This window comes from Chiloscyllium plagiosum, unplaced genomic scaffold (genome assembly GCF_037043375.1).
Source record: "Chiloscyllium plagiosum isolate Xiang-an unplaced genomic scaffold, Cpla_swu_hap1 HiC_scaffold_10, whole genome shotgun sequence".
Lineage (NCBI taxonomy): Eukaryota > Metazoa > Chordata > Chondrichthyes > Orectolobiformes > Hemiscylliidae > Chiloscyllium > Chiloscyllium plagiosum.
Genome location: NW_028270148.1, coordinates 11609524 through 11887454, shown reverse-complemented (window position 1 = coordinate 11887454; position 277931 = coordinate 11609524). Strand labels below are relative to the sequence as shown.

General features: G+C 42.4%; 2 protein-coding genes across 3 annotated transcripts; both read left to right on the top strand.

Annotated features, from left to right (window-relative positions):
* Window positions 1-18376: 18376 nt before the first annotated feature.
* Window positions 18377-24234, top strand: gje1a (gap junction protein epsilon 1a). Its single transcript, XM_043696748.2, is given in 4 exon segments — window positions 18377-18415; window positions 20016-20200; window positions 23864-23932; window positions 23934-24234. Coding segments are annotated over 4 exon segments (594 nt in total).
* A 29721-nt stretch (window positions 24235-53955) lies between these two features.
* Window positions 53956-237734, top strand: vta1 (vesicle (multivesicular body) trafficking 1). 2 transcript variants are annotated; one of them, XM_043695332.2, is made up of 8 exons: window positions 53956-54112; window positions 129002-129096; window positions 147177-147304; window positions 156304-156379; window positions 186348-186459; window positions 197645-197836; window positions 212875-212958; window positions 236148-237734. In XM_043695332.2, the coding sequence occupies exons 1-8, from the start codon at window positions 53995-53997 to the stop codon at window positions 236291-236293; spliced, it is 951 nt and encodes a 316-aa protein (XP_043551267.2). In that variant the 5' UTR covers window positions 53956-53994; the 3' UTR covers window positions 236294-237734. The 2 variants fall into 2 exon arrangements, with proteins under 2 accessions (XP_043551267.2, XP_087847251.1); XM_087991125.1 differs by lacking the exon at window positions 53956-54112 and adding an exon at window positions 125763-125781.
* Window positions 237735-277931: the final 40197 nt, after the last annotated feature.

Here is a 277931-nt window from a genome sequence, read left to right as displayed (position 1 = left end):
CCACACTTGATAACTTTTATGAATCAAAGTTTTTTTTAATTATTGAAGAGTATGTAATGCTAGAGAAAAGGAATACAAGTTTGGAATGGGGAATGTAAGAACTGGAGAGGCCACTTAGTCCCTTGAGACTTGGTATACCTGCTTAGCATTAGTCCCCATCCACATGTACTTCCCTGAATTTATCTAACACTGATGTCATCTACTAGATGGCTGTTCTTTCTCTCCATTGTGTTAGAGCTAACAATGTCACCTTTTCTTACCCAAGCTCCTAAGTGTTGCACGGATATTAGTCTCATGCACAAAGATGATTACAGAGGAGTGCAGCACAATATGGGCCAGTCAGTCCAAGTCATCCATGTTATAATCCATTTAGTAATCTTCCATCATTCCTCATTTAAACTATTCTAAGTCTCTATTTCTTTTCCCCCTCATATATCCGTCTACCTTCCCAAAAACTGTAACCATATTGTTTGGTTCACGCACTTCCTGTAATAGTCAGCTTCATAGTTTCAGCTCTCTTTAAATAACATTGACTCTTCTGAATTTGCCTCCTGAATTTCTCAGTGAAAATCTTATATCAATGGTCTCATGTTTTCCCATGAAATGAAATGTTCTCTCTATAACCACTCCATAAAAACCTTTCATCATGTTAAAATCTTCCATAACCCCTCAGTCTTCTTTCTTCAGGATGCAAAGGGACCCAAAGTGTTCAATCTTCCAATCTTCAAATTGTAAACAGTTCCACCAATGTAAGGTATCGACTATTGTAAGAGAATAATGGACATGTGTCCATATGCCAACCATATATAACACTCCCACTTGCAGCCGGGATTACGCCTGTATCCAATTCGATGCTGTACAACCTCATGCTAAATACAGGACCCCGCAGGAGCACTTCAATGGATTTCTTACTGTTTGAGTGAGCTCAAGCTGTAGGAGAAGGTGAGGACTGCAGATGCTGGAGGTCAGAGTTAAAAAGTGTCAAAATGTCATTCCTGATGGTGGGCTTATGCCTGAAATGTCAACTCTCTTGCTCCTCGGATGCTGCCTGACCTGCTGTGCTTTTCCAGCACCACACTTTTCATCTGAGTTCAAGATGTGAATGATATCGATGTCTTTTATGAGTCCTCTTGTGAATGAAGAATCTGACGCTGGATCATCAAGGACATACTGTTCTCATTCTTCTTGTTGATGTGTTGGAAGGTTTCAGCAGCTGAACTACCTCTGGCCTTCCCTTGGATACATTAGAGAGGTTTGGTTTGGAGATGATCTATGAACCATGCTTCAGGGTTTGCCTCCAGTTGGACAGACAACTGCAGGGTTCTCCCAGGACAGAGGTGGTCTGTGACAAAGATGTTAGGAAGCTTCTTATTTAGAGCATCCAACAATCATTTGCACTGACCACCTTGTTGTCGTTTGTCCTGAGACAGGTCCACAAATAAGACCTGGCCGACGATTCTATCAATAACTTCCTTGGGCTGTGTGCCTTACAAAAAAATGTACATTACAAATCAACAGAATTGCAAATATATTTTGGCACATCAGAGTGTGACACTTTCTGTTATTTCAAATTGGAAACAGTTTTGCCTGTGGGCTGTATACCTAACGTGGAATGTATTGCATACATATTGAATCTATTACAATTGTATCAAAAGGAACATGATGTTAAGTTGAATTTTCTAACAAATATTGCAATGATCAAGTTGAAATACTTTGAACAGAATAGAATATCCGTTATTGTCACGAGTACTCAAGTACAGCAGCAGAGGGAAATGTTTATAATGTCACGCAACATGGAGCCATCTTAGGTTCAAAGAACTGAGGTACAAATTTGAGATAAATATCAGAGAAATAAAGAGAAAAGTAACATTACCTTAACATTATTCATAGCATAAGCTAGAAAAATGAGAAATAAAATTAAAAAGACAAACATTACAAAAGGCCTGCAGTAGATCAGGGCAGGGAGTCTTTTTTCCAAAGTAGAGATGTCAATTACCAGAAGACATCAGTTCATAGTAAAAGGGGTGAGTTTAAGAGAGATGTGAAAGACACTTTTTTTACACAGAGGTTAGTAAGTTCCTGGAATGCTCTGCCAGTGGAGGTGGCTGCAATAACAACATTTAAAAGACATCTTGACAGATATCAGTGATAAGTGTCGAGTGTGTGTTGCTGGGAAAGCACAGCAGATCAGGCAGCATCGAAAGAGCAAGAGAATAGAAATTCCTGATGAAAGGCTCTGGCCTGAAACGTCGATTCTCCTGCACCTCGAACGCTGCCTGACCTGCTGTGTTTCTCCAGCAACACTCTCGACTCTGATCTTCAGCAACTGCAGAACTCATTTTCTCCCAGATATCAGTGATAGGCAACATGATTTTGTGCAGGGGGAGATCGTGCCTTACCAACTGAATAGAGTTCTTTGAGGAAGTGACCAAGTTGTTAAATGAAGGAAGGGCTGTAGATGTCATATACATGGACTTTAGCAAGATATTTGATAAGGTTCCCCATGGTAAACTAATGGAGAAAGTGAAGTCACATGATTTGCAGGGATTTCTAGCTAGGAGGATAAAGAACTGGTTGAGCAACAGGAGACAGAGAGTTGTAGTTGAAGAGAGTTTCTCGAAATGGAGAAAGGCAACCAATGGTGTTCCACAGGGATCAGTTCTGTGGTCACTGCTGTTTGTGATATACATAAAAAATCTGGAAGAGGGCATTGGTGGTCTGATCAGTAAGTTTGTAGATGACACAAAGATTGGTGGAATAACAGAAAGCATAGAGAACTGTCAAAGAATACAAGAGATTATGAAAAGACTGGAAAGTTGGGCAGAGAAGTGGCAAATGGCATTCGATGCGGGCAAATGTGAGGTGATGCATTTTGGGAAGTCTAATTCTAGAGCGAACTATACTGTAAACAGAAGAGCCTTGGGAAAAGTTGATGGGCAGAGAGATCTGGGAGTTCAGGTCCATTGTACCCTGAAGGTGGCTGCACAAGTTGATAGAGTGGTCAAGAAGGCATATGGTATGCTTGCCTTCATCGGACGGGGTATTGAGTATAAGAGCTTGCAGGTCATGTTAAAATTGTACAAGACATTGGTTCGGCTGCATTTAGAATATTGTATACAGTTCTGGTCACCGCATTATCAAAAGGATGTGGACGCTTTGGAAAGGGTGCAGAGAAGGTTTAAGAGGATGTTCCCTGGTATGGAAGGTGCTAGCTACAAAGAGAGTTTGAGTAGGAGATTGAGGGGGGATCTGATTCAGGTCTACAAAGTCATGAAGGGTATAGACAGGGTAGATAGAGATAAGCTTTTTCCCAAGGTGAGGGATTCAATAACGAGAGGTCACATGTTCAAGGTGAGAGGATAAAAGGTTAAGGGGGATACACATGGAAAGTACTTCACACAGAGGGCAGTAGGTGCCTGGAATGCATTGCTAGCAGAGGTGGTAGATGCAGGTACGGTAGATTCATTTAAGGTGTGTCTAGATAGATGCATGAGTAGGTGGGGAGCAGAGGGATACAGATGCTTAGGAATTGGGCAACAAGTTTAGACAGTAGATTTAGATTAGCACAGGCTTCGATGGCGGAAAAGCCTGTTCCTGGGCTGTATATTTTATTTGTTCTTTGTTCTTTGTGTATATGAATAGACAGGATATAGAGAGAGTAAATTTCTGCAAATGCTGGAATCTGTACTGAAAACAAAATATCTTAGAGAGCACAGTGGGTCAGGCAGTAGCAATGGAGAGAGAGTAAGCTAACATTTTGAGTCTTCAAAAGGGAATAGAGGAAGGTGGACCGCATAGAGGCAACAGGTTTTTAGTTCAGAAAGTACTGTGCTGTCTTTGCCTCTTCCTGTTCTGTACTGTGCTTTGTTCTTTTACAATGACTGCTGGGTTTTTTTATGAAGTTGATTGAGAGATAAACATTAATCAGGACATTGGGAGTTCCTCACTTGCTCTTTACTGAGAGGTCAGACATCTAACATCTCCTCTGAACAGTGGCACCTGCAACAGTGTGGCACTCATTCAGGACTGTGGTGGAGTACCAGGCTTGCGTTTTTACACACAAGTGACAGGATTGAGTCACTTTATTCCATTGAAGATGACTTCTGGATCCAATGTAACTGCTTCCATTCTCTATGTTTGCAGTCGAGTGAAAGACCTAAGATGACACCTACCTTTAGATGGCAATTTGTTAAAATATATTGGCCCTTAACAGAGGAAAACATCCTCTTCAAAGAAAGGAGTTGACGTAAGTGTTTTTCATAAAATCGTGAGCTGCGTTTTCTGCCTGTGACATAAACTGCATGGTGAGAGGGTTAAAGGATGCATTACATCATTTTAATGTCCAACCATGTGTGGTAACAATTGTTGTAATGACATAATTAAGTGAATGAAATTTTGGTTAGGTGTTAGACCAGGAGGATGGTTTATTCACTATTAAATTTGCTGTCACTTTAATGTCAAGAAGATTACTGCCAGAAAATTAAACCGCAGATGATGAAAACCCATTAGTCTTACTGCTGGAAGTGCAGACAGCATGCCTCACAAGTAGACTGCATACTTAACTCAAACTCCCAGAGAAAAAGCCAGTTTCCACTTGCTAACTTGTTCCAGAATATAACAATATTAGTTTGCCATTGACCAACCCATCAGTCACAATCTGTCTTATAAGGATTGCTGGATATTGGAATGTGCACAGGAGCTAGCTTGCAAGCAACATTGGGAGGTAGGTCTGTCAGAGGCTGGAGTGTTGTCACCTCAGGCCCAATCTTCCCGGAAGCAAACAAAGGCCATCCTCACCCCTAACAGAAGAGGAAAACCAATTTTCAAAATTTACTGCCCTGCGTGTGAGTTAATTAACAGGCATGTTGACATCTTCATGATGGCAAATACTTTCCACAGGACCATAAGATGTAGCTGCAGAAGTAGGCTATTTGGCCCATTGACTTTATTCCACCTTTTAATGAGATCATGGCTGATCTGCTAATTCTCAACTGCCTTATCTCCATAATGCTTGATTCCCTTACCCTGTCACAGCAACCTGTGCAAGACTTGCCAGATCATCGGCATGGATGCTACCATCACACGTACATGACAGGTATTCATGTGACTCAGCCAATGTTGTCTACCTCATATGTTTCAGGCAAGGATGCCCCAAGCCAAGGTACATTGGCAAGACCATGCAGATACTATTACAACAGATGAAAGGACGTGGCACAATAATCGCCCAGACAGGGATGTTCACTTCCAGTCAGGTACACTTTAGCAAACAAGGACATTCAGCCTCTGATCTTCAAGTCAGTATCCTCCAATGCAGAATTGCTAAGCAGAAATTGACAGCCAAGTTCCATACCCATGAAGATGGCCTCAACCGTGATCTTGGGTTCATGTCGCACTACATGTGACCCCACCACACTGTTCTGTATCTGTAAAATCTTCCTTACTGTCCTGGTTTGACACCATCACCTCTCAAGTTTAATTCATTTTTACAGTTTTGGCTTACTTGTTATTTTAGTTAGACTCTCGGATGCAACGCTTATACCTATCACGTTATTCCAGCCATTTGGTTTGTCTCCAGCAGCACCTTATTTTTAAGTTTTCGTAATTATCACACTGCCTCATTTAATCGGATTATAGGTCATTCCTTCACTTGTTACTCAGCTGTTGACACTTTACTCACACTGTCTGACACTCTCGATCACCTGCAGAGACTTATTATTCAGTCTATAGACACTCCTTTCACACCATTTACATGATCTTTGGATCTCTCTGCCAATAAACTCTGTGCCTGTATGCTTCTTTCTCACTTCACCCGATGAAGGGGCAATGCTCCGAAAGCTTGTGATCTCAAATAAACCTTTTGGACTATAACCTGGTGTCGTGTGACTTCTGACATCATCACAGATAATCAACTGAGGTGATTTGGCCTGAGGGTCACCAGAGCTCAGGCAAGGGGAGATGTTGAGAAGAAACGTCCTTTATGGTAACCTCAGCTGGTGTAGGAATTTGACTGAAAATCAAGTACACACTCAGTTAATGACACATCTGCTCTGAATGGTCACAGCTACAGCAATGCAATATTCTCAGTACGTACTGAGATATCACCATAGGTTTTGGGGTAAATTTCCTCTTCCCGTCCTCACTGTAGTTGATCCACCATACATCTGGATAAGTGGGAAAGCCAATTCTTGAGGCCAGAGTCAGAAATGTTTCTGCTGAGCTAATGGAGCAGTAGAAGGTCTGGTTTGCTTACAGATAACATAAGGCTAAAATAAGGAAGAAAGATTCCCATTTATGTAGCACCTTTCACAAACTTAGCAAAATCCCTGAAGTGCCTTGGAGTCAATGCAGTACTTTTGAACTGTAATTAATTGATTTGGACTCTACACTAAATCCAGGAGTAGGGAAAGTCTTGTTGAGAAGTAACCCTAATTGTAAAAATGACAGTCACTAATTTAAAATGCAAACTAACCTGATTTATTGGACAATGAGGTTTAATATTAATGCTTCATTCATTAAGGCTTGTCAGGATAGACAAGTTGAACATAGGAACATAGGGATTAGGAATGGGAGCAGTCAATTCAGCCCTTCGAACCTGCTCTGCTATTTAACATGACCATGGCTGATCTAAACATGGATCAATCCAACTTTCCCTTAGATGCTGGGAAATCTGGGAGCCTTCTCTTGTTGGTGCTTGAGACCTGGTCTCTTGATGCACAACATCCCTTGAGATTTTGGCTCAGTCAACTCAACTCTAATGTGCATTCAGATCTGTTTGCAACTTTAAGATTTGAACTCTTGCAGATCCGTTTTTTAATTAACTCACAGCTCCCCAGTCTAAATGAAGTGCTGAAGCTGCACAGATCTCAGATGCTGATATTACATGTTTTTCCCAGTACCTCATAAGTCAGTAGACAATAAACAATAGACAATAGGTACAGGAGTAGGTCATTCTGCCCTTCGAGTCAGCACCACCATTCATTATAATCATGGCTGATCATCCACAATCAGTATCCTGTTCCTGCCTTTTCCCCATAACCCTTGATTCCATTATCTCTAAGAGCTCTATCTATCTCTTTCTTGAAAGTATCCAGAGACTTGGCCTCCACTGCCTTCTGGGGCAGAGCATTCCATACACCCACCACTCTCTGGGTGAAGAAGTTTCTCCTCAGCTCTGTTCTAAGTGGCCTACCCCTTATTTCTAAACTGTGTCCTCTAGTTCAGCACTCACCCATCAGTGGAAACATGCTTCCTGCCTCCAGAGTGACCAATCGTTTAATAATCTTATACATCTCAATCAGATCCCCTCTCAGCCTTCTAAACTCAAGCGTATACAAGCCCAGTCGCTCCAATCTTTCAGCATAAGATAGTCCCGCCATTCCAGGAATTGACCTCGTGAACCTATGCTGCACTCCCTCAATAGCCAGAATGTCTTTCCTCAAATTTGGAGACCAAACCTGTGCACAATATTCCAAGTGTGGTCTCACCAGGGCCCTGTACAGCTGCAGAAGGACCTCTGCTTCTATACTCAATTCTTCTTGTTATGAAGGCCAGCATGCTATTAGCTTTCTTCACTGCCTGTTGTACCTGCATGCTTGCTTTCATTGACTAATGTACAAGAGCACCTAGATTTTGTTGTACTGCCCCTTTACCTAACTTGACTCCATTTAGGTAGTAATCTGCCTTCCTGTTCTTGCCACCAAAGTGGATAGCCACACATTTATCCACATTAAACTGCATCTGCCATGCATCCGTCCACTCACCTAGCCTGTCCAGGCCACCCTGTATTCTCCTAACACCCTCCTCACATTTCACCCTGCCACCCAGCTTTGTGTCATCAGCAAATTTGCTAGTATTACTTTTAATACCTTCAGCTATATCATTAATGTACATTGTAAAAAGCTGCGGTCCCAGCATTGATCCCTGTGGCACACCACTTGTCACTGCCTGCCATTCCAAAAGGGAAGCCATTTATCACTATTCTTTGTTGCCTGTCAGCCAACCAATTTTCAATCCATGTCAGTATTTTGCCCCTAATACCATGCGCCCTAATTTTGCTCACTAACCTCCTATGTGGGACTTTATCAAAGGCTTTCTGAAATCCAGGTATACTACATTCACTGGATCTCCCTTGTCCATCTTCAGAGTTACATCCTCAAAAAATTCCAGAAGATTAGTCAAGCATGATTTCCCCTTCATAACTCCATGCTGTCTCTGACCTATCCTGTTATGCTATCCAGATGTGTCGTAATTTCGTCTTTTATACTTGGCTCCAGCACATTTCCCACCCCGAGGTGAGACTAACTGGCCTATAATTCTCTATTTTCTCTCTCCTTCCTTTCTTAAAAAGTGGGACAACATTAGTCACCCTCCAATCTGCAGGAACTGATCCTGAATCTATAGAACATTGGAAAATGATCACCAATGCATCCACGATTTCTAGAGCCTCCTCCTTCGGTACCCTGGGATGCAGACCATCAGATCCCAGGGACTTTAGCCCTAGCAATCCATAACACTGGATTTTTATGGCATTCTGCAGTTCAGTAAAAGTTACGTTAGATCCCAGCTAAGCATAATATTGGGTTCTTATGACAACTCCTCAATGTGTAGCAATTACTTTATTCATAAATGAAACCAATTCCTTGATTTTTTGGCAATTCCTTATCCCTGCGATTATATACATTAATGGGTACTGTCCTATGCAAATGCTAGTATCCTAGCCACTGTTCTTTTACTAATTCCTAACTCTCTTGCTCTCTTTCTCTCCCCCCTCCAACAAATGGCCCTTAACAATTGTCCTGTAATGAATGGCAGCCCTTGGCCAGTGCAAAGTCTCTAGTGGTGCACTTTGTTTGCCGATAACTTTGCTACGCTTAATCCAAGCCCATGAATCAACACAATTAGCAGTTCCTAACCCAATAGTTGCAACATTTGACAAGCCTGAAAAGTGCTCCTAGCTTCCCCACAATAATCTAACTTTAATTTGTACCCTTAATCAAATTGCACAGGCAATTCTTCCAGCTAATGGAAGACTGATGAGCTTGACCTGCTGATGCTTATGTGTGTCCTTGTTCCACCTCCACGTGTTCTATATTAAAGCTACATCACAGTATTTAGATCAGATTACTTACAGCGGCCCAACAAGTCCACACCGACCCGCCGAAGCGCAACCCACCCAGACCCATTTCCCTACATTTATCCCTTCACCTAACACTACGGGCAATTTAACTTAGCCAATTCACCTAACCTGCACAGTTTTTTGGACTGCGGGAGGAAACTGGAGCACACGGAGGAAACCCACGCAGACACGGGGAGAACATGCAAACTCCACACAGAGAGTCGCCTGAGGCGGGAATTGAACCTGTGAGGCAGCAGTGCTAAGCACTGTGCCACCGTGCCGCCCACAATTTAGCACTTAAAAAGATGCCAACTTTAAGATTTTCTTAACAAATTGCTCAAGACTCACAGATTTTATACATATATATAATAAAATACATATAAATTAAAGCCTTTCATCATTAAGCTTATGTACAATATAATTTGATAATTTAAAGTTATTAATTATGCAGATATGCCTGGATGGAGGGAGAGATGACTAACAGGATTGAACTGTAGAGATTCAAACCTTCTAGCAGAGTCCTAGCATATAACTACTGAAATTGAAATGCAGGAGACATGGGACACTTAACAAACTTTCCCAATCAGCCATCTGATTTTGACTAGAAAACCTGGTTGTGAGACAAATGTTACACAGGAAACATGGGGAAAGTGCTCTAGCACAGGGTCTTTGGATTTTCATACAAGCTCTGGTCAGACACCTGAGTTGTTTTCAGATAATGTTTGTTAACTGTACATGATGGTAAAGCTGCAGAACAGCATGCACTGAGTTGTACAGTTTCCAACCTCCGAGCAGAGACGTGTATAACTATCGAGGCCATCATTACATCACAATTTACTTTGGTGGCTCATTTATGTATTCAGTAAAACCCCTTCTTTGCAGAGAGCTCTCCTGCTTCCTTTGAAATAGCATCAGAAGATCTTTACTTTCACCTGAGAGGACAGAAGAGGCCTGGATTTATACCTACATAGGACTGAGCTTCCAGATGTTCCAATGTTTGATTTGCACTTCATCCAAAAGACAACTCCTCCAACATCTCCCTGGGATGACACTGGGATATCAGCCTGGACTTGGTGCTGAAATTTGCAAATTTGTACAATTTGCTTTTCAGGATTTTGCACAATTTGTCAAACTCATACTGAGCGAAGATCTTTAGTTGAGAAAGTGTGAAGACAGTTTTTCTCCTGAAGGATGCATTATTTTATTGCAAGTCCGAGTTGTGTTCAGGGATCTATTAAGAGATGTGAGAGAAGTGCAAAGTCCTTCAATTATCTGAGATGGCATTCAGTCACTGTAAATGCTATTATTTCTCTGCTACTTAATCGACTCCTGCTCTTTCCAAGTGCTGTTTGTGTAAATCAAGACAGAGCCACCTAGTGATGATACCAGAAACTGACCGTTTTCCCAGAAAACCAACATTTCAACTGAATACCAAAATAAACGGATGATGGAAATGAAGAACAAATGCTGGCCTTCCTTAGATGTACATCCCATGAAAGAGGAATCTTAAAAAAAAATGAAATAAACTGAAAAAGTGCTCAAAATACTCAGCTATGTGATGAGCAGCGATGGTGAGATGAACAGTGTTAATGCTTCAGATCTATGACCTTTCATCTGAATGGGGAAAGTTTGGAAATGTATGAGATCCTGGAGCAGTGAAAAGAGGGAAATCATAGAGTCATAGAGATTTACAGCATGGAAACAAACCCTTCAACCCAACTTGTCCATGCCAACCAGATATCCTAAACTGATCTAGTCCTAATTACCATTATTTGGCCTATATTATTTGGCGGTGCAGGCTCGAAGGGCTGAATGGCCTACTCCTGCACCTGCACCTATTGTCGATTGTCTATATCCCTCTAAATCCTTCCTAGTCATATAACCATCCAGATGCCTTTTAAATGTTGTAATTGTACAAGACCCCACTACTTCCTCTGACAGCCCATTCCACACACACACCACCCTCTGTGTGAAAACGTTGCCCTTATGTCCCTTTTAAATCCTTCCCCTCTCACCATAAGCCTATGCCCTCTCATTTTGGACTCCCTAACCCTATGTTATGAAGATGTGGGTTTACATTTAAGAGAGTTAAAAGCAGTAGAACTACCAGACCCAGCATCAAGTGCACTCAAAAATGGTAGCAAAGTAATACTGGGTCAAACCACTCAATTAGCTTGTTGCTTGCAGACTAAAGCAAGTTTGAATTTGGCCCATCCATTTAAATTATACCTGAAACATAACAAACTCCAATTAAGTTTGAATTGAGGATATTGACAATCTTAAAGGCCAATGACACAATCCGATCTCTGGAGTATAAGACCGGGGGAAAATTGAAAATTGAGAGGAGATCTGCCACACCCGAACATGAAAGAGACTGCTTGAAAAAAATCCCTCTTAAAAGTCCCTTTTCGATCAGTAACCTGTAACGCATAAATTCCTAACAAGGAGAAAAGAAGACACAGGAAGATCTGTAGACCAGAACATACAGCTGCCTGGTTTTGAGATAAGAAGTGTTGTTTTGTAAATTTTAATTGGGAGTTTTATCGGAATAGTACTATAGAAGGGAAGCTAAAAGATAGGTTAGAGAAAGAAATTGTAAATAGTGGTTAGTTAATTATTCTCTGTTATACTTTAAGAAATAAAATTGTTAATTTTTACTTTAAATAGTTCTTGGCCACTCGATCTTTACAGATTACTGCACAGTATAAATCTTTTCTGTGTGACTGATTGTAAATTAAGCAGGAGGGTTTAACCCATGCTGTAATCATTTGTGGGCTCGGCTCTGTGATCTGAACTGGTTTTGACAGATTTGAATAGATTTGGGGGTATGAAAAATCACAACAGATTTAAACACTTGCAGGTTAGTGTCCTAGATCTTTAAATAAAATGTAGGTGAGACAATTTGTTTAATTGCAGTGACTTGTGGCTGACTAAATGAAAAGTGAGAGAAATGACTCTTAAGATTGCTAAAGAGGTTCTGGGATTTGAAGATGATTCTCAAATTTGCCAAGCAAGTTTAGAAGGAAAGAAAAAGGCCATACTTTTAGAATTCGCAAAGAAGTTAGATTTGGGTTTAACCAAGGACAAAAGTAAAGTTGAAATGGTAAGGGAGTTACTCAAACACTTAGGTCTGTCAGAGACACAGACAAGTACAGTAGAGGTAGAAAAGCTTAGATTACACTTGAGGAAAATGGAGTTAGAAGATAAACAAAGGGAGAGAGAAAGAGAAAGATAGAGTGAGAAGAAAAGGAGGGAGAGAGAAAGTTCTTGCCTGAGCAAAGAGAGAGAGAAAATGTTGAATCAGGTGAACTATTTAGGAAAGGTGCCAGATAGGGAAAAAAAAGGTATCAGGTATATTATGTGAACATGTTGAAACTGTATTATACCAGAGAGAAAGAACTGGAGAAACAGGTGTTAGTTACTGCCCGCAGAATGAGGAATCAAATCCAGATGGTATGGATTTTGAAGTGCCTCAAAAATAGATTAAAAAATAAAAAAGTGCTTGAGGATAGATTAGTAAGCTATCTGTCTCAGGAGCAGAGAACAGAGTTGAAATATTTGTGACTGCAGTACAAGGACATATGTAAGGATCATATGGGGAGGACTAATGCTGTTGTACATAAAGTAGACGTAGGGAATACTGTTCCGATAAAATAACACCCCTATTGACTTAATCCTCGCAAAGCCAGAGAGGTCCAGATGGAGGTGGAGGCCATGCTTGATGAGGACATCATCAAACCAAGCCAGAGTGAGTGGAGTTTGCCAACTGTCTTAGTTCCCAAACCGGACAGGACTCAACGATTCTGAGTGGATTACCGGAAGGTCAACACCATTGCAAAATCCGACTCATATCCAATTCCTAGATTAGAGTACTGTATCGAGAAAGTTGGACAAGCCAGTTACATCACCAAATTGGACTTAATTCAGGGTTACTGGCAAGTATATTTATCAGAGACGGTGAAAGAAATGTCTGCGTTTGTGACCTCAAATGGACTATATCAGTTTAAAGTGATGCCCTTTGGAATGAAGAACGCACCCACCACATTCCATAGACGGGCGGCACGGGGCACAGTGGTTAGCACTGCTGCCTCACAGCACCAGAGACCCAGGTTCAATTCCCAACTCAGGCGACTGACTGTGTGGAGTTTGCGCATTCTCCCCATGTCTGCGTGGGTTTCCTCCAGGTGCTCCGGTTTCTTCCCACAGTCCATAGATGTGCAGGTCAGGTGAATTGGCCATACTAAATTGCCCGTAGTGTTAGGTAAAGGGGTAAATGTAGGGGAATGGGTGGGTTACGCTTCGGCGGGTCTGTGTGGACTTGTTGGGCCTAAGGGCCTGTTTCCACACTGTAAGTAATCTAATCTAAAAAAATTCATGAACAGAGTTGTGGCTGGGTTAACAAACCATGCAGTCTATTTTGATGATGTAGTGATCTTTAGTAAATCCTGGAAAGATCACTTGGTACAGTTGGCAGGGCTCTTTGAACAACTGCGAGAAGCAAAATTGGTGATAAACTTAAATAAAACTGAATTCACAAAAGCAGAGGTGACTTTCTTGGGACATAACATTGGTCATCGCCGACCCCATGGAATGCAAAGACGAAGGCCATTGAGGAATTTCCATGACCAACCTCGAAGAAAGAGGTGCTTCGATTCTTTGGACTCTCCGTATTCTATTGGAAGTTTGTTCCAAACTTCAGCAGTGTAGTAGCACTGTTAACCAATTTGCTGAAGAAAAACACAAAGTTTCAGTGGACAGAACAATGCAGAACAACTGGACCCATCACCAAGTATCCTCAAAAATGGTAACAATGTAACTCTAGGTCAAACTACTTGATTAGTGCATTGTTCAAAAACAAATTTGAATTTGGCCAATCACATTAAATTATACCCGAAACATATCAAACTCCAATCAAGTTTAAATTGAGTGTATTAACAGTCTTGAAAGCCAATGACACAATCTGGAGTATAAGACCGGGGGGGGGGGGGAATTGAACAGTTGAGAGGAGATCTGCCGTGTCCGAGCATGAAAGAGACTGCTTGAAACACTATCTCTCTTAAAAGTCCCCTTTCGATCAGTAACCTGTAATGCAGAAATTCCTAACAAGGAGAAAAGAAGACACAGGAAGATCTGTAGACCAGAACCTACAGTTGCCTGGTTTTGAGATTAGAAGTGTTGTTTTGTAAATTTTAATTGGGAGTTTTTTCAGACTCGTATTATAGAAGGGAAGCTAAAAGATGGGTTAGAGAAAGAAATTGTAGATAATGGTTAGTTAATTATTCTCTGTTGTATTTTAAGAAATAAGGTTGTTAATTTTTACGTTAAATATTGGACATTCGATTTTTATAGACTACTGCATGGGATAAATCTTTTCTGTGTGGCTGATTGTAAATTAAGTAGGTGGGCTTACCCCGTGTCATTACACCTGGGGGAAAAAAGACCTTGTCTATTCAACCTGTCCATGCCCCTGATGATTTTATAAGGTCACCCCTCAGCCTCCAACCCTCCAGGGAAAACAGCACCAGCCTATTCAGCCTCTCCCTATAGCTCAAATGCTCCAATGCTGGCAACATCCTTGAGAATCTTTTCTCGAGATCCTTTCACAACATCTTTCCTGTAGCAGGGTGACCAGAATTGCAGGCAATATTCCAAGCTGAAAAGAAGAACAAATGGAAAGGACTAACTGATAAAGCGTTTGATGCAAGATCTAGGAGAATGTGACTGCGATAAGTTAAAAGGACATGCGTCTCAAGGACCGCAAATAGCAAGTTGTGAATAGTTACTGTCTGAAAGGAGAGGAAAACAAGTGGGGGGGGGAGGGGAAACAAACCAGCAAAGAAAAAAGGAAATAAACGAATTCAATTTAGTATTGAGTCTGGAAAGATGAGATTCTGCTCATTAATTTTATATTGATCCTAGTTAGCACAGTGTGGGATGTCAGACTTGGAGAGGGCAGCGTATTAAAATGACTGGTGGGTCATTAACTATACTCAAGGGTGAGATACATTTTGTAGTCAGTAGGGGAGTCAATGGAGAAACAGCAGAAAACTGAAGTTGAGGATTATCAGATCAGCCATGATCTTGTCGAATGGTGGGCTGAACGGTCGACCTTTGCTCCAATGTCTTATGGATTGTCAGTATTTCTGTAGAGCTATCAGGTGGGTAGGGTTTTGTTTTAATTGCTCGAAGGATGTGGGTGTCGCTGGCTGGGCAAGTATTTATTGGCCGACTGTAGTTGCCTTTGAGAAGGTGGTGATGAGCTGCCTTTTTGAACCGCTGCAGTCCACTTGTAGGAGAATAGTGCATTAGCATCTCTGAGCTAGGATAAGTGGTATCTGAACAACAAGAGACAACCACATTGCTGTGTGCCTTGAGTTACGTATTGGTCTAACCAGATCAGGGATGATTTGATTGCCTTTTCTAACCTCGTGAAGCAGGTGGGTTGTTAGGGCAAGCATTTCAGGCACATCATTAATGCGGCCATATTTTAATTCCAGATTGTGTTGCGCTTATATTCCAGCAGCTATCTGAGTGGGGTTTGAACCCATATCCCGAAAGCATTCTAGCCTGGGCTTCTGGAACATGTGGCCCGTGACTAGACCACTGGTTGGTTAGCTTAGTTGGCTGGATGGCTTGTTAATGATACTAACAGTGGGGGTTCAATTCTTGCACCAGCTGAGGTCACCATGAAGGTCCCAGCTTCTCAACCTTATCTCTTGCCTGAGCTGTGGTGACTCTCAGATTAAACTCTCCACTCTGGACTTTCTCTGACCATAGGTTGTTGACTTTGGTCTTACATCACTACCTTCCTGTAAACATTGGATGTTGCTGCTTCTGATCCTTCTGGATTTTGTGTGTAGATAGATCTCCTGACAAAGGTTGGGAGACCGGAAAACTGAGAACTCCTGAAATGGAAATGGGGAATCGCTGGAGAAACTCAGCAGGTCTGGCAGCATCTGTGGAGAGAGAAACAGTTAATGGTTCAGATCCAGTAAACCTTCTTTGGAATTGGCAATTGGTGGGATTTTTTGAATGCTGTAGAGGAGAAAGCACATGGAACTGAGAGCAGACAGTTTCTGGTTTGTTTGATTTGCACTGTTAGGGGTGTTGGGTGCCCTAACATCTTGAGGATCCCGCCGGCGACAAGCCCAATTCAGTACTGGAGGAAGTGGCACTTGCAACTTGGCACATTGAGGTTGAATGTGGAGGTTTATTTCTGGTCGCCCTGTTATAGGAAGCTGGAAAGGGTTCAGAAAAGAGTTACCGGAACGTTACCAGGAATCAAGGGCTTAAAATAATAAGGAGAAGTTGGACAGGCTGGAACATTTTTCACTGGAGCATAGAGGTTGATGGGTGAACTTATAGAGATTTATGAAATTATGTGGGGTATAGAAAAGATGAATGGCAGGTTTTTTTCCCCCGTACAGGGGTGGGGGGGGGGGGGGGGTGGATTTCAAGAGGGGGTGTATTTTTAAGTTGAGAGGAGAAAGATTTAAAAAAGACAAGAGAGGCAATTTTTTTACACAGAGAGTGGTTTGTGTGTGGATTAAACTTCCAGAGGAACTGATGGATGCAGGTACATTTGGATTAGTACATGAAGAAAGGTTTGGAGGAATATGGGCCAAATGCAGGCAATGGGACTAGTTTAGTTTGGGGTTATGTTCGGCATGGACTGGTTGGACCAAAGAGTGTGTTTCCATGCTCTATGACTCTGTGACACGAACAATTATTGACTTGTAAAGTAGGTGTTGTTGGGGTGGGATTGTGTTCCGTATGGAAGCAGTGTCAGATCAGTCTGTATATGATACTTAACAATCTCCATTTTGGGCAGAGAGAGAGCGAGAGAGACAATAGTGAATGCCAGATGATCAAGTGCTTTGTCCATGTTGCTCTGAGAATGGGCAATGAGGAGGGGTGTGGGAGTTACATTGGAAGGCATCAGCTCCTCGCTTGGACTCAGGTTGGTGTGTGCATTTTACTCCCTGCACTAGTGATGTTACCCCAGTCCATGGTGATTGATTCTAAAACTGTTTTGGGTGGGAGCTGGACTGATATCAATAGTACTAAGATAACAAAGAATTAACAAAGAATTTCTGTCCAAGATCCTGGGGAGTGCTCCAGACGCAGGCTGTGATCTGTTATTTATCAGATTGTGGTTTTCATTGCACATGATCTTTCTTAGCTGAGTTTTAAATTCAGACTATAACTCAGGCCAGTGAATGTATTTTATTACATTTTAAATCAGCCGTTTTGGACCTGCTATTACATTCTCTAGGTCAGCTGTGACTTGCAACCATATACTTTCACATGAAAGCAGAGAGCCTGACTGTGATTGTAGGTATATTTGTTCAGTGATGTTATTTCACACCTCTGGAGCAGGTGGGACTTGAACCCAAGTTTCCTCACTCAGGGAGTAGGGGCACTATCACACTGTTCCACAAGAACCCTAGCTATGTTAGTATATGATGGAACTGAACTGTCTGCATTTGCACTGAAGTTAATGCTAAGGGTGGCGTAGCTGTTATGAATGAACGGTTGATACAAGTATTTCATGAGTTGCAAAGTATTCAAGAAGCTCTTGTTGAGAAGTGAAAGGCCTGAGACCATTCTTTCTCTCATGTCCAATGTCAGTCTGCCTGGCGGTGACACAACATGTAGTAAAGCAGCATTCTGAACTCTCGGTCTTCCCAATAACTCCCCTTTCGGGAGTGATGCCCAGTGAGAAGAATGTGAGCACAGGTTTACTGAGAGTTTGTTGTATTTTTTTTTTGGTTTGTGGTGAGTTTTACCGGTGGCGAGGGGCAGGCAAATATTCAAATTATGAAGGGAATAATCACTTTACTGGAGCTTGAAAGACTCTGGGGTGCAAGCCATTTCATTAACATTTTGCTTCATTTTGATCTCAAGTCAGTAAGAGTCCCTAATGCTCAATGCCATCTCTCCCTCTTCCACTGTGGACCTGGGCTGACTGTTGGAACAGAATGAATTAGGGGAGAGACCACATAGTCCTCTACCCTTTGTTTCCATCCCTCTGTTGGGCTATGTTTTGTTCTTGATTCTTTTTCTCTCCTGAGAGGATATGGCTGGGCTTAGAACTCTTGCTCACTACCTGTCCTCTCTCTCCCTTTCCAGGCAGAGAGAAATATTAGGTCAGGAGCTTCCTGCTACAGCTGTAGAGAAAGTGTTCAGCTTTTTCTGTGGCCAGTCCACCAGCCAGAACTGGTATCTGGATCTGCTCCATTATATTTATGCTGTGACAATATGCTCTTGAAATAAATCTGAAATTTCTATGAAGGATGTGTAAGTATGAAAAACAACTGGCATATCAAATGCCTTCAATACCCATTAGTTCATGTCCATTGTTCCTCTTTAGAGAGTCTCACAGTGTGGAAACAGGCCATTCGGTCCAATTCGTACATGCTGACTGAGTTTCCCAAACTAGCCTCACTTTCCTGTGTTTGGCTCATATCTCCTCAAACCTTTCTTATTCATGTACCTATCCAAATTTGTTTCCAATGTTTTAACTGTTCCTGAATCTACCGCTTCCTCTGGCAGTTCATTCCACATGTGAACCATCATTTGTGTGAAAAGGTTGCCCCTCAGGCCCCTTTTAAAACTCATGATTTTATCAACCTTCATAAGATCACCCCTCAAACTACGACGCTCCAATGAAAAACATCCCGGCCCATCGAGCCTATCCTTATAATTTAAACACTTCATTCCCGGCAACATCCTGGTAAATCTTTTCTGAGCCCCCTCCAATTTAATAATAACCTTCCTATAGTAGGGCAACCGGAACTGTACACAGTACTCCAGAAGAGACCTCACCATGGTGTCCTGCACCACTTCAATGTACCGTCCCAACTCCTTTACTCAAAGGTCTGAGCAATGAAGGCAAGCATGCTAAATACCTTCTCAACTATCCTGTCTACATGCGATGCAACCTTCAAAGAATTACGTTGATACTCGGGGAGAAGCTTTTCAGCTCCTGGGAGGAGATGGTTGAACAGGATGCTCACGATGACCATACCCGTGGTGGATGATGGGAAATTCCTCTGGAGTTTCCACAGTCCGACCTGTCTCCTCTCTCAATGATGATCACAATTGTGATGATGATGCTCCTTTACCAAGGTTATGTTGTCCTTGCTTTCTTTTTTCAGGAGGTTGTAAAGACACAGGTTCCAAAATGTCTGGGTTTGATCCACTTGAAAAGGCTCTTAAGTTTTAAAAAAGGCATTGTACAATGAAAGGTGAATGGCCAGTCCTCCCAGCTCAGCCTTTCTCTGGTTTGGTTTGGCATTAGCAAACAGTCAGTTCTGAAGCTGCTGGAACCAAAGAAGCCAGCCCACGCTGGTCCTCCCTCTCTCCGATATCTCTCTTGCAAGACCCTATGTTGGATTTTTCCTTTTTTTGCCGAGGGTTTATGGGGATTATCATAAGTATTTGGAATAGCATCATTAGGTTGGGAAAATCTGTTAGGTTTTTGGATACATTAAGTTATTCTGTATTCTGTTTTCATTTGTTTGTGTTTCATTCAGTAACCTTGCACATAAATTCTGATTAGTTTTGAAAAGTGATTATTTTTCGTAAATTGTAATTGGGATTTTTTATTGGACTAGTATTGTAGAGTGGGAGGTAAAAGATAGGTTTAAGAGAAAGGAGTTGTAGATAGTTGTTAGTTAATATTCTCTGTTAAACTTACAGAATAAAGTTGTTAATTTTTACTTTAAATATTTGCCGCTGGGATAGTTCTTGCCTCTCGAATTTTAACAGATGGCCGCACTGGGTCAAATCTTTTCAGTTTTGCTGGTTTAAATTAGCAAAAGGGTTTACCCCATGTTGTAACATAGTTTTGTGAAAGTAAATTCTGTAACGTAGCTGTTTCCATCTCCTTGTTTAGCTCAGGCCTCTAACAGCGATTGGCCAGTTCTGTACCCTGTTTGGTGGCTCAGTTCTGATGTTCTTCCTGGGGGTGCTGGGGTTTGCTGTGTACGGGATTGAAGCTCTCTATTTCAACTGTGATCCAGACAGGAAACAGTTAAACCTCTTCTGTTACAATCATTTCCAGTCTATCACCTTCCCCCGGTTAAAGGCGATGAATCAGAATTACAATGTGTGTTATTAAAGACTAAATATACCTTGTGTGGTGGTTTGCTCCCTCTATGAATTTTATAACCTGTTTGTTTTCCACGTTTAAGATGTGGGCACTTAATCCTCTTTTAATCCTATTCACTGATTAATTTTAAGGAAGGAGTAGATGTTTAGTTAATAATGGGTTGATGGGAATGGGCAGGAAAGTGGAGTTGATACTAAGGTGAGATCAGTCATGATTGTATTAAATGATGGAACAGACTTGAGGGGCTGAATGGTCTACTGCTTCCACTTCTTATTTTCTCTCTTTTAAATAAAGGCAATATCTGAAGCAAGCACAGAGAATGCTGGAGAAACTCAGCAGGTCAGTCAACATCTATGGAGAGAGAAACAGAGTCAACATGTTAAGTCTGATATGACCCTTCTTCAGAACTGGGCACTCAATGTTTGACTTACATTGAAGTCAAAATGTTAAATCCATCTCTCTCCCTACAGGATGTTGCTGAGTCTCTCCAGCATTCTCTGACTTTATTTCAATATTGTATAGATTGCTCAACCACAATTAAGAGTCAACAGGATCAATGTGGAGATTGGAGCCACATAGTGGTCAGACAAAATTACATTATATGCCTTTCCTGAAGGATATTTGTTTCTTCTTTACAAAATATTTGTTTACAAATTCCTTTGTGAATTCAACAGTTTCATTGTCGTTTTTAAATCAACTACCAGTATCTTTTAAAAAATTCATTCAAGGCATGTCAGCATCGCTGACTGAACCTGCAGTTAGTGCCCATCCCCAGTTGCCCTTGAATAGCCACCTTGAACGTTCCGGTCCATTTGGTGCTGAGACACCCTCATTGCTGTTAGGGAGGGAGCTCCAGGATTTAGACTCCATGACAGTGAAGGGAACAAGTCTGAACTTGTACCCCTGGTTTAGGAGTTCATGCCCACTGATTTATTAGGCCGGCAGCATCACTCAGTGTCTAAGTAACATCTTGTTGTAGTTGGGGTTTATAAGTGATCTGAATTAACACACCGGTATATATTAGCTGTTGGAATGCTGCATTGTGGGAGATGCCACTTTATGTAGCAGACCTTTAAAGACCTCAGAGTGAAAAAGAAATGGCACGGACACTCAGTGGTTAGCACTGCTGCCTCACAGCGCCAGGGACCCAGGTTCAATCCCAGCCTTGGGTGGCTGTCTGTGCAGAGCTTGCACATTCTCCCCGTGTCTGCGTGGGTTTCCTCCAGTTTCCTTCAGAGTCCAAGATGTGTAGGTTAGGTGAATTGACCATGCTAAATTGCCCATTCTGTCCAGGGAGGTGTGGATTAACCATGGGAAATGCAGGGTTATAAGGATTGGGTGGGTCTGGGTAGCATGTTCTTTGGAGGGTCAGCATGGGCTGAATGGCCTGCTTCCATATTATAGGGATTCTGTGATTAACCAAGTCCCCATCTACACTCTCAGGCAAATGTAAAAGATCTGAGCGCACTGCTGAAGAGTCATAGTAGGTGCATCCATAAAGCGATACTTCTTAGAGATGTGTGTTTTTTTAAACATATTTTGGAGCATGCTGTGCACAAATTGACATTTTCATTTCCATAAGTTTCCACCACAACAGCATGTGAAATGTTATATTATTGGCTGTAAGCACTTTGGAATTCCCTGAGATCATGGAAGATGTGATGATGTGGAGGTACCAATGTTGGACTTGGGTGGACAAGGTCAGAGGTCACACGGCACCAGGTTATAGTCCAACAGGTTTATTTGTAATCACAAGTTTTCGGAGTGTTGTGTCTTCGTCAGGTGAAGTGAAGAGAAGTATACTTGGACAGAATTCATAAACAGAGAGCTCAAAAGATGGTACAAATGGTGTGATTGGAATGTCAAAAGGCTGAATAATAAGTGACACCATCACCTTGATAACTTGTTATGATCTCTATACCGTAATTAGTTTGTACAGTCTTGGGTTACCTGTTATTTTGGTTAGACCCTCAGCCTGTGACTCTTACACCTACTATGTTATTTCAGCCATTTGGTTTGTCTCCAGCACCACCTTGTTTTACATTTTTTCTAATTATCTCTCTGCCTCAATTATTCAGATCATAGGTCACCCATTCACTTGCTACTAATTCCTTCAGCTGATGACATTTTACTCACATCATCTGAAGAAGGGCTTATGCCCGAAACGTCGATTCTCCTGTTCCCTGGATGCTGCCTGACCTGCTGCGCTTTTCCAGCAACACATTTTCAGCTCACATCATCTGACACCTACATGTTCTTGTTATTCAGCCTGGCGACACTCCATTCACACCACGTACATGATCTTTTATTGTCTCTGCCTACAAATTCTGTGCCAGTATGTTTCTCTTCACTTTACCTGATGAAGGAGCCGCACTCCGAAAACTTGTGATTTCAAATAAACCTGTTGGACTATAACCAGGTGTCATCTGACTCTGGCCATGTAAATGTGAGTCTTTCTTTTCCCTGTACAACCTCAGGAAGTCTCCACAGATTGGAGCTAAGTTGTCATTTCAACTTATATTGCTTCTCAAAACAGTTGGTCTGGTCACTTGTGGGAAGCATGCATTGTTGACCAGGCCCTTGTTTATTGGCCATCTCTAATTACTCTTGAGGAGTTAGAGGTGAATCAGTCACTGAACTGAAGGCTTTACTCAACTGTTACAGAGAGCAGTTAGAAGTGACTCTTATCATTGTAGGTATGGGGCCACATATAAACTTGACTGGGGAAGGACAGAGGGTTTTGGGAACTAGTCTTTTATGGCATCTGCTTCTTTCATGGTCTCTATTTCCCAACATTAGCCTTTTAGTCCAGGTTTATTTAACCAATTGCATTGAAAGTCCCCAGCAGCTGTGGTGCAATTTGAACTCATGTCTCTAGATCATTTGTCCAGCTCTCTGGATTGCTGGTCCAGTAACATAAGCTTACAGTAATCCCAATTAAAAGAAAAGTTCTAAGCAGGATTACATTTATGTGGATTTTACTGGTTTAGAGTAATTACGAATGGCTCAAAGTACTTGAATTGCGCTAATAGAAGAGGTGGCAGAGTGATTCAGTGGTTAGCACTTCTGCCTCCCAGCACCAGGGGCCTGGGTTCAATACCGGCCTCAGGGGACTGCCTGTGTGGAGTTTGCACATTCTTCCCCGCGTGTTTCCTCTCTCAATCGAAAGATGTGCATCCTGGTGGATTAGGCATGCTAAAATTGTCCATAGTGTTCAGGGATGTGCAGGCTAGGTGGGTTAGTGGTCAAAGGTATAGGGTGGCTCTGGGTAGGATTGCCTTCGGAAGGTTGGTGTGGACACAGTGGGCTGAATGGAACAGGAGAATCGACGTTTCGGGCATAAGCCCTTCTTCATTCCTGAAGTTCTATTAAACACAAATAAAGCTGGAGTTAGCCCTTCAAGCCTACCATCACATTCGGTATGATCAAAGCTGATCAGATAACTCAGTCCTCAGTTCCTGACTTTCTCCCCTTACCCATGCCAGTGTCAATGTCTGTCATTACTTAGTTTTGTGAATATCCATCGATTGAATTCTCTTTGCTCAGTTTTTGTATGTGCAGTGGAGCTGGAAAACTCCACAAGTTTTTGGTTAAAAAAAAACCCAAATGATTCTTTAAAATCTTTTGCCCAGGTGTTTTTGGGCTTTATGGCTGGTCTCTGTTCTATTCCTCAGAGTAGTTTTGCATCTCCACGCTGCTTGCCACATCACTGATCCTCCAGAGGCCAGCCTCTACCATCTCCTACATCTGTCCTGTCTAGGATGATCTTCAAGGCACCGGCTTCAGTCATCTTTTTGGGTTCCAGTTCAGGTGGAACTTCCGGTGCAATGCCTCATCCCTTGACAAGCATTTTAACGTCACCAAGTGTATGGTCTCTGAGCACTTTGAGAAGACCATACCCCTCAGTGCCATATACAGCTTCATTGCTATCATTTTTCTGCTGTGTACTGCAGACGTCTTTGAGCTCCTTTGCAGGAGACTGGGTAACTTGACCAGCCCGTGATGAGCCCACTACCAGTCCACATCCATGCCACGGTCTCACCAGCATCAACATGCCTCCTATGTGGCAATTAACTGAAGAGATGCAATTGAAAACACCTTCATGTACTTGAAAAGGAAACATTTTCAGGACGATGTGAAAAAGGCTGGGAAGGGGTGTGACTGTTTGGATAGCACAGCACAGATTAAGTGGGCTGTCCAGCCTCTTTTTATGTTGCATGACTCTATAATTTTCATCAGGAATTGGGAACATTAGCAATCTCCTTTCCCCTTCAAATAGACATCTATTGTCAGAAGATGATAATTTGTAGTTCCCCTGGTACATTATCCATGCAATGCCCGTGACCAGTCAGAGTTGACTTTCCAACCAATTAGTATCCTTTTTCTCATGCAGTGGACACTGTTGCTCTGTTTGGCATTTGGCATTCTTGCAATTATGTCCTGATGAGTGAAATACTCAAGTTTCAGACTGCCAGTCATTTTTCACTTTTGAAAAGCTACAACATTTTTAAAAATCATCAATTTACAATAAGCAGTCAGGAAAATAGTTCGAAGAGTGTCAACCCGGGTAGAGTTTGGGATTAGTACTGATAAAATTCTCTTAACAAAATGAAGTCAGATCATGTGTGTGCATAATATTAAAGAGACGTGATGGCCTAGTGGTATTATTGCTGAGACCCAGGTAACGCTCTGGGACCTGGGTTTGAATACCACCATGGTAGACAGTGGAATTAGGATTTAATAAATATCTTGAGTTAAGTGTCTTTAATGACTATGAATCCACATCGATTGTTAGGAAAAACCCATCTAGGTCACTAATTTCCTTTAGGGAAGGAAACTGCCATCCTTACCTGGTCTGGTCCAAATGTGACTCCAGACCCACAGCAACGTGGTTGACTCTTAACTGCCCTCTGGGCAATTAGGGATGGGCAATAAATGCTGGCCTCACCAGAGATGGCCACATCCCATGAATGAATAAAAAAAAGTTCCATATGTGGACTAGTGACTGGGAATAAGGCAGCAGTATCAGCATCAGACAGTATTTGTAAGGACCTCAGAGGATTCTTTCTGTTACTCTTTGATCCAAAGAAAAAGCTTGCGACAATATTTTAAAAGTGTTTGTGAAACATTTCACATATGGAACTCCAGTTTGTGTTCAAAGGCTGTGGGATTGGAACCTTCCAGAGTCAAGATTAGAGTGATGCTGGAAAAGCACAGCAGGTCAGGCAGCATCCAAGGAGCAGGAAAATTGACGTTTCAGGCAGAAGCCCTTCATCAGGAATGCCCTTCATCGGGCAGGAGCCCTCATTCCTGATGAAGGGCTTTTGCTCGAAACGTCGATTTTCCTGCTCCTCGGATGCTGCCTGACCTGCTGTGCTTTTCCAGCACCACTCTGATCTTGAGTCTGATCTCCAGCATCTGCAGTCCTCACATTCACCCAGTTGGAACCTTCCAGCCCAGAGGCAGCCTGTAGTAAAAGTCTAGCTCAGTCAAGGTGATGCTGTCTCCATGTTCAAACACCCAGTGATCATGGCATTATCATTGGCTGGACAGAATCTCCTGTGCACAAAGTTGTTATTCGTTAAGCAATATCTCCTTGGAGTTCTGGAGTACAAGAGGGAAGAAAAAACAAATAGAATTAATACAACTCCTCCCTCACCCCAACCATACAATGAAAAAGATAGCTCAAGTTAACCATGGGATCATAATGAGCCACAAGCAACTTGAAGACACTTTACTAACTTAACCGGTTTGACTCATTCAGTATGCTGAGGCCAGTAATCTATTCCCAGGCATCAGTCAGAGGTTACCCTTGTTTGATTTCAAAATAAATGCTGCTGTTAATAGGTAGAATTTCCACATAAATAAGTTAAAGCTCCCTTTAAAGAAGAACAATGTGGCATAATGTTGGCAATCGCACTCAAAGAGGCCATGCAATGGCTGGTACTTTTTTTTAGATTATTAGATTCCCTACAGTGTGGAAACAGGCCCTTCGGCCCAACCAGTCCACACTGACCCCCTGAAGAGTAACCCACCCAGACCCATTTCCCTCTGACTAATGCACCTGACACTATGGGCAATTTTTCAGCATGGCCAATTCACCTAACCTGCACATTTTTGGACTGTGGGAGGAAACCCACGCAGACACGGGGAGAAGGTGCAAACTCCACACAGACAGTTGCCCATGGCTGGAATTGAATCTGGGACCCTGGTGCTGTGAGGCAGCAGTGCTGACCACTGAGCCACCGTGCCGCCCAACTGGGGCTGGAACATTGTAATACTAATGTAATGGCGGATGCTCTTCTGAGATGGAGAGATAATGGGGGCATATTTGGATTAAGAATCCCTCTGAGAGTCCTGTTTTATGACATTGTAATTTATTTCTCTATTTTTGCTTGTGATTGTGATTCCTCTGGCATTCCTGAAAGAGTATTCACTTCAAAGCAAAGGAATATTGAATTCAGTAAGTGCCCACATGAGTAAGTTACCATGTTCATGACACATGGACCCCAAGAATCTGAGACATCTCCTGACATTCTGCTTTTCTAGAATTTACCCATATCTTTCACCTCAAAAACCTTGATTTTTTTGCACCATCCATTGCTGGAAGTATGAACTGATAATGGGGACAATGAGGCATCAGGGCACTTGGTGATTGAGTAGGCTCTTATTCTTGGAGAAAGTGAGGGCTGCAGATGCTGGAGATCAGAGTCGGGAGTGTAGTGCTGGAAAAGCACAGCCAGTCAGGTAGCATCTGAGGAACAGGAGAATCGATGTTTTGAGTGCAAGCCTTCATCAGGATGATGACGAGCTTATTCTGAAAACGCCGATTTTCCTGCTCCTCGGATGCTGCCTGACCTGCTGTGCTTTTCCAGCACCACACTCTGACTAATATTCCAGCTTGTTCACCCATTAAGATTTAAAGAGTAAGTAAGAACAGGAATAATGGAGAAGGAAAGTTAATTACATTCAAGCTAATTACAGAAAGAGCAATAAAGCAAGGGGAATAAATGATTGAAGCAAGTGATAAAAATAAGAAAAATATAGTAAATTACAAATGTACAAAATTTCTCAGATTAATTTACACCTGAATGAGGTGGTACAATTTCAAATGGTTACTTTCTGCATCAGAGAGGTTGAGTGACATTTGCAGGGATAAGTAATTCATTGTTAAAAGATCTTTGTGCCATTGAATACCAGCCATAAAGTTAATGGATATCCACAGGACAAATGCAGTAATTGCCCAAACCTGGTGGAGAGGTTAAGAATGAGCTTCATTTCTTGTTGGGCTAATGGCATAGTGGTACAAATTGTCCCGCAATTTGTAGCAGTTTGCAACTCATGCTGTTTCTCGCTGTGAAATTGTTTTTTTTATGATACAATAGCAGTACGCGCAGCATTATTTGATCTGTAAATTCTGGGCTGTAACAAAACTGGATCAAATTCCATTTCCCAAACCTAGCCCTAATGAACATAAACATTTCACAGGAATGTAGGAGGCAACCTTACAGAAGTTTATAATATAATGAAGGGTATGGATAGGAATAATGGTGGTCGTCTTTTCCCTAGGGTTTCAAGACTCAGGGGCACATTTCTAAGGTGAGAGGAGAGAAATTTAATAAAGACACGAGGGGTAAATTTTTATAGAAATGGTAGTTTGTGTGTGAAATGAACTTCCTGAGGGAGTGGTGAATGTGGGCTCATTTACAACCTTTAAAAGACATTTGGATAAGTACATGAACAAGAAAGGTTTGGAGGGATATGGACCAGGAGCAGGCAGGTGGGACTAGTTTAGTTTGGGATTATGTTTGGCATGGACTGGTTGGACTGAAGCGTATGTTTCAGTGCTCTATGACTCTATGAAACAAAGCATCAATGGGTAAAGGGTCCCTTAGGCCTGAAACATTAACTCTGCTTTCTCTCCACAGATGCTGCTAGACCTGTTGAGCTTCTCCAGTAAGTTTTGCCTTTGTTTCTGATTTCCAGCATCCACAGCCTTTTTTTTCAGTATGAAACAAAACTTACTGAGAAACATCGAAAATAGGAGCAGGGTAAGGCCATTCAGCCCTTTGAGGCAAAAGTGGGCACTGCAAATGCTGGAGATCAGAGTCAACATTAGAGTGGTGCTGGAAAAGCACAGCAGGTCAGGCAGCATCCGAGAAGCAAGAAAATCGAAAGGGCTCCTGCCCGAAACATCAATTTTCCTGCTTCTTGGATGCTGCCTGACCTGTTATGCTTTTCCAGCACCACTCTAATTTTGACTCTGATCTCCAGCATCTGCAGTCCTCACTTTCGCCTAGTTGATTTTAACCTTACTGTGAATCCTCTTGCAAGGATGCCTACCTTGAGGAAGTTCTCTTCCTCTCTCTACAACGATCTCAGTGGGTCTCTCTCTCACTGCAACCCCCATTTCATCTCCTCTGTCATTCCTCCTTCCTGATGAAGGGCGTTTGCCCGAAACATCGATTTTCCTGTTCCTCGGATGCTGTCTGACCTGTTATGCTTTTCCAGCATCAGTCTAATCTTCATTCAGCCCTCCGAGTCTGCTCCGCCATGCAATATGGTCATGGTTGATGATCTAACTCAGCACCCTGCTTTCTCCCCATACTCTTTGATCCCTTTCGGTCTAAGCCCCCAATTTACAAAAGCTTGTTGTTATGAATTTGAACCCATAGGGGAGTGTAATTTTAAAGATCTGACATGTAACTAGTTCTTGTATTTATGAACAGTTATTTTATATTGTCCTGCATTGTGTTTTGACTTGTGCAAATCAACTTGTGAACGGACTCCAAAACAGAATCTGTTTGCAACTTGGGGACTGCCTGTCCAATGTATTTCCTTCCTGAAGACATTTCGTGTTTTTGCCTCAACCACTTTCTGTTGTAGAGAATTCCGCAGCTCACCACTCTCTTAAACGCAAGCAAGCAGTGACAGCAATATTCAGGTTGAAATTCAATTTTAGATGCAAATTTTTATCTTGAGTGTTTATAATAATCCTCTGTATAGAGACCACAGTCTCAAGGACAAAAAGAGTCACAGAGTTTACAGCACAGAAACAGACCCACAGTCCAACCAGTCCATACCAAACATAATCCCAAACTAAACTAGTCCCACCTGCCTGCTCCTGGCCCTTATCCCTGCAAACCTTTCCTATTCATGTACTTATCCAAAAGTCTTTTAAATGTTGTACCTGCACTCACATTCACCACTTCCTCAGGACGTTCATTTCTGAGTGAAAAAATTGCCCCCATGTCTTTTTTAAATCTCTCTCCTCTCACCTTAAAAATGGTTGTCTAGTTGAGAGTGAGATGAGGAGAAACCTTTTCACTTGGGTGATGTACATCATTGGGATTCCCCATTCCATTGAGTCATGGATGTTCAGTTATTGACTATATTCAAGATTGAGATTAATAGAGTCATAGAGATGTACAGCACGGAAGCAGGCCCTTCAGTCCAACTCGTCCATGCCTACCAGATATCCTAAACTAATTTAGCCCTATTTGCCAGTAACTGGTCCATAATCCCTCTAAATCCTTCCTGTTCATGTACTCAACCAGATGCCTTTTAAATGTTGTAACCCTACCAGACTCCACCACTGCCTCTGGTGGCTCATTCCATACACGCACCACCCTCAGTGTGAAAAAGTTGCCCCTTAAGTCCCTTTTATATCTTACCCCCTCAACTTAAACCTACACCCTCTAGTTCTGGACTCCCCCACTCCAGAGAAAAAACTTTCTCTATTTATCCTATCCATGCCCCTGGCAACATGCTTGTAAATCTTTTCTGAACCCTTTTACATTTCACAACATCCTTCCAATAGGAAGGAGACCAGAATTGCACGCAATATTCCAAAAGTGGCCTAACCAATGTCCTGTACAGCTGCAATATGACCTCCCATCTCCTCTGACCAATAAAGAACATAGAACATAGAACAATACAGCACAGAACAGGCCCTTCGGCCCACGATGTTGTGCCGAACATTTGTCCTAGCTTAAGCACCCATCCATGTATGCTATCCAATTGCCGCTTAAAGGTCGCCAATGATTCTGACTCTGCCACTCCCACAGGCAGCGCATTCCATGCCCCCACCACTCTCTGGGTAAAGAACCTACCCCTGACATCCCCCCTATATCTTCCACCCTTCACCTTAAATTTATGTCCCCTTGTAACACTCTGTTGTACCCGGGGGAAAAGTTTCTGACTGTCTACTCTATCTATTCCTCTGATCATCTTATAAACCTTTATCAAGTCACCCCTCATCCTTCGCCATTCCAATGAGAAAAGGCCTAGCACTCTCAACCTATCCTCGTATGACCTATTCTCCATTCCAGGCAACATCCTGGTAAATCTTCTCTGCACCCTCTCCAAAGCTTCCACATCTTTCCTAAAGTGAGGTGACCAGAACTGCACACAGTACTCCAAATGTGGCCTAACCAAGGTACTGTGCAGCTACAACATCACTTCACGACTCTTGAATTCAATCCCTCTGCTAATGAACGCTAATACACCATAGGCCTTCTTACAAGCTCTATAGACAATAGACAATAGACAATAGGTGCAGGAGTAGGCCATTCAGCCCTTCGAGCCTGCACCGCCATTCAATATGATCATGGCTGATCATCCTTAATCAGTATCCTCTTCCTGCCTTATCTCCATAACCCTTGATTCCACTATCTTTGAGAGCTCTATCCAACTCTTTCTTAAATGAATCCAGAGACTGGGCCTCCACTGCCCTCTGGGGCAGAGCATTCCACACAGCCACCACTCTCTGGGTGAAGACGTTTCTCCTCATCTCTGACCATTTAGGACCATCTATCCATCTGAGTGGCAACTTTCTAAGATCTATGAACATAGACCCCAAGATCCTACACCTTACTAAGAACCCTACCATTAACCCTGTATTCCGCATTCTTATTTGTCCTTCCAAAATGGACAACCTCACACTTGACGGGGTTGAACTCCATCTGCCACTCCTCAGCCCAGCTCTGCATCATATCTAAGTCCCTTTGCAGCCGACAACAGCTCTCCTCACTATCCACAACTCCACCAATCTTCGTATCATCTGCAAACTTACTGACCCACCCTTCGACTCCCTCTTCCAAGTCTTTAATAAAAATTACAAACAGCAGAGGACCCAGAACTGATCCCTGCAGAACTCCACTTGTAACTGGGCTCTAGGCTGAATATTTACCATCTACCACCACTCTCTGACTTCGACCAGTTAGCCAGTTTTCTATCCAACTGGCCAAATTTCCCTCTATCCCATGCCTCCTGACTTTCCGCATAAGCCTACCATGGGGAACCTTATCAAATGCCTTACTAAAATCCATGTACACTACATCCACTGCTCTACCCTCATCCGCATGCTTGGTCACCTCCTCAAAGAATTCAATAAGACTTATAAGGCAAGACCTACCCTTCACAAATCTGTGCTGGCTGTCCCTAATCAAGCAGTGTCTTTCCAGATACTCATAAATCCTATCCCTCAGTACCCTTTCCATTACTTTGCCTACCACCAAAGTAAGACTAACTGGTCTGTAATTCCCGGGGTTATCCCTATTCCCTTTTTTGAACAGGGGCACAACATTCGCCACTCTCCAGTCCCCTGGTACCACCCCCGTTGACAGTGAAGACGAAAAGATCATTGCCAACGGTTCTGCAATTTCCTCTGTTGCTGCCCACATAATCCTAGGATATATCCCGTCAGGCTCGGGGGACTTGTCTATCCTCAAGTTGTTCAAAATGTCCAACACATCTTCCTTCCTAACAAGTATCTCTTCTAGCTTACCAGTCCGTTTCACACTCTCCTCTTCAACAATATGGTCCCTCTCGTTTGTAAAAGAAAAGCATACCAAACACTTTCTTCACTATCCTATCTCCCTGTGACTCCACTTTTAAGGAACTATAAACCTGTACTCCAAGATCTCTTTGTTCAGTATCACTCCCCAGGGCCTTACCATTAAGTGTATAAGTCCTGCTCTGATTTGCCTTTCCAAAATGCAGCGCCTCATATTTATCTAATTTAAACTCCATCTGCCACTCCTCAGCCCATTGGCCCATCTGATCAAGATGCTGCTGTCCACGACACCTCCAATTCTGGTGTCATCAGCAAACTTACTAACGATACATCCTATGTACACACCCAAATCATTTATATAAATGACAAAAAGCAGTGGACCCAGCACTGATCCTTGTGGCACACCACTGGTCACAAGCCTCCAGTCTGAAAAACAACTCTCTACCACCAGCCTCTGCCTTCCACCTTTGAGCCAGTTCTGTATGCAAATGGTTGGTTCTCCCTTTATTCCATGCAATCTAACCTTGCTAACCAGTCTACCATGAGGAACCTTGTTGAATGCCTTATTGAAGTCCCTATGGATCATGCCCACTGCTCTGCCCTCATCAATCCTCTTCATTACTTCTTCAAAAAACTCAATAGATTCTCAGAATCAAAGGGAATGTGGCAGAAAAGTGGAATTAAGGATAAAAATTGATCATGGTCTGTGCAATGGTGGGGCAGTCTTGAGGTGCTTTATTTCAACATTATTTTGATTTTTAAAACATTTTTAAGCTTGGGGCTAGGGCATAGGTCTTGGTCTGTGATGTGGCATACCCAGAAACAATCTTCACTTGATCCAGCTTCAGTAAACGATTGCTAATGCAGGTAAAGTCATTCAACTGCATTGGCATTTCAGCCATTAGCTGAACATTCTCTCCATTCAACAAAGGCACACAGTAGAGTCATTGAGTCATAGAGATGTACAGCATGGGAACAGACCCTTCGGTCCAACTCGTCCATGCCAACCAGATATCCCAACCAATCTAGTCCCACCTGCCAACACCTGGCCCATATCCCTTCAAACCCTTCCTATTCATATACCCATCCAGATGCCTTTTAAATGTTGCAATTGCACCAGCCTCCACCACTTCCTCTGGCAGATCATTCCATACACGTACCACTCTCAGTGTGAAAACGTTGTCCCTTAGGTCTCTTTTATATTTTTCCCCTCTCATCCTAAACTTATGCCCTCTAGTTCTGGACTCCTCCACCCCAGGGAAGAGACTTTGTCTACTTAGCCTATCCATGCCCCTCATGATTTTATAAACCTCAATGCAACGTGTACCATCTATAATGTGAATGTAGCAACCCACCCTCCAAGGCTCCTTCAATTGCACCTTCGAAACTACCATTTTCAGCACCTGGAAGACCAAAGTTCAGACATTGCTACTTCTAAGCATCTCTCCAAATCCTGGATCATCCATTTCTTCATTATTCTTGGGTCAAAATCTGCACTCCCTGTGTCATGGAATACTCTCCACTTGCCTGGTTGAGTGAAGCCCCAATTATATTCAAGAAGCTTGACACTATCCAAGACAAAGCAGCCCACTTGATTGGCACCACATCCATAAACATCCTCTCCCTCCACCACCGATGCTCGGTAGCAGCAGTGTGTACTATCTATAAGATGTTTTGGGCAAAAGCCCTTCATCAGGAATACAGGCTGTATTCCTGATGAAGGGCTTTTGCCCAAAACATTGATTTTCCTGCTCCTTGGATGCTGTCTGAACTGCTGTGCTTTTCCAACACCACTCTAATCCAGAATCTGGTTTCTGCATCTGCAGTCATTGTTTTTACCTACTATCTATAAGACGCACTGCAGAAATTCACCAAAGATCCTTAGACAGCACGTTCCAACCCATGACCACTTCCATCTAAAAGGATCAGGGCAGCAGATGTATGGGAACACCACCACCTTCAAGTTCCCCTCCAAGCAACTCACGATGCAAACTTAGAAATATATCGTCATTCCTTCACTGGTGCTGAGTCAAAATCCTGGACTTTCCTCCCGAATGGCATTGTGGCACAACCCACAGCAGGTGGACTGCAGGGGTTCAAGAAGGCAGCTCACCACCACCACCACCTTCCCAAGGGGCAACTAGGGACAGGAAATAATCACTGGCCCAGCTAACGATGCCCACATCCCACAAAAACTGAATTTAAAAAACTTCTCACTCAACAGCATGGTGAGTGTAGGTCAACTACATGGAGTGCAGTGGTTCAAGAGGAAAATCCTCAAGCGGCAACTCACATGGGCAAGATAAACTAGCCTTGACAATGGTACCCACATCCAAACAGTGAATAAAGTATGTGGAAAATTGTGGATGAAAGGAATCACATTTAGGCCTGACCAGAAAAGGGCAACAGATGTTTTGAAGTTGGGCGGCACGGTGGCACAGTGGTTAGCACTGCTGCCTCACAGTGCCTGAGACCCAGGTTCAATTCCCGCCTCAGGAGACTGACTGTGTGGAGTTTGCACGTTCTCCCCGTGTCTGCGTGGGTTTCCTCCAGCTGCTCCGGTTTCCTCCCACGGTCCAAAAATGTGCAGGTCAGGTGAATTGGCCACGCTAAATTGCCCGTAGTGTTAGGTAAGGGGTAAATGTAGGGGTATGGGTGGGTTGCGCTTCAGCGGGTCGGTGTGGACTTGTTGGGCCGAAGGGCCTGTTTCCACACTGTAATGTAATGTAATTTAAAGTTGTTCATCTAATTTATAATCTCTCGCCATCCACTGTTCACCAGACTGGTCAGGGCTAAAGATTGATGTGGTCTCAAAACCCTGGGTAGATAAGGTTTTGTATGGATTATGAGAATGCTCCTCTGGTTGTATAACAATTGAAGGGACTGCGATTGTCCCTGCTTTCTTGTCTGAACGGTCACCATCCACATCCTCTTTGCCAGATAAATTGTGTTGTCCCATAATGGGCCCTCAAATGCTTCAGGCCTCCTAGCATGGGGCAGCCTTTCTGTATGTTACACACCTATTTTACTCCTGGAATTTACAGCAAGCCATTACTTTTGAGAGCCAACTGAGAAAGTGGTTGAAAGGTGCCATGAATTAAATTGTTTATCTCCTAGCTGGAGACCTGGAATAACCTCTGTAGGCAGATAGTTAACTCCGAGGTAAAAACAATGACTGCAGATGCTGGAAACCAGATTCTGGATCAGTGGTGCTGGAAGAGCACAGCAATTCAGGCAGCATCCGGCGAGCAGCAAAATCGACGTTTCGGGCAAAAGCCCACTCCTCACTGTCAGGAGAGTCTTTAATTTCATTATAGCCAAGGTTGGAGGGCTGATTTCAGCCTCCATTCTTGCCCACAACAAAATATCAATTAAAAAAGGGCAGTGATATTGCCAATTATATAATGACCAGATGGTATTTAGTTTAATTTCATTAAAAAATCAGCCAGGTTTCTGTCATTAACAAATGAGAGTTTGTTTTACAAAAATACTTAAACAAAGGTGTAAAGCTTATTGACAAAGGGAATAAATAGGGAAAATCTATGAAGCTACCCTCTATGAAAACAAGCATTCACACACACTGATTAACACACACATACACAAATACATGCACATATATACACACGTGCACATATACACACAGAAACACACAGCGACACACACAGGCACATACAGACATACACATGTGCATACACATACACACAGAAACACACACAGGCACATACAGACATGCACACACACACATACGTGCGTTTATATACAGAGGTATGCACACACACACACACATGACATCTAACTATTAGAAAAGAGTTATCAGAACTTCCCAGTTTTAAAAGTGAACCACTGCAGATGCTGAAAATCTGAAATAAACAATAAAAAGCTGGACAAATGTGTTAGGTCAGGCAGCATCAAATGAGGCACAACACCAACATTCACCATCAGAGCCAGAAATATTTTAATTTATTTCTCCCTCTGTCAATGTGGGCTGACCTTCATGAGTATTTCCAGCAATCTTGACTATGTTGTTATCCACCTCTCTTACAGGCAAATTCAGGACAAAGTGATTGACCAAAGCTCCAACTTTTATAGATTGACAAGACAACAGATTTACAAACAGCTTAGCAAGGGCATAAACATTGCAAACTAAAATGGATTTTAAATTGAGAGGATTACAACTGAAATAAAACAAACAGAGAGGGTTATGTTGGACTAGTAGAATATTGTGAAATTGTGTTATCTTGGAGTATTGGAAACAGTTGTGTTCTCCATTTAAAGTACTGGTGAAGTTGCATAAAGGATTTATTAAAATATATTGATATATATTTGTTTTTTAGAGGATGTGAGAAGGTAGATGCATAACGATTGCTGCCCCTTCCGAGAGGGTTAAGGGCCAAGAGGGTATAACTACAGAATAATGAGTCAGCCATTTAAGACAGAGATGAGATGGAATTTCTTCTGTCAGAGTGTGGAATTCTTTATGGCAGAAGGCTGTTGAGTCTGGCTCATTGAGTATATCCGAGACTGAGGTAGATTTTTAATCCCTGAGGGGATGAAGAGTAATGGGAAAAAGGCTCAAGAGTGGAGTTGAGGATTATCAGATCAGCCATGATCTCATTGACTAGCAGAGCAGACTAAATGGGATGAATGGCCTACATCTGTTCCAAAATCATATAATCTTAGGGTCAAATGGACACTAGAACTGAGAGGTTTCATTTTTGAAAGATTAAAGAGCTTGAGCACTTGAATAAGGAGGGCTGTTGCATAATCGAACAAAATCTTTGAAATGATGCATTAATTTAAAAAAATGGATGCTGAGGAGACTTTCTGCCTGAGCGAGAAATTTCCAAACAACTGCTTTGTCCTAGTCGTATATTAGGCAGGCAGACCGCACAGTAATTGCTGTTTCCAGAGTTAGAATTTATCTGAAGCAGGTCACGAGCCGTAAACTATGGCTTGAGGTGTGAGTGGAGCAATACTCCATATTTTTTTCCTTTTACCCAACCCCTACTTTATTTCTCATCATCCATTCTGAAAAAGGGCCCCGTAACCTGAAACATTGACTCTGCTTTCTCTCCACAGATGCTGCCAGACCTGTTGTGTTCCTCCAGCAATTTCTGTTCTTGTTACATCTCATCCCTCAATGCAGATGTCACTGGTGTCCCATCCTTAATTTCCCACTACAGTTGATCACACTGCTATGGGTCTAAAATCATGTGTCTACATTAGTGAGCCAGATTTTTTTTAAAGTGGTAGCCCTTAGTCTAACTTTATTTCCGGATTTTTATTGAATTCTAACATCACCTTCATATCATGGTAGGACTTGAAACCATGCTCCCAGGCAGGAACATTGTTCTCAATTAATAGTCCAATAACATTACCACTATACCACCAGATCCCCTCAAGACTTGCTTGCTTTTACCACCTGCCATCAGAAGGATCAATAGGTGGTTGGTCAACATGTTTGGGTACATTAGATTACTTACAGTGTGGAAACAGGCCCTTCGGCTCAATAAGTCCACACCCACCAGCCGAAGCGCAACCCACCCAGACCCATTCCCCTACATTTACCCCTTCACCTAACACTATAGGCAATTTAGCACGGCCAATCCACCACACCTGCACATTGTTGGACTGTGGGAGGAAACCGGAGCACCCGGAGGAAACCCATGCAGACACGGGGAGAATGTGCAAACTCCACACAGTCAGTCGCCTGAGGCAGGAATTGAACCCGGGTCTCTGGCGCTGTGAGGCAACAGTGCTAACCACTGCGCCACCGTGCCACCTATTATCATAGAATTCCTACAGTGTAGAAGCAGGCCATTCATTCCTACAAGAAACACCAACCCTTCACAGGGCATCCCACCCAAACCCCTATCTCTGTGACCCTGAATTTCCTATGGCTAATCCATCTCACCTGCACATCACTGTGGGCAATTTAACATAGCAAATACACCTCACCTGCACATCTTTGGATTGTAGGAGGAAACCAGAGGACACCCATGCAAACACAGGGAGAATGTGCAAATTCCACATAGTCACCCGAGGGTGGAATTGAACCTGGGTCTCTGGCGCTATGAGGCAGCAGTGATAACCACTGAGCCACCATGTCTTCCTTATGGCTTATTATGGAGGCACTTTCCTGGGCCATCAAGTGCTGGATTGGGTCTTGAACCTGGAGCCAGATGGACATTACCCATTGTGCCACAAGACCTCACATTATAAAATAAGACAGTCACTAACAAATCCAATAGGGGACTAAGGAGGAACTTGGTTAATGCAGGGAATGGGTAGAATGTGGAACTCTCTGCCGCAGGGAGTGATTGAGGTGAACATGGCGGACAAGTGGAATAAGCGCAGGAAGGGAAGAGGAGTGGAAAGATTGAGTGTGATAAAGAGGAATGAGTGGAGGTGCTGGTGGAGAAGAAATACCATGGGAGCGATTAGCTAGAGTGGTCTGGTCCTGTGTTCTAAATGGTGCGTAACATCAGGAATATCAGCCAGAAGGAGCTTGGCTGATGTGAAAGCTATCAGTGCAAGTGACAGAAGGAAGACAGCTGTCTGACTGTACCTCAGAAATACTCAGCGATTTCTCTTGGGAGAACAGCAAAGCAATTTGCAAAACAAAAACTCGAAGCCAGCCCTGCTTGACAAACAGATGGTTCCTGAACAAACACAAAATGGGCGTCTGCAAGGTGACAAAATGCTCAGTCAATCACGAGGCAGGACTGACAGCCTTGCCTTCCACAAAGATGGCTGAGTTGCAGTACACAAACTGAGTGAATTATCAGTGTGGGGGGGAGACTAACTCCGTACTGCCGTGCTGTGCTTAGCAAGTATGACGTTTCACTTTCTGACAGTGCAATATGCTGGCACTTTGGGGCGTTGGACACATCTGCTGGTACACCTATGATTATTCATAAGGAGGAACCTGGTTGCCAACTGAGCAGGTGCTCAAATCTGCTGGTACAGATAGAGACTAAAATCTCCATGCAGCTCTCAGTGCTGATAAATGGGATATATCCATCCAATACCCAATGACAGAGCACAAGTGGTGCGAGGTGACACTTGTGATTTATGTGCTGAGGAATGTTTAGAGTTGGGACACAACAATTTTATGAGGGAATCATAACAACAATAACTCATCCATGTTCACCATTTATAATCCTGAAATCCCTTGATTGAAGAGCTAGCTGTGGGGCGATTTATTAAAATGTTGACAAGATTTGACAGGGTAGTTTTAAGGAAAAGATATTGCCTCCAGTGGGGAACATCAGAAGTAATGGGTGGGGTGTGTGGGAGCACAATTTTACAGTCAGGCCTGGAAGCAAACTCAGGAAGAACTTCCTCACACACAAGGTCGTGAAAATTTGGAATTCTCCTCCTGAAAATCAGTGAATTGAATTGAATTGAATTGAATTAACTTTATTGTCACATGTACTCAAATGAGTACAGTGAAAAGTTTATAAGTCACCACTTACAGAACCATCTTAGGTACAACAATACCTAGGGACAGTTTCTTCAGTTACATGGTTAGTTATGACAGAGGAAATTAGATTTTTTAGGACACATACCAAGGCAACTCAGAGTAAAGGTGGGAAAATAGTGCTACAATATGATCGAAAACAGTGTTGGAAAAGAGACCGAAAGGCACCCTCCGGTTCCTGATGCCTTCATCATTCATTTTGAAGAGTATGGCTGTGGGAAGATAATCACTGTTCAGCAATGTTGTGCTCCTTATCTTCATCAGGCCACTGAACATTGAGGATCTCAATCACTTCTGCCCCTCACTAGCATCTCCAGGATCAAGAATCAGTAGAGCACCATCTGTCTTCCTGCAACTCTGCACGATATGGGGATGCAACATCAATGATTGAGACATGAAGCTGAAGTTCAACATGTTGATTGTCATACCAACTACAGGGCATGGAAAAGAACATCAAAGGTGTGGCATTAGTTGGATGACTTCCACCAGTGTTGCCGACAAAGACCCTGGGCGTCACTGCGCAATGAGACAAAAGCACCATTGAAGAAGTACAATGTGGGACTGGTCAGAAACACTCATAGAGCATATGGGAGAGAGAGAGAGAGACTGAGACTGGCATGGCACCTATTTACCCCTCAGACATCCACTGTACCAGAGTGGTGATAGAATATTCACCATCAGGTGGGAAAGATGGGCCAGCCAAAGGAAATTTGGCAAAGTACAATTAAGGAAGACCTTCAAAGGTGGGACACTACTGGCATGGAGCAAAAGAGATTGGGATGGACTCAGGCAAATGGTGGAGTCTTGCTGGCCATTGTCCCACGGTGGAACTAAATCTCAGTCAGTGAGCAGTAGACGCTCAAAGTTGTAGAGTGGGTGAAAAGATCCACAGACTAAGGGGTGTAAGTGATGAGGACTGATGCAGTGAGTGTCTGCACAAAGGGAAGGCAATACTGCAACCCAAAGAATGGAAAAAGGCAAGACTGATTAAAATCCAGAACAGCAAAAAGTGCAAGAACTGGAATGAACCACAAATTCCAATGGACCTGCTCACTCATTTTTATGATTTGATTGTTCCTTCTTATTGTGCCCACTGAAGTGGTTTGATGGAGCAAAGACCATGGAGAAGGGGCAATGCAAGGGTCCTTCACTCCCACCCTCCATTTTTTTCCTTTTCTAACCAATTTTACTGCAGCTTGCTACTTTGTTAAATACACTCAAGCCTATCAGCAGCTTCAAAGGGGCTTATCGTATCTTCCTTTTTTTTGATTAGATTAGATTACCTACAGTGAGGAAACAGGCTATTGGGCCCAACAAGTCCACACCGACTCTCCGAAGAATAACCTATCCAGCCCATTCCCCTACCTTATACTTATCCCTGATTAATGCACCTAACACTTTGGGCAATTTAGCATGGTCAATTCACCTGGCCTGCACATCTTTAGATTGTGGGAGGAAACCAGAGCACCCGGAGGGAACACATTGCAGATTTGGGGAGAATGTGCAAACTCCACACAGACTGTCGCCCGAGGTGGGAATCGAACTCTGGTCCCTGGCACTGTAAGGCAGCAGTGCTAACCACTAAGCCACCATGTGATGGAGAAAGCAACAGGTACTAAATGCTGAACCGACAAAAAAAAATCATAAAATATTATTTGACAGAGATGCAGTAACAGAAGAGTGGACAGAATATATGAATGAACTGTCTGATGATCCAAATCCAGAGGGCTTCAAGATATTGAAATAAACAATAGATGAAACTGCACAATATCAGAGTTTAAAGAATGCTTTGAAATTGATGAGAACAGGAAAAACTCCAGGCATAGATGAAGTAATGATAAATGCCTGTGGAGGAACAGAATTTGAAGTGATTACAGAAATTTATGATCAAGTATATACCAAAGGATATACTCCAAGTGAATTCAGACCTCTTTATTCATTAAGTTATGTTAGGAAACTGAAGCATTGCAGTGCAATCATTTTAGGAAGAGAAGATTAATGAGTCACCTATTTAAAATGGTTTTGAAAATCAGAATAGAAAGAAACAATAACATTTTTCATGCAGAGATTGATGAAATGCAGTCTGAATTTCAACCTGAGGTAGGAACAAGTGAGGGAATGATTAACCTAAGAACACCTGGAAGTGGGCAGCACAGTGGCACAGTGGTTAGCACTACTACCTCACAGCGCCAGAGACCCAGAGACACTTTGTTCTTTCATCAAAGTGTGACGTTGAGAGTAAAGATATGGGATTCATCCGCAGCAAGAAGAGGAACAATGTTTCCAGCGAAGAGAGGAGCACTGTCACCAAAACTATTCCAAATCTGTACACGGAACAAATGTTCAGAGAATTACATAAACCGCTGGGCTAAAATGTTAGAGGCAGGAATGTAACAAACTTACAGTACACCAACAACACCACAAAACTTGCTGTCAGAAGGGGCTCTGCTAAAAAAAGTTCTAATAGTTTAAGTAAATTCTAATAGTTTAAAATAGGAATTGAGCATGAACAGCAAAGCATCAAAACTAATGCATAGTGATTGGAACTAGGTGGATCTTATTGACTATGAGGTCCTTGATTGGATTGTTAACTTGGGCTAATCAGGGAGCCCTGGGTGAGATATAATCAAGAGACTCCGAACCTTCTCATTTCAGGGATTGACTATGAGCTGGCTGGCCACAGCCCATTTACTCACATACATGCTGCCTTATCTGCTGTGCTTTCCCAGCACCACACACTCGCCATGTAAGTAACGGGTGACTTAATGATGGGATACCAGCCTCTCTGCAGTCATTTCATAATAATTGTTGGAAAAAAATAGAACACAAACAACTAGAGTGAAGATTGAAGTGGATGGCATCCCACTGGAACAAGGAGATAGGGACAAATGATAACAGAAATTGGAAGATATGATGCTGAAGCTTTCAGGAGGACAGAGATAGTCAGGAGTTATTTTATGAAGATGAAGGATGTGTTGATGACAAAAAAAACCTGAATCCTGTAACAAAGAAAATACTCAAAAATTCCTTCATTTCTTCGCTGCCTCAGAAGTCTGGGCAATAAACAATCATCAATAGGAGAGGAAAACCTTTTGAAAAGTGGATGCTAAGACATAGGCTAAAAGTTTCACGTACAGTCTGTCAGACAAATGAAGAGGTGCTGGAAAATGCAAGATCAAAAAGAGCTCTGAAAAGTGACAACAGGGAAGGCATATATCAGTATCTGGGCTATTTGATCAGAGCTGAAAAAAAACCCAGAAATCTCTGCTGGAGGGTAAAACGAAGGGCAGCAGGGAGAGGCGTGAACCTTGGTGTATTTGGATGACAGATGTCACAGTGGGATTGCAGCCGAGTTACTCTGGATGTGAAGACAGCAGATCTCCCAACTGGAGCAGCTACAAGCAGATGGAATCTTTAACCACGGCAACATGACCATGTGTTCAGCATAGCCTAAGAGGGGGCGATGGCTTTGACTTGCTTTGATTCTTGATTTGTCCAAATATCTCAGTTCACATCTAAATGACTTTTCCTGTATCTCTTCTGCTTTTACCCTCAATTTCTCCTTTAGTTATTGCTGGGAGGCGGCTATTCAATCTTTCTTTCCAGTTTCTGAACTTTACCATCTTTCTCTGTCCAACTGTACTTAGCCATCCTTTTGATTCCTGAACATCAACTCTAGCTCCATTCCATTCCTTTGCCATTTTGTTCATCCAACTCATTCTGACCATCCTCTGTCTTAACATGTTACAAAAGTTCTGACCCTCATTTCATTCTCTTTTCCCAGACATCTGCAGAATGCAACACTCGTGATGATACTGTATGCTTTTTTCAGCTTGAAACCCAATGTTTTTAAGACTTCCACATGCTGTTTAACTCACTCTTCACACCAACACTGATAATTTTAGTAAGGGCAGATCTTAGAGTGATGGACTCTTTGAGGAAAGTTGCAGTGTCCCTCTCTCTAAGTCATGCAGGCTCCAGGTTCAATTCCCACATGCTCCAGAGGTGTGTAATAATGTCTCTGGACAGGTTGATTCAAAGATATCTGGATCCTATGCTTACAATAAAGACATTGAGTGTTCAAGTTCCACCCTGAATTCAGTAACTAAGACCACTTTAAGGGCCTAACCAGAAGGAATGACTGTAAAGTTATTGGATGGCATGGTGGCTCAGTGGTTAGCACTGTGACCTCACAATCCCAAAGACCCAGGTTCAATCCCAGCCTCAGGCAACTTTCTGTGTGGAGTTTGCACATTCTCCCTGTGTCTGTGCAGGTTTCCTTTGGCTCATTCTCATACTCCAAAGATGAATTAGCCATGCTAAATTGCCATTTCAGGGATATGTAGGTTTAGTCAGGGGTAAATGTATGGGCAATAGGGCAGGCGAATGGGTCTGGGTGGGTTACTCTTCAGAGGGTTTGTGTGGAGTTGTTGGGCCAAATGACCTGTTTCCACATCACAGGGAATCGATAATTATAAAGTAATCATTTTGGTAATGGCGTCTACAGTATGAGGGCAGATTTAGAGTTGCATAGGGATATAGTGAGACTACATCTGGAATACTGTGTCCAATTCTGGTTTTCAAACTTATTGATATATTTGTACAGGTATTGAGGAGCTCCAGTAGAACATCAGTGAATTCATCCCTGGGGTCAGAGGGTGTTCGTATGATGGGAGGCTGACAAATTTGAATCTGTACTCTGTGGAGTTTTGGAGAATAAGAGACAATCTCATTGTGATCTCAGATGTAAGTTACTCAGCCCATTGAGACTGTTCTGCTATTCTAAGTGATCATGTCTGATCTGATAATTCTCAACTCCAGTTTGCTGCCTTTCCTCCATCACCCCCGATAGCCTTATTGATTAAGAACCTATCTCAGCCTCGGATATACTCAATGACCCAGCCTCGACAGCCCTCTGCGGTAAAGAATTCCACAGATTCCCTACACTCTGAGAAATGCAATTATTCCTTATCTCAGTCTTAAATGTGTGCCCCTTTTACTCTGAGATTTGCCCTCTGGTCTGAGACACTCCACAAAGGAGAATGATATTTGTATTATCCTGCACTTAACCATTTTAAATTGTGCCAGTCTCCTACCTCCCCACTCTCTTACTCATCTCCTGGATTATTGAGAAGTACTTTTCCCAGTGGAAATCATTAATGATAGTCAAATTGCTTCCTAACTATTTCACATAGTCTCAGAATAAAGGGGTGCCAGTTTAAGGCTGAGATGAGGAGGACTTTCTTCTCTGTGGGGGCTGTGAGTCTTTGGAACCCCTTGTCACAGAGAGAGCTGTGGGGCCAGTGTCCCCGCGTATATTTAAGGCTGAGATAGAGAGATTCTTGATTGGTCAGGGAATCAAGGATCATGGGAAAAGGGCAGGAAAGTGTACGTGAGGAATGTTGGATCAGCCATGATCCTATTGAAATAGTAGAGGAGGCATGAGGGCCGAATGGCCTGTTCCTATTACGATTTCTCATGATTTTATGGTCCAACCTCTCTCAAGATCCAATGGTGCCTCTTGCTGAACTCTTGGTTTGGCATCTCTTCCTTGGAGATCAGATGATGGGATGGGATGTACAAGGCATAATGTACAAAGTAGCCTCATTGTCTGGAACAGGTTGCAGGAATATTTACATCATGAAAAAGCCCCATAGTACTTTCCAAGCAATAGTGAAAACATAGATAATTAAACAAGTGGTTGCTCCTTGTGACACATGTCTTTTTGCTGCTATTAATTTCGATTGCAATATTTAGTTATTCACCCAGGAGAGGTTCAGTTTGCCGATATCGACCAGATAATTATCGAGCCTAGAATTAATTTCGGAGTCACTGTATTGCAAGGGATTGTATACAGTTAGTGTTAGTGCTTCAGACATTGCATTGCATGGTAGCAAAGACTGGCATTTTTAAATGGATTGATACATTTTATAAAATAGTCTTGGTAGAGGTATAGAGTCATACAGCTCAGAAATAGACCCTTTGGTCCAACCTGTCCATGCCAACCAAGTTTCCCTAACCTAAACTAGTCCCAGTTGCCTGTGTTTGGCCCATATCCCTCTAAACCTTTCCTATTCATGTTCCTGTCCAGATGTCTTTTTGACGTCGTAACTGTATCTGCTTCCACAACTTCCTCTGGACATCATTCCACGTACGAACCACCCTCTGTGTGAAAAAGTTGTCCCTCAGGTCCCTTTTAAATCATTCTCCTCTCAACTTAAAATATGCCCCTGGTTTTGAACTCCACCACCCTGGGGAAAAGACACCTGCCATTCACCCTCTCTGTGCCCCTCATGATTTTATAAACTTTTATAAGGTCACCCCACAACCTCCTATACTCCAGTGAAAAAGTCCCAGCCTAACCAGCCTGTCTTTATAACTCACAACTTCTAGTCCTGGTAAATCTTTTCTGCATCCTCTCCAGTTTAATAATATCCTTCACTGGCAGTTGTAATGGATATGACATACATTTTCACCATTAACAATCCTGTTGTTATCCATGATCAGTGTTAGGCAACCACTTCCATTATGTTTTACATCAAATTGCATTGAAAACCATGAGAAACGCAGGGCATTTGACTCAACTGGTTTATCTAGAGTAAATGCTCAATATGACCATTCATTCCTCTTCATCCCAATCTATCAGCATATCTTTCTGTTCCTCCAGTTTACTTAACATTACTGCATCGCGTCCACGTTATTTGCCTTGACCACTCCTTAACTTTTAAACCATTAAGTTATATGATGTGGACTTGGCTGGCTGGGCCAGCATTTACTGCCCATCCCTAGTTGCCCTTGAGAAGGTGATGGTGAACTGCCTTAATTGATCTGCTGGAGTCAGTTTGTTGTAGGGACACCCATAATGCTGTTAGGGAGGGAGCTTCAGGATTTTGACCCACTGACACTGAAGGAATGGTGACATATTTCCAAGTCAGGATGGTGAGTGGCTTAGAGGGTATTGGTGGTGTTCCCACGTATCTGCTGCCCGTCTCATATACAGAAGCAATCATGGATTTGGAAGGTTCTGTCTATGAATTTTTCCTTTATTTTAGAATGAGGGTGTGGTTGGCTAGGCCAGCATTTATTGCCCATCCCTAATTGCCCAGAGGGCAGTTAAGAGTCAACCACATTGCTGTGAGTCTGAAATCATATGTAGGCTAAACTCAGTAAGGATGTTTCCTTCCCTAAAGGGCATTTGTAAACCAGGTGGGTTTTTCCCAACAATCAGCGATGGTCATCGTTAGACTCTTAATTCTAGATGTTTATTGAATTCAAATTCCATCAACTGCTGTAGCAAAATTTAAACCTGAGTACCCAAAACATGAGCTGAGTTTCTGGACTAACAGTTCAGTGATAGTATCACTACGCCATCACCTCACCATTTTGGTGATCTTTGGCGAATTTCTGCAGTGCACCTTGTAGGAAGTCCACATTGTTGCTACTGACTGTCAGTGTTCGAGGGAGTGGATGATGGTGGGCATGGGGCCAATTTGGATTTTGTATCAGAATTTTTTGTTAATCTCAGAAGGGTTTTGAGTGTTTGGAACTCTCTACCCTAGACAGCAGTGGAGGCTGGGTCACTGAATACTTTGTGACTGAGGTAACAAGAGATTCAAAGGTAACATGATGAGATAGGTAATTAGAGTTGAGTCCACAAACATAGCAGCCATGATTTTAATAAATGGTGGAGTAGACTACACATAAGAATCCTACTTATTGACTATAGTTCAGCCTTCAACACTATTAACCCCTCGAGACTGATTACTAAACTTAGTGATCTCGGACTGAGCCCCACTCTCTGCAACTGGATCCTCAGTTTCCTGACCCACACATCACAATCAGTGAAGACTGGGGACAATATTTCATCCTCACTAACACTCAACACTGGAGCCCTCTCCCGGGGTGTGTACTCAGCCCCCTACTGTACTCACTGTATACCCATGACTGTGACACCAAATACCAGACTAATGCCATTTACAGGAGAAAGTGAGGTCTGCAGATGCTGGAGATCAGAGATGGAAATGTGTTGCTGGAAAAGCGCAGCAGGTCAGGCAGCATCTAGGGAACAGTAGAATCGACATTTCGGGCATTAGCCCTTCTTCAGGAATGAGGAAAGATGGTCCAGCAGGCTAAGATAAAAGATAGGGAGGAGGGACTTGGGGGAGGGGCGTCGGAAATGTGATAGGTGGAAAGAGGTCAAGGTGAGGGTGATAGGTCAGACTGGGGTGGGGGCGGAGAGGTCGGGAAGAAGATTGCAGGTTAGGAAGGCGGTGCTGAATTTGATGGATTTGACTGAGACAGGCTGGGGGGAGGGGAAATGAGGAAACTGGTGAAATCCGAGTTCATCCCTTGTGGTTGGAGGGTTCCTAGCCGGAAGATGAGGCATTCTTCCTCCAACCGTCGTTTCGACTGGTTGTCCTGGTTGGGTCCAAGTTTTGTTGGTCGGAACGTAGTCCGGAGTCCGTGCGGGATAAGTCGGTTCCTTAGGCAGGTGCTGAGGAAGGAGATATGGCTGTGGTAGCGAGTCTGTTTGAGAATGTGGCTGAAGAGCTTCTGTGCAGAGGAGATGACCTGGGGGGTGCAGTGAGAGAGGGACTCACTGAAACCTTTGTAGAGGGAGAAAGAGAGCTTCTTCAAGGAAGGCATCCTTGTAAGAGGATTCGCAGTAGGTTGAAATCTTTGAGGAGAAAGTGAGGTCTGCAGATGCTGGAGATCAGAGATGGAAATGTGTTGCTGGAAAAGCGCAGCAGGTCAGGCAGCATCTAGGGAACAGTAGAATCGACGTTTCGGGCATTAGCCCTTCTTCAGGAATGAGGAAAGTTGGTCCAGCAGGCTAAGATAAAAGATAGGGAGGAGGGACTTGGGGGAGGGGCGTCGGAAATGTGATAGGTGGAAAGAGGTCAAGGTGAGGGTGATAGGTCAGACTGGGCTGGGGGCGGAGAGGTCGGGAAGAAGATTGCAGGTCAACCTACTGCGAATCCTCTTACAAAGATGCCTTCCTTGAAGAAGCTCTCTTTCTCCCTCTACAAAGGTTTCAGTGAGTCCCTCTCTCACTGCACCCCCCAGGTCATCTCGTCTGCACAGAAGCTCTTCAGCCTCATTCTCAAACAGACTCGCTACCACAGCCATATCTCCTTCCTCAGCACCTGCCTAAGGAACCGACTTATCCCGCACGGACTCCGGACTACGTTCCGACCAACAAAACTTGGACCCAACCAGGTCACCAGTCGAAACGACGGTTGGAGGAAGAATGCCTCATCTTCCGGCTAGGAACCCTCCAACCACAAGGGATGAACTCGGATTTCACCAGTTTCCTCATTTCCCCTCCCCCCAGCCTGTCTCAGTCAAATCCATCAAATTCAGCACCGCCTTCCTAACCTGCAATCTTCTTCCCGACCTCTCCGCCCCCACCCCAGTCTGACCTATCACCCTCACCTTGACCTCTTTCCACCTATCACATTTCCGACGCCCCTCCCCCAAGTCCCTCCTCCCTATCTTTTATCTTAGCCTGCTGGACCAACTTTCCTCATTCCTGAAGAAGGGCTAATGCCCGAAACGTCGATTCTACTGTTCCCTAGATGCTGCCTGACCTGCTGCGCTTTTCCAGCAACACATTTCCACATCTAATGCCATTTACAGGTTTGCTGATGACAACACCATAGTCAGTCAAATCTCAGATGGCAATGAAACAGACTGCAGACGGGAGGTGGAAGACCTGGAAAAATGGTTCACTGAGAACCAAGCTCTCAATGCCAGCAAAACCAAGGAACTCATTATTGACTTTCGGCGGGATGTTACTCATGCCCCCCTACACATTAACAGCACATGGGTGGAACGAGTGGAGAGTGTAAAGCTCCTGGGAGTGGTCATCCACAACAAGCTTTTTTGGACTCTTCATGTGGATGCACTGGTTACAAAGGCCCAACAACGGCTCTTCTTCCTCGGGCAGCTGAGGAAATTTGGCATGACGGCGAATACCCTTGCCAACTTTTATAGGTGCGCCATTGAGACCATTCTGTCTGGATGTATCAGGACCTGGTATGGCAACTGTACCATTCAAGATCAGAGACGGTTACAGAGAGTGGTGAACTCGGCCCGGACAATCACAAAGGCCAACCTCCCATCTATAGAATCCATCCACCAGTGCCGCTGTCAAGAAAAGGCCACCAGCATTCTCAATGTTTTTCTACAACCTCTACCACTGGGGGGAAGGTACAGAAGCCTGAACACATGCACCAGCCGGTTTCAAAATAGTTTCTACCCTGCTGTTGTCAAAATACTGAATGGACTCACAAACTCTTAACATTCCTTTGTACCTGTGTTTTTTGTTTTTGCTGCTGTTTACCTATTATTTACTGTCTATGCTACTTAACTCTGTGATCTGCCTGTGTTGCTCACAAGACAAAGCTTTTCACTGTGCCTCGGTACACGTGACAATAAATTCAATTTGATTCAATTCAGCTTCCAACTTCTAGCTCAGTGAGTAAACCTACATCCAGATCAGTTCAATTCAATTCAATTCAATTCAATTCAAGTAGCCAAATTCCTATATCCTGTCTACCTGAGATGGTAGAGTTTCTATTTGACCCACACTCCTTATTTTTTGACTTCCAAGGCACAAGAATTCCATGGTTTTCATTTAGTAAAAGGAAGCCCATAATTTTGATCTCTGGCATTGCTGCACTTTGTATCATCTTGTGCTTGAAGCCAATACTGCCACGTACTCATTGAGGTAAAAAAAGGAAGTGTGAGAGAAACTCAGCAGGTCAGACAGTAACTTTTTTAGAGCGAAATGGTGGCACTGTTGCTCAGTGGTTAACACTGCTGCCTCAAAGCGTCAAGGAACCAGGCCCAATTCCAGCCTTGGGCAACCGTCTGTGTGGAGTTTGCACATTCTCCCCATGTCTGTGTGGGTTTCCTACGGGTGCTCCAATTTCTTCTTGCAATCCAAAAATGTGCAGGTTAGGTGAATTGGCCACACTAAATTGCCCATTGTATTCAGGGATGTGTAGGTTAGGTGCCCATAGTGTTCAGGGATGTGTAGGATAATAGGGTAGGGGAACGGGTCTGGGTGGGTTACTGTTCAGAGGGTCGGTGCAGACTTGTTGGACCTCACGCTCTCTGCCTTTATTCCTGATGAAGGGCTTTTGCCCGAAACGTCGATTTTGCTGCTCCTTGGATGCTGCCTGAACTGCTGTGGTCTTCCAGGACCACTAATCCAAAATCTGGTTTCCAGCCCCTGCAGTCATTGTTTTTACCTTGTTGGGCCGAAGGGCCTGTTTCCACACTGTAGGGATTCTATGAAACAATATTAACATTTTGAGTTCAATAAGGCTTCTTCAGAATCCATATGCCAGCACTGATCCGCTAGTTACAGGTTGCCATCCTGAAAATGCTCCCTTTATCCCAACTCCCTGTTCTCTATTAGCTAGTCACTCTTCCTTACATACTCTTACATAATAATCCCAACACCATGGACTCTTGTCTTACTAAGTTACCTAATGTGTGATACCTTATTGAATTCCTTTTAGAAATCTAAATATATTATGTCCACTGATTCTCCGTTATCTATCCAGATTACCATTTCCTTAAATAATTCCATTCAACTTGTCAAGCACCGTTTCCCCATTATGAAGCCATGCTGATTCTGCTCAATTATTTAGGTATTTCTAAATGTTCTGTTATGTAATCCTTTCTAAAAGATTCCAACATTTTGCCCAATTATAGTTGTTATGCTGACTGTCTTTTAATAACTTTTTTTCTTCCTCCATTTTGAATAAGGGTGTTACATTGCCAATTTCCAATCCTCTGGGACTTTTTCAGAATCTAGGAATTCCTAAAAGAGTGCATCCATTATCTCGGTATTTACTTCCTTTAATACCCTTTGATGCACATCATCAGGTAGTGGGATATAGCAATTTTAGGTCCATTCATTCTCCTTGTATATTTTCTTTAGTGATAGTTATTGTATTTATCTCTTCATTTAGTAATTCTGAATGTTATTAAAGTCTTATAACGTGAAGACCAACGCAAAGTATTTATTTAACTTCTCTTCCATTTCTTAGTTCCCCATTATTATTTCTCTATCCTCATTCTCTATGAAAGTCAACTTATGTTTTGACCTTTCTCTTCTTTTTTATATATTTAAAGAAGCTCTTACTGTCCATTTTGATATTACTTGTAAGTTTCCCTTTATTGTTAATATTCAGGTTTTTTTCAGTTATCTTTTGTTGGTTTTTAAAACTTGCCCAATGCTTTAGCTTACCATTCACTTTTGCCACATTATAGTTTTTTTCTTTCAGTTTGACTGCATCCTTGACCTCCTTGATTAACTACGGTTGGTTTATCGCCTTCCTGAAATCCTTCTTTCTTGCTGAGATAGACATCTTTGCTGCGATTCATTAGCTTTTTATCACACATCTGCCATTGTTCATCAACTATCCTTTCTCCTAAACTCCTGCCCCTGTCTCCTCCAACCAACCATTTTCATTCCTTTGTAATAATTCCTTTCTTATGTTCAGCAGAGATATTTCAAACTCTAGTTCCCCTTTCACAAACTGAATGCTGAATTTTGCCATCTGATGGTTGGTGTTCCTTATGGGATCTTTTCCTCTACGTAATCATTTATGTAACCTGCCTCATTACATGTCATTCGATCCAAATTGCTGGCTTCATAACATAGTGTGTTTGGGAACATGGGAAAGGCAAAAGATTTGTGCAATTGTTACTATACTGCTAATCCAGAAACGCAGGTTTAAATCCTGCTATGGTAGATCTTGAATTCAATAAAAATCTGGAATGATTGTCACAAAAAGCCTATCTGATTGGCTAATGCCCCTGAGGGAGGGAAGCTATCATTCTTAATTGCTCTGTCTGGCATCCATGTGACCCCAGAGCCACAGCAATGTGGTTGACTCTTAACTGCCTAGGAGAAAGTGAGGACTGCACATGCTGGAGATCACAGTCAAAAAGTATGGTGCTGGAAAAGCACAGCCAGTTAGGCAGCATCTGAGAAGCAGGAGAGTTGATGTTTTTAGTTTAACTCATCATCAGGAATTTGAGGGGGGCCCCAAGGGAGCTGAGTGATGTGTGGGGTTGTGGGAGTTGGGACTGGGGGAAAGGTAGCTGGGATTGCAATAGATAGATGGAGGTGGAGGTGATGGTGATAGGTGAGAGGGAAGGGTGAAGATGGACAGGGAGGACAGGTCAAGAGGATGGTGCTGAGTTGGAGGTTTGGATATGGGATATTCACTCCACTCTCCACTTTGCCCACTCCAACACCAACCACCTCCATCTACCTGTTGCATTCCCAAACCTTACCCCCAATCCCAACCCCCCCTCATTTACTTCTCAGTCCCCTTGCCCCCCACCCTATATTCTGATGAAGAGCTTATGCTCGAAACATTGATCCTCTAGGTCTTTGGATGCTGCCTGACTGGCTGTGCTTTTCCAGCATTACAATTTTTGCTATGAGTCTTAACTGGGCAATTAAAGGTGTGCAATTATTGTTGGTCCAGTCAACAATGACCACTTCCCATGAATGGATTAAAAATTAACCTGTCTGTAGGAAACCACTCCAGGAATTCTTCCTTGTGGCTACCTTTGCCAATTTGACTTTTCCAATGTCTGTGAAGATTAAAAAACCCCCGTGATTAATGTTCTGCCTTCATTATTTCATGACTTATTCTCAGTCTTACAGTTTCTCTCGTTAGTGTCTTGCTTCACATCGACTGGTGTCTTCTCTCCCATGGAAGACAATGTGATTCAGTCAATTGTATTGTCATGATTTTTCATTGCACTGCAGACTCCTCCAAATCTGATTTCTTGAGAATGTCCAAGTTTAAACACTTTTTCATTGGAAGCTGTGTCTTCCACAGCATTGACCTTCAACTCAATAAGTCCCTCTGTAAGTCACCCATGAAATACCTTTGGTTATGTTACTAGTTTAATAGTGAGATATAAATGTGAAATTTTATTATTTCTGGTTATGTTTAACTGATAATATTTTGACCAATAAAGCAAGTATTGAAATTCAAGCTTGTCAAACCAATCTCTGAATTCTAATTCTATCCAATCCATTTTATCACTTGTTTGTTCCTGAACTTTCATTTCAGTTGCAGGTTGTTGCCTGGAGGAGGCGCAGTGCTTTATGTTGCCGGGTCCTCCGGCCGGGCGGCGGCACTGTGTCAGGGCGGTGTGGTTCGGTTCTCCGGCCGGGCGGCGGCGTTGTAACGCTAGAATGTAGTTGGGTCCTCCGATCAGCAAGAGGCGCTGTGGCCGCAGTGTGTTGCCTGGGGCCGCCGGACGGGCGGCGGCACCGTGTCATCAACAGGGTGTGGTTGAGTCCTCCAGTCTGCTAGTGGCGCTGTGCCCGGAGGATGTAGACAGGTCCTCCGGCCAGTCGGCGGCGCTGCGTCGGGAGGTATGCCACCTGCTCCCGGAAGCGGTTGCTGGGAGGGTTCAGAGCCCTGGTAACGGAGTCGATGGCGTCTGATCCGCTCCCTGTGCTTCCCCCGGCGCCTCAGCAATTCAAACCGATCCAGCACTACCTGCGCACCGCCCAGGAACATGACAAGCGCGATCCGGTGGTGGCTTATTTCTGTAAGTTTGTGAATAATCACACAGCGGGGGATGGGGGATGGGGTACTGTGGGGATGGGGTAGGGGTACTGTGGGGATGGGGGATGGGGTACTATGGGGATGGGGGATGGGGTACTGTGGGGATGGGGGATGGGGTACTGTGGGGATGGGGGATGGGGTACTGTGGGGATGGGGTACTGTGGGGATGGGGTAGGGGTACTGTGGGGATGGGGGATGGGGTACTATGGGGATTGGGGATGGGGTACTATGGGGATTGGGGATGGGGTACTGTGGGGATGGGGTACTGTGGGGATGGGGTACTGTGGGGATGGGGTACTGTGGGGATGGGGGATGGGGTACTGTGGGGATGGGGGATGGGGTACTGTGGGGATGGGGTACTGTGGGGATGGGGGATGGGGTACTGTGGGGATGGGGGATGGGGTACTGTGGGGATGGGGGATGGGGTACTATGGGGATGGGGTACTGTGGGGATGGGGTACTATGGGGATTGGGGATGGGGTACTGTGGGGATGGGGTACTGTGGGGATGGGGGATGGGGTACTGTGGGGATGGGGGATGGGGTACTGTGGGGATGGGGGATGGGGTACTGTGGGGATGGGGGATGGGGTACTGTGGGGATGGGGGATGGGGTACTGTGGGGATTGGGGATGGGGTACTGTGGGGCTGGGGCTGGGAGCTGCCCTGGGCCCTGCCCTCGGACCCTGGGCCCTGTCACCTGGCTCTAGCCCTGAGGACCTGGTCATTTGGCCACAGACTATGGGCCTTTGCCCTGGGTCATCACTGGCCTTGGCCTCTCAAGCTATTCTATTCATCATATCCAGGCATGGACACGCACCTACAACACTTGAACCCTCAGATATTCTGGCTCAGAGGTAGGGACACTACCACTCCACCACAATTGCCCATAATTGCTCTTGTCCCCAGGCTGTGGCCCTTGTTCAGCGCTCGCCCCCTGGGACCTGCATCTGGCCCTGGGTGTTTCTATCCTCGCTTTGGAACGTGTGACCAGATCCCTAATCCTCCAGCCTCTTGAGTTCTGGTCCCGCACCTGGCCTCTGGACGTCTGATACTTTTCAAATAAAAACAGGCATTACTAGAGAAACCCGCAGGCCTGGCAGCATCTGTGGGGAAAAAGCAGAGTTAATGTTTCAGTTTCAGTGACCCTCCTTCATAACAAGGATCACTTGACTCGAAATCTATAGGCCTTTAAACAAAACAACTCAAAGAAGTGTGGATGTTGGAAATCAGAAATTTCTGTAAAATTGCTGCCAGTGTTTCCAGCAATTTATGATTTTGTATTCATCATCCTTTGTTTTATTATTGTGACATGTTCCGGTGATAGCTTTGGAGTTACAGTTTTCTCTTTTCTCGCTCTTCTATGTCATCTTATTCTCTATCCCTCCCCCTGTGGCTATCACTGTTTCTTTATGTATCAATGTATATGTTTATATGACAGTTATGATGTTCATTAATGTTCAGCCAGGGCTTGGCCGTTTGCATCCTCACTTTTGAGTTAGATGATTTTAGGTTCAGTTCTCGAGACTCAAGCTCAGGAATTTTGCTTCACAGTCTTGCATTACCCTGAGGGAGTTCTGCATTTTTTCACAAGTGCTGTCTGCTGGCTGAGATATTAAACTATGTGACTTTAATATCAGAGAGGAACAGGGTAGTTATTCCTTGTGTTCTGACCAATATTACATCGCCACCAAAAGTAATATTGAAAAGAATATCTAATAATTGTCATATTTCTGAGAGTGGCAAATAATTGTGTGCTTTTATTTCTTACATTGCAGCATCCAGTGGACAGGAAAAGTCTTACGTAAATACCATTGCTTTTTGGTGCATTGTAAAGCAGTTGGATTTTCTCCGTTTTCTGGATGTCTACTTTTTTATTCACTTAATCAGAAACTCTCAATTATTAGTTTAAATTTTTTTTCCATGAACCCTGGCGTTTGTTTTAATGGGTATACACTCGGTCTCCCCAATATTTCTCTAGTCTGTTATTTCATTACATGATCATGTGTTTAATTGAGATTTGCAGTGTATTGAGTTGTAATGACAGTATGGTATGTCCTTTGATCCGTGGTAGTTATTGCCCATCTCTATTATGTAGATTCAACAGTTTGCAGTCTTGTCTGTTCTGACCACCAGTGAGGGTGACCTTCTACAGTGTTTTATAGTTGTCAGATGTGGTTATAATATAAACACCTTATGACAGGAAATGAGGTTTTGCAAGAATACAGTTCCTTTTTTTTTTAAACTAATAGGAAAATCATTTTTATTTCAGAGGTAATAAAGGTGAAATTTTTGCTGTTTCTTCAAATAAACAGCTTTTCTTTCTAGTTTAGGTTATGTTTGTCACTGAACTGTATTCTATGGTGTTGGTTACCCAATTACAGCAGATCGTGTGTTAATACCGAGATAGTTATCACTTAGTAGTCTCCACAGTTGTTCCTCCTCCTTTGGGAATGTCACCAGACATCCACTACACCAAGTTTCACTAATAATATTGGCCCTCAGCTGTGAATTTGAGATTGATACGATAATGCTTTTTAGGCAGTGATGTGATGTTGGGTGTGGCTGTCTTGTGATTTGTAAGGAGGTATGGATGAGATGATTACCAGTTTATCCATTGTTCTCTGTTTAAATAGTTGGTAACACTGTCACCCCAAGTCACACAACTGAAACTTCAAGCCTCACTTCAGAGATGTGAGCACATGATTTTTGTAGTTTTGAGTACGTGTAGCTTTGTTGCAGGTGGTTTATAATGCTTTACTTGTCCAGTTCTGAGTGGACCAAAGCTGCACGCTGTAATTTTCCTCTCCCTTCAGAAAGCCATCTCAACCAATTTGGGTGTGCATCACAACTAGCAATATAACAGGTTCTTCCAGCTATACTTAACATACGATAGTGTTTTCACTCTGAGAGTGTGTTGCTGTAGATTTGAAACCTGAATTTCATGCAGAACACTTAATATGATAGACCATGCCAAGGTATTTTACAGGAGCATAATTGGATGAAATTTGGCAATATACATGAGCAGTATTTGGACTGGTGACGGAAAACTGGCTCAGAATTAAATTAAAGCAAAGAGGTATAGGGGACAAATTCTGCAGTGTTAACTCACTTGAATCCATATATTTATGAATTACCTTTCAGGTTTATTTCAGTGTTTAAATTTGATAGTTTTGGTTTTTGAGTTGTCATCAAGATTACTAACATGATAGAGGATGGTTTCTTTGTTTGGTTTTGTCTTTTGGTTCATGAAGATTTTCCTGCTATAAATGGGATAGACAAATGCAACAGGAACGAGGAAAATTACAAATGGAGTGTCAATTGTGATACCAGGCATACAAGAGGTATTAGAGATTCTGTCAGTACACATGCGCATAAGTTGCAATTGATAATTTCTGCTGGTTTGGGAAAGGTGTATTCAATTAATCACCAGAGCATCAGTTTTAGATTTGTTCATTGTAATTAGTTCTATGATTTACTTTTGCTCACCGTACGTGAAATGTTGAGGCTGCAGGATCATTGCAACTAGATAATGGAACACTATTATGTTAGTTTGCAAACACTCCAAGTAGAATGTAACTCAAACCCTTGCTATGCTGTATGACTCTAAAAGCGAGTGATGGTGAATGTGGGAAATTTGAAGTAAAAACAGAAAATATTGGAAATATTTATAAGGTTGAGCATCTCCTCTGCAGTTAAACAGTCACTGACCTGAAACATTAACTGTTTCTTTCTTCACAGATGCTGCCATACCTGATGAGTATACCTAGCATTTCCTATTTTTATCCTAAATAAACATTGTAGTCTGATTCTAGCTGGGTTTATACTGTGAACACTTCTGGTTATTATGAGAAAGCTACATAGCTACTGGATGGTATTTGAGAAATGACTTATGAAGATGGGACCGGACAGGTTATGTTTGCCAGGAAAAAGTGCACAGGCTGGAACTCCTTCCCTTTGGCAAGTGGGAATCCTGATGGAGATTTTAGCATTTTAGAATTCTGAAAGACTTGAAGAAGATAGGCATAGTGCAGATGTTTCTACTTGGAATGTTGAAACTAGAGGTCATAAATATGTGAATTACTGATGTGTGTGATAGGGGTTTCACGAGTAATAAGAATACTCACAGTCAGAGGGAGTGGTTAAAGTAACTAGCACAGGTGTATTTGAGATGTTGAATAAAACATGAAAGGTCGGGTCAGTAGAAGAATATGATGGAATTATATGAAAGGGGATGGGAAAAGACTGGTTTAGAGATAGCATCGATTTACTTGTGAGACATATCTTTGCAACTAAGTTTGATTAGAGTATAAATCTAGGTTCAGCTAAAGTCGAATGCTACATTCACCCTCTACAGTTTTAACATGAATGTGAAGTGGAAGTTGATTTATAGTACTTTTGTAGAATTAATTTGTCTGAAATCTTTGTGATTTAAATCACACCCACTCTACCTAAGTTTACTGGATGGTTTTCATACTGTACTTTACAAACCATCAGCCAATAATTGTGCTAAAATGACATACAAATATATACATTTTGAGCAAAAGTAGCCCTCCCACCTCCTGGAAGCTGCTCTGCCATTCAAGAAGATTACGATTGATCTGTTAGATTTTGAATTCCACCTTATTGTCTGTTCTGGATAACCTTAGATTCTTGTTAGGTAAGGAATCTATCACTGCCTTAAAATTATTCAGTGACCTCGCTTCAACTGCCTTCTGAGACAGTGTGTTCCAAATTTGTACAATCCTCTGGGAGCAGTCAATTTCTCCTCACCTCCGTTCTAAAAGACTGACCCATAATTTTAAAACTGTGCATCTAGTTTTGGACTAACCCAGAAGTAGAAACATCTTTTCCATGTCCATCTTGTCAAGGCCATTCAGGATCTTGTACACTTCAACAAAGTCACCCTTCATTCTTCAAAACTCCAGTGAAAATAGGCTCAGCCTGTGCCTCTTACGTTCTTAAGGCAACCTACTCAGTTTACATATCAATCTAGTAACCCTCCTCTAAAATGTCTCCAAAGCAGACTCCTTCCCTAAAGAAGGAGACCAAAATTGTGCACAGTATTCAAGATGTGGTCTCGCCAATGCCTGTAGAGCTAAAGCGTCACGTACTCTTATGTTCAATTCCTGTCATGATAAAGAGTAGCATCCTATTATCCTTCTTGATTATGTTCCATACCTGGACATTAACCTTTTATGACTTATGCACTGGAACGCCTCAAACCCTCTGCGTCTCCATATTCTGAAGTTAAGAATAACTTCATATCAACTAGTCAGTTCTTCTATAACACAATGGTTGCACTCTTGTGCAACCCGCTTCATAGAAAAATCGTGTTTTAGAAACACCTCTTAAATGTTGATGTTGCATTTGTATTACAGTCAACACATGATTTACAAGTTCACACTTTACCGATAGCGCCCCCAATTCTTCAATGGCATTACAGCAAATTTGCGTTGAGGAAATGTACATTATAGGAGAAAGTGAGGTCTGCATCCAGGGAACAGGAGATTCGACGTTTCGGGCACAGGCCCTTCTTCAGGAATGAGCAGAGAGTGTTCAGCAGGAGAAGATAAAAGGTAGGGAGGAGGGACTTGGAGGAGGGGCGTTGGAAATGTGATAGGTGGAAAGAGGTCAAGGTGAGGGTGATAGGTCGGAGTAGGATGGAGGCGGAGAGGTCAAGAAGAAGACTGCAGGTCAGGAAGGCGGTGCCGGGCTGGAGGGATTCGGCTGAGACAAGGTGGGGGGAGGGGGGATGAAGAAACTGGTGAAGTCCAAGTTCATCCCCTGTGGTTGGAGGGTTCCCAGTCGGAAGATAAGACGCTCCTCCTCCGACCGTCGCGTTGTTGTGGTTTGGTGGTGGATGAGTCCAATGACCTGCATATCCTCGGTGGAGTGGGAGGGGGAGTTGAAATGCTGTGCTACAGGGTGGTTGGGTTGGTTCGTCCGGGTGGCCCAGAGGTGCTCTCTGAATCGCTCCGCAAGTAGGCGGCCTGTCTCCCCAATATAGAGGAGGCCACACCGGCTGCAGCGGATGCAGTAGATGATGTGGGTGGAGGTGCAGGTGAATCTGTGGCGGATATGGAAGTTTCCTTTGGGGCCTTGGAGAGAAGTGAGGGGGGAGGTGTGGGCGCAAGTGTTGCACCTCCTGCGGTTGCAAGGGAAGGTGCCGGGAGTGGAGGTTGGGTCGGTGGGGGGTGTGGATCTGACAAGGGAGTCGCGGAGGGAGTGGTCTCTACGGAAAGCTGATAGGGGAGGGGAGGGAAATATATCCTTGGTGCTGGGGTCTGTTTGGAGGTGGCGGAAGTGACGGCGGATGATGCGCTGTACATGGAGATTGGTGGGGTGGTAGGTGAGGACCAGTGGGGTTCTGTCCTGGTGGCGGTTGGAGGGGCGGGGCTCAAGGGCGGAGGAGCGGGAAGTGGAGGAGATGCGGTGGAGGGCACCGTCGACCACGTCGGGGGGGAAATTGCGGTCCTTGAAGAAGGAGGTCATCTGTGTTGTACGTATTTTGAACTGGTCCTCCTGGGAGCAGATGCGGCGGAGACGAAGGAATTGGGAGAATGGGATGGCGTTTTTACAGGGGGCAGGATGGGAGGAGGTGTAGTCCAGGTAGCTGTGGGAGTCGGTTGGTTTGTAGTAGATACAGGGGGCAGGATGGGAAATGTACATTATAGCAGAACGACCTGTCTGCAACTTTATATAATAACTATAATAACTTTATATAACAACTATGTATCATCCTTCAATTTAGCTACCATGCTTTTACTTCTGTCATGCAAGTCAAGGTAAATTGTAAACAGTTTGAGGGCCCAGGACAATCCTGTGGGGTTCCATTTGTCATATTTTGCCTGCCAAAGGCTCATTTACGTGTACTTTCCATTTGCTGCTAGCAAGCCAATCTTCTAGCCATGCGAATATTTTACCCTTACACCAGGAACTTTTGTTTTTTGCAATAAGTTTTGATGTGGCACCTTTTCAAATACCTTCTGGAAATGCAAGTGCAGTATGTTTACAGGCTTCCCTTTTGTCAAAGCACATGCTATTCCTTCATAGTCTAATAAATTTGTTAAAAATGTTTCCCCTTTCAACAAAGCATGCTGATTCTTCCAAATTATTTTGTTTTCCAAGTGCACAGCTGTAATCTCTTTAATGTTTGATCTCTTAACTCCTTACCATATCAGGCTTCAAGCTACCAGGCTTGTGGTTTCCTGTTCACTGCCTCTCTCCCTCCTTGAATAGAGGGGTTAGATTTGCTACTTTCTAGTCTGATGGAAATATTCCTGAATTTAGGGACCTGTGGAAAATTGATGCCAATGCATCCTACTACTTCATTAGCCTCAAATTGGACTCATCGAAGATCATGCTGTGTTTAATGTTGACAGAATAATTTTCAATTTAGCTGTTTAAACTATTTAAACATTGCCTCTGCTTCCTTAGGAGGCTAAGGAAATTTGGGCATGTCTGAAGAGACTCTTAATAATTTTTAAAGATGCACCATAGAAAGCATTCTATTCAAATGCATCAGAGCTTGGTACGGGAACTGCACTACCCAGTACCATAAGAAACTGCCGAGTTGTTAACACAACCCAGTCAATCATGCACACCAATCTTCCATCCATTGGCTGCATCTACACTTCTCGCTGCCTCGGGAAGGCAGCCAACATCATCAAAGACCCTTGCCATCCCGGTTATAATATCACCCAACCTCTTCCATCAAGCAGAAGATACAAAAGCTTAAACACATACTAACACATTCAAGAGCAGCTTCTTCTCTGCTGTGATTAGACTTCTTAATGAGCCTTTCAAGTTTCAAATTGAAATGTTGACCTTGCTGTTTGTGCACTTTCTCTGCAGTCATAACATTGTATTCCTCGCTCTGTTCTATTACCCGAATGGACTTCGTATGGTATGATCTGCCTGTACTACACGCAAAACAAAATGTTTCACTGTTTAGATACATGTGGTAATAATGAATCACGTTAAATTTTATTCTTGCTGTGATTTGAGTCAGTCAATGTGACTTCGTACAGCTGCACATTGATTCTCTTGGACTCTTAAAGGCACTTTGTGACATTAAATTATGGGTTTTACAAGATCAAACTAACTTACTGTAACTGATCTGGGAAAGTAAAAACCTTTTCACATGAGCCGTAATGAAAATGTGAGCATTACTATTTCTTTAAATTACATGCACTACTCAAAAAGAGAGCAGACTATAAACTTCTATAATCACTGCAGTTTGCTCTAAAGTGTTAGTTGCCTTATCGGCATCACTACTGCTAATTCTTGGGGTAGTTGTGCCATCATAATCTTCCTGCAAAGATGTTCCTCCTTCAGGAAAGTCACCAGGGTTAGATACTGATAACATCAATTCCCAGCTATGAAAGAAGCTTATGACTGCATAGCTTTTGAGGTGAAGATAATAAATTGGTGTGATTTCTGAGCAGTGGTGTGATATTGGTTTTGTGGTTTATGAGAAGCTTTGGCAGGGATTAGTGCCAGCTTATCCATCAATCTCCATTTAGGGCTCAGACTTGGTATATGGTCATTGGTTTAAGCCCCAATCTAGGACTACTTGCTGAGTATCCTTGGTGCTGGAGGAGGGAATTCTATGATGCCATTGGTGCCAAGGTAGTATGAAATGTTTAGTTTTAGTCCTTTTGGATGAACGTAAAAGAGCTCATGGATTTTAATAACAGTAGAGGGGACTATCTTGTTTTATGGCCATTATGTATTCAACAACCGCCAGCATCATATAAAACAAATTCTGCACCTTAAGGGCAGCACGGTGGCTCAGTGGTTAGCACTGCTGCCTTGCCGCGCCAGGGACCCGGGTTCAATTCCTGCCTCGGGCAACTGTCTATGTAGAGTTTGCACATTCTCCTGGTGTCTGCATGCGTTTCCTCTGGGTGCTCTGGTTTCCTCCCACAATCCAAAGATGTGCAGGTTAGGTGGATTGGCCCAAGTTAAATTGCCCATAGTGATAGGTGCATGAGTAGGGGGAATAGGTCTGGGTGGGTTACTCTTCGGAGGGTCATTGTGGACTTGTTTGGTCGAAGGGCATGCTTCCACACCTTAGGGAATCTAATCTAATCTAGTGGAAGATTGTGCACATATTGGCTACGTGGTGATTGGTTCACTCAGTTGGCTGGATGATTGGTTTGCGAATGCAGAATGATGCTAACAGTGAGAGTTCAATTCCTATACTCCCTGAGGGCTGTGTGAAGGCACTGCCTTTTTAACCTCTGCCATCGCCTGAGATGTGATGACCCTCAGGTTAATCTCTTCTCCAACTGTGGCAACATTTGCTTTCACAATGTGGTTTCATTTCAAGAACATTTCGCCACCTGTAAAGCATTTTAGGATTTCCTAAGGGCAATAAAGGTGATGTGTAAACATTTGTTAGTGCTTTATTTTTGTTGTTGTCTTTGTGAATTGGAACTCTACCATTTGTCATTGTAATAGGCTGGAAATCAAGCCCCTTTAGTTCAACTATTCAAAATCCGAAATCACTTGATCAGCTCAGGTTAATAGGAAACATTCTACTTCATAAAAATACCTTTATTATGAGCAATTGTCTTTAACCAATGGAAATTAGGAAATATGAAATGCTGACTTATGTTAAACTCTGCCTCTTCTTATCTCTCTCTGCCATACAAATGGACAAACAAAGATAGGCAAGATATGCATATTAAAGATGGACAGAAAATGTCAGGGGAACAGTTTGACAGCACAGGCTGGACCACAGACGCAATGAGTTGTTTTCTTTCTCTTTCTTTCAATTCTATGATATTGACACATACTTGTCTGCACAACCATGTTCAGTCTTTCACTAATTGGTTGAGAATTTGTCTTTTCATTGAATTAAACACATTGTTTTAATAGAGGATTTGCAGAGAAAAGCAAGTAGAAGTGAGTTAGCTATTACTGGAGACTTTCTCGTACCTCTGTTCAGGAAAGAGCGAGACAAATGTTTTGATGCTTTTGCTTTGAAAGCCATGCTGCACTAGCCCTGCACAAGCCATGATCTAGGGCCAGTCAAAATCTTAATTCAGAACCCAATGGCTCCATTGTGTCTGCTTTTGCTCTTGCTACTCCAGGAAAATGCTAATTGTATAAAACACTCAATATGCTCCACTAAACATTGCAGCCATCTCTTTGCACATCTCCTCAGTTTAAAATAGTACCTTCCTTTTATACATACCAGAAGGAAAGGCAATGAAAGCATGTGGTCCTTACAAACAACCTCCCCCAAGGAGCAACCGTTCTATATGTGGTACCTGATTTCATCATATTTGCCTTCTCTGACTCTGATATTCCAGAAAACTGATTCTAATAATAGATGTCTGACGATTGAAGAACCTCCAAGGCCCTACAGCGTGACGTTGCCATGATTAATGTGTATCAATGGACTGTCGAGACTGAGAAAAATAAACTGGAATAGCATAGGATCCCTACAGGCCAGTCAGCTCATTGAGTGCACATTACCCCTCCACAGCGTGGCCCACCCATCCCCTTTCCCATTTTCCTCCTACTCCATCCCTGCTACTCTGTATTTCCCATGACTAATCCACTTAAGATACACATCCCTGGTCACTATGGGCAATTCAGCATGGCCAGTCCACCTAACTTGTACATGGTTGGATTGTGGGAGGAAATCAGAGCCACTGGAGGAAACCCATGCAGACACAGGAAGGATGTGAAAACTCCACACAGACAGTCACCTGACACTGGAACTGAACCCAACTCCCTGATGCTGTGAAGCAGCAGTGCCACCATGTATTTAGTGAAGATTCTGTAGCTCAGGTTGTGGTTGAAGTTGTTGGTCAGTTCACCGAGCTGGTTGATTTTTCTATGAGCGTTTCATCTCCCTTCTGGGTGACATCTTCAGTGTTGGGTAGCCTCTGGATGAAGCGCTGTCATTGTAATCTGTCCCAAATTTACACAGTTCTGTCTATTGTGGCGGGTGGATCCATTTCCGGTTTTGTACTGTAGTGGTCTGTCACTGGTGTCTATTTCAGCGTGTTTGTTTATGGAACCAGTGGATGAATACCAGGCCTCCAGGAATACCTGAGCTTGTCTTTATTTAGGCTGTCCCAATATGGTAACATTGTCCCAGTTGAATTGGTGTCCTTCATTGTCAGTGTGTATTGATATGAGGGAGGACTGGTCGTCTCATTTTGTTGCTTGTGTATTCTGGTGGCGAGTTTCCTTCCCGTTTTTCAGATGTAATGCTTCTCACCGTTGCTGCGTGGTGTTTTATATATCACATTCGCCCTGGATGTTGTGGATATGGGTCTTTTGTTTTGGATAGTAGCTGGCAAAGTGTGGCTGTCATTATTCCCAGAGGACATAGAACATAGAAGTTTCAGCAATAGTTCTGAAATGTTTCTAATGTAGGGTAGGGTGGTCACTGTGCTGGGGGAGCACAGCTGGTGTTGTTTGTATACCAGGCATTGGCGGATGATGCTGATAGGGTACCCACTATTGGCAAAGACTTTGTATAGTGTTTCTTGCAACAGAACGACACAACCAGTCCTCCCTCATATCAATACACACTGACAATAAAGGACACCAATTCAGCCAGGACAGCGTTACAATACTGGGACTGGCTAAGCAAAGCTGAAAATGTGTTGCTGGTAAATCACAGCAGGTCAGGCAGCATCCAAGGAACAGGAGAATCGACGTTTCGGGCATAAGCCCTTCATCAGGAATCTGGGCTCAGGCTTATGCCCGAAACGTCGATTCTCCTGCTCCTTGGATGCTGCCTGACCTGCTGCGCTTTACCAGCAACACATTTTCAGCTCTGATCTCCAGCATCTGCAGACCTCACTTTCTCCTGGCTAAGCAAAGCCAAGTTTGGGAATTCCTGGAGGCCTGGTATTCATCTGCTGGTTCCATAAACAAACACGCTGAAATAGACACGACAGTACAAAACCGGAAATAGATCCACCCGCCACAACAGACAGAACTGTGTAAATTCGGGGCAGATGGCAACAGTAACACTTCATCCAGAGGCTACCCAGCACTGAAGATGTCACCCAGGAGGGAGGCAAGAAAATCAACCAGCTCGATGAACCGATCAGCAACTGCAATACAATGGATCAGGTTCCAAATGAAGGCTGCTCCTTGGGATTGCTCCAACCTTACTTGTGTTTTGCCCCCAGTTCATGTCAACTGCTGCTAAGAAGACTTTTCCATCATTGAAAGCCCAAGCTTAACAAAAAAAAACTTTCAGTTCTCGTATTGGAATCCAGGGTGAATAATAATTTTCCTCTGGGATATTGGTGTCACTGGTAAGGTTAGTATTTATTGCCTGTTCTTCATCGCCCTTGAACTGAACCACATTTCAAAGGGCAGTTTAGCATTAAGTACATTGTTTTGGTCTGTAGACTTTGAAGGCCAGACTAGGTACGGATGACCGATTTCCTTCCCTAAGAGCCTTTCGTGAACCAGATGTGTTTTTACAACAATCAATAAACACCATTGCTTATTTGTTTTAATAAATTTAATTTCCATTAACTGCTGTTGTGGCATTTGGGCTCAGGATATTAACATTGATCTCTTGATTATTAGTATAATGACATTCCCATTGCACTACTTACCCTCCTAAGCGTGATTAATACCAATTTTAAAACAATGCGCTTTTCCTTCCATCTGTTTGTGCACCCCAACAAGAATTATCTGCTCATGTTTCCATACCTTTCTCATTCAGAACATTACTACCTCCATCTCATCTGCACTTTACTTAGCTATCAATATCTGCCTCCAGTTCTTTTCTGCTACTATAAAGCAAGGGAACTGTTAACACACCTGTCTTCCTGTGAGTGAGTGTGTTCTCGTTTTGAGTGCCTGTGAATCTACCTATTGTGTTTGTATGCAGAGAGTGTGTTTGACCTGTAAATGTGCTTACACCATTTGGAGGTCATCACCTCCCCATCCCATAACCTAGCCTCTAACTTGTTGGCAGGTGAATCAACTATCTGGATTAAGAACAGAAATCTGATCTCAACACTTAAAAGGATATTACAATGCTATTGGATGTCCCAATTGTGCAATTACTCTATAGTACAAAGTTAAATATAACCAATATTATTGTGGCTCATTCGAGCACTCCAAACAGTTTAAATGGTGTGATTCATTCCCAGGAGCTTGCTATCTATAGCTGTCTGTTTTGATGTTCAGCAGTGGCTGAAAATAGAAACTCACCCACACGGTTTCCACCTGTATTTATTGTTTATGGGCTAATGCTAGCTGTGGTATCTTTTCAAGGTTGCAATTCATTCCTGCTTCAGAACAGAAACTGTGTTGTTGCAACTACAGGTTGTTCTGCTATAACGTGACAGTTGTATTCGTCTGTGATCTTGTGCTATAGAAAATTGCGCTATGAAAACTGCTATAGAAAATTGCACTGTAGAAGATCGCTAATAAGAAAATCGCTACACCCGTTCAGTAGAAAGTTTGTATTATCCACACAATGTCCACAATTTGTCAATCGTGTTATAACAGAATGACCTGTAGTGTGTTGTCCTCTACAAGAAACCGATGCCAGCCATCTCACCAAGTCAGCACTAGCTTCCCCCATCATTTCACATTGCTGTTTTTTGCCAAACTTTATGCTCAATCATAATGTGCACATGGTATGGACATGATTCCAGTTGTCATGTGTGAGCTACTGTACATAGATCAACTTGTCAACTCTTAACCGTTGGTGAACAGTGGCCTGAAAGTGCCTTGATGGGCAGGTAAACACATCTGGAGCACCTGATAGCCTGCACACTGACTATAGGTGATAGAGACACAAGCAGAAAAAAAATACTTGTACCTTTCATTGTTCAGGAAGTAGCACAGTGTTACCCACAGCCTACAAACTACTTTTGAAATGTAGCCACAGTTGATATGTAGACAACCTTTGCACACAGCTGGTGTTCTTTCAGGGACAGAGCACTGCCATTTAATGGTGGAACTGTATATTCATGCAGAGATCAGTATTAGGACTGTTACTCCTCACCAAAGGCATCAGTGATTTGGATTGAAGGATTTTGTTTGGTCAGCAAGTTTATAGTTATGTTGAAATCTGATCAAATTGCATTGAGTAAATGAGTAACAGCAATTACTGTTAAATGATAAGCATAGTATGCAACATTGTGATCACACTAATAGCAAGTATAGAACAATATGTCGAACTCTAAGTTGAATTCAGTTGAGAGGGAAAGATGCCCTGGTGTCACAGTGTTCAAGTCTCGAAAGATCCAAAGCCAATTCTGAGAGGCCAACGTGTTGGTTATTAGATGACTTAGGGCAAGACGGAACAAGGAACACTCCTGTCCCTGTACAAGATTTTGATTGGGCCCCATCTCGGACAGTGTCCCCTGTTCTGGGTTACTCCGATTGAGTGATATGGAAACCTTCAGAACTTTAGAGAGTCTCCAAATCATTGCTTGACCTAAACATCCTCAGCAATTACAATAGATTCAGGAAGTTAGAGTCATAGAGTAATACAAGTTATATAGATTTCATAGCAATTTGTTTTGAATATTTAAAGTAACTTTTTTTTAAAGTGCTCTTTAATGAGATGTAGGTGCCAATCCCTCATTGCCCTTAGACTGAGTGGCTTTCCTCAGCCATTTCAGAGACCAGTAAAACATTATTGCTGTGAATCTGGAATGACATATAGGCCAAGATGAGTAAAGATGGCAGGTTTCTCTTCCTGAAGAACAGTAAGTGAATTCAGTTACGTTTTCACAACAATCTGTTATTGTTTCATGATCACCGTGGCTGAGACTAGCTTTCAATTCAAGATTTTACCCAATGAATTAAAATTCCTCCAACTGCCATTGTTGGATATAAACCCACATATGCAGAGCTTCTGGATTACTAGGCCAGTGACATTGCCTTTAGTCACCATCTCCCCACACATGTACACATGAAGTATTTGAAGCGAATCAGTTGCGGTGAACAAGTTGGCGTACATAGGTTAGACATTGGGAGGTTTTTATGAATTCTCAGTTCGCTGATTTTAGTAATAGGCTGCTGGCTGATGCTATGGATTTGTTTCAAAGCAGTCAAAAGAGAGCAGCTTGTACCAGGAACCTGCTGACATCACACTGTACAAAAGGTAGGTGAGAAGTTGACCCACAGCATACTTTTCCAGTATTCTCTCTTCCTGAATGAGGCTCGCTCTCCTTAAGTGCTTTTTACCTCACGGGTAATGGGATAGCTGCTGGTGGCTCTAGAGTAGTCGGAGGCCATATTCCTTGTTTGCAGTGTAGCAAGAATGGACTGAATGGATTGTCCAGTCTCTTTTCTGTCTAATCATATGGACATATGTTGGACAGAACTTCCATGAATAATGCTGTAGAATTATTTTTATTCCCACTAGAACTACCAGAGGGGAACCTCACTTTAACATCTGTCGGACTTTGGCTCAATCTTAGTTTCTTCTATGTGTGAGCCAAGTCCTGCGTGTTCTTTTAAATGAAGCAATAGGAGATGATATTCGGTCTCGCACTCTCAATTTATTTTAAACAGTAAATTGTTAAAGCATTCAGAGCTCTGGTTCTAAACCTTTTTGTCCCTGACAAACTACAAAGTGTGCCAGTTCAAAAAGTAAGACGTATTCCTGTCCCTGAGCCAGTCTTTTATACCATAAAAAATGTCATACAATCACTGAGGTGGAATTATCTTCTGCTTGGCTGTTGATCTGACTCCATTCTCCGCCTCCTCGCATTCCCGGATGTCCAACCCCACGTGACATTCTTTTGCCCGCGAAACGGAGCATCATGTGATCTCCTCACCCGCGAAACGGAGCATCACGTGACCTCCTCGCACTCTTCCAGGGCGCGAAACGGAGCATCACGTGACCTCCTCTCACTCTTCCAGGGCGCGAAACGGAACGTTACGTGACTGCCTCGCACTCTTCCGGGGCTCGAAACGTGACCCCTTCTGCGTGCATTAAACAGCATCACCACAGACTTCCGAACGCCGAACACATTTACACTCGCAGCCAGCCTTCTATTTTACAAGTAAGCCATATTTTTACAAGTCCCCCTTTTGGTCTCATAAAAATGAGACCAACCAATCAACCAGTTCTATACATCACATTCACTCTCCGACGCATTGTCTTCCCTTCTTGCCAAAGCCATGGTTTCCATCTCCATCTGTGAGGGCTGGGGAGCCTTCGCTTCAATTGCTGTGATAATTACCCCCTGCAGTCTAACCACATGGGATGTCTCCACCACCTTATAAGGTCCTGTCCACCTTGGCTCCGACCATTTCCGTTTGATCACTTTCAACAGGACCCAATCTGTGGTAGATGGCGTCTGGGTCTGTAGTTTACCCCTTTTCCGATCCAACCTGTTTGGAGAAAGCTGACACCAGAGCTGTTAGTTGGTCATAGTAAGGTTTGTACCTTAGAGAGGCTCCTCCTCCCTCTAAGATCTGTATTCCAGCTCCTGGTCCCGGGAACTGCTGCCCTGTTGTTTGCTCATACGGAATGAACCCTGTGATAGAGTTTACTGAACTTCTAATGGACAGTAAAGCAAAGGGTAGGGCCTCCGCTAATCTTTTCATATCTTTTTCATGTTTAATTGAGGTTTTTGCTGCTGTTAAGAATCCTGCCCTGATCCATTGACTGAGTTCTACCTGTATAGCCCCTGCCACATATGCAGAGTCGGTGTAGATATTTACTCTTTTTCCCTCTGACCATTCTAACGCAGCTATCATTGCCTGTAGTTCAGCCAACTGGGCTGATTCTTTGCCTGTCACTTTTCCTGTCAACACTTCCTCAAATCCCTTACTTGCCTGTCGCACCACTACATAGGCTGCTTTAAGTCCTTCAGTTGGATGTCTATAACAGCAACCATCTGTGAACAGCACTTCTTCTGGGTCTACTAGTGGAATTGCCTGTAAATCTGCCCTAACTTTGGTATCTCTCTGTACCCTTTCCTCACACACGTGTGGCTCTCCTTCTCCCATGTTATCAGCCATGTTAATTCCTTCATATGTAAAAATTATATGTGCTGCATTCAAGATTTTCTCTAACCTGGTTTGCCGCAGTGACGTCATTGTAAAGGCTGTTGAGTTCACATAGGCCACTATACTGTGTGTCGTCAGTACTGTTAGTGAATGGCCCATGACTATATGTGCTACCTTTTGAAGAATTTTTGCTACATCTGCTGCATGTCTTGTACATGGCGGGTGTCTGTCCTCTACTGGGTCAAGGGTCACACTTACATCCATCAGCACCTGCCTGCCTCACCCTTTTTTCTGAAAAAGAACACCATTTATTGTGTGTAATTTTTCAGAAATAAGGAGGAAAAATGGCTCTTTGTAATCCGGGACCGCTAAATCAGCAGCCCGTGTTAAAGCCTGTTTAAGAGATATGAAACTTTCGTCTGCCTCCGTAGTCCACTGCAAATGGGCCGACAAATTTCTCATGCCTTGCTCATTTACCATGGCCCTGAGAGGAAAAGTGAGCTCCCCATATGATGCAATGAATTGTCTACTGTATCCTGCCAACCCAAGAAATGAGAGCATGTCTTTTACAGTGACTGGTTTGGTATGATGCAGAATGGAATGGAGGGTCTATGAGACGGAGACACACCTGTTCCCTTAGCGGAAATAACTCTACCCAGAAAAGACACCGTTTGTCTGCAGCATTGCAATTTAGCCCGTGAAACTTTGAAACCGACACTATACAGGTGAAACAGCAACGACTTTGTGGCTGCCAAACAAGAAACATGATCAGGTGCTGCCAAAAGAATGTCATCCACATACTGGATCAATACCACCCCCTTTGGGAGCGTCAGATCCTTCAGCTGCTGTTTCAGTACCTGATTAGACACCCCAGGCGACAAAATAAACCCTTGAGGGACCCTTGTATAATGTAGTTGTTGGCCTTTGTAGGTGAACGAAAAAATGTCCCTCAGATGATCAGCTAGGGGCAAACAGAAGAACACGTTGGCCAGATCAATGCACGAGAACCACTTATGGTCAGGGGTCAGCACAGACATCGCAGTGTAAGGGTTTGGAACTGGAACTGTTGGAGTAGAAACGACACTATTGATCCGTCTAAGATCATGGGCCATCCTATATTTACCTGTATTCTGCTTCTCTACAGGTAAGATAGGAGTGTTCCAGGCTGACTGGTAGGGTTCTAGCACCCCTGCTGCTAACAATCCTTCAATTGTGTCGGCAATGCCGGCTTCAGCCTCTGGTTTATGTGAGTATTGTCTCTGCCAAATCGGTGTGTGGTCTATTAAATCAAATGTGATTGGTGTGACGTGTTTGCAGTAACCAACGTCCGTTGAACTTGCTGACCACAAGGTATCTGGTAGAGTATCAAGCATCGCCGCAGCCTGTGGATGGTCTGTTTTTTCCCTACCATGAAACCGTTCAATCTGCCTATGTTCCAGCAGTACCTTGTCAGTTGTCCTGTACGTAATTCTATAGGCTTCCTCTGATGGTGAATATTGTAAACCGGGTAACTGAGTCCACACCCAGTCCGTTAGCACCATCAAGCGTTTGGACATAGGTCCCAGATCCTTGGCCTGATATTCAGCATGCATGGCCAATGTGACATGAGGTATAGCTTCTTCAGACATCTCATACCATTCCAACTGTTCTGCAGTTAATTCAACAACACACGCCACACCTTCTTTTCTGAGCAGAATCCAACTGGAGGAAATTTCCATTGAGTCCCTTCTAGATGCTGATAGAATGCATTTGATAAATTTCATTATCATCTCTATCATAATATAAGGTAATATGAAGGGGATCTGCAGGAGGAGCATAGGGATGCAGCATCTGAACCCAGGGTCGCCATTGGTTGTGTAAAAACTGCATACCGTTGTTCTGCCTGTTTTCGGGTTCGAGGAGTCCCCAGTATATATCTGCCCACTGCCCTTCTGCCATGGGTGATGTGTCTGGTGATAGCATCATTTGGGATCCAGAGTGAATCATTGTCATAGAACAGTTAACGGATTGGCCATTTGGAAAGGTCACTACCAGTCCGTCGGGTCCGCACAAAACCGAGACCCCACATCTCACTAGCAAGTCACGACCCATCAGATTCACAGGGCATGCAGGTGATGAAATATACTGGTGACAAAAGGTCTGTCCAGCCACTGATGTGATCAGTGGCGATGTCAAAGGCAGATTTTTTGGTTTACCCAAGAACCCTACTAACTGGACGCTGGAGGATGATATATTTGACCGAGGTATATCACAAGTGATGGTAGAAAATCTTGCACCCGTGTCAACCAAAAAAGACAGATTCTTGTCCATTACCCTCATTTGCATATAGGGGTCTGCCAACTCCACATGCCCCTGGATTCTCAGGCCCCGTCAATATTCGTACCCCTGCCCTTTCGGGATAGTCTGGGTGTACTGTCCTTGCACCGGGGCTGCAGCTACATTTGGGGCTTGGTAAAGTTGAGGAACCTGTTGAAAAGGAGGCTGACTTGAGCGGACATACTGTCCTCTGATCAATCCTTGGCCTCCCTTCTAGCCTCATCGAGCTGTAACTTCAGCAACTGCACTTGAGCTGACTCGTTGCTCTGTTTATCTTCATCCTGTTTCGTCCTGTAACGCTTCATGTGGTGCGTCAAGTGTTTCTCCCACTGTTCTGTAGAACAACCTGGGATATCAGGATTACTCTCCATTGCCTCTTTTACCTCCTTAGGCATCCCTGCCATAATGGCATTCCTAAATAACGTGGTCTGTAGCTGACCCGACTCTGGATGGCTCCCCGCAGTATCTGTCCACGTGCCCTTACACCTAGCCAAAAGGCAGGCACATCCTCACCCTCCTTCATTGTGAAGGTGAGTGAGTGCATCGCTCCCGGTGGAATCGGAAATCTATCCCTCATTGCCCTTCCCACCCAGGTGGCATCCTGCGCAAATGGGTCCGAATCAGGTAATAAGGTGGTCCCAGCAGACGCTTCAATCTGCTGTATTTCCCACATACTCAATTGCTTACCCAACAATGCTCTCCAGTCGCCCATAGCTAATTTGTGGCCTAGTGTATATTGGGAAAATTTAGTCATCCAGGACCCACCTCCCTCCATGGGTGGGGGCATTTTATCCAGGATGCAGTTCATGGCATTTGGTCGTGCTGATACTTTATAGGTTGTTGTAATGTGTCTCTTTGACACAGGTTGTAACTTGGTTCAGGTAGGGGCTTCAGTGGAGGGCCATGTTCGGTATGCATTGTGAGTGAGCCTTTCAAAGTGACTGGGTAGGTGTTTGGATCATCGTCTGTCAGGGATTTTTCGTCCTCAATATCTATACTACTTTTAGACTCCTCCCCATCCAATTTCTCTCTATCCCGTTCTTCCCTCAAATCTCTCCTTCTCTCTAAGAACCCATCATCCAATAACTGACCTGAATCATGTAATCTTCCCCTCTTTTCATTCCCAGCACTATACGGTGTCGAATGAGCATCTGGCTCTTCCACTGATGAATATCCCCCCTGTTTTGGCTGCTCTTTGTTTCTGCTGTGTGTCATTATCACCCTGCTTGCCTCCTCTGCTTCCTTAACTCTCTGTTCAGCTTCTAGTGTTAGTTTTTCTACTTTTCTGATACTTTCTTCTACTGCTTCTGCCAGTGTCTGTTTAATACGTTGTACTCTCTTGTTCCTACTTCTTGCACATCTAACACCCCTTCTTGAACATGCATAAGTGGCATTTGTATTACAGGATATGGGGGTGGTGATTGTACCACAGGCAATTTAGGATATAATGGCGCAGATGGTCCTGCATTTTTTGTCTCCTTTGTCAGTTCTATTATAGAGATACCACCTACTCTCTTTTGTAATGTTTCTGCCGCCATACAGGCTAACGTCATGTTGTGCAGATAAATCCTCCTCTCCTCTTTCTCCCCGCCTTTTGTCCACTTTCTTCTAACTAATATTGACCCTTTCGTGTGCTCTTCAACTTCTAATTTAGCTTGCTCTTCTGCTTTTCCTAAAAACGGTGACAATTTCTTCCTCTCCTCATCTTTAGGGACTTTGCCCTGTTTTTGTAATTCTTCCCAAATCTTATCATATTTCTCCATCGTTGTTTTTTGTTTGTTCTTTGCAAGCCCACTGACTAACTGACTTCTGGCTTTACCCCACTGCTGTTTTACGGGCAACATTAAATCGGAAGACCATCCTCCGTATTCTTCAAACTCTTTATCAAACTCCCCTTCCATTTTATGTATTTTTGTTTTTAATCCTCCCGTCCAGTAGTCAGTTGCTTTGGATATAAATATAACCGAGCAACCAGCCCAATCAGAGACAAATCCGGTGGGTAGTCAGTTTGGATGGAGTACACCCGAGCAACTGACCCTTTCAGCGAGATTTATCAGCAGTTTCGTTGTCACCATTAGGTTTCCACTGCCAACTCTCTCTCACTGAAACACCACCGTCTCTGTCTTCAAGACACTACTGGCTTTTCTGCCACCCTCCGTACATTCCCCAATATAAGTTTTAAAACATACCACACAATCACACACCACAATTTGTGAGCGTTGCTTTTATGAGATCCTGCTCAATGGACTTTAAACCTCCTCACATTTACGTACCTTGTTGCTTTTATGGGGACTCTAACCCCAAGGGACTTTAAACCTGTACGTACTATATCAATACTTTATCCACTTACTATTACTAGGACACTTGCAGTATAATGACAACAATCAATTTAGTATTTCCAATTGCAGAACTTCGATATAAACAGGCGTCTGCTCATCTTTTTTATGCGGCGCCGCTTGTTGTTGTAATCAGACGTCAGTTGTCCGTTGTTTCTATTTTTCTCTCTTTTCCGTCACTTCTCCGTCTTCATCACGTCGGGGTCACCAATTTGACGGACTTTGGCTCAATCTACCAACTTACTTTCTTCTATGTGTGAGCCAAGTCCTGCGTGTTCTTTTAAATGAAGCAATAGGAGATGATATTCGGTCTCACACTCTTAATTTATTTTAAACAGTAAGCGGATAAAGCATTCCAAGCTCTGGGTCTAAACCTTTTTGTCCCTGACAAACTACAAAGTGTGCCAGTTCAAAAAGTAAGACATATTCCTGTCCCTGAGCCAGTCTTTTATACCATAAAAAAATGTCATACAATCACTGAGGTGGAATTATCTTCTGCTTGGCTGTTGATTTGACTCCATTCTCCGCCTCCTCGCATTCCCGGATGTCCAACCCCACGTGACCTTCTTTTGCCCGCGAAACGGAGCATCACGTGATCCCCTCACCCACGAAACGGAGCATCATGTGACCTCCTCGCACTCTTCCAGGGCGCGAAACGGAACGTCACGTGTCCGCCTCGCACTCTTCCAGGGCGCGAAACGGAACGTCACGTGACCCCCTTCTGCGCGCATTAAACAGCATCACCACAGACTTCCGAATGCCGAAAACATTTACACTCGCAGCCAGCCTTCTAATTTACAAGTAAGCTATATTTTTACACATCTCATTTGAAAGGTGGTCCTTCTGATAATATCAAATTGAACAGGGGTATATTTACTGCTAGGGATTAGACAGCGCAAATAAGCTGTAAGAATTATGTTCTTGGCACCTGTCATAGAGGCATATTTTATATATAGGTTGCTTCACATTCTGTGTGAAGTTGGGCTGAAGCCATAGATTTGCTTTGATGCACATTGTTCATCCCCATTACTTTGTTGGGTAACACATGTAACCTATGTGATAATTTCAGCTCAGCAACCCAATTTGAGCATAATTAATTGCACACAATTAAATAATACTACTATTGCATTAAGAATATAAACAGGAAAATATAAATTGTTTTAAAAAAAATTGATTATTCATTTCGTGAAGAGCATCATTCTGAGTAGGATTTTAAGAATCCCTGTTTAACTGGTGCTTGTCGTATCTGCGAGATTAAAAATCACACAACACCAGGTTATAGTCCAACAGGTTTAATTGGAAGCACTAGCTTTCGGAGTGCCGCTCCTTCATCATCAACCACCTGCAGTGCTCTGAAAGCTAGTGCCTCCAATTAAACCTGTTGGACTATAACCTAGTGTTGTGTGATTCTTAACTGAAATTATATATTGAAAAAGACATGGATTGTTTAAGTCTCTCATCTTTTAGAATGACCATGCTGATTTCAATTCTTTCATATGTAAGTCCCAGAACTTTTTTAAAGTTCCATTCTCAAGTGAACTTTAACAATAGGTGTCATGTCAGCCCAGATAATGTATTTAAGGTGTGAGGTGCCCTGTATGAGACTGTCTATGCCACAATGGTCAGACTGATTCTAATCTAAAAAGTGGATTTACAGATGCACGTCATACCTTAAATACATTATCTGGGCTGACATGACATCAGTTGTTAAAGTTCACTTGAAAATGTAACTTCAAAAAGGTTTTGCAATTTACATATGAAAGAACTGAAGCCAACCTGTTCATTCTAAAAGATGCGAGACTTAACAAACAATCCAGGTCTTTTTTGATATATAATTTCAGTTACATCACACTGTAAACTTTTGCCATAAATTCTGTGACTTACAATCTTATACTCGACAACCACCTGATGAAGGAGCAGAGCTCCGAAAGCTAGTGCTTCCAAATAAACCTGTTGGACTATAATCTGGCATTGTGTGATTTTCAACATTATACACTCAAGTCCAACCCCGGCACCTCCAAATCTTGGTATCTGCAAGGTTCTTCCAAGCTCTTCAATGTCGACTGTTGATCCAAATGTTGAGCTGTAGTTGTCGTAGTGAAAAAGTGATCCACACAGATTCAAGCAGAATATATAACACTGTGCAGGCACGTGAATGCCACTATTCACTGGTCTCTCTTTCTCCCATTCCTTGGAACAGAGAATCACGTCATACTCTCAAAATCAGTGCCTGAAGAAAGGTCAATGGACCAGAAATGTTAACTCTGCCTTCTCTTCATACATGCTCGCTGACCAGTGTTTTCCAGCAATTTCTGTTTTTGTTAACTCTTATCTCTCTCTCTACCGATGCCAGACCTGCTGAGATTTTCCAGTGCTTTTTGCTTTTATTTCAAATTTCCAGTATTCACTGAATTAGATGGAGATTGGAGCCTAAGCCTGCCTTGCCTGGGGTCATTACACTGAACCAGGCGAGCCCCAGTCTCAATTGTTGCTGATAAAAGGGGGTTTACCAATAGCAAGACAAACATGAAAAAGTTACCCTTCAGACTTTCAGATTACAATTTGAATTCAAATAATTGCACTAGCTTTCACTAGCTGATTAGAAGTTCTAATTACGTGCAATGTATCCCCAGTGCATGTTTACAAAGGATTGCAGGCCATGTTAATGAGTGGAAATGCAGTGTGCTGTAGCAGATAGCCTGTGATGAATGGTGGGGAGAATGACTCATACTGTGAATCACTGGTGTCAAACTCAGTGTCGAATGGTTTACCAATATACTGTGTTGCAGAATGACTAATGGGTCAATGAATTAAACAGCATCTGTTACAACTTATGGTCCACACAGAATAGAAAGTGACATAATGATTGCTTTTTCACACCTCGGGAAAGACCGTTTCACTTCCATATGTGCCGCCTCCTGATCGTCAGGGAGAGTGTTGCTGAGGATTGTGGGGTGGTTCATGGGGAACATGTGAAATCGGGGAGACAGAAACAGAGACTCATTTTGGGTTAAGGTTTATGGAAATTCCAGTTCTGGGTTGCAGCACAGAGCTGGCCTTGGAAAAGAGAGACATCCAAAGTCTTGATTTTATTCCAGCAGCAGTTTTTAAGGAGTGTGACCATGATGTATAAAGAGGCAAGATGTCATTAGCCCTCTCACTTTCAGAGGGATTAGAAGGTGGGGAAAATATCTCAGCATGGAAGGAAATAGTATATTAATAGACTAGCAATCCTACAGACTATTGGACAGTTTGCTATATATTTTTGTAGTTTTATTGTTTGCATATCCAATCTGCAAATCTCTCCCTGGATCTCTCCACATTGCTGTGCATAATTCTGTTTTTTGATGCTTTCTGAACTATGCTTTTTCTCAGTGCTCCTGATTTCTCTTTGATGCTTTGCATTGATTTCTCTGTCAAGAGCCTTGGAACACTAACTGCGTTCACAAAGCAGTTTTGAATATGTTAATTAGCTTGAAAAATCTTGTTGCAAATTCTGTCTGAGACATTATAGCCATTGGTCATGATTCACCATGGCCTGGCAAACATTGATCAAAAAGAAAAGATTGTTGAATTGGAATTAACATTAGTATCCTTTTCATTGTATGTTTTATCAGGCATGATGGTGTACTGTATTTTTGTTATATGTAATTACACAAATCTATCACCAGATGGCAATGAAAGTATGTGTTTTTCAATGGAACTTGCTCGAGTTTGAAAATAATGATTCAGGACGTCTTGGAGACAACTGGGAGAGCTGAGCAATTTGATTTTCTGACCCTGTGCATTTTTTTCTTCAAATAGAAATATTTGTTAAGAGACATATTCAGAATCCACAAACAAAATGGACTTAGAAGAAAATAAATATAACTAGAAGTAGCTGGAAAAACTCAGCAGGTTTGGCAGCATCTATGGAGAGAAATCAGAGTTTACGTTTCAGGTATGGTGACACTTCTTCAGAACGTTGCTGTACCCAAAATGTTAACTCTACTTTCTGTCCACAGATGCTGCCAGATATGCTGAGCTTTTCCAGCAATTTCTGATTTTGTTTTTGATTTCCAGCATCCGCAGTTCTTTGGTTTTTAGGAGAAAATAAAACTTGCGCTTAGGCAGGGCATTTCACCATTTGCAAAGTGCTTTGCGACTAATAAGCATGTTTTGAAAGAGTAGTCACTGTTATAATGTAGAAAACACAGCTGTCAATTTATTCGCACCAAACTCCCGCAAGCCACAACAATATCTTAATGAAATCCTTTGGTGAGCTCCCCTCTCTTTAATAGTACTGTGGGCTTTTTAATGTCCAGCTGAAAGGGCAGATGATGCCATTGCTGCTGTAGCACTTGCTCAACACTACATTGGACTGTCAGTTGAGCTAATATGTTCAAGGCTGTGGCATGGAACTTAAACACACAACCTTATGACACTGAGGCAAATGGATTTATTAAATCGTGTTCTCACTGCATTTTATGGGAGAAATTGCTCTGCTTTTTTAAATCAGGAGTTTTGGTTGTGGTTTTGTGCATAATTAAAGTCACTGGTACTGGCTTTGATTAAATAGGCCTTTTACTGTAAAACAGACTCTACTTTCTAAAAATATTTCATTCACACAATATCAGAGTCAGATAGCACAGAAGCAGATCCTTTGGTCCAATTAGTACATGCCAACCATGTTCCCGAACCATACTAATGTCACCTGCCTGCATTTTGCCCATTATCACTCCAAACCTTTCCTATTCACACGTATTTGTCCAAATATTTTCTAATCGTTATGATGTTGGTGTCGCAGACAAGGCTGGCTTTTATTGCTCCCTGTAGTTTATTCTTGAGATGGTGGTGAACTATTGTGTGCAACTGCGTGGCTTGCTAAGCCAAAAGCAGATATCCTTCCAAAAATGACATTATTGAATCGGATTGGTTTATGTGACAATCTGCTTATTTTATGATTACCATTAATGACACTAGCAGTGTATAGTATTCTAAATTTCATGTAAAACGATTTCATGTTCCTTAGCTGCTGTAATAGAGTATCAGCTGAAGTCTTCAGATAATTTTTGTGTCTGGATTAAAAGCAGATTGAAACATCAATGCTACTGTGCTGCTGCTATAAACAGACTCTTTGATTTAGGTCCGGTCCTGTCCCTAATCCCTTGCTGAAACCAGAATATCTATATTCACTTTGATTCTAGTTGATACTGTGAAAGCATGAAATGTCAATGTGTAAACTGACTTTTGAAACTTCAAAAAAAAGAAAGTTAATTTATATACTGAATTAAAACAAAGTGTGAGTTGTCGCCATTTTTAAATTTAAAAAAAGCCTCCAGTAAATCATAGATGAAAATGACATGATTTAATACATAAAATATCATTGCACACTTGATTTAACTGTAATCAAAGAGTTTTAAAACCTATAAAATTCATTGTCTTTGGAGAAAAATGTGGAGTTCATTACATTCATTGAATTATTTTGGCCATTATACTATTGTAAGGTTTCTATTCTGGATCAGATTTTGTACTTTCAATCATTCTTCCATGACCATCCCTGACAATGTGATTTAATGATACTGTAAGATCGCTTTTATATTTTTGGACTATGGACTTGAAAATGGAAGAAATACTGTTTTAACCTGAGCGTTAGTGGAAAAAGATGTTACAGTTTAAACAAAAAGCTCACTCCTGGAACTGATTGTGTGTCATATTTAGAAGGTTGCCTTATTTAAGCAGTTGGGCAGAAGGCCAAGGTGTTTCCATGCAGTTTTGCCCAGTAGCAGATTTTTTTATTGATTTTTCAACCACGACCTATACTTAGCTAGTAACAACTCCTACATTGGTTGCCTGGCAAATAGCTACAGCTTTGTGTTTTGACAATACACTAGATCCAACCTGTGACGGAGAAAATGTCTCTCTTCTGTGAGTGCAGGAGTAAAAGAAAATCATGAGCAGCTAGCTACTTCCTTCTCACTGTAAATTCACTCTTGAAAGGAAAAGGAGAGAAATCACTTTTTTAAAAAATTTATTCATGAGGGCATGGCTGGCTAGGCTAGCATTTATTGTCCATCCCTCATTGCCCAGAGGACATTTAGTGGGTCTGGAGTCATATGTAGGCCAGATGGCAGTTTCCCTCCCTAAAGGACATTAGTGATCCAGATGCGTTTCTCCAACCCTCGACAACAGATTCCTGATCATCATTGACTCAATTCCAGATATTTATTGAATTTAAATTCCACCATCTGTCGTGGCAGGATTTGAACCCAGGTGCTCAGAGCATTACCTGGTCCTCTGGATTAAGAGTCCAGCGATAATACCACGAGGCCATTGCCTCTGAGATACTGAAAGGGCAAATCCTTAACTGGCAAATGAAAGATTGAGACTCGGTCTCTTCCAAACCTAGTGTCTTCATCGAAGTATTGAAGGAAATCAGAGGGTAGTTGAAGGAGAATGTCTCGTTGTCTCCGATCGGGACTGATGCCAGGGCTATGCTTCATTGACTTTTTTGTTTGTTCCCCATCCATAATAATTGAGTCTTGTCTTTGTGTGTTAATGGGATTGTTTTTAAACAATGGATGGAGTTTAAATTGTAGAGATTTGTGAGTGAGTAATCCATGTTTCTGTCTGGCCATCGGTTAAAAACAGTTTGTTTGCGTTATATAAATAGTTGTTTTCTTTTTAAGTACTGAATCCTGAGAGTGTTTTCACTTAACCTGAGTTTTTCAGTTAGGTAAGTTGGGGACTTTTGATGTATTTAAATTGTTCAACATTTGTCATGCTTCCTGAATACTGGAGCTTGATTTCCAGCAAGCTGAGAGTCTCATCAGAACTTATGTTTTTGCCACTTCCTGATGAAGAATTGTTTGAAAGGGATCAGGTTTGCATGAAGGTCTTTGGTAATCTCTTAGCAAACTTGTTTCCCTGCAGTTTATTCCATGAAACAACCTCAGTAACAAGTTGTTGGTTTGAAATCTTTGCTGAACTCTGTTTGATTTGGCCCACTTAAATTTATAAATATGCATTGCATTTCTGGAGAATATGAATGTTCTGCCATTTTCATTCTGGTGCATGCTTCTCAAGATCAGATCAGTAACTGGTCTGTGTGCTTTAATTTAGCTATTTTTCTAATCAACCTATTCAAAGGTGTTATTACACCGCTCTGGAGCAGGTAGGACTGTCCAGGGGTAGATAAACTACCGCTGTACCACAACAGGGTCCCAAGAATAGAACTAAAAGAATGCCATGCATTGGCCAGGAATCAAACACAGGTCTCCAGTGAGGCAGGCAAGAATTCTGCCATTAAACTCCACCAATGGAACCACTGCTATTTATGGCTCATTTGGTCTTGGGTATCTTCTTCATTCCTGAAGAAGGGCTTATGCCTGAAACGTCGATTCTCCTGCTCCTCAGATGCTGCCTGGCCTGCTGTGTTTTCCAGCACCACATTTTTCAACTATCATCTTCATGGTATAGAAACATAAGAACAGGGGTTACTGATGTATGGTTATCCACTTTGGTGGCAAGAACAGGAAGGCAGATTACTACCTCAATGGAATCAATTTAGGTAAAGGGGTAGTACAGAGAGATCTGGGTGTTCTTCTACACCAGTCAATGAAGGCAAGCATGCAGGTACAGCAGATAGTGAAGAAGGCTAATAGCATGCTGGCCTTCATAACAAGAGGAATTGAGTATAGAAGCAAAGAGGTGCTTCTGCAGCTGTACAGGACCCTGGTGAGACCACACCTGGAGTACTGCGTGCAGTTCTGGTCTCCAAAGTTGAGGAAAGACATTCTGGCTATTGAGGGAGTGCAGCGTAGGTTCACGAGGTCAATTCCTGGAATGGCGGGATTACCTTACACTGAAAGACTGAAGCGACTGGGCTTGTATACCTTTGAATTTAGAAGACTGAGGGGATCTGATTGAGACTTATAAGATTATGAAAGGATTGGACACTCTGGCAACAGGAAACATGTTTCCGCTGATGGATGAGTGCTGAACCAGAGGACACAGCTTAAAGATACGGGGTAGGCCATTTAGGACAGAGATGAGGAGAAACTTCTTCACCCAGAGAGTGGTGGCTGTGTGGAATGCTCTGCCCCAGAGGGCAGTGGAGGCCCAGTCTCTGGATTCATTTAAGAGTTGGATAGAGCTCTCAAGGATAGTGGAATCAAGGGTTATGGAGATAAGGCAGGAACAGGATGCTGATTAAGGATGATTAGCCGTGATCATATTGAATGGCGATGCAGGCTCGAAGGGCTGAATGGCCTACTCCTGACCTATTGTCTATTGAGGAGAAAGTGAGGTCTGCAGATGCTGGAGATCAGAGATGGAAATGTGTTGCTGGAAAAGCGCAGCAGGTCAGGCAGCATCTAGGGAACAGGAGAATCGACGTTTCGGGCATTAGCCCTTCTTCAGGAATGAGGAAAGTTGGTCCAGCAGGCTAAGATAAAAGATAGGGAGGAGGGACTTGGGGGAGGGGCGTCGGAAATGTGATAGGTGGAAAGAGGTCAAGGTGAGGGTGATAGGTCAGACTGAGGTGGGGGCGGAGAGGTCGGGAAGAAGATTGCAGGTTAGGAAGGCGGTGCTGAATTTGATGGATTTGACTGAGACAGGCTGGGGGGAGGGGAAATGAGGAAACTGGTGAAATCCGAGTTCATCCCTTGTGGTTGGAGGGTTCCGAGCCGGAAGATGAGGCGCTCTTCCTCCAACCGTCGTTTCGCTGTGGTCTGACGATGGAGGAGTCCAAAGACCTGCATATCCTTGGTGGAGTGGGAGGGGGAATTGAAATGTTGAGCTACAGGGTGGTTGGGTTGGTTGGTCCGGGTGTCCCAGAGGTGTTCCCTGAAACGCTCCGCAAGTAGGCGGCCCGTCTCCCCAATATAGAGGAGGCCACATCGGGTGCAAAGGATGCAATAGATGATATGTGTGGAGGTACAGGTGAATCTGTGGCGGATATGGAAGTTTCCTTTGGGGCCTTGGAGGGAGGTGAGGGGGGAGGTGTGGGCGCAAGTCTTGCACCTCCTGCGGTTGCAGGGGAAGGTGCCGGGAGTGGAGGTTGGGTTTGTGGGGGGTGTGGATCTGACGAGGGAGTCACGGAGGGAGTGGTCTTTACGGAATGTTGATAGGGGAGGGGAGGGAAATATATCCTTGGTGGTGGGGTCCGTTTGGAGGTGGCGGAAATGGCGGCGGATGATGCGCTGTACATGGAGGTTAGTGGGGTGGTAGGTGAGGACCAGTGGGGTTCTGTCCTGGTGGCGGTTGGAGGGGCGGGGTTCAAGGGCGGAGGATCGGGAAGTGGAAGAGATGCGGTGGAGGGCATCGTCGACCACGTCGGGGGGGAAATTGCGGTCCTTGAAGAAGGAGGCCATCTGGGATGTGCGTTTTTGGAACTGGTCCTCCTGGGAGCAGATGCGGCGGAGTCGAAGGAATTGGGAGAATGGGATGGCGTTTTTACAGGGGGCAGGATGGGAGGAGGTGTAGTCCAGGTAGCTGTGGGAGTCGGTTGGTTTGTAGTAGATGTCCGTGTTGATTCGGTCGCCTGAGATAGAAATAGAAAGGTCGAGGAAGGGGAGGGAGGAATCTGAGACTGTCCAGGTGAATTTGAGGTCGGGGTGGAAGGTGTTGGTGAAGTGGATGAACTGTTCAACCTCCTCGTGGGAGCACGAGGCGGCGCCGATACAGTCATCGATGTAGCGGAGGAAAAGGTGGGGGGTGGGGCCAGTGTAGTTGCGGAAGATGGATTGTTCCACATATCCTACGAAGAGGCAGGCATAGCCGGGGCCCATGCGGGTGCCAACTTTCCTCATTCCTGAAGAAGAGCTAATGCCCGAAACGTCGATTCTCCTGTTCCCTAGATGCTGCCTGACCTGCTGCGCTTTTCCAGCAACACATTTCCATCTATTGTCTATTGATTCAGCCCATGGAGTCTGTTCCATCCTTTAACATAATCATGCCTGACTGAATACTTCAGTGCCTTTTTTTTTTACACATTACAGTTTATAAATCGAAAATACATTAAAGATACTCTGAACTGAACTGTCAGAGCCTTCAGTGGGAGAGAATTCCAATGATTCACCATCCTTTGAATAAAAATATTTCTCCCCCCTCTTGGCCATAATGGCATCCTCCTTATTTTTAATGTCCCCAGTCCAGTTCTCCCCAACCAGCCAGGCATGTGCCCTGTCCATTCCTTGAAGTATTTTGTAGGTTTCAATACTTAGAAATTCTAGAGAATACAGGCTCACTTTGTCCAGTCTCCCACAGAGCGCAAGTATGGCAACCCTGTGTTCCACTCCCTTTATGGCAACAGTATCCTTCCTGAGATAAGGAGACCAAAACTGCATGCAGCATTCTGGGTGTGGTCTAACCACGCTCCTAAGCTCCTCTTCTTGCACCAGTTTTTCACTAACACCAAATTTCATTTTGCAGTATAATTATTTGTCAATTTAGTAAATGTTGTGACTTTGAGCTCAAAACCAGGATCATGGTTTTGTTGAAAGACTCATTTCTCTTGTTATAGCCAATCTATAGACTAGGTTCCCCAATTTGTTACAGTTCCGGATGGAATACGATGAACCGTTAAGCTCCTGGGTGAGCAAGGATGAATTGGCTCCCCTTGGTTTATTGCAACAAGATTAATACTGAAATGATCCTTTGCCTTGCGGATAACATTGTTTTAAACCGAGCCAATTTAAGCAAACTTTCTTGAAATAACAGTGAGTTTAATAATTACTGAATGCAGAAAGAGATAATAACTCAACACGCGCACACTCAGTTGGAATAAGAGACAAGTTCAAAAAGACAGAGGTTGAAAAATATTTGCAGATCTGCTCTGACTTATGAAGAGTGGATGGTTGAACATTGTGTCTGTTGAAGTGGATATTATCGATAGTTTTGAAGTTGATTATCGATCTTAAGTTTCATGGCTTAATAGGACAATTGAAACTTGATTGTTCTGGTCGCTTTCAGCAGTGGGTAACTGGTAACACTGTCAGATAGAGTCTTTCTTTTTCTGTTTGCCTGCAATGCCGAAGTGTTTAAAATTGCTGTTCTCAGACCTGTGACCATCACAATGCAGTAGCCCACGCATGAGGATTACACACACACTAATGTTAAATTTGGTTTTTAACCTTCCCTTCTATATTTCAGACATTGTGCAAGAGGTGGCCTTCTGCTGGAAGGGAGATTAGTCAACCTTGTCAATATCTTTTACTGTTATGGAGTTTCCCAGACACTTTATAGTTGCAACATTCATGGGTCCAAATCCAAACTTGCAGGATATTAGATTTACATCTACAGTCATTTATTGACTGTAGTAGGTTTCTTGTAACAAAACACATTTTTGGAGTTAGAAGTTAACAAATCCGTAGTATTTTGGGGTTTCGATCCATCATTGTGACACTTTGCATCATTTGCATGTGGAGTTTGTTCTTTGTGAGTGTGTTTTAAACTCTTGCACATGCTCTCAACACAGCCCATGATGTTTGCTTGATCTTTTGCACCTAGTAATAAGGTAATGGTAATAAAAACCCCATATGTTGGGGTGAGAGTTTTAGGCTTAACACCAATGGGAATATACCTGTTGCTGAAGAAGGGTGTCAGTTTATATGCTGAGTAATTGCAAAAAGATGAGTTTATCTTGTATGCCTGGTCAGCTTACCTGCTGCAATCCAGGCAAGCTCTTACTACACACACTTCATTTTTCCTTGCTAACCCTGAGAGACATAATGATGTAACCTTCACTGCAGATAGTTGGGACCACACAAACGCACATGCTTAGCGTTAAATAAAGAGTATACAGCTTAGTTTCTTTTGGGTGAATGTAAGGTTTTAATCCGAGAATGTGGTTGGTTAATTGGATCCCTGCAGTGCTATAAATAAGGAATATGTTTCAAGGTCTTAACTTTCTTTCCCTTGCCCAATCAGAGATGGCACCAGCAATTTTGGTTTCTTTTGAGTGAGAGAGGCAACATTTTCCAGCCTGGGTTTGGTTCTGCAATCTAAAATCCATTGCCCTTTCTCTACTAAAAGGTCCTTGAAGTAAGATCAGAATTGTACATTCCATATCTACTGAAGTTATTAGGATTGGTAATTGCAACAAGATTTTCATCTCTAACATTCAAAGGTTTTCAATGGTGTGAATGAAATAGGAGATGGGGACTTCTTCATGTTTCCCCTGGCGAATGACTGACTGGTTTCATTGCTTGGGGAAATGTTAATTTTAGCTCACTCTGTCTTTGATCAAAATCAAGTCTACTTCGTGCCTGTGTTGGTTAGGCAATCCCTTTGATCATTTTATGTCTAGCTTCTGATTCCATTTTAAAACCATTCCCGCCCATAAAAGTGGAATTAAATCAAGAATTTTATATCATCATATTAAATGTAGAAAAAGCTACCGCTTTCAACAGTTTTCAGATGAAAGGACTCAAATCAAAAAAGAATAATAGATATATTCACAGTAACAGAAGTCAAAAGAGAAAACTCTGGAATGTAAGGCCAGCAAATCAGGCAGCATCTATGGAGAGAAAGAATTCATGTTTTGGGTTGAAGGCCTCTGAAGTTAACTGCAGGTTATATAATGAGGGCCCATTGTAGACTGATTCTGAATAATCCCTTACAATGTTTATTGTTTCAAATGTTGTTTCTTGTAGTGTGTGTGAATAGGCATATATCTTCCCGAAGCTGGCCTCTTGATCGGCCCAGATGTTCTGCCTTAGAGGTGCAGACTGGCAGTGGCTGAGGTGAAACTTCTTCTGAGCCAGCCAGATAACTGCTACTCAATTCACACCATGGTCTGTTAAAGCAGTTTAGTATTCTTAGAGCATGCAGAATAGAAAATAAATTGGATATCATTGCCAAAATAATCCTGAATCACTTTAAACTACAGTGAAATCTACTACCTCTATTCTGACTGAATGCCTTTGATGGAGTACAATCCAAGGGCTCTTCACAGAGCTGTTATCAAACAAAACTTAGTGCAGAGTGACGTGAGGTGTGAGGACAGGCCGTAATGAGCTTGACAGGAAGGTATGTTTTAAGGGAAGAGTGAGGGAGGTGGAGAAATCTAGGGACGACATCTTGGATCGTCCCACAGGGCTTCCCAAAGTATTAGGTCACTATCCCAGTGATTCCCCCACCCCCACCCCCCTGAAATTTTAGGGTTGTGACTGCCAAGGCAGCAGTGCCTGCTGTGGAATTCTCAAGTGCTGAAAGCTGCAAGGCCCCTTTAAATTCTTAGTTTTGTTTAACAAGTGGCTGTGTCCTTGAGGCCTTGAAATTCTGTGGAGATGTAAAGATCCTTAGCCTGAAACTCTGCAAATTAAAAAGACTCTTTCCATGTTCCCCAACCCATGCGCACATATTGGATATCAACCGTCAAAGTGGAGGTACAGTCTGTTCTGATATAAGGCGATAGCTCCGTTCCTGTATGATCCTGCGATATAAAATTGCGTAATAGCAGCATCGTTTAAATTAGTAGGACTGGAATCATATTACAGCCAATACAGGTAGGGAAAGTTCGTGTTCTACAAATAATAATCTAAATTCTTCAATCACAATATAGTCAATTTGCATTGAAGAAATGCGTATTACAGCAGAACCGACTGTACATTAGGAAGTCCTGGCCAAGCCCCTAGGCCCCTGCGTTTACCAATGAAAATCTGATTTGTGGGAGGCTGGAATTACAGGAATGCAATGGCCTGAGTGGGTTTTGGGACTGGAGATAATTAGTGATTGGAAGGGTAAGGCAATGGGGAAAACCAGAATGAAAATCTTTAAAATAAAATTGTCCTTTGCTAAATTGAGAGCGGGGAGGTTTGGAGAAATGTGTCTGCAGTAATGCTAGAATGAAGCTATATTACTTCACATGTAGGCAACAGAGGTTGGCATGAGCTCAAGTTTACAGAAGTTGCAAAGTTTGAGAGCCCGCAGGAGAAAATCAGAATGGTCAGTCTGGTGATAATGTGACATGAATGAAGGTGTCAGCAGGTGTGTCATAAATGAACAACAGATTGATCAGCTTCTGAGAGTGATAAATAATGTCAGTGGTTTGATCTTTTAATAGAACTGAATTGTATCTATAGGAGAAGTGTGCTCCATTGGAATACCATGTACCCAGCTGATTAAAATAAAAACTATAAATGTTAGAAATAAAAATTGCCTGGGAGACTTGCACCAAAATAAAGTTGGAAGCACAATTGAGATATGCAGGCTGAAACTGACTCAAAAGCAAGTTTCAAAGGGGTGCTATTTCAAGGTTCTTCATTGTGCTTTCTTCTGATCAGATTGGGACCTAGTATTCATCCTGTTGTTACACTGAAACAGAAGCTTGATTCACACTGTCGCTACTGAATAACTACTGTTCAAAGAGATACAATCCTTCCCCTGCCTCCCAAAAAGAACTAACTTCAGGAATATAACAGTCTTTATGAAGGGTAATAACTCAGACTTTGGAAGCTATTAAGGATTTTCCTTCTTAATTATAGCAGGGAAAATCCTAACCAGCATTCTTCTGAACCTGGTCTGTTCCTGTGGAAGAGGAAATGCTGCCAGAGACCTTCCAGGGGAATTTCTGACATGGCTTTGCTGTCAGAAAGATGTGGAAAACAACACTAGGAAGTGTTCATTATGTTTATCAATGTCTTGATTAGATTGGACGCCCTACAGTGTGGAAACAGGCCCTTCGACCAAAACATTTGAGTAAATTACCAGGCTATATGGATTGTTCCAGAGATATTTGAATGTTTAAGAAACTTCTTTATCTTCCCTAACTGCAGCATGATGGCAATACTGCAACTGTCTTGAGTGGGAATTCTGAAACAGATGCTTTCAATATTTGACTCATGTCAAGCAAGCCTGTGTGGTAGGCTCCCGTACTAATTACAGTCAACCTATCAGTGGTTATTTATCTCAACAAAGATCAACTGTTCTCTGGTGTGACTATTAAATACCACCTAAATTAAAAGCTCTTTGATGTCAGTTGCTTATATGCCAAAACTAAATTGTCTACCATTGACATACATGTCCTACAGTATGCAGATGACTGCAGTGTAATTTCCACTTTGCAGCAAGCTTGTAATTAACCCTTCAATTTTGCATATAAAAGTTGATCCTTGGATGTTGCTAAACCAGAATTACTTTCTCAGCCGTAGCTGGTCCACTAAATATTCCACGTCCCACATAGGTTGAAGGAGAGACCCTGGAATGTATTGACCCCTTTCTAATGCACAGACCAGTAGTCAGCACCATCCTGCTGTATTGCAATGAACCCTGGATTATTTATCAGTGATACAGAAGAGTGTTAGAGAAATCGCAACAGCAGTGCCCCTTATGCCTCCTCCAGATCCAATCGGAGGATCATCAAACAAATAATGGTGTCTTTCTTGAAGCCAGCTCCATAGCATTCTGGAAAAATACTGTAAAACAAGTTATGTTCATTTGGCTGAATGGGATCTCTCCCCACCCTCACCCTAAAAAAAAATCAGTTTTCTCAAATTTCAAGCGTACTGTGGGATGATGAAAACTCTGCAAAAGTACTCTGAAGCTCTCCTTCAAGCAGCATTGACTTTAGTAGTAAAATCCTTCCAGCTATCAGTCATTCAAAATGGTGATAACTGGCCCATCAAGTCTAGTCCCATACGACTATGCATGGTTTAATCTTAATGTGCTCTGAAGTAGCCTTGCAAGCCACTCAGTTGTGAAATCAATCGGTCTGAACAAAAGCTCACCGCGGTCTCCTTAAAGCGACTGGGAATGAGCCAACATTCCAAGAACTAACTGGGGAGAAGAAGTACTCTATTTCTCTGCAAGACAAAACAGACTGTAGACTTCAAACATTTCGGCAGTACAAAGATTGAAAATGTACCACTGAAAATGTTGGACTGGCACTTGACATGGCTAGTGCCTCATCAGAATAATTAGAAATCAAAATTGTATTTCATTAAGTATTACTTGCACCAATACACACAGGCAAGAGTCGGGAGCATTGTATAAGTGACTAGGTTTGTGGCCAGAGCAGCGTGGCGCAGTCAGTATTGGCATTGGAATGTGAGATCTCCCATTTGGACTCCCACTGACACTGGTCCCAGTCCAGTGGACTGGAGCTAATTCCATCATGTTGTTAATAGCTCACAGGTGTTCTGTATGTTTCTGAATCTGACCTGGACTGAAGAAAGTTGTGTGCTAGTTGAAGGCTTTCAGACTGAATTTAATTTGATTTATTTATTGTCATAGGTATCTTGTTACAAAATACAGTGAAAAAAGTTGGATAGTGTCACCACCTCTGGCGCTATTGTAAAACACCAGAAAGATAAACCAAAACACAGAATATAAAGGCAGAAAAATGAAAAAATAATGAAAGTGTCCAACTTTGCAGTCCACCTTGTTAAGTGCTCCGTTGTCGGCCATGGGCCTGGTGGCCAAGCATGAGTCATTTTTGCCGCACCGCTGCTGCTGGAACAAAAGTCGCCAGTCTTCTGGACCATCTTGCCTTCACTGATGCCTCCGACACAGTGTCATCGCAGGACCTCATCAGTGCCACCGATGCTGTCAAGTATCACATCTGTCCACACTTGACTCCACTGCCACCATGAGTCTGCTTCAGGCTGACCTCCTCAATGCAGCCACTACTGATGCTGCCAAGTCTCGTACTGGACCCAAACTCCTCCGTTGCTGCGAGTCTGTGCTGCTGGGCCCACTCACCACCTCCGATGCTATCGCCATGACCCAGCACTTCACCGAGAGGTAAGTAAAATAAAATTGAAGACAAAAGGGAACTAAAGAAGAGAGAGAAAAAAATAAATGAAACAAAAAGAAAAGTGGAGCAGATGAACCCTGTGCTTTGAAGCCCCACTCTGCTGCCATCTTACCGGAATTCACACTTGAGGATCTTATTACAAGTGCAAGTAGCCTCATTAATTCTGTTTGTCTTTGTTTATCTTTAACCTGGGGTTGCTAAATCATCTGGGATAATTTATAAAGCTTAATGGAAGCGGCCCCAACTGAGCAGGCATACTTGGAATTGCTTTCCAACTTTGAGCTCCAGGAATTACATCACTTATCCAATGGGCACTTTAGGGCATGAATGGTTCAAATGACACAGGTTGAAATGCCAAGAGTCAACCATAGCTAGGATGAAATGAGGTCATTTCAGCCTGAAGAATGTACTTTGTAGCAGTGTTTTTGCTTGAAAATACGTACAACACAGATGGCCTCCTTCTTCAAGGACCGCAATTTCCCCCCCGACGTGGTCGACGGTGCCCTCCACCGCATCTCCTCCACTTCCCGCTCCTCCGCCCTTGAGCCCCGCCCCTCCAACCGCCACCAGGACAGAACCCCACTGGTCCTCACCTACCACCCCACCAATCTCCATGTACAGCGCATCATCCGCCGTCACTTCCGCCACCTCCAAACAGACCCCAGCACCAAGGATATATTTCCCTCCCCTCCCCTATCAGCTTTCCGTAGAGACCACTCCCTCCGCGACTCCCTTGTCAGATCCACACCCCCCACTGACCCAACCACCACTCCCGGCACCTTCCCTTGCAACCGCAGGAGGTGCAACACTTGCGCCCACACCTCCCCCCTCACTTCTCTCCAAGGCCCCAAGGGAAACTTCCATATCCGCCACAGATTCACCTGCACCTCCACCCACATCATCTACTGCATCCGCTGCAGCCGGTGTGGCCTCCTCTATATTGGGGAGACAGGCCGCCTACTTGCGGAGCGATTCAGAGAGCACCTCTGGGCCACCCGGACGAACCAACCCAACCAACCTGTGGCACAGCATTTCAACTCCCCCTCCCACTCCACCGAGGATATGCAGGTCATTGGACTCATCCACCGCCAAACCACAACAACCCGACGGTCGGAGGAGGAGCGTCTTATCTTCCGACTGGGAACCCTCCAACCGCAGGGGATGAACTTGGACTTCACCAGTTTCTTCATCCCCCCTCCCCCCACCTTGTCTCAGCCGGATCCCTCCAGCCCGGCACCGCCTTCCTGACCTGCAGTCTTCTTCTTGACCTCTCCGCCTCCATCCTACTCCGACCTATCACCCTCACCTTGACCTCTTTCCACCTATCACATTTCCAACTCCCCTCCTCCAAGTCCCTCCTCCCTACCTTTTATCTTCTCCTGCTGAACACTCTCTGCTCATTCCTGAAGAAGGGCCTGTGCCCGAAACGTCGAATCTCCTGTTCCCTGGATGCTGCCTGACCTGCTGTGCTGTTCCAGCAATAAAGTTTCAGCAGTGTTTTTGCCACTCGTAAACATTTTCTTGATTTCATGATTCTACCCATCCCCACTCCCTTTAATCTGCTGTTTGGATCCCTTTCCTTAATTGTCCCATTAATGGTTTCTGATGGATCTTGATGCTTAGTGTCAGTTTAAATACCATCAGGGAATAATAAGATCCTGTTTTATTTTACAGTATTAGCTGATACCAGTTTGCTCAAACTTGAGTGCCTCCACTCATAATACTATCTTTCCCTTCTCTGAATATCTGGTGACTTTGTTATGGAGAGACATCTTTCTTATGGTGATGATTATAACTGGAACAGGTTACTGATATGAGGGGTGGCTAGAAATCTGTGTCTTAAAAGAATGGAGGAAGAAAATCAATGTTGAAAATTTGGTTATGTATTTCAAACATATTACTGTATACATGCACCATCCTACTTGAATATCTTTTCCCCCAAATAATTGTGCTGCAGCTTTTTGTATTCCAATTAATCTTCATCAAAAGGTTAAAATTGAACTTTTAAAATGTTTGATATGTGTACAATGTATATAGTGGCATGCAACATCAGTGACAAGCTAACAAGCTTTTGAATCAAAACACTCAGTAAAGCTTCATTGTAACTTCACTCAACATGAAAAGAGCTATTGCTTGATCTGTGTGTCAAAAGGGAGATGTGCTTGATAATCTTTCCCTCTTTAAAGAATGATGATCTGTGCTGTAATGGAAATGTCAGCTATTGGGGTAAAAAAATGAAAAGTGGCTGTTTAGTAACTCCATACAATGCAATCGCACTCAGTGACCTTAAGTTTCCCTTCCTTTGCTGGCAGGCATCCAGCCTTCCAATGATCTAAACTCAAATAATGGTATCCTTGTGCCTGAGCATGGAGGACACATAGGTTGAGATTCCCTAGCCTAGAATTCCACAGCAGTCGCTCAGATTGAAGTGTGCATTGGTGAATGTTGTACTTGATTTAGAAGTTGAAACAACCGACCCTGGCACTTAGCACACCACGGAGAGCATTGTCCCTTTGTCTCACCAGTTCTTCGGCCTAGCCGTTTAGTGCTCGGAAGATGAGTATCTCAGCAACAAATCTCAAGGGAGGCAAAACATAAACCATGCATTGCCCAGGATCTGCAATCGGTATGTATAAACAACAAGTCCACTTGATGCCAGTTGTAGATAGAAAAGATAGATTTCCATTTATGTAGGACTCTTCATGTCCTCAAGATATCCCAAAGCAATTTACAGATAGGGAGGGGCTTAGTCAGCTGGGGCTGCGGGATGATCTTATAAAATCACGAGGGGTGTGGGACAGGGGGAATAGCTACGGTATTTTTCTCTTGAGTGGGGGAAGTCCAAAACTAGAGGGCATAAGTTTAAGGTGAGAGGGGAAAGATTTAAAAGGGACCCAAGGGGCAACTTTTTCACATGGAAATGCATGTGTGGAATGAGCTACCAGAGGAAGTGGTGGTGGCTGGTACAATTACAACAATTGAAAGACATCTGGATGCGTACATGAATAGAAAGGTTTTAAAGGAATATGGGCCAAAAGCTGGCAAATGGGACTAGATTAGTTTAGGATATCTGGTCAGCATGGACGAGTTGGACTGAAGGATCTGTTTCCATGCTGTACATCTCTATGACTCTGTAAGTACTTCTGAAACGTAGTTACTAATATAATCGGAAATGTAACAGCCACTTATTAAGCAGAAACTCCCATTAACAGTAACAAAGTAATGACAGTTTTTTTTGTGATGTTGTTGGAGAGGTAAATATTGACTAGGGCAAGTATCTAGTGTAGTGTGTTACAAGTGGAGATGATTAGGTAAGAAGAGGTGTTCTCAAGGCTGTCAATGTATTCTCAGTTAAGGGGGCAGATAGCACTCATTTGCCCCATGTAAACCACTCAGTGACACAAACACAGCTTTTGACCACCAAATGAGTTTGGTGTATATAAACATGCATAACGACTGGGTAAAATGTGAAGGTGGTCCAAACCTGTCTCATTCAGCTGTTTGAGATATGGCTGAAATCAGTGGCCAACATGGGCTTCTTCCATTGTTACAAGGATGACTGCACATTTCTATGGATAATGTTAATGCAATCTGCAAAATTGTGTATTTACTTGTTTTATTGACCTCCCTTGTCCAAACTGTTGTTCTTTTCCACATTGATGACTTTGATGTCACGTTAACCAGCTCTTTATGTCTTTTCCTATAAAACCTTCAATTTCTTTATTACTTTGAGAAATGTGCTAACACAAAGGCACACTTCTTGTTTTATTTATAATCTGCTCTGATTTTCAGTCCTTCACTGAACCCACAGTGCAGAAATATCCCAATTAGACCATCAACTCTGTGCTTTGCTCTATAGGTATCTCTCTCTCTGTCTGAGCTCTTTGTCTTTCCAACAGCCTTACTGTTGGAGGGGGGGGGGGGGGGGGGAATACAATTTCAAGGTGAGAAGAGAAATATTTAAAGAGGACATGAAGGGTAACTATTTTACATAGTGATTTGTGTATGGAATGAACTGGCAGAGAAAGTGGTAGATGCAGGTACAGTCACAATGTTTAAAAGACCTGGACAAGTACATGAAAAGGAAAGGTTTGGATGGATATGGGCCAAATGCTGGCAGGTGGGACTAGTTTAGTTTGGGAGCATGGTTGGCGTGGACTGGTTGGAATGAAAGGTCTGCTGATTGACTCTGACTTAAAACTTTGCTCCTCACTTCAAAATATTCCTGTTTAACTTTCTTTCTACTTTCTGCTCTTACTTCCTCTTTCTGATCCTCTGTTCTGCTTTACTGCTAATAGCCAACATTAAAAGTGCTCAATTTCTTTTCTGTTGCACGAAATCCCAGTGGTAGAAGATTAATTTTCTAATCCACTACAGGAACCAGTCTTTTGAAGGTTTATATCTCTCCATGTGGCAACTTTGAGGCCTTGTAACGAGCTCTAATTTTTATTGCATGGCACAGTGTCATGTTATGAAGTAGATTAAAAAGTTAACAGTTCTTCATTCAGTTACCTGCTTAAATAGTCAGGCAATACCAGGGCTGCAGTATTCACATCAAACAAAGCCCTCTTTAATGCAGCTTGGGATTTTGAGCTTGACTTCTGATGAGGCGCAAATAAGCACAAAGTTGACTTTTTCCAGTGTTTTTGGAAGGGATTCCATTCACTGAAAAATCCCTTGTCAGCTTTTTACTTTGGCACGAGGGCGGAGTGGTGTATGACAAATACAGACTTATTTTGCTAACTACTATGTTGCACCTGTGCCATGAGATTTTAATTTGTGCTTGGTTTATCTCCTGCTAGAACAACTTCCCAGGAAATTTAAACCTTTTTTTCCTTGTCCTCGCCTTGGAATTCATTAGAGCTAATATTTCAGATTGACTTTCCTAGTCAATGAACTACTTTATGTCAATCTGTAAGATCATTTCTCAGATTTTCCTTCCCTAACTGAGCTTCTAACTCCATATCCTCGGCATTGCAAGGATTTCCTTTTTCCACATTCACTATATTATCTTCACCCTGTCACTGCTGAATGCTGCCGATATCCTCACCACTCCTGTGTTGCTCCAGATGTGATCAGACCCATAATTGTCTTCTTCATAAACTTGTGGTTATCTAAAACTCTTCCCATGCATGCTAACTAGCTTCAAATCTCACTGAAGGATATTATTAAACTTGCAGAATAGCAAAATAATTAAAAGTGAAGTTCAATCCAAATAAATATGAGGTATCACATTTTGATTGTAAGAATAGAGAAATCACATTGCATGGAAGTTCACTAGTCTTGGTCAGATAGAGGAACAAAGGGTTCTCAGAGGATAAACACATGAACTACTAAAAGTTGTGTTACGCGTTAAACGAGTTCATTTAAAGTCAAACTAAACACTTGGTTTTATTTTTAATGTGATAGAGGCCATCAAAATAAGATAGTCACTAAGCAATCCACAAGGGAATTCAGAAGAAAGGGCTTCGCCCAAAGACTGATGCGAATATGAAACTCACTACCAGAGAATGGTTGAAGTGAACAGAATAGATGTATTTAAAGGAAAACAAGACAGCCATAAAGGCAGAAGGGACTGGATAGTCACAGTGCTAGATCTGTAAAAGAAATGTTTTTTTTTCCAGAATCATACAATCATAAGGTACAGAAGAGGCCCTTTGACCCATTAAGCCTGCACTGACCAGAACTACTATAAATGTACACTAGTTCTGCTTCCCAGCACCAGGCAAAGCCTTGAATGTTTTGCCATTTCAAGTGTTCATCCAAATATTCTTCAGTTATTGAGTTTTTGCTACCCTCAGTTCATTCCACATTCACAACACCCTCTGGGTGAAAATATTTTTCCTCAGATCTCCTCTAAATGTCTTGCATCTTGTTTTAACATTATGCCCCCTGTTATTTAATTTGCAATTAAGAGGTGTAGCTGTTTTCTATCTGTCCATGTCCCGAATAATCTTACACCTCAATCAGGTCCTGCCTCAGCCTTCTCTGCTCTTAAAACAGCTTGAGCTTATCTTGTTTCTCTCCTTGGCTAATATGCTCCATCTCGGGCAACACCTGGTGAATCTCCTCTGCTTTCTCTTCAGTGCGGTCACTTCCTTCCTATAGTGCAGTGACCAGAACTACACACAGTACTTCAACTGTGGCTGAACCAAAGCCCCGTACACCTCTAACCTCCCTGCTGTTATAATCTATACCAGAACTGGTAACGGCAGGTATCCCTTTTTGTCACCCTATTAACCTGTCCTGCCGCTTTCAGGGATCTGTGGACAAGTACCCCAAGGTTCCTCTGAGCTTCCTAGCTTTCTGCCACTCGTGAGGATTGCCTCATTACTTCATCCAAAGTGCATCACCTTACACTTATCAGGGGTAAATTCCACTTTTAAAATAAATTTTCACCCTCTCAATGGAGAATCCATCATGGTTCACCTTGGCACTTGTTTCAGTTGTCTTTTGGAAGCTGTGATTCTGCCAGCAAGGAATTCCTCAAAGAACTTTTATTGCATTATGGCAGATGTAATGTCAAAATTTGATTGCTAACACTCCTGGAAAGTGCATTGGGGCACGCTATTATGTTTAAAAGCATGATTTACGTGCAATTACAACATTTAAAAGGCATCTGGATGGGTACATGAATGGGAAAGGTTTAAAGGGGTATGGGCCAAGTGCTGGCAAATGGGACTAGATTAATTTAGGATATTGTGTCGGCATGGATGGGTTAGACCAAAGGGACTGTTTCTGTGCTGTACTTCTCTATGACTATTGTTGTGTTCTGTCTCGTCTGCTTGACTCCAACGTGTGTCTTTCTGATTAGATTAGATTAGATTCCCTACAGTGTGGAAACAGGCCATTTGGCCCCATCGACACTCCAAAGAGTAACCCACCCAGATCCATTTCCCTCTGACAAATGCACCTGACACTGTGGAGCAATTTACCACTGCCAATTCACCTGACCTGCACATCTTTAGATTGTGGGAGGAAACCCACACACACTGGGGGAATGTGCAAACTCCACACAGACAGTCGCCTGAGGCTGGAATTCAAACGGCGTCCCTGGCACTGTGAGACTGCAGTGCTAACCACTGAGCCATCGTGCCGCCCAGACCTCAGGAAGACTGTAACTCTGGGAAGGGCAACACCAATCTTCGATCTCCTCAGAATAGGTTAGCCAGTTTTTAGATTAACACTAAAGTCTCAAACGAATATTTTAATCAATTTCTCTCACCTTCTGCACTGCCTTCTGAATACAATCATCAGATGCCTAGCAGCCACACAGCCAACAAATCTAGTAGCCTAAACAAAAACCAAAGAAATGAGAATGCTGGAAATTGGAAACAAAAACAGAAATTGCTGGAAAAAGACTCAACAGCATCAGTGTAGAGAAAACAGGGTTAATATTTTGAGTCCAGTGACTCATTTTCAGATCATATCTGGCAGCCTGTTTGGTCCATGCAAAAAAAAAGTAAATGGAAGTAAGTTGGGCAATTTATATGTAATGATGTGCAAGCCATCTGCTGGTCACAGATTTTACATGTCAAGGGATATTCTGGTTTGCTCTGGATTTGGCTGCAAATGCAAAACCAAGAACTGAGCTTATATTCCAGGCCGACAACTGATGGAGCACTCAGAAGTTTCTGGGCTATCTACGTACAATCTATTGAATGGGACCTTGAGATGAGGTTATAGTTATTCTGTTTCGAGTAGGGCTGTGGAACCCCATGCTTAATTCATTGACGAGCTAGAAATTCTGGTGTCTGGGCCAGCATTCATTCATCAGCCAATACCATATGAGAATGAAGCAATTCATCTTGTTGTTCATGGGCCTTTTCTGACACAGAAAAGCTGTCACTTAGAGATTATAGGTAATGCTCCTTTAGTGACAAAATACATTAAGTACTTAAGAGATGTTTTGATGATTCGATAAGGCCATGTGCAAAAGCAAGTCCCCTTATTATAACCGTGCTCGCCTTTTGCCAGTTTATGGCTGGTTCCTTGCCTAGTTCTAGCTGTGACTGCTTTATCTTGTTTAAAAGTTTGGTTATTAAAGATTTTTTAAAAATTATTAATTTTTCTCCCATTTTCTTTCATTACCTTCTGAAGGAAAACACAAGACAAGCCTGAGTAGACTCACATCCTTTCTGTTTGAGCATGATAACTCTTCATAAGTATATATAAACCGGTTTCTTGACTGTAGTAAGGGGGACGTGGTAATACCCTTTCTTGTAGGATATGCAGATTTTCTGTCCCAAGCCTAGTCAAGGCAAAGCAATACAATTGTCTGCTGCTGTTTCAGGTGACCTCTGACAGAACAGAAACATGGAATTGAGCATGGCCATTACTGCCGTATATCACAGAGTCCATGCCACATTCAGTTAAGTTACTGAATGAACCTTGGCTCAGCAAGTAAGTGGGCAGGCTGCCCAGAGAGCTGCATCAGTGCATCTCTGAAGACAGCTGCCAGGAACATGTGGCAGAAACTTTTCATACACTTTTTCCTTATTCCCCTACAGGGGGAAAGAGGGTGCAACAGATTCTCTAAAAGTCAGGGGGAGAGCAGCAAGGACATTTTTTCAAAAGGAATGCTTCCAGGCTGTGGGAAACACTCGCAAAGCTGCATTTAGTTGCCCTGAGAAGGTGGTACTGGCCTGCCATTTTGAAACATCATTTTTCTCCCACACAATGATATTAGAAATAGTTTTGAAAGAGTTTTCAGAGGCAAAGACTAATGAGTTGATTTAGCTCTGATCTAGTTAAGGGGGCATTCACGTTCAAGGGAGACCATAAGAAAGACTGCATGTTAGTGTGCATGGCTGAAAAAATAATGACCTGAATAGTTTCAGCTGAAGAGATTTAAGGGTTTGAAAAGAAGCTTTCAAGTTCGATTTCTGCAGCGCTTGATAAAATCGAGAATTGTTCCATTTCTGATGATAGATGTTTTCTAATCAACCAGTTCAGAGATATTCTTACATACCTCTGGAGCAGGTAGGACTTCAGCCTGGCATCCTGGTCACAAGGTAGGGTCACACACTGTACCATAAGAGCCTTTTCATTGTCAGTATTGTTTCATTGTTTAAACACTGATCAGATGTTTAAAACTCAGGGTGCAGGTTACTGAAGAAAGGCTATGCTACACCTACTTAATTACACAGGTCTATTTGGAAAGCAGAATGCTGTGTGAATTTTCATCAAAACTATTTAAGTAAATGGACTGTGGTATTTCTACTACTTGAACTGGCATTTTGTTTGAATGCATTAAATATTGGCAGGGGAATGGATTTTGTATCAAACATTAATCTAAAAACAGACATTGTGAAATACAATGCAGAGCTTCGAATGAAGAATTGTCAAGTTACTGAGGCCTTGTAGCTCTGCTGATTGCTGTGTTGATGTGATAACACATTGTACCTGTTAAGTATACTATTTAACTTGCTGCATTTTGTATTGTATCTCATTTTCACCAACAGAGGAATAGAACAATGAAGCTTGCCTGATTCCCAAGTTCTGTTTTCAACAATTATTCACTTAAGATTATAAGAAAAAGGAACATGAGTAAAACATTGGGCTCCTTGAGCCTGCTCCGCCATTCAGCAGGGTTATGGCTGATCTGATGTACCTCAGGTCCACTTGTCTCTCCTTTCCCCTAACCCTTGATTCCTGACTGATCAAAAATCTACCTACCTCAGCCTTCAACATCCACAAGGACTCTGCTCCCACAATTTTCTGTGGCAAACAGTTCCAAAGAGACTCAACCCTTTGAAAGAAGATATTCCTCCTCATCTCAGTCTTAAACTGGCATCCTTTTATTCTGTGGCTGTGCTCTCTGGTCCTAGACTCTCCCAAAAAGGGAAACATTCTCTCAGCATTTATCCTGTCATGCTTTCAGAATACCATATCTTTCAATGGGATCAACTCTAATTCTTCTAAATTCTATTGAGTAGTTGAGCTTTTGCTTAAGAGAATCCCTCCATAACAGAGACATCCGAGTGAGCCTTTGCTGTACTGTCTCCAATGAAATGATATCTTTCCTTAAACAAGGGGCAAGAAACTGCTCACAGTATTCCAGATGTTGTCTCTCCAACCTTGTTCAGTTGCAGTAAGACTTCCCTACACTTGTGCACCAACTCCCTTGAAATAAGGGCCATCATTCCATTAATGCCCCAGGTCCCTTTGCAGGCAGCACGGTGACTCAGTGGTTAGCACTGTTGTCACACAGCACCAGGGACCCAGGTTTGATTCCAGCCTTAGACGACTGTTTCTGTGGAGTTTGCACATACTCCCTTTTGTTTGCTGGGTTTCTTCTGGGTGCTCCAGTTTCCTCCCACAATCCAAAGATGTGCAAATTACGTGAATTGGCCATGCTAAATTGCTCATAGTGTTCAAGGATGTGTAAGTTTGGTACATTAGTCAGGGGTAGGGGATAATAAGGTAGGGGAATGGGTGTGGATGGGTTACTCTTTGGAGGGTCAGCGTGGACCCAATGGGCTGAATGGTCTGCTTCCACACTGTAGGGATTCTATGATTCTATGTTGCAGCTTTCTGCGATTTTTCTGTATTCAAATAATATTTTGTTCTTTTGTTCTTCCTTCAAAAATGAACAACTTAATACTTTCATACATTATATTTCATTTGCCAACTTTTTGCACACTTAATCTATCAATATTTCTCTGTAACCTGTATCCCTTCTCACATACTGCCCGCCACCTATTTTACTGTTGTCTGAAAATTTGGCTACAGTTCATTCACTTCCTTCCTCCAAATCATAAATATGTATTGTAAGCAATTGCAAGGCCAATACTGATCCCTGTGGAACTTCACTGGTCACAGGTCACCAGCCTGTACAAGAACTCCTTTTTCCCCATTTGTAGTTTCCTGTACATGATACAATTCTCTATCCATGCCAATATACTGCCTCCAACACTGTGGGCTCTTATCCTATGTCTTTTGTGAGGTATCTTGTCAAACACCTCCGAATGGTGTTACTTACATGAAATACTTTTCCTATTTGTGAAAATTATATCATATAATTATTGAAGAGGTTATTAAACAAGAAGAAACAACTGAGGCTCCTGACTTCACTGCATCATTGGATCAAACATGGACAAAAGAGCTGAATGTAACAGCCAAGTTGAAGTGTTTGCATTTAACTAGGTATGGCAAAAGTGAGGACTGCAGATGCTGGAGATTAGAGTCAGGATTAGAGTGGTGCTGGAAATGCACTTTTTTTTCTTTATTTCTTCGCGGCCGCTTCCGCAGCCATTTCCACACCCACTCCTGATGAAGGGCTCCTGCTTGAAAAATCGATTTTCCTGCTTCTCAGATGCTGCCTGACCAGTTGTGCATTTCCAGCAGCACACTGATCTCTATTTGACTAGGTATGTCATTTAAGGAGGTAAAAACAAGGACTGCATATGCTGGAGACCAGAGTCTAGATTAGAGTGGTGCTGGAATAGAGCCTGATGAAGGGCTTTTGCCCGAAACGTCAATTTTCCGGCTCCTCGGATGCTGCTTGACCTGCTGCGCTTTCCAGCACCACACTAATCTAGACTGAGATGTCATTTAAGGAGCCCTAGCAAAACTACAGGCAATAAGAACTATGGAGAAAACTCTGCAGTGGTTGGAGTCATACCCAGCATAAAGAAGAATGTTTGTGGTTATTGGCGATCAATCACCTCTGCTGGAATTCTTCAGAGTTGTGTCCTCTGCCAAATACCTTAGTGTGTTTCATCAATGACTTTCTTTCCATCATAAGGTCAGAAGTGGTAGTATTCTTTGTGCAATCATCAGTGTTCAGCATCATTCACAACACCTCAGATACAGAATCAATCTGTGTACATATATAGCACAATCTGGACAATGTCCAGGCCTGTACTGACAAGTGACAAGTTATATTTGTGTCACATAAATGACAGGCAGTGACCATCTCCAAAAGAAGAGAATTTAATCACCGTTCTTTAATGTTAAATGGTATTATCTGCACTGAATCCACCACTATCAACATGTTAGGGCCTTTCTTTGACCAGAAACTGAATTGGACTAGCTATATTAGTACTGTGATTGCATGAGAAGGTCAGATGCAAAACATTCTGTGGTGAATAACTCCACCTCCTGTCACCCTCATTGTCAATCATCCACAATATACAAGTCAGGAATGTGAAAGAATACTGCACCACTGGGGACAGCTTCAACAGCACTCAAGCTTAATACCATCCAAGACAGCAGCCCACTTGATTGGCACCCCTTCCACCACCTTCAACATTGATTCCTTTCACCACTGATAGACAGTGGCAACAATGTGTGCCGTCTCCAAGATCAACCTCAGTAACTCATCAAGGCTCTTTTTGACAACAATTTCCAAATCGGTGATCTTTACTATCCAGAAGGTCAAGGCAGAAAACGCATGGGAATACCACACCTACAAGTTTCTCTCAAAACCACATACCACCCTGATTTAGCATTGTATTGGTATCCATTTAATTAATGAACTTGGAAAAATGTGTTCTCTTTAGCTAGTTTGGTTTGGCTCGTAAACTATGTACATGTTGGTGGGTAACTTGACTTTTGAGACCTTCCAACATACCTCCCAAAAAGTTCTACTTGGCCCCCAATTATAAAAGTGAACATGGTATGGATGGTTGTCAGCTTTGTCATTCACCATGCTGGCTCTAACCTGTTTGGATGTGTCATAGAGATGTACATCACGGAAACAGACCCTTCGGTCCAACTCGTCCATGCCGACCAGATATCCCAACCCAATCTAGTCCCACCTGCCAGAACCCGGCCCATATCCCTCCAGACCCTTCCTATTCACATACCCATCCAAATGCCTCTTAAATGTTGCAATTGTACCAGCCTCCACCACTTCCTCTGGCAGCTCATTCCATACCCGTACCACCCTCTGCATGAAAAAGTTGCCCCTTGGGTCTCTTTTATATCTTTCCCCTCTCACCCTAAACCCATGCCCTCTAGTTCTGGACTTCCCGACCCCAGGGAAAAGACTTTGTCTATTTATCCTATCCATGCCCCTCATAATTTTGTAAACCTCTATAAGGTCACCCCTCAGCCTCCGACGCTCCAGGGAAAACAGCCCCAGCCAGTTCAGCCTCCCCCTATAGCTCAAATCCTCCAACCCTGGCAACATCCTTGTAAATCTTTTCTGAACTCTTTCAAGTTTCATAACATCTTTCCGATAGGAAGGAGACCAGAATTGCACACAGTATTCCAACAGTGGCCTAACCAATGTCCTGTACAGCTGCAACATGACCTCCTGTACTACACTGCAGATCTTTGCAATATGGTCTTATCTCCTTCATCCACCTGATAAGTAAAACATTGATTTGTTGGGTGAGAATTTGAGGCTGATTCTTAATGCAAGTATTGAATGAGGTGGTTGAAAAAAGAAGTCAATTGTTGCAAAAACAATTTTGGTGTTGAAACTGTGGCTGTCTTATACAGAATCAATTTAAATGTATAATCTGTGGTATTGTAATGAACCACTTGATTGGACACAATTTGTGTACAGGCTTAACTCTGAGTTATTTTCTATGTACCCTAGATACTTCAGGGTTGGTTTTGACAAAGCCCCCTATTTCCATCTTTGTAATATGGCCCTGCCTCAGAGTATGTACTGTTGAAACCCTCATGTATGATTTTGTTACTTCAAGATTTGATTATTCCAGTGCAGTCGTGGTTGACCTCTCATCATCCATCCATCCATGAACCTAAGCTCCAGTAAAACTCTGCTGCCCTTTCCAAATGTATACTAAGTCTGGTTCACTCATCATCCCTGTGTTGCTGACCTACATTGGCTCCCAGTTAATTCTCATCCTTGTCTTAAAATCTCTCCATGGCCAAGCGCACCATTGTCTCTGTACTTACCTCCAACTCCAACAACCTTCCATTTTTCGCTTATAGTTGTTCCACCATTGACACCTGTGTCTTTAGCTGGCAAGGCCTTAAATTCTAAAATTCCATCCCTCTAAAATTCTCCACCTCTCTTCCTTATCAGACACTCTTGAAGCCTACCTTTCAACCAAACTTTTGGTCATCTGCTTGAAGATGTGTTTTGATGTCAAATGTTTGATAATGCTCTTGTGAAGCATATTGAGATGTTTTATTGCATTAAAGGCATTATATAAATGCTTGTTAATAATATCATGGGTCGCTTTCGCAAGGGGAGTGGCCTTGTGACTTTGGATTTAATAATCAATATGTGATCAGGTTGTAGATGCACACAAATTGTAAACCAAACTACCTTTCTCAAGATCATTTTACAAGTGGCTATTTCCATTGCCAATGAAAGCATGTTCGCTGGATTCAAGATTAGATTCTGAATATGAAAACAAAATACGAAATTGCAATTCAACTTAGTTGCTCCATAATGCTACCTTACAACTTCTGGTTTTTGAGCTAAATATTAACTTCAACTCATTGTCAGCAGCCACTCCTATAAGTGATTCTTATGCATCATGATAAGGAAAGCCTTTTTTCTCTCTACCTAATTAAGTAACATTGTGACCCAGGGATCCCATCAAAGTGTCGTACAGCACAGAAACAGACCCTTAGATCCAACCAGTCCATGCTGAGGATAATCCCAAACTAAACTAGTCCCACCTGTCTGCTCCTGTCCCTCCAAATCTTTCCTATTCATGTACCTTTCCAAAGAGCTGTCACTCTGTTGACTGGCAGATCTACCATGTGACTCTTCCTTCCTGAACAGAAGACGATTATAAAACAATACGTCAAAACAAAAAAAATTACTTTATTGATTTAATAAACATGATACAGCCATCGGCAGTTTTCCAAAGATTCTTGACTATAATAAAATTGGATGTCACTTACTAGACCCTGATTGTGGACATATCTTCTCCACTAAGCATACAATGTGAGATTGGTTCAAGAAGCAGGTGGTTTCTTGCTATTGCTGAGGAAACAGATCATTTTATTAGCTGCTCCCTCATGGCCCATGTTTTTCTGAGCTGGCACTCAGAGGTTAATGTCTACTCTTTGGTGTAGGAGTTGCATATTCTTTAGCATCTGCTTAGTCAAGCTCCTCCTGCTAATGGCATGGAACCTCACATGTTGCATTTACATAGTGTCTTTAGTGTCTTCACAAGATCAACCTAAATGTTTTCAGATCTTTTTGAAAGACTTTCATAAACTCTGGATGCCACAAAGTACTTTACAGTCAACGAAGTGCTGCATTCTTGAAGTGTAGTTGCAGATATAGGAGTTGCAGGCAGTCTGTGTACAACCAGCTGTATGATAACGACCAGACAATGTTATTTAATGGTGTTGGTTGAAGGATAAATGTTAACCAGATGCCCAGGGAAGATGCACTGCTGTTCTTCAGAATAATGTCGTGGGATCGATTCCATTCAAATTGGAGAGCGAATGGTTTTAAGTTTACATGTCATCAAAACGTAGTATCTTCAATATTACAATACTGTACTCCCTCTGTACATAACTGGGTGACAGCATTGATTCAGTCCTCAGTATGAAGTGAGATTTGAACCCATGACCTTCTGCCTGTTCTAGAATGATGGCTTCCTCTCAAGGAAAATATTAAATACAGCATTACAAAAATATTTTTGTTTTTTTTAGAAAAAGCCAACTGTGGTAATGTGGGCAAAATCCAACATGGCACAGCCGTCTTTAATAATAATAATAATAATAATTGGCACAGAAGTGAGTTGAAGAAACATTATCCTACTTCATGTTGCAGCATGAAGCAGGCTTGAGGAGTGAAAGTAATTTATAAAATGCAACTCATTATTTGGTAACAGAAGCATTTGTAATTGTGTTCATAGGCTACCCAATGAGGAAAAATGTTCAGTAATTGTAAAACTGTTCGTAGCGGAAGTTGTGAAGGCCCAGTGGATAAAAGTTGTTTAGCAAGGAGACAACAAACTGTGATTAGTTTAGAATTTTATTGCTTTCCTTATTGCTTTGACTATTTCCCCTTGCTGGGTGTATTTCAGTCAGCTTTTCTTCACCATTTCCTCCCTTCCTTCAGTACTTTCCATAAACATAGTCCCTGTGGAAAAGAAAGTTAAGCTAATCTGTTAATGGAACATCTTTCTGGCAAATAAAATCTTCTTGTCATTCCAGTCAGTAAGTCATATGCTCGACTTTGTATTTCAATGTTGCAGTCTATTGGAGGCTGTTAACTTGTTTAAAAAAAAGTACATTTAAAGGTGGAAGATATTAAGGGCAGTTTACAAATAGATATAAATAAATCTAAGATTACACATGCTTTACGTGGATCTGTGACCCGTTGCCCATTTTATTTAGATTAGATTACATTACATTACAGTGTGGAAACAGGCCCTTCGGCCCAACAAGTCCACACCGCCCCGCCGAAGCGCAACCCACCCATACCCCTACATTAACCCCTTACCTAACACTATGGGCAATTTAGCATGGCCAATTCACCTGACCTGCACATCTTTGGACTGTGGGAGGAAACCGGAGCACCCGGAGGAAACCCACGCAGACACGGGGAGAATGTGCAAACTCCACACAGTCAGTCGCCAGAGGTGGGAATTTTTAGAGCTGCTATTAGCCTTTTCCGTGGCAGTCTGACAACAGTGTAAGAATAATGAGTTGGTTTCTGGGTATGTTTTGTTATCCAAGTAGCCACCATGTGGTGGTATTACCTAGTGATCCATAGAACTGGGCAGTTGGTGGAATTAAAATCCAGTTGTAAATCTGAAATTCAAAGCTAGTTCCATTGAAGCTATCATTATTGTAAAGATCATATGAACATTTATGTTCTTTAGAGAAGTAAGTCTACCATCTACATGTAACTCCAGAACGACAGCAGTGTCGTTGACTTTTAATTGTGCTTCGGAGTGGCCTTGCTACAAGGCAGTAGGATGTAGGTAATGAAGATGCAATGATGAATGTTGGCTTTGCCAACAACATCCACATCCCATGAAAAGGTGCAATCTGAAATTTAGCCTTTAAGAACATACCAGAAAAAAAGCAGTTTTGTGATTAAGTTGTTTTTGTTGGTTGAAAGGCTGCATATTGCATTAAAATTGTTTTTTTGACCTGTTATTAATTAATTTTTCTGTTATTTCTTTATTCCCTTCCCCGCACGAAATAATTTAGGTGGGTAAAATTAAATTTTTCAAAAAAATGCCATTTTCTTTTCCACATATTATTGAATGTTAGTTTGGAAGAACTGAAAACAGAGCTTTAAGAGCAAAAATGTTTAGACTTCCTCCAATTCTCCAATGCATCAAAAGAAGGATCTTTTCATTTTATGCAAGTCATTATAGGTCAGCAGGCCCATTGAGTCCATACCATTTTGCTAACTAAAGTAGCTCTTCAATTTATTGCCTGTCATCTATCTCTATTTTAAAAAGCAGTTAATTCTGCTTTCAGACCTTTCTGGAGCAGCGTTTCCAACATCTTCATAATCTGTTCAGAAATTCTTTTTGGTTTTAATTTTGATTCTTGAAGCAATGCTTGTATTGGAAAAGTACAGTGTGTTATTCTAAACAAAAACAAAACCGAAAAACTGCAGATGCTAGAAATCAGAAACAAAATCAAAAATTGCTGGAAATCTCAGCAGATATGGCAGAGCAAGCAGAGTTATTGTTTCGGCTGCAGTGACCCTTCTTCAGAACGGAGTTCTGTTAAGCCTTTCTAACAATTTCTGATCTTGTTTACAGGGTTTTATTGTTTTTTTTTGGAAAAGAAACCTTGAATGCTGAGAATCTGAAATGAAACCAATGTCACCACTTCCACCTTGCCCTTCACACCAACGAAATCTTTATGTTTGCCCACCTGGCTCCCTAGTAATGCCCTATCTTTGGTCCATTAAAGCCAAATGATGCAGAATTGTGGTGTGTCTAATTCACAGCTGTTTACTTATCTATACCAAATCTGCTGGCCCACATAAAGATTATCTGACCTCCCCCACTGTGCCAAAATCACTCACTATTGCTGTATCATCTGACTTTCTTTATATAGAATCCCTACAGTATGGAAACAGGCCCTTTTAGCCCAACGAGGTCACACGACCCTCCAAAGAGTAACCCACTCAGACCCATTCCCCTATATTTACTCCTGACTAATGCACCTAACCTACACATCCCTAAACACGATGGACAATTTAGCATGGCCAATTCACCTAACCTGGACATCTTTGGATTGTGGGAGGAAACTGGAACACCCAGAAGAAACCCATGGAAACACAGGGAGAATGTGCAAACTCCACAAAGACAGTCGCCCGAGGCAGGATTTGAACCTGGGACCCTGGCGCTGTGAGGCAGCAATGCTAACCACTGAGCCATCCTGCCTCCTTTCCTCTCCTCCTAGTTGAATGCTATCTTTCCACACATAGCCAACTACATTCTTGCTATTGCTAGCTAGACTGGGTGGAGGTTTGACTCCTACTTTTACAGTGGGCACAGATTTGATATCTAATTTTCCCCTAGTGGGAGCTTATCAACGAAGAAGCTTCAGAAGAATCAATTGGGGCTGGCAACAGAGTAATCATGCATTAACTGCATGTAGGAAGTGCTAAGCTGTCTTCGTAGCTCATTTGTGGTGTGCAGTTATAATCACAAATGTGTGTGCCTATTAATATTTGCCTTCGTATTCCTTATCTTCAACATTGTACTTTACTAACTGCTTTTGCTGTCTGTGTCCATTTCAGAAATCTGCGATCAAACCTTTTCTGTTTGAACTTCAATAAAGTGATTTGTTAGCAGTAATCTCTCTTCATTCTTCTCATCAAAATGCATTACCTCACTTTTTTATTTTGAATTTCTTCAGTGTGTTTATGTCCTGTTGAAATTTAATGACTATTCTCACTGTTTCCTACTTTCAAATTTTGTTTTAAATTTCCAAATTTAAGCCATTATTATGTACTAAAAAAATGTGATTAAAGCACTAAACTTCGGAGGAACTCTATTGTATTAATCCAAAAAAACAACCATTCACCATCACTTCCTTAGTCAGTTTTGTATCTGTCCTCTACCCTCATGTAGAAAAGTATTCCAGAGCTGTTCACAGGAGCATTAGCTAAATTAATATGATACCAAACCACAAAGAGATTACAACAGGTGATCAAAACTTTTTGTCAAAGAAGTCAGTTATAAGGATGTTTTAAAGACAAAGGAGAGGCAAGGAATTTTTTGAGAATTTGAGGTCATAGGCTAGTCAATTCCTCATCGTAGCATAGCTACCATTGGTAAAATAATATAAATTGGAGCTGTGCAAGAGGCCAAAAGTGGAAAAACTCAAACAAATTCTGAAGTTCATAGAATCTGAAAGACATGGACTAGATATTGACTGCCATGTTTCCAACAGTACAGCAATGACTACACTCCAAAAAAAGTACTTAGTTGGCTGCAAGATTCTTTGTATTTTGGAAGCTTCTATATAAATGCAGTGTTTTTAAACCAGTTATCCATTTCCATTTAAATTCTTCCTGTTATTTTTGTCTTTGTGTTAACTATTGTACTAGAAGACTTCAGTGATCTGAAGTCTCTTTAGCTTTAATCAAAATCAGATTTTTCTTTACTTGGACAGGACGTAAATAATTATTTCAGTGGATTCCACTGTGGAGTATTATCTGTCGTGACAAAACACTTCAGGGAAATGAGCAGGGCCTTTTTGTCCCCTAGCCTATTTGACAGATCAGCCAAACATTCTGGGTAATATATATGGATAATATGTAGTCTTTGGAATGTCTTCAGTCAGCAGTTAGAAAGTGAGCCACAGCCACAGCCACAATATATTGGCATAGTTTTCCTCTAATAATTTTTTCCTTCCTATTGTATGATGTAAACAAGTGGCTTTAAAAGATAAATTGATTCAGTGTTCTTAATGAGTCCTCTCGAGGGCACATCAATCCATCCTCCTAATAGGAAACCAAGTATAATTAAAAAACATACAATATCAGATCAATATGGCTTTTCCTATAGGTTCTAATGATTGATTAGATTAGATTCCATACAGTGTGGAAACAGGCCCTTCGGCCCAAATAGTCCACACCGACCCTCCGAAGAGTAACCCACCCAGACCCATTCCCCCTAACTAAAGCACCTAACACTATGGGCAATTTAGCATGACCAGTTCACCTAACCTGCACATCTTTGGACTTTGGGTGGAAACTGGAGCATCCGGAGGAAACCCATGCAGACACTGGGAGAATGTGCAAACTCCACACAGACAGTCGCCTGAGGCTGGAATTGAACCCAGGTCCCTGGCGCTGTGAGGCAGCAATGCTAACCACTGAGCCACTGTGCCGCCCTTGTATGTAAGAGTATTGATTTGTGTGGCCCCCCTCTGTCCCCCAAAACTGTACTGTAGTTTAGGATGTAGCTTCACTTGCCCTATAGGTGATCTATATTTGAGTGAGAGAAATATTTCCTGTAGCAGAGTGACATTCAGTTTGGAGTAGATGCGAGAATGTGACATGTAAAGTGATAGGGTTATGAAATTTGACAAATTTTTTGTAGATTAGATCGACTTTCTTTTGAATTGACACCAGCACAACATCCTGAGCATAGCCAACAATTAAAACTGTCCGTACAGCTGAAGAGTTAAAATTGTCATATGGAAGTCTGACTTTAATTTAGATATGACCCTGCTGTGTCAGATACAGGAGGTAGATTGTAATTTTTTTAATATATGGCAATTGTGTCCTGCAATTCAAAGTACCTTGCCTGGAGGCATGCACGTCATGTCTGTAACCCATAGTGATATTTTCATAGCATGATGCTTTGAAACCTATTGTGCAACTTTTAAGCAGCAGAGCTCAACTTCTTCTATAACTTAAAAATGGAAATTTCACCACCTAAGCCTTTTAAAAATTGCATAATTATACTTAACATCCTTCTTTGCTTCATTTTTTCTGGAGAAATCTGTTCAAGCAGCAATTATGAATGGTACAGGGCCTGCTGAGGCCAATGAGCACATATGGGTGAGGCAGTTGAATTAACCTGCGTGGTTACAAAAATGACCACCCTCTTTACAGGTTACCCCCAAATTCCTGCAACCAGAGTAATACTATTGGAGATTCAAAATATCCTTAACTTTACAGAATTCATTAATTGTAAAGTTAGTATTTTTTTTTAAATAATTGATTATTTGAGATACTTTGATAGTTTTTTTTCTCGTGAAATTTTCCTTCTCCTCTGGTTGGGTTGTAATGTGAATTCTAATCAGAAGAACTTACTTGCTAGGAACCTTCTGTGATCTGCACCAGCTTGACGAGAGGAAGCTTGTGGCTGAGGGAGAGAAGGAAGAATTTCCTGATTGGTGGCTGTGAGGATCTTTATTAAAAGTAAAGCTGCAGAATTCTCCACTTGTGACAGCAAGGTCCTACAGACAACAGTGTGATCGGTTTTGGGCCCTTTATCTGCCTGTACTACTTGGATTACAGAGAATAAGGAGTGATCTTCTTGGAACGTACAAGATTTAAGGGGACTCAACAGTGTAGATACAGAGAGATTGTTTCCCGTTGTTGGAGAGCCCAGGACCAAAACGAATAATCGCAGAATAAGGGGTCACACATTAATGACAAAGATGTGGAGGAATCTCTTCTCTGAGGGTAGTGAATGTGTGAAATTCTTTACCATCGAGGGCTGCCGAGGGTGGATTATTAAGCATATTCAAGATGGTGAAAGATAGAATTTAATCAGTAAGGAAATCATGGGTGATATGGAAAAGACAGGAAAGTGGAGTTGAAGATTGTCAGCACAAGCATGATCTCACTGAAGAGCAGAACACTTGAGTTGAAAGGCCTACTTCTACTCCTATGTGCTATAGTCGTCTGGTGAGAGGTGAGGTTGTTACCCATTGAGCTACAATTACCGTAGACACAAGGCCTCAAGAGGGCTTAGATACAGGGCCAAAAGGAAAATAACAATTGCTTCACAGTGTTAAACAGGTTTCTTTACGTGTTGGTGCCAATGAGAACACCATGGATCATCAGCATCTCCAAAATAAATGCTGTTTCAAAGTACATAGCAGAAGGCAGATATGTTTGTGTTAACCAAAGGCATATTTTTAGACTGAGTAGTGATAATCCCAATGTGTGCATGTCTTCAAGATGGGATGGGGCGGGGGGGGGGGGGGGGGGGGGGAGAGGGGAAGTGCTGTGTGGTAATGGAGAGAAGATCAAGAAGTAACAAATCATATGCTGTAGCCTACGTTTCTTTAAAGTCTTGTCCTTTCCATCCTTTACTAGAATCTGATGCTGAGCCAAATTGTTCCAATCATTTTTATAACTTATTCAATAAAAATTATGCTCTGCACCCTTTCTGACCACAGCACTAATCTGACAAAGACATTAACTTGTCTGTTTCCCTGACAAGTTGAATTATTTTTTGCTCCAATAAATGTTCTCCACCCTTCTTCCACTTATCCTCTTTTCCTTCCCATGTTTATCTAATCTGTCCTTAAATGGATCTGTGCTATTAACCTCAGTAACTTCATGTGGTAGTTCTACGTAATGGCTACTCCCAGGGTTAAGAAATTTCTCCTGAACCTGATGACAAAAAAACACCATTGTTTTCTCATTTAACTTGCTTCTATCTGCTGGTTCTAAGTTTTATTTCATGACTGCAATCATTGAAAAATAAATAAGCCAGTTGTTTCTCTGCTACATAAAGTTGAACCGTCCAGAGATTTGCTGATTTTCAAATTCTGTTTCCCACGTAAAGCACAACTCAAATATTTTGATTTTTGAAGACCCCTGTGGTGCCCATCCACTGATGAACCAACAATGAAAAACAAAGAAAATGTCGGAAAGCATTTTCTGTTTGGCTTACTTCTGCATTGCAAATCCACCCAGGGGTGCTGCTCACAATAGAAAAGAAAGCATGTTGGAAATAACTTAGCAGGTCTGGCAACATTAGTGGAGAGAGAAACAATCAATGTTTCAGGTCCAGTGTGGTGACTTTTAAGTATATCTGCTCCTTGAATGTATTTCTCAATCTCCGAACAAAGTGATGCTCTTGTAGGAATAGCAGGAGTAATCCAAAACCCCAAGCTAATATTCGAAAAGGTGGTGTTGAATCCTATGACCAGTGGTGAAATTTGATTTCAGTGAAAACCTGGAATAAAAAGCATTACCTTACTGCAATCATGTAACCATTGTAGATTGTTGTCAATACCTGTCTGTTTTACTAACATCCCTTAGGGAAGCAAATCTGCCATTCTTAACTAACCTGGCCAATGTGTGACTCCAGATCCATAGTAACATGATTGATTCTTAACTGCTCCCTGGGTAATTGGGATAACTTTCAAACCACAACCCGTGGAAAAAATAAAAATAAAAAAGTTACTTTTTCAGAAATTCATCTGGTTTGTTTGCTATCAGCATTGTTTTGGTTTGTCTAAAATAGTATTTAATGGCAGCATCTGTGGAGAGAAAAACAGTTAATGTTTCGAGTTCGATATGACTCTTCAGAACCCGATCCTTTTGTTTCTCTCCAAAATTTTGTTTTATTTCAAACTTGCAGTATTTGCAGCATTTTGCTTTTCATAAATTCTGAAGTAAATTTGGATCAAAGTTTGAAAAAAAAAGTTTTAAGATGATGACTTGAATTCATTAATATAGACTAAAGTTTGGATTGCAATCAAAATTTAGTAAAGGTGATCAAAATTGAGGGTTTCCAGGCAAAGTAGATTGAGAAACTACTTCTGCAGCGTTGATCAGAATTTAAGATAATTGGCAAAAACAAAAGCCCAGGAAAAAATACTGAGATTTTTTAAACTCGATGATTGAAAAGTGCATATAGATTCAGTAATAAAGAGAGCTGGATATAGATTATTTTTATCAGCATGTTCAGATGTGTTATGCCACACTTGTCTACCATACTTGGAGAAAAGTTTTTCGGGTACTAAATAAAAGCGAGCAGATTTTGCTAGCTCATACAGAGAACTGGCACAGGCATAATGGATCAAGCAGCTTCTTTCTTTGTTGTCTGACTTTCAGGACAGCTGTCAAACATCCAGTCGATTGCTTAACTCCCACTTACTCCAGAGGGGTGTAACAATGTACCTGAACAGGCTGATTATGAAAATATCTCATGCAGTAATAAGTGGCCGTCTAATCTTGTTAAAGGAGTTTACAGAGCTGGGAAGTAGCAGTGAAGTTGATTTGTTCCACTGGCACGATAGCTGTCTGCATTGAAATTTCTGATTCCGTGAAATCTGATGTTGATTTTCCCATTGGGATTGTAAACAGTCCAAATGGAAATGTCTGAGTTCGGATTGGAACTGCTGTTCTTTTAGAGTTTGCGTTTATTTGGCATTACCATTCATATTTCAACCTTTGTCTATTCTGGTTTCTTTCTACTGGTTTTCCCTGGTTTGTTCAGTTCAGCAACAACGTGATCTGACCCTCCATCTTGTATTACAAGTTGCCTTCTTGTTACTCATCTGAACCGTTGGGGGAGAAAGGGTTCTTGTTCCAGCAGCATGTTCACCAGTCCAAGGGTCAGAGATACTCAAAATAAGATATGAGCTAGACTTCTCTGATTAGTTTACCACTTGACTCTGAGTTTAGTCATAACAGGTATGCCAGTACAGGAATCAATGAGTGGTACTTTTGAGATTCACCTCAGGCCAGTAGTTTACCAGTTTTTCCCATAATGCATCAAAATTTGCATTTTTTTTATTTCAAGTATTTCCAGTCTTTACCTGGTGCCATTTCCCTGAGAAGGTGCTGATTCATAATGCAATCATCTTTTGCTATCCACAGTGAGGCCAGTTCATGCTGATTGTGACTGATTGAAAATGCAGGTACAGTAAAAATCTGATAGGAGAACAGCTCCAGCATGCCACTGGACTCTGATGCTGCTTTGATCTGGTGTTCATGATGATCAGGAGCTGGTAGATTGGATCAAATACATAAGGTGATTAATTGCCAACTTTTTGGGAAGTGCAACCAGCTCACTCCATCTTGAATCACCACAGTGAGCTATGACACAAACTGGAATGCTGACTGAAGATTCCGAGCATTTGTTAATTATGTGGATTAATAGAGAACTGGAGTTGTCGTTGTTCACTGCTGCAGTCTGTACCTGTCTAAATACTTTAATGAAGGTGATGCATATAGAGTCATATAGTCATACAGAACTACAGCACAGGAACAGACCCTTCAGCTGACCTCGTCCATGCTGACCAGATATCCTAAATTAATCTAGTCCCATTTACCAATATTTGGCCCATATCCCCCTCAACCTTTCCTATTCATTATACACAGCCACATGCCTTTTAAATGTTGTAATTGTACCAGCCTCCACCATTTCCACTGGCAGCTCATTCCATACACACACCACCCTCTGTGTGGAAAAAGTTGCACCTTCGATCCCCTTTCCCCTCTCTTCTTAAAGGTGTGCCATCTAGTTTTGGACTCCCCTGTGCCAGGGAAAAGGCCTTGTCTATTTACTCTAACCATGGCCCCCCTGATTTTATAAACCTCTGTAAGGTCACCCCTCAGCCTCCAACGCTCCAAAGAAAAGACCTTCAGCCTATTTAACCTCTCCTCTATACACACAGGAAATGGAGAGAATATTAGCCAATGAAAGGTAAGGCTTTACTGAATTTGAAAAAAATCGTATTGAAAAGTAAGCAGTATGTATCTTTCAAAAAGAAAATATGTCTTATTATAATCTTAGTCCTACAACATTGTTAGACTTAAAAAAAACACTTAATTGACTTGAAAGTGCCTTGAGTTGTTCTGACGTGATAGGAAGTGCTGGATAAATGTGGTCTTTTTCTTCATAGGGATATGTCCTTTACATCAAACACGATGTATTATTGTCCGTGTCTGTTTTGTAATTGTTGACATACTGTACCAAGCTCAACAGTGCATTGCTACCTATGCTTGGATCCAAATCCTGACATGTCAACTCGACGTTTTGAAATTTAGTAATTTACACAAAATCGTGACTGAGTAACCCAGGCAAAGGACACTCATTGACACTGTGCAGGACACTATTGAGGTTAAGGAGGGTCTAAAAGTAGGATGTAGGACCAGTTGACCTGTGGTCTAGGTTTTAAAAGCCTTGCAGAAGGAAGAGAGAGAAAATCTTTTACCACTTTGAAAGCACTATATTAGCAGTAGTAGTTGAGTCGAGTTGACCTTGAAGTGTTAGAAAATAATACATTCAAGTAGACCATGGTGTCGTGACTTTTGATTTCAACATCGAGGAGAAGACTATGTGGTGAAGAACTATAGTACCAAAATTCCTCGGTGAAAATCAGTTCATGGTGATTTTGATATTCAAATTCAGCGATTATTTGACAGTATTGTGGAATTTTACTCTCCTCAGGCATGAATTGATTCCATTTAGTTTTCCATCAAAACCATATGCGAGTTGTTTGCTTTGTATCTGCACACTTCTAAAGTTTCTGTATGTAATTGTAAAACCATGTCAATGAAAAGGCTGAAGTTAAAATGGAAACACCTATGTTTCCAAAATCCTGTGAGTTTGAACTTTTGTTTTAACTTAATCATTTAGCCATGTAGTTTTTAGAGGCCTTTTAGCTCTTGAGTCTGTACTGCCAAAACTACGCTAAATCCATAGCCGTGAATGTTATGACATCTCAAGTGTTCATCTAAGTACTACTTAAAGGTCGTGAGGTTGTCCACTTGAACTACCCACCCAGGCAGTGCATTTCCGACCTCCTCCACCCACTGGGTGAACCAATTTTTCCTCAAATCCCCTCGAAATCTCTTATCTCCCATCTTAAAGGTGTGCCCGCTTGTTACTAACCCTTCAACCATGGGGAACAACTGCTTTCTATCCGTCCTGTCCATGTCTGTAATAACTTTATAAACCTCTCTCAGGATCCCCTCAATCTTCTCTGTTCCAAAGAAAATAACCTAAGCTTATCCAACTTCTTTTCATCGCTAAAGTACTCCATCCCAGGCACCATCTTGGTGAATCTCCTCTGCACCCTCTCCAGCACAGTCACACCCTTCCTACAGTGTGGTGACCATAACTGCTAGTTCTGTACAGAGTCACAGAGCATGAAAACAGACCCTTCAGTCCAACCCGTCCATGCCGACCAGATATCCAAACCCAATCTAGTCCCACCCCCTGCCAGCACCCAGCCCATATCCCTCCAAACCCTTCCTATTCATGTACCCATCCAAATGCCTTTTTTCCCTGTTAGGCCCCTTGCATTGAAATAAATGCAGTTTAATTTATTAGTCCTATCTTGTTCCTGCCTGCCCTGACTGTTTGACTCGCTTCTGTTCTCAACTGTACCAGTCTCAGATTGATCTCTTTCCTAACTATCTCCTTCGTTATCACTGAAATGCTCTCCCACTGCTGCCTTGTCCACTTTTCCATTTTTTTTTCCCCCCAGAATAAGATCCAGTACAGCACCATCCCTGTATGGCCATCTACATGTTAATATAAAAAGCTGTCCTGAATACATTACTCAACCCACTCTAAACTTTTTATACTATGATTATCCCAATTAATGTTGGCAAAGTTGAAATCCCCCCTGTATTATCACTCCATTATTATTTTACCTCAGTGAATTGTCTACATATCTGCTCCTCAATTGCCCATTGGCTGTTTGGGAGCCTATAACACACTTGTATCAGTGTGACTGCCCCATTTTATTTCCCCTAAGTTCTATTTATAAAGCTTCATTTGATGACCCTGTAGCGATGATTCTTGCTGTGTCCCACTAGTCATTCCCTGCCACTCAGAAAAAGACCCACTTATCTCCCCCAACTCTATTCCAGTCTGACAACCAATTCTCAATCCATGCCAATATATTACACCCATATCCTATATGCTTTATACTTGCCAGCTAATTGAATAGCTAAGGTCTTTTTCCAAAATAAAATTGAGGGTTGTAAGGAGAGGCAGGATATGGTAGGGTGGATAAGCTGGGACTTTTTTCTCTGGAGGGTATAGAAAAGATGAAAAGCAAGTGTATTTTCCCTCGGGTGGGGGATTTCAAGATTAGGGAGGATGTTTTTAAGGTGAAAGGAAAAAGATTTTTAAAAAAATTAGCAACTTTTTAACACAGTGGTTCATGTGTGGAATGAACTTCCAGAGGAAGTGATGGATGCGGGTATTGTTACAATGTTTAAAAGACATTTGGATAAGTTCATATGTTTGGAGGGATTTGGGCCAAGCATCGGCACGTGGGGCTAGTTTAGTTTGGGATTATGATTGGCACGGACTAATTGGACCGAAGGGTCTGTTTCCATGCTGTATGACTTTCTGATTTGAGGGGTAACTTTTTCCATGCAGAGGGCGATGTGTGTATGGAACGAACTGCTGGAGGAATCCGTTGAGGCAAACACAATTACAGCTTTTAAAAGGCTTCTGGATGGGTATATGAATAGGAAGGGTTTAACTGGATGCTGTCAAATGGGACTGAATCCGATTATGATGTCTGTTTGGCATGAACGAATTGGGCTGAAGAGTCTGTTTCCATGCTGTGTGACTCTGACTCGATTATCAAAAGTGTTCTGAAAATTCTGGTGTAGGAGGGCATGCTTGAGACTGGAACGGGTTACTCCTTTTCATGAACCAGGAGAGTGAAGGGAAAGGAACAGGTTTAAAGAATTGCAGGGCTGTTAAGGTCATGTGAACTTCTCCATGTACAGAATTTCATGAACAGTAATGAGAAATGCAGACTGTTTATATTGTTCAAGATTGGAAATAATTTGCAAGCTGTGCATACAGGCACACATGTATTTTGAAAGAACAGGTTGAACCAGCTTTGGTCATAACTCTCGAGAACGAGTCTTGAAGCAGATTTATTATGAGCTCTATCACACCCTGTTGGAAATCAAATCTTTTTAAAAGGACTACAAGACTCATTAACACCCTTCCTTCAGTTGTGGCAAATCTCATGCAGTCTAGTGGTATGTACACTTGGCTGTCTACTTTACATTGTTAAATTGTAAAAATAATAACAAGTTTGGAGCAGAAGCAGTTTCAGTCCACTTGGCCATCCCAAATGCACAGTTCACAATCATTCACTCCCTGAAATACTTACCAAATCCTGTAATATTTCCACACTATCTGACTACATTTCTCCCTTGGCAGATCATTCCATGTTATTCTGTGTAAAGTGGCCAAGTCTGAACTCTTTCTCTATCTTTCCTCATCCTGGAGGTGGATTTGATGTCCTACGGTTTTGATTTTGAGGCAATAGAAACTAGGAGCAGGAGTGAGCCATTCAGCCCTTCTAGCCTGCTCTCCATTCAATATGATCATGGCTGATTCTCTGTCTCAATGCCAATTCCTGATTTCTCTCCAGACCCTTTAAAATCTAAAAGAAATTATCAGTCATCTTCTTGAATAAATTTAATCACTTGGTCTTCACAACATACTGTGGAAGAGAATTCTGCAGGTTCACTACCCTGAAGAAAGTTTTCCTCATCTCAGACCTGAATAGTTTACCCTGTGCCTTGAGACTGTGTCCATTGGTTTCAGGCTCCCCAACCAGAGAAACATCTTCCATGCATCTAGTCTGTCCAACATTATTAGAATTTTATTCATTTCAATTAGATCCCCTTTCATCCTTCTAAACTCCAGTATATACAAGCCCAGTTGAATCAGTGTGTGTTCATTTGACAGGTCTGCCTTCCCTAGTACCAGCCTAGTGAATATCCACTACATTCCCTCTTTGCCAAGTATATCCTGTCTTGAGTAGGAAGAGCTGAAAATGTGTTGCTGGAAAAGCGCAGCAGGTCAGGCAGCATCCAAGGAGCAGGAGAATCGACGTTTCGGGCATGAGCCCTTCAGGAATGAGGAAAGCGTGCCAAGCAGGCTAAGATAAAAGGTAGGTAGGAGGGACTTGGGGGAGGGGCATTGGAAATGCGATAGGTGGAAGGAGGTTAAGGTGAGGGTGATAGGCCGGAGTGGGGGTGAGGATGGAGAGGTCAGGAAGAAGATTGCAAGTTAGGAAGGTGGTGCTGAGTTTGAGGGTTGGGACTGAGACAAAGTGGGGGGAGGGGAAATGAGGAAACTGGAGAAATCTGAGTTCATCCCTTGTGGTTGGAGGGTTCCTAGGCGGAAGATGAGGGCGCTCTTCCTCCAGCTGTCGTGTTGCTATGGTCTGGCGATGGAGGAGTCCAAGGACCTGCATGTCCTTGGTGGAGTGGGAGTGGGAGGGGGTGTTGAAGTTTGAGCCACGGGGTGGTCGGGTTGGTTGGTCCGGGTGTCCCAGAGGTGTCCTCTGAAACGTTCCGCAAGTAGGCGGCCTGTCTCACCAATATGGAGGAGGCCACATCGGGTGCAGCGGATGCAATAGATGATGTGTGTGGAGGTGCAGGTGAATTTGTGGCGGATATGGAAGGATCCCTTGAGGCCTTGGAGGGAAGTAAGGGGGGAGGTGTGGTCGCAAGTTTTGCATTTCTTGCGGTTGCAGGGGAAGGTGCCGGGAGTGGAGGTTGGGTTAGTGGGGGGGGTGTGGACCTGACGAGGGAGTCATGGAGGGAGTGGTCTTTTCGGAACGCTGATAGGGGAGGGGAGGGAAATATATCCCTGGTGGTTGGGTCCGTTTGGAGGTCGCAAAAATGACGATGAATGATACGATGTATATGGAGGTTGGTGGGGTGGTAGGTGAGGGCCAGTGGGGTTCTGTCCTGGCGGTGATTGGAGGGGCGGGGCTCAAGGGCGGAGGAGCGGGAAGTAGAGGAGATGCGGTGGAGAGCACGTCGACCACGTCTGGGAGGAAATTGCAGTCTTTGAAGAAGGAGGCCATCTGGGTTGTTCGATATTGGAACTGGTCTTCCTGGGAGCAGATGCGGCGGAGACTAAGGAATTGGGAATATGGGATGGCGTTTTTACAGGGGACAGGGTGGGAGGAGGCATAGTCTAGGTAGCTGTGGAAGTTGGTCGGTTTATAGTAAATGTCCGTGTTGATTCGGTCGCCCGAGATAGAAATGGAGAGGTCTAGGAAGGGGAGGGAGGAGTCTGAGATGGTCCAGGTAAATTTGAGGTCGGGGTAGAAGGTGTTAGTAAAATGGATGAACTGTTCAACCTCCTTGTGGGAGCATGAGGCAGCGCTGATTGTAGCAGAGGAAAAGGTGGGGGGTGGTGCCAGTGTAGCTGTGGAAGATGAACTGTTCCACATATCCTACTAATAGGCTGGCTTAGCTGGGGCCCATGCGGGTGCCCATGGCTACTCCTTTGGTTTGGAGGAAGTGGGAGGATTGGAAAGAGAAGTTGTTCAGTGTGAGGACCAGTTCAGTCAGTCGAAGGAGGGTGTCAGTGGAAGGGTACTGGTTGGTACGGCAGGAAAGGAAGAAGCGGAGGGCTTTGAGTCCTTCGTGATGGGGGATGGAGGTGTACAGGGACTGGATGTCCATGGTGAAGATAAGGCGTTGGGGACCGGGGAAGTGAAAATCATGGAGGAGGTGGAGGGCGTGGGTGGTGTCCCGAATGTAGGTGGGGAGTTCTTGGATTAAGGGGGACAGGACCGTGTCGAGGTATGCAGATATGAGTTCGGTGGGGCAGGAGCAGGCTGAGACAATTGGTCGGCCGGGGCAGTCAGGTTTGAGGATTTTGGGCAGGAGGTAGAAACGGGTGGTGCAGGGTTGTGGGACTGATGTTGGAGGCGGTGGATGGGAGATCCCCTCAGGAGATGAGGTTATCGATGGTCTGGGAGATGATGGTTTGCTGGTGGGAGGTGAGTCATGGTCAAGGGGGCAGTAGGAGGAGGTGTCCGCGAGCTGGCGTTTAGCCTCAGCGGTGTAAAGATCAGTGCGCCAAACTACCACCGCGCCTCCCTTGTCTACCGGTTTAATAGTGAGGTTGGGGTTGGAACGAAGGGAGTGGAGGGTTGCACGTTCCGAGGGTGAGAGGTTGGAGTGGGTGAGAGGAATGGAGAAGTTGAGGCAGTTAATGTCGCGGTGGCAGTTGGCTATGAAGGGATCGAGGGCAGGTAAGAGGCCAGCACCGGTGTCCAGGTGGATGGGGTGTGTTGGAGGCGGGCGAAGGGGTCGTCAGAGGGTGGGCGAGAATCCTGGTTGAAGACGTAGGCGCTGAGGCGAAGGCGGCGGAAGAATTGTTCGATGTCTCAAAACTACATGCAGTACTCCAAGTGTAGTCTCACCAAGCCCTGTATAACTGCATTAAGACATCTGAATTACCTTCCTACAATGACCCCTGTTTCCCCTTGTACATTCACAGTTCTCAGTATGTCACCACTTAAACAATATTGTTTGTTTCCTTTTTTCATATTTAAGTGTATAACTTTGCATGGAACCATTTGTACTGCATCTGCCATGTGCTTGCCCACTCCCTCTACTTGTTTTAAATGGCTTTGAAAGCTCCTTGTATCCTCCACACAACTCTCTGTCCCTCCTAGTTTTATGCTGCCAGCAAACCTAGAGATATTGTATTTGGTTCTCTAATCCAGGTAATTTTTATACCTGCATTTGATTCCTGACCTGTTGTCTCTGTTAAGAGTTGGACTGAATAGTCTGTTTCCATGCTGTATAACTCTATGACTTTATGTCAGCAGCGTGTTTGGGCAGGTGGAATACCCAATGGCATTGGTGGCATCTGCATTGGTGAGGCCCAGCGAGGGTACATAGTGGCCAGGATGTCAGTGAATGTAAGATAGCCCCAAGGTGTGGTGACTTGCATTCTAGCAGAAGGGATGAGACAAGGGAGACTCATGCCTGGCCATCAGGCCCATGCAGGAGCACTTAAGAAGGACTGTAAAGTTGAACACTTGATCTTTATTTCATTGTTTTTCTTCCTTTGTATTTTATGTTTTGATTTATTTTACTGTGTTTTAAGATGATGCCGGACATTTTTCACCGTATTTTGTAACAAAATGTCAGTAAAATGTCATGAATGACTGGGGCCCAAGCACTAATCCTTGCCGTACCCTACTGTCACTCCCTGCCGCTCAAGAAAAAACTTATTTATTCCCACTCTGTGTTTTCCTGTCTGTCAACCAATTCTTGATATTACTCCCCTATACCATATGCTTTAAGTTTGTCCACTAACTTCTTATGAGGGAACTTATCAAAAGTCCTCTTCAAATCAAAATACGCCACATCCACTGGTTCTCCCTTATCTATTCTCTTCATTACATCCTCAAAAAAAAGCTTGAATACTTTTGTTAATCATTATTTGCCTTTCATAGGCTCATGCTGGCTTTATCCAATCCCATTAATGATTTCCAAATGTTCTGTTATTACATCTTTTATAATAGACTCCAGTATTTTTCCCTCTATTAGGCTAACTGTTCTGTATTTCTGGTCTTCAGCATTCCTCAATCTTCAATGTGTGAAGTTAAAGGGCAAGTTTTGAGGTGAGTCAGCACCTAAGCTACCAGGCAATACTGGAATCTGTCTGAGCTGTTGGGTCTAGGAGTGATTGACAGAATATTCCTAACATGTTGCGGGTGATACATTCAACTTGTTTTTTCTGCTTTTCTTATCAGTTGCTATACAGATAAGAAAGAAATTGTGACAGGAACTAAAAGTTATCAAACTTTTTTAACACTGATATCTACAGACGAGGCACCGTATTTGTTCAAAAATTGCAATCCCAGCATACAAATGAGTTAGTCAGGCAACTTGTATTATGATACAAGAAACATTAGCATTATTTAGGTCAACACAATTTAGTTTTTAAAGTGCACCTTATTCACCTCTCAGAATGGACAACGGCAGCAATTTTCTTGTCATGGACGTACTTTGACATTTACTCTGCTTAATTAAATATTATCACCTTGAGGTTGTTTAGAATAATAACTTGTGTCTTTTTGACCAATCAATACAGTAACACAGTATCCATGGTGATTCTTTGTGCTAATTAAGGTCAGGTGCATAGTTTCTGCAGTTGCTCCACCCTAATTTCTCTTTCAATTCAGGTGCGGTGCTATAATGTAAAATGTGCACGATTCCAACTCTGCACAACTGACGATGGCGTAAGTGGCATTCTGCCTTGATCCTCTGTCATTGCACACAAGCACGATGGTTAAAAATAGGAACTTGGATTTAAGTGACACCTTTAATTCAGTAAAATACAGTCAGTTCTTCTATAATGCAGTGATTGCATTATTGTGCAACCATGTTATAGAAAAATCGTACTTTAGGAAGTGCTTAAAGTGTTGGCGATGTAATCATGTTATAGCCAAAGCATGTTTTAAAAGTTTGCGCTTTAGAAACCGTGACCCCAACTCATCCATCGCGTTACAGCAAATTCGTGTTAACGGAATGGGCGTTAAAGCAGAACGACCTGTATCCCGAGGTGCTTCGCAACAGCATTCTCAAGGAGAACTTTGGTAACCGAGCTATATAAGGAAATATTACGATAGAAATTTTGTCAGAAGGATAAGTTTTCAGGTGAGTCTTAAAGGAAGAAAGGAGGACAAAAATGTTTAGGATGGGAATTCCAGACTTATGGGACCATGCAGCTAATGGTATGGTTGGTAGTGCAATTGTTCTTGGAAAGCACATTATTAGTCTCTGTTGTTACCATAAATCTGAACATATCATTGAGTAAATAATCAATCGATCCAAGTTGTTGAGATGTGGAAGATTTTGTAAATAACCAAAGGCTTGTGGCGATTGCAGTTGTGGCACAGTGGAGGAACCATAAATGAAAACAGCCAAATTTCCAAAATAAAACTCCCAAATGAAGAAATTGCCAATATGGTTTCACTTATTGCAACTTCTACTTCAATATGAATCAGAATTTATGCATATTAGACGTGGATTAACAGATGAATGATACTTCAAAAAAAAACACACATTTCACTCGGGGTAGTCAATTCAGTGTGTCTGATACAAACATCTGCATTACTTCCCACTGACATGTGGCACCATGTGTGGTTCAAAAATTCTCCAGTTTGACCTTGACAATGGAGAATCTCTCAATTGATTCAAACCTCCACTCATATTAACCACCAGCTGGTTTATATCCCAGGTCCCAAGAGACCACTATCATCCAAACTACACATTTTTACAGAACAAGTTACACGATAACCTGATGGTATATATTCCACAGAGACATCTTTATCTGACTTCGCGAATAAACCCATTAATGGTCTGGTCAGTTTGACTAAACTATATCAACAGTAATAAAGTTGTGCAATAAATAATCCATAACACGGTCTTCAGCTCTCTGTCCTGTTTAACTGTGTCTCTTTTTCACGCACACAGCTGTTTATAAATGGTCTGCTTTGGTCTCCCCTCTTCTCTAGCTCCTCTTTGTTTCAGGTCGCATGACTTTTGTATGTTAATATCCTCTTGGTAGTACTTCCATGTCAAGGGCCAAAGGTTACATGGAATTGCATTTCTAATTATTCAAGAAAATTACAGTCGATGCCATTACAATTTCCAAACAGTCTTAAAACCAATTACAGTTTCTCCAGATAGAGTCATAGAGATGTACCGCACGGAAACAGATCCTTCAGTTCAACTCATCCATGCCGACCAGATCTCCTAACCTAATCTAGTCCCATTTGCCAGCATTGGGCCCATATCCCTCTAAACCCCTTCCTATTCATATACCCATCCAGATGTCTTTTAAATGCTGCATTTGTACCAAACTCCACCACTTCCTCTGGTAGCTCATTCCATACATGCATCATCCTCTGTTTGAAAAAGTTGCCCCTTAGGTTCCTTTTAAATCTTTCCCCTCTCACCCTAAACCTATACCTTCTAGTCCTGGACTCCACCCATCCCAGGGAAAATACCTTGTCTGTTTACCCTATCCATGACCCTAATGACTTTATAAACCTCTATAAGGTCATCCCTCAGTCTCCAATGCTGGGCAAACAGCCCCAGCCTATTCAACCTCTCCCTGTAGCTCAAATCCTCCAACCTGACAACATCCTTGCAAATCTTTTCTGAATCCTTTCAAGGTTCATAACATCCAGTAGGAAGGTGACCAGCATTGCACGTAGTATTCCAAAAGTGGCCTAACCAATGTCCTGTACAGCTACAGCATGACCTCCCAACTCCTATATTCAGTGCTCTGACCAATAAAGGAAAGCATTCCGAACAGCTTCTACAGTATTCTATCTACCTGCAACTACACTTTCAAGGAACCTGAACCTGTACTCCAAGGTCTCTTTATTCAGCAACACTCCCCAGGACCTTACCATTAAGTGTACAAGACCTACTCTGATTTGCCTTTCCAAAGTGTAGCACCTCACATTTAACTAAATTAAATCCATCTGCCACTCCTCAGCCTATTGGCCCATTTGGTCAAGATCTCGTTGTGTTCTGAGGTAACCGTCTTCACTATCCACTACACTTCCAATTTCAGTGTCATCTGCAAACTTGCAAACTATACCTCCTAGGTTCGCATCCAAATCATTTATAAAAATGACGATGCCTTGAAGTACTTATAAGCATTTTCTTGCTGTCTATCTACAGAGTCAAAGGTGGTAATCCTGTGTGTTTGCACCTTGTAATAGGGAAAGGTTATTGTCCTGAGACATTACCTGCACCTGAAATCAAATTTGTTGTCCTTTTCCCCACATTTATTTTAAGTTTAACTTCTCTCTATTTGTACAGGTCGTCTATATGCTATGCAGACTGGAATGAAAATTGATAGCAAAACGCCAGAATGCCACAAGTTCTTGGTGAAACTAATGGATCAGCTAGAGACTGTAAGTGTCAATTTGTAACCTTATTCTTAGACAAGTCAATCTCCTTCACACAGTATGTCATGACCAAACATAGTTTCTGGTTACATTTGTGTCAGAGGGCAGTCAGTCTTTGGATTAGATAGAAATGTAAATCACTTCTCATTTTAAAGTTAACATTCCTCACTTCAAGTCCCAGAGCGGTCCTGAGGGAAATAAATACCTAAAATGCTTAAGTTTCAAGTAGCACCTTTCCTAACATTTCCCACAGTTTGTGCCAATTGGCAGACAGAGGCTGTGGTAGATGGAATTACAGGGTCTTCCTGATTGAATCAGTTGATGGGCTTTCCTTATGCATTATTTGGTTCTGTGGGAGAGAGAAGAGAAGCAGCAGCATACCGATCTTTAGCTCTCCAATGGCGTTACATAATCCCACTGACACTTTGATTCACATTGGTCTTCAAACAATCTTGCAAAATATGTGATTGAGGGACAGGAATGATGATTTTATCTGCAGCTTGTTCTGCTCGTCTATTTTTGTTAATGTCTTTGATCTTTTAAAGCACCGTACTGGAAAAAACATGTTTGTCATCTTTATATCAGTTGTGCATTGGCAGAAAGGATGCTACTCTGTTTTCCTACAGCAAAGTTTCTTCTCCTGTAGCCCATTAAAATCTGAGCTGTGGTGAATGCAGGAGTTGTTGTAGAAGTTTATTCCCATAATGCAGGCATCATTGGCTCAACCAGTAGGATTCTAAAGGAGAGTTGTATTGGGCTCAGAAACAACAACTCTCTCTCTCTCTCTCTCTCTCTCTCGCTCTCTCTCATCTGCCTGTATAGCATGCAAAACAACACTTTTGACTATCTCGATTCTTGTGGCAACAATACATTGACCAATCAACTTGCAGGTAGTAGCGTCCATATGAACCTGCTGCCCTTTTTCTCCTAGATGGTAGTGTTTGTGGGTTTGAAAGTGCTTCTTCCTGTTCCCAAGTCCAGCACAGACGAGCAAAGAGGCTTAGAATCATAGAGATGTACAGCATGGAAACAGACCCTTAGGTCCAACTCGTCCATGCTGACCAGACATCCCAACCCAATCTAGTCCCACCAGGCATCACTTGGCCCATATCCCTGCAAACCCTTCCTATTCACATACCCATCCAAATGCCTTTTAAATGTTGCAGTTGTACTAGCCTCCACCTCTGGTAGCCCATTCCAACATGCACTATCCTCTGCGTGAAAACGTTGCCCCTTAGGTCTCTTTTATGTCTTTCTGCTCTCACCCTAAACCTATGCCCTCTAGTTCTGGACTCTGCCATCCCTAGTAAACGACCTTGTTTATTTTATTCTATCCATGCCCCTCATGATTTTATAAACCTCTATAAGGTCACCCTTCAGCCTCAGCCCCACCTATTCAACCTCTCCCTATAGCTCAAATCCTCCAACCCTGGCAACATCCTTGTAAATCTTTTCTGAACCTTTTCAAGTTTTAAAACATCCTTCTGATAGGAAGGAGACCAGAATTGCACGCAATATTCCAACAATGGCCTAACCAATGTCCTGTACATCTGCAACATGACCTCCCAACTCCTGTACTCAGTGTTCTGGCCAATAAAGGAAAGCATACCAAATGCCTTCTTCACTATCCTATCTACCTGCGACTCCACTTTCAAGGAGCTATGAACCTGCACTCCAAGGTCTCTTTGTTCAGCAACGGTCCCGAGGACCTTACCATTAAGTGTATAAGTCCTGCTAAGATTTGCTTTCCCAAAATGCAGCATCTCGCATTTATCTAAATCAAACTCCATTTGCCACTTCTCAGCCCATTGGCTCATCTGATCAAGATCCTGTTGTAACCTGAGGTAACCTTCTTCATGTCAACTACACCTCCAATTTTGAAGAAGGCCTTATGCCCGAAACGTCGATTCTCCTGCTCCTCGGATGCTGCCTGGCCTGCTGTGTTTTTCCAGCACCACACTTTTCACCTCCAATTTTGGTGTCATCTACAAACTTACTAACTGTACCTCTTTTGCTCACATCCAAATCATTTATATAAATGATGAAAAGTAGAGGACCCAGCACCGATCCTTGTGGCACTACACTGGTCACAAGCCTCCAATCTGAAAAACAACCCCCCAACACCACCTTCTGTCTTCTACCTTTGAGCCAGTTTTGTATCCAAATGACTAGTTCTCCCTGTATTCCATGAGATCTAATCAGTCTCCTGTGGGGAACCTTACTGAAGTCCATAGAGATCATGTCTACCGCTCTCCCGTCATCAATCCTCTTTGTTACTTCTTCAAAAAACTCAAGTTTGTGAGATATGATTTCCCATGCACAAAGCCATGTTGACTATTCCTAATCAGTCCTTGCCTTTCCAAATACATGTACATCCTGTCCCTCAGGATTCCCTCCCACAATTTGCTCACCACTGACATCGGGCTCACTGGTCTATAGTTCCCTGGCTTGTCCTTGCTACCTTTCTTAAACAGTGACACCATGTTATCCAACCTGCAGTCTTCCTACAGTTCATTAGGAAAACAAAACTCAGCATTAAAAAGTTGCTATGTCTCTACTTGAGCACTGATGTGAGGTGCCTAATTATGATGCGTCATTCCACAGTATTAAAGTGCAGTATTGAGTTTGTTTCTAATCTGCACTTAGCTTATTTATGAGATGTTTGCAGATGAATTTCTGACTGCGACTGAGTATTTCTTTGTGTTTTACTGCACAAGCAATTTTTGAGCACCTAGCAGGAGGCAGATATCTTTTGCTGAGCTGCAAGAACACTGAGTATTAATCCACCTGGACCCTGCACAAGTCTCTCATAATGTGAAAGAAGCACAAATGTCTGACACATTCTATACTGTAACATAGTAAGGAGTTCAGAGTAATATTGAGAGTTGTGGTCTATTGGAATTGACCTTCTGGTCCATATAGGGATCTGAACATTTGAATCCAATCTTGTGCGAAAGGAAAGTTCAATTGTGACAGTTCACATTGTGAAATAAGACAATAACCCTAAAATCATTAAAACTTCAAAGCTGAACAATTTGGTTAAATGGAAAATGTCCGGAAACATTTTGCCTATCTGAGAATCTCAAAAAAAAAATTGGTAAATATTGGTGTCCCAAATAGAACTGTTGTATGGTCAGAAGATCATGACAGGCAAACGATTGGAATTTTCAAGACTTTTTTTAAAACGCTCAACTGCTCTTTGATATCTAAATCTTCTATTGTGTGGTGCTACTAAGCACAAAACCAAACTATTGCTCCAGATATTATGTGATTTTTGGCCCTGGATTCGCAATCCAGAAATTGAGAAATTAAATCCCATCATTGCCCATTGTTATTGAACACAATAAAATAGGTAATTTGTGAGTTAGCATAAGAATATGACAGTAATGCCAGACTGTTATTAAGAATAGGGAAATGAGTGTGATTCTATTGTACCTTTTATCAAGACCCAACTAGTGCTTTGTCAATGCTTGTTCAAACTCTAGTGTACACTACGTGGTTGACTTGTAATAGACACTGAATGACTTGGTAACCGTGATGTGGCGATGCCGATGTTGGATTGGGGTGGACAAAGTTGAAAATCAGGCAACTATTTGTGCGGAGTTTGCACATTCTCCCCGTGTCTGCGTGGGTTTCCTCCGGGTGCTCTGGTTTTCTCCCACAGTCCAAAAATGTGCAGGTTTAGGTGAATTGGCCATGCTAAATTGCCCGTAGTGTTAGGTGTAGGGGAATGGGTCTGGGTGGGTTGCGCTGTCATCTTTATTTTATTTATTCATTCACGACGAATGAGCATCACTGGCCAGGCCAGCAATTATTGCCCAGCAGACAATTAAGTGTTGACCACGTGGTTGTGGCTCTGCAGTCAAGTATAGGCTAGACCAGGTGAGGATGGCAGCTTCCTCACTATGGCACCGTGGGCGGCACGGTGGCACAGTGGTTAGCACTGCTGCCTCACAGCGCCAGAGACCCGGGTTCAATTCCCGCCTCAGGCGACTGTGCAAACTCCACACAGACATTCTCCCCGTGTTTGCGTGGGTTTCCTCTGGGTGCTCTGGTTTCCTCCCACAGTCCAAAGATGTGCAGGTTAGGTGAATTGCTAAATTGCCCGTAGTGTTAGGTGTAGGGGAATGGGTCTGGGTGGGTTGCGCTTTGGCGGGTCAGTGTGGACTTGTTAGGCCGAAGGGCCTGTTTCCACACTGTAAGTAATCTAATCTTCCTTCCCAAAAGGACAATCGTGATTTCAGAAATTATGATTCTGGTAGACTAAGTCCAAATAATTTGCTGAACGTGGATCAGGAGGGCAAAGTATGGAGATTATATTTAATGCAAGATTTGTGAAGGTTTGTAGCTCAGGTTGAGGTTTAGGGTGTAGGTTTGCTCGCTGAGCTGTAGGTTTGATATCCAGACGTTTCATTACCTGGCTAGGTAACATCATCAGTGGCGACCTCCAAGTGAAGCGAAGCTGTTGTCTCCTGCTTTCTATTTATATGTTTGTCCTGGATGGGGTTCCTGGGGTTTGTGGTGATGTCATTTCCTGTTCGTTTTCTGAGGGGTTGATAGATGGTATCTAGATCTACGTGTTTGTTTATGACGTTGTGGTTGGAGTGCCAGGGCTCTAGGAATTCTCTGGCATGTCTTTTAGCCTGTCCCAGGATAGATGTGTTGTCCCAGTCGAAATGGTGTTTTTTTTCATCCGTGTGTAGGGCTACGAGGGAGAGAGGGTTGTGTCTTTTTGTGGCTAGCTGGTGTTCATGTATCCTGGTGGCTAACTTTCATTATATTTAATGATTGCGTGTGGTATATGATGAATATGATTGGGACTGATGGCAGCAGCAAAATGGGGAGTGAATTAGAAAGGCACATTTAGATGATTGGCAAGATACAGTGAGTTAACTTCACATTTGATTTCGAAGTTGGGGGGGAAAGCATGATCTTCAGGCACTGCACATTCCTATGTCATTTGCTCTTGCCGTTTAATGTGCTGACTCCATACTGTTCCCCTCCTAATGTGGTTATTTTCATTCCTCTCTTAGACCTCTGTGCCAAAAGCTTGTACGACTCTTCCACCAAATGCAATAATTGTCTGACTGCTTTCTCCCTCAATCCTGTCTCCCAACCCATGTTAGAAAGCCCTGCTGCTTCTCACATCTCAGCTAACCAGTGTGAAAACAAATTACGCAATTAATATTCTCTCATTGCATGCCCCTGATTGCAAACCTGTAGTTTGCACTCAAGTATTTGCTACATAGTCCTCTGTTAATATCCCTTACTTGACATGTGATTCAATGTCAAGAATCTGTTATCCTACAACTTATTTTAACCATTAATGATTTTCCACATACTTTACACTTGCTCATTTTAAAGAGTAAGAGCTCGTAGCATTTAGGACGTTCAGCTTCAGAGCTAGAATCCCTACAGTGTGGAAACAGGCCCTTTGGCCCAATAAGTCCACACTGACTCTCTGAAGAGTAACCCACCCAGACTCATTACCCCTGACTGATGCAACTGACCTACACATCCCTGAACACTGTGGACAATTTAGCGTGGCCAATTCACCTGACTAGCTGAGAGAGGAAACCCACACAGACACAGGGAGAACGTGCAAACTCCACACAGTCGCCCGAGGCTGGAATCGAACTTGGGACCCTGGTGCTGTGAGGCAGCAATGCTAACCACTGAGCCACAGTGTTGCCCCCAAATGGTTTACCAAGATGCCATCTGGTTTGGAGGGTATGAGCTACAGGGAGAGATTGGACAAGCTTGGGTTTGTTTTTCACTTGGAGTCATTTTGTTAGAACCCCTACAGTGTGGAAACAGGCCCTTCGGCCCAACAAGTGCACACCGACCCTCCGAAGAGTAACCTACCCAGACCCATTTCCCGCTGACTAATGCACCTAACACTATGGGCAATTTAGCGTGGCCAATTCACCTGACCTGCACATCTTTGGACTGTGGGAGGAAACACACGCAGACACGGGATGAATGTGCAAACTCCAAATAGACTGTTGCCAGAGTTTGGAATCGAACCCAGGTCCCTGGCGCTGTGAGGCAGCGGTGTTAACCACTGAACCACCGTGCAGCCAACTCTTCTCTGATATGACTGTATTTTAGTATTCAAAGAGCAAATAAAGAAAAGCAATAAAACAGAAAATTAACATTCAGTATACAATTATTAAAGTTTGTGTGTTATTGATCAACACAGTGTGCAGCATATAAATATGAAACTCTTGTGACGAAAATTCCAGGCTGTACGTCCATGCCTGCCTCCATCTCCGGCACTTTGAGAGTATTTAAACATGTAACAGTATATCTGATCAGACGTGCTGCAGTCAAAGTGGGCAACACTGTCAGTTTATTTTGTAATTGGTTACTTCCACTACCAAGGTATATAAAAGGAGGAAGATTTTATTTCCCATCACCCGATTCACTGTCTTTACAAACACACTTGGGGTCAGGATTGACATTTGGAACACCCTGTCTTCAGATATGTGTGTGTGTGTGTAACTGTAAGGCTACTTTGTGTTAGTCCACCAACACCGCATTAAAATGTGACCTTATAACTCCACCAGTTTAACAATTGTTTGATGTGACAACACAATAACTCAAAACATAAAGCATTTAATTGTCTCCCTTCTTAAAGGAGGTTTACATGTAGAACTTAGCACCTCTCTTTACCTTTATTTGATTCTGGCTTCCATGAATAAAGACCCTGTTTATTTTCACTCTCTATAACTCGACTGTTTCTTTTTTCTGCAAAATTAACCTGTGGCCAGGAATTCCCAACGTGGTGAAATATCAGCAAGGATATTCATCAGTTGTGGCTAACAGTTTTTCCACCCTCGCTGCTTGCTATACACGTATAGCTGACTGTTCCTATAAATGATTGAGTTCAGGTAAAAGCCTTAAATTTCCAGGTAGAGTAAAGCAGCAGCAGCCATCACCAGTGAAAGGGGTCATTGAGCATTTTTTATTTTTAGTCTCCATCACTCCATCAAAGAAGAATTCAACCATATAAAGAAAAACAAAGATAATTCTGTACCTCTGTTGAACAGTGATGTTGGCTACAAACCTATTTGTACTGAGTTTTATTTTGTTAACGGATCCTGTGGAGAGGTCAGACAAATCTTTTTCTGCAAAAGCCAGTGGACAAAGAGATCACTGAAACTGCTAATAAAAGTGCATTGCGAACGTGGGACAATCCTTTTACAGAGGGTGGATAGACAAGCAATCTGAACTGAAAGGGATGGGCCTCTTCCCAGTTATGTTGTCTTTCTGGTACTTTCTTAGCCACATGCTTAAAGTTCTAACATGGTGCAGCTCGAGTTGCATTTAACCAATGACCATGCTACCAATACAGCCTTATGAGGACACTGACCCGGTAGACAGTTCCAAAAAATAAATTAGCTACATACTGCAGCAGCACAATCAAGTTTGTAGCTTGGGGATTAAATGTGTCTCCATGCTCCAGAAAATATAATCATTTAATTGCTGATAATGAAATGCCTTTTCTTTATGTAACATTCTTCTCTGTGATTGTTCCTGGAAAGTGGGCTCTGCTGCATTAAAAATTGCCAATCCCTCAATGTCCTGAGGAAATAGAGGCCTTTCTCCCCGACCACTGTAGTCCTTGCAACAGTAGTGCTCTTTCATTGGGTTGGGCGAGGTCGAGAATTCTAAGACTGTGTCTCAGCGGTGATGAAGAAACAGTACTATTTGCCTCAGTCAGGGTAGTGATAGCTTACCCATGAATCCTGTAGCTCAAGAGCAGCACCGCATACTGGTGAGTCGCTGCAGTGCATCCTGTAGATTGCACACACTGATGTGGCCTGGCAATCAAGAGCATAAGTAGTTAGCCCAGAAAATAGCCATTGATTCTTGTGACCTCCATTTTTCTGAATAGTTTGGTAGTTTCCAACCAGCAAGGTAATTAAGTTCTTTTTATCTCACTGAGAAGGAATGAAAGAAAGAATGGCACCCTTGCATTCTCATCTTTCTTTTTAATTCATATCTGTGTCCTCTACTGTCATTTCCGCATTACCATGTTTTTTCCTTGGCAAGGAAGATGATGGCCTTTCACATTTAATCTCTTCACTGTGATATGGTGCTGAACTTCTGAGTAGGCACTTGCTCATTTCCTTTAAGATTGTAACTCGTAAGGTCTCAGTAACAAGTACTGATTTTATATTGTTCCTTGCTGATTTGTATTTTGTAGTCATTCTCATTGAGTAACATATCATAGAAGAGGCATTTCGACCCATTGTGTCTGAGCTGACCTAATCTCACTTTCCAGGACATGGCTCATAGCCTTGAATGTTAAAATATCGAAAGTGTTCATTTACATACTTTTTAAGGTTGTGAGGTTGCCTGCCTTTACTGTCCTCCCAGGCAGCGAGTTTCAGATTCCCACAGCCTCTGAGTCAAAAAAAACCTTTCTTCAAATCTCCTCAAAATCTCCTGACTTCACCTTAAAAATTGTGATTGTCAACTGAATTTGAAACCGATCATTTCAGATTGTCCAAGATCTTATTATGCCGCTTGCAGAAGAATAGGCACGTCCAATATTTATCCCTAACCAACACCTGAAACAGATTATCTGGTTCTTTTCCCAAGATTTCACATATGAGATGCAATTTGCACACACCAACTTCTGCAAGCAGTTAAGATTAAATTAGATTACGTACAGTATGGAAACAGGCCATTTGGCCCAACAGGTCCACACCAATCCTCTGAAGAGTAACCCACCTAGACCCATTCCCCCACCCTACAATTACCTCTGACTAATGCACCTAACATTATGGGACCATTTAACATGGCCAATTCACCCAACCGGCATATCTTTAGATTGTGGGAGGAAACTGGAGCACCCAGAGGAAACCCATGCAGACACTGGGAGAATGTGCAAACTCCGCACAGGCAGTCGTCTGAGGTGAGAATTGAACTCAACTCCCTGGCGCTGTGAGGCAGCAGAGCTAACCACTGTGCCACCATGCTGCCTATAAAGTTAAAGTTTATTAAAGCCTGTACAAGCTAGGAGACCCCTTTGACACTCTTTGCAGGCGTGTGAAGTCAAGTCAATCAAAGAGACCTCGTATAAAAAAAACCATTCCCTTTACACTGGTCAGTTGGTAAGGCTCACAGATACTCTGGCCACTCCTCCCCATAACTATGTTACCCCAGGTACAGTGGTCAGATGAGGTCATCCTCGGAGATAATGTAAATGCACTCATCGTGGGGAATCGTTGTGCAAATGATTTCCTGACTCTGTGATTCCCCAAGACAATGTAGATGTGATATGCTTCAATATCGGGGGATGATCACGCAAATGAATTTGGTTAGCTGGGGATGGCTATGAAAGCATTTCCGAATGGAAGAAACTGAATGAGAGTATAATTTGATAACAGCAGTAAAATAGTTGTAAATGGCTGCGCAAACTCCGTGTGAATTACAATGGATAGTCATCCACATTTCTGCATGCTCTCTGAGACACAGGATGTCACCCCTACCCACTTCCAGAATGTTCAGCTCTTGGAGAAAGACAGGACAGTTTAACCCTTTACATGAATGCCCAGAGAGATAGTACAATTTAATCTTTTAACATTACACTTGCATGGCTGTTTATGGGACCTTGCCATGTACAAATTTGCCATTGCATTTCCTTATGATACAATGGTGGCTGCATTTTACTGCAAATTAATTAGTGCAGATTTATGTCTTTCGATCATTTCATTTTGGAGTTTTTGGTTTTGGATGTATTAGACGCTTGTTCAAGGCCCTTGCTTATGAGTTGTCGTAATACACCAGAACTGATTGCTTTAAATAAAATGCTGTGTTCTTTCACACTGCCTGTGGTGGGAGGTTGGGCTTCTGGTCAGCGAAAGAATCCAGAATGGAAAGGTAGAACAGATTTACAATAAAATCCAAAGTCTTTTGTTGCCGAATTTGATGCGTAGATATCAGTTTTTTAAAAAATGGTTATGTCCTTCTGGTTCACTAGTTTGTCCTGTAGTATTTGCTTTCCACTGGTAAAATTCATGAAATGCATGAGGTACTAAATCACAGAGGTTTGATCCTAAACTTGATGCCCAGTTTGGTTCGTAGTTTTTGACAAAGTGTACTTCATAAGATCCTATACCACAAGATCCCCAATACTGAGCTTACTCTTCCTGTCCTCAGCAGGGAAAGTAACTCGGGATTCCCATTTGGGAATTCTCACTCTACTGACATGTGTAGACTGGACCAGGTTGTGTTTGAGCATCTCATTCAGTTTCTTCCATTCGGAAATGCTTTCATAGCCATCCCCAGCCAACCAAATTCATTTCTGTATGCTTGGTTTGCTTTCTGACGTAGTGTAGATTTTTGTTTGGAAATGTTTTGATCGGTATATTTAAGGAATGAAATTCTTGAGTTGGAGGAGGCCCATGTTTCTGGGCCATGGATGCTGTCATCTATTGAGAGGCTGAGTAAATGGAGCCTAATTCTCTGAAAATTAAAAGAATGAGTGTTGATTCTACCGAAACATAAAAGACGTGAGAGGATCAGGGCAAAATTGCTACTGCTGTTCAGTGGACCTTAAATACAAGGGACAGCCATGAGGTTATAAGGCTGATCATTTAGCGCTGTGACGAGAAGCAATTATTTCATATGACCTACTCTTTCCTCTTGTCCATTAAGCCTCTTGAGTCTACTCAACCAATGAATACGATCGTGGCTAATCTGGTCGTAGCTTCCTCTGTGTTTCCAACTATCCCTGATAACCTGACAAGAGTCTATATTTTCCTTTAAAAATATTCAAGGACTTTGCTTCTGCCTCCTTATGAAGAAGAGAGTTCCAAAGACGGCCAATCCTCAATAATGTCTTCATCTGTTTAAATGTCAACTCAATTTCCTCGTTACTTTGACCCTCAAGCAGGGCACCTAGATCCCTCTGCATCTGCAATGTCTCACCGTTTAGATGATATGTTTTCTTTCTTCTTCCTGAAAAAGTGGATTTTCGACATTAACCCCATTTCAGGCCATTTGCCAGATCTATGTCCACTCACTTAGATTACATTACAGTGTGGAAACAGGCCCTTCGGCCCAACAAGTCCACACCGACCCGCCGAAGCGAAACCCACCCATACCCCTACATTTACCCCTTACCTAACACTACGGGCAATTTAGCATGGCCAATTCACCTGACCCTGCACATCTTTTGGACTGTGGGAGGAAACCGGAGCACTCGGAGGAAACCCACGCAGACACGGGGAGAACGTGCAAACTCCACACAGTCAGTCGCCTGAGGCGGGAATTGAACCCGGGTCTCAGGCGCTGTGAGGCAGCAGTGCTAACCACTGTGCCACCGTGCCGCCCACTTAACGGATCAATATCATTTTGAAGCCTCTTTAAGTCCTTATCGTAACTAAGTTTCCTATTTTTCTTTGTGTCTTCAGAAAATTTGGCAACCCTATCCTCCATCCCTTCATCCAAGTTACTTACATAATTGTAAGCAATTGAGGTCTGCTCCTGATCATAGATCATTGTGGCACATCACTTGCTGCAACTTGCCAGCCTGAAAATGACTCCCTTATGCCAACTTTTTGATCCATATTAGCAAGCCAATCTTCTAACCATGTCAATATGTTCCCCACTCCACCATGAACATTTGTTTTCCACGGTAAGCTTTGATGTAGCACTTAAGCAAATGAAATTGATCACTCAAATGTTTGTGTCACTTTGGAATTTTTGACACCAGATGCTCTATCATTTAACACATTTAAGGATGGGCCAATCATGCTTTTGGTGTTTCTGGAAATTGAGTGGTACAAATAGCAGGCAGAAAAGTGGGGTTGAAGATTTGCCATGATTGTACCGAATGGCAGGGCAAGTTTGATAAAATGGGTTCACATAAGAATGGCCACTTGTGCAAAGACCCCACTGAATTGGTCTTTCGCTGGGTAAGTTGGAGCAATGGGAACATTACCTCCTTGACAACTTCATTCAAGCCAACCATAGAAATAGGGTCTCTTTTTCTGGCAAATTCACAAATGCAGCTTTCTGGCAAAGGTGTTGCAGGGTGATAATTTGGAGTGAGAACCTTTTGTGGATTCTTCCTCCTCACCCCTCACAAAGCACCTCCACAACCTCAGAATGATGAGTTGAACAGCTGTACTCATATTTCACTCCTGGCTAATAGCTACAGTCTTACCTCAGAGCTGTCCTTAAACCCAGGGTCACTCGAGTCTGCATGTCTCAGATTCACATGCGCTGCTGTGTTTATTAATAAACGATGTATGCCAGTGAGAACTTAACATCTCTTTGAAAACCAAGAAGTGCACCTGTGCTGTATTGGAATTTCTGTACCTACAAATTAACAGGCTGCTGAAAGTGCACATAGTAGTTATCTGGAATAAGCTGTCAATGGATATAATAAAGTAGAGATCTTTCCTAAGCTGTTGATACACATTCTTGTAAGTTTTAGTACCCCAGGAATCTGAAGCATTGCTGCCAACAGTGGAATAATCTTGACATTTGAGCAGAAAACAAAATACAATGTCTGCATTGAAAAGAGCTAGATTGTTGTCCTCTGCAACAACCTATTCGAATATGCTCATAATATATTCAACTAGATAGAGTACTGGTTTTGAAATGCTTCTCAAACGAGTGAATTATTCTGCTGAACATACCTTCTGATTTTGGAGGATAAAAATTTAAGAATAGTGGCTGATATTTTGATTTCTTTGACTTGTCAAAATTTCTTACCCCAATGGTGATGTCTCATTGTCATTGTCCTTGAATCTTTACTGCAGAACTTTCATTAAATACAGCTATAGTTCTGACTAAGAACCAACTCAGAACTTGATTCAGAGCTGTTCGATTCTAGGAAACAATCCATGCATTTTAAAAAAAATCACAATCTGTTAAGTCCTTCACTTATAAAGTTCTCCATAGACTACACTCTTGCATCAAAACACTTTTAAAATGCATGCATGCTTTTTCTGATATGGCTCACTGGTTCAGCCTCAACTGGAGGATTGTGTGCAGTTCTGGGTGCTGCACATTAGGAAGGATGCGAAGACAATAGAGAGACTGCAGAAAAGTTGACTAGAATGGTCCCATTGAAGAAGACCTTCCATTATTGGATAATTGGAGAAGTTGGAACTATCCTTCTTGCAGAAGAGAATCTTGAAGAGGAGACTTGATGGACGTATTCAAAAACATAAGGGGTCTAGACTCAGTAGTTAAGAAAGTATTATTCCCACTGGTGGAATAATCAAGAACCAGAAGACAGGAATTTCAGGCAATTGGCAAAAGGAACAATGGCAGCATGAAACATCTTCATACAGCGAGTGTTTAGGGTCTAGACTGCACTTTCTGAAAGTATGGTTGAAGCAGATTCAATCAGGGTTTTCAAGAGGATGTCAGGTTCAATATCTGATAAAGAAGGATGTGTCAGGTCACAAAGAAAAGGCTGCCGAGTAGCACGAGGTGAATTGCTCCTTAACAGACATGGCAGAGTTAGTGACTTCCTATACTGTGACCATTCAATGATTCTGTACTTATCTTGCACTGATTTGCTTCTCATTCTTCTCTCATTCCACTCTTGCATTGATGTCCTTTTCTTTAGCTTTATTGCCTGCTTATTGCTTGCAGTACTCCACTTAGGGGAGATGGTGCTCCCCCATTCATATCACGGAACTGGTTAATCCAAGCAAATGCACTGGGGCTGAGGATTCAAATGCCACCTCAGCCGCTGATGGAATTAAAATGAAATTGGTCGAATCTGGAATGTAAAGCTAGTCTCTGAAATGGTGACCATGGAACTATCACTGATTGTAAACCAGATGGATCTTTACAACAATGTGCCACAGAGAAGGTAATCTGTCACCCTTGCTCTCCATGTGATTGCAGATTCATAGTGATGTGGTTGCTTCTAGGAAGCAACTCAATTTAAGAACAAACGGAGTGCAGGAGAAATTCAGCAGGTCTGGCAGCATCTCAGCTGGGTTCTGAAGAAGAGACATAGTGGACTTGAACTGCTAAATCTGTTTCTCTCTCCACTCATGCTGCCAGATGTGCTGAGCTCCTCCAGAATTTTCTTTGTTTCAGATTTCCAACACCTGCAGCATTTTGCTTCAATTCAAGAGCGATTAGGGGTGAACAATAAATTTTGGCCTTGCCAGTGATTGCATATTCCATGAAAGAATAAAGGAAGAATAAATTGAAAAATAAAAATGCCTGGTTGTTTGTACCCCACTGTGGTATGAATGAGATAGAAATGTCACTCACTCCAAAAAAATTCAGTTCTTCTAAGAGCTGCCTCCTACTGGCTCTGTTCAGCTTGTTTGTTTAATTCATTCACAGGATGTGGGCCCAGCTGGCTCGGCCAGCAATTGTGGGCAATCCTTAGTTGTCCTTGAGTAGGTGGTGGTGGAGCTGTCCTCTTCAACCACTGCAGACAGTTCTTAATTTTTCTTGAGTTTATGTGGTGCCAATCAAGCAGACTAGTCTAAATAAGCTTTGAGATGAGTTTTCTCCTGTTGAGTAGGATTTTATTTGTTCCACCTTTTTTATTTATTTCTTCCCATCCCTCCTCACCAAATAATTCCACCTACAGTCTGAAATGAGACCTGCTTAGCCAAGGAAGATACGTGAGTATCAGTTGAATTTATTGCAAGGAGTTCAAAAGTCACCAGGGTCTCTCTCATTTTTTTGTCATTTCCCGCCTGTTTTTTGTTCAGATTTGACTGCCCCAAGTGTTATCAACCCAGGCAAGCTAGTGCTAATTTTGTCCAATGGTCTCACAGTTAAGGGTACCTTGTAATCCAAAAGGGACAGTGTGTTCCGTGACTCACTCCTCTACTTAGTGGCCTCTCGAGCAGGAAATAAAGAAAAAATGGGGTTTGTATATGACACTGAGTTCAACAATTTCCTTGGCACTGCTCCACCATAGTCTATACCCATGAATTGGTTGTTTTTTTTCTGCATCAGCATCAAATTTAAAGTGGTGGAGTGCAAGAAAATGGCCCATTTGAGAGCCTACTTCATTTGTTAAAGCGTTACCAATAGTAGAATGTTTGCTTGGTTCAGTTGGTGGTTTTGCTCGTCTGAACTGAAGGCATATGGCTTTGAATCCCGTTCCAATTCTTGAACCTATAATCCAGATGGCACGTTGACTTTGCTTGGCCTCATTCCTGGAGATCTTACCACGTGTCCCCAATTGCCCTATCTGCACAATCTTGTTATTTTTGCAGATTTCTGACTGTGTTTCTGCCCTGTTTCCAACTGACAGGCTTTTGCATAAAGCTAATGTGATTACCATTGAATATTGGGCACCCAACAAATTCATCCCTGTGCTGCACATCTTTCCCACACCATTTGGAAGGCAACACCCTTTTAACTTAGTGATTCTTGACTGTCAAATCAAACCATCTTTTTTCTCTTGCCCCTCACCAATCTCCTAATTTTTTATATAACAAATAGACAAAAGTGTTCAAAGTAAATGGAAAAAATATGCACTTTAACTGTGCGATTTGTTTTTCTTCCAGTTGTTGTTCACAATGATTAATTTTTAATCCTGGAAACTTCTGGACAATCTGGAGAGTTTGCAACTAATTCCAGCATGAGTGAAGGCATGTTATAATTTCGAAATTAAATCGGAAGGGCTGCAGTGAAATTGTCAGTACTGCGTCCTTTTGTTTTGTAAACAGAGAAAATCTGGTGCTCTCAGATTTTCAAGTCTCCCTCATTATCTCACAAGTCACTTTATTGCACCATGACAATCTGGAAGTTGCTTTTTGAGCGATAAAATGTCTTGCACTTAAATTGCACCTGACTAACGCACAGATGAGGAGAGAAAAAAACGTGAAATTGAGTCAACACTTTTCAGTTAGAATTATAATTTTGTTCTAAGGAGACATTGAGGCTCAGTTTCTGTGAAGTGGAATCCAACTTTCGCTTATCTTTCATTGCTTATATTTGGATTTGCTATTGCAACACCTTATTGACTGAAGGAATATTAGAATACTGATGACAGGCTGGAGGAGCCTGTGCCAAGTCAGTTTTCTATTATTTCCAGGTCTAAATATCTCGCCTCAGTGGGTAGTTTTCCTGAATCCCTGATTGTTATGATTGGTAACCTGCCCATTAACAATATGTTTCTGTTTTTTTTTAATTGCCAAGGAGAAGGTTTAGGCACTGTTCCTTCTTCAAGCTGGTTGCATATAGCCAGCCCAACCACACCGAACACTTAATAGGATCCGAGAGAGCAAGTTCAAAGATCTGTTAATCATTCAATTACTTTTCTCCAAATAGGATAAAGGTGCCAAGCCATCATTCAGTGAAATTATGTCTTTAACCTTGTGAAGGCAGCTATTGAGATTTGGCTTTATTGCATTATTGCAAATATTGCATTATTGCAAGAAACTTGCAGTTGTGTTAAATATTTTTGGTCATTTTTAAAGTTCTTCTGTTCTGGATGTTCCATGAAGATTTTCCTTTCAAATCATTTAGTGACCATTTCATTTTCAATTCTCAACAAGTTTTCGTCATTAATGCCCTGATCAGATGAAATACTGCTTCCCTCAATTCATTTATAGACAATCCTTGATTACATCTCCGTGTTTGTAGGTTGTTGAAGTGCAGTTGAATTCAAGTGCAGATCTCTCTTCACTCAATATCTATATGTACATTTCAATCCAGAAAGAGTGACTGGGTAGCTGTACTGAATTGGATAAGCAGAAGAAGTCAGAAATATGCAAGATTGGTCAGAAGCTGCAGAGAATGAAGACAGTTAATGTTTCAGGTGGATGACCTTTTGTTAGCATGACTTTCAGCGTTAAATCCTGTTCTCTTTCCACTGTTGCTGAATAGTTCCAGAATTTTCTATTTTTATTTCCAATTTCCAGCTTCTGCAGTGTTTTGCTTCTCCACTAGAAGCGGGAACTCTAATATTGTTTTCCCCTTTTCCAGCCCAACAGAGCAATTCTAATACATCTGCTTCATGTCCTGTCTCAAATTCCCTCCTAACAGAATGGTATTGTTTACTATTGTGGTACAATTCACCAGTGGCTTTTATCATTCAAAAGATAAGAAATTTGAGTTTTTGGCAATAGGGCTTGTTAGAAGTTGTTGCATTTAACTCGGCTGGGAGCTTTGAAATATATACTGTCAAGCAATATGGATCCTTTGAGTTCTGAAGGTCTCAAAAGTACATGCTTGAATCCTGCAATGTCTTCTGAAATACTTTCTGTAAGCTTGTGATTATTTCAAAGAAGATCTTTCAAACAATATACAGAAACATACAGCATTTCTCAATTAGCATCATTCAAAGATTGAAACCTCATAAGTATAGTTATTTATGCAAAAGTTCCCTTTTGTTGTGATGAAATGCAATGGTTACATAAGATATATAGCATTGTAGTTGTTTTGCTAATTCTACCATTTTATTGCGAAGTCACTTATGGTTTAACACTGGTTTATGCGAGAGCTTTGCTTTCAAATAAAAAGTTTAATTGTAACTACATGGAAAATGTCAGCCTTACCTCCTACTTGAAAGTACCACTTCCAAGGCAGGCTCTGAAATACGATTCCCTATCTCACCTCCTGTTGGAGTCCTTATAAAGCTCAGAAGGGCTACTTTTACAGGCTGTTAAACTTCACCAGAATTTTAAGGACTCCTGGTGGAGCTTGCAATTTATGGTCTTTGCACAGTCAGGTTTCAATCCATTCAAAAATTATGAGTCTAATAACATATTTGGATCCAAACGTCATGCCACATCCGTTCATAATTAATCATGCTCATTGAATGATATCTTCTGCCACTCAGTAATGAATAGCAATCCTTTTGGACATGGTGCAAGGCCAAGGTCATGTAGTTATTGAGAATTAGAGGGAATACTAGGTAAATTAGGGATCAGTGCTAATGTAACACCAAGCAATTTATATTTTTGTAACTTGCTGGAAGGAAACATTTCGCTTCAAATCACTGAGCCAAAAACCTTTCCACCCAAAGCTCTTCACCTCACTGTCAAGAAAATGCAATTGTACCTGAAATAAAACTGCTGTTGTGATATTAAAGCCTGTCGCTTTTTTTTTGGTCTCCCTTTCAGATGAAGAAGCAATTGGGTGACAATGAATCCATTACGCAGGATGTGGTGGGGAATGCCCACATTGAGAACTATGCCTATAAGATGTTCCTCTACGCAGACACTGAAGATCGTGCGGGAAGATTTCACAAGTGAGTCCACTGATACGTTATTTCAGAAAGAAAAAAAATTATACAACATGGCATAGTAAGTGGTGCAATATTCCAATATTTGGAAGAAGCCAGCTGCAGCTTTTCTTCCAAGACTTGTAAAGTCATTGCCCATAAGTAACGTATATAGCCGTAAGAGTTGTAAGAAATGCGTAGTTTCAAGTTTTTATTTGTGTAGGAAAATGAATGGTCTCTTCTACCAGTCTGAGTACCAGCAGTAACGGATGTTTCGTCCTCTCTCTCTGTCTGAGATGTGCATGTAACAAGGAGGAGATATCTTGGGTTCTCAAGGATTCGATCACCTGTGCATCCAAATCCAATTTGTATCATTTTCACGAACAACTTGTCTATGGATTTAGGCATATGCAGAAAATTCTTAGAGAGCTACTTGATGAGATATGCCAGCTGATCTTGAGTCTGATATGAAGAATAGTGTCACAAGGAAAAAAGTTATATCTTCTGTTGAATGGGCATTGATGAGAAGAGAGAATTTTCTGACAGCAAAGTAAAAGGCCTCGAGTTCATTTTTTTTTTCTGCATTGCACTGCTGTGAGAACTTGATTCTGCCTCCGTTTCCAAAAGTCCCTAGGGATCCCACACTTGCAGTTGGTCCAAACCTTGTCTGGTGACTAAATAAGTGATCTGTGGTCATATTTTTCTCAGCAGTGACTTGAAGGTAGGCATAGGAGACAGCTCTATAAGTGTTGTCCCTTCACAGTTATAACGTCAAGATTGAGAACTTGAAGAGTTTGGGGAATTAAGTCCAAACCATACTGCTACAGCAGTACATTATTCTGTGATGATGTTGCATCACCAACAATTAAAAATGATTGCTAACATGTTTTCAACTTTTTTTAACATGATTGATTTTTGAAGAGAGGAAGAATAGATATGGCTCATTGCTGCATGTGAAGCATTTTGGGCATTTGATTGTGGTGCACAAGTTGTTGCTGATACCAATATTAGTCCAGTGAAACTAGACTACAATCTAGAGTCAGGTTTTTAGAAGACAGCCTGCTATATCTTTTAAAACAGTGAAGTACTGACTGAATCAACCTGTGCATCTTAACTTCTGATGCTGTTGGTGTGGTTGATAGAATGAAAATGACTATTTGCACTTATGCAATACTTTTGAGTGCAAAGAATCATCCAAAGTGCTTCATGTGGAAGAGAGGAGAATGCAAGTGCGTAACCTGAGCCATGTTGAAAGCTGGAAATGAGGAGAATAGGTAGGTGTTGGAAGGTAAAGTAGAAGCAGAATGAAGTTAGTGAGAGAATTCCAGAGAGAGGGATCAAGGTGGCCAAACCATCTGCCACCTTGGTAAAAGTAGTGCAGGAAGATACGTAAAAGGGAAATGTTGGTGAACAGAAGTGTGTTTCTGTGAAAATTAAGTCCAGCATGGCCAAAGACAAGGCTGAAAATTTAGTTGGTGGGATGTTGCTTAGAAAGGGGGAGGGATTCATTGATGGAACAATTTATTTACAGCACGGAATCCCAGTTAATGAGCACAGTCCACATTTTTATGAGCAAGACGTATTACTTGGCTCCTTCAATCTGCTGTAACTAAATCCAGGTTTCTAAATTTTACATTAATTTACAGACTTTTTATGGCTCCTTGTATAGTTTAAACGGGAGGAAAGAGAAAACTGTTTTTAATGTTGCATGGAGAGTGTGAACTCTGGAGTGTATAAGTTAATGAGAGGGACTAAAAGAGAAAGAAGTGTTCACTCAGTTATGCCCTTCCCACAGGGCTCAGATTCCCTGCAGGGTTCCCAGAAATGGCCTTTGAAACAGTTTTCATTTCTGATGTTTTTAGAAGCTTTAACAAGGTCTCCAATTAATTTGCTGTGCAAAATAAGCTTGCGTGCTCACATTCATCTCAGAAGCGTGAATCATAGTTCGCACTTTTGAACTTCTAGCACCGTTCTGATATAAATGCATAGACGCCTAACAAAAGATTTAATGCCAGCATTTAAAAATTATTTTCATTTAAGAAGTATTTTCATAGATGAAATAAAGGGGAATCTGTTTCCAGTGGCACATGGTTTGGTAACCAGAGAGGACAAATTTAAGATAATCTCCTAAAAAGGTATAGCATCAATGAGAATTTAATTTTGCATGCAAACTGTTAAGATCTGGAATGCACAACCTGAAAGGATGGGAGAAGATTTAATAGTAACTTAAAAGGAATTGAATGCACACTTGAGAATGAAACATTTGCAGAGGAATAGGGAAAGAACTGAGACACTGGGCTTAATTGGAGTGTTCTTTCAAAAATTCAGTACAAGCGCAATGGGCTGAATGATTGCTGCTTCTACTGTAAGATTCTGTTGTTTATGAAGGGTGGATCAATGTAAGCAAGGAGTGACAGTGACCTGAGACCTAGCTCTGAAGCTGTAGCGGGACACAAATTAAACAGTACCCATTGTTCACACCCCACTTCACTGCACTTAGTTTTGACACTGTGCGCAACAATGTGTGGAATGTACATGACCAACACTTCAATGTAAGTGCACTGTTACAGGGCGCTACATGGATTGTCTCGCAGTATGTCTGTAATCTAGGTTGAAGAGTAAACAGCAGCAAACACTAAAAAGACTTTCTGCCCAAATCTGATGCATATGAGAAAGTCTTTTAGTGACCAAAGTAGCCTGAAGCCAAATGAACCATTTACCTTTAGGGATTGTAAGAAATAAGGAGAAAGTGAGGACTGCAGACGCTGGAGATCAGAGCTGAAAATGTGTTGCTGGAAAAGCGTAGCAGGTCAGGCAGCATCCAAGGAGCAGGAGAATCGACGTTTCAGGCATGAGCCCTTCTTCAGGAATGAGGAAAGTGTGCCAAGCAGGCTAAGATAAAAGGTAGGGAGGGGGGACTTGGGGAAGGGGCGTTGGAAATGCAATAGGTGGACGGAGGTCAAGGTGAGGGTGATAGGCCGGAGTGGGGGTGGGTGCGGAGAGGTCAGGCAGAAGATTGCAGGTTAGGAAGGTGGTGCTGAGTTCGAGGGTTGGGACTGAGACAAGGTGGGGGGAGGGGAAATGAGGAAACTGGAGAAATCTGAGTTCATCCCTTGTGGTTGGAGGGTTCCGAGGCGGAAGATGAGGCGTTCTTCCTCCAGCAGTCATGTTGCTATGGTCTGGCGATGGAGGAGTCCAAGGACCTGCATGTCCTTGGTGGAGTGGGAGTGGGAGGGGGAGTTGAAGTGTTGAGCCACGGGGTGGTTGGGTTGGTTGGTTCAAGTGTCCACACCCCCCACCAACCCAATCTCCACTCCTGGCACCTTCCCCTGCACCCGGAAGAAATGCAAAACTTGCGCCCACACCTCCCCCCTTACTTCCCTCCAAGGCCCCAAGGGATCCTTCCATATCTGCCGCAAATTCACCTGCACCTCCACACACATCATTTACTGCATCCGCTGCACCCGATGTGGCCTCCTCTATATTGGGGAGACAGGCCGCCTACTTGCAAAACGTTTCAGAGAACACCTCTGGGACACCCGGACCAACCAACCCAACCACTCCGTGGCTCAACACTTCAACTCCCCCTCCCACTCCACCAAGGACATGCAGGTCCTTGGACTCCTCCATCGCCAGACCATAGCAACACGACGGCTGGAGGAAGAACGCCTCATCTTCCGCCTAGGAACCCTCCAACCACAAGGGATGAACTCAGATTTCTCCAGTTTCCTCATTTCCCCTCCCCCCACCGTGTCTCAGTCCTAACCCTCGAACTCAGCACCACCTTCCTAACTTGCAATCTTCTTCCTGACCTCTCCGCACCCATCCCCACTCCGGCCTATCACCCTCACCTTGACCTCCTTCCACCTATCGCATTTCCAACCCCCCTTCCCCAAGTCCCTCCTCCCTACCTTTTATCTTAGCCTGCTTGGCACACTCTCCTCATTCCTGAAGAAGGCTCATGCCCGAAACGTCGATTCTCCTGCTCCTTGGATGCTGCCTTACCTGCTGCGCTTTTCCAGCAAAACATTTTCAGCTCCGATTATAAGAAATAAGCTATATTAGGAGGAACCTCTGAAGGAAGCAGGCAGGGAGTATTTTGTTCGGTTAATTGAATGCCAGGTAACATAGCTAGCCACGCATCGGGACCTTGCAATCTTGTTCAGATGATCCGAAGTTCAGTTAATCGTGTGCCAGTAATCGAGGTTCCTCTGTACTTCCAAAACAATCTAATGTCCTCCTTGCAAAATGTACAATTGACATCATAATTTGCATAGTTAAGCTGACTGACCGTGTGAATGATGCTTTTTAAATCATCTTGTAGACAACACCACAACATTAATCAGGGCGCAAGGGGGCAAGGACTCGTAATGGCTATGCCAGCTCTTTAAAATTCCACATTGAGTGCACCGACACAGAGCATCTAGCACAAAGTAAAGTAAGCTGATTTTAATGCATGCCAAAATGATACAATTGGACACTAGTGGCTCAGTGGTTAGCAACTGTTGCCTCACAGTGCCAACCTCAGGCGACTCTCTGAGTGGAGTCTGCACATTCTTACTGTTTCTGCATGGGTGTCCTCTAGATGCTCTGATTTCCTCCCAGAGTCCAAAGGTGTGCGGATTAGGTGGATTGACCATGCTAAATTACCCATAGTATCCAGGACCTGCAGGCTAGGTGGGTTAGCTATGGGAAATGCATGGTTATAGGGTTAGGGAGGGTGAGTCTGAGTGGGATGCTCTTCAGAAGGTCAGTGTGAACTCGATGTACTGAATGGCCTGATTCCACATTCAATGGATTCTATGATTTTATGATACCTAAAGAGCTGGCCTTCATTTATCTATCCACTTCACCTGATGAAGAAGCAGCACTCTGAAAGCTTGTGATTTCAAATAAATCGATTGGACTATAACCTGGTATCCTGTGACTTCAGACTTTGTCCACCCCAGTCCAATACCAGCACCTCCACAGCATTTTTCTGCCAGTGTGCTTGGGAGAGATGCTGTGTTTTTGCATCAAATTAATTATTTGAAAGCATGTGTCAGCCTTTTGCATTTAGTATGAGCCTACAATGTGATGTATGACCAATTAGCTTGTATTTGCTATTGTTGAAGAGAGAAATGTTAGGCAGAACACCAGGCAGTCCAGTATTGTCCTTTAAGTTACCACATGAAGGGCTTCAGCTGCCTATTTTGTCTGTTGGATGACACATCTGACAATTCAGTACTCCAGCATCTCATTTGAGGTGTTACAGTTGGTTTTGAGTTCCAACCCATTCTGGAGTTTAAACCAACACTCTTCTGATGCAGAGGTTAGAATGCCAGCTGAGACAATAGGAATTTATTTTAAAATGAATGCCAAACCAACAGGCAAGGACCTCCCAAGTATTTGAGCCACTGCAGATTTGTCCGTCATAACTGTTGAGTGTTTATAGTGGCACTCTGAATATTCTTTGCTCGATATTTGTTCTGATAAGACAAATTTTCAAAGGATTTTGACAGTAACTTGGCTGACTGCACAGGGAAATCACAACCATCCCACTGATTTAAATCCATTGTACTGCTACATGCAGGAACTAAGGAAAATATAGTGTAAACAAGGCAACGGACTCCACTTAATACCAGTTGGCTCAAAGATGCTGAAAACAGTTCAAAAAGAATGTTTCTGTGTCTCAAATCTCTTTTAGCGATGGTCAGGAAAATGTGTTTTGGAAAACCTGTTCTGGCATTCATTTTCCTTTTGAAAAATATAGATTATGTTGCATGGTAACCTACCAAAATAAATAAATTGCTATGTTTGTGTACCCTAGACCACCACCTCTAGGTTTTTCCTCTGTAAACATTAGTTAATGTGTATCCAGTCATTTCTAATGATTCTAAACTGTTCAGAGTGTATGACCTTATCAATCCCAATGTATATGGAATAAATAACTCCTGAGAAAGATTGCAGGGATCAGCAATGAGAGAGTTTTTTTTTAGTTATTACTTTATTAAAATGGATTCCTATTAGGATAAACTCACTAGTTCGTTGATGGTTTTTGATGCAAATAAGCAGTCAACCCACAAACCCTGCTTGGCTTGGCCTAAATGAGGCTTCAATCTGTGGTCGACTCAGGGTCCTCCCAGTCAAGAGGTATAGCCTTAGAAATGTTGGCCACATCCTGAAAACAGATGAAAGAAACGTTAGTGTTGGGCTTTCAGACTTAGAGTTGATGCGTGACTATATAAACTAATAATATAACAGTGATACTTTGTGTGCAGGTGTTTGATGCTCACTGCGCAAGTGTTCTTGTTGAACAACAGATCTATTATTTTACATTCATTTTCCAAGAATACTTGCAATGCATGTCCAATCTTAACTAGCAATGGCAAGGATTAGATCAGCCATATTTGTGTGGAAGAAATAATAAAAGTGATTTTAAAAAACGTCCATCTAATAATTTTAAACTTTGGATTTAAAGTTTTGACAAGGTACAGATGAACAAGCTTCTCCCCTTGGTGAAGGGATCAATGACCAGGGCATAGATTTAATGTAAGGGTCAGGAGATTTGGAGGAGATTTGCAGAAAGGATTTACAGAGGAACCTTGATTGTCAAAAGGACACAGGCAGGGAGTATTTCCTTTGGTTAAACAAATTCCAGATAATCGAATTTCGGATAACATAGTTTAGCTGAGCATCGGAACCTTGCAACCTTGCCAGATAATCCAATATTCGGATAGTTGAATGCCGGATAGTTGAGGTTCCTTTGTACAAGGATGTTGCCAGGACTGGAGGGTTTGAGTTTAAGGAGGGACCCAATAGGTTGGTTATTTTTTTTCTCTGGAGTGTCGGAGGCTGAGGGGTGACTTTATTGAGGTTTGTAAAATCATGAGGGGCATGATAGGGTATATAGCGAAGGTCTTTTTCCTAGGATGGGGGAGTCTAAAACTAGTGGGCATAGGTTTAAGGTGAGAAGGGAAAGACTTAAAAAGGACCTGAGGGGATAACGTTTTCACGCAGAGGGTGGTATGTGTATGGAACAAGCTGCTGAGGAAGTGGTGGAGGCTGGTACAATGACAACATTTAAAAGGCATCTGCATGGATACATGAGCAGGAAGGATTTAGAGGGATATTGCCAAATGCTAGCAAGTAGGACTAGGTCAGATCCGGATGTCTCGTCAGCATGGATGAGTTGGATCAAAGGGCCTGTTTCCATGCTGTATGGAATTCAGGAACAGATTGCCTGTAAATAGGAGCAGATACCCTCATAAAATGTAAGAAATTTTCAGATGTCCACTTGTGATGCCAAGGCATACAAAGCTACACGCCAAGTGCTAGAAAATGGGATTAGACTAGTTAGATGGTTACTTTGATTGGACAGACTCAGTGGGCTGAAAGGTCTTTTTCTGCAGACCTCAGCAATTCTGTCAATACCGCTTGATATTATAAAACTTAAAACACTGGTGCAAGGAGACAAGAAGTCAAAGGTTTTTGTCTTGCACTCATCAGAACTCGGGCACCAAAACCAGACTTCAGACAAGGGACTCCAATTTGTGCAGCAGGAGACAATACTGATTTGTAGGGTCATTAATAGCATGGAGATACAACAGGAACAGTTAACTGTCAGTCTTCGTTCTTAGACTAGGAAGATAAACTATGACTGATCAGTGTTGTTGTGGGAATGCAGCAAAGTTGGCAGACTCTATAACTCCTTGCTCTGTTCCAATGACATAAAGACAATGTGTGTAAAAATTTATTTTGCCTACCTAACATTTAAAATAGAATATGTAGCTCATAGCATATGTAAATGCATAACACCGCAACCCTGACTGATAGTCTTAAATTAACTTCTGGAGTTATTTTTTATGCAATCTGGATTATTTAATAAATAATGTCCAATAGCAGAATCATACCTAATTGTGGACATATGAGCATGCTGCCCACTGCAAATAGTCACTGGGGAGTATTGTTTGATACATCCGACAATTGTTGGGATATTTGTCTACATTCCTGGCAGTAAAATTTGTATCACATTACACGTGTGCTAGACAAACAACCTTTTATAGCTTAACGGATATATTCACTTGTGAGTTTACTGCTAAGTAACAATGTGAGAAACCTAATTTCATCTTTTCTTCAAATTTTTGAGAGACTTTCCCCTTCCAAGATACACTAATAAATTCCAGATGATGCTGAAATGAGATGGGTGCAATGGAACAAGCTTTGTTTGCTTAGTGTGTCAGTTTAGAAGTCTACACTAAGTTCTCACCTCCTATCTACCAAAAGCCTATGTTCATTGACTGATATTCACGTTGGGATTCCTACAGTGCATACACTACAAGATTTCTAGAAATCTCATGAATATGATCCTTGCCATCTGCTACAATTTGAGCTTCATGCTGAGATGAGGTATGTCAAAACTATTCCATGCAATAATGTCTAGCTACCCTGATCAAATCATCACTTGTAAAGACACATGAAAGGGCCTCTGCCCACCACTGTTGGCCCTGAACGGGGCCCAGTTCTACCCTAAATTACTGCACAAGGAGAAGATATCGCAGAAACTTGAGCATCAAGTGAAACCTTTTTGCACTGCTGCTTTGTAGTAAATGCGAGTGGTGTATCAGTTATGCCCCCAATTTGATGCATTTGTGCATGTCATAAACTACGTATATTAACTCACAGGGCTCTGTTTTATGTAGACAAGAAGAATTTTTAAAATTTATTGCACCTTTTAATTCCGAAACAAAGGAGGATCATGGAGACTGCTAATCTTGTGCCATATTTCTATGACAGAATCCTAACCAGTCAAAGTCTGCCTTTTCTAAGAACTAAAATTGACAGCTGCATCTCAATGATAATGATGGCCCAACCCATCAGTGCCCTCTTCTAATTTTTTTTATAAGTTGGTGCCCTTTCTCTGTGTCCTAATTCTGATGAGCACAAGGGAATATCTTTGCTAAAAGGAGACAAAAAAAAAATCAATGTTGTAATATGGATTTAGAGCCTAATCCTGTAAGTTTGAAGTAATATTTTGTTTTTCACAGAAACATGATCAAATCATTCTACACCTCCAGCCTGTTATATGATGTCCTTACTGTGTTCGGAGAGCTCACTGAAGAGGCAAGTATTGTGTACAACTATGATCCAGAAATGTGTTGTGTGCCTGTGATTTAAGGTTAGATCTTGCATCATGACCACTGTTATGTGCCCAAGTAAGAGGAGAATCTTTGAATCTTAATCCTAAGGATTGTTTGTGTTTTCAAAGTTGCATTGGTATAGCAGCATCAACATTCCTTTGTTGTCTCAAAGTGCTTCACACCATTGAATTAATTTTGAAGCCCGGGTAGGTTCCTTGGATGCTACCTGACCTGCTGCGCTTTTCCAGCAACACATTTTCAGGTACTGAACAGTGTAAAGGTTATGGACCCCAACAAAAATGGTACTGAGACTTGTGCTCTGATATTAACCATACATCTCGGCAAACTGTTTCAGTATAGGCAACTATCCAATAATGTGGAAAATAGCCCAGATATGTTCTGTCCATGAACAGCAGGGCAAATCCAATTCTATAAATTACAGTTTGATTAGTTTGCTCTCAAGCATCAGTAAAATGATCGAAGGGGTCATGAACAGTGCTGTCAAGCAGCAACTGCTCAGCAATACTTTCTCCTTTGGCAGTCTGTCTCAAGATGGAAGATGACATTCTCCCGCTCTGGAGATGTGGGTCCTGAGTGGCCGAACAGTCACATCTGTGGAACAGTCATATGGCGTTTTGAAGAACTTGCATTTTCATGTGTTTCTCATTGTTTTCAATTTTTCTGCTTTATTGAACCCAATACACACTCTGATGGAACCCACGATAAGTTGCGGGGGCAGAGGCTAGATTGGATTATAGACTGTCATCTTATTTAGCTTCCCATAGAAATTCGTTGCCTTTCTTCTCCAATCCTCACTAGTGAATCCACCACATACCCAAATGTCTGCAAATTTAAATACAGCAAGGTTGCATCATCTCACACACTCTCCTCCACTGTACTCACTGTGACACTCCACTGTGTGAGTGAGGCATGGAGCTTCTCTATAGGACCAGTAAGAAAATGGCTGGGACAGCATTTATTGCCCATCTCTAGTTGCCCCTTGAGTAGGTGGGTGGTGAGCTGCATTCTTGAACCACTGAAGTCCATGTGCTGTAGGCAGACCCACAATGCCATTAAGGAGAGATTTCCAGGATTTCAACCCAAGAACAGTAAAGTGACAGTGATCTATTTCCAAGTCAGGATGGTCAGTGATTTGGAGGGGAATTTGCCGGTGGTGGTATTCCCATGTACCTGCTGCCTCATCCTTCTCAGTGGTAGTGGTCGTGGGTTTGGAATGTGATGTTGCTGTGCTTTACTAGGCCAGAGCACTGTTGCCGGAGTCATTACAAAAGTAAAAAGTTTTAGCAAAGTATGCAGAATTTCCCTAATTTAGCTGTCTGTTTAGGCCCAGGTTGACAGAAAGCACAGCATGTTTCTATGTTTATCAAAGATTATTCTGTCGTAACAAATAAATTCAAGCTAGTGATAAACAGTTATGAAACATTGACATAAACTCTACCAGGAGAAAGTGAGGACTGCAGATGCTAGAGATCAGAGCTGAAAAATGTGTTGCTGAAAAAGCGCAACAGGTCAGGCAGCATCCAAGGAGAAAAACTGGAAGGCATTTCAGTGGGCCCTGTCCAAGTATTCGCCAAGGTGGTCCTTTTGGTTATCCAGGACTTTATGTTCATTGATTTCTCTGTCTCTCTCTTTCTTTTTTCAGGAACTTTGACTTCCTTGAAGGAAGCATAGAAGAATTAGTTCACAAATTATAACGTTTCTGACTTACTGGTTCAAACCCACAGTTTACAGTAACTGATAAGGGGAAATAAAAAGGCTTTCTGTAGCTTCTATTGTTTATTTACAGAGGAAAGAACAGCACCTTCTCTTCTGGAAGTCTGAAGGCTTCTGAATATCTTAGTCACAGCCCCAAGCTGTTCAGCTACCTGGGAGCCAGTCACCTAGCACAAGGCCTTCGTTATTGACAACTGGTGACTACTTCACAGGCCGCTCAGTTATTTGCCGGCCACATTTCATTTTGGTACCTGCTTATTTGCAGTAACGTGTGTCTAGAACGCCTTCTCACCACTGCTGAACAAACAGCAATGTAAACAGTATTTGCCATCAATATTGGTAACCTGCTTTTAAAAAGTACACTAATCTATTCCACAATCCTTGGTTTTTAAAACAATTCTTTTTCCATTTCAGTCCATAATCAAAAATAACAAAGATATGGTCTTCATGATGTTGAAGGAGACTTGGTGAATTGTGCCACTTTTACACAAAGACAGGCCCATGCTCAGTAGGCCAAGATGCTCAAGAAGGTTGCACTTTCCTGAAAACTTCTTTAATTCAGTCTGTTTTGAGCAAGAGATTCCTGCATGTTGGTGAGAATATTTCAGCTTTACAGGATGTCCTTGAAGTGTTTCCTCTGCTCTCCTGATAACCACTTGCCATAACAAAGCTTAGAATAGAGGGCTTGCTTGGGAAGTCTTGTGTCAGGCATGTGGATGATCTGCTTTACCCAGTGTGGTTAATCAATAGACCAGTGCTTCAAGGCTAGAGATGTTAGCCTGAGGGAGGACATCGATATTGGAGACCTGTTTTGCCATTGGGTTTGCAAGGTTTTGCAGAGGCAACACCAGTGTTTTTCTGCCAGGATGGGTCCATCTACTGCCCTGTAAACTGTGCTTGATGTCAGATTTGTGATCTTAGTCATCAAATGCTGTCTTTCAAAAGACCCAAGACTGTGCTGGCAGACTGGAGGTGATGTTGAGTTCATTGTCAATGTCTGTCCTCTCTGAAATGGAGCTTCCACGTTGTCCAGTGGCCATGAATTTTAATAGTCGGGGTCAGTGTTGTGCAGCGGGAGTTCTCCGGTAGGGGATCCTTGTCTTCTGAATGTTTAACTTTAGACCTGTTCTGTCAAATATCTCTACATAGAGTGGCTCAATGGTTAGCACTGCTGCCTCACAGTGGCAGGGACCCAGGTTCGATTCCAGCCTCGAGCGACTGTGTGGAGTTTGCACATTCTCCCCGTGTCTGCGTGGGTTTTCTCCGGGTGCTCCAGTTTCCTCCCACAGTTCAAAGATGTGCAGGTTAGGTGAATTGGTAATACTAAATTGTCCATAGTGTTCAGGGATGTGTAGGTTAGTTGCATTAGTCAGGATAATGTAAAGTAACAGAGTGGGTGGGATAATCTTCGGAGGGTCATTGTGAACTCGTTGGGCCTTATGGCCTGTTTCTAGACTTCTGGACTGGAAGCAATGCTACTAATCCTGTATAGAAGCTCCAAGTTCTATTCAAGGAAGCTTCATGGGTATTGGGTGGGATGTTGTAGTAAGTGAAATGGAAGAGAGCATTCGTGCAATGATGCAGCCTTGCTTTACCTAAGTTTACTGACATTTGAGTCTGTGTTGGATTCACTGGTGAGGATCACAGCCTGTACTAGGTAGAGCATGGTGTCAAATATGGTGAAGACAGTCCATAATCGAATGTCCTTGCCAATTTCCGTCAGCTAAATACAGGAGAGACATCAACTGGGGTAGAAAAGCTGAACTGCACAAGCCATCATCAGACAGCATGAATTACACTTAATGACTATCTTGGTTCAATAAACAGTATAGGGAGACATGCCAGGAGTGTATAGCTTAAAGCAATGTGCCAACTGGTGAAGCTACAGCACAAGATGGCCTGTGTGTGTCAAGCAGTGAAAGCGGCAGACTGTAGATTCAACTGAGTGATCCCATAAACAATGGGTTAGAACTAAGCCCTGCCACTAACCCAAGTTGGTGCCTCTAAAAATATCCCCAACCTCAATGAAGTTACACCCCAGCACATCAGTGCGAAAGTCATGGTTGAAGCATTTGCACCAGTCTTCAGCCAGCAGTACCAGGTGGATGGTCCATCTATCGCATCCTGCAGACCTCAGCTTCTCAAATGCCAGTCTTGAACCAACTCAGTTCACCCCACGTGTTGTCAAGAAAAACTTGAGTCAAAGAGAATTGATGGGAAAATCTCTTAGTTAGGTGGAGCAATTCTAATAAAGCAAGGTGGTTGTGGTTTCAGGTGGTGTATCCTCTTGGCCTCAGGACAGAAGAAGTTGGTGTCCTGGTGTTCTGCAGAGAGAAAGTTGCTTTCCGTTTACCAGTATCTGTCCATCATCTACAAGGCATGAGTCCAAAGTATGATGCAATACTCCCCTCTTGTGTGGATGAGAGCAGCTCCAACAGCACTGAAGAACTTTTAACATTATCCAGGATAAAATAGCCCACTTGATTGGCACCACATCCACAACATCATTCCTGATGAAGAGCTTATGCTCGAAATGTTGACTCTCCTGCTTCTCGGATGCTGCCTGACCGGCTGTGCTTTTCCAGCAACACACTCTTCGAAATCACATCCACACCATTCAACATTCACTCCCCTAACCATCAATGCACAGTGGCAGTGTGTACCATTTACCAAGATGTACTGCAGTATCTCATCAAAGTTCCTTAAGCCAAACCTACAACCTTAATTTTTTGGGGTGGCGTGATGGCTCAGTTGTTAGCACTGTTACCTCATAGTACTGGGGACCCGGATTCGTTTCCACCTTCGGGCAACTGTCTGTGTGGAGTTTGCACATTCTCCCCGTGTCTGCGTGGGTTTCCTCTGGGTGCTTCGGTTTCCTCCCACAATCCAAAGATGTGCAGGTTAGATGAATTGGCCATGCTAATTTGCCCATAGTGTTCGGATATATAGGTTACGTTCCATAGTCGGGGTAAATAATAGGGTAGGGAAATGGGTTTGAATGGGTTACTCTTCAGAGGGTCGGTATTGACTTGTTGGGCCACACAGTCTGTTTCCACACTGTAGGGTTTCTATGATCCATGACTTTGAAGACAAGGGCAACAAATGCACAGGAACAGCACCCACTGCATGTTCCCTTTCAAGTCTCAAACCTCTTCATCTGGAACTATATCACTGCACTTTCACTGTCACAGATCAAAATCCTGGAATTCCCTCTCTAAGAGCACTGTTGCTGTACCCCTACACGAAAAACTGCAGTGTTTGAAGAAGACTGCTCACAGACAACATTTCAGGCAATTAGGGATGAACAATAAATGCTGCACCCACATACCATTAACAAATATTTTTAAAATTCTCAACTGTAGCAGCTAATTTACATGCAGCAAATGCCCAGAGGCCCTTAGAGGATGAGCAACTGGTTACTCTGTTTGGTGAGACTCATTAATCTTACCCCTTTGTTATCAGAAAGGAAATGTTGAGATAGTTTATGGAAATTAATGTAAGAAGAGATGAATAGTCATTTAGACTCAATGTTAGTTTGCTGTCTCTCCACGGATGCTGTCTGATCCACTGTGACCTCCAGCATTTGTTGTTTTCAGCATAGATTACAGCATCGGCAATAATTTGTTCCTAGAATAGTGAAATGGTGCTCTGGACCTCAGCAAGTGTGTTCCCCGACTAACCAATGGAGATGTCCTTGAGGAAGGTTTTAACCACAACAAATTGAAGATTTTGTGTTCAGAAATATATCTGACATTATCATTTTGAAACATCACTCGCTTTGGAAAATTATTCAGTAGCAGAGAATTCCAGTGCATTAACAAAACTGAATAGACTCCTGACAGACATTTCTCCACAGGCTTAACAATCTTTCAATCGAGTCCTTTCAGGAATAAAGATTTGAAGATTAACTTCTTCCTCTTGCTATCCAATAACTCTCACTCATGCTAGCAACTAATACAAAATCATGTTTGCAATGTTTGATATCAAAAGCACTGTATCTCGCAAATGGTAATCTAAAAAAGATATGAGAGAGGAAAAATGGGATATTGATGTTCTCAAACCTATTAAAAGCTCTCCTTCCATGAAAGCATTTTTATATTGACTATTTTAAAATATATTTAGTGCAGTACGTTTGATCAGAGAGCCTGACTCTAAAGTTGATATTGAATCCCACCACGACCATTGAATTGAATTTATTGTCACGTGTACCGAGGCACAGTGAAAAGCCTTGTCTTTCGAGCAATACAGGCAGATCACAGAGTTAAGTAGCGTAGATAGTAAATAATAGGTAAACAGTGGCAATAACAAAAACACAGGTACAGGCAAATGTTAAGAGTATGAGAGTCCATTCATATTCTAACAACAGTAGGGTAGGAACTGTTTTGAAACCGGCTGGTGCGTGTGTTCAGGCTTCTGTACCTTCTCCCCGATGGTAGAGGTTGCCAGGGTGGGATGGATCTTTGAGAATGCTGGCAGCCTTTCCTTGACAGCGGGCCTGATAGATGGATTCTATAGATGGGAGGTTGGCCTTTGTGATTGTCCGGGCCGAGTTCATCATTCTTCTGTAACCATCTCCGATCTTGAATGGTACAGTTGCCATACCAGGTAGTGATACATCCAGACAAAATGCTCTTGATGGCGCACCCATAAAAGTTGGCATGGGTATTTGCCATCATGCCAAATTTCCTCAGCTGCCTGAGGAAGAAAGAGATGTTGGGCCATTGTAACCAGAGTGTCCGTTTGAAGAGTCCAAGAAAGCTTGTTGCGGATGACCGCTCCCAGGAGCTTGACACTCTCCACTCCTTCCACCACTGTGCTGTTAATGTGTAGGGGGGCCATGAGTAACATCCCACCGAACGTCAATAATGAATTCCTTGGTTTTGCTGGCATTGAGAGCTAGGTTGTTCTCAGTGCACCATTTTTCCAGGGTCTTCCACCTCCCGTCTGCAGTCTGTTTCATCACCACCTGAGATTCAACTGACTATGGTGTTGTCATCAGCGAACCTGTAAATGACATTAGTCTGGTATTTGGCGACACAGTCATGGGTATACAGTGAGTGCAGTCGGGGGCTGAGTATGCACCCCTGGTAGGCTCCAGTATTGAGTGTTAGTGAGGATGAAATATTGTCCCCAGTCATCACTGATTGTGGCCTGTGGGTCAGGAAACTGAGAATCCTGTTGCAGAGAGTGGGGCTTAGTCTGAGATCACTAAGTTTAGTAATCAGTCTTGAGGGGGTAATAGTGTTGAAGGCTGAACTATGGTCAATAAGTAGGATTCTTACGTAGCTGTAATGTGTCAAGATGTTCTAGGGAGGAGTGAAGGGCAAGGGATATGGCATCTGACGTAGATCTGTTCGTCCGATAGGCAAATTGGAGTGGGTCAAGAGTAGCAGGGAGGCTGGAGTTGATTAATGTTCCATTAGACTTTTCCATCATTCCCTCTATTTTACTAACCAGACTGGATCCTCCTGTGGTCATTTACAGTCAATAGTATTTCTCTTTGTTTTTTAAACAGAACTCAATGTAAAAACCAAGTTTCAGCTATTTATAATGGGAGTGACCCATGGTAACTTGTTCCCTAACACTGCTGTTTCCTTCCCCAATGTTGTTGCACGCAGTCCCTGACCTTTCTTTAAGATAAAATCAGCATAGAGGTTGCTTTAGGATATTAAGGATAGTTTTATTATCTTTTTAGCCTTTAATTACAAAACAGAAAATAATTAGAATGACCCATGCTGTGCCTTTTGCAATGCTTTATAACTAATAAAGGACTTTTGCAATATAATTGCTGTTTTAATATAAATAAATAAATTTGTTTTACTGATTGGAACTCAAGAAGAATGCACTGGCCATTGTGCAAAATCATGCCATAAGATTTTGTCCACTTAAGGAAATGTAGTCTGTTGAATTGATTGACTTAAGGATTTGTGGAATGAGCCTTTTTTGTACTGCATCAGTTTGTTTACCTTAATACTAACTGTTTTTTCCATTCTGGAAATTTTTTTGGAGCAGGGGCTCCTGCTGCAATTGTAAATTCTAAGAGATCTTGACACCTAGATTTCCATCATAATGCAAACACCGGGACAGTGGAATGATTGCTCTTTCTGTCTGGTGTCCACATATGGACACAGGCTTTTATCGTGGGGATCACTGGCTTGGGATGGAGTTGAAACTCTGATATTATTTGCCATCTGCTGGGACTTAAGAATCAATCAGCAAGTTGATCATTTTGACAAATCTGATTCACTTTTGCCTGATATTGTAGGGTCAAATATGCAGTGATCCTTAAAAACGATTTAATCTAAGTGTTTAAACGTGAAGGAGGACTAAATTGGCACAGTCGGTTTCCACTGGTTGAGACCTTTACAGCATAGACCTATAGCTGTAAGAATAAATCTAAAAGATTTATGAAAAACAACAGGCAAAATGTCGTCTTTGGTGTGGGGGTGAATTGTCCTCCGAGTTAGTGGCTGAACAGAGACTACAACAAAATTTAAGAATAGGTCTACTTCAAAGTTGGAGTGGGAACAAATCGATACAGGAACATGTTAAGTGAATGGCTAATATGGAAAACTAGTACCACGATTATATTGTTGTTCCCAGATTACTAGTCGCTGTGTTGCATTTTCTATGTAACGCAATAAGATCACAAGGAAAAGGGAGATGAGTAGACCATTTGGCTGCTTGAACCATCTCTGCCATTCAATAAGATCATGAGTCATCCAGCATTCCTCATGTCCACTTTCCTGTGCTTTCCCCATGACCCTTGGTTTCTCCACTGATCAAGAATCAATCTCTCAGCCTTAAATATACACAAGGACTCTGCCCCCATGGCTCTCTGCGGCAAGGAGTTCCAAAGACTCACCCTCTGATGGAAGAAATTCCTCCTCACCTCAGTCTTAAATTGGCATCCTTTTATTCTGAGATTGTCCCATGAGAAGGAGCATCCTCTCAGCATTTACCCTGTCAGGCCCCTTAAGAATCCCATATGTTTCAATGCAATCTCCTCTCATTCTTCTCAACTCCAGAGAGTAGAGTCCCAACTTCTGTACCCCACACCTGATTCTGTATATCGTCCAGTGTTCCCACTAAAGCTTGTCCCTGTAATCCTGTATTTCTCATGGCTGATCCACCTAACCTGCACAGCTTTGGAGTGTGGAAGGAAACCAGAGCACCGGGGGAAAACCCATGCAGACGTGGAGAGAACGTGCAAACTCCAATCAATTAGTCACCTGAGGCTGGAACCGAACCTGGGTCCCTGATGCTATCAGGCAGCAATACTAACCACTGAGCCATTGCGCCATCCAATTAAATAAAAAAACAAACATATATTGATATAGCACCTCTGTGATCATTCTGTGATCTTAAAAAGGAGGTGGAAGCAGAGCCTTTGAATCTTTTTAATGCAGAGCTACACAGATTCTTAAATAGGCAAGTGGAAGATGATTGGGGAAATGTGGAGTAACCCTCATATAACTGATAGGTGGAGCAGGCTTGAGGGGAGAGTGGCCTACTCCTGCCACAAATGTGTCTTTTTGAATGGATTTATTTGTTATCCTGTGTATTTTGTTATAAAATACAGTGAAAAGTATTATATAGTGCTGCCATTCTCCAGCACCACCTTAAAACACAGAAAAATAAACCATAGAATATAAAGGCAGGAAAATAAAGAAACAAAGACCAACTTTACAGTCCTTCTGGTTAAGTACTCCGTCATGGGCCTGATGGACAGGCATGAGTCCCCTTCACCTCATGCACAAATATCACCCCTCTTCGATGCCATCTTACCCGCAATGACACCCTCGCCATTATGAGTTCTCACTGGACTTGGCCAATGCCACCGGGTACCACAGTACCCCAAACTCACCTGTGCCGCAGCAGTCACGAGTCGGCACTAGGACAGCTTCATTGCTGAAGACGCCACCGGGAACCCAAACTCACCTTCCACACCGCCACGAGTCTGCGCAGGACTCGCTTGCTGCCAATGCTGTCACTGCAACTGAGCTATTCAACAAGAGGTAAGTAAAACAAAAAAGGAAAGAACAAAAAAGAAAAGAGAGAAAGGAGAAGAAATGAAAAGAAAAGCCTTTGGAGTGGACAAAGCCCAGCCTCTCAAGCCCAACTCCACTGCCTTTTTATCGATGTATATATTTTATATATATTACTGACTGTTCAACACCCGACTCACTGTACTGAATAGTAGAATTTTAAAAAGCTACACTAAATTTTCCCAGTCTTTTCCATATATTAATACAAAGAAAACTAGGCCATTTAGTCCCCAAGCCTGTTCCACCATTTCATTATTATCACTGCTGATATTTTCTTTTTAACTCTAACTACCTGACTTGGTCCTTGTAACGCCTAATCCCCTTGACTGACAACTAAGGCTGGGTACCACAGTACCCCTGATATTTGTGCATGAGGTGAAGGGGACTCATGCCTGTCCATCAGGCCCATGACGGAGTACTTAACCAGAAGGACTGTAAAGTTGGTCTTTGTTTCTTTATTTTCCTGCCTTTATATTCTATGGTTTATTTTTCTGTGTTTTAAGGTGGTGCTGGAGAATGGCAGCACTATATAATACTTTTCACTGTATTTTATAACAAAATACACAGGATAACAAATAAATCCATTCAAAAAGACACATTTGTGGCAGGAGTAGGCCACTCTCCCCTCAAGCCTGCTCCACCTATCAGTTATATGAGGGTTACTCCACATTTCCCCAATCATCTTCCACTTGCCTATTTAAGAATCTGTGTAGCTCTGCATTAAAAAGATTCAAAGGCTCTGCTTCCACCTCCTTTTTAAGATCACAGAATGATCACAGAGGTGCTATATCAATATATGTTTGTTTTTTTATTTAATTGGATGGCGCAATGGCTCAGTGGTTAGTATTGCTGCCTGATAGCATCAGGGACCCAGGTTCGGTTCCAGCCTCAGGTGACTAATTGATTGGAGTTTGCACGTTCTCTCCACGTCTGCATGGGTTTTCCCCCGGTGCTCTGGTTTCCTTCCACACTCCAAAGCTGTGCAGGTTAGGTGGATCAGCCATGAGAAATACAGGATTACAGGGACAAGGTAGAAGGGTGGGTCTGGGTGGGATGCTCTTGGCAAGGTTGGTGTGGACTTGATGACCTGCTTCCACATGGTAGGCATTTTATAAAATGGAAAATTGACTCTATGCTGGGTGATCTACTCTTATTTCTAAATTTGATCGTCAAAGTGAGTTGAAATAGTCATTCTACTAAAAGCACAAAATGAGTACAAGTTTTTATTTAATCCTAATCTATGCCCAAGTGTAGCAGAACACAGCAGAGTTGGTTCTATGCTGGGGGAGAGTTCTTTCTGTTTTCAATAGCATTGATTTTTTGGGTCCATTAATGAAGGATGTAAAGAAAGCCTGTTAGTCAGGCCCCTGTCAGCATTAGCCTGTTTACAATGGACCTTCAGATTATTTGTGATTGACATTTGGAAATGAGATTAACCATGTAAGTAAGACGTTCTGCACAATGTTGTTCAACCTGATCAGCCAATTCACATTGTGTACATGCAGAGATACACATCAATAAATCTACTTTAACTGACAAAAGCATTCAACATGCTATAAATTGAATCCTAATATCTTATTCAATATTACAATCTTGTTTGTACTTTATTTAAATGGATTATTGTAAGAAAAGTGTTTTAGATTCTTTGCATTTGATGTGAAACAGATTGATGCAGTAAAGGCTTGAAGTATGGCCCTTTTATGCCTTTAAGACTTCTATTTCCAACAAAAATAAAGTGGCACTTTTTATTAATTTTCACAGCATTTCATTAAATAAAAAACAGCTTTAAATCAGAAACAAAAATAAAGTGAAGGAAACTTCCTTTTCTATTTAAGTTGGAAATGAAAAGATGTTTTTCCATTACACTGTGCAAGAATTTGGGCAAAGCAGGTTCAATGCAGCTGTATCCATGAACTTGTTCAACATTAAGTACGTTGGGACTCCTGTTCCCAGTATAAGCTCTCACTGCCTGCTGTCAATGAGCAGCTGTGACACTAAGTGTCCTCATCCACAGAGCGGTAAGCAGTTAGGAAAAAGTGAAGCAACCAAATAAAACATCGGGTGTTTAATGTTGTATGGAGTTGAGTTAAAATAAATGATGCAATGACATTGATCAGCTCAATGGATTTGGTTGTTCAAGCAATAATATACCTTCATGAGATGTAAATAGAACATTTTAAAATTTTGAGGTTTTGAAATGGCCTGCCATTCACCCATGAACACATTTGAAGTTCAAGTGTCCTGCTGTGGTACAAGTTCAATATCAAAAGAGGCATTATTCTTGCATTGGGATGTTTTAAGTAGGTCAAGTCTACGAATAGGTCACAAGGGGAAAATGGGCTGAAAGTGTAACATTACTCAGTGGGTACAATGTATGTTGCGTGGTGAATGGTTATGATAGATTTTTTTTAACCTGAACATGTTTTTTTTTAATGTTGTAGGGCCCTACTGTGTTTGGTTTATTGAAAACCCAGGAAAGTATCTGTCAACACAATTCACTACATTACAGTGCTTCTTTCATGCTTATCTATAATTGCTTTTTGAGGGAAAGAAATTAATATTCATTTGAGCAAGCAAACTAGTCTTGCAACAAGGGATCCCAAACTCCTGCAACACTAAGTTCCTACAATAGTATTGATCCACACAGCAAGAGTGTGGCAGAAATGATATCAGGACTGTATTAACAGTGGCCTGAAAGGTGCTATCAGCATCTCTGGCCATGTGTAATTGAGTTTATTAAAGATGTTGAAGGGTAATTCTCGCTGGAAGAGAGATGTGATTATATTCGAATTGTGCTATTTCTGTTTCTCTACCATTTAAAAACGAAACTCAAGGATAGTAGTGTCTTGCCTGCTGTTTCAAATATCTCAAAGTTCTTCACATAGAATGAGTTACATTTGCTGCGTTGGATGCCAATTTTCTGACTCAAGAGGTGGTAGCATTACAACTAAATCAAGATTGGCATCTGTTGCTGGTTTGAAGAAGCAGAGCAGACGCTTTGATCCAACCTAACTTAAAAAATGAACGAACTGGGATGCAAACAAAAACATAAATTACTGGAAAAGCTCAGCAGATCTGGAGGTATCTGTGGAGAAAAAATAGAGTTAACATTTCAGGTCATATGACCCTTCCTCAAAACCCTTCCGTTGATCTGACAACTAGCTGAGAAACTGGAGAGAACTAATCTCTGGTGCTAGATCTTTGCCTCCCTGAAGTCATTAAAGCAAGTGCAGGGAGTTTCCATCTGTCATCCCATCCAAATGACAGCAGTTGTTATAGTGCCATATTTCTGTCAGTATTGCATAAGTGTCTACCTAAGTTCTATGCTACCTCCTAAATTAAGCCTCAGTGTTCAAAATTTTCTTACTATCAATAGATCAACAACTCAAAAGTATGATTCAGTTTTTTGAGAAGTTTTGAGATGTGGTCTCACTGGCTGAGCCAGCATTTAGTATCCATCCCCACTCGCTCTTGAAAGGTCACTGTCAGGCTAACTTCTTCAATTGTTGCTGTCCATTTCTGTATGTGCACTAACGGTGCTGTTAAGGAGATAATTCTAGGATTTTAACCCAAGTCCAGATGGTGAATGGACTGGATGGGACTTGCAAGTGGTGGCATTATTGTATACTATATATCTAGATGGTACCTGTCATTGGTTTGGAAAGTGCTGTGCAACATTGCCGAATTTCTGTGGAGTGTTTTGTAGTTGGCACAGACTGCTGCCACTGTGCATCACTGGTGGAGAGCACAAATGTTCGTGGATGTGGTTCCAGTCAAGTGGATTGCTTTCTCCTGGATGGTGTCAAGTCTCTTGACTGATGTTGGAGGTGCATTTATGCAAGCAATTGGGAGTATTCCATGTACTGTATTCCATGTACACTGACTTGTGCCAAATACATGAAGAGTCAGAAGATCAGTTACTTGCAGCAGAAATTTTAGTTTCAGACCTGTCCTTGCAGCCGTAGTATTTATATGGTTAGTCCAGTTCAGTTTCTGGTCTGGTAATCACCAGGATGTTGGTCTGCTTATAGCAGGGAATTCAGCTATGGTAATGTCATTTAATGTCAGGGGTGATAGTTGCATTTTCTTTTGTTGGTGATGGTCATTGTTTGGTACAAATGTTACTTGCCATTTGAAGAAGAAATCATGCCTGACAACTTTACTGGAATCCTTTGAAGAGGTTCTCCCTGTGTCTGTGTGGGTTTCCTCCGGGTGCTCCGGTTTCCTCCCACAGTCCAAAGATGTGCAGGTCAGGTGAATTGGCCATGCTAAATTGCCCGTAGTGTTAGATAAGGGAATGTAGAGGCATGGGTGGGTTGCGCTTCGGCGGGTCGGTGTGGACTTGTTGGGCCGAAGGGCCTGTTTCCACGCTGTAATGTAATGTAATCTAATCTAATCTAATCTAAAGGTAACACGCGGGATAGATAAATGAGGAGCATCAGGAGGTGGAGAAGTCAACGTTTCTGAAGAAGGGTTTCACCCTAAACGTCAACTTCTCCACCTCCTGATCCTGCCTGGCTTGCTGTGTTCTCCCAACCTCCTGCTTGTCTACTTAATAAGATAAGCATCCATGGTATTGGAGGTAGTGTATTAGCATGGATAGATGATTGGCTAACTAATAGAAAATAGAGTTGGGATAAAAGGGGCATTTTCCAGATGGCATTTATAACTAGTGGAATGTCACAGTTATCAGTGCTGAGATTGCAATTATTTCTAATACTTGTAATAATTTGGATGAGGAAAGTGAGTGAACTACAGCCAACTTTGCAGATGACAAGTGGAAGACAGGTGGTAAGGATAATTGAATCTGCAGAGGGATAGCAACTGATAAAGTGAGTGGGAAAAACTTGCTATGAAGAATATGATGGGGGGAAATGTGATGCTATGCACTTTGGCAAGAAGAATAGAGGACCTTAAATGGAAAAAGACTGCAGAAAGGTGCACAATAAGAGTGATTTCTGAGTCCTCAATGATGAGTCTCAAAAAGATAGCATCCAAGCTCAGTGGCTAACAGCAAGTGGAATGAAGACCTTTATTTCAAAGGGAATGGAGTATAAAAATAGGGAAGCTTTCCTAAACTCTACAAGGTACTAGACAGACTAAGAACAGTCTTGGGCCCTTCATCTCTGGAAAGATATACTGGTATTTGAGACTCTCTAGAGAAGGTTCACTAGATTGATACCAGGTATGGAGGGACTGTTTTATGAGGAGACATCAGGTAGGTTGGTCCTGTATGTATTAGAATTTAAATGAATGAGAGAAAACCTATTGAATCCCAGACTAAGGTCATGCATTTAAAACAGAGGTGAGAAGGAATTTCTTCTCAGAGAGTAGCAAGTCTGTGGAATTCTTTACCGCAGAGGGCTGTTGAGGCTAATTTGTTAGATTTATTCAAGGCTGCAATAGAATTTAATCAATAAGACAATTATACATTATGGGGAAAAGGCAGGAAAGTGGATTTGAGGATTATCAGCCATGTTCTCATTGAATGCTCTGCATTCAAAGACTTTACTGCTATGTCTTATGTTGTAATTGTTGTCAGCCCAAACATAGACATTGTCCAGGTTCTGCTGCATTTAGACATGAACTGCATCAGTACCTCAGGAATTGCAAATGGCACAGAACATTATGCTACCATAGTGAATATCCCTACTTCGCATCTTATGAAGCAACTGAACACGGATGGGCCAAGGGAACTACACTGAGGAACTGATGCAGAGTTGTCCTCGAACCGAGATGACTGACCTCCAACTATCACAACCATCCCCTGTAAGTGCCATGTATGACTCCAACCAATAGAGTGTTTCTTCCTTGATACTCATTGACTCTAGATTATAGAGAGCTCTTTAATGCCAAGTGTGATCAAATGCCACCTTGATATAAGGACAGCGACTCCCACCTCACTTGTGGAGTTCAGCTCCATTGTCCACATTTCAAGAAAAGCTGTAGTGAGGTCAGGAGCTGAGTGGCCTTGGCAGAACCCAGACTGAGCTTCAGTGAAAAGGTTTTTACAAAGCAACTGGTATGTGATAAAACTGTTGATGACCCCTATTATTTCTTGAATAGTGCCTTGAGACCAAACCGATAAGGCAGTAATAGGCCAAGTTGTATTTACCTTGCTTTTTTGTATACATGACATCCCGAGGTAGTTTTCTATGTAGGGCATTGTTGTAGCTGTATTGGAACAGCTTGGCTAGAGACATGGCAAGTTCTGGAGCATGAGTTTTCAGTACTATTGCCAGAATGCTAACAGAGCCCATAGCTTTTTCAGTATCCAGAGCCTTCAGCTATTTCTTGATATTTTCTGGAGAGAATTGAATTGGCTGCAGACTGTCATCAGTGCTATCGGCATCTTTGGAGGAAGCTGAGATGGATCATCCACTTCAGCTTTGTCTTTTGTGCTGATGCGTATAGGGATATTTGTGGAGTGTTCTCCTGCAGTGAGTTATTTAATCATCCATGATCATTCATGCTGGGGTGGCAGGACTGCTGATCTTGGATCTCATCCAATTATTGTGGAATTGTTTATCCCACTTATCAGTTTCTGCTAATATTGTTTAGCTTGCAGGTAGTCCTGTGTTACAGGTTAACTCTTGATTTTGTTCTTATATCTGGTGCTGTTCCTAGCATGACCTTCTGCACTCTTGATTGAAACAAAAGCAACTTGAAAACCTGTTCAAAAGCCTGTCAAAAACTAGAATGGTAACGTATGATTAAAAATGGTGATATATTAGGAAGTGTGGATGTACAAATGGACCTAGGTGTCCTTGTGTTGCGGCCAATGAAAGTAGACAAGCAAGAATGGGGTAAATAATGGCACGGTGGCTCATTGGTTATCACTGCTGCCTCACAGCGACAGGGACCTGGGTTCAATTCCAGTCTCAGGCGACTGTGTGGAGTTTGCACATTCTCCCCGTGTCTGCGTGGGTTTCCTCCGGGTGCTCCGGTTTCCTCCCACAATCCAAAAATGTGCAGGTTAGGTGAATTAGCCATGCTAAATTGCCCATAGTGTTAGTGCATTAGTCAGGGGTACATATGGGGAATCGGTGTGGGTGGGTTACTCTTCGGAGGGTCGGTATGGACTTGTTTGGCTGAAGGGCCTGTTTCCATACTGTAGGTAATCTAATCATAACTCTAAGGCAACTTATATTGGCCTTCATTTCGAGTTCAGAAACAATGATATCTTACTGCAGTTATAGAATGTGAGACACCTGGAGTATTTTGTATAGTTTTGGTCTTCTAACTTGAGGAGATATGTTTCCTACAGAAGGAATGCAGCAAAAGTTCACTCAACTAATACCAAGAAAGACAGGACTGCTGTATGAGGGGAGATTGATTTGACTAGGCCTGTATTCACTAGACTTTAGGAGGATGAAAGGCATTCATAGACTAGTTGTAGAGAGGATGTTTCCTCTGGTTGGAAAGCCTCAAATCAGGTCACAATCTCAGAATATATAGGTAGGCCATTTAGGACTGAGACGAGGAAATATTTCTTCACTCAGAGGGCAGTCAACCTGTGGAATTCACAACCATAGAAGGCTGTGGAGGCTGAGTCACTGAGTATATTCAAAAAAGCCAACTGTTTAGTTATTAAATGCATCAAGGATCAATGGAAAGAAAGTAGGAGAACAGCTGTGATCCTGTTGAATGGCAGAGCGGGCTTAAAGGCTTAACTGACCTACTGCTGCTTCCAGTTTTTAAATCTTGTGGACCTGAGATTGGATAGAGAAGGGAATCATGCAGCAGCCCTTTCCGCTCCTAAAAGCTTCATATGTTTCAATATATTCGCTGCTCATTCTTCTTAATTACAATGAATACAGGCCCAAGCTACTGAACTTGGCTTCAGAAGACTTAGGATCGACATAGTCAAACCGCCTGTGGACTACTTCCCATACAAGAACATCTCTCCTTGGACAATGAAACCAAAACTGTTCACAATATTCTAGGTGTTATCTAACTATTGCTTTGTATCGTTTCAATAAGACTTCCCTGTTTTGCATTCCATTCTGTTTGAAGTTAAGGCGAATATTCCATGTACCTTGCCTATTACCTGTTGAACTTGCCTTCCTTATTACCTATTGAGCCTAAATGCCAATGTTTTGTGACATATGAAGGCTGCCTTTGTGCTGCAGCTTTCTGCAGTCTTTCACCATTTAAATATTTAGTTCCTCGATCTTTCTTGCCAAAGCACATAGTCTCACATTCAACTTGTTCCGTATCCCTCTGCAGACTCCTTGTGTCATCATCCCCCATGTCTCCTCACATTCGGAAACTGGGCTATTTTTCAACCAGAGTAGAATGGCCCAACTGAGGTTTTGGCATATTCAAGGTTATTCATTTCTTCATTTTGTTGCAAGTTATTTGCAGGATCTGCTCTTTACCAAGTCAAATTGATGTTTACGTATCCTTGTATAAATTTAGTAGATGTATAAGATTATTAAGAGAACTTTGTATTTCATTTGGCCTGAAAATGAACCAAGGCAATCCAGTTCCCTGATCGATGATTTTCCTCTGAGTTCTCCAGTGAGTAATTTGTATCCCTGAAGAGGATTGTTTTTGATTCAAGCTTGTTTACCACGAGTGAGTTGTGTCAGAATTTTCGAATCAACCAATTTGTTTTGCTGAAGCTGGCCATCTGGAGGAAAGGAGCACTTATTGAGCTGCAGTGCGGGTCTCAATTATTTAAACCACATGTCCCAAATAGAAATGTAGATAATTAACCCAACTAAACCACTGCTTCATTTAGCTAATTATTAGCCAAAGTCGATCTTGAAAAATGGTCATACTATCAAGTGCATTGTTATGCTGTAATTCAGTGATTTCCCAGATGGTTCATTTTAACTGTTAATACGATTTCATTTATTTCTGAACTTATTGTTCTTCTCAACACTGAGTACATACTGTTTCGTTCTGTTGTTATCATCCGTTTAAAATGTGGCCCGTGTAAGTATGATGAAGCCCCCCCCCCCCCCCGTTGCTCTGCCTGAGCAGTCTGTCAGTTTTTAGTGGTCACATAACCACAGTACAAACTTGTTCTGGTAGATAAAACTCCGTATGGGTAGATTACTGGGGGGGGGCGATCATCTGAAACAGAGTGACAGCATTTGGACACCAGTGAATGATCAAAGAGACTTGAGGCAATATCTAGGCCAAAGTGAGGACTGCAGATGCTGGAGGTTAGAGTCAAGAGTGTGGTGCTGGAAAAACACAGCAGGTCAGGCAGCATCCGATGAGCAGGAAAATCGACGTTTCGGGCAAAAGCCCTTCATCAGGAACAAAGCTGGGAGCTTCGGGGGTGGAGAGATAAATGGTCAGGGGAGGTAGCTGAGATGGATGGAAGTGGGGGTGAAGGTGATAGGTCAGAGGGGAAGGTGGTGCAGATGGGTGGGAAGGAAGATGGACCGATGGGACAGGTCATGAGAATGGCGCTGAGCTGGAAGGTTGGAACTGGGGTAAGGTGGGGGGATGGGGAAATAGGAAACTGATGAAATCCACATTGGTGCCATGGGGTTGGAGGGTTTTGAGGCAAAAGATGAGGTGTTCTTCCTCCAGGCATCGGGTGGTAAGCGAGTGGCGATGGAGGAGGTCCGGGACCTGCATGTTCTTGGCGGAGTGGGAGGGTGAGTTGAAGTGTTCAGCCACGGGGTGGTGGGGTTGATTGGTATGGGTGTCCCAGAGATGTTCCCTAAAGCGCTCTGTGAGTAGGCATCCTGTCTCCCCAATGTAGAAGTGACCGTATCAGGAGTAACAGATGCAGTAAATGACATGTGTGGAAGTGCAGGTGAAACTTTGATGGATGTGGAAGGCTCTATTGGGACCTTGGACAGAGGTGAGGGGGGAGGCGTGGGCACAGGTTTTGCATTTCCTGCGGTGGCAGGGGAAGGTGCCGGGAGGGGAGGGTGGGTTGTTGGCGGGTGAAGTGGACTTGACGAGGTAGTCACAGAGGGAATAGTCATTACGGAAAGTAGATAGAGGTGGGGAGGGAAAAATATTTCTGTTGGTGGGGTCCATTTCTAGGTGGCAGAAATGGCGATGTGTACGAAGTTTGGTGGGGTGGAATGTGAGGACCTGTATGTTCTGTCCTTGTTGCGGTTGGAGGGGTGGGATTCGAAGGTGGAGGTGCGGGACGTGGGTGAGATGCACTGGATCTCACCAACGATGTGGGAGGGGAAAATTGTGGTTTTTAAAGGAGGAGGCCATCTGGTGTGTTCTGTGGTGGAACTGGTCCGCCTGGGAGCAGATACGGAGGAGGCGGATGAATTGGGAATACGGGATAGCATTTTTGCAGGAGATTGGTTGGGAGGAGGTGTAATCCAGGTAGCTGTGGAAGTCGGTGGGTTTGTAGAAAATGTCAGTATTGAGTCAGTTACCGTTGATGGAGATGGAGAGGTCCAGGAAGGGGAGGGAGGTATCAGAGATGGTCCAGGTGAATTTAAGGTTGGAATGGAATGTGTTGGTGAAGTTGATGCACTGTTCAACATCCTGGTGAGTGCACAAGGTGGTGCCGATGTTGTCGTCAATGTAGCGGAGGAAAAGGTGAGGAGTGGTGCCTGGTCTAACTGCGGAAGATAGATTGTTCCACATAGCCAACAAAAAGACAGGCATAGCTGGGCCCCATGCCTGTGCCCATGACTATCCCTTTTCATCTGGAGGAAATGGGAAGATTCGAAGGTGAGATTGTTGAGTATGATGACCAGTTCAGCCAAACGATTGAATGTCCGTTGAAGGTACTGGTAAGGACATCGGGAGAGGAAGAAATGGAAGGCTTGGAGGTCCTCATCATGGCGGATGGAGGTGTAGAGGGACTGGATGTCCATGGTGAAGATGAGGCATTGGGGGCCAGGGAAACTGAAGTCTTGGAGGAGGTGGGGGGCATGGGTGGTTTCTGAATGTACATGGGGAGTTCCTGAACAGAGGGTTTAGGACAGTATCGAGGTATGTGGAGATGAATTCGGTGGGGCAGGAGCAGGCTGAGACAATAGGTCCGCCAGGTTAGTCAGGCTTGTGGATCTTGGGTAGAAAGTAGTTCATGACCCGTACTGCCCAATTCTATGAGGTCGGAAGCTGTGGGTGGGAGATCCCTGGAGGCGATGAGGTTGTGTACAGTCTGGGCGATGATGGTTTGGTGATGGGAGGGGGGTCAGATCGTGGTTGAGGGAGCAGTAGGAGGAGGTGTCTTCAAGTTGGTGCCTGGCTTCAGCGGTGTAAAGGTCAGTGTGCCAAACTACAACTGCACCCACCCTTGTTCGCTGGTTTGCTGGTGAGGTTGGGGTTGGAGCAGAGGGAGTGGAGGGCTGCGCATTGTGAGGGTGAAAGATTGGTGTGGGGGAGGGGGGTGGACAGGTTGTGTTGGTCAATATCTTGGCAGCAGTTGGAAATGAAGAGGTCGAGGGCGGGTGATAGGTCAGCATGGGGTGTCCAGGTGGGTGGAATGTGTTGGAGGTGGGAGAAGGGGTCCTTGGAAGATGGGCAGGAGTGTTGATTGAAAAAGTAAGCTCGGAGATGGAGGTGGCAGAAGAAGTGTTTGATGTCATACTGCGTATTGAATTTGTTGATGCCTGAACGGAGGGGGATGAACGTAAGGCCTTTGCTTGAGGTTATATCTGACTAACCGTGCTTTCAATGTTTTTAAAGACACAGTGAATACACTAGACTCTAAAGTTAAACCTACTACTGTAAGCACTGTAACTTACAAGGTTACAAGTCAGATGTGGGGCAGTGGGATTAGAATGGGCAGCAAGTTTATTCAGCAGCACAATTACAATGGGTTGCATGGCCTTTATCTGCATTGTAGCTTTATTATGACTCTGTTATTCTCAAGAACAAGAGTACAGTGGATAATTTTGTGATCTGAACTAATAATTATTGTGAAATTGAAGATGAGGAATAGGAATAACACATTCATACTCTGAAAGGGATGTGATAAGTTGTATTCCTAGGAGATTTGGCTGTGGCTTCAGCTCTTCATGCAATATAGTGGCTTGAATAAAGAATGGTGGGCAGCATATCCAAGTCAGCAAGTGACACTAAAGCACAGTAATTTGAGAGAGTGGGTGGAGAGAATTGCAACGGAATATTGAGGGAATTTAAGTGAGTTAGTAAAACTATTACAAATGGAATTTCAGTATAGGAAAGTGTGATGTCATCTACTTAAAATCTGAGAAAGTCAACTGGAATATTTTCTTCATGATAAGAGTCTCAAAGCTGTAGAGGAGCAAAGAGATGTGGGTGTTCAAGCGTACAAATCACTAAAAGCTATTTAGAAAAATAATAAAAAAGACTAATAGACATTAATCTTTGTCTCAAGGTTCTAGGGTTCAAAAATAAGGAAATGTTTCAGTTTGCACTCTTGGGCACATCCTGATTGTAGTACTGTATTCAGTTTTGGGTGCCTAATCTCAGGAACTGCGTACTAGCCTTGGAAGGGAACCATGCAGAATATACCAGTGTGCTTTAAATAGTTAAATGATGAAGATTGATTACATAAACCAGTCTAGTATTCCTTGAGTTTAGAAGAATACAGAGAAATTAATGTGTTGAATTTATGAATTTGGAAAAGGAGGGGATAATATTAAAAATAGAGCTTGATTATTAGGAGTGAAATCAGAAGCATATTTTCATATCAGCAATTGATCTTGTTTCATGTTTTTGTTTCAGGGAGTTTTGGGCTCTGCATATTAATACGGATGTACTAGCATTGGAGAAGGTTTACAGGAATGATCCTGGGGATGAAGGGTTTGTCATATGAGAAGCAGTTGAGGTCTCTGACTCTGGACTTTGAGTTTAGAAGGATAAGGGAGATCTCATTGAAACTTACAGAATATTGAGAGAATTGATAGAATAAATATGAAAAAGATGTTTTCACTAATAGGAGAGGCTAGGACTTGAGAGCACAGCCTCAGAGTGAAGGGATGACCCTTTAGTACTGGGCTGAGGAATTTCTTCAGCCAGAGCGTGGGGAATCTGTGAAATTCATTGCTGCAGAGGGCTTTGGAGATGAAGTCATTGCGTGTATTATAAGAGAGAGATAAGTTCTTGATCAGTAGGTGGAGCAAGGGTTACAGGGAGAAAGAGGAGAATGGTGCTAAGAAACTAAGCAGCCATGACCGAATGGTCAACTACACCCGATGGGCTGAATGGCCTAATTCTGTTCCCATATCTTGTGGCCTTATGGAAGGTGCTTTATAAATATAACTTTTTTTTTGTACTGCACAGGTAAATGTGATAGATTTTCTAAGTTTTCTCATTGAATTAACCCTGGGACAACCTGCACATCTCTGCATGCAAAAACAGAATTATTCAAGTACATAAGGCCACAAGGTGAACATATTGATGTATATTTATACACAAACGTATTGTAAAAGCCCAAAGACTTGCTTAACTGATTTAAATCTTTGAAAACTAATAAATCTCAATACTTGCTTGAACAGCTCATCTTTCTTTATTCTAGCAGCATTACTTAATTTAACCATTTTTAGAAAGGCAGAGTTGGCAAATGGTCTCGATGCAACTGGTTGTTTGCTGGGCTATTTTCAAGTAAATATCCCCCCTGCACTGAAGCCTTCATGACGAGTGGTGGAAATATTAAGTAACAAAGAGCCACTTTGTGTTAAATGAAGACAAAAGAACTACATTGTACATTATCACAAATCAAATCCTTTCATCCTAATGTTTTTCAGTTGCATGTCTGAAAGCAAGTGATATTCACACCGTTTGGGATTTTTGCGACTGGTTAGATGCAATGTTAATTGTCTGTCCTGACCATGGGTATCAAGTGAATAGCAGATATGATTTTCTGGATTTAGACTAAGGTGTTTGTTTGGACTTTTAAGTTTTATCGTGTTTAGGCTCATGTGCTTTTTAATACTTAGGAAAGTGAGGATTTTTGGCCCTGGAAGAGGAAAGATTGTTATGATTTTGCATCCAAAGTAGTTATAATTTAGATTAGATTGGAGTTCAATTCCCTTGATTAATTTTGTATTATCTTAGCTCATTTATAAATAATCTCACCATGAGAGCAGAAAGTTGTGGCCTTGAGTTCCACTTCAGGAATTAAGCAGGCAATATTTACCTGACTTTGCAGTGAGGATATCCTCGGTTTTCAGAAGTGTTGTCTTTAAGCTAAGATGCCTCATCTACTTGTTTCATTGGTTGAGATAGTTGTTAATGATCCCACAGCATTACTAAAAGAGCAGTAGGGAGGTCTGTTAGTTTACTGGCCAGCATTGCTCTCTAAGTTAATCTGGATATGAAAGAATTAACTGCTGTCAAAATCCTTCATTTACAAAAGGTTTTTCTGCATAAAATGGCTGATAGATTTGCCAGTGGTATTGTATTTGTTGGTGAGACATTGAACAGTATATGAAGCACTAATGAGAGATACATAAAATGCTATTTCTAAATGTACAAAATTAAAAACCACAACACCAGCTAGTCTAGCTACCCGATGAAGGAGCAGCGCTCTGAAAGCTAATACTTTCAATTAACCCTGCTGGACTATAACCTGGTGTTGTGTGATTTTTAACTTTGTCTATCCCAGTCCAACACCAGCACCTCCACATCTCTTTAAGTGTGCCATTTACATGAGTGGATATGATGTATGCAGTAGCGAGAGTTGTCATCCATGAGTCTTGTTGAACGGCACATGTAATGGCAGAGTTAGAGTGAGTAATGGCCCTGTGAGTGTGAGGTAGCAGAGAGAAGATGGTGGTACTTACCCTTGGAGAGGATTTGACCTTCTCCCTGCTTCTTCACCCAGGACACAGCACCAATCCAGGCTGACTTTTGGATCAGGTTGGCTTAGTTTGATGGATTGGTGCAGGAGAAAGAACAGGGCTCTTTCTTCCGTCCTGTCCACTAAGACCTCTAAGTTTGTTTTCTTTGAGCAATGTCCTCCGTGATAACAATCAAGGCCACGGTATGAGGGGCAGTTCCTGGCTTGCAGTCTGAAGTGGTGTACAGCTGCGCTTTTAATATGGCACTAGCAGCATGAAGGCCCAACTGTAGGAAGCACTTTCATATCTCTGGCTAGGCGATTTCTCAAGAAAGGTGCCTGAAGTCTGGTTGCTTAATTAATTAAATTTAGAGTGGAAGGTTGCATGAGAAAAATCATTCTGAACCATGACAGATACATCAAAAATCTCCTTTGATAAAACAACTGAAAATGGGAAATTTCTGCCATAAAACTATACACAACACTGTAGATATGGTCCAGCCAGTGTCTTTTGCAACTGTAGCAAACTATCCTTACTTGTATTTTCCGTTCCCTTGATAATTCTAGTTGCTTTCCTAATCACTTGCATTCTAAAATATTGCAATTCATACACCAAGATATCCAAGCACATATGTGCCTCCGATTTCTTTAATCCACCTCCATTTAATTAATATATTGCTTTGATATTCGTCCTGCCAAAGTGGACAAGTTCACATTTTACTCCAACTGCTGAGATTTTGTCCCTTCACTAAACCTATTGCTATCCCTTTGCCGACTCTTTATCCTTTTCCAAACTTAATTTCCTACTTTGTGCAACTTTTATAAATTATTGATAGCACAGCAGTTATCTAAGCTTCTTGTGCCTTGAATTGCTGTAGCCTGTGGGATAAAGATACTCCCAATATTCTATTAGGTAGGGAGTTTCAGACCTTTAACCTTGTGATGATAAAATTGTTGCGTCCATGACAGGATAGTCTGTGACTTGGATGTGTTGCTGTTCCCATGTACCTTTCCTTTCAGGTGAGGAAGCTTTATAGGTTTGCAAGGTGCTGCTGAAAAAGCCTTTCCAGCCACTGTTTGAATTAAAGATTGCTGCATCAAATATGGAGACCACACAGCCCGTTGTACCTACGCTATGAGTGTTCTCACCAAACATTTGGTTTTTTCAAGAAATAATTGAGCACTAATTGTAGTAAAGACTCGAGGATCCTGCTGCACTGTAGCATCACTGTGCACCATCTACAAAGGTACACTGCAAATGAGTGCAACTCCAACAATACTCAGAAGTTTGATGCCACCCAGAGTAAAGCAGCCCGCTTGATTGGCACCACATCCACAAGGATCCACTCACTCCTCCACAGACACTCAGTAACAGCAGTGTGTATTATCTACAAGATGCACTGCAGAAATGTGCTCAAGATTCTTAGATAGATCTTTCACTTGCATCTTGAAGGACAAGGGCAGCAAATACATGATTGAACCTCCACCTGCAAATTTCCCTCCAAGCCACTCACCATCCTGACATGGAAATATACCGCTGTTCCTTCGCAGTCACTGGAACTCCTTCCTTAATAATATTTTATGCCTACAGCACAAGGACTGCAGTTTAAGAAGGCAGCTCACCACCACCACAAGGGCAACTAGAGGCAGACATTAAATGCTGGGCATTCAGCAACACCCACATCCCATGAGAGAATAAAAAAATTCTTTAAGGCTCCTTAGACAGAACTTTCCAAACCCTCTAGAAGGACCAGAGCAGCCAATACATGTCAACACAGCAACTGTAAGTTCCCCTCCAAGCAACTCACCACCCTAACTTGGAAATTTATTGCCATTTCTTCAGTGTCACTGAATCAGAATCCTGGAGCTCTCTCCCTAGCAACACTATATCTATACCACATAAACTGCAGCATTTAAGAAGGTATAGATACCTATCAGGGGTGGACGATAAATTCTGACCCAACCAGTGCAGCCCACATCTCACGAATGAATAGAAGAAACTTAATATTTTATGATGAAAAACTGTTGATGGTTGGTTGATCTGATTGTCTGGGCCGAAATTACATGTTTTTAGCAAGGATTTTGGATTTAGAGAATTGGCAGTGTGATCACTTTATGGGTCACTGTGATTTGTTATGAGAATGCAGTAGTTTGCCAGTAATAAGTCATGTATTAAACCTTTTGATTGGGAAGATGCAGTTCTAGTCCCATGGTAAATGTATGATTAATATATTAAAAGGTGCCACTTAACACCATCTCTGTACCAGTTTATCAGGGTGTAGTTAATTCTGTCTTTTTAAATAAACTTACAAGCTATTCTATGTAAATCTCATCTGGAAGGGAAATGCTTCTGTCATGTGTCACTTCCCAAGGGTGAAATTGTAGAGTATGTAAATATTTAGGTTCCTGTTGTGATTTCCTTGCAATTTGCCCAACTCAAAGCCTATCTATCTTTGTCTTAAGTATATTGAATGACTAGGCGTTCACAGCCTTCTGCAGCAATAAGTTCCACAGATTAACCACACTGTGGCTGAAGAAATTTCTGCTCATCTCACTTTTGAGGGTCTTCTCTTCACTCTGAGGTGGCGTAGTTCTGAATGGTGGAGCAGACTAAATGGGCTGAATCTGTTCCTGTATCTTATGGTCTTATATTTATAGTGTTCCATTATACCACTTTGAGTTGCAGATGTGGCTGACAGTACAAATTCAAGTACGCAGTTGAGAAACTAGATGTGAACAATGAGGAAAAGCAGCATTTCTCAACTATTTTTCTTCTGCTTTTGTCAATTTGAAGGATTTGTGCAAAGCATATACAATGAAATGGAGCAGGAAGTGTGAAAAGCACTGTGCATGCTGCTGAACAGTAGAAACCATTCATTTCTTTGGAACATTCTAAGCTAACATTTGAACCACTTGAACTGTTCACATTTTATCCCGTTGGGTGACCATTCAGATGTCGAAATCTGTGCCATCATTGCATGTCACCCTGGCAATTTCCTTAAGCAGGACCATAAAGTTCAGGGCAAGAAATTGGCGTTCTGCCATCAAAATTCCTTCATGGGACACCATGTATGATTGATATACTAAAAATTGTCATTTAACACCATCCCTGATGTCCAAGTGTATCAAGGCACAATTAATTCTTTCTTTGTAAATACTTTAATTTGGAAGGGAAATGGTTCTGTCTTGTATCACTTCCCAAGGGTAAAATTGTAGCATATGGAGATATTTAGGTTCCTGTTGTGATTTCCTAGGAATCTGCCCAACTCAACAAAGCTTTCATTGCTTTAACAATTCTAAAGAGGTGGGCAACCATTAATGTGTTTAAGGTAATGGTGTTATTGGCCACACTGCGTTCAAAGCAGCAAACTCCCTTGAATGCTGTTCAGCACAGGAGAATGAAACTTGTGTATCAAAGATGATGATAATTCCTGAATACTTACCTTCCAATGATTAGCTTGTTCCCACTTTGCTATGTTTCACTCTGGGAATGAACTGATCAACTGATGTCAACTGTGAGAACAAAACTAAATGCATGATTATTAAAAGACTATCTTAAACCGTCTTTACTCTTAAAAATAAAAGCTAGGTAAAGTGGGCTCCCTGGCTTATATTGAAAATAATTTTGCTATCTTTTAAACAGTTGGCTTGGATTTTAAGGGTAAAAATTGTAGTGAAGCAATTAGCACTCACTTCATTATGAGAAAACTGGGAAGCATGTGTGCAGTTAGATGCATACATCAGGGAAATGCTGTTTTACATGCCTTGTTTCCCCAGAAACAGAAATGACAGAATCATATCACACCAAGTGTATTTCAAATCACTGCTAGTTCTCGTATGAAAGCCCATGGGCAAGTGAAATGAATGTGTGGAATGATTGGCTGGCTAGCACTGTACGTTTGCCAATTCAGGCCATTATGTATTTTGGAAAGACAAATGGAAAATGGAGAGAGATGCAGGCGGCTGCTTAGTACATTGTTGAGGTCATTCCCGTTATGTACTTTTGAAAAGCTCAGGCAGTTCCTTCCCAGGTTAAAACTCATTGATTTATATTATAGGATTTTCTGTGAATGGATGGATAACCTGGCCACTGTATCAACAATGGACCCCAATGTAGCATAGTTTTTGAACCGCCAGTTCTCTGGTTGAGCTCTCCATTTTGAAATCTTTATTACACTGTGACTATTTGCTATGTTTGGTTTCTATTCTTACTCTCCTATATTTCCACTGAAGTTATTAGTTTGTTTCTTTTCATCCCAAAGCTACTTACCCTTCTCATTGATTCCATCTCTTTCCCTAACCAGCTTCTCTGGTTGAATCAGACTGTTTGCAGTAATGGTATCCTGTCAAACTGAGCTTCTATCCTTGTATTTTCCATTACAGACTTACTGCCTCCATTATTGTAACTTTGCCACCTTTATTGATCCAAACTTCTATCAGAATCTTATTCTAGAATTGGCACTGAAAATGTTCTCATGATCGAACCATCATCCATTTATCTCAGCTGATTTCTAACTATTATCTGCTGTCTCAGCTTACCCAACACTCAAGTGATGGCATTGAACATGCTCAGTGGCGTATGACTAAAGTCTTGAGAGAAAAATTGGCATTGATGTAGCAACCAATCATTATTTCTGCTATAGAAAAAGAACTTTGGTTTTATCTCAAGCTGGGGATACAGCTTAGGATATCTGGTCAGCATGGACGAGTTGGGCTGAAGGGTCTGTTACCATGCTGTACTCTATGACCTTGTAGCAGTTCATTTAATCCTGGCATCTTCTACTAAATCTGGGAAACCTGCTGTAGTGATCAAAACAGGCTGTTGCTGTTACCAATCTCAAGCAAAATTACTTCAGTTTCAATAAATTATTTGTAAATGTCTAATTTTCTTTCAGCAATAAGGAACTTTGGGATATCTTCTTATGTTAAGAGTGCCATATTAATGTTAATTTTCCTGTAGACAATTAAACTCTCCAGTTTCTTTGCCTGCCCAAATCCAATGTTGTGTTTTTCAGTGTATGTGCATCTTATGACCCAGTATTGCCATTTGAAATAAACAATTGAAAGATTTGTTCTGAGTGCAATGCTTGTTCAAATATTTGAGCCTGTTTACTTTTGGTCTAATGGAAGGGCAAATAGGTCATAAAGTGTCTAACCCATTAAATAATTGTCTGCCGCACAGTAAATCCTGGTCTGTTGATGCATGAATAACATCATGTCACTGGTTTTTTTTACTGGCAGTTGCATGTACAATATTCATCCTAAAATTTGAACAAAAATTAATGCTCACTTTAAAGATCAGTTCAGTAAATGTATGTCATTAGGAGCCAGCTGTTAATGACAAGTCTTGTTACTTTTTTTTTACAGTAACTGATGTTAATTTTAATGGAGTCCATTTTTTTTCCTTTTACTGTGCACCATGATTGATTTTATTATTCTTTTGCCTTCTGTGCTAGAATGTTCAACACAGGAAATATGCAAAATGGAAGGCAGCATATATCCACAACTGCTTGAAAAATGGCGAAACCCCCCAGTCTGGTCCCGTAGGGATGGAAGACGAATTATTTGGTAAGTATTAACTTTTGGTACTTCAATACAAATGGGGGCTAACAGCATCCAGCCAGAATGTAAATGTGCATTTGCAGAAATAGGAATTGCCCCTTCTGTCCAAAATTCATTTAGAACAAAACAAAGTGAACTGGACCTGTGCTGAAGTCTGGTGCACAAACATCTGCTGAATGTTGCTGCTCAACTTTAAAAATGTTCAAATTGTGTATATGGACAAATTATTGCATTGGAGTAAAATGACGGTTCTATTACTGACACTGTGAACTTTCAAGGTTGAGTGGTATCTCAGGGGAGGAGTGACCACATTACTTGAAGCAGAAGACTGCGTCCTAGTAGTTTACTTGCTGGCCTCTTGTACATCATTTCTGAGGTCATCCTCTTGTATGGCTTCAGGCTTCCGAAATTGTTAGGAATGATAAGACAGGAAGTAGCTAAATTAGGCAGGCAGTGTAAACAACAAATTAAAGAGCTTTCTAGAGTATTTTCCACAGATCATTAGGGACATTTAGATGGGTGGCTTGCAAGTTTTTGTAATATTGGCCTTTCTCAGTTTTTTTTTGAACAGCATATTTTTCCCCGCAAGAAAGCAAATCTGTGGCATCCATTTTTGATCAGAATTGGGGCCCAGCAGCAAACTTGAAAGTTATGTGTCTGTAATTGAAAACTGCAAAATAAAAGATGCTGAATGGGATCAGGCATCTTCAAGGAAGGGAAAAAAAATGAGTTCATGTTTCAAGTTGATGACCTTTTGCCAAAACTGTTCCAACAACCTGAAATATGCACTTCATTTTTCTGTACACAGATGTTTGTTGAGTTTACAGTAATTACTGGTTTGATTTTAGATTTCCAGCAACCGCAGTACTCAGCTTTTGTTTTGATGTCTATAATTCTGTTTGTTCAGAGCTTATGCTTCATTTGATGGCGCTTACTAAGTGTATTGAACATCTGCATGTTCAGCATTTTTCTGGATTCTGATGGGAGGAGAAAGTTCCAGTTTTTCAATGAGGCTGGCTTCAAAAGTGAACGCAATCATTCTTCTGCTGATATTTCAGTATCTTCAAGCAAGTGAAAATATTGTTGGAGCACCTTCATTGAGCTGCATTGCAAACAGTTGAAACAGAATCCCCAGCATTATTGGCTTTGCTAGGCTAATGTGCCAAGTAACTTAGGGCATTGAAATAAAGAAAGACTTGCATTTATGTGGTGCCTTTCATGACTTCAGGAAATGTAGCAGCACATTGACAGCTACACTTGAAGTGTGGTTGCTGTGGTAAGCAAGCAATCACCTATACCAGTGTATCAATGACTAAATAACCTGTGTTCCAAAGGATAATTAATTGTTGGCTTGAACACTAGGGAGAATTCATCTACAATTCTTAAAAAGTCTGCTTCAGGATCTTCTACAGTCACCTTGGAGAGCTTTGCTTAGTGTAGAGCAGAGAATTTCAGTTTGGATTACAGGCTGAAGGTTCTAATAATAATTTAAGTTCACTAACACAGGTGAGTGCGCTAACCATGGAGTCAAACGATGCATTTCTTCCAGCATGCATTGTTATTGCACTTTTGGTTTAAAAATATTTCTTCATTAGCCAAATGTTGCTGATTTAAAAACAAAGCACTCAAATTACTAATAATACTTGAATACTCCAGTATTACCATATTTATACAGATCATAGCTTTAAATCTTGGTTGTGATATTTTTCGGCCCAGTGAGTAAATGCAGTAGAGTTATTTAACCTCTGGAACTTGGGTCTTTCTGCTCCCACTCCTACAAAGTTTGAAGGTGAAATTAATTGCTGTTGGTCATGATTGACACTGCATAGAACTGCACTCACGATTTCATCAGCACTTGGCACTAAACCTGGCATTTGATGGACGAGCAGGTTCTCTGGCTTAGACAAGACCACGGTGGCACAGTGTTTAGCAAACAGCGTCAGAGACCCGGGTTCAATTCCTGCCTCAGGCGACTGTGTGAAGTTTGTACATTCTCCCCGTGTCTGCGTGGGTTTCCTCCGGGTGCACCGGTTTCCTCCTACAGTCCAAAAATGTGCAGATTAGGTGAATTGGCAATGCTAAATTGCCCGTAGTGTTAGGTGAAGGGAAATGTAGGGTATTGGGGTCTGGGTCAGTTGCGCTTCGGCGGGTTGGTGTGGACTTGTTGGGCCGAAGGGCTTGTTTCCACACTGTAAGTAATCTAAAGGGTAGTTAATGTTATAATAGGAAGAGGAACAGGAAATTCTCGTTGGCATCCTAACCAATATCATAAAAACAGATCATCTACTCATTATCACATTGTTTGTGGGAGCTTGCATTGTTCTAAACTGGCTGCCAATATGTATGTTTCAATGGTGACCACTCTTCAAAATACTCCTTTGGTTGTAAAATGTTTTGGGATTTTGAAATTGTTAAATTCTGTATTAATGGATATCTGCCTTATCTTTTTCTTTCACAATTATTGTAGGAATGACTTGCATTGTTGAAACTGTTGACTGCAGTGGTGGATGTTGACTGGCAACATCTATTGATGTCCAGCAGAGCTGATAAAAAATACATTGAAGACTTTGCTGATGCTTTTGTCACTTGAATTATTGACTTTGGCATATTGTTTAAACAGTGTAAGCTTAAGAAAGAGGTTAGCTGCAACGTTTGTGCAGTGCAGAGCAGAATATCAAATTCAAATAAGCCAACTTTGGAAGATGTTTGTAAGATTCTTTTTGATTCTTTTTCACTTTCATGGCCATTACAAGAACTCTATTGTTTGAAAGCATAGCCTGTAAGTCTCGTTCTTTTTCCATTAGCAAGCGGAGGGAACTAATGAGTAAGTAGAATGGAATGGGAGAAAGGTCCATGTTGAAACAGAGCATAAGTAGTGCTATAAAACCTCACTTATAAGCATGTATTCCATGTGCTTCGTTTACTTGTTTGGAAATTTTTGTGGGAAAACCTTCGGAGCACCTCCTGAAACCTGATAACTTCTAAGCAACACTTTTGTCAGAATTTCACAGTTAGGTGTCTCCGAAACCTCAATCGTTCAAGCTTATTTGGTGCTGTAATCTTAGCTGTAGCAGGCAGTCACAGATGTACCATATTATCATACATCACAGAAGGAAGCCATATGAGACACCATTGCCGTGCCAACTGTTTTAAAGGGATACTCAGTTAGACTCACTCGTTTCATCTTCCATAGTCCTGGAAAATAAATATTTTCAGTTCCATGTCCAATTAGAGGCTGCGGAAGCAACAGCCGAATGGTATTATTTCTGGGCATTAACCTGATATTAAAATTCTAATGATGACCATGAGTCCATTGGTAGGGGAAAAAAAACATCTCATTGATGAATGACATTTTGGGGAGATACCTTCCATCCTTACCTAATCTGTCCCTACAGGTGACTACAGACCCTCAGCAATGTGGTTGACTCTTAATTGTCCTCTGGGCAATTAGTGATAGGCATAACTAGCAATATCCTCATGCTGTGAATGAATTGTTTGTTTTTAAAAATTTGCTTTTAAAAGTTACTGTTGAATCTGCTTTCACCACCAACTCTTCAGACAACACACTCTGTCCACCACAGGTATCATTCATATTGGGCTTTATGGTGTGTTGTTAGTACAGATTAAGCAGTGTGCCTTAATTTAAGTTGCATCTGGTTTCTACAGCAGTTTAACTTTGTACTAAATCTAGGTGCCAAAGAAACTGAAAGAAGGAAATGTCATTCTGAAGATGGATCACTGGAACCGAAATGCTAAATCTGCTTTCTCTCCACAGATGCTGCCAGTCCTGCTGAAATTTTCCAGCAATTTCTGTTTTTTTGCCAAAGTGCTATACCCATTGGTTTATTTGGAGGGGCAATGTTATTGTAACTATTGTCATGAGTTACGTTTTGGCCAATGTTTCTCAAGAGCAGTGTCAGCAATTTGAGGTGTCTAAAAGCTGTTGACTTGAATTTCACATCTGGATTTAGAATATTGTTTATTTTTTCTTGTTCTAATGGCAATCTGTACCGTATTGCCCATTTTTGAAGATCATAGTTTTTTATTCTTTATTTTGGATTGTGGACAAAAATGGAAGAAGGATCGTAGGAAAGGTTTAGAGTGATATGGGTCAATTGCAGGCAAATGGGACTAGATCAGTTCAGAATACTTGATCAACATGGACAGGTTGGACCAAAGGGTCTGTTTCTGTGCTGTATGACTCTATACAATAAACAGTTTTAAAAACAAGTTACTGGAACTTGATGTGAATTGTGTTTACACTGTTGCTTTGTTCAAGCAGTGACGATGACATATGATGCACGTGGATTTGTGCGCAGAACAAGATTTGCCTGGAGACAGATTGCTGACAGGTTTGTGCAGTCACAACCCAGTTTTGTGGATCAGGAGTCATCAGCATGAGAATAATTCTCTGGCTTCTGGGCAGATGAACAGCTTGTGTGTGTTCAATAGCCTTCAGAAGCCTTCAGACTGTAAAACAGTGTGTTTCTGTTTCTCCCCCCTCTCTGCAGTGACATGGTGAAAATGAAGCATAGCTAGTTATTCACTCCCACCATTTTCTATTAACTCTTTGCCTCTAATCAGCAACTGAAAAGCTGATCAATTAACATGTCAATCACCTTGTGTCTTCAGAGAACAACTAATAGGATCTGGAAATAGAGATCAAAGGGACTTGGAAGAAACAGAAAAGACTAATACTCTTTTTGATTATTCACCAATTCCCACAGGCTGGTGCTCCTGACCTGTCAGTCTCCAATATTCCCTTTGCCTTGACAACGTTGTATGTTTATTTCTCTGTCAGCCTGCATGTATTTTGAGGTTTAGGAAGGGATAGAACTTAAGCTAGCAGAGCTATAAGTTGATAATTCAGATTTTGTTTTCTTGTAGCTAGAATTGATCTCTTTATAATAAGTAGTAGTTTCTTCTTAACCTAATCAGAAACCTAATCAGTTTTTTTTTGTGTACCTGAGTTCATCAAACAGATAAATTGGAGACATTAAGTAATTTGATTAAATCTTTAACACTTGTGACAACTCTGGGAGTTGCAGAACTCAAGTATCAGCACGTTGTCCCAAATGGAGTATGACAATATAAAAGGAAAGGAAAGAGTAATCCCACAGCTGAACAATCTAAGGTTATCAGTATCCACTAAATGAATTAGACGAGAAATATTATCTTTTTGCTTTTCCCTTCTGTGCATCCCCAATGTTTATATTGATTTTATTTTTAATTGCTAATGCTAGTTTTTCATATGAGTGGAGAATTTACTCATGATACTGGACAGTGAAGGAGGTTATCTAAGATAACTAAGACTACAAAAAGGTATTGATCAATTGGGTCAATGGGCTGACAAATGACAGATTGAGTTTAATTTGGATAAATGTGAGGTATTGCATTTTGGTTTTGAAAAAAAAGGAGAAGGTGAGGACTGCAGATGCTGGAGATCAGAGCTGAAAATGTGTTGCTGGAAAAGCGCAGCAGGTCAGGCAACATCCAAGGAACAGGAGAATCGACGTTTCGGGCATGAGCCCAAGGTCAGGATTTATACAGTTAAAAGTCTGGCCTAGAGTAATGTTGTAAAATATACAGACCTAGGGTTTCAGATACATAATTGTTTGAAGTTTGCGTCACATGCAAACAAGGTGGTTAAAAAATCGTTCAGCACGCTTGCCTTCATTGCTCAGACCTTTGAGTAGAGGGGTTGGGGTGTCATGATGAGGTTGTACAGGACTTTAGTGAGGTCTCTTCTGGTGTACTGTGCCCACTTCTGCTCACCCTGTAATAGAAACGCTGTTATTAAACAGGAGAGGGTTCAAAAGAGATTTGCCAGGATGTTGCTGGGAATAGATGGTCTGAGTTATAAGGAGAGGCTGGACAGGCTGAGACTTCTTTCACGAGCACGTAGAAGGTTGATGGGTAACCTTGAAATTAAATCAATAGTAAGAAATGAAGTAGGGTCAGATGCTGTAGGATCTGTGTGGGTAGAATTGATGAACCGCAAAGGTAAATTAAACCGTAGCTAGAGTTATGTAAAGGCCTCCAAATAGTAGTCTGGAGCTGTGGCGCAAGACACACGAGATAGAAAAGATGTGTAGGAAAGGCAAAGTTACAGTGATCATGGGGGATTTCAATATGCAGGTGGACTGGGAAAATCAAGTTGGTAGTGAATTGCAAGAAAAGGAATTTGTTGAATGTCCACGAGATGGCTTTTTGGAGCAGCTTGTGATGGAACCCACTGGGGAACAGACAATACTGGATTTAGTGCTGTGCAATGAAGCAGATTCAGTAAGGGACCTTAAGGTGAAGGAATCCTTAGGAGGCAGTGATCATAATATGATTGAATTTACTTCTGCAATTTGAGAGGGAGAAGATAGAATCAGAGGTAACAGTATTACAGCTGAATAAAGGCAACGACAGAGGCATGATGGAGGAGCCGTATAGAATTGACTGGGAGAGGAGCCTGGCAGGAAATACAGTAGAACAGCAATGGCAGGAGTTTCTGGGAGTAATTCAGGAGACACAGCAGTGATTCATCCTGACAAAAAAGAAGCATGGTACAGGAAGGTCGAGGCAATAATGGCTGACTACAGAAGTCAGGGATAGCATAAAAGCAAAAGAGAAAATGCATAATACGGCGAAGGGCAGTGGGAAACCAGAGGATTAGAAAGCTTGCAAAGACCAACAGAGGCAACAAAAAAGAGGGAGAAGATTAAATAAGAGGGTAAGCTAGCCAATAATACAAAGGAAAACTGTAAGAATTTGTTTAGGGCAATATAAAGGGCAAAAGAGAGGCAAAAGTGGGCATTGGGCCACTGGAAAATGATGATGGAGAGATAATAGTGGTGAACAAGGAACTGGATGAGGAACTGAATAATTACTTTGAGTCAATATTCATGGTGGAAGACACATGTAATATCCCAAAAATTAAAAAGAGTGAGGGGATAAAGCAGAATATGTGGCCACCACCAAGGAGAAGGTGCTAGAAAAACTGAAGGGCCTAAAGATTGTTAAATCACCTGGACCAAATAGACTACACCCCAGAGTTCTAAGGGAGATAGTTGAAGAAGAGTGGAGGCGTTATCAGGATCCATCAGGAATCACTAGAATCAGGGAAGGTCCCAGAGGACTGGAAAATCACTTAATATGACACCCCTGTTTGAAAAGGGAGTAGGGAAAAACACTAAAAGCTATAGACTGATTAGCCTCACTTTGATTGTGGGTAAGATCCTGGAATCCATTATGAAGGATGAGATTTCTGAATACTTGTAAGTGTATGGTAAAACAGGGCAAAGTCAGCATGGTTTCATCAAGGGGAGGTCATGCCTGACAAATCTGCTGGAATTTCTTTGAGGAGATAAGAGTTGTTGGGAGGTCATGTTGCGGATATACAGGACATTGGTTAGGCCACTTTTGGAATATTGCATGTAATTCTGGTCTCCTTCCTATCGGAAGATGCTGTGAAACTTGAAAGGGTTCAGAAAAGATTTACAAGGATGTTGCCAGGGTTTGAGCTATAGGGAGAGGCTGAATAGGCTGGGGCTGGCTATCTTCCCTGGAGTGTCAGAGGCTGAGGGGTGACCTTATAGAGGTTTACAAAATTATGAGGGGCATGGATAGGATAAATAGACAAAGTCTTTTCCCTGGGATCGGGGAGTCCAGAACTAGAGGGCATAGGTTCAGGGTGAGAGGGGAAAGATATAAAAGAGACCTATGGGGCAACATTTTCATGCAGAGGGTGGTATGTGCATGGAATGAGTTGCCAGAGGAAGTGGTGGAGGCTGGTACAATTGCAACATTTAAGAGGCATTCGGATGGGTATATGAATAGGAAGGGTTTGGAGGGATATGGGCCGGGTGCTGGCAGGTGGGACTAGATTGGGTTGGGACATCTGATCGGCATGGACGGGTTGGACCAAAGGGTCTCTTTCCATGCTGTACATCTCTATGACTCTATGAGGGGCATGGGTAGGGTAAATAGACAAGGTCTTTTCCCTGGGGTGTAGGAGTCCAGAACTAGAGGGCATAGGTTCAGGGTGAGAGGGGAAGGATATAAAAGAGACCTACGGGGCAACATTTTCACGCAGAGGGTGGTACGTGTATGGAATAAGTTGCCAGAGGAAGTGGTGGAGGCTGATACACTTAGAAAATTTAAAAGACATCCGGATGGGTATATGAATAGAAACGGCTTAGAGAGATATGGGCCAAATGTTGGCAAATGGGACTAGATTAATTTAGGATATAGAACATAGAACACGGTGGGCGGCACGGTGGCAGTGGGCGGCACGGTGGCACAGTGGTTAGCACTGCTGCCTCACAGCGCCTGAGACCCGGGTTCAATTCCCGCCTCAGGCGACTGACTGTGTGGAGTTTGCACGTTCTCCCCGTGTCTGCGTGGGTTTCCTCCGGGTGCTCCGGTTTCCTCCCACAGTCCAAAGATGTGCAGGTCAGGTGAATTGGCCATGCTAAATTGCCCGTAGTGTTAGGTAAGGGGTAAATGTAGGGGTATGGGTGGGTTTCGCTTCGGCGGGTCGGTGTGGACTTGTTGGGCCGAAGGGCCTGTTTCTACACTGTAATGTAATCTAATCTAATACAGCACCCTCGATGTTGCACCGACCTGTGAACTATTCTCAGCTCGTCCCCCTACACTATCCCATCAACATCCATGTGCTTATCCAAGGATTGATTAAATCTCCCTAATGTGGCTGAGTTAACTACATTAGCAGGTAGGGCATTCCATGCCCTTACCACTCTGAGTAAAGAACCTGTCTCTGACATCTGTCTTAAATCTATCACCCCTCAATTTGTAGTTATGGCCCCTCGTACAAGCTGCTGTCATCATCCTAGGAAAAAGACTGTCACTGTCTCCCCTATCTAATCCTCTGATCATCTTGTATGTCTCTATCAAATCCCCTCTTAGCCTTCTGCTTTCCAATGAGAACAGACGCAAATCTCTCAGCCGTTCCTCGTAAGACCTTCCCTCCAGACCAGGCAACATCCTGGTAAATCTCCTCCAAACCTTTTCCGATGCTTCACATCTTTCCCGAAATATGGCGACCAGAACTGTACGCAATATTCCAAGTGTGCCTGGTATAGTTGCAACATGATATTGCGGCTCCGGAGCTCAATCCTTCTACCAATGAAACCTAACACACGGTATGCCTTCTTATCAGCACTATCAACCTGGGTGGCAACTTTCAGGGATCTATGTACATGCACTCCAAGATCCCTCTGCACGTCCATACTACCAAGAATCTTTCTACTGACCCAGTACTCTGCCTTCCTGTTATTCTTCCCAAAGTGCAGCACCTCACATTTAGTTGCATTGAACTCCATTTGCCACTTCTCAGCTCTATTCTGCAGTTTATCCAAGTCCCCCCGCAACCTGTAACACTCTTCCAAAATATCTGGTCAGTATGGACAAGCTTGACCGAAGGGTCTGTTTCTGTGCTGTACATCTCAATGACTCTAAGTAACAAGCAGGCTAGACCAAGGAGGGCCAATGGATGTTATCTAGCTGGACTTCAAAAAGGCCTTTGACACGATACTGTACAGGAGGCTACTGCATAAGGTAACAGCCCATGGCAGAAAGCAGAGATTAAGGATAAAAGGGTGGCAGCCGGTGACATGCAGTGTTCCGTAAGGCTCAGTGTTGGGACCACAACTTTTTACTTTATGCATTAATAATCTAGATGAAGGAACTTGAGGGTATTCTGGCTAAGTTTGCAGATGATACAAAGATAGATAGGGGGACAGGTAGAATTGAGGAGGCGGGGAGGCTGCAGAAGGATTTGGACAGTTTAGGAGCGTGGGCAGTGAAGTGGCAGATGGAGTACAACGTGGAAAAGTGTGAGGTCATGCAGTTTGAAGAATAGAGGTATGGACTAATTTCTAAATGAACAAATTCAGAAGTCTGAAGTGTAAAGAGACTTGGGAGTTCTTGTCCAGGATTCTCACAAGGTAAACTTGCAGGTTGAGTCAATAGTTAGGAAGGCAAATGCAATGATGGCATTTATTTTGGGAGGTCTTGAATGTAAAAGCAGGGATGTACTTCTATGGCTCTATAAGGCTCTGGTTAGACCACATCTGGAGTATTGTGCGCAGTGTTTGGTCCTATACCTCAGGAAAGGTGACACTAGGGAGTGTTCAGAGAAGGTCCACGAGAATGGTCCCAGGGCGGAAAGGCTTAACATATCAGGAGCGTTTGAGGACTTCAGGTTTATATTCGATGGAGTTTAGAAGGATGAGGGGGGCATCTAACTGAAACATACAGAATAGTGAATGACCTGGACAGTGTGGACATTGGAAAGTTGTTTCCACTGATAGGAGAGACTAGGATCAGAGGGCACAACCTTAGAGTAAAGGGAAGACCTTTTAGAACAGAGATAAGGAGAAACCTCTTCAGCCAGAGAGTGGTGAATCTGTGGAATTTGTTGCCACAGAAGGCTGTTGGAGGCCAGATCATTGAGTATATTTAAGATAGGTTCTTAATTGTCAAAGGGATCAAGGGTTACAGGGAGAAAGCGGGAGAATGGGGTTGAGAAACTTATCAGACATGATTGAGCAGACTTGATTGTCTGAGTGGCCTAATTTCTGCTCCTATGTCTTGTGGTTAACCTTGTAGAGGTTTAAAAAGTCATGAGGTGTGTAGGTAAGTTATATGATAGGTGTCTTTTCCCTGGGGTGAGGGATTTCAAGACTAGGTGGCATATTTTTAAGGGAAGAGAGATTTAAGGGGCAACTGTCTACACAGTGTGTTTGTGTGTGGAATGAATTTCCAAAGGAAGTGGTGAATGCAGGTCAATTACAATGTTTGAAAGACATTTGGATAAGTATATGAACAGGAAAGGTTTGGAAAGTGTATGTGCCAAACGCAAGCAGATGAGACTAGTTTGGAATTATGGTCAGCATGGACCGTTTGGGCTGAAGGGTCTTTTTCCATGCTGTATGACTTTGTGACTCTAAGATGTAGCACAAACATGGTAAATGAAGTTATGATACATGTCAGCTGCTTTATAATAATTACAATCAGAACCACCTGAATGTTGCTTTGCATGGATGAACAATGGCTAATTTGCTATTTTTCCAATGCAGGAGTCTCAAACAAGCTGTCAAATATGCTGCATTATTTTTGATGATTAGAAAGCTCTTTTAAATTGCAATATTGAGTAACCAAATGTAATATCTGTTTACAGAAAATGAGGGTAACCATGATGGTTCAGAGTCGCCAATCTTGAAGAAGCCCACTGAATCCATGCCAGCTGCAGACCTCTCCAACATACCAGTGCACCCTAGCGATCACCCACCATCAAATTTCTCAACCATTCAGATCCCTCCTGGTGCACATGCTCCAGCCAATACTCCAGCAGAAGTGCCAGGCAGCTCAGGTACGATACACCACAGCAATTGAATAGAATTCAGGGAACAGGCTTAAAGGTGCATATAATGTACTGCCAACACGAAGCTCTATTTTCTGATTGTTCAGTTTTGACACAGAGCCATTCCCTAACACACACGTTTGGAAATTGCATGCATATATCCCATGAATATGCTGGATGGAAAATGGCAGAGTACATCAGTGCACTCAGCTGACCTACTCAGTGACATAGAGTGAAACCTGGTGCTATCAAGTAATTAGCACTAGTCGCATAAGGTTTGGCTGAGAGCACATTTGGTTTCCTTGTAGACTTGTCATGGCCCAATTTCAGTGTCAACTTTCAGTGTCAACAATTCATTAATTACAGGGCGACCACAGTATCCGCAGGTTCAGTTTCCGCTGTTTCAGTTACCCGTGGTTTCTCGCAGCCTGAATATATTATAGAGAACGTTCCAGAACCAGAGACCAGGAGGCTTGCCGGGAAGGTACGTTTCCCATTTCAATGAATGGGTTAGTACCTATCAGCAGTTTCAGGCTTCCGCAGTAGGTCTTGGAACATACCCTCGCAGATACGGGGTGGAGGGGTGGTGGGGGGACTATTGTATATTCACAGCAATACAAGGCACACGTTCATTGACAAATCCTTTCCTGCCAATAATATGCAAGAATTCTGAAAATCGGGTTATATCCGCATATATAAAATCTACAAGCTCTAGGTAAATGTCTGTGAGTGTGCATCATCCATGCTGTATTCTCCCAAACTGTTGGACAATGCAACCTTGTGCATTACCCAGTTCCCATTACTAGTCCTCATGTGGAACAGAATATTGCAAAACAAATCTAGGAGCAATTTCTAAGTCAGAAATGGCTAAACTAAACTTAACAAGACCTAGACATTCCCTGGGACCCCCACAAAATTCATTCTAGCTTTCTTATTTTGTTGACTTTATAAATACCATACCTTTTCATTTTTCTGTATTTCAGTCCACACATTTTTTAAAAGCAAGCTACCTGATATTCCTTTGCACTGCCCAAGTTGCAGTTGAAAGACTGCATGCAGACTGAAATCAAGGGTTGTTTACAAAGATTTGGCCAGCAACAAGTATCTGATTGGTCTATGGAATGATGACCAGTTGTCAATGACAAAAGCCTTCTGCCTGACAACGATATGATTGTCTCCCACATAGTATATGGGTGAGAGTGTTTGGTCTCAAGCCGTCGGACCCCCTGGAAAATGGGGTGCTGTTCTACTCTGCCCAAAAAAGCACCTCCAGCCTGAAGAAAGACATTTTATTTCCCCTAAGCAGTTGCTGTAAGCTATGGCTTTCAAACACTTAGTAAGAGCGTTTGAGAGTATGAACCAGTAGCTCTGTGTATCTTGCAAGCAAGTGCAGGAAGGTTGAGGAGCAGTAAGATCTGAGTGATCTTAGCAAAATCTGTGGACAGGGATCAATGAACTTCTTTCCTGCTCTTTCCCTCCACCCATAATATCCTTTCTTATTGTGCGTCTATCTGTATGTGTCTGTACGATGAGTTTTGTATAGGGTTTTATGTCGGGTTGTAACTAGTGGGCGGCACGGTGGCACGTGGGCGGCACAGTGGTTAGCACTGCTGCCTCGCAGCGCCAGAGACCCGGGTTCAATTCCCTCCTCAGGCGACTGACTGTGTGGAGTTTGCACGTTCTCCCCGTGTCTGCGTGGGTTTCCTCCGGGTGCTCTGGTTTCCTCGCACAATCCAAAGATGTGCAGGTCAGGTGAATTGGCCATGCTAAATTGCCTGTAGTGTTAGGTAAAGGGCAAATGTAGGGGTATGGGTGGGTTACGCTTCGGCGGGTCGGTGTGGACTTGTTGGGCCGAAGGGCCTGTAATGTAATCTAAATCTAATCTAGTAGAGGTATTTGCCAGCAGCCCATAATTGCTTTTTACCTGCAGCAGGAATCTATTTTTAAAAAAAATAGTAATTCATGTTTTGTGCAGAAACTTAGTCCATGCTTTCTGTCAACCTGGATCCAAATGACAAGTAAATTGAAAAGTTTTACAGATTTTCATTAAATCATTTATTATTGTTGCAACTCTGGGAAGAACAAATCTTGATTTCCACCATACTACCACAGTGAGGTCTGGCTACATGAACATTCTGGTCTGGAAATGTAGGGAGCACTGTTTTTGGTTACAGCTGCTGCACCTTTGTATTCCTAAATCAACAATGACATCTGTTTATATTAGTTCTTAATTAATTGCAAAATACCTTTGATTTAAGGTTTACATGTGGTCTTTAATTGTCCATGGTATCCACACAAGTGATCCAGAATTCTCCAATGTTGAATTTTTGAGTTGCTTGTTCACATTATAACATTGCATTTAGCAGTCCTTTTGTCTCAATACTTTGCAATAGGGTATAAAGCTGATTTCTTTTAATGCTAAAGAAATGTTACTTTCATTACATAAAGTGATTTAATTGCTTAACTTTATGTCTGAAGTGTGGTCTAACATCTGGCAATGAACATTTCAGAACTTGCATCTACTTTTGAGACATGACTGCAGCGTTATAGAGCCATAGAGTCATAGAGATGTACAGCATGGAAACAGGCCCTTCAGTCCAACCTGTCCATGCCGACCAGATATCCCAACCCAATCTAGTCCCACCTGCCAGCACCCAGCCCATATCCATCCAAACCCTTCCTATTCATATACTCATCCGAATGCCTCTTAAATGTTGCGATTGTACCAGCCTTTACCACATCCTCTGGCAACTCCTTCCATACACGTATCACCCTCTGTGTGAAAAAGTTGCCCCTTAGGTCTCTTTTATATCTTTCTTCTCTCACCCTAAACCTATGCTCTCTAGTTCTGGACTCCTTGATCTCAGGGAAAAGACTTTGTTTATTTATCCTATCCATGACCCTCATGATTTTGTAAACCTCTATAAGGTCACCCCTCAGCCTCCGACGCTCCAGGGAAAACAGCCCCAGCCTGTTCAGCCTCTCCCTGTATCTCAAATCCTCCAACCCTGGCAACATCCTTGTAAATCTTTTCTGAACCCTTTCAAGTTTCACAACACCTTTCCGATAGGAAGGAGACCAGAATTGCACGCAATATTCCAACAGTGGCCTAACCAATGTCCTGTACAGCCGCAACATGACCTCCCAACTCCTGTACTCAATACTCTGACCAATAAAGGAAAGCATACCAAAGCAGTGAAACACAAAGCAATCCTGTGTAGTGGGCGTGATATGGAGTTTGTGGGTGACTGGTTTATGCAAGTGATTTTATCTGGTTATTAGTTGCAAGCCACTTGATACAGTGAAAAGTGACAGAATAGAGAAGGCATTGTGCTGTGAAGGTGATGATGAGTCAGCATTGCGCTGTATCTCTACTTGCTTTGACTTGATTTTACCAACATGTTAAACACAAAAAAAAAGCCGTAATCTGAAAATATCAGAGTTTTGGACATTAGAATGACTGCAACCCCCAACTTGGCTCAGAAAGGACAGTTCTCCTTTTCCTTTGTTGAACAGTTAACATATAATCTGAAGCATTCTCTTGGTAACTTTATAACTGCAATATTACTCCCACCTATTATAATGCGATCTCAAAATATTGGGGCACTGCTAAAAGATAAGTTGCTACTTAAGGTTGTCATAATTGAATCTTCAAATGGCCAATGCAAGACATACTTTAGATTGGTTCATATGGCAAGTTGAAAGAATGAGATCAATATTTAAAAACTGAATGGTAGTTAACATTGAGACAATCAGGAATATATTTCACAAATCAGCCCATCTATCTGGACAAACAAGTGAACAAGTGTGTCAACCCAGCAGATCTGGCAGCATCTGTGAGGAGAGAAAAGAGCTCACGTTTCAAGTCTAACTGACCCTTTGTCAAAGCTTTGACAAAGGGTCAGTTAGACTCGAAACATCAGCTCTTTTCTCTCCTTACAGATGCTGCCAGACCTGCTGAGATTTTCCAGCATTTCCTCTTTTGGTTTCAGATTCCAGCATCCGCAGTAATTTGCTTTTATTAAGTGTGTCAACCCTATTGTTCATCCACATTAGAGAAATGGACTGTAGAACACCTCTAATGAGTTGAAAGTTTTCTCTATTCCTTGATTATTTTATTTTGAAATTGCTTTGCTCAGACTTGTTGCAATAGAGTATACCTAAGTTTGGGAGGGAGTAGAGTAGATTTACCTGTGCTGAAATACGCGCGACAGGATTTCCTCAGTGGGTCAAAACCATGACACTGGGCTGTAAATATGGTTTGATACTCATAATGAATGGCAGAGAGAGTCCCTTTCAGATTAAATCCCCTCCCCCCTCCATACCATTTGTTGGGAGGGTACTATCTTTCAGCTGACCATAGAGCCTGCTCGCTGACTGGCAAGAACCACTTGCTGAAGTGTAGCTCAGGCACCCAAAACCAAATTAGGGAAATTAGTCCCAGCAAACTGGCATGCCAGCATGTAGCAAGAAGTTCCACTCCCTGCATCTCATTTTGGCCCCCATTCTGCATCTAAAACTCTTGCCTTAGGTGTCCTAAATGTTAATCCTGATTGAAAGGCCGTTGCTTCTGATGCAGAGTTCATGTATTCAAGCCACATTCCTATGTATACACTGTTGAAGTGATACATTAGCTCTGATAGGAGGTGTGTTTTGCTTCAGTTGGGTTTATTAGTTGGCCAGTGTACGGAGAGCTTTATTTCTGCATCGAGCCCTCTCCAGCTACCAAGCACATTTGGAGCTTGGGAGAGTTTGATGCTTATACGCATAAAATGAAAAACATTCTGTTCCCAGAAAACCAGCTTTCAGGGGAGGAGGGGATTTGGGAACTAATGAAAAGGACAGGTTTTGATTTATAGTGCTCTCTTTAAGATCCCCAGGGTCACATAACAAGTTTCAGATTGAGTTTTGTAATTTATTTTCCTGGTTGAATACTTTGGTTTTGAACAACAAAGTTTAATTGCATATTCTGAATCCCCATTTCTCTTGGTTTCCTTCTGTTACGTGTCTTCTGGAACTAACAGGCTGCGTAGCCAAAGTAGCTCTGAGAGCTCTAACAGCCTTTCCACGAAAGGTGCTTCTCAGTCTGTCTCCCTGCCCCTGCCTCTGCCTGTAGCTCTCTCAACCTTTCAGATAGTTCATTCGAGATTGTCATAACTCACTGTAGAAAAATCTCAATTCCCCATTGCAAAGATGCTTCTGACTGAGACAAATCAAATATTGGACTCAGCAGATACAAGATGGAATTTACGTTGGAACAGTGGGAGCTGATAATAATGATTAGGAAAGAAAAGGAGAAGAATGCACCATAAGATGATAAAACTGTAAAAGCAGTGGAGGAGAAACGAGAGCCTGGGGGTTCACAGTTGTCATTTTTCATGGTGTTAAGTAAATAAGTCAATAAAGCTGATTTTTTAAAAAGAAGCTCAAAGGATCCAATGACTTGTAAATAGGCATTGTAAATACACAATTGAAATGCTAAACTCAAAACTATACAACTCACAGGCCAAAATGTACTTAGAACAATAATTGCAGTTTTGAGTGCCCTGCTTTAGAATTAATGAGGGTTAATGTTGATGATGAGGGTACTAAAAGCAATGCACTAAATATTTCCAGGGATCCACTGTTAACAATAAACTATCAATAACTAGAAAGCATGCATTTTGTGAAATACTGGCTGAGGCTGAAAATGAACTATAGATAGAAAATACTGGCAATATTCAGCTAGTCAGGCAGTATACAGTGAGAAGTAAGACTTATTTCCAGTCAGCGAACTTTTATTGAAGCTTTATGATGAAAGAGCATTGACCTTAAACTTCATTTCTGTTTTTCAATTCATGCTGATACTTCCTGACTCTGTATTTTTGGTTAGTGTTTCAGATTTCCTGATTCAACTTGTATTGCTGCACACTATTGCCAACATTTTCTATTGTCAGTTCTCCAAAATGGTGGTGAAGGCATAATCCATAGCAATCTTTTAAAACAAAGAGGATAAATAATTTGAAAATATGAAACTTAAAAGGGTGTGGGAGAGGGTAGGGAGCACAGGGTGGGGGCTTACAGGAGCACAGTTGGCAAAATGGGTTGCAGTTCAGATATAAAATGGTCTATAATTATTTATGTTAAGGAATATGGTGACACCACTATTTTAGAATCAGAAGGAGAGTTGCATGTTGAAAACTTAAACGGATGTTTTGATTTGGAAGATCTTCTCCAAATCAGTGGTTTTCATGAACATTGATGCACCATGGGGAACTTTCAGGAAATACGCAAATTCTTGGAACCATAACTAATGCTGATACTCCTGTGGGCACCCTCTGCTCCTAATTTGCCCAAGAAACATGATAACTTTCATGAGGAGAACAGTTCTGAGCAAAGTATATTATTAATTTAGCAACAATGGAATTAGTCATAAGGCAAGATTCACTCTTATAGGGAAATTAATTAACCAGCAGTGGATACTTATATAAACCTACTAGTTTCTGGGTTGGATATCATGCCGTCTTAAAGTTGTACGGCACAGAAAAAACTCTTTAGCCATTTAAACCTGTGCTGGTCTAAACCAACCCCCTAACTATTCTAATTCCACTTTCTAGCACTTAGCCCAAAGCCCTGTATGCCTTAGCATCGTAAGTGTACATCTAAAGCCTTCTCCGCACGCCTTCTCCGGAATTGAGTTCCGGAGTACTGAGGTCATGTTGCAGTTGTATAAGACTCTGGTGCGGCCGCATCTGGAGTATTGTGTGCAGTTTTGGTCGCCATACTATAGGAAGGATGTGGAGGCACTGGAACGGGTGCAGAGGAGGTTTACCAGGATGTTGCCTGGTATGGTAGAAAGATCGTATGAGGAAAGGCTGAGGCACTTGGGGTTGTTTTCATTGGAGAAAAGAAGGTTTAGGGGTGACTTGATAGAGGTGTATAAGATGATTAGGGGTTTAGATAGGGTCGACAGTGAGAATCTTTTTCCACGTATGGAGTCAGCTATTACAAGGGGGCATAGCTTTAAATTAAGGGGGGGTAGGTATAGGACAGATGTTAGGGGTAGGTTCTTTACTCAGCGAGTCGTGAGTTCATGGAATGCCCTGCCAGTAGCAGTGGTGGACTCTCCCTCATTATGGGCATTTAAGTGGGCATTAGATAGGCATATGGAGGATAGTGGGCTAGTGTAGGTTAGGTGGGCTTGGATCGGCGCAACATCGAGGGCCGAAGGGCCTGTACTGCGCTGTGTTCTTCTATGTTCTATGTTCTACGTTCTAAATACTACTACAATGATCTGAGGGTTTGTGCCTCTGCAACCTTTGCAGACAGTGGCTTCCAGCTTCCCACTACTCTCTGGGTGAAATAAAATATTTCTCAGCCCCTTAAACCTCCTGCCCCTTGCCCCCTCATTATTAATTCCTCGAATGAGAGAAAAAGTTTCTTCCTGTCTATCCTGCCCCTCATAATTTTAAACACCTCAATCATGTACCCCACCTCAGTCCCCTCTACTCCAGGGAAAATATCTGTCCAATCACCTGTCATAACTAAAACTCTCCGGCTCAGGCAATATCTTGGTAAATTTCCTTTACACCCTCTCCAGTTCAATCACATTCCAGAACTGCATGCAATAGTTGTGGCCTGGCCAACATGTTATACAGTTCTAGCATCACCTCCCTGCTCTAAAACTCTATGCCTTGGCTAATAAAACAATATCCCAAATGCCGCCTTAACAGTATCTATCTCTCCTGCTGCCTTGAGAGACTGTGCACCATTGAGGATTTTTGTATCATCTGCGAACTTACTGGTCAACCCTCTTCCTTCAAGTCTCAATGTTTATACAGACTAGAAACAGCAAGGGCTCCATTACTGCAGAACTCCACGAGTCTCAGGCTTCCCGTCTCTAAGACATTTCTCAACCATTGCCCTCTGCTTCCACCACTTGCATTTCTGTATCCATTTTCTCAATTTTCTTGGATCCCATGGGTTCTTACTTTCACTATATATCTCTCCTATAGGTCTTATCAAAAACCTTCTTGAAGTCTAAATAGACTACATGGAATATATTGCCCTTATCTATACACCTAGTTACCTCTTTGAAAAATTCAATCAAGTTGATCAGGCAGGGGTACAGTCTTCATTGTATGTTGGAAGTACAAGTCGTGGCTACTTTCTCAATTTTACTCTCTTAAAAAATAAAGAACTCCAAAGCTAATGTCGGAGGAACCGGATTTGAAAATTGTGGCAAATTGAAAATTTGTAAGAGACCAGCTGTGCTATCAGAATGAGGATCAATAGTTCATTCCACTTTCTACTCAACACTGCCCTTTTTAAGTTGGTGAAACAGCTTGGCATAACTCCTGAGAATTCAAAGGCCCTTTCTTGAAACTGGTTAGTTTGTAGTAAATAATACAAACAAGTGATTATGGAATTTGTTGCTGCAAAATGAATTAATTTGAATTGAGACCAGATTGCAAAGCTTTTCCCTCCCTGCCCCCATTCCCAGAGTAAGCACGATCTTCCAGTAAGTCATGTTAACCCGATGAAGATAGCAGTCAGCTTTCTACAGAAAATAGTAGGCTATTAAAATATCGTCGTATTTCTCAGACTAGGTCATTCATGCACACAATGCCTCATTTGTCTTTCTTTCACATTGCAGTCCATACTGTTTAGCCCTGATAGAATACTGTTTTATTCCAATATTCTGCTGAGTGGGCATCAAGCGTTTTGTATTGTGCTCATGCTAAAAATGTACAGTTTCAGGTTCTTAAAGGGGCCCCTCATTCATAGCTCTACAAATAATCATGATACAATGAGAGTAATTGCACAAATATTGGAGTTTTCACAATCCTCCAACTATCCAGGAAGTAAATCACAGCCAGTTGAGTATTTTTTGAATTGTAATTATTTTTGTATTAATAAGTACAGCAACCCAGGTCATGCAAAGGAAGATTTTCCATTAGCAGTGATGAAATAACTAAACATGTTTTAAGGATTTTAACATAAATTCTAATCAGGGCAGTAGGTGAACTCCCCTGTTGTTCTCTGAAGAATCTTTATGTTGTTCTTAGATGACAGATTTTGATATATCATTCATGCAACTGTCTTTCTTTCTTGTCTTTAGCCATTCTTTGGGTTTTATTTATTCTTCTGCAGAATGTGGGCACCACTGTCAAGCTCTCAATTACTGCCCATCCCTAATTGTCCTGGAGAAATTGGTTGGGAGTTGCTCTTTGAAACAGTTGCAGTCCATGTTGTGTAGGTGCACCCACAGTGCTGTTATGATGGGAGTTTCAGAAGTTTGACCCAGCAGTATTGAAGGAACAGCAATATAGTTTCAAGTTCGGATAGTGTTTGACTTGGAGGGAAGCTTTCACGTGGCAGTGTTCCCTTATATTTGCTGCCCCAGAGCTTCTAAATGGTCGCAGTTTGGAAGTTGCTATCCAAGGAGCCTTGGCAAGTTGCTGCAATACATCTGCAGGTGGTACATGTTGCTACTGTGTGCCTTTGCCTGAGGCAGCGAATGTGTGTGCTGGTGGATGGGGTGCCAATCAAGCAGGAATATTTTGGCCTGGATGATATTGAGCTCTTGAGCATTGTTGGTGCTGCACCATTCCACACGAGTGGAGAGTATTTCATTACAGTCCTAAATATGCCTTGTAGATAGACTGGCTTTCAAGAGTCAGAAGATGGTTTACTCTTGCCACGATTCCTAGCCTCTGACCTGCTCTTGTAACCACAGTATTTATATGGCTTGTCCAGTTCAACTTTTGATTAATGGTAACTCCCAGGATGTCGATAGTGCAGAATTCAGCGATGATAATGTCATTGAATGACTACAGGACATAGATAGACTTGCTTTTATTGAAGTTGCTCATTGCCTGGCACTTATGTGGTACAAATATTATTTGCACTTATGTTGTCCAGGTTTTTTGAAATAGGTACAGACTGCTTCGCGGTCTATGGTTTTGCAAATATATCACATACTTTCTGATCATGTAATGGAAAGAATGTCATTGTTGAAGAAACTAAATTCTCAGACCTAGGACACTATTTTGAGGAATTCCTACAGCAGATTCTTAGGAAGGAACTGATCGACCTTCAACAGCCATAACAATTTTCCTTTGTGCCAGCTATGATTTTAACCAATGGAGCATTTTCTTCCTGATTCCCATTGACTGATTTTGGCTCAGACTCCTTGATACCACACTGCATCAAATGCTGCCTTAATATCAAAGGCACTCTCACCTCAGCTCTTGAGTTCCGTTCTTCTGTCCATGTTTGGACTAAGGCTGTAATGATTGGTGGAACTTAGTAGCACTGAAAATGACAAATCCATCATTTTACTCATGATCAAAGATAAATTGATGTGGTTCTAATTGAAAGGATTGGATTTGTTCTATTGTGTGGACATCCCTGAGCAATATTTCACATTACTAGCTTAATGCCTGTGTTGTAGCTATACTGGAGCAGTTTGGCTAGGGGCCTGTCAAGTCCTAGCGTACAAGTCTATAGTGTAGTTGCTGGAATGACGTCAGGACCCAAAGTCTTTATTGTATCAGGTGCCCCCAGCATTTCTTTATCAATAGAGTGAATTGAATTTTCTGAAGTCCATCAGCAATGATGGTGGGCTCCTCAGGAGGAGACTGAGGGTGGTTTATCCACTGGACACTTCGAACTGAAAATGGTTGCAAATGCTTTGTCTTTTTCACTGATGCGCTACACTCTATCATTGATGATAGGGATATTTGAGACAATCCCTTCTCCTGTCAGTCGCTTAATTGTCCACCACCATTCAAGACTGGACATAACACGATTATAATGCAACGTGCTGCTGCTGTTGGCACGCAATGTGTCATGGATCCTATACCTGCTTTGAGTCTATTCCATTTAGCACAATGGCTGTATCATTCAACAAGGCATTCTCTGTGTGAAGATTGGGTTTTGTGTTTTGACTCCACAAGCAATGTGTTGTAGTTACTCCCACCAATACAAAATGAACTGCTACAGGTAGATTTGTGAGGGCTAATTTCCTCATATTGACATTCTCACTGTCCTTCAGTTCGGTTGGTAGTGGATAATTCTCTCTTCGATAGGCTTTGAAGTCCTCAACTAGAATACATTCTGTGCCCTGTTTACCTTTAGTGTTTCTTCCAAAGGCTAATCAATTATGGAAAGTACTGTTTCATAAGCAAAGGGAAGACCATAAATGTTAATTAGCAGGAGATTTCCTTGTCCATTCACCTGATGCAATGAAACTTCAAAGGGTTGAGTCAATTTAATTGATTCAATCAACTTTGAGGATTTCAAGGTTGTACCTGATTGTATACCACTGTACCCCTCAAGTCTCTGGAGAAGTGCTTTTGACCAAGTTTGGCACCCTACCCAAACTATGAGTGATTTTACCCTTACAATTGTGTTTTCTGTTTTAATTAGACCTCTGTAAACTCAAATACCAGGCTCCTTGAATTCTTTAATTTGATTTTTTTTGCCAGAATAAAACTTTGTAAATATGCATGAGGGAATTATCCTCAACAATTTCCCATCATAATTACAATTAATCCCAGTTGCCCGCTAAATTAGCTGCAACAATTGCATGACAGTACAAACTGAATTGGCAGGAATCTCTTGGTGGATTGCTAATTAAGTAGTGATGCTTATTTAATTCCCTGTCTCAGTATGATGTTTGAAAGTGGCCAGCACTGCATTCTCTGATGTCTCCTGCCTAATTGTGCAGGTGAAGCTTCTCCCCCATCTTATGTAAATCCAAGCCTTTGGTAAAAATGAAAGTTCATGAAACTGTGGTAATCCTTGGCATGGTCTGGTTAGGTATGTTCAAAGTTGCCCTCTGTTCAAAGCATGGATGGAAACTCACAGATACAGATATTCTTTTTTAGTGTTTACTACTGTTTCTTTTCAGCTACTTCTTGAGCACCTACTGAACAGGTGATACCTATTATTTCTCATTTGCACCATTTTTCTCACAAGCATTACCATCAGCATTGATAGCAAGTGATTCTAGCAGGCTGTCACTACAGTTGATTCTCCATTTGCAGTTGGAGGCAATGCTACCCAAGTGTTGTCATTGTCTCATTCTGCTCCTTGTCCTCATGAAAATCAATAACTATTGCTAGCAGATTTGGCCATCATCTTTTCTGGCTTTTAAGCAGCTTTCCATTTGGGATGTTCAAAGGAATCCCAAGGATAATATTTTGGCTACAAGATGTGTGCCAATTGGAACAATTTCAGGAAGGAAATTGCTAATCTTGGCTGGCATTCCTTTCAGTGCGAAGATTGAAACAATTTTCTTTGAACATGGAAGATCATATTGAGTAATGTAGAATGCCCGAGCAAAGCAACTGGAATCTGGCTGTGGCTTACATTTCTGATTCTATCAGTCGTCTTCATGATGTGACAACAGAGCCTTTGACCTTAGTACAGTTTATCTAGGTTGCTACAGACTTATGCTATTGAGAGAATTAATTTTCAAGTCACACCTGGTATATCATTGAACTGAATTTTCAAATTTCCTTTGAACTTCTGTACTAATTTCCAAGCAACAGAACTAGTTACAACTCTATTGTACAGGGTAAACCTGTGTTGGTCCAGCTTGTTTAAACTCTAGAAGTATCTGGATGTGCCCTTTGCATCTCAGTTTGATTTCTTTGAATGAGCTGCCAGAGGAAGTAGTGGAGTCTGGTCCAATTGCAGCATTTAAAAGGCATTTGGATGGGTATATGAATAGGAAGGGTTCGGAGGGATATGGGCTGGGTGCTGGCAGATAGGACTAGATTGGGTTGGGATATCTGATTGGCGTGGAGGGGTTGGACTGAAGGGTCTGTTTCCATGCTGTACATCTCTATGACTCTATGACTCCGCATTCTTCTATTGTCCCTGTCAAATGCTTTGATTGTAAAAACCCTCACCTCTCTGCAGTTGCCCTTGGCGATAAACTGTTATGATACTTAATTTATTTTAAAAGGAGAAATGAAACACAAAAGAATACTGAAAGCCACAAAATGAAAATCAGACATTTGGTCTTCTCACCACTTCCACTTTTGTGAAGAAGACGTTAGAGTGATTTACAGCATGAAGATTTGACTGACTGTAACCCAGGAACGCCTGAGCAAAAGTAACTGAATTCTGAACATGTTTTTTTTTCTCCCCCCACTTAGCTTCAGTTCTGCAAGTGAACATTGTTCATCTATAATCCTGCTATTGCTATCCTAACTTGGACTGAGTGCTGTTCACTCATCCCTACTGAGCTCATTGATCTAAATTGGCTTCTGGTCCCTGGCCACATTACTTTTTGTATTTTCATTAACCACCTCCTGCCCTACAAACCTGTAACATCACTGCACTCTCCCAATTCTAGTTTGCTTTACAGCTCTAGTCATCTTTACTCCATCATTGGCACCCATGCTTTCAGCTCCTCAGACAAAGCTTTGAAACTTTCTCCCTAAGCCTCTCTGCATCTCTCTCTCTTTAAAACCCTCCTTAAAACCTACTACCAATATCTTCCTCATGGTTGTGTCAAAAGCATTTCGATCATGCTGTTTTGACATTTTTTTCTGTGGAATATTTTGGTATGTTAAAGGCATTATGTGAATGTACTTTGTTGTTAGATAGTAGTGTGGGCTGCCTTTTGAAGCTTACGTAAAGCAACTGAGATCAAACCTGTCTTTACTCCGCTCACGAAGGTAGGTATTTTCCACTATGTAGCGATCAAGAACGGTGCCCAGGCCCAGTATGTTTGTTTAACTCTGCGTTCCTTCAACTCACTCACTCAGCTCTTATTAACTAACTCAGGATGAAAACAGGATGTAAAGCTTCTGGTTGTGCGTGACTGTTTACAAGCTAACTTTGCAAACTGACCACAAGTTATACACTCTCGGTCCCTGGTTTCATGACTCAATGGTTCATGAGGTTGTCAGGTATATATAACAAGACCAGAGTGATGCTGGAAAAGCACAGCTGGTCAGGTAGCATCCGAGGACCAAGAAAATCGATATTTCGGGTAGGAGCCCTTCATCAGGATTTTCCTGCTCTTCGGATGCTGCCTGACCTACTGTGCTTTTCCAGCACCACTCTAATCTTGACTTTAACCTCCAGCATCTGCAGTCCTCAGTTTCGCCTAGGTATATAATCCAGCCATGTTCCCTCGCTCACTCAGCTGCTAGTCTCCCAACGAAAAAGGAAGCCAGACTGTTTTTGGCAATATTGCTGGATCCAGATTAATTGCCGTTAGCAGATCATTTTGGATTGGAAGTGGAGAAACAATTGGGGAAAAGCAAAAGTCTGAGCAAATGAACATGAACCTCTTCCTGATTTTAAAAAAAGTCCTTGGATTAATGCGTAAGTTGTTATGTTGCGTCAAATTGCAGTTGGAGACACCGCATTTGTGGTTGTGAGAGCAAGTTTCATGGCCTAGACATTCCGAGATTCCGAGGAATGAATCAAACTTTACTTGTCTTATTTTAAAGGAGAAATGAAACACATAAGAGAACTGAAAGTCACAGATTTTCCTAATTTTTGGCACACTTACTAAGGTTATGAGTAAAGAACATATGTCTTATTGCATTTCTCCATATTGCATCTTGCTTTGAGATCTAATAATGTAGAACAGAAATGTTAATGAGTCTCCTGTATTTGTAGAATGGGGAATTATCTTGGAGGTGCTAAACAATGACAATGAAGATCTTCTGTGTTTTTTTTTAAATTATGGGTGTAATATCAGATTTCAGGAAATCTGATCAGTTTGGAATTCATGTTATATGCAACCAGCAATCACTTTTACTGGGATTTCATTTTAAAAGTAGTGTGACTTCCATAGAAATTGGTAACATGAACTGACTAAATTACGACATTAAAATTGCACTAATGGTACATTTTAATTAAAATGGAGATTTCAATCCCATTTAAACAGTAGTAAGGATCCAATTCAGAATAAACTGACTTTTGAGGGAGCAGTTTCCACTAGGCTACTCCTCACAGTGGAATCCCTGCTTTCTGCTGTTACTCTGGATTTCATGCGTTCTTTTTCCAATAATTATCCTTTCCTCTCTTTGCAGTATTGCAGAATACTCCAACAATACAGCCAGTGCCACAGAATGTACCAATAATTGACCCAGCGTTGTACAGCGTAAAGCCTCAGGGTAAGATCAGAATCTTTTCCAAGTTTTCCAGCAATAAGATAATTGATACTGTGCACAACAAGATGTAATGATCTGATGCTATACATGTGGCCTGGGTACTAGCAACAGCACAATATAATATGTTTCATTCATTCAGAACATTTAATGAAGAATTATGTCAATTTGACAGCAGCAACCAATAGCTCAATAGCCTGAAGCTGAATTTCCAGTATATCTAATCAAGAATGCAATCACATAGCAAAGCCATGAAAACTTGGAGGCAGTCAATAGAGAAAGAATGGTTTGTGTAACTATGTCACACTGTCAAGTTTCAAAAAAATCATTTCTGAAGTGTTTCCATTTCATGGAAGTGGCAAGCATTCTTTTTTAAACAGCGGGCTCCTGCGGCCAATTGAGCTGAATTTATTTGGTAGTATCAATGCTGAGAGGAGTATCAGTCTTCAGGGCAGATGTCCATCCTCCTCTTTTACATGCATGCCGAAGGATTTTCAAATACCCTTCTCAGCTGCAGGAGCAGCAATACCGCTTCTTAATTTAAAGTTATACCCATTGTGCAGTTATGGGTGGCATTGACACTAAGCTTTTCAATGATAGGTTATCCCTGTGTCTTCTCCAATATCTATAGTGGTACAATGGGATTTCACTATTCAGTGTGTGTAAATAGAGAATGCTTTCACTCATAGGCTATGAATAAAGGACTCGGTTCAAGTTTTTTCAGCATTTCTTCATTGCCTGTGCCCACACCGCGCCCCCCTCCCCAAGTTAAAGTATATTTTATGAAAATCGTACATAAGTCTCTTTCTCCTACCCTGGTTTTGCCATTCCAGCAAAAGAAATAAACCCTATTCGTTTCCAACTGTGCAGGAATATCTGTTGCAAGATAATTCTCTTACCTTAGGTGAATGCAGTCACGTCTGTGGGAGCTTGAAGATTAACTGTTCTTTGGCTGTTTCGGGACAAGATTCTGAGAGGCAAACTATATCCACACAAGGAGAGGAGAAAGTGAAGACTGCAGATGCTGGAGATCAGAGCTGAAAATGTGTTGCTGGAAAAGCGCAGCAGGTCAGGCAGCATCCAAGGAACAGGAGAATTCCTGAAGAAGGGCTTATGCCCGAAACGTCGATTCTCCTGTTCCTTGGATGCTGCCTGACCTGCTGCGCTTTTCCAGCAACACATTTTCAGCCCACACAAGGAGAGACACTTATTTGTTAAGGGAGGGTCGTAGAACCTTGGAATCCCTATAGTGTGGAAGGAGGCTACTTAGCTCATCGAGACCACACTGACCCTCCGATAGGCATCCCACCCAGACCCAGATCCATGCCACATCCTGCTACCCCATATTTGTAATCCACTTGGCCTACATATCCCTGAACAGTGCAGGCAATTTCAGCCAATCCATCTAACCTGCACATTTTTGGAGTGTGGGAGGAAACTGGAGCACCCAGTGGAAACCCACATAGACAAGAAGAGGAAATGAAAAACATATCAGGTTTGACAAACCCGATCAAATCTTTTTGAGGAGGTAACCAGGAATGTTGATAGTGTCAAACATTTGGTGTGGTCTAGAAGGACTTGAAGGCTTTTGATAAGGTTTTTCGTGGTAAGTCCAGTCAAGAAAATGAGAGTCCATGGGATCAAAGGCAAAGTAGCATGTTGGATCTAATATTGGCTGAGTGGCAGGAAACAGAGGGTGATAGTAGAAGGATGTTTCTGTGACTGGAAGTCTGCTTCCAGTGGGGTTAAGAATGGCGTGGTGCCAGCCCTAGATTTATAATCAAGAGTTTTGTTAATGAGAATGAAAGTCGGTAAGGTATACATAGTGAGGAGGATAACTGTAGGCTGCAGGAGAATATTAACAGATTGTTGGGTGACAGAGCAGTGGGCAAATGGAATTTATCCTGGAAATCTGAGAGATGGTGCACTTGTAAAGGGTAATGAAGTAAGGAAGTGCACAACGGATCCTGGAATATAGATCATTAGAGGAACCTTGTTTTGCATATCCATGGATCCATGAAGGTAGCAAGGCACGTCGATAAGATGGTTAAGAAGGCTTATGGGATATAATAGAATAAGATTGGATAGACTTGGATTTGAGCAGTGAAGCTTGAGAGGGCACCTGATAAAGGTGTACAAGATTGAGGGGCATTGGTAAGATGGATAAGAAGACTTTTTTTTTCCATTAGTAGAGGGGTCAATAACCAAGACACAGATTTTATGCAAGAGATTAACAATGTTTTTCACCAAAGTGTATTCAGAGTCTAGAACTCACTGCCAAAATGAGTGGTGGAGTCAGAAACTATCATAACATTTAAGTAGTATGTAGACATTTGTTTGAGTTGTCATAACCTCCAGGGCTGTGGACCAAGAGCTGGAAAATGGAATTGGTATAATGAGACATTCATTAACTGATGTGGACACAATGGGCCGATTGGCCTCCTCCTGCTCTGTAAATATCTGAGTCTGAGATATTCCTTAAAACTTATTTCTTTGATCAGCTATCCTTATATCTCCTTATTGGTGTCAAACATTTATTTTATAACACTCCTGTGAAACACCTTGGGGAGCTTTGTTATGCTGGAGATAATATGCAAGTTGTTGCTGTCAGAATGATTGAGTTTCCTGTTCCAGGCAATCTTCTGCACTTTTGGGAAATAATCCAAACAACTTGAAGGTCAATGCACTTTCACTACTACATAGATCCAAACTTAGTCGCAGTTGAATGTCTATGAAGATACTCATTGAAGTTGCCAAATCTTACCTATCCAGATTTCTTCTACTTTTCAAAAAAAAAACCTTCTTTCTGTTCACATACACTTATTGCAAACCTTCCAATAGAATAATTAGGTCTGGCAATATCTTTGCAGAAAGAATTAAGTTAGAAGTTTACACTTAAACAATTCTGATGAAAGTTCATCTGTCTTTAGTGATGTTGATTTTGGGAAGGAATGATATGCAGAGAACTAAATTGCTTTAGTTTGAGTGATATCATGAAGTCTTTAACATCCTTCAGAATAGGCACAGCATGGTACAAATGTATTAATTTCTAAGATTTATTAACACATAACCTGTATAATGCAAAGTATTGAGTATGTTACAGGATGTATAAAATATACAATACGAAAGCCCAATCTGCCTCCAAGGCTTTTCCTTTTGCGCACAACATCTATCTGCCTGACAACATTTCCTGTTCTTGCCCCATGTAGTCTTGAGAGCCTCTACATTATCAACCTAATTTAATTAACATCACTCAACCCCAAAGAATGTTTTTAGCTTCTAAAAGAATGTGTTTGGATGTGGTCTGGTGTTTCTAAGTCTTATCGATTTAAGTTTAGCATTCATTGTATTTTCAAAGAGTTACTTCATTTGTAAAACCAAGTCTTTTTCATTATTGTATTTCTGTGAATTACAGCAAGTCTACAGTGTAATCAGAGTCAGTTATCACTGTCATCGGCCGCTCCAAATTTTAATTCGGAGCCAAGTCTCAGCATTAATGGTATGGTTTGGTTTGTGGTTTGTGTGTCATCCTCTCTTTATCGTACACTATGAGTTGACTGAAACTTGAAGTTTATGAGAAGGAAATCCCCATGAGCCTGTGTAACATATCATTTTCTTTACCTGATGAAATCTGTTTGAGATTCCTATGAAGAGCATTCAATGTTATTACTTGTCACAAATCTTTCAGATTTGTTTGTCAGAGGTTGTTAAGTAATGTAATCTGTTTAAATAAAAAGCTTTGCATGTTTCTCTTTAGAATTCCCCCTCTACCTATCATTGGACTATAGTGCTTTCTTTGAAGATTAGAGTTTTTCAGGCCAAAATAATTGTGAATGAGATTTACATCAAATGAGATGTGCTGGTTCTCACTAGTATTTTTCAACTTAATAACTTCACACTTTTCTGAATGTGTGGTGTTTGAACTAACTCAAGTTGTCCCAGGTGCACAGTCAGATTCCTAAAAGTGTCTTCCAACTGATATCCAGATTTTGGGAAGTCCAGCTACAAAACGAATCCCAAACAATAGCACAATATATGCACAAACTGGCCATGAGAGTTTGCCTTTTAGTATAATCAGTAAAAAGTATTGTCATTGTATCTAAATGTGCAAAGATTCCATTGCACTATGACTGCAGTAGAGCCATAGAGATGTACAGTATGGAAACAGACCCTTCGGTCCAACCCGTTCATGCCAACCAGATATCCCAACCCAATCTAGTCCCACCTGCCAGCACCCAGCCCATATCCCTCCAAACCCTTCCTATTCATATACCCATCCAAATGCCTTGAGTAGGAATGACTTACTTATAGAAGTTATAGAGTAGGAGCATGGGTGAAACCCTTTTTTAAACTAGAAAGGGGTCCTTGGTCTATGCTAATCTGCATCTGTACCTTAATCAGAACTATTAAAGCAGGTCTTTTGGTTGTTATCTCTTTGCAGTTTGTTGGACTTTGCTGGATTCAAATTGACACACAGCTGCATATTGAAAGAGTGCTGCTGTATGTGCCACCTTTCGAATGTGATTTCAAACTGAGTTCATTCTGCTCTCAAGTTGTTACATAAGATTCCACAGTGTGATGGCCAATATTTATCCCTTACCAATGTTTCAAAACATAATCGGGCACTATCATGATTCCTGTTTGTGGGTGTGTGCTGTATGCGGACCGGTTGCCTCATTTCCTTCACAACCGTAATGCACTTTGGGGCAACTTGAGGTGTTGTACACACCCGCACACCCATATCAGTCTCTGGGATTGTATTTGGAGAATCGTATTTGCACATAATTCCATTTTACTCAAAAAGCACACACCCTGCAGACAGTCAATCCATGTGACAATTTATAAACTCCTACTTTGGAAATAGAACCAGTCTGTCTCAAGGTTGGAATACAAATAGACTCTAACTTCACACCTTTAATGCATATCTGAGCTGCGATGTCACTTTTTTTTTTTACAAAACCTTGTTATCTCGGGAATGTGACTTGAAAGAAGTTCTGAGATTTACATATTAATGAATCAAAGCCTGTAATCCATTCGAAAAGATGAAAAACTTAACAGCAGTCTAGGTTTCTTCAATATATCATATCACTTCCATGACACTGTGATCTTGTGCTATAAATTCGGTGTCTTAGGATCCTGTCCCACTAGCTATCTGATGAACAAGCAGCGCTCCGAAAGCTAAGATTTCCAAATAAACCTGCTGGTCTATAACCTGGTGTTGTGTGATTTTTAACTTTTACCATTGTACATTGACAGCATGGAGTTTCAGAATCCCTTAAAATCTCTCTGCCTCAGTGAATCTCCCAATTAGAATTGCTCAAATTGTATTTCTCCAGGTGATAGCACTATATATTTTACCTGGCATTCGTAACACCCAATCACCTTGTGATGGTTTATGGCAAAAAATAATGAGGAATGGGTATCAAGTCACATGCATGACATAAGGAAGGTTACAGGATATTAAGCGAAAATGTTGTGTTCTGGGAAAGATTTGTGTCATACAAGTGATGTGATGTGTTGAACAAATGTAGATTGCTGTAAGCATCTAATCACTTAGAGTGGGGCTGCAGTTTTCGATTTATTAATATGTAAATCCCAGAACTTCTTTCAAGTCATAGTCCCAAGGTAACTTAAGGTTTTATCAGTATATAAAACAGTGACATCTCAACTCAGACAATGCACTAAAGGTGTGAGGTTAGCATCTGTCTGTATCCCAAACTGCAGTCAAAGTGGTTCTGTTTCCAAAGTAGGAATTTATAAAATGTCACATGGACTGACTGTCTACAAATTGTGTGCCTTTTGAATAAAATAAAATGTATCTGCAAATACAAATCTGTAAATGTAAATTCATCCCATAGACTTTTGTGTGTGTGTGTGCGTGCGCATATGCGTGCAGTGTGACGGAGTGTATGCCTATGAGAGTGTGTGTGCGTGTATGAGTGTATAGTGTTGTGGGGTCACCTGTAGTGTGACATGAATCCAAGATCCTGGTTGAGGCCCTCTTCATGGGTACTGATTTGGCTATCAGCCTTTGCTGGGCAATTCTGCGTTGTTACATATCACAAAGTCAGCCTTGAAGGGTGGTTACCTGAAGATCTGAGAGCAGAGCAATTTAGAACATGAATTTCAAAAAGTAAAGCAATAGATATGAAATAATGAAGAATGGGAATGAATAACGATGTCTTGATTTTTTTGTCATTTCACACTTGAATCTCTTATCTTTATTATTTTGGTGAACCCTTCCAGAATCTCCTGCAGAAAAGTGAATTTGAATGTTCTCTGAGCTCTTTGTATTCACACAAGTTCCAGTCTGCACTAGTTTAGCACATTCTGAAGCAATTAGTATTAAATAGTGTAACCACTATATGGCACAATTAAATACAAGCAATGCACCTAAGTAATAGAATATATGCCTTTGTTCCATTATTACTTTATTTTTGAGAAAACGTTGCTAAATTGAATTCTACATTCTTAAGTTGTCTTTAAAGTTAACTCTGGGCATAACCCTCTTTCTTCTCTCAGCACCTTTTCACCACTTCCAAGCAGATTATGTTCAAGCACAATCTTGATTATCTTCATCTTTTAGCTTGTAAGAATTTTCAGACTGAGGGTCACAGGGAGTTGTATCTGGTGCCACTAAAACACTGTCACTGACCAAGGATGTTTCAGTAAGCTATTCATTGAAATGAAGGTCTTTTCTGTCAGTTTCTGCACACTATCACACTTGATAACTTCACCAAGCCAATCAGTTAAATTTTTCAAGAGAAATTTGTTTTTCAAAGATCTGAGAACATTTCTATTCTCTCCCCATATCTCACTCCCCCCCACCCCACTGCCCCCTCAAATGTAGTGTCATCTGCATTGGGGGAAGGTACGCAATTGTGAAAGACGTTTTCTGTTGTCTGACAGTGTTGAGAGCTGAGATGATATCTTGGGTCACCAGTTCAACTGCAATCAACTTTGGTTGTCAGCTGCTGGCTGTCAATAGATAGTTAACCAAAAAAAGATGAATATATTTTATTTAGCTTCTGTACTGTTCCTCATCCATTCAGTTTTGCCCCATTGCATTCTGTTCCTAAGGCAGGATTCCTTCTCTGTCTCAGTCTCTTTCCACACCTCTTTGCCCCACAACTGCCTTGTGAAGATAAGGGCCTCTTTGAGTTTCAGACATTATGGTCAATAAGGGGAAAATAATAAAAAAGGTAAGAATGCACATAGGGTATTTGAGACCATGTAAATGAATTAACAGTACAAATAGAGGTTAATGGGCATGCTTTTAGGGCATTACAGGAACAAAGTTAAAATGAAATCAAAGCTAGGGACTAAATATTCAAGGGTATATGGCTTTTCCAAATGCAGTCAGGAAGAAAAAGGGAGTGGGATAGTTGTGTTGGTACATAATAGAATAAGTACAGTAGAAAGAAATGATCTTGGGTTGGAAGGTGTAGAATCCTTTTGGGTGGAGGTAAGAAACAACAAGGGAAAGAAGACACTTGTCAGAGTCATTTTTCATCTCCTCCCCCGCCCCAACCATAGATATATTATGGATAGAAGAAATCAGGAGATCATTAGGGCATGTAAAAAAAGGTAATATGTTAATCATTAATTTTCATGTACATTGGCAAAGTCACCACAAGGAAGAATTCATAGGATACATTTAATACAGTTTCCAAGGACAACCAGGAATCAGGCTATTTTGGATCTGGTAATATGTAATGAGTCAGGTTTGATAAATAATGTCAGAGTAAAAGATCCCCAAGAAAATCGTGACTATAACATGGTAGAATTTAGCATTCATTTTGACAGTGAGAAACTTGGGACAGAAACAACTGTGCTGAAACTGAGGGCAATTACAAAAGAATGAGGGCAGAACTTGCCAGAGCGGACTAGGAAAGGGGTTTAGCAGCAAAACTGTTGAAGAACAACACATTTAAGAAATAAATTGTGACTCACAACAAGGATATATCATAGTGAGAATGGAGTAAGCCAACCAGGGTTAACTGGGTAATATAACATGGAAAGAAAAAGAACAATGTGACAAATATTAGTGGTAAGCCAGAGGACTTGGCAAGTTTGAAAAACTAACAAGAGATGACTAAAAATAAAACAAAGAGGAAGAAAATTAACTTTGAGGATAAAGTTGAAAGTAATATCAAGACGAGCAGCAAGAGCTTTTTTAAATACATGAAAAACAAGGGAAAATTCAAAATGGACGTAGGCCCCTTCAGAGAATGAGGTTGGGGAATTAATAATAGGAAACCAAGAAATGGCAGACAAGTTGAATAAATACTTGATGACAGTGCTCTCCACCCTAAAGACTAATAACCTTCTAGAAAGATGGAATAATCAAAGGCCTGAGGTGGAGCAGCAAATCAATATAGCAAATATCACTCGAGAAACTAATGGGGCTAAAAGCTGATGATTCCCTTTGTCCTGTTGGGAATGCCTCCTTGGATATTCAAGGATGTTGAGATGACGGTGTTGGATTGGGGTGGACAAAGTCAAAAGTCACACAACACCAAGTTATAGTACAACACATTTATTTAAAGTTCCAAGCTTTTGGAGCACTGCTCCTTTGGCAGGTGAAGTAGAGGGAGGTGCAGAGGCACAGAATTTATATTTTGATTTTCTTTTAATGTGTTTCGGGTGGAAGCTGGAGAGGTGAAGCATCATGAGGTTATCTGTGGGCTTGCGGTATATATTGAGGTTATATATTCTGTGCCTGTGCACATCCCTCCACTGCACCTGCTTTTCGAAAGCTTGTGATTTTAAATAAATCTGTTGGGCTATAACCTGGTCGTGTGACTTTTGAAATTAAATGAGGTAAGTTTTAAAGATTATAAATAGATGGTAGTAATCTTTCAAAAATCCTGAGATTTTTTAAAAAGTCCCAGAGGATTAGAAAAATACCAAAGTTACACTCTTAGTCCAAAAGGGGAAACAGCCAAAAAAGTAAGTAACTCCAGTCCAGTTTTGTTAACATCTGACATTAGGAAAATGTTAGGCCATAATCAAAGACAGCACAGTTTCATGACATATTCCCTGGCAACTTGATGGGAATTCTTTGAAGAGGCAACAAGCAGGATGGATAAAGGGGACCCAATGGATGTAATATATTTGGATTTCTAGAAAGTTTTTGATAAAGTACTACAGGTTTAGCTGCTTAACACCATCGACTTCTGTTTTGTTAGGGGTAGCATATTGGCAAGGGTAGAAGATTGGGACAATAATAATTTTAAAAAACAGCAAGCTAGGATAAAGTGGTGTTTTCAGGCTGGCAACCTGTAACTTGTTGATTGACATAGGGTTTGTCCTTGGGCCACGATTATTTAGAATACATAAGACCATAAAATATCCAAGCTGAATTGGGCCATTTAGTCCATCAAGTCTGTTCCACCATTCAATCGTGGCTGACACATTTCTCAGCCCCATTCTCCTGCCTTCTCCCATGACCTTTGATCTTATTACTTATCAAGAATCTCTGTCTTAAATACACTCAGTAATTTGGCCTTCACAGCTTTCTGTGGTAATGAATGCCACAGATTCATGAGCCTCTGGCTGAAGGAATTCTTCCTTGTCTCAATTCTAAAGAGTCATCCATTCACTCTAAGCCTGTGCCCTTGGGTCCTAATCTCTGATCCTAGTGGATACAGCTTCTCCATGTCCACTCTAGGGCTCTCAGTATTCTGTAAGTTTCAATCAGATCTGGATGTTGGTTTGCTTGCTGAGCTGGGAGGTTCATTTCCAGATGTTTTGTCACCCTACCATGTAACATCTTCAGTGGGCCTCAGGTGAAGCAGTGTACATGATTCCTGCTTTCTATTTATATGTTTGGGTTTCTTTGGGTTAGTAATGTTATTTTCCATGATGATGCCATTTCCTGTTCTTTTTCTCAGGGAGTGGTAGATGGGTTCTAACTCGATGTGTTTGTTGATAGAGTTCCAGTTGGAATGCCATTTGTTTAGGGATTCTCGTGCATGTCTCTGGCTTGTCCTACGATGGATGCGTTGTCCCAGTCAAACTGGTGTCCTTCCTCATCTGTATGTAAGGATACTAGTGAGAGAAGGTCATGTCATTTTGTGGCTAGTTGGTGTTCATGCATCCTGGTGGCTAGTTTTCTGCCTGTTTGTCCCGAGTAGTGTTTGTTACCGTTCTGCACAGTATTTTGTTAATGAGGTTAGTTTTGCTTTTGTATTCGAAAAGAATGGGTGCCCAATGAACACAGTCCGCCGATTTTTCAGCAACAAATCCAAACAAGCCAACAAAACACGTCCAAAAACCCTAGCCACTCTCCCCTACATCAAAGACATCTTGGAAATGACTGCCAGACGACCTCAGACCCCTTGGCATCATGGTAGCTCACAAGCCCACCAACACACTAAAACAGCAGCGAATGAATGTGAAAGACCCTATACAGACAACAAGCAAATGACATCACCAACCCAAATATATAAATAGAAAGCAGGAATAATGTACACTGCTTCGCCTGAGGCCCACTGAAGGTATTACCTAGTAGGGTGATGGAACATCTGGAAATGAACCTCCCAGCTCAGCCAGCAAACTTACATCCAGAACCTCAACCTGAGCTACAAATCTTCTCAAAACTCGCTTTCAATCAGATCTCCTCTCATCCTTCTAAATTTCATTGTATACAGATCGAGTCCTCAACGGCTCTTCATGTGACAAGCCCTTAATCCCCAGGATCATTCTTGTAAACTTCCTCTGGACTCCCTACAATGCCAGTACATCATTTCTTGGATATCTGGCCCAAAGCTGCTCACAATGCTCCAAACGCACCCTGACCGAAGACTCATATATCCTCAGTATGCATTTCTGATGTTGTATTCTAGCCCTCTTGAAATGATTGCTAACATTGTATTTACCTTCCTAACTGTCAACTAACATGTGTATTAACGTTAAGATAATCCTGAACTAGGACTCCTAAATCCTTTCCAAAGCCTGTCCCTATTCAGAAAATAGTCTGCACCTCTATTCTTTCTACCAAAGTGCATTACTTCACACTTTCCCACATTGTTTTCCATCTGCTACTTCTTTGCCCACTCTCCTAGGCTGTCTAATTCCTTTGGCAGCCTCCCTGCTCACTCAATGCTATCTGTCCCTCCACTTTGTGTCACTTGCAAACTTAGCAACAATGCCCTCAGTTCCTTCATCCAGATCATTAATGTATAACGTGAATAGTTGTTGTCCCAACACTGAACCCTGCAGAACTGAACTAGTCATTCGCTGCCATCCTCCAAAAGATTAATTTACACCCCCCCCCCACCCCTGCCTTCTTCCAGTCAGCCAATCCTCTATCCATGCCAGTACCTTGCTCCAACATCATGGGTTCTTGTTTAGCAGCTTCCTTTGCGGTACTTTGTCACAGGCCTTCTGGAAATCTCTCGCTCTGCTTTGTCTAACTTGCCTGTTACCCCCTCGAAGAATTCTAACAGATTTATCAGACATGACCTCTTCTTGATGAAGCTGTACTGACTCAGCCAGATTTTAACATGCACTCACAAGTACTCTGCAATCTCATCCTTAATAACAGACTCTAAAATCTCACCAACAACCGGGGTCAGACTATCCAGCCTGTAATTTCCTGTCTTCTGCGTCCTTTGCTTCTAAAACAGGAATGTTACATTAACAATGTTCCAGACCTCTGGGGCTCTCCTTGACTCATGATTCCTGAAAGATCACCGCCATAGAGTCAAAGAGATGTACCTTTCAGTCCAACTTGTCCATACCAACCAGATATTCTAATCTAATTTAGTCCCACCTGCCAACACTTGGCCCATATCCCTCCAAACCCTTCCTATTCATATACCCATCCAGATGCCTTTCAAATGCTGTAATTGTACCAGCCTCCACCACTTCCTCTGGCAACTCATTCCATACATGCACCACCGTCTATGTGAAAATGTTGCCACTTAGATCCCTTTTATATCTTGTTGCTCTCACCTAAACCTATATCCTGTAGTTCTGGACTCCCCCACCCCAGGGAAAAGACCTTGTCTATTTACCCTATCCATGCACCTCATGATTTTATAAACCTCTATGAGGTCACCCCTCAGCCTCTGACGCTCCAGGGAAAACAGCCCCAACCCATTCAACCTCCCTCTATAGCTCAAACCCTCCATCCCTGACAACATTCATGTAGATCTTTTCTGAACCCTTTCAAGTTTCACAACATCGTTCCGATAGGAAGGAGACCAGAATTTCACACAATATTCCAATACCTTCACAGTTTCCTTCAGACTTATTAATGACTTGGATGAGGGAGTGGATTGCACTATAGTGCAATAACACAAAAATAGATGTATAAGGTTAAAAATCACACAACACCAGATTATAGTCCAACAGGTTTAATTGGAAGCACTAGCTTTCGGAGTGCTGCTCCTTCAGGTACCCTGATGAAGGAGCAGCGCTCCGAAAGCTAGTGCTTGCAAATAAACCTGTTGGACTATAACTTGGTGTTGTGTGATTTTTAACTTTATACACCCCAGTCCAACACCGGCCCCTCCATATCAAAAATAGATGGAATGACAAGTGGTAAGGATGACACACACAATCTGCAGAGGAATAAAACAGATTATGCTAGTGAGCAAACACTTAGCAGATGAAACATAATATGGGAAAATGTGAGGTAATGCATTTTGGTAACAAGAAAAGGGGAGCTGAATATTATTTAAAAGGAAAAAGCTGCAGCATCGAGAGTTTTGGAGTCCTAGTACATAAATCACAAGGCTAGCATGCTGGTTCAGCAGGTAATGGGGGAAGGCAAATGGAATCTTAGCCTATTTTTCAAAGGCAATGGAGGATAAAAGAATGGAAGTCTCGTTAGAATTATGCAAAGCGCTAGTTTGATCACACCTAGAATATTATGAACCATTTGCTTTTCCTTACCTAAAAAAAGATATTGCAGCATTGGGACAGTGCATTGAAAAGTTTCACTAGATTAATCCTCGGTATAGAGGGACTTCCTGATCATGAGAGGTCGAATAGGTTAAATCTATACTGATTGGAATTTAGAAGAATGCAAGACAACCTAATTGATTGTCTTGATTGATTGATTCTAATTGAAGAATCTTAGCATATTGTCAAGGAGCTTGACAGGATAGATGCAGAGAGGTTGTTTCCCCTATGGGAGAATTTGGATTAGAAGACATCCGAGAGTCAGGGGTTGCCCTTTTCAGACAAGATGAGGAACTTCTTCTGAGGGGAGTGAATCTCTGGAATTCTTCCACACAGAGGGTTATTAAGACGGGATAATTAAGTATATTCACGTCTGAAATTGACAAATTTTTAATCAGTAAAGGAATAAATGGTTTTGGGAAAAAGGCAGGAAATTGAAGTTGAGAATTATCTGATCAGCCATGATCTCATGGAATGGCAGAGCAAACTGGATGGGCTGAATGGCCTACTTCTTCTCCTGTATCTTGTGGTCTTATTTGTTCGTAGCTTTTCAGAAACCAACCCATATGATTCCGCCTTAATCAATAGCATCAGATTGCTATGCCAACTCTTTTCTAGATAATTAATTCCACTCTGTGCCTTGTTTCCTTCCCTAATCCCTTAAGAGGCCATGATCTTTCAGAGTCATGTTAATCTGAATGGAAACCAGTTGGCCAATTGTTGCCCGAGGGACCTTATTAGCATAGATGGAAATATTGTCACTTCAAAGCTGCACCAGTGAACTGCAGCATTTACTGAAAAATCACTCCCATAAATAACAAATGTGTGTAAGGACAAAAGAGGCGCACCCTTGAAAGATAATTTCTAGAGAAACTTTCAACTGGTTGCAGAATCTAGACATGGGCTGTGATTTGGCCTTTTTATTTCACTGTAAATTTATTTTTCCCACACTTAATTGCAATTTTTCCTCAAGTAATTGTGCTGGATAATTCTGAGAGTTAGTGCTCAACAAAACAACACTGTACACTCATTCAACACTTTTCTAACAAGAAATTCCTGCAATTAGTTTGATTTAGGTTACGTCTGTATGCACTACACCAGCTCAGATTCTCAAACCCAAATATACTGTTAAACCCAATCTATCTCTTCACCTACAAAAAAGCAAGTCTAAAAAAGCAAATAATTGTTGGGGAGGCAATCTTTAGCCAATGAAGTTGCTTTAAATGGCCCTAAAACTGGTCAACTTGGGAGATTCAATTGTACAGGTGTCAAAATTGCACAGCCTGTAGCATATGCTAAGACTATTGTTCTTGCCTGGACTTGAAAAACCAACTGTTCCAGAGAAGTTGTGCTTAAGGACTCAGTGACATGATACTACAACAATAGAGCTGTTGACTAATCACAGTAATGAACCTCTATAAGTCTACAACAGAGTCAGACAAGAGATGAGGAAAACACCCTAGTAGTGAAGAGTTTTGGGAACCATTAGTCAAAAGTAACCTGTTCATCACAAGCTGCATTTACCAGATGCCACCTCTTGTATTGCTCATATACCATGTCCCCATGTAATGGATAATGGTGGTGTAGTCATAATGTCACTGCAGTAGTCATTCAGACACCGGAGCTATTGCTTTGGTGGTAAGAGTTCAAATTCCACTATGACAGCAGGTGAAGTTTAAATTAACGTTGTTAGTCAATCTGGAAGGAAAAGCTAGTCTCAGTAATGTTGTGTGTGAAAACCTTGTCTTTGTCATATAAACCCATTGGATTCACTGATGCCTTTAGGAAAGGAAATCTGTTATCCTTCCTGTTTACACATGTCTTCAGGTCAACAATAATGTGATTCACTGTTAACTGTCTTCTGAAATGACATAGAAAACCACTAGGGACAAGAACAATTAGAAAAGGGCAACAAATGCTGGCCTTGTCAACAACCCCCATGTCGCGTGAAGGAACAAAATATTATGCAGGTTCCTGAAAGATGTTTTGGCATATCGGCTTCCCATGCTGCACGCATTCCTATGTTTCAATAGTATACCATTGACACCTGGAGCATTCTTACACACTGTATTGAAGCACAGTGTTGGAATATAGATACTGTTGAGGATAACTGAGCCTGTTTGAGTTGCACAACAGATAGAGTGAACCATATTCTGAACCACAATAAAACCTTAAGTTATGGCAGACTTAGGCCATTCATTCCATTGAGTCCTCTTCATCATTCAAACACAACTGATATGTTTCTGAAACCAATTCTCTTGTCGTCTTCCCACAGCCTTTGATCCCCTTACTCAAGAAGGACCTATCTACTTCTGTCTTAAATACACTCAGTGATTTGGCCTCCATAGCCCCTTGCACCAATGAGTTCCATAGATTCACCACCCTCTGGCTAAATAATTTCCTCCTCCTCTCAGTTCAAAAGCATTGTTGCATCACTTTAAGACTGTGCCCTCAGGTCCTAGTCTCTCCCACTAGGAGAAGTGTCTTCTCCATGTCCAAACTCTACAGACCTGTCAATATCCAAGTTTCAGTGAGATCCTGTTTCATCCTTCTCAACTCCATTGTATTCAGACCCAGAGTCCTCAGCTGCTCCTCATATGATAAGCCCTACATCCCTGGGATCATTCTTGTGAACTTCCTGTAGTGCACTCCAACACCAGCACATCCTTCCTTAGATACGAGGCCCAAAACTGCTCATAATATTCCAAATGTGGTCTGACCAGAACTTATACAGCCTCAGCAGTACATCCCTGCTGTTGTATTCTAGCCCTCTCGAAATGAGTGCGAACATTGCATTTGTTTTCCTAACGGACAGTCTTTCAAAACATACTTTTTCAGTCTTTTGTTTTGTATTCATAGCTAGCTGAAACCGATATGTCATCATTCTCATCACAACCACCACCACACACCCCCCTCACCTTTCATTGTCCTCTGCTGGTTTTTAAAGGTTTCCCAAGCCACTGGCTTCCCAGTGATCTTCACCACATTCTAAGCTTTTCCTTTTGCATTTTTCCTGCCCTGACTTGCCTTGTCAGCCATGGTTGCCTCGTTCTCCCCTTTCTTCTTCCTTGGGACGAATTTCTGCTCTGTTTCCCGAATTACCCCCAGAGACTCCTGCCATTGCTGCTCCACAACCTTCCTTGCTAAGCTCCCATTCCAGCTTGCCAGTCTAAGAGTTGACATCATCTTCTCATTTGTTTTGCTTGTTTACCTGCTGTGATGGATTCCATCTCCTTGTTGAGCTAAAACTGTAAGTTTCCAAGGTGCCATTGAAACAGGTGAACTGTATCAAGTCAGCATCTTACAAATTGGAGGCTGTCCAACTGAGAGAACCTGGAGCATCCATTCTCTATGCAGGCTGAATTGGGCTTATCACTGGTAACTATCTCTCATGTTATGTTAGCACTGCATTGCAAGTGAAGAATCCCTCTCCAGAATGCAAACCTGGCCCAATATTTGTGGAGATGCTGAGCTATCTAAACATCGGGAAACCCTTTAGAGCTGCCCAGTTGAGTCCAAAGCAATGCAAAGCACTACGTTTAACACTAGCCTGGTTGCAGGGGTTGCTGGAACCACAAAATGTTTTGATTTCTATCCATCTTTGGACTTCACTCAAGATTTTTATTTTCAGGTATTACTCCCTTAGCTTTCAGCTCTCCGAAAGAATCCACAAGGAGATGGTGTTATGTGCCCATCACTGGAAGGTTTGTTTTGAGTGTCCACATGCTGGTGGACTTGCATGTTTCATGTCTGGTGCCGAAACCCCCTCAAAGTTCTTCTGAACTTATGGCTTGCCGCTTCGAGGAACTTCGTTTCCAAGATCCATCACGAGAAGGCACGGCTAAACGCTTGACAATGGAGAGGCTGTGTATTAACAGAGACTAACACGTTTGTCTCTCATTTATGCACCGCTGCTCACCAGAGAGGGCAGGTGAAAACGAGAAGCAAACTAAAGCACAACAGTAGAAAGCTTCCGATTTTTCCTCATCCATGCAGTAAATGTATTACATAATGCAGTGGTGAAATATTTTTGCCCAAAACATTAAAGGCCCACTGTTCAAATCCGTATTCTAATTTGTACAGGAGTTGAAATAATTTGCCGCAAACCTGCTGAGATGTGAGAAAACAATTCATTCAAGAGAGTTTTGGTTTTAAATTGAAAAATTGACAAACTTCACCTCTGATGCTCGTTCACCAGAGGGAACAAGAGGAAGCACATTACATCATTCAGTCAAGTGCCATGTGTTTACTAGCTTGAGAACACAGCCAGTCAGCGAAGGAGAACAATTTGCCACGAATAGGCTAAGAACAAAGAATTGCTCAGTGTTCCGCAATATTCTTTTTGTACCACTCTACAGAAGCCAGAAATAGAAGTTTGAAAAGATGATTCTGACAGATACCACATGTTGGATTGGTTCCTCCTTTCTCTCTCTTCCATCCCCCACTTCTCCATTCAGACCCACTCATTCATGCAAGTATTCAGTTCACTTGTTTCTTGTAGCCTCTGCTTTCTGTTCTTTATTTTTTAGCTGACAGTGTAATCCTCTTGAGATGGGTGGAGGAGTGGAAAGAGAGAGATGGTGGAGCAGGATAAGAAGGATTTCCAAAATCCCATTAAGTGAGAAAGGAAATGAAGTGTAATCAGAAAGAATCTCATCATAATACTGTAATACTGATAAATTAACAAGTAAAAGCAACACAGAAATCTGATGAAACCCAGTTCTCTGGACTCTCAGTTTGGGCAGCTAGACCACTGAATGGTCTTTATCTCATCATAGGTAAAGGTAAGGTTCTGTAATGACACGATGGCACCTTACGTTTATTTAACTCCTTTAACATCAGAAAATGTCCCAAGTGCTTCACTGCCATTTGTGGAGCAACCAAAATCAACAATATATATAAGGCCAAAATGAGAAGAACACATATCTTGGAAGATCTGAGACCAGAGCAGATTGCAGAGATATTGATGGATTTGAACTCAAGGATGAACATTTGAAATTGAAGCTTGTAGGTCAGTTGGCATGAGGATTCTCATATGAATTTTCTTTTGAGAGTTTATTTCTTTTCTGTATGCCTGTTCCATAGTTCAAAGAGAATTCTGTGTGGTTCTTTGGAGTCAACTGTCAATGTTTTATTTCACTTATCAAGGAACGGTCTTAATTACGAGTAGGCAAGTTAGCAGCTCAATTGAAAACCATTGTCCAAAATAAATCATGTTTTGTTTGTTTTTCTTAAACGTTTGTCTTCTCTCTGTAATTCAGCCTGTTGTTTTAAACAAACACCGAATGCTGGGAAACTCAGCAGATCTGGTAGTATCTGTGGAGACAGAAACAGAGTTAACGTTTCAAATCCAGTATGTCTTTGGACTCGAAACAATAACTCTGTTTCTCTTTCCACAGATGCTGCCAAGACCTGCTGAGGTTTGGAACCCTGAAGATTTCTTCATTCTGATCCTTGCTCTCCAGCATTCTTCAGAGAAGAGCTATTTTTGATATTGTTGCAGCCAGACACAGTATAAGATTCTCTAACTCATTATGGTTCTAGCCAGGATACCTCAAACTGTTGGTTATTGGGAGAAAGCAGAAACAGGATACTGAGTTGGATGGTTAGCCATGATCGTATTAAATGGCTGAGAAGGCTCAAAGGGCCGAATGGCCTCCTGCTCCTATTTCGGTGTTACTCCCAAGTGAGGACGAATAATAATGGTTCCCCTTCTTTATTCACCCAACCCTTCAGTTGGTGTAACAATGTTAACCTGAAAAAGAATCTGTTCCCTTGTGAATACCTTTCTCCCAGACACCATGGCCTTTTTAAAAAGGAGCCAATTTATCAGGTCTTCTTGAGTTACAAAGAGTGAGTTTATTGATTACTCTTTATGAGATGAATTAGCAGGCATCCACATATGGTTGAAATTGAAGGTGGGCTCAAATGGATGGAAATTTTAAAAAAAGGTTTTATTAAAATGGATCTAAGGATCAGTCTGAGTTGTCCATGAAAAGCAGATCATTGAACATTGCGGCCATTGCAGTGAAGGTTACCAGTAGTGTTGACATTTGGCATTGAACAAACCAGTAGGGTATTTGAGGTGTCTGAAAGTTAGCTGTAAGCGACAATTCCATGAGTATGAATATTTCAGGCTGTTGCTTAACTAGTATGTGAGATAGCTATCCCAATTTTGGCAGTAGCTCCCAGATATTAGTAAGGAGACTTTGAAGGGTCAACAGGGCTGAGTTTGCTATTTTGGTGCATTGGTCGATGCCAGGTGGTCCATCTAGTTTCATTTCTTTGAGAATGTTTTAGTGGTTTTATTACAACTGAGTGCCTTGATAAGCCTGTTCAGAGGGCAGTTAAGAGTCAACCATATTTCTGTGATCTAGAACTACATGTAGGCCAGACCAGACAGATTTTCATTCCATAAGGGACATTAGTGAACTAGATGTGTTTTCTTTTTACAATAAAAACCGAAAGAACTGCAGACGCTATAAATCAGAAACAAAAACAGAAATTGCTTGAAAAGCTCAGCAGATCTGGCAGCATCAGTGGAGAGAAATCAGAGTTAACATTTAGGGTTGAGTGACCCTTTCTCAAAACACACTTCTGATGAAGGGTTGCTCAAACCGAAACGTTAACTCTGATTTCTCTCCACAGGTGCTGCCAGATCTGCTGAGCTTTTCCAGCAATTTCAGTTTTTGTTTTGAGTTTTTACAATGGCGGGTTTGTGGAATAGCCAACAATACAAACGTGATTCAGATCAGCAAAACCAGTTGGATGGAATCTGCAAATAAACGTCAAAGTGATACTGAAATAGCGCTTGTTATGTGAGGTTGTAGTTCGGACCCCTCGCAGCAGTTTGGGGAGCACCTGAACAACAACAGTGAATCTTGAGTATGAGAGGAAGTGTGTGCCAAACTCCCATTGTGATCCAACATAGTGACAGGGGTCCTTGCTTTGAGTTCTATCAGATTCTAAGAAAATAAGTCAGTTATTTTAAATAAGATATTGTTATATTTGACAAATCAAAGCATTGAACTTTCTTTCCAATGAGGTCGAAGGAGGCTGGTTGTTAGCTTACTGATGTTGACAAATAATTAATTCTCCAGCATCTTCAAATAGTAGTGAAAGGTATCTACCAGGCAGGGAAGGTGATAATGCAAAGAAGCAAACAGAACTTTGTCAGGATAGTTCATACTGTCTAAAAGCAAATTACTGCGGATGCTGGAATCTGAAACCGAAAGAGAAAATGCTGGAAAATCTCAGCAGGTCTGGCAGCATCTGTAAGGAGAGAAAAGAGCTGACGTTTCGAGTCTAACTGACCCTTTGTCAAAGCTTTGACAAAGGGTCAGTTAGACTCGAAACGTCAGCTCTTTTCTCTCCTTACAGATGCTGCCAGACCTGCTGAGATTTTCCAGCATTTTCTCTTTTAGTTTATACTGTCATTCAGTTTTGAAAAGGTCCAGAGACAATGATAGTGTATGAATGTACATGGAGTGACTAAGATATTAATCTGGAAGAGGACATGGTTCTTTGAAGGAAGAATAATGAATATCAGGGAGTGAATTGCAGGCTGGAATCGAATTGAAGGTTTCAGTTTTATCATTTTGCATGTGTGACAAATGAAAAGTTGATTGCATACTTAGACTGCTTTTGTGAAGATATCTGATACTTTTAATTACCTTGGATGACCTACGTGCTAAATATTCTATTTTCTAGTGGCTCCAGTTATTCTTTCTACTTAATTATGTCTTTGGCGCTGTTTCATTAAAGGCAAGTAAATTACACAAAGTTTGGAGTTCAGGCTATGTCTTGGAAAATGTAATGCCTTTGAGGGATTCAGGTGGAAGAAGAAAGGCATTGAACTCACTCTGCCGTGTGAAACATGGGTGCTCATTTTAAGACTATGCCTTTGTGGTGAAACCTGGGAAGGGCTTGTCATACTCTTTTTATTATTATTACCAAGTTGTAAACCTCTATTCTTCTGTGTCAAGCAACTCTTCATCCTGCCCAATTAAGTGCCCCCCCTCACTCCTCAATTAACTAGCTCAGTTGCCCTTTGGTTTGTGGCATATCAGTAGTAGAATGGTTGCTAACTCTGCTATGTAACAAGTAGCTACATTTCAAAGAGTAACTAATGGTGAGAATGCTTGGATGTTTTGGAGAATAAGATGGTTTGCAAATGTGAGGTTTTCCTGTATTGTACAGTCAATTCAAACTTGTGTATTTCCCATCCATTTAATGCTAGTCTTCAAAGCCATCTTTGAAACGGAATCGTGTGGGAGTTAGGAGCATTTTAAAATGTCCTTCAATGTTGGCTCTTACTCGTTGCTCTAATCACTCAGCCCTTTTCATGTAACAGTTCCAGGGCACAGTGAATTGGGGCATTTCAACTTCATCTGAACAGCCTCTTCATCAATCTCAGTAATAGCACTGTCATTGTAATCGCCTCCTTTCCCCCCCCCCCCCCCCCCCCCCCATTCTTCCTTATTCTAATGGCCTATCAGTGATTACTAAATAGTTTCCAAGAGCACAGCAGAAGGTGACTGTTCAGTCCATTGTGCATGTGATGGCTCTTCGAAAGTGCTATCCATTAGTCAACCTATCTCATTAGTTACCCATGGCACTCCGAGTATATCTAGTGCTCTTTTTTAAGTTAATACTGATTTTTTTCCACCATCCCATCAGCACTGACCTCCATCCTTCAAAACATAATAAATTAAAAATATTTTCAACATCCACCCCTCCTCACCCCCCCCATTATCTTAAATCTGTCTTAAACTGGCTACACCACCAATAGAGGAGGCAGTTAGACTGCAATTTAAAAAGCAGTAACATATGGGGTTACAGGTGGAAGACGAGAACAGCACTTGGTGAAATACCAGAAAGGAGAAAGTGAGGTCTGCAGATGCTGGAGATCAAAGTTGAAACTTTATTGCTGGAACAGCACAGCAGGTCAGGCAGCATCCAGGGAACAGGAGATTCGATGTTTCGGGCACAGGCCCTTCTTCAGGAATTCCTGAAGAAGGGCCTGTGCCCGAAACGTCGAATCTCCTGTTCCCTGGATGCTGCCTGACCTGCTGTGCTGTTCCAGCAATAAAGTTTCAACGAAATACCAGAAAGCCAACTAAGATGCCTCTGTGCTGTAATAACTGTGTGATTCAGTTCATCGTGACCATGCTGACTTTCAGCAACAAGAATTCAGCTTGTCCCACACACTGGCCCTTTTCCCATAGCCCTGCAATTATTTGTCCTCTTCAGGTACTTACTCGATCGTTTTTTTGTAGCCGGAATTGAATCTGCCTCCAACATCCCTGCAAGTAGTGCGTTCCAGATCCTAACCACTGACCTATTTTACTTCCTCTTTAAAATCCAAATTCCCAAATGATAAATTATTATACCCCAAATCATTGTACGCATATATCCCCAGATCTCTCTGATCCTGTCCCCAATTTCTTTTCTATTGCCTCTCTTTGTTCGTTCTTTCCATCAAATATGTCTCATCATATACCTCTGCAGTAAATTGTCCAACTTGCCCATCTCCTGTTGAAATCTGTCATTAATCACAATTCTTCCAAACTTTATGCTCCATCACATTTTGAAGTTGTGCCCCTTACACCTAGGTTTATGTTGTCAATATGCTTCAAGGACAGCAGTGATCCTAATACTGACCACGGGAACCTTGCTGTATACTATCCTCCAATCTGAAAAACGCTGTTCTGTGCACCACAAATGTCTGTTTCCTGAGTCTCGCCAACTCTTATATCCATGTTGCCATTGGTGATCCACGGAGTTTATCAAGCACCACATCGATTCACTATCCTCCATCTGTACCCTCATCAAGCAAACAACTCAATCAGGTTAGATAAACATAATTTGCCTTCACTGAAAACCACCACATCTGTGGAGAGAGAACAAGCTAACATTTTGAGACATTTAGACTCAAAACATTAGCTTGCTGTCTCTGTATGGATGCTGCGTGACCTATTATTTCCAGCATTTTTAAATTTGTCTTCAACAATTCCATCCTTGATCAGTCCACTATTGTTAAAATTGAGCATTAATTTTGTCCTGGATTATCAATTCTAAAAGCTTTCCTGGCACCAATGTTAGTTGCCATCCTTGCAACTTTGCACACTTTTTAAAAAAAATTTATAATATTCCCATTGTCTGATTGTCCTGTTGTCCTGCCAATGAAAACAGCTCCCTACAACACCATCAGAACCCATCACTTTTTAACACTTCTACTAAATCTCCTAATGACTGAGTTATTATTGTTTTTCCCATAGGGGAGGTGCGCCTGACCCCAGAAGACTACGCCAGAGCTCAGAAGTACTGCAAATATGCAGGCAGCGCCCTACAGTACGAAGACGTGGGGACCGCGGTGCAGAATCTCCAGAAGGCCCTCAAGTTGCTCACTACAGGGAGGGAATGAGTCCCAGCCCAACTGTACCCACACGTAATTTGTGTCCTCTCCACTGGCACAAAGAACTAACCAGTATGTTGCTCCACTCCACCCTTGCGTAACTAAAGAGCCTTTTGTTTCCCCATTGGCATCCCACTTTGATCAACGGGCCATGATGCATTATTTTATCCCAGTGGAAAGAAGAATATGCCTTGGGTGCCAGGTATAAATATTAATGGCTTGTGTCTCCTAGCTAAGGACTTTTTTTAAAATGGCACTTGTGATGGCAACACTAAAGAAAAGTGCATCAGGTTCTTAAATTCTGCTGCTTTTTCTGTGATGTAACTGTCTTGTCTACGGGCATTACAGTAATTTAATGTAACTATAGTATTCCCTTTCACAGCACTGAGCAGGTTAAGTGGGGGTATCATGTCCTACTTGGCTCATTCCAACAGCAGAGCATAATTCACACATCAACCCCCTCCCTTCTCTTTCCCAACTTCCTGACATCTTGTCTAAGAAGAGCCAGGTCCATAGCTGTATGTTATGCAAGTTAGCTCGACTTTCAAATCCAGCTCGCTTCTCAGGCTTCAGATATCATGGGGCTTTTACAAATGCAAAAAGTGCAAATGCACCTCAGAACAGTGGGACACCATGTTCTTCCAAGCACATTTGAAAGAAGGGTGGTGGGTATCTTAATTTTGTGCACAGTTGTTTTCGAAGCATATCTTAGATGTTATTTGCACAGACAGCCAAACCTCATGGTGCCAGTCAGCAGCACCTTCCACTGTCTTTTGAAACCCAATTTGAATGTTTATCCGAATATCCATTCAGAGGAGTAATGTAGCTTTGGAGTTCATATAACCAGTTGCCAGAGGAGATGTTCAGTATGCATGGAGAAGTGTCATTAAGCATGATGTCTTGTAATAAATAAATGTGTATCAGACTGTTTCTCTTTATTTCTGGGATGTAAGGTGAGATAAATTGCACCAGCTGTTAAGAGAGTGATGTGTGTGTGTGTATGGCTAACAATAAAAATTACCATTCATTAATTGTTTGCAAAATAAAATAAGCTTACTGCAACATAGAGTCAACGCATAATAGGTTTAACATTATACAATTGTTCTTGACTTGCTCATGACAAAGAAATTTAATAAAGAATCATTGCCCATTTGGCGGTATTTCTCAAACCAAGCAAAATGCCATCATCAGTGAGTACGTCCACTTCCCATTGGCAACCAGATCCAGTGGGTCAGATTGCGACAAATGTGAAGTGGTTCCACCTTTTTGTTACTTGTGCTGATCAAACCAGAACAGAAATAAAATGAATGCATTGGACTTGTCACTTTATTGTACCATTCTGTCTATGACAATGAGGCATTCACTCTACAGTGCACATTGTGACTATGTTGCCCATCTTTCATGTTTGTTATATCTGTCTCTAATAAAAGTAATCAAGTCTCCAGCATAATATGTGAGGATTTTTTAAAAATCATTTGTGTTAGGCATGGTTCCTAGGCAGTGTTCTCATCTCAACTCAAAGTATGGATGTTAGTCCCACTCCAGAGACTTGAGTGCTATATCTAGGTTGATATTCCAGTGTAGTATGGCACATGTGAAAGCTGGCATCAGGGTCCCAAATATGGGGAGAGAAATGTGCCTTGAGCAACATTCATTTGTCGGTCTAAATATCACTCAAGCTATCTTGTCATTTATCTTGTTGCTGTCCAGAATAGCTTACTATGTGCACATTGGCTGGTGCATTCCACTGTTGCAGATCAAAAGCATTTTCTTGATTCTAAGGCATTTTGGAGCATTGTCAAAGGTTCTTTGTATTCATAGAATGGTTCCAGCACACAGCTGTTTGTGCCATGTCATGTTTATGCTGGCTCTCTGCAGGAGTAATTGAATTAGTCCCACTCCCAGCCTTACAAATTTAACATCATAGGATCAGTTAGTGTTGTTGGCTGGACCATCTTTTATTGACATTTCCAAATGCCCCAGCGGGCAGTTAAGAGCCAAACACATTGCTACAGCTCTGGAGTCACGTGTATTCCAGACAAGGTAAGGAATGAAGCTTTCCTTCCCTAAAAAACATTAGTGAACCAAATGGGTTTTAAGTGACAATTGACAGTCATGACATGGTAGCCAAAGGCTGTTTTTTTTTTATTGGATTCATATTTTACCATCTATCGTAGTGGGATTCAAACCATGGCCCCAGAATAATAATCTGGTTCCTGAGCGACCAGTTCAGTGCCTTGACACCACCTCCTCCCCAAGTTATAAATCACAACACCAGATTATAGTTCAACAGCTTTATTTGGGAGCACTGCTTCATCAAGTAGCTGTGGAACAAGACAATAAGACACAAAATTTATAGCAAAAGATTACAGTGACATGCAACTGAAATGATATATTGAACAAACCTAGATTGCTGGGCGAAAGTGAAGACTGCAGGTGCTGGAGATTATAGTCAAGATTAGAGTGGTGCTGGAGAAACCTCACATGCTGCAAAACCTAGATTGCTGTTAAGTCTTTCATCTCTTAGCATAGGTTGCAGGTTTCGGTTCACTCGTATATAAATCCCAAAACTTCTTTTTCATCACGTTCTCGAGATAACTTAAAGTCCCGTTTGAAAGCCACGACTGAACCAGCTTCCTCCACGCAGTGTTTTCAAGATGCTAAGCACACGCTGATAAAAAAGGATTTTCATTATGGAGATAATGTTGCCGTTGACCCCAAATTGCTGTTCTCTAGATCTGAGGGTTCCAGCTCTCCTGTATATTCATCATGTTGATAGTTTATATATTTTGTTTTTATTTGCATAGAGCAATTATCAATGTCACACATTGGATAACCAATTATATTAGAGGAGGCCTCTCGTGGCGGTGGCAGCAGTAATGCCAGGCAAAGCTGGACACAGTTCCACCCTAGCCCGGGGTTTCCGGCAAGTGAGGACCAAGTCCCAGACTGAATTCCCCCGGCCCAGACTCTCGGACTAGGCTGGGGATCCAGGTCCACAATTGGTCCCGGGCGCCTGAAGGTGGAGAAAGACTGTCACAGCCCCCGTGTATCCGTCTCCCGATGTGGTGATTTCCTGGCATGATGGTGTTGTGCCAGTGCAGTTGTCACATTGCTGTGTAGAGATCTTCTCCAGTGTCCAGATATTCCAGAGGCCCGCACGCAGTCTTGGCCTGGCATGGTGGCCATCTTCAGAGGAGGCTTCTGGCCCAGTATCCAAATGTCTGGCATGCCCTTCTCATCCCGGTATCCAACTGCCTGGCGTGGCCAACCCATCCCGGTATCCACCTGCCTAGTGTGGCAGTCTCATCCTGGTATCCAACTGCCTGGCATGGCTGTCTCAACCCTGTCTCCAACTGCCTGGCGAGGCTATCTAATCCCGATATCCAACTGCCTGGCGTGGCTATCTCATCCCTGTATCCAACTGTCTGGCATAGCTGTCTAATCCCGGTATCCAACTGCCTGGCGTGGCTGTCTAATCCCGGTATCCAACTGCCTGGAGTAGCTGTCTCATCCCGGTATCCAACTGCCTGGTGTGGCTGTCTCACCCCAATAACGTCTTCAGGAAATTCCATCAATCTTGAATCGGCTTTCGGCCCAGTATCCAACTGGGAGCCATTCACCGAACTGTGATGAAATTTGTCTTCATTTCTCTTCTTTTTATTAATATGTATGACTTCTGTTATTGATGTGAGATCCATGGTGGGGCAACTTCTAAAACTTTCCACTGTATTCTTCATGTATAAGTTCAAATGACAACAAATTTCTATTCTATTCTGTATGTACTGCAGGTCATTCTGTTATAATGCTCATTTTGTAAATGCAAGTTCGCTGTAATTCGATTGATGAATCGGGGGCACTGTTTCTAATGCACGAACTTTTAAAACATGTGTTCACCGTAACATGATTACATCGCCAACACTTTAAGCGCGATTTTTATATAATGTGGGGTTGTACAAGAACAGAACCATTGTGTTATAGAGGAACTGACTGTACTTGAGGAACATAAGAGTAGGAATGGGCAATTAGACCCCTCAAGCCTGCTCTGTTATTCAATAAGCTCATGATTGTTCCAATGACTCCACATTCCTGCCTACCCATTGTAACTTTACACCCCTTTACTTATCAAGAATATATCTCCACCGTGAAAATATTCCAGTACTCTGCTTCCACTTCCTTTTGAGGGTAGCACCCCTTTGAAAGAAAACATTTCTCGTCACCTCTGTCTTAAATCGGCAACCCCTTATTTCTACACAGTGACCCCCCACCCACCCCCTGTTCTCTAATCTCCCACAAGAAAAAAAATACTCTCCACATCCACTCTTTCAAGGCCCCCTTGGACCTCGAATGTTTCATATAAATCACCTCTCACTCTTCTAACCATCAATGCTGTTCAACTGCCCTTTCTAACCTGTAACTGTGGGCACTCACTTGCAGTTGTCACAAGAGTTAAATCTATTTGGGTAATCATTTCTAGTTCTATGTAGTAGTGAAATCTAACTAATCACAGTAGTGCAATGACAATATTCTGCTGTTTGTTTCCCGTTTTTACAGAATAGAATCACTACAGCATGGAAGTAGGCCATTCAGCCCATCGGGTCCACCCAAACCCATCCCTCCAGCCCTCCCCAACCTTATTCCCCGTCATCCTGCTTTTCCCATGAATGATACAGTAACCCTAGGCATCCATGGACATCATGTGCACTATAGTATGGCCAACCTACTTAATCTGCACATCTTTGGACTTTGGGAGGAAACTGGAGCACCCGGAGGAAAACAGCGCAGACACGGGGGGAATGTGCAAACTCCACACAGATAAGTGGAGAGCAGAGGGAGTCAAGGGTCAAGTCCCGGAGTGGGTGCAGAGCGAGTCCTGGATGGAGGGCAGTGTGTGGAGACAGCGTGGCCTCGTGTTCTGAAGTCACGCGGACATGAACTCAGGTTGGAAAAGGACTATAACTTGAGTACTTTATTGATACTTTTTATTATCATTCTGGACTTTTAAACTCAGTATTCCCATGCTAACTTTTTTACTATTTCAACGCTGCAAAACACTGAAAGTAGCTATACCTGGGTACCGTGTAGTTGAGATGGTGCTGAGAGATGGCACTACAAACTTTTCACTGCACTCATTCGAGACCACATGACAAGAAAGGCTATTCTATGCTATACTACTCTGTTCCATTCTATTGTTCTAGAGACATTTATATGCCTTTAAATATGGGTGATGTTCTGATGCATAGGGTAGCATCTGATCTGAAGTAGACTCTGTGTTTGAGTCCTATCTTGGGCAAAGGAGCGTATATCCTTAACACAACCAAGTAGCTTGAATATCAACCTGCAATGCTTTCTGAGACAGCAATGGCAGGCATGAAGAAAACCAGGAGAGATTCCCATTTGAAAGCATGACGGAAAGAATATTAGAGCCATTCCCATCCCTATCCGCAACTCCAGGCTACATCCGTGTAAAAGGTGCATGTTACTGCAGTAGTTTGGACTCCAAGTGAATTGTAAGATACCCAGCTGCCTTTAGCCATGTACCCACTTTTCTAAGACATGACAAAACATTCTACCCTCTGCAACGACCCTCTGGGTAAATAAATTTCTGTCAAAAGTCTGATTTATTGAAATAACCACCCCCCCCCCCCCCCCCATACCATAGTCTTTACATTTCCTTTCACATCTCTTAATCATTTTAAATTCTATTAAACCTCATGTTAACTTGACTTGCTCCAATAACAAATCTAGTACTTTATTGTTATAAGACCTGAGGGCAGAATGAGGCCATTCAGCCTATAGACCCTGCTCTGCCGTTCAATTAGGTAATGGCTGTTTTGGCTCACCTCTTTTCATGCCTATCCCTCAGCACCATTGATTTTGTTACTGTCTATCTCTCCTTGAATATACTCAATGAGCTTGACAGCCCTCTGTGGGAAAAATTCCAAAGTTTCACTTCCCTGGAGGAGAATAAATTCCTCCTCCTCTCTCTCCATTTTGTGACTGTTGAGATTGTGCCCTCTAGTCCTGGACTCCCAAACAAGGGAAGACAACTTTTCCCTCATCTGCCCTGTGCAGCTCCATAAGCATCTTGCATGTTTCAAAGAGATTGTGTCTTCTAAACTCCAGTGTGTAGAGGCACAAACCGCTGAGCTTTTCATAAGAAAACCTCCCTATGTCAGGTTCAAATTTGTAAACCTATAGGCCAGTTGCAAAAATGTTAGAGTCTTATTATAAAGCATGAAAGATTCTTAAAGGATTTGACAGGGCTGATGTGGAGAGTTTATTACCCTTTATCCTTTTAAATTCAAAAGCCTGCTTTACTTACAGCCCAAAGACTGCAGCATTACACCACCAGCTCCATCTTTCCCCAGGGCAAATGATGAGATCCATAAATGCTGGCCCCGCTGCTGACATGTCTCTACCATAGATACATAAAATTGAAACAGCTTGCCATTTACACCTGGTTGTTGTTGCTAGGCACTTCTACAAAAGACGTGAGTCGAGAGTGTGGCACTGGAAAAACACGGCAGGTCAGGCAGCATCCGAGGATAGGAGAATCATCGTTTCGGGCATAAGCCCCCCCCAATTCCTCATGAAGGGCTTATGCCCGAAACGTCGATCTTCCTGCTCCACGAATGCTGCCTGACCTGCTGTGCTTTTCCAGCATCACACTCTCAACTCTGATCTCCAGCATCTGCTGTCCTCACTTTCTCCCACAATAGAAGTGACCCCAACAAAGTGCCTGGGAGTTGCTATGTCTAAGCTACTCACCAACTCCATAAGTAGGAGATACACCTTTTGATCCATTCTGCCACTTCACAGATTTCCTACCATACCTCCGCTCCAACCCCATACTGACTGCTGTAGCACAATACAGATCCGGGTCTTTGAGGCCTTTTCAGGTATAGTGATAATGTCCAGGAGGCTCTGGCTCAAGACCCATCTGCTCCCACAATGCGTCATAACATTGATGAACTGGTGATTTGAATATATATATATAAAAATGCATGTCTTTGAGGATTTTTGAGATGTCATGGTAATGTCCCTAACTCTGAGCTGGTATTATCACCTACCGACCTAGTCATAACACTTATGAACAGGTTGAGTATGGATATGTTATGCTTAAAAGAGCTATTGTGGTGCAATGGTAGTGTCCCTTCTTCTGGGCCAGAAGTTTCTGGTTTAACAATTACCTGCCCCAAAAATATGTCATAATGTCTCTGAAAGAGGTTGATTAAAAGTGGGTCCACTGCAGGTTACCTGGTGTAAGCACAGAGTAACTGAAATGACGGCAACTTGCTGAAAATTTCATCTGATAATGGAGAACCGTATCAAATTTAATTCACTGAATTCAACCGAATGTAGGTCTTGTCTTCCATAGGCGATGCATAGCACACAAAGGTCTCTCTTGTTCAGAAATTCAAATGAAAGAGCATTTAATTGCAAGGTCAGCTGCAATGTACATGGACTAATCTCAAGTGTTCAGAAGCCTGATTACTGCTGGTTTTAGTTTTATTAATATGTTCCAGCTGATGGGAAACCGGAGCTGGTTTGTATTTTACCTGTGTGCTTGCAAAGCGAGGCAAGGGTGCTCTTTGCTTTTGTTTATTGTGTTCTGTCCCCAGTGCAAAGTGGAGTAGCAGAGTACAGCTTCCACATGCTGGGAAATGAGCTGTGTTATCGACACGGCTGATATCCTGGGCCATACAATGTCCTTAGAGAAAGCTGTCTGTCTCTGAGCAGGGATCAGTTGTTGCGTTTACTTCATGTTTCAGACTGTGACCATCTCACAAACAATGGGAGGAACTATCTTCTCCATTTCCAACCTTTAAAAGGCCTGATTTAAAACTCAACTGGGTCACTCGGTGATACTTCACTGAGCGTATTGTGATTACCCATTGTTTAGGTCCTTGCTACTACATTACGATTACAAGTACTGCTAATTTGAGTGTACCAGATAATATGAACAAGTCTGCTCCACAATCACTGGCAAATGTCAATGTATCTGAAGAGCTATGAATCTATCTGGCTTCATAAACTACCACTGCATTTTAATCTTAAAGATCAATCCACATACATGTTACAATAGAATAAATGGGGGTGGGGGGGGGGGGGGGGGGCAGGGGGAGGTGGTGGAGGTGTTTTTCTTGCAAAATATAAGATTGAGTGGAATAGTGGAATCCCCTAAATTATGGAGTGAGTCCACACCAACTCTCCAAACGGCATCCCACCTAATCCCTGTATCCTTGCATTTTCCATGGCCAATCCACCTAACCTGTAACCTGTACTTCTTTGGACGGTGGGAGGAAACCAGAACACCTGGAGGGAACCCACACAGACGCCGGGCGAATATGCAAACTTTACACATAATGTGGAGGTGCCAATGTTGGACTAGGGTGGGTAAAGTCAGAAGTCACAGAGCACCGTTGTGGGTGGCACAGTGGCTCAGTGGTTAGCACTGCTGCCTTACAGCGTCAGGGACCCAGGCTCGATTCCAGCCTCGGGCGACTGTCTGGAGTTTGCACATTCCCCCCACCGTGTCTGCATGGGTTTCTTCCGGGTGGTCCAGTTTCCCCTCACAGTCCAAACATGTGCAGGTCAGGTGAATTGGCCGTGCTCAATTGCCCAGAGTGTTAGCTACATTAGACAGGGGTAAACATAGGGTAGGGTTACTCTTGGGAGGGTCGGTGTGGACTTGTTGGGCCGAAGAGCCTGTTTCCACACTGTAGGGAATTTAATCTAATCTAAAACCAGATTGTAATCCAACAGGTTTATTTGAAATCACAAGTTTCAATCGCTTTGACTTCACCTGATGCTCCGGAAGCTTGTGATTTTAAAAAAGCCTATTGGGCTATATGCTGATGTCATGTGACTTCTGACCTTGTCAAGGTGCAAAGAGATAGTCACCTAAGGGTGGAATTGAACCTGGGTCCCTGACATGATGAGGCAGCAGTGCTACCCACTGAGCCACCGTGTGCCCTTGGTGATTATGACAGCTATGGGTAGGGTAGACAGGAAAAGAAAAGATCAATAACCGGGGGTGTGGGGGTTAAGGCAAGTGGCAGAAAGTTTAGAGAAGATGGGAGGAAAATCCTTTTCACCCAGAGGGTGGTGGGAATCTGGAACTCTCTGCATGTAAGGTTGAGAGAGGCAGAAACCCTCATTACACTGAAGAAATATCCAGATGTACATATGCATAGAAGACTACGTGCCAAGTGGCTGGAAAACGGAATTGGAGCAATTAGGTGATTACTTTTGAACATATTCTGTGCTGTGCAGTTTTTAGCCTCCAGACAGAACTGAAAAAAGCACAAAGTCGTCATGGTCTGTAACTCAATAGGGAAGTTTTATTCTGTACCTGTGTACTCTGTAAAGCCCAAAACAAGTCTGAGCAAGCCCAGGAGCACTGGCTGAGGACCTACCTGCATCACATAACTCACCTCTTAAAAGGACAATATCTCAAAATAATATACATCAACTATAATACATAACACTCCTCCCCTTTATTTTCAAAATTTCCCTTGAACAAACCACCCCAATGTCTACATAGTTCCAAACACAACATGGGTGTACAAACAACAAAACTATTAATATGGTCATGATAGCCATCTCCATTAGGTACGACAATAGGAGGCGCCATTTCATTAGAGAGTTCTATTCAGTGGGTATCTGTCATCCTACCTCTGATGGAGGATTCACCTTTGCAATCTTCGGAACCTCAGGTAAAGATGGCTCACCCCAAGGGAACAGAGACAGTCTCTTCCCCAGGGCTGGTACCCGAATTGACTACAGCAGCTTGCTGCAAAGGCATTGTGCTGCCTTATTCAGGCTCTATGGGGATGGCTGGTTCCAACACTTGGAGGTGTGCTGCTAACAGCTGGTCAGCATGCCATAGCCACAAGGATCTCATCCTGGGTTTGGATTGTGTTGGATATGGCATCAACTCAAGCCAGGTGCCCACTTGGCAGTAGCATTGTCACTCTAGGCTGAATATTGGTCACCCTGATGAGATAAACGGAGTCCGTTTCCCTTCTGGGCATCTGGGATTATTGATTCTTCTCAACAATCTCATGCATATGTTCAGGTAGCAACAAGTCAAATGTGGTTTGTAACTTCCTTTTAAATAGCATGTGCACCAGAGGTGTGTTTCGGAACATGGCCAGAAGTCTGTCGACTCAATAATGAGTGACCCCTACCTCGGACACATTGGATGAGTGTTTTAACAATTGTACGAATCATTCCGTAAGACCGTTGATCCAGAGAAGATAGTGCACCAGATGAAGAGCTCTGGCTCGAAACAGCGATTCTCCTGCTCCTTGGATGCTGCCTGACCTGTTGTGCTTTTCCAGCACCACACTCTTGACTCTGATCTCCAGCATCTGCAGTACCCATTTCTGCACCAGCCAATCGCAGGACACCTCAGGTCCACACCCAAGCATGACCCCGACCTTTCTGTAGCCTGTCATTTCAACACAGCACCCTGCTCACATGCCCCCTTGTCAGTTCCTCGGCATGCTTCCATGCTCCAGCGAATCACAGCACCAGCTGGAGGAACAACATCTCATCGTTAGACTATGTCATGGACTAGACCAGGCCACTCAAAACGCTCTTAAGCAGGCAGCCCAGACCATAACTTGGAAATCTGTTTCGCTAAGTGTACAGTGAAAATTACCCGGAGTAAGTTAGCTAGGTTGACTACTAGATTTTAAAACAGACAAAAATTTATTCACAAGATTACACAATGAAACACAAAGGACAGGATAAAGAATCCCTACAGAACTCAGTCTATCCAAACTAGACTTAAGTATGCTGGTCTGAATATACACAACATTCCCAATAAGCAAACCCCCTTTAAAAACCAACATAAATGGAAAACATGCTTACAGGTTGAAATTGAAGAGCAGAAAGAGACAGAGAGTTTCCACACAGCTCACTGTTGAACTCCCAACCAGTTCTGGACTGAATTAAACTGCTCAGCTCAGCTAGAGAGCTGACTACTCCCCTTTCATTCTACAGGTCACTTCTAAAACATGACCACTTTGACCTGAAGTCTCATCTGTTTACATATAAACAAAAGGCCTCTCAAAATCCTTTTCATCTCTGTAACAAACCAGTCTGATCGAAGCCCGGCCTGGTTTATTGCCCCTCTGAAAAAAAGCAACGACAGAGTCTCTTTGATCCAAGGAACAGCTTTTAGGGTAAAAAAGGACTAGCTTAGTGACAACTAGGCACTTTGCAGCCTTCTGGGTTTAATATTGAGTTTATCACCTTCAGATTGTGAACCCATTCCCATTTCTTCCCTTTCTTTTAGCTCTACGTGTTGCATTTTCTGTCACCATGTCCTCACCTCACCACCTGACACCACCACCCCCTCCTCCTCCCCCACCCACCCCAGAGGGACTGTCTTCATTCCAGTCTGGCTTATATATGCCATTAGAACATAGAACATACAGCGCAGTACAGGCCCTTCGGCCCTTGATGTTGCACCGATCTGTGGAACCAATCTGAAGCCCATCTATCCTACACTATTCCATTCTCATCCATATTTTTATCCAATGTCCATTTAAATGCCCTTAAAGTTGGCGAGTCTACTACTGTTGTAGGCAGTGCGTCCCACAACCCTACTAATCTCTGAGTAAAGAAACTGCCTCTGCCATCTGTCCTATATCTATCACCCTCTCAACTCATAGCTGTGTCCCCTCATGCTAGCCATCACCATCCAAGGAAAAAGGCTCACACTGTCCACCCTATCTAACCCTCTGATTATCTTATATGTCTCAATTAAGTCACCTCTCAACCTTCTTCTCTCTAGCGAAAACAGTCTCAAGTCTCTCAGCCTTTCCTCCTAAGACCTTCCCTCTATACCAAACAAAATCCATTCCATTGTTCTGCCATTCTCACATTCTGATCACTTAATCTGAACTATCAACACCATTTCTCTGCCAGCATTCCAACTCCCCATCTCCCAACTATAGCATAAATGCTGGCCTCTCCGCACTTCACATTAGCTGTGATGAAGAGACATCTAGACTCGAAACGTTAGCTTGCTTTCTCTCCATGGATGTTGCCTGACCAGCTGTGATCTCCAGCACTTTTTGTTTTTAGTCATGATCGTGCATCAATGCACCAATGTAGTCAATAAATTCCTGTGTGAGGAGCTGAGGACCATTGTGAGTGACAACCTGCTCAGGGTTACTGAACTTGGTGAGTATTTTGTCCAGTTTCTTAATCATCAGCTGTCCACAAGTAGACTTCATTAGTGCCATCTCTGGCCACCAGGAATGAGCATCAACTACCACCAGCAGCATCTGACCCCTTCAAGGGGCCAGCAGAATTAATGTGGGCACATTGCTGTGGACCCTTGGGTCTTTCCCAAGGGTGTAGCAATGACAACTTTGGGGTGTTTCTGATTTTGGTGCAAGTTGGTCTTCTTCTTCAATCTGGGCATCCAAATCGGATCATTCAAAATCGTTCCTGGTGAGTTCTTCCACCCTGACTACACTGAGATGGTGCAACCGCTCCAGCACCTTGTATCCTAATGTTCAATCCCTGTAGTGGGCACTTTTTCAGAACTGGCAACTCCCCACCTCCTCAACTTGAGTTCAGGTTGCCTCCTGCTGGCTCTTTGTCACCTGACATAAAATGGGGGCATTTCTGGTATCATCCCTCACTTGGGCCAATGTCATCGGCACATTTTCTGATTGCGAGAAGTAGAGAATCTTCGACCCAATTCTGCATGGCCCTCCACTCCAAGGCAGGGACAGCCTAGACAATGCATTTGAGTGTCACCCTGACTGCCCATAGTTTATGTGCTGAGAGGTGTAGGGCCCCATCCTGGAGTTGTTTGGGCGCTGTTGAGGGAATTCCAGTGTATGGACCGAAGCTGAGTGCAAGGAGACGCCGATCGGTTGGTCGGACCAGGTGGCAGCTGGATAGCCAACGGTAAAATGTCCCCACACTGAAAATGGTGCTGAATGCCTCCTTGCCCATTTTGGATGTCTCTTGTCACTGGATTAGTGAGAGAATGCGAAGCTGGGACAATCAGACTCTGCTCTCCCGTGGGTCAGGTGTGCACCAGAGCTGCACCAATTCCACAATGTGAGACATCACACATGAATTGTAAGGGCAACCTGTGAGCCAAGCCATCTGACCCCTGAAATGCCTGTTTGACAAGCAAGACACGTTCCTTCACATTCTGTGATTCATTTCCAACACTGACCTTTGCAGAGAAGGTTGCCTAACAGTTTCAATAGAGTCATCAAATTTGATAAAGGTTTCTGATAATCATTCACAGGACCCAGGGAAAACTTTAATCAGGGTACATTAGTAGGAAATAGTGAGGACTGCTGATGCTGGAGGCGAGTGTGGAAAAGCACAGCAGGTCAGGTAGCATCCGAGGAGGAGGAGCATCGCTGTTTCGGGCATAAGCCCTTCATGAGGACATTAGTGGGCTGAGGAACCTCCATGATTGCCTTCATTATCTCTGGTGCCTTGTAGAGCCCCTGCTGTCGATGATGTTCTCTACGTATTCATTCTTGATGAAGGGCTTTTACCTGAAACGTCGATTTTCCTGCTCCTCGGATGCTGCCTGACCTGCTGTGCTTTTCCAGCACCGCTCTGATCTTGACTTCTCTACGTATTCGGTTTAGTCCTGGAAGAAGTCACTTTTTTTTTTACAGCTCTTGTGTTTGCAGCTGCTTTCGGGTCTTCTCCAGAATTCCTCCAGTACACTTCTTCTGCACCGCCAGATGTCATCAAGGTAGCATTGTACCTCCTTAGTCCCTGCAGGATTTGGTTCATGGATCTCTGAAATAAGGCTGCAGCTGCCATGATCCCAAAGGGGACCCCTGTATAGCGAAACAGGCCCCAGTGCTTCACTGTAGTCAATAGGCATTAGGATGCAGCAAATATAACAGGTCGGCCTGCAAAAATTCATCTTTGTTAATTTTTGACCCATTAAACAGATCTTCAATCCAGGGCAATGAGTATTTACAGTATTAACAGTAACTTTGAAGTCACCACTGATTTGGATTGATCCCCTTACTTAAGGAAAGACATTATTTCACTGGAGGCAGTTCACAGATGATCCCTGCTCTGGAGGGTTGCCTTATGAGCAAAACATTAAACAAATTGCAACTCTACCCACTGGAGTTTATAAGACTGAGAGGTGATGTCATTGAAACAGAAAAGATTCTCAGGGGTCTTGACAGGGTCAGTGCTGAGGAAATGTTTCCCCTCGTGGGAGAGTCCAGCATCAGAAGCCAGAGTCTCAGAATAAAGGGGCACCAATTGAAGACAGCGATGAGGAGGAATCTCTTCTCTCAGAGGGTTGTGAGTCTTTGGAACTTCTTGCCACAGAGAGAGCTGTGGGGGTAGAGTCCTTTTGTATAAAGTTAAAAATCACACGACACCAGGTTATAGTCCAACAGGTTTATTTGGAAGTACAAGCTTTTGGAGTGCCGCTCTTTTGTCAGGATCATAGGATACAGAACTTACAGCAAAAGACCATAGCGTCACACACAGATGTGATATATTGAACAAATCTAGTTTGCTGTGTTTGTTCAATGTATTGCATAAGTATGTGACATAAGTATGTAAGTTCTGTATCCTATGATCCTGCCTCACTAGCTACCTGACAAAGGAGCAACGCGCCGAAAGCCATTGCTTCCAAATAAACCATAACCCGGTATTGTGTGACTTTTAACTTACTCCACCCCAGTCCAACACCGGCACCTCCACATCCTTGTGTATATTTAAGGCTGAGATAGATTAGATTAGATTACTTACAGTGTGGAAACAGGCCCTTCGGCCCAACAAGTCCACACCGACCCGCCGAAGCGCAACCCACCCATACCCCTACACTTACCCCTTTAACCTAACACTACGGGCAATTTAGCATGGCCAATTAACCTGACCCGCACATTTTTGGATTGTGGGAGGAAACCGGAGCACCCGGAGGAAACCCACGCAGACACGGGGAGAACATGCAAACTCCACACAGTCAGTCGCCAGAGTCGGGAATTGAACCCGGATCTCTGGCGCTGTGAGGCAGCAGTGCTAACCACTGTGCCACCGTGCCACCCACAAGATTCTTGATCAGTCGGGGAACAAGGGTTATAGGGAAAGGGCAGGAAGGTGGACGTGATGACTATTAGATCAGCCATGATCCTGTTGAATGGCAGAGCAGAACAGGGAGGCCAGATCCTCTTCCTATTTCCAATGGTCTTCAAGGGAGAATGTGAGGTGTGGAAATCTAGGGAGGGAACTCCAATGTTTGAGGTCCAGGCCATTGAAGACACATTTATAATTGGAGTTATTATAATTTAGAATGCACAAGATACCAAGCGGGGTGCAGATATAAAGTCATAGGGTCATGCAGGAGAAAAACAGGCCCTTCGGCCCACCATGTCTGTGCTGACCAGCAAATGTCAAACTACACTAATCCCAAATGATCTGGAGCCTCCTGGGCCCTGGTAATTCAAGTCCTTATCAGGTGCTTCTTCAATGTTGTGAGAGTGCCTACCTCCACCACCCTCTCAGGCAATACCTTCCATATTTCTACCACCCTCTGGGTGTAAAAACTACTTTCCTCATACCTCCCCAAAACCATTTACTCCTCGTCTTAAACTTGCGTCGTCTGCCATGTGGAAGAGATTTTCATGATCTACTCTGTCTACACCTCCCATAACATTGTAGATCTCAATAAGCTCCCTCCTCAGCTTTCTCTACTCCAGGGAAAATAAACATAACTTATCCACCTGCAACTTATAATTTCATCCCTGGCAATGTCCTACCTTCTCCAGTACAAATTGAGTATATTTAAGATGGAAATAGATAGATTCTTGATTGCCAAGGAGATCAAGGGTTACAGGGAGAAAGTGGGAGAATGGCGATGAGAAACTTATCAGCCATGATTGAATGGCACAGCAGACTTGATGGGCTGAATGGGCATAATTTCTGCTCCTCCGCCTTACAGTTTTAACCACATCCTTTTCATAGTGTGCTGACCAGAAATGCACACAGTATTCTATCTGTGGCCGAACCAATGTTTTATCATGTTTAAAAATGTTTCATATCTGAGAGTTATGGGACAGGATGAGCTCACAAATAGGGAGGAGTAAAGCTAGGGAGGAATTTGAAAAGCCAATCAGAATTTTAAAATCGAGATGTTCCTTGACCACCGGGAATGTAGGAATATGGGAAAAGCTGGGAAAGTGGGAGGTATTTTTGTTAGATTCTTGGGCAATTTAAAGTTGTGAAGGCCTGAAACAGACTGTTTCCAGTAATTTCAGGTAACAAACAAAGGAAGCATGTTGAGTAAATTTGAAGTCACCACTAATTTGGATTGATCCCCTTGATTACGGAAAGACATTATTTCACTGGAGGCAGTTCACAGAAGAGTCACTAAGATGATCCTTACTCTGGAGGGATTGCCTTATGAGCAAACATTAAACAAATTGCAACTCTATCCACTGGAGTTTAGAAGACTGAAAGGTGGTCGCATTGAAACATTGAGGATTCTTAGGGGTCTTGACAGGGTCAGAGTAGATCAGACATAAGTACGTTATGACAGAAAGCAGGAGAAACATTTTCTTTTAGCTGGGATTCTGAGGCTGTGTCAGGAATTGCTGCCTTAAGTTGTGTCTGTATAAATGTTTAAATATAAGTTAGATGGATGTAGAAATGACAGATATAGGAACAAGGCAGGCACATGATTAGGAGTACTGGTTGTGTAGTAGATAAGCACTAACAGAGAGGGCAGACTTCCTGTTCCCATGTTGTGTTTTCCTGAATGTGACTCTGTGTTCATCATAGGGCTTGCTACTCTTAATACTTTGACTTGCTTTACTTTATGTACTGGGATATATTAACCTTCCACTTAATGTCCTTGTTTGTGCAGCTATCTGCTATCGCTCATATACTCTACCTTCCTGATGAAGGGCTTATGCCCAAAACGTCAACTCTCCTGCTCCTCGGTTGCTGCTTGACCTGCTGTGCTTTTCCAGCACCACACTTTTTGACTCTGACTCTCCAGCATCTGCAGTCCTCACCTTTCTCCTACCCTACCTTTCTGTTAACTGATCTATTTCCAGTTCCATTGGTTTGTATTGTTTGCCTTTAACAGATCGCCTTTACATGTCACTGTATATTTTGGCTGCTTTACCTTTCTTGCTGGTTTGTTTTCTGTTTGACGTGTGCATTAAATTTGGCGCCATCTAATTACAAAAACCTCTCTTGTCGAGGACATGAGTGCCACAGTAGATCTGCATCCAGCCACCTAGATTCTAATCAAAACCAGTGATAGGTGCTGGGACTTGGGGCTAATTAGCACACTATTCCATGCTGTGAAAAGCTAGTCAAAATGGCCGTTCGCGCTGAGGTTGTGAGACGGATTCGCCATGACCAGGCTAGTCAGCAGAAAAGCAATCACTAAACCGTCCGCCAGAGAAACAAATTGTCTTCAGCTCACAAAGCAAACGCAGATCTGAGACAGAAGCCAGGAGAAAGTGAGAACTGCAGATGCTGGAGATCAGAGTCGAGGGTGTGGCTCTGGAAAAGCACAGCCGGTCAGGGCAGCATTCAAGGAGCAGGGCAATCGCTGTTTATGAGCTTATGCCTGCTCCTCGGATGCTGCCCTGACCTGCTGTGCTTTTCCAGCACCACACTGAAGCTATCCTGCACTGAGGGTGATGCAGCCAAGGTTCCACTAGACTGTTATAAACTAATCAGCTGCAGATGTTGGAGATCTGAAAGAGGAACAGACATTGCTGGGGAAACTCAGAAGCTCTGGCAGTATCCGTGGAGAGAAAGCACAGTTCACGTTTTGGGTCCAGTGACCCTTCTTTGGAACCACTTGCCTGGTTCCTGGCAATGAGAGATTGTCCTATGCTGAGGGAATTGGGCTGTTAGTTTCTGGAGTTTATTTGAATGAGGGACATTCCCATTGAAACACACAAGGTTCTGAAGGCAGTAAGAGGTTGTTAGCCCCAGCTGAGGAGTCTAGGCACTCTCCCAGTATAAGGGAGTGATCTTTTAGGACTGAGGGGAAGAGAAATCTCTTAACTGAAAGGGCTACGAATCTTCGAAATTCACTACCCCAAAGGATGTGGATGACCCATAATTAAATGTATTTAAAGCTGGGATAGACAGATGTTAGCTGAAAATGTGTTGCTGGAAAAGCGCAACAGGTCAGGCAGCATCTAGGGAACAGGAGAATCGACGTTTCGGGCATTAGCCCTTCTTCAGGAATGAGTTCAACACACGGCGTGACATCGAACAATTCTTCCGCCGCCTTCGCCTCCGCGCCTACTTCTTTAACCAAGACTCTCGCCCACCCTCTGACGACCCCTTCTCACGCCTCCAACACACCCCATCCACCTGGACACCCCGTGCTGGCCTACTACCTGCCCTCGACCTCCTCAGCGCCTAGACAGATGTTAGGTCTGTCTGGGTGTCAACAGACATGGGAGTGGGCTGGTCAGAACCAAGGGACCACCATCTGAGGATACAGGGTAAGACATTTAGCACCAAAATGAGGAGAAATTTCTTTACCCGGGTTACATAGATCTCCTCTCCACCACCTCCAATCTCATAGTCCCCCAGCCCCGCACTGCCCGGTTCTACCTGCTCCCCAACTACCCTGGCTGACTCGTCTCTGCATGCTCCTGCCCCACCGAACTCATCTCCTCCTACCTTGGCTCCATCCTCTCCCCTATGGTTCAGGCACTACCCACCTACATCCGCGATACCAACCACGCCCTCCATCTCTTCAGTAGCTTCCAGTTCCCCTGCCCCCAGCGCTTTATCTTCACTATGGACATGCAGTCCTTATTACACATCCCCATAAGGATGGCCTCCAGATCATCCAGCATCACCTCCACCGCATCACTGAACTGGTCCTCACCCTTAATAACTTTTCCTTTAACTCCTCCCATTTCCTCCTAGTCCAGGGGGTGGCCATGAGCCCCAGTTATGCCTGCCTCCTTGCAAGCTATGTCTAACAGCCCCTCTTCAGTACCTTCACAGGCACTGTACCCCAACTCTTCCACCATTACATCGATGACTGCATCGGCGCATGGTCCTGCACCCAGGCTGAACTGGAGCAGTTCATCGACTTCGCCCACAACTTCCATCCCGCCCTCAAATTCACTTGCTCCATCTCAGGCACTTCCCTCCCCTTTCTTGGCCCCTCTAGTTTCAGCTCTGGCAACAGTCTTCAGATGGACATTTACTATAAACCCACAGACTCTCTCAACTACCTGGACTATACATCCTCCCACCCAGTATCCTGCAAGAACTCCATCCCGTCCTCCCACTTCCTCCACCTCTGCCACATCCACTCGGATGGGGAGACATTCCACTCCCAAGCATCCCAGATATCCATCTATTTTGAACAAAGTGCTTTGCCCCCCTTTGTCATCCAGATAGCCCACCGCCACACTGCTTCCATTCCCCTGCTCTTAAACCACTTCCCACGGTGCAGTAAAGACAGAGTACCCCTTGTCCTCACTTACCCCTTGTCCTCACTTACCACCGCATCCGACACATCATCCTTAAACATTTCCGCCAACTCCAACCAGACCCCATCACCAAGAACATCTTCCCCTCCTCCACCCCTCTCTGCCTTCTGCAAGGACCGTTCCCTCTGCCAATCCTTGGTTTGTGCCACTATCCCCACCAACCCCCCGAACCCCCAGGTACCTTCCCTTGCAACTGGAAAAGATGCAAAACCTGCCAGTACACCCTGCACTCACCCCCAAAACAGTCCTTCCAGGTGAGACAGAGGTTCATCTGCCTCTCCTCCAACCTAGTTTACTGCATCAGATCCTCCCCATGTGGATTTCTCTACATCGGGGAGACCAAACGTAAACTTAGGGAACGGTTGGCCGAGCATCTCAGCCAGGCCCGCAGGGGCCAACCAGACCTCCCAGTCACCACCCATTTTAATTCCCCTTCCCACTTCCTTTCTAACATGACCATCCTCAGCTTCCTCTATTGTCACAATGAACCGAATTGTAAGTTGGAGGATCAACATCTCATCTTCTGCCTGGGCAGTCTGCAGCCTAGAGGACTCAATATTGAGTTCCCTAATTTCAAACAATCTCCTTCCCCATCCCCCGACTCCCTTCCCAGCCCCTCTCCCTCCCAGCCACCAATCAGATCCATTCCTCCCATTGACTAATCAGGTCGTACCCTCTTCCTATCTTCACTCATCCCCACTTCACCACCCTGCCCCGCCACCCCCTTTATCTGCAGCTCCCCACCACACCCACCCCCAGTTCTGAAGAAGGGTTACACTCGAAATGTCGACTTCTCCACCTCCTGATGCTGCCTGGCTTGCTGTGTTCTTGTAGCCTCCTGCTTGCCTATAGTTGGAATTATGGTGTTGAAGGCGGAGCTAAAGTCAATAAATAGCAGTCCTTGTTATCTAGATGTTCCAGAGATGACTGTAGGACCAGGGAGATGGCATCTGCTGTGAATCTATTGCAATGATAGTCAGGTTGTAGTGTATCAAAGCAATCTGGGAGGCTGGATTTTTAACGTCTCGAAGCATTTCACAATGATGGGTGTCAAAGCCACTGCATGGTAGCCATTAAGGGTCCTTCCATTGACTGTATACCTTCCTCTTGCATTTGACCTCCCAAATTGAATCAGCTCACACTCGTCTGGATTAACTCCATCTGCCATTTCTCTGCCCAGCTTTCCAACTGATCTATATCCTGCTGCATCCTTTGATAATCTCCCTCGCCAACCCCAACCACACCAATTTTCATGTTGTCTGCAAACTTGCTATTCAGACCACCAAAACCTTCATCCAAATCGTTCACATATATGACAAAGAACAGAGGTCCCAGAATAATTTTTGCAGAACACCACTGCTCAGTGACCTCCAGGCAGAAAACCCCTCCATAACTATCCTATGACTTCTATGGCCAAACCAATTTGAATCTAAGTTGCCAACCCATCATGAATTCCATGTGATTTAATTTTCTAGACCAGCCTACCATGAGAGACCTTGACAACTGCTTTAGTAAAGTCTATGTAGACAACTTCTCTTATCATTCACTTTTATCACTTCTTGAAACAACTCAGTCAAGTTTGTGAGATAAGACTTCCTCTCCATAAAGCCATGCTGACTATCCCCAATAAGTCCATTCTTATCCAAATGTGAATAAATCCTGTCCCTAAGAATCTTCCCCCAAAATTTCCCTACCACTGATGTAAGGCTCACCAGCCTATAATTTCCAAGATTATCCTTCTGTTGCCTTTTTTAAACAAAGGATCAACATTGGCTATTCTCCAGCTTTTCAGGACCTGGCCTGTGGCTAAAGAGGATACAAAGATCTCCATCATGGCACTAGAAATCTCTCTTGCCTCTCTGGGATAGATCTCATCAGGAGAAAGTGAGGGCTGCAGATGCTGGAGATCAGAGCTGAAAATGTGTTGCTGGAAAAGCGCAGCATCCAAGGAACAGAAGAATCGACGAAGAAGGGCTTATGCCCGAAACGTCGATTCTCCTGTTCCTTGGATGCTGCCTGACCTGCTGCGCTTTTCCAGCAACACATTTTCAGCTCTAGATTCCCATCAGGTCCTGGGGACTTATCTACTTCAGTGTTTCTCAAGACACCCAAGGTCACCTCTTTCTTAGTATTGACAGGCATTAGAGTATTGTGATTTTACAGACTTAAGAATTTTAATAACTGTTCATGGATTGAAGGAATCAACAAAAGGTAAATGAACCGAAGCAGCAATAACTCTGTTTGGAATAAGGTGGAATAAGGAACAAAGACAAGCTGTTACATAGAGACTGAAAACAATTAGCTATGCCTTAGAAAGGGGAGTGGTGATTCCATGAATCCTTTTTTTTGCCAGAAAGGACAATAATCGTCCTGCAGTGGAATGTAAGGAGGTAATCACAGGAAAGCTGTGTCTTTGGTCAGACATTTAAAGCCACATGAACAAGAAACAAAAAAAAGCTACAGTATATCTGACAGAAAGGCAAACTTCAAACTTGCAGTAATTTGGCTGAACAAATGTGAGTACCACCCAGCCCTCCCACCTTCTGGCCACTCTAAGGCAGCCCGCTCCCATGCTGCGTTGGTCTGCCCCATGCCCCTTCCGGCCCTTGGTCTGCCCCATGCCCCTTTCCGGCTCTCGGTCTGCCCCATGCCCCTTCCGGCTCTCGGTCTGCCCCATGCCCCTTAAGGCTCTCGGTCTGCCCCATGACCCTTCTGGCTCTCAGTCTGCCCCATGCCCCTTCTGGCTCTCGGTCTGCCCCATGCCCCTTAAGGCTCTCGGTCTGCCCCATGCCCCTTCCGGCTCTCAGTCTGCCCCATGCCCCTTCCGGCTCTTGGTCTGTCCCATGCCCCTTCTGGCACTCGCTCTGCCCCATGCCCCTTCCGGCTCTCGGTCTGCCCCATGCCCCTTCCGGCTCTTGGTCTGTCCCATGCCCCTTCTGGCACTCGGTCTGCCCCATGTCCCTTCCGGCTCTCAGTCTGCCCCATGCCCTTTCCGGCTCTTGGTCTGTCCCATGCCCCTTCCGGCTCTCGGTCTGCCCCATGCCCCTTCCGGCTCTCGGTCTGCCCCATGCCCCTTCCGGCTCTCGGTCTGTCCCATGCCCCTTCTGGCACTCGCTCTGCCCCATGCCCCTTCTGGCTCTCGGTCTGCCCCATGCCCCTTCTGGCACTCGGTCTGCCCCATGTCCCTTCCGGCTCTCGGTCTGCCCCATGTCCCTTCCGGCTCTCGGTCTGCCCCATGTCCCTTCCGGCTCTCGGTCTGCCCCATGCCCCTTCCGGCTCTCAGTCCGCACCATGCCCCTTCCGGCTCTCGGTCCACCCTGACACACCTTCCGGCCATCTCTAGGACAGCCTGTCCTGTTTCTCCATCCCCTCCCAGAACGACAGTGCTCAGAACAGCCCACCCACCTTCCGGCTTTCGTGGAGACTGGCATCGGGATGGCCTACCCACCTTCTGGCTCTTGGGGCAGCCTACTCACCTTCCAGTTCACAGGACGGCCCACCCACCCTCCAGCTCTCAGTCTGACAGCTTTCAGGATGACCTATGAGCCTCCCAACTCTCAGTAAGGCCTTCCAGACCCAGGGACACAAGACAATGCAGGTGATAACCCCAACAAGCAATAAGACAGAGTCAATTACCAACAAACAGAGTCCTTTCTGGTACACAGAGTCCATTACCATAAACAGTTTTCTTCAGAATGCAGAGTCCAATCCCAGGAACAGAGTCCACTCCAGTATCCAGAATCCATTGCCAAAGATAGAGTCCACAACCGAAGGCAGAGTCCAGTCCTGAATGCAGCAAATGCATACCCCACAGCACACATACCGGTGTTCAGTCACCATAGAGGCCTGATCCATCCATAGAGAACCAGGCCCACTCACAGGAACACAATACATTATAAAAGGTGCAATTAACTCACAGGGGATGGTCCACTCCAACTGGCAGCATTGGATGACCAGCCATGATCATATTGAAAGGAGGAGCAGTCTTGTGGAGTCAAAGGGGCAAATTTATTATGTTTTTATTTTCTGAAGGGTATGTAGGTTGGGTTGATCTTAGATTAAGATAAGTGCTCAGCACAACATTGAGGGCCGAAGGGCCTGTACTATACTGTACTGTACTGTCCTATTTTCTATGTTCTACATCCATTAAGAATAAAACCACAACAGATTAATAACAAAATCGCAGAATAGTTATGGTGCAGGAACAGGCCATTCAGCTAGTGCCAATCCTCTGTCTTTGTCCCTTGTCCTTGCCCACCATCACTGTTGAAAGAGCCATGTAATACTTTTCTGAAATATGATTAATGGGTAGGTACTCAAATTGTTAGGATTTGACCAGTGACATCCCAAAAGGATCTGTGTCAGGGCCTCAATAATTCACATTATTTATTAACAACTTGGATAATGGCATAGAAAGTCATATATCAAAAGTTGGTGATGTCAATAATTCAAATGCAGGTTGTTCTGCTATAATGCGTGTTTTGTTAACACAACTTCACTGTGACGTGATTGTTGAATTGGGGACGCTGTTTCTAAAGTGCAAACTTTTAAGAAGTGTGTTGGCTGTAACGCGATTACATCACCAACACTTTAAGCTGTTTCTAAAGTGTGTCTTTTCTATAATTGCACTAGAGCACAACCATCACATTATAGAAGAACTGAGTGTCTCATCATTGTCCATGATAATAATCCAGTGACATTATCATCACCTCACATGAGTTATCGATACTTGAAATGGGAATGGAAAGGTCAGCTATAGCCAGCCTCTTCCAGGCTCAACATTGCCAGGAGCCTGTGTCCACCCAGGAGGCTCAACTGGGTCGAGCACTCAGGCACGAGTACCAGGAATGTCATTCATCCACCACCATTTCAACCAGCGATGGACAAATACTGAATAAAAAGTGAAAGATATAACCATATCAGGGCAATTCCACCTCATGCACTTTTGGAATGCTACGTTTAGAATGTCTTACCCAGAGTTGAAGGTTTCACTCTCGATAGAAACAAACAGGAGTGTGCCATGTAGCCCTTCAAACCCATTCTGCTATTCAATATGGCTGATCATCCAGCTCAGTCCCTATTCTCACTTTCTCCCCATACCCTTTGATTCCCTTCAGCCCTAAGAATGAGATCTAACTCCTTCTTGAAAACATTCAATGTTTTGGCCTCAACCACTTTGTGGCAAAGAATTAGATTAGATTACCTACAGTATGGAAACAGGCCCTTCAGCCCAACTAGTCCACACTGACCCTCCAAAGAGTAACCCACCCAGACCCATTTCCCTCTGACTAATGCACCTAACACTATGGGCCATTTAGCATGGCCAATTCACCTGACCATGCATATCTTTGGACTGTGGGAGGAAACCCACGCAGACATGTGGAGAATGTGCAAACTCCACATAGAAAGTTGCCCGAGGCTGGAATCAAACCTGGGACCCTAGTACTGTGAGGCAGCAGTGCTAACCATTGAGCCACTGTGCCACCCAATTCTGCAGGCTCCCCACTCTCTGGGTGAAGACATTCTTCCTCATCTCAGTCATAATTGGCCTAGCCCATGTCTTTAAACTATGACCCTTGGTTCTTGATTCGGTGGTCATCAGGAACATCTTCTTGTGTTCACCCTGTCTAGTCCTGTTAGAATGTTGTCGGTTTCTATGAGATCCCTCTCATTCTACTAAACTCCAGTGAGTATATCATCCTAACCAGTCCAGTCTCTCTTCATGCGTAACCTGAGAATAAGGGGTCCTCCATTTAGTCCTGCCATCCCAGGATCAAAGAATGTGGAGATGTTTGAGATGGGGACTGAAAAGGGCATTGTGGGTAATGTGGGACCAAGGACTTTAATGAGGAATGTACAAAACATAAACTTTCTTTACATCAGAACCTGCAAAAGACTTGATCAAAAGTTAGGAGCAAATTACTGCAGATGCTGGAATCTGTACTGAAATCAACAAACGCTGGAGATCACAGCAGGTCAGGCAGCCTCCATGGAGAGAGGGAAAACTAATGTTTTTAGTCGAAATGACTTTTTCTCGGAGCGCTGCTCTCTCTCCGCAGAGGCTGCCTGACCCGCTGTGATCTCCAGCACTTTTTATGGATCACAAGTGACATTTTCTCGGACTGAAACAACCTCAGAATGTAGAAGAAAAGCAGAAGAATATAGAGCTGGCGTTGACAGTCTAACAAGGCACGAGAAAGTAGCATCATGGAGACAAGTCAGCCAGAGAGGCCCCTGTGGGGAGGGTGAGTCTCAGTATCAGCTGGTGTTTCAAGCAACAAGACAAAGATATTTCAGTTCCGTAACGCCTGGATCATTATCCAACAGTCATCCTTCTGATCAAATTGTGCAATGCCTTATTAATAACGAATGTGCAAATAAGTTACAATGAGCTGTGTTTTCTTGCTGCTATATCAAAGGTGCTAGCCTGGTTATTACTGATGACTTCTCTCTGAGGCATTTTAAATATGTGCCATATGTTATTTTAACTTGAATTCCTCAGGTATTTGGAGCACACTCACATGCATGAACTTGTGTAAAAACTGGTTTTCGGGGTTATTTTAAGTCAGAATATGTGGCAACAGAAGCAGGCCAATCAACCAGTCAAGTATTCTCCGCTATTCAATGAGAGCACGGCCAATCTGAGAGCCACTCTCATTCTTGTGTTTGCTTTTAAAATAGACTCTCTGCATTATCGAGAACAAGGGAGTGGGATGTAAAGATGAGGAGGTGGGGAAGTGGTAATATCACTAGGCTAGTGACCCCAGGCTAACATTCTGAGATTCGTGGGTTCAAATCCACGATGGCAGTGAAATTTGGAATAAGTTAACTTAATGGCAGGACTGTGACAATTGTAGTTCATCTGGTTAGTTAACCTACTTTAGGGAAGGGGGAAAGCATCTGCGATCCTTACCTGGTCTGGCCTACATGTGACTACAGATGCACAGCAATGTGGTTAACTCTTAACTGGCCACTGGGCAATTAGAGATGGACAATAAATGCTGCCACATCCAATGAATCATTTTATAGACAGCATAGTGGCATTGTTACTAGACTAATAATCCAGACACCCAGGTCATGTCTGGGGTCCTGGGTTCAAATCTCAGCACAGCAGATGGTGGAATTGAAATTCAATTAAAATCCGGAATTAAGAGTCTAATAATGACCATGAATCCATTGCTGATTGTTGGGAAAAAGTGAGGACTGCAAATGCTGAAGAGTCAGTTGAAAAGTGTGGCGCTGGAAAAGCACAGCAGGTCAGGCAGCATCCGAGGAGCAGGAGAATCGACGTTTCGGGATTAAGCCCTTCATCAGGAATGTGGAGAGGGAAGGAGGCTGAGAGATAAATCGGTTGGGAAAAGGCAGGTGAGAAGGCGATAGGTGGGTGGTTGATTGTGATAGGTCGGTGGGGAGGGTGGAGCAGGTAGGTGGGAAGGAAGATGGACAGGTCAAGATGGTGGTGCCGGGTTGGATCTGGGGTGAGGCTGGGGGGAGGGGAGATTTAGAAACTGGTGAAGTCGATGTTGATGCCATGAGGTTAAAGGGTCCCAGGCCTATCTGGTTCACCAAGTCCTTTGAGTAAGGAAATCTGCCGTAATTACCTGGTCTGGCCTCCATGTGACTCCAGACCCACAGCAATGTGGTTGACACTAAACAGCCCCAAGTAAGCTAAGGGAAGGTTAATTAATGCTGGCCCAGTCAGTGATGTCCATATCCTATGAAGGAATAAACAAAAATTATTGCAGATAAATGTTTAGGAGGAAAATGAGGATTAATTGCTTTACACAAAGAGTGGTGGGAATGTCAGTGTGATCGGTGTTAAGTTAATGTCACCGGGTAATGTGGATCCAAATCCCACCAGAGTATGAGGTGAAATTTAATAAAGCTGAATTTGAAAGCCAGGTCTAATAAACAGTGACAACAGCAAATGGCATTGGTTGTTAAAAAAGCTTCATTCCTGATGAAGGCGTCTTGCCCGAAATGTCCTGCTGTGGTTTTCCAGTGCCACACTCTCAACTCTGTTATAAAAAGCCCATCTAATTCACTAATGTCCTTGAATGAAATCAGCCGTTGTTACCTGGATGTGACTTCCATACCAATAACAACGTGACTGATGTTTAACTTCCCTCTGAAATGGTCTGAGCAAATCACTCCGTTTATGGGCAATTAGGGTTGAGCAGCAAACACTGGCCTTACCAATGACTGACATCCTTGAAATATTTTTTGAAGAAAAGCTGTGAATACTATGGTTCAATTATAGTTTACAAGACAGAATTTGACAGTGTTTGTTCGGTAAGAAAGGAAATTGAATAGATGTATCATGTAAATACAGAAAATACGAACAAGAATAGGCCATTGGCCCATTGAGCCCTGCTCCACCATTCAATCTAATATCGGCTGTTCCTCTATCACCATACCACATGCCAACTTTCTCTTACACAAAGAAAAACGAAGATTGCTGGAAAAACTCAGCATGTCTGGTGGCATCTGTGGAGAGAAGTCAGAGTTTATGCTCAAAACAGTTTCTGTTTTGTTTCTGATTTACAGCATCCTCGGTTCCTTTGGTTTTCCAACTTTCTCTTCACTGATGCCTTTAATGTCTAGAAGTCTATTTTTTTGTGAAATATATTTAGCGGCTTGGCCTAGTCATTGACCTGTACTCACTGAGGTTTTGAAGAATGAGGTATAACCTTATTTAAGTTGGAAAGATTCTTAGGGGGTTTGATGGGGTAGATACAGAAATTCTGTTTCCCCTTGAGGGAGATTCTAGGACCAGAGAGAATGACCTGAGAATAAGGGGTGCTACATTTAGGACAGTTATGAGGAGGAATTTCTTCTGTCAGAGAGTAATGAATCTGTCATGTTCCTTGTTGCAGAGGGCTGTCGAGGCTGGGTCATTAAATATATTCAAATTGGAAATTTTCCTTTTAATCAGTCTGACGACCAAGGGGTAATTGAGAATGATTAAGTCAGCCATGATCACAGTAAATAGTGGAACAGATTTGATTGACCAAATAGCCTGCTTCTGCTTCTCTGTCCTCTGGTCTTATGACCTGACATGACAGAGAATTTCACAGGGTCACCGACTTGAAGAAATTTCCCCTCATCTCAGTCAGAAATGATCTGCCCTGGATCCTCAGAGCATGACCCCTGTTCTTCTCGAACCTTCAGCCAGCTCAGTTGAGTTAAGTTGCAGATCCCAGTTGTGATTTATTTGAACAGCAGACCAGTCCCGAGGTGCTGAATGATTTATTCCTGTTGCTGTTTTTGTTTGCTCTCTGTTTCTATGACAAATATTGGCCAGTGTACAAGGTCTAACTGGCTCTTCTTCAAATGGCTACCAAGCCTGGAGCCAAGGCTGACACCTCAATAGAGTACTTGGATTTTGGTCTTTTCTCTGAATGGGGTGAGAAATGTGAATGTTTGAGCCTTAATATTACAGAGCGTGTGTCAGGAAAGCACTAATTACAGGGAAATGTTGAGCGGATAGGGGTCATCTGTCTGGAGAAGAGAACTTGAGAAGGCTTGCTCCATCAGATCGAGAAAATGATTAATGGCTTTGACAGCTAGTCACAGGGAAACAGTTCCACTTTTGCTTAAATCCAGTGTTGAAAAACGAGGGCTGACCTATTAGGAGTCATACAGTCATAGAACTGTACAGCACGGAAAAAGACCTTTTGGTCCAACTTGTCCATGTTGACCAGATATCCTAAATTAATCTAGTCCCAATTGCCAGCACTTTGCCCATATCCTTTTAACCCCTTCCTATTCATATACCCGTCCAGATGCCTTTTAAATGGTGTAATGTACCAGCCTTCATCATTTCCTCTGGCAGCCCATTCCATACACATATCACCCTCTGCGTGAAAAAGTTGCCCCTTCGGTCCCTTTTAAGTGTTTCCCCTCTCACCTTAAACCTTTTCCATCTAGTTTTGGACTCCACGGAAAAGACTGTCTATTTATCCTATCCATGCCCCTCATGACTTTATAAACCTCTATAAGGTCACCCCTCAGCCTCTGACGCTGCCTATTCAGGGAAAACAGCCCCAGCCTATTCAGCCTCTCCCTGTAGCTCAAACCCTCCAACCCTGGCAACATCCTTGTAAATCTTTTCTGAACCCTTTCAAGTTTCACAACATCCTTCCTGTAGCAGGAAGACTGGAATTGAATGTAGTATTCCAAAAGTGAACTGACCAATGTCCTGACAGAGACGTGGAGAATATCTTTGTGTAAGTCTTTGGAACTCTTCTTCAAAAGACAGTGGAAAAGTCTTTCAATATTTTTAAGGCAGAGGTAGATGGATTTTGGATAAAGGTAGGGTGACTGGTTTCAAGGGGTGCGTGAGAATGGAGAGTATCCAAATCAGCCATGATCTTATTGAAGGGGGTAAATGGCCTACTCCTGTTCCTAATTTGTGGGTTTGTGATAAGGCAGTGTCAAAATAAGCTGCCCACTAACAGACAATCTAGGAATAAGCTGGAAATGAGGAGAATTACTTCTATTTCAAAGGCCTTTAACTTCAGTCTGTGGGAATCTGCTCCCCAGACAGTGGCTGGGGACTGGCCCATTGAGTTTATTTGGGGCTGAGTAATGCAGATTTTTGACACATGACGGAGTTAAGGGTAACAGGGATCAGGCAGGAATGTGGAGCTCAGGGCCCTAACCCAGTGGGTGGCCCAATGGCTCAGTGGTTAGCACTGCTGCCTCACAGCACCAGGGACCTGGGTTCAATCTGTCTGTGTGGAGTTTGCACGTTCTCCCCGTGTCTGCATGGGTTTCCTCTGAGTGCTCCAGTTTCCTCCCAGAGACCAGAGATGTGCAGGCGAGGTGATTTAGCCATACAAATTTATAGGGATAGAGTGGGTTTGAGTGAGATGACCTTCAGAGGGTTGGTATGGACTCAATGTGGGTGGCACCGTGGCACAGTGGTTAGCACTGTTGCCTCACAGCGCCAGAGGTCTGGGTCCAATTCCCGCCTCAGGCGACTCTCTGAGTGGAGTTTGCACATTCTCCCCATGTCTGCGTGGGTTTCCTCCAGGTGCTCTGGTTTCCTCCCATAATCCAAAAAAAATGTGCAGGTTAGGTGAACTGGCTGTGCTAAATTGCCTGTTGTGTTAGGTGAAGGGGTAAATGTAGGAGAATGGGTCTGGGTGGGTTACGCTTCAGCGGGTCGGTGTGGACTTGTGCCGAAGGGCCTGTTTCCACATTGTAAGTAATCTAATCAATGGGCCAAATGGCCTGCTTCCATACTGTAGAGATTCTATTCTATGAAACGTCAAACAGCAGAGTGGCTTCAAAGGGTGGAATGGCCTTATCTCAGTCCAGAAATAAATAATTTATGAAGAATGTCTTTACCCAAGCAGTGCTCAGAACAACAGTTTGTGTATATATATTTATCTAGCACCATTAAAGTGATGAAATCTTCTGAGAACTGGGAAGTGATTGTTGAGACATAAGAGAAAGATCGCAGTTCAAAGATATGCAAAGGTGGTGCTTTCTGGCTCTGGACAATAGCAGCAGTGTGTACTATCAACAAAATCCATTGCAGAAATTTACTAAAGTACCTGAAATAATACCTTCCAAATTCATGGTCACTACTATCCAGAAGGTCAAGGTCAGCAGATACATGGGAACACCCCACCCCTGCAAGTTCCCACCAAGCCAGTCACCATCCCAGCCTGGAAATATATCGTCGTTCCTTCGGTCTAACTGGGTCAAAATCCTGGAATTCCTTCCCTCACGGCATTCTGGGTCTATCTATACCACATGGACTGTAAGTGGTTTAAGAATCATAGAATCCCTATGGTGTGGAAGCAGGCCATTCTGCCCATTGAGTCCATGCTGACCCTCTGAAGAGCAGCAGACCCAAACCACCCCAACACCTATCCCTTTAACCCTACATTTCCCCATGTCTAATCCACCTAGCTTGAACATCGCTGGACACTGTGGGCAATTTGGCATTGCCAATCCGCCTAAACTTACTATCTTTGGACTGTGGAAGGAAACCGGAGAACCCAGATGAAAACCACACAGACACAGGGAAAACATGCAAACTCCATGCAGACAGTTGCCTGAGGGTGGAATAGATCCTGGGTCCCTGATGCTATGAGGCAGCAGTTCTAACCACTGAGCCACCATGTAATCCCAAGAAGGCAGCTCATGGTCATCTTCTCAAGGGTAACTAGGGATGTGTAATAAATGTTGGCCCAGCCAGCCCATGAGTGAATAGAAAGTGGGCTGTTGGAAGGACAGACACAGCTGGTCTCTTGTTGGCAAAATGTCCTTGCACTCCTTGCACATGAGGTTGGAGGTGACGCGAGAGGGATTTAAGAAAGCAGTAGGGTAAACAAACTGGGTTTTAGGCTGATCCTGGAATAGGGTTCGGATTTAGCAAATAGAACATGACCCAATAGTGTTTCAAATGGTGGTACAGTCAAACACTGGCAAAGGATGACTAAGCCAATTGTCCATTATAGCCTTTCAAGTCTGCATTCCTTGGACTTAAGTGAGCAGGAATGAGAGTTGCGTTAGGAGCAGCCAGGATTGGGGCAGAGTAGCAGTGTCACTGGGGACTCAGATTTTGAAGAGAGAGGTAGGGGAATCATTGAGCAGAGAATGAGGAATTCACTTCCACGTGGACTGGCAAGGGAGGCTTGATGCGTTTGTGAGGACAAAAAGAGAACTCACAGAGGGATTGGAAGAATGTAATTAGAAAGGGATGTGGAACTGAGACAGCTAGACTATGTCAAATGGAGTGAGGATTCAATATGTTTTATTTTTGTCTGGTCTTAGTTATGTCACTGGTAAAGAAAACATTTTCCACGCCATAACGTGCAGGACAATGGTCCACACTGAAAACACAACTGAGAGTTTCCCTGCAATATTTAGAAACTGAGTCCAAATGTGGTTTGAGCCACATGCTGCCTGCTCTGGTGGGGGAGGGGATTGTGGGGACTGGGCAGTGTTGTGCAATGAATAAGCCAGTGGTTATAACACTGTCGGCTCTATTGATGGAGGAGTACAGCCAAAGTATTGGTCTCGGCTCAGAGTTCCGTCTGCGTGTGGTCAGAGGCTTGCTTCAAATAGCTGGAAACTGCTGGAGTTGCAGAAGATGAGGTAATAACATCTGTGTTTCCCCAGCTCAATTCCCAGTGGCTTGGTGAACTGGCATCCAGCAACAGTGCACATCGATTAAAAAAAAGGAGGAGTAAGCCATTCGGCCCATCCAGCCTGCTCCACCATTCAATAAAAGCACGGGCCTTAACTCCACTTTCCTGCCTTTTTGCCATACTCTTAACCTCATCAATCCAAAAATCTCTTGGATTGTGCTTCCAACATATTCAGGGATTCAGCTTCTCCCACCCGTCGTGGGAGCGTATTCTAGAGATTGAAGATGCTTTGGAGGAGCAAATTCCTCCTCATTTCCAGGTTAACTGGGGGATCCCTTCTTCTCAAATTGTGGTGTTTGATGGTAATTTGCCCTGAATGTGAATCTCCGTCTGACCCCGTTTAAACAAGCATTGCAATCAAAACAAACAACCACCCAACCCTACAACAAATGTTTCGAGGGCCTGAAGAGTAGTTTTCTAAATATTCCTTTATGGCTGTGGGCATTTGCTCAGCATTTATTAACCTGTCCTTACTTGCCTGTGAACTGAGTGGCTTGGTTGACTAGTTCAGAGGACGGCACGGTGGCTCAGTGGTTAGCACTGCTGCCTCACAGCACCAGGATCCCAGGTTCAATTCCAGCCTCATGCAATTGTCTGTGTGGAGTTTGCACATTCTCCCTGTGTCTATGTGGGTTTCCTCCGGATGCTCCGGTTTCCTCCCACAGTCCAAAGATGTGCAGGTCAGATGAATTGCCCATAGTGTTAGGTGCATTAGTCAGAGGGAAATGGGTCTGGGTGGGTTACTCTTTGGAGGGTCGGTGTGGACTTGTTGGGCCGAAGGGCCTGTTTCCACACTGTAGGGAATCTAATCTAAGCCTTAGTTAGCACCTTCCGAACCTACTACCATTTCCGTCTAGAAGGAAAAGCGCAGCAGATACATGGGAACACCACCCCCTGCTAGTTCTCCTCCAAGCCACTCACCATGTGTCACTGGAACAATCCTGGAATTCCTTCCCTAACAACATTGTGGGTCAATCGACAGCACATGGACTGCAGCAGCTGAAGAAGACAGCTCACCCCCACCTCTTCAAAGGCAGCAAGAGATGGGCAATAAATTCTGGCATAGTCAGGGACAACCATGCCCCATGCGTGAATAAAAGAAATGAAAAATTGTTTGCAACACAAAAGAGGAAATAAATGAAAACCAAGCTGTTTGAATTTCTTAATACACCGCAAATGAATATTTCCATCTGTTTCCTGCCACTATCTACTATATAGACTCAAATCCTGATGAATTTCCTTATTATATCAAATCAAATTAACTGAAAATCCCCAGTTTCAGTCCAGTGAACTGTGGCATTTTCTTACGTGAATACTCATTAAACAGAGCTTATACTCCCTCAACGTTTACTAACTCGCTTATTTCCACTCAAACTATTTTGGTTTGGAAAATGTGCAAGCTCCTCTTTTCTAGTGAGGTGACTGTACTTTTCCTGCGCTGTACAATACTTCCATTACGGGAGAAAACTACACTTGCTTCTCACCTTAATCAGGCCTCTCCAAATGCCTTTAAAACTTTCAATCTCTGGTTATCACAACTACATTCAGCTCTTGATTATTCCAAACTGAAAACGAACTAATGACATTGCATGTTAATTATACCTGTCCTAACTCTACAATATAAGCATCTTATTCCAGTAACACTTGAGGTATTTTCAGTCATCTCCTCTCTGATACATATTGAATTAAGTCACTATTCCATAAGATTGTCTGATTTATTTAAAAACTTACTATTCACAAAGATAGCACCCATATTCCACTACTTTGAAATCCAAACTCTAAAAGGTAAGTCATGTAAATATCATATGTACATATATATGTAAATACTCATATTAATCACAGGGATTTCCTCACATGTCTCATTATTAACCAACCTTGTCTCATTTGTATGTAGCTAACAATTCTCCTAATCTTACCTGAGAAAGTAGCTACCACCAAACCTTGACATGAATCGGTGGCAAGGTGGCTCAGTGGTTAGCACTGCTGCCTCACAGCACCAGGGACCCGGGTTCAATTCCCACCTTGGGCAACTGTCTGTGTGGAGTTTGGACTTTTTCCCCGTGTCTGCGTGGGTTTCCTCCCACAGTCCAAAGATGTGCAGGTTAGGTGAATTGGCCAGGCTAAATTGCCTGTAGTGTTAGGTGCATTAGTCAAGAGTAAATGTAGGAGAATGGGTCTGGGTGGTTACTCTTCAGAGGGTCGGTGTGGACTTGTTGGGCCGTAGGGCCTGTTTCCACACTGTAGGGAATCTTAAAAAAAAAGCCACTGGCAGCATGGACTTAGCAGTTACATCTCGGGGCCTTCATACCGCGCTTGTCTTCAACACAACATCTCTGCATGCTTTATGGATACTGCGTTCTTCCACACTCTGTCCTCACAAGTCTACCAGCCACGTCACATAATCATTTCTGCTTTCAGACAAACTTTTCCAGCACTTCAGCCCTTTAGGATTTCGGTTTGGAGCTCGAAGACACCTATGACTTGGCAAGTTTGTGACAAAAGAACACACACACACAAACACACACGCGTACACACGTGCACACGCACGGACACACATCTGCACACACGCACGCATACACACACACGAACGCACACACACGTGCACACACTCACGCACATGCACACATACATGCGCACACGCACGCATACACACACATATACACACACACATGTGCACACGCTCACACACACACACACATACATGCAAACACACATGTGCACGCATGCATGCATACACACACGCATGCACATGCACGAACACACACACGCATACGCACACCCCTCATGCATTCACATAAGATGAATCTTATGGCTCTTAATCTTATTTCCTTCCTGGTGTTTATTCACTTTGTGTTTATTTGAAGGCTGCTAGCCTCTAGAAGCATTGCTTATTAGTACAGAGGGAGAGGAAGGCAGCTTGTCACAGTTCAAAACCATGGAATTCACTGCTACGGAGTGCAGTGGAGGCCAGTACATTAAATGTCTTCAAAGCAGAGATTGATAAATTCTTAACCGCGCAAGGAATTAAGGGCTACGGGGTGAGTGTGGGTAAGTAGAGTTGAAATGCCCATCAGCCAAGATTAAATGGCAGAGTGGACCCAATAGGCCAAATGGCCTTACTTCCACTCCTATTTTTTTTAATGATCTTATGGTCTAAAACACTACACAGTTCAGGTGGTGGACATGTTGCTGTAAGGCACCCTTCAATAGATCAATCTTGGAAAGGAATGAGGAAGTGCCAACCCGATCCATGCAGCCTGTGGAACTGGGTATGAATCTGTCTTCATAACTACATTGACCTTCCTCTACTCTGTGCAGGATTGAGCTGGTCCATCTGGTTGAGGAACTAACATGAATACCAAACCCTAGCTTCTTTGACTAGGCTCAATCAAGCATTTCTCAACATGTATTGAATATTTGTCTCGACTTGGGCTTGTTTTCTTTGGCGGTTGATGAATAAGGGTGTAGTTTTATTGGTTCTGACTGTCCTTTATTCACAAAACACGTCTAGCTAACATTGTAAATCCAGATATATCTCTAAACATTACCTTATAGTTCCTAAATAGTCCTTCAAGGTCCTTTCTCTAAATATAAGAACAAATACTGGGATAATATTTCTGTGGAAATGCAGATTATTATTCCACATAATTGGAATATGTCCATGTAACTCTTCCATCTCTTTAACCTCACTTGGACTTTCCATGATTATGGACAAAACTATAAGTTTACCTCCAGCCAACCCTTTCCCTGGAGTATGTCAACTAATTACAGTTAATTTCTTGACAATTTTTAATGCCACTGTGCCAGAGAATAAATCACATTCTAAGTGCACTTTGTATGATGAAACTGGTATGCACCCTCCATTTACCCTGCCTTTTAAGACTCTGGCTTTCTTTGCACTCTGTGGAAGAAAAATAATGAGGGAATCAAGGGTTCTGGGATAGAAGTAGGAGAATGGAGCTGAGAGTGATCAGATCAGCCACGAGCTCATTGAATGGTGGAGCAGACTTGATGGGCTGAATGGCCTAGTTATATTCCTACTTCTTTTAGTTGAAAAAGCATGTCCTCCTCTAACTAAAGAGTTTGAAGAGCTCCCATATCCCTAAATATAGCACTGAGGTTCATTGGTCAGAGTGGTCTCAATGGGTCAGAGGGGGAATGGGTCTGGGTGGGTTACTCTTCGGAGGGTCGGTGTGGACTGGTTGGGCCAAAGGGCCTGTTTCCACACTGTAGGGAATCTAATCTAACCTTTGGATTGCCTTAAATCGGGTAATTCCTGTTAAACCTACAATTTGATTGGTGGGAATTTCCTTTTGAGGTCTCTTTTCAGATTCATTCTTCTGATCCCCAATAAGTTTGATGGGTTTCCCATGATACTTGGAGCATTCTGAACAGAGGAGTTTGACTTAATCACAATGGAAACACTTGGAGCTCAAATTTCACCTTCGCCCTTACCACCTTCCTTTCTTTCTGATCTGAGGAAGAGATCGAGGGACAATTCCATCTGTCCCTTCTTTACCCTGGCTACTTACCTTTACTGTTTTCCATCCTCAGATTTACTAGATTGATAGAGATAAGGCATAATTTTATGGATCAGCAATTACTGCTGCCTGTCTAACACTTAAAACCCTCTGTTCTTCAGCAAGTGTTCTGATTATGAAAGGTAGTGAGTTTTTAATTTATTTTGATAACATGTTCTTGGCATGCTACATACATGGTATTTACTCCTAATCACTATATCAATCATACAAGATGACTTTAATTTAGTCTTGCAGATTCAATTTATGCTTGGCTAAGGAATTTTATAAACTTTTGCCTGTACGTCACAGGAATTAATTCACGTGCATCTAGAATACCCTTTTGTAACAGTGTCATAATTAATGGATAACTCCTCTGATAGTGATGCATCAATTTCATGTGCTCTACCTGTCAGCTTGCTCTGCATGAGCAGTGTCCAGTTTTCTATTGGCCACTTCATTTATTACTCCATAATATCAAACAACATAAAGAATACCTCTACATCCTATTCTTCAAATTTCAGTAGTGGTGTGAGAAGTTTAGATATTTCCTTACTGCCTTTAGATTAAGTCTGGGGCTTTCCTCAACATTTGTAGTCTCTTGCTTTGGTCTCCTACCTATCGGAAAGATGTTGTGAAACTTGAAAGGGTTCAGGAACGATTTACAAGGATGTTGCCAGGGTTGGAGGATTTGAGCTATAGGGAGAGGCTGAACAGGTTGGGGCTGTTTTTCCTGGAACGTCGGAGGATGAGGGGTAACCTTATAGAGGTTTACAAAATTATGAGGGGCATGGATAGGGTAAATAGGCAAAGTCTTTTCCCTGGGATGGGGGAGTCCAGAACTAGAGGGAATAGGTTTAGAGTGAGAGGGGAAAGATATAAAAGAGACCTAAGGGGCAACTTTTTCACACAGAGTGTGGTACGTATATGGAATGAGCTGCCAGAGGAAATGGTGGAGGCTGGTACAATTGCAACATTTAAGAGGCAACATTTGGATGGGTATATGAATAGGAATGGTTTGGAGGGATATGTGCCAGGTGCTGGCAGGTGGGACTAGATTGGGTTGGGATATCTGGTTGGCATGGACAGGTTGGACCGAAGGGTCTGTTTCCATGCTGTACATCTATATGACTATGACTATAACTCTATCATTTTAAGCTGACATTCCCTGCCTCTCTCCTATTCCCCTACTCCATTCCTTTTTTTTCTCTTTGTGATGAGTCCCTAGTGCACCCTTTAACTTGTTACTCTTCATTTTTGTTCAAACTCAAGTTTTTAAAATTCTTTCTCATGTTGAAGCTGCATTTTCATTCTTACTAATTCTCGTGACTCACCACTCTGTACGCCTGGTCCCTCCTGTATTTTCATAGTCGTAGATATTTTGGCGATATTTCAATTATCTCTGCCTTCTTAGTTCTGTCAAGTAATTCCACCTCAAATCCATTTGCCAATTCTATCCATCAGGGCACCTCTTCCAACTGCAGGATGCCATCTTATTTTATTGGTCCTTTTATCATTTCTGAACTACCCTTACTCCACATCCTTGTCAAAAGACCCTGGACTCTGGCCCCAAAGTAGAGACACGAAAATCATTTTTTTTAAAATAAGATTTCTGGATTACAAATTAGTGCATTATTTCTCACAGTTCTTTTGATTTCAGCAATGATAACATGATGTTGCACGGGGCATAATTTTAAGGTGATTGGAGGAAGATTTAGAGGAGATGTCAGAGGTAGGTTCTTTACACAGAGAGTGGTGGGTTCATGGAATATGCTGTCAGATACATTAGAGGGATTTAAGCAACTCTTGGATAGGCACATGGAAGAAAGTCCAATGAAGGGTATGTAGGTTAGTTTGATCTTAGAATAGGATAAAAGGTCAGCACAGCATCGAGGGCTGAAGGGCCTATACTGTGCTCTACTGTTCTATGTTCTAATAACCGATCAAATGAACTACTTGTACACATTAACCTATGGGACCATAGAGTCATAGAGATGTACAGCACAGAAACAGATACTTTGGTCCAACTCAGCCATGCCATCCAGATATCCCAACCTAATCTAGTCCCATTTGTCAGCACTTGTCCCATATCCCTCTAAACCCTTCCTATTCATATATCTATCCAAATGCCTTTTAAATGTTGTAATTGTACCAGCCTCCACCACTTCCTCTGGCAGCTCATTCCATACGCATACCACCCTCTACATGAAAAAGTTGCCCCTTAGGTTCCTTTTATATTTTTCCCCTCTCACTCTAAATTTATATCCTCTAGTTCTGGACTCCTACACCCCAGGGAAAAGACTTTGTCTATTTATCCTAGCCATGCCCCTCATGATTTTATAAACCTTTATGAGTTATCCCTCAGCCTTTGACACTCCAGGGAAAACAGCCCCAGCCTATTCAGCTTCTCCCCGTAGCTCAAATCTTCCAACCCTGCCAACATCCTTGTAAATCTTTTCTGAAAGTAGTGGACCCAGCACCGATCCTTGTGGCACCCCATTGGTCACAGGCTTCCAGTCTGAAAAACAGCCCTCACCACCACCCTCTGTCTTCTACCTTTGAGCCAGTTCTGTATCCAAATGGCTAGTTCTCTCTGTATTCCATGAGATCTAACCTTGCTAACTAGTCTCCCATGAGGAACCTTTTCAAACGCCTTACTGAAGTCCATATAGATCATGTTTATTCTCTGCCCTCATCTGTTACTTTTTCAAAAAACTCAATCAAGTTTGTGAGACGTAATTTCCCACGCACACAGCCATGCTGACTATCCCTAATCAGTCCTTGCCTCAGGATTCCCTTTTGCCCACCACCAATATCAGGCTCACCAGTCGGTAGTTCCCTGGCTTGTCCTTACCACCCTTCTTAAATAATGGTACCATGTTAGTCAATCTCCGGTCTTCTGACACCTCAGCTGACTATCGATGATGCAAATATCTCAGTAAGGGGCCCAGCAATCACTTCCCTAGCTTCCCACAGAATTCTAGGGTATACGTGATCAGCTCCTGGGGATTTATCCACCTTTATGCATTTCAAGACATCCAGCACTTCCTCCTCTGTAATATGAACATTTTTCAAGATGCCACCATCTATTTCCCCACATTCAATATCTTCCATGTCCTTCTCCACGGTAAGAACTAATGCAAAATATTTGTTTTGTATTTCCCCCATCTCTTGCAGCTCCAAACAAACTCTGCCTTGCTGACCTTTGAGGGATGCTATTCTCTCCCTAGTTATCCTTTTGTCCCTTAAAGTATTTGTAAAAACCCTCTGGATTCTCCTATTTGCCAAAGCTATCTCATGTCCCCTTTTTGGCCTCCTGATTTCCCTCTTAAGTATGCGGCCCTGGAGTGTGCTGATTGATCAAATATTCCAGATAATCAAGAGGTCCACATAATGAATGTAAAATGTACAGTAAGTAATAGAAATGTAATGCAGGGAGTATACATGTCACTATTATACTTCACTTACAGTATTAATCACTTAAATGATAATGCAATTTTGCCTTAAATAAAATTTACCCACAGACTGCCTTCTCATTCACACCCTCAACTAACTACTCAGATATCACAGAGATCACAATAATACAGTGAACTTTCAGTATTTGAGGTATATAATTTTTGTTGATCTATTGAGAGTGCTGGTTAAAGTAAAGTTTGTTGCATCAGCTTTCCTTATTTTAGTCTATGGGGCTTTTCTGTCTTTTTGCTCTTTCAGAGAGTAGGGAAAGAGACATAACCAGAAAAGCTCCCTGGATCCAAAACGTCAACTCTGACTTCTCACCTCAGATGCTGCCAGACCTGCTGAACTTTTCCAGCAATTCTTGTTTTGTTTCTGATTTACAGCATCTGCAGCTCTTTCAGTTTTTGCTTAATCGGGAGAGAGATATATTTTCTGTTTCTTGACTCTGGATGTTCCTGGCTGTGCTGCCCTCACTGATCTGAAACAAACTGCAGCCAGACCAAACTGAAAGCTGTCTTCAGGCAGGCTTTCCTTAACTCAGAGCCTTTTGGTTATGCTGTGCCTCAATAATGTAACAATCTCAATGCTCTAAATGCAACATAATCTTGTACAGATAAAAATGTACACCACTTGATTTTCAAGTGATAACACCATCCTAGTATTTTATAGGTATTGGCTAGCTATCAGTTAAAGTCTCAGGAAACTCTTGGGTGGCACAGTGGTTAGCACTGCTGCCTCACAGCACCGGAGACCCGGGTTCAATTCCTGCCTCAGGCAACTGACTGTGTGGATTTTGCACGTTCTCCCTGTGTCTGTGTGGGTTTCCTCCAGGTGCTCCGGTTTCCTCCCACAGTCCAAAGATGTGCAGGTCAGGTGAATTGGCCATGCTAAATTGCCCATAGTGTTAGGTGTAGGGGTATGGTTGGGTTGCGCTTCGGCGGGTCGGTGTGGACTTGTTGGGCCGAAGGGCCTGTTTCCCTAT

What these genes read in the sequence shown, in the direction of transcription:
- vta1 (XM_043695332.2), top strand. Translation starts at nt 53,995, where the DNA reads ATGGCGTCTGATCCGCTCCCTGTGCTTCCCCCGGCGCCTCAGCAATTC. An exon ending in TCCGGTGGTGGCTTATTTCT is followed by an intron (nt 54,113 to 129,001) that starts GTAAGTTTGTGA and finishes CTATTTGTACAG; the next exon opens with GTCGTCTATATGCTATGCAG. An exon ending in TCGGAGAGCTCACTGAAGAG is followed by an intron (nt 156,380 to 186,347) that starts GCAAGTATTGTG and finishes CTTCTGTGCTAG; the next exon opens with AATGTTCAACACAGGAAATA.